Here is a 229,116-nt window from a genome sequence, read left to right as displayed (position 1 = left end):
ATAAATAATCCTGTGAGCTAAAATAATAACATACATTTGCAGTGATACTGTTTCTTTAGCTGTCATTGTTTTTGTTGATGGTGGAATTAGCATCTGCCTTTCTTAAATTGCGGTGATGTGTTTTTTGTTTTGAGAATTGTGTTGTTTCTATTTTTATGTTGAATGGCTTGTGCTTCTTTGCCTTCTAACATCTTGGCCCCCAAGTTAGAAATAAGTGTTTCAACTTTAACATATCATCGTTTTGATTTTTGCTTTGTTTTGTTTTAGCTCTGTGTCTGATAATCCATTAATAAAATCAATCAATAAAAAAAATAGCAATATGAAGGTGTCAACATGGTAATTTGGCATTATTTCAGATTGATTTAAAAGAATATAAAGAGTTAAATTGTTGTTGAAAAAGAGAAAGTCACAAGTTACTCCAGGTGCAAAGGGACATTATGTCTTTAACTTGCTTGTTTTGTCCAACCAACAGTCCTAAACCCCACAAATACTCAATTTGCAACGATTTTTGCTGAATAACAATTTTAGAGTGTTAATCAGTTATCAAAATTGGTGATAACAGCACTATAACACATCAATCAATGATTTTTACTGGCTGCATTGAGCCTAACTGTAATATACTGTAGGTGTGCAGATTATATTGGAGTTGTCACCCTGATATACAACTCTGTATTCCCCATGTACTGTCATATTCAGGTAAACTTTTCTATTGTATTCTCTTCTACCGAGATCATATCCTTCATCTATTATGCAGTTACAAAGGGGCTGAAAACAAAATGCAACAGGTACACAGAAAAGCCTCACATATGCACTCGGTGGAATAAAGCTGCCGCGTTAACCCCGCTGATTATTTAACAGATCGGTTGAAAAAGCTATAAAATAGCTGCAATAAATATAAAGAGTCCGCCTCGGGGATAAAAGGAGGTGCAGAGGGTGCGGATCACAGGGTTAGGCTTTAATAACAGCTTCCAGTAGAGAGGAGATCAATGCTGATTCACATAAAAATATACTGCGTTAAGAAATTGTTTTACCAAGAGCCTTAAGTGTTACATAACTGTGTATTTTCCATCATTTTGACATCCACTGGCAGATCAGTGGTGATTAGTTCATGACATCAAAGTCCACCTGAGAGGGCGAGAACGGCGCATCACCTCCACAACTTGTCAGACTCCCTTTGTGTTTGTATAAAGATGTTGTAGCAGAACACATAACGGTCCTTAGCTCAGAAAAGTGAGAGTTGAAGCTTTAGGTTATGACTGATGCATGTGATGAGTTTTATTTAAAAGCAGTCTCTTGAAAACAGTGAAGGAGGTAGAGTCTCTTGGATTGTTCCTCAAATCGCCTGCCTCTCCTGTTGCTCTGTGCGAATGGAACGGGGGTCTGGGGGTTCTGATGTGGGCGGGAGGCTGTTGTCGACACCTTCAAGGCTTTTTCGGCACACTGGGCAGGTATCGTGCTGTGAGAGGGAGAAAGAAACGTTTTAATCTGCAAGTAAAGGCTCACAGTATTTACAGTGTAGCCTTAGAAAATATAAAGGTTTCTGTGTTTTTCGAGGTGTGACACACTCCTAAAACCTTCATGACTAATCTAACGGGCCTTCAAAATGTCATCCCACTGACCACATCCACTCCACGTCCTTACCAGCTCCAGCCAGGGCACTATACATTCACTGTGGAAGAAATGGAGGCAGGGAAGCTTCCTGACAGACTCCCCTAATGAATACTCCTCTCTGCACACGGGACACTCCAGTCTGCAGTCTGAGACAGAAAACAGAAACTGAATGTTTGAGAAGCAGATACAGAAAGCACAGTCATGAAGTTTTAAATGACTCATTGCTCCTTAGGTGTGAGAGACAAGTCTATGTCTTTATAAAAGTTTTTAACTCAGACTTTATAAACAATTAATAAGGCATGTACAATGATATTTGAATGTATAAATAAATGAGTTCTAATGTGGTCAAGCTGTGCTGTGCTTTTATGCTTTTGCAAAATGTTTTTTTAATGAAACATTACTGCCAATCACAAAGAGTTGTAAGTAAGGAGGAAATGAAAATAAGGAGGAGGAATGGAAAGATAGAGGAGGTAAGTCCAGACATAAGGAGGAAATACGAGAGACAAAAGGAGAGAAGAGGGGGAGAGGAAAGATGAAAGGAGGGGAGGAAAAAGTAGTAAATATAGGAAGAGGAAAGGAAAGATTGCAGGAAGGAAGACAAGGGAAGGGAGGGAAAAAATTATGGAGAAAAAGAGGGGTCAACTTAACTAGCACATAAGGAGGAATGGGAAGAAGTTGAAACACAAACCTCAATATCAAAAGCCAAACTTTCAGCTCCAAATATGAGACATATTGCACTGATCATCCTCTACCTGTCTGTTCTTTAGAGATGCAAACAGTTGGCAGGGATGAGATCATGTCCTTCTCTGCAGGAGGCGGACCTGTGCTCTCCAAATGTCCTATCAACTGAGTGAGTGAATAAATAAGACATAAGGAGTGTGGATATTTAAGTGGAGAAAAGAGTGAAAAAAGATGCAGTAAAACATAGAGAGTTTATGTAGATAAAGATAGGATATGGGTGGAAAGAGAAGAAGGAGAAGTGACGAAGTTAGACTGAATAAAACTAATATTGAGGCCACAATGTATACAAATCTCCCTTCTGATATCACTGACCTCTGTGATGACAGCGTCCAGACCTCCCTGACCCCACGCATAGTCTCCAGGGTTCGCGTACAACTGAAGCATGCTGGATCTGAGACACAAAGCGAAGGAGAGAGAGAGAGAGAGTGAGAGAGAGTGGGAGGTTGGCACAGGGCGTTAGATGAAATCAAAAGTAAATGATGCAAATGGAAATGTTAAAAGGCGCTTACAGTGCAGCTGGTGCAGCACCGGGGTTTCCGTTGTTGGCAAACAGGCCGGACAAGAACTGCTGCACGATCCTTTGAAAGGCAAGAACAGAGAGCAGAGATGTCTGCTTCAGTGTGCGTTATAGACAACTGAATATTTAGCAGTTTGAATCCAAGCCATACCTTTGTGATAGATGGTTAATTAACTGATGCGTGCAGATGTTCTCTTTAGTCAGTATCTGGTCTGAGTTCAGAAAAGTCATTCTGCTAAAAAAAAAAAAAAATTGACATAACCCTCCTACAATACTGATTGGTTTAAGACTATGCTTCGTAGAACAAACCATACACCAAGATGTGTCATAAGGGAGCTTTACCCCACATTTGCAATGCTTTGTCCTGATGGCAGAGTGCTGTAGTTAATAGTTATGACTGTTAAAAGTAACAGCCATAAACAAGTGATTTTTGAGTATCAAGAGTCCCATCTTCATTGGGTCGGCTGTGGCTCAGTCGGTCGTCTTTCAATCGGAAAGTTGATGGTTTGATCCCCAGCTCCCTCAGTCTACATGTCAAGTGTCCTTGGGTAATAAACCCCAAACTGCGCCCGGTGGCATAGCCAACGGTGTGTGAATGTGATGACTGATTGACAGTCGAGCACTTTACATAGCAGCATCTGCTATAGTATATGAATGTGTATGTGTGTGTGAAGAGGGAAGACTAGAAAAGCTCTATGTAAGTGCAGTCCATTTTACCATCACACTATTTGCATACTACACTTTATCATCACAATCTCAGTGCATGCAAGAGAAAGCTTACAGCTTTTCTAACATGATTTATTTATCTTTTTATTTATAGTTTGAGATATGCAACCTGCTTTAATCTAGTCTTAACATATAGTAGCACTATCTCACACATATTTCTTGCTTTGTTATCTCGTAATAATATTACTAAATAAACTGATAATTGATATTATCTATACCGCTAATCCTGTTTCGGGTCGTGGCGGGCCTGGAGCCAATCCCAGCCTTCAATGGGAGAGAGGCGGGGTACACCCTGGACTGATCGCCAGTCAATCACAGGGCTGACACAGAGAGAGACAGACAACCTTTCACACTTTAGAATTCTTTGGACTGTGGGAGGAAGCCGGAAGTACCCGGAGGGAACCCATGCATGCACGGGGAGAACATGCAAACTGCACAAAGAAACCAGGAAACCTCTAGGTGTGAGGCAACGCTGTGACGCTAACCACTGCACCACTGTGCCGTGATTGTAAATATCAAATAGATACTCCAAATATTTATATATCAGACTAACCTTTTGTCCTCTTTCCTTGTACCATTTAAATGAAAAAGCTGTTCATGTATGTGTGTATCTTGCTAGTTATTAGTTGATACTGTATGCCCACCTTTAATCTACTTATACTCTGCTTCACAAGACTTAAGAAGCAAGATATGTAGAAATAACTTGAGCACACACTGGTGATGTTTCTGTGTACCATGTCCACACACCCTTCCACTGCAGGCCTCTGATCAGGCCTGGACGACCTCTCCTGCTCCAGCTGAGAGGGAGGCTCCGGCTCCCCGGCTCCAGCAGCACCGGGCGACGCTGGAGACGGACAGCTCTGACCTGCAGATATCTGCTCGCCGTCCTCTGGGTCCGACTCTGAGGAGGGCGGATGCGACAGCAGAGCCGAGCGCTCCATAAACAGCAGCTGCCATAACTTGGAGAGGGACCAGAGAAGCAATATGTCAAACAAAGCGTCTGAGGAAGAGGAGTGTTACTATTAAAACGCCACTTTCAAGGACATACTTCTGAGAACAACGAGTTTGAATCTTCGCTGGAGGCTGGCGTGCTGTCCTGCAGGAGACTAGACAGCAAATTTGAAACATTTGTGTTAATATCAGAGGCGTCAAACACAACTCTTGAGAGCCTAAAGGTTTAAAAATAGTCTCTACAGTGACCATGTTGCATTTTGCATAAACACTACAGCTAGTGTGTACCCGGAGTCTTCTGCTACCTCCTCAATGAAGCCGGAGTCACATCTGGGGCAGACCAGATCCTGAGAAGGGGACAGAAAACATAAGATACACTACCTGCCCAAAAGTATGTGGACAATTTCTTATCATATTCCAAAACTATGGTCATTACCTGGTGCCTCCATTATTCTAGGAAGGCTTTTTTATGATTTTGGGGCCTGGCGGTTTCTTTTTTTGCTTTTACCATTAGATAATGATTGTGTAGATACAGGCAGGAAAGGTGGGGAGTTAAAGCAGAGGATTACATGCAATAACGTCGCAACGTTGCTCTCTTATGGCATGCAAACTGGAAGCCCCAGGTCACTGTGACTTCTAAAAGAGAGAAGTGATTTTCCTAAACTGTTGCCACAAAGTTGGACACAAACTAAAATATCATTGCATTACTCAGAAGTCAGGTGGAGCCTACAGTGGCTAATAACACACAAAGGCAAGATATCCTAGTGGCTAAGTGGTTAGGAACATTTAATGTCAATGTACCAGGTTTGATTCCTACTAGGGACCTGCCACATGTCACCCCTTTGACCCTCTACCCATGTTTTCTGTGAAACAGAAAAATAATGGGTAGAGTGAAAATAATGTAAAACTTTAAATAGTGTATTTGCACATGTGTGTCCACATATTTTTGGCCGTAGAGTAAAGATTTGCTTTATCCAATCTCTCTTTCCCTCATTCAAACCAACTCATCTCTCTATTCCTCACATGCAAACACACGTGCGCTTCTGCTGCATCATAACAATATCGGTGCGTAATCATGCCATGAAAATACCAGCTGCGCAACAAATGCCATGAGAGAAGCGTAATCTCAAACTAATTTAGCAAAAGTTAAATAGGCTTAAGGGAGGACAGAAAAGGGCTGCAGGGGTAAAAAGCACCTATTTGTGGCTCTGTGGCATGTAACAGTTTAAGAAGCCCTTTATGTGCGGCTGCTGGTGCTTGTGGTGACACCCGGCCAGCCCCCTTTACGTCTCTCACACGCAGTTGACAGTAGACAACTGGACGCAAAGTCGCCAACAGTGGTGCTTCTAAATATGGCAACGTGAATCGCCAGATTTGACTCCCTCTCTCTGTAAAGGGAGATCTTTACGCATGCTTTACGCACACGAACAACCACCAACATGCCGTCATACGTTTCCTATAATGAACATAGTAGTTATAATTTGAATGAATAAACTTAAAATCAATCTTTTAACTTTTAAGAAGAAAAAAAGGAGCTCTATAAATCGTAATCCTTCCTCTGTGGCTGCGTGTATGATTCCCAAAGCAGCACGTGTGGAATAAAAACACTCTCCAAAGTGACTCACCGGGAGTTTGGGGTTAGTTTCACATTTACAGCAGTGACAGAAAAACCGGTGTTGTGGTGTGTCCGCAGCCTCCGCCATGTTCACGATGTAACGTAGGTCCTGACGTAGGTGTGGCAGTCCATAAAAGTCTCACACGGCGGGTCGAAGGAGTCTTGGGGGTTCGGGGGCTCGGGAACTGACAGATACCAGGCTGCGGATGGCACATTCAAAACACACTCCACATATTGTCAATTTTATAGATAAACACTTTTAATTGGTCGATAAGATATGTAAAACGTATATCTTTACCTACAGATTCGTTTAAAGACTTGCTTCGGACAGTGCTGCAAAAATCAGGCTGCAAAAGGAACCCACCCACAGCTCAAAAAGCAACAAGTTGTGAGGATGACATCATAGGTGCAGTTTCCTTGAAGTATGTTGGGGGTCGCCAGAGAATAAAAAAAGATTTAAAGGGTATTTTTCTCTTTATAAAGACGGTTAAAATATAGCGAATACTCTTTTACAAATCTAGTTTGACGATCTGGTTTCTATGCAGAACTGTATCCAGGCTGTTTCCTAGCAACGCTAAATCACTTCCTGTCTGTCAAAAACAAGCCGTTAAAGTATGTCATGGTGATTAACTTGCTAAACCAGGAAGTTTGACTTAATTGAAACTAAAATAAAGTATTAAATGTATCCTATTAATTATGTTTTAAACTAAAATAAGGCATTAATAAGAGCAGTAGAAAGTGTAAGCATGACAATATATTTTATTAAAACCAAGACAGTGACCTGTAATAATCATAAGAACCACAAGCAACACCAACAGAACAGTGACACATACATTATAACCCAAACAACACAAGTTCATAATCTTTACAGTATGAGAGGTTTTGGCAATAATGTAAATAGGCATTCTCACAGGAAACAATAATAACAAAGTAACTTGTTAGTTTACACGTAAGCAACAGCAAAAGAAAGCCAAAGTGAAGCTGCTCAGTTATGGATCAAATGTTAGATTGGCAACATTTCAGTGTTCAGCTCCAGACTCGAACAAGGCTCCTCATAGACACAATGTACAACTGTAGTCATCTAAAAATGGGGGACATTCAGGCCAGAACTGCCCCCACTTGGCACACAGCTTTTATTTTCATACAAAAAAAGAAGCTTTTTCCCTGCATTCACTGACACGTACTGCGCTAAATAACACACAGCTTTAACATCTGTTTCTTTTCTCAACACCTCTTGATTTGTTTTCTCCTGGTTTGGCAACGTAGCTTACTCGTCCTGTACACCTTCAGAAATTAGACAACCCCACCTTTGTCTCATGCAATTGCCCTGAATTCATCTGCTCAGGGGTAATTATACAGACTCAGTTCACCCGCCCCCCTGCGATCAAATTCTAATCACCTGTGGGGAAATAGATACCAAACTGATCCTCTATCAAGCTGAGAGGGCCCTCCTCTGTCTCCCCCTCCACCTCCTCTACTTCTTACCCTCCCAGCCCCTCTCCTCGCTCTCTATCGAGGTGCAGTGAACGCCCCCTGGGCAGCAGTAGTGGCGGCGCTTGTGGCGGCCTGGCGCACGGCCTGATTGGACATGACTCCGGTGGCGAACTCGGCCTGGGCCTTCTGGAAGCTGGCGTCGGTCTGCCTGTACAGACTGTGGACCTGAGGAGAGGAAGAGCAGAGGGCGCTGATACACGATACACGCAGCAGCTCTTCATCATATCAAGCACATTGTGAGGGGGGAAAAGGATACGCCGAACCTGATATCGTGGCTATTCTTCAGTCTGTTTGTTATCTAATGACTGCTTCATGGCAGGTGGACCACCTGGGCACCTGGGACAAGGTGGAAAGTGCAAACACAGCTTGACAGTGCTGATTCCCCTCGCTTCCTTTGACTAATTTCAGGAAATGGGACCTCCTCTATCATGTCACAGTATCTCCTAATTGTCTTTCAGTCATTATTAGCTGTACTGAAAGCAATTAAAAGCACAGCGCACATAAATATTCAAGTATTTTTAAATTAGATCTCCAAGTCCCTGACTAATTGATTGGATTTGAATAAGTACTTAACTGGACAAAATATTATGATCATTTTTCTGCCTTTTTGTGTGATTTCCTGCATTTTAAATACCACTAAACCGGGCTTTTTTCAGTAAATCAGGCTTAGTACTATATTTTTTCATGTCTGACTTTAGTTTCCATGGAAACATTTCCCTGCAGATTAACCTGGTGCAGGCCAGGTTAGTTTTTGGCTTAACCTGTGTTACAAAGATTCCTCTCTGTAACTTTAAATTGACATGAAGTGTATGTTGAATTACGTTTTGAATTAATGCTGTATGTTAGAAACCTGGATGTGCTTGCTGGAGTACTATTAGGGCAGAATCCAAGAAACATTTAATATCACGAGAGGGAGAGGGAGTGACGGCCTGTGGCGGATTATGATATTCAGTACATCACGACCTCGAGTGTGATATTGATTTAACAGCTATACATGCGGCGAATAGTAGTAAAAAGTAATAATCAACAACAGATTATATTTTGCTCCACCAACTCAACTAGTTCCACAACTTAACTGACACTGGTCTGTTGTTGCTAAGCAACCTAAACATTCTCCTGCACTCTGTGTCTACAGGTTACCATAGATCAGCTGTTTTTTATCATGTACATTTGTTTTAATTCATCATCAACCAGTGAAATAAGAGTCTGTGTGATTCAGAGGTACCAGCTTGATCAATGTAGACATACACGGTCTGCTGTAGTGTTAATTGACAGTATTCAGAACACCTGGCTGAGGTGGAGTGATACATAGAGTGAAAAGTCCCAGTGATGTTGTTCTCTATATCAGCACTCATGGAATTGATCTTGTCCAATCAGATCACTTGGTCAGAAAAAAAAAAGCTTTCCCACTGGTCAAAAAACCCGCTAACACCCGCTAACACCCGGCTTTTTTTGCTTAGTGGGAAAGGCTACAATCAGCATTCAGACCCGGGTCAAATGACTCTGCAGTAGACCTGGGTAATTCTCGCCTCGGCTCCGATCGGCATTGATGGGAACACAAAACCTGTGTCAACACGCTAATCTCCGCCACCTTCCTGGTGCGATGCTATGCTCCGTCGGTAACTTCTGCGACTCTTTGTCATCTCAGCTACAAATTCTGCCCGTCTCCGTCCGAGCAGAGCTCGAACATTGTTCCAAATTTGTCGCAGCCGAGTTTGATACACAGACTGAATGAGTAATAGATACAATAAAGGCCTAACCACCGTAACATCTTCACTGCTTACTAACTCTGTCTCCGGCCAATTGCGACATCAGACGGTGACACAGCAGAAAAGAGACCGAAAGCAGGATACTCCACTGGCAATGGGAAAAGAGACAATCAGCATCTCTAAGCAGGTCTTCCCGGGTCTGAAAAACCTGGGTCAACGCGCTAACATTTGATAATAAATCATGACAACAAATAATCCAAGAATAAAACCATGTCTGACTTTAAAATGTATTCATGTAGGGGGACCATTAAAACCAGGGTGCTAACGAGCTTGTGTGCACCACACCTGTCTCACACTTTGTCTCATTTACCTGCATTTTACTCTATGGAGTTTCTGTCTATATGATACTACTCTGAACCTCCCGTTAATTAGTCCACATAGGGATCATGTGACTGACACTCAACATTAATTGAGTTTTTTCGTGTGAATTTCCCCTACATATAAACAAATGTATTCAGTTTTCACCTTCTTCAGCATGACAACCCCCATGGCGGTTTGGGCAGTAAAGAGGACAGCATTCATCATCATGATCACACCAACAGGGACGCTGGAATTCAGGGCAGCCAGGCTCACGATCCATCCACTGAGGGAGGGACACAGAGATATTAACAGAGAATTAATGTGCAAGCTAAAAAGTCAGGAAGTAATCTTATATGCAAGTAGAATAGTGAAGTGAAAACACTTTCCTTACTATCTTTACATCTGGTGTTAAATATACAGCACTGTGCTCAATCAGAGACGCTGCATACTTAGAGAAGCAACGATAACTAAATTATCTGTGTGATGAAAGAAAAAGTTCCACTTCCATAATCAACCGATACACACTTTCTGAAGAGAGTAAGCAAGTTGCACTGATGCCAATTTTTTATTAAACTTTTATTCTGAAAAATCTGATCATATCGATTTATTGCAAACAGCTTTTCTCTGGACGAGGAACCATATTCTTTATGCAGTAGAAATGTGTCTGTTTGTGGTTTAATAACAAATATGAAGCTTTTGGATTAATATTACTGCAGCATACATGTGGAAGTTGCACGGTTGTGCTCAGTTTAACTATTATATTAACTGTTGGGTGGTTTAATCTACAACAATGCACCATCTTACCCTAAAAAATTCGACTCTTATGAGCCTGTTTTTAGCTTTGTGAACTTTGCATTGTTCAGCTAATTAAATTCTTTGAATAATTAATTTAGCTTAAGGAGATTCAAATCACACAGGAACATTTAATCCTTCAGTTTATCTATAAAAAAAATACAAGTTCAGTTGCTTACCGGGATGCTTAAATGGAAAAGAGCCATCATTAACGTCAGTAGTTATACCTGAGCTCTTCTCTTAAATAACAAGTAAACCTGCTATCTAAAAGGCCTCCCCATATGGACGCTGAGTGTATTGCATTAGCTTTTTCTTACCCAGATAGGAAACAACTTGAAAGAGGAATGCATGAAAGTGTTTTTTCACGAGTCGTACCTGAAACCCCATCCAGGGATGCCGATAGTCATGATGACGTAGGTCACCACTTGGGCAAAGAAAACGAAGAAGAAGAGAAAGAAATTGAAGGAGCTGTCACTCCTGGAAAGAAGAGAGAAAAATATTACTGAGCAAAATGAAGCAACAGCTCAATCCCGTTTATGCTTCACTATAGAGAGCGAAGACCCTCCCCCTTTTGGACACACGGGACGATACTAACAAGATACATGAAGAGGTCTGTAGAAGAAATGCCGTGCATGAGACACAACAAAGGTAAAGTTTGCAGCCATAAAATCAGTGGTCTTGTTGTTTCAAAGCTGCTGTGTTTGCTTCCCTTAACATGCTTCTTGTGCTGGTGCTCTTGGTTCCACTTCTTTTGCTTCCTCAATCAGATTTAGACACCAGGCAGAGTTTCCGGCTCCTATCGGCCACTCATCAGGTGAAAAAAACACACATTCTTGGCCATCTCTGTTGTCTATCTATGATCTCTCATTGTACGTGGTTTAGATGTGATTTGAAGTGAGCCAAAACCAAGAGAGGAAAAACTTGGTTTGATGGTGGTTTGACAAAAGCCAGGTTTGTGGTTCGTGGGCGGTACGCACCTGAAGGCTTTGTACACGGGCCTGTACCAACAGACGAAGGAGCAGGGGGTGAAAAGGAGGGCCCAGAGGATGGCGAGGCCCAGGCCAACGCCACCGGAGGCATCCACGCAGAACATGGCCAGGGAGGAGACCAGGTTGAAGAGCAGCGTACAAGTGGAGACTGGACACAACATAACAGACGAAAAGAAGACTTAGAGTGCAGGCGGATGAACCGGAAAGTGAACAGCACTGCAGTATGAGACTAGAGCACTTAAGACTAGAACACAAATCTATCCCTCTGAAGAACTGATGCAATATGAGGCTAGTAATTAGTTTCCTTTCCTGCTGTTTTATAAAATGGATCTTTATTCTGGTGAATTTAATACTTAAATTAAAATGTTTTCAGTTATAAAGGAACTCAAACATAAAGCCTCTAACCCAGGGTCTGCTGCCAGGCCTTGGAATGGCAATAAAGCTGTATAATTGTATAACTTTATATGCTGTTACTTTAAGGGCTGTTTCTGCAGAAGGCTAATTATCTAAGTAGCTCATAAAGATATACGGTGACCTTTCCAGCATCAGCACCTTTTAAGATTCAGAAATAACAGTAAAATGTAAAGTAAATATGGAGCAAAAATGTATCAGTTTCATTTTTGATGCACTCACTTTCTGCCTCACTTGCAGATTCACTTTCTCTTCCTCTTTCTATCTCTCTCTTTCTCTGCCATTTTCATTCGTATTTAGGTCAATGTTCAATCATGCCAGAGCCTAGATGTACATTTGTGAGCAGACACAGATTTTAGTCCCTGTTTAATCTCCATTTACAGAATCTGCATAGAACTGTAGACTCTGTAGGCAGGGACGTGGATGTTAGGGTGTTCTGGTTTCCGTTTGTACTACGCTTGTAGTTTGAGTAATATTGACCAATCACGCATCAGCAGGCTGCGGCGTATGCAGGAAAAACAGTCCGTGTGTGAATCGATCAGACCTCCGTTCAACAAACGGGCATTTTAAAAGTGTTCTTGAGGACAGACCGGACAAAGCTTCATTTTTACTAATCTGCATCATGATGTTGATTTTCGGCAAACTTAAGACCGGTTAATTAAAGTCAATCACAAGAAAAACGGGTTCTTTTTCTGTAAACAATGCAGCAAAAGGAAGTCGTTTATCGCTAACCGCTGGCGACACGCCCCGGCATGTTCACCATTGTTCCCAGGGGCTATATCGTTGACAGACTATAGCTGATGGGCTCCTTGATTGGTTCCTGCTTAACTTTTATCCAGTGTGAGTACTGACGGGGAGTGTTGAAAATGTCCAATCTAGGGCTTTGGCTGAGTTAATATGAAAATGTATTTGCACTGGCTCTTGTGTAGAAGCTGTTGGTGAAGGCAGCTGAACCAACTGTTTTTGTTTGTTCTTGCTGACCTCGCAGTGAAGTGTGAGTCTTTGTTCAAATATTCCCGCTCACACTCACTTACAAGACCCCTGACTTCCACTTACAAATCTTAAATGTTAACAGGTGGAGATTTAAGAGACAGTGCACTTAAACTCCAATCATATACAGAACCGTTTCCCTCCACCATCACACCATCCAAACCCCTGAAGAGCTGCTACACCGAATTATCTTACATGACAGCGATGTTGCCACAAGGATGCTGAGAATTCACACCGCAGCACTTAGTAAGAGTTACAGGAACTCACACATCCAGAAGTAGTACATGATGGTGACAGTGCGCTGGAAGCGCTGCGTGATCTCCACGTTGATGTCCTGGTAGAAGCAGGGGCCCACGGGGCAGAACGCCGGCAGCGGGGGCCAGTTATTCTGACGAGCTGATGGAGAGAGGAACAGGAAGATGTCACAAACACTGATTTCTTCTTATGCCCTCCACCACCTCCCCTGCCCTCCCTCTCTCTTACAGGCTCCAGGTCCCAGGCTGTGTGACTCCAGCTCCCTCTCTCTCCTCTCCAGCTCCCGAGCCTTCTTCTCCAGCTCTTCCTGCTTCCTTAGCAGCTCCGCCGTGGTTGCATTAACTGCAGTCTTAACGCAGCAAGACACAAGGTAAATGATGCATCAGAATGGCATGTCAAGTTTCAAAGAGGGGTTGTGTACTAAATAATAAATAGGGTTATGTAAAAGACCTGCTGTGATAAGAGGTTCGCAGAGGAAATATATGGATCAGCGTTTGCATCTCGCTGATGTTTCAAGTGTAAACTGTTTCTGGGAAGTGCAGTTATAGGTCAGAAGGTAGGAATAATGATGAAGATCTGCCCATAACTGTGACAGGACCCATAAATATGCTTGAATTAATAAATCATTTAAACTGAGTGCTCTCTTGTTGATGATGGGGGGATTTGTTTTTGAGGACACCAGCTGCACACAGTGAAACTGAGAGGGTTTATTCCTTCTAACATCCATAAATACACTGTGCGTGACACTGAAGGACAGGCGTTGTACTGTTACGCTGTATCATACAGCAGCAGGACTTCAATCCAGATTTAATGTATCCAATGTACTGATATTAATATCTGATTGTAAGCCCTGGTCTAAGACGTAAACTGCAGCAGCAGGTCCTTTATGTATATTGCAGCGTGTTTACCTGGGAGTTGTAGGAGCCATAGTTGCGAGGCTCAGTGGGTGTTGTCCGGGTGCTGCTGGGTGGGGTCTGTGCAGGCACAGCTGGAGCAGAGGGAGAGGTGGCTTCATACGGAGGCGGAGGCTGGAACATAAGAAGTATAAAGAAGAAGACATGAGACAAGACAATGAAAGGGGAATATTAGAGTTTTACATTAATGAATGAATTAAGTTTCTATTGTTGTGTCATGTATACAACTCCATTGTATTGTGTTTCCTTCACTGTATAAGTAAAATCCCTTCATATGTTATTCTAAAAACGGAATAAAGCAGATTCTAACTTTTTCAAAATCACACAGGGACAGTGTCACACAACACACCTGTCCAAGACCTGAGTGAGACTGCAGTTGATCAAAACAAGGGGCTACACACTGATAATTATGAATTATGGGAGAGGGCATAGAGCTTGTTTATGCACCAAGTTTCATAATTGCAGAGAACTATGGTGTCTATGTTGAGTTCCTCTTTTTGGAGTATTTGCTGATTTCAACAGCTCACAGGAAGGACGTTTGGACTTAAGCTGATTCCTAGCAACAAAAGACTTGTAACTAAGGCAATGGCAATTTGTGTGATAGCCTCAGCTTAACTGTGCATCAGCTGACTGCTCTAATAAAAACATGCCACGGTTGATCTTTTAAACGATAAAGCACAAATTCAGCAGGCATAATGCAGGCCTGAACATTGGTGGAGACAGTTTTGTCAATAAAATATTTGAGTTTGGTTCTAGACATATGATGAATTGTTGCCAGTATTTTTGTGACTGTTAAATGAAATGGCAATTCAGCCCGATCATCAGGCTATGGTCTGCCTTAATTGCTGGCAAATGATTGATCTGAAAAACAAATAGACAAGTCAATCTCTAGTATATTTTTGATCAAATAACATAAAGAAGCACCTTTTTAACATAGTATTTTCAACCCCTGTTATTAAGTGTATTTATTAGTTTGTGTTTCTTTGAAGTCTGGAAGCAGACTCCTTTAAAACACAGTTCAAAGCTTTAAAGAAGGATAGCTGCAAGCAATTACAGAAGACATTCAACAGAATGGCAATTCATTCTGATTATCTGGGTTCATTTCTGCCACCTTATGCTTATAGGTTGCACGTAGGGCTGGGCAATATGACAATATCGTTAAAACTATATGAAAACGTCTATAGTATGTGTTTTCCTATATCGTCTATTATGATGTCACAAAACCAGCAGCTGAACTGCTTTGCGGCTATTTTTGCGTCATTTTGACAACGCTTTACGTTTTAATCCTTGCACATGGAAGTGAACCCGCAGCAAACCACAGAGGGAGGCGCTGCTTATCAACATGGATATTAACATGCACAGCTCGGGCATGTTCAGGCACAGCCCAGGCGAAAACAGAAACTCAGTAGTAGTAGAAGTATTGAATTCACACAGGATTATCCAAAAATAGGCTTTACCATGTGGTTATTTCATACTGACTAATTATTTGTTAAATTACCAGAAAACATGCTATATCGTGATATATGTTGTTATCGAGATATGAAAAATCCAATATCGTGATATAGGATTTTGGCCATATGGCCCAGTCCTAGTTGCATGTAACTGAATAAATGTTTGCTAATTCAAATTAACACCCCGGGTAAGGAAATTGATGGTTATATTTAGCCCCTGGAGCCCCTCCTCTGCTAATGCTAAAGAAAACATGTCCACTTAATCAGACTGCTGTGTTTTTCATTATTTATAAATCACATTATCAACTATTTCCCCTTGTATTATCTCAAAGATAAGGAAAACACGCTCACCCCAGTCGTATTAGTATTATTATCAAATGGGTTGTAAAGGTCCAGTGTGGCATATCCTGTGTTGCTGCTGTGTTGAGTCACTGCAGGGTCCTAGCGGAGGAAAAAAAATGTTATTTTATTAATAAGCACAGCATAATAATAATTTGAATATGATAATTTTACTTGCTATAGTATTAATCCTCATTTTAAAAAAGTGGGTATCTTTTATTACCGTCATTCTCTGTTAATATGAGCTACAAGTGGGAAAAGAGTCTGGAGGCCCTAACGTCACATGAGCAACAACACGCCTGCTATTACACGGAGGAACCATCAGTGGCTTTCATCCATCACGCTCACCATGACAGACTGCACTGACACAGGCTAATGTTAGCCTCATATTTCATATCACCCACCTGAAAAGGGTTGTGGTCTTCCATCGGCTCTGGGAAGCTTGTGTATTTTGACATATCGGTGGCAGGTTGATTAAGAGAAGGGAGCTAACGTCATGTAGCTACCACTTGCTGCTAGCGTAAACGGTTGTCACAGGTAGAAAAAAAAAAACAGCTGTTGTTCTTCTTCTAGCTGATAAAAAAGTGCTGCGTTTGTTTTATTTTCTTTCTCGAAAGGGCGGGCGGTGAAGTCTGTTTATCCAGTTAACTAGCTACCCGCCCCTCCGATTGTCATCTCGCTGTCGTTTAGATAACCGATGAATAATCAATACAGACAGGTTTACGGTTGTTTCCCCCTCCAGTCCTGCCTGCCAGGATCTGGATTGCAGCTATGTTGTGTCGCCCGGTCCGGATAGCAAAGCGGATCCGTTATTTTCTCCCGCAGGGAAAACAACCGAGGTACAGGAAGTGACCAGCCGAAGACTCGGTCATGTGACTGCTGCTGCGGCAGAGAGGCACGTGGGAATCTGGGAAGTAGGAGAGGGGCGGGGCCGAGTGTGTGTCTTATCAACCTTCAGTGTATGAAGCACTTGTCTGTCAAATTCTCATTTATTGATAGTAAGTGTACTTTCTGTAATGACCAAACAGAATCTTGTTTTACCACTGTACACATTCCACTACATTGAAGAGTGGAGCTTTTTGGTGAGATTCTTGAAGAGGAGTGACGTGTCAGCACAATTCTGAATTCTGATTGTCCTTTTATTATTTATTTAACTAAAATTTGAAGATGCACCACTCATTTAGCACTTTATGAGCACTTGTCTGCACTTTGTTTAAAGAGAATTAAAATAGGATTTCTTCAAAATATAAGTCCCCCAGCTAACTTTGAACCCAGAACCCTCAACCTGCAAGTCAACAGGGCTAACCATTATAACAACCTGCCACACTAAAGTACCTGCTTGTTCATTCATGTATATCTATTTTCCATTACATTATGATAACTTAAAGAAAGGAAGGTCCCAGGTTATTGTTTGTTTTGCCAGGGTCTGAACGTACCCTTTGATACACGGGTCAGGTACTATATCTGTTGAGCTATCTGCTTGCCATGCCTTAAGGAGTTAATTTGGAGTGTTGAAATCATCATGGTTGTGCATAACTGTTTTGTTAAATGACCGTGAGGGAGTTGGAAATGTTGGCAGAGCTTGAATTCGAAACCAGGGTCTGAAAAAGCAATCCAATCACGATTCAGAGTACTCTACTTCTTTATAGTCACATTTCGGGTACTTTCCTTTCATACAATTCAATGTTAAATTATTGCATTAGCCGCGCTCCACACCAAGTCATACCGCAGTTTACTGGTTTGCATGGCTTCCTCGTCTGACTCATAATGGATTCGCTATGTTGTGCGTCATTGAGTTTGCAAGCAGGGCTAGGACCTGCCCTTGGTGTTGCCATGCTCTGATGAATAGCCCTTACTGACCTTAATAATTGCTTTACTGCAACTTTGGTACATGCATTTTAAAAAAGATGTTTCTGTGCATTATTAGATTTTTGTAGCACGGCAAGAAATGCCCTGTTCATCAGAAGATCTGACTTTGTCAAGTCCTCAGTGTGGTGTGTTGCTCTTCCATTGCCTGTCAGATCGGGTAGATAAAACAGCCTGAGTGGCACTTTCAGGGACAAAAGATCAATCTTGGGCCTCCTTAAAGATATAATCTAGAAGAAGATCATGAAGGAGGTAAGCGGCTGCTTTCCCGGTCTCTGCAAGCGTTGCGAGTAAACAGTAATCTACTATGGCTGAACAAAGAAAAGATAGATGACTACAGATACAACTTCAAAAGAAAGTGAAAATCCAAAGAAAAAGAAACAAGTTCGATCCTGAGATGAAGGCAAACAGTCTAAAAAGGAAAGCAAGCATGAGTGAGGAAAACTGAAACAAATGGAGCCAACCGTAGTCATCTGGGACATATGCGCCCGCAATTGCCTTTTATCGCCATAAGGTGCCGCCAAATAGACGGAAACTGAGAACTTGAGGTGTTGGTGTGTCCTTATCATTAGATGTACTACAAAAGCATCCCCTTAGGTAGTCTAGTCTACACCCACAGGACACTTATTCAGCACTGTGACATTACAAACACCACAGTCGTATTTCACTATAAAAGCACATCATGCTTTGCAAACTCCGCTCCAACATCTGACCTATGTACCTCCATGAAACTGATGTGTTCCACAGAGAGTTTTGAGTTATTGCTAATATTGAGCTCTTGTCATCAGTTGGGCCTTAACGTTTAAGTTGATACTCTGATAAATCCTCATTAGGAAACATAACTCCTAAGTTACTCTGTCCAAAGTCACTGCTGTAGGATAAAGACATACACCGTGCAAGGATCTCAGATTTTGCCTGGTCATGTTCTGCTGTTTAAAACTGTATTCCTCCTCTTCCACTAGATGTCGCTCTTGTGCCTTGAAGGAATGATTTCCCTCTATTCCTCTGGTCTAAGCTGAGTGGGATTCTCAGGAGGAATGTAGGATTTCAACCTCAGGTAACTGTTTAGGTGCTGCATATCAGGTAACGCAACATAAACTGTATACTTAATTACCACATAGAGCATTGGATAGTTTAACATGCATTCAACATTCATCTTAAAATGTAATCTTTACTGCATCATTCATTGAGCTTGTTGCTTCACTCATAAGAGTTATTAGATGTGAGTGTTGTAGCTCGTTTATAATGAATATTCTGTCTGTTGTTTTTTCATATACGGCCTCTTAATCGCAGTTTGAGCATCCGCAGCAAAGCTTACACCTTCACTTTCTGTGCTCAGTGCCCTTATACAATCCACCCAGGTCTCCACCAGTCACATGGGGTCACATGGGTGAGGGGAGTCATATGATTTCATTTAAACACATATGCCTGAAGGTCAGTCACGCACACATACAGTAACCATACAGTCCGGTCCATACACACACTGTACATTCCCTTATAGCTTTATGAACAGATCTTTATACATACAAGCCCACAATTCATGCAAACATGAATTGATGGTAAATGGAAATTGGGGTTGCACAGTATGGAAATATTATATTGTATTTATCAATAAGGATGATGTTTTTTATCAAGGGAATTCAGAAGCTGATGTCTTTGCATTCAGCATTCTTCCCCTTTAAGCAGCTTTACTCTTAAGGTACCACGTATACTGCAGGTTGTGCTTAAGCTCAATGCAGCTCTTCATTAAAGCTGTATGATGTTTATAATTAGTGAAATATACAAGCCCGATGCACCATGTTTTTGTAGCTGCACCATTTCGTATTATAGAAATGTTCTTCTGCGTCATTTTAAACACCTTAATCCAAAATTCAGCCCAACATATTTGGTGTCTCTGTGAAATTGTGGCTCTTATTGAGTCTTCAAAAATAGAGCTCTGAACAATGCTTGACTGCATGGCATGAGATACTGACTGTACACAGAGGGGATGACTGGGGTCTTGAGTCAAAAGGATGTTATTGTACTGTTTCTTCTCAGGTATGGGGGAAAAAAGAAAAGTAGAATAGAGCTGAAACAAGAGGTCTTTTAATGAAAAATGTCTTAAAGAAAGTATCTTGATAACTTATTAAGCATTCGAGTCATTAGATCATGTTTGGCAAAAAAGGATATTTTCAACAATTTTACTGCTTTTTTCTGTTTTATATAATTGTAAACTGTACATTTTTGGATTTTAAACAGTTGCTAAGGCCAAATAAGGAGTTTGTAGCCATCACCATGGGCGTAGGGAAACTGTGACGGGCATTTTTAAAGACAGACTTCAGAAAATAGTTAATTAAAGGGCCAGTTTGCCGATTTTCAACCTCAGTCCTATTATGCTATTATGGGGAGCTAATGCCATTATGGTAGGAAAAAATGCAATACAGCTCTGTGCCTGTGGAGGAGGCTTCTTCCGCTTCTACAATGAGCCCTGGAAAACCTCCACCAGACTATGTAAAACGCGCCATCTGGTGGAGGTCAGGGAGCTTGCTAAAGTACACTTCCTCAGTCTAGGACGCCCGCCTCCGATGTCATGACTCATTCAAAATCGTCAGATTTGAAATGTAGACTGCAGACCTGAAGATTTTTTAGACAATCCCCCGGTATATTCTCATCGAATTTCGGATTCTGTACCGCTCTGAGCCATTGCCTGCAGCGATCAATGTCCTTGACTGGAAAACGGTAGTGTTTCACTCCAGTGTCTCTCGCTGGGCCACTCCTTTCAGAGAGAGGGCCGCAATGCACGCTGGGTGTTGTAGGAATGTAGACTGGGCGAAACCATGAGCTGTTTGTACACACTTTCTCCACAGCTATGGCGCCAATTTCAAATATATTATTGCTTCTATCGATTACAGAGAACATCAGCTTTGACTGGCAGTGGCTGTTTCCAGGGGCGAATTGCTCCTTTAATTGTGTTTCAATGCCCTAATGTAGAAGCATCTAGTCTATGTTTTTCAGCTGATTTCCATGACTCATCGTTTCCTTTAATTACCCTGTCATGATTTGTCCTGATGGCCCAGACTCAAATGCCGGTCACTGGTGCCTCCCGGTCCTAAAACCACAGCATTCCTCAGCGAATCGAGCAATGAAACGCTCCATGACATCACAGCCTGAGGAATGAACTGGCAGAAACGTTGTGTGTGTATGTGTGTGTGTGGAAAGTGACCCGGCTAAAAAGGAGGGAGAGGCTGGTTTGGACTCGCTCCTATGAGGCTAACAGCCATCAGTCAAAGGGGTCAGTTAGACACAACCAGGCATCTTGTGTAATTAAATAAGTGTGTGTGCAGTGGCAATTTTCTCATTGAGCAAATAGCAGAGAACTTTCCATCCCCTCCAGAGTGTACTTAAAATGCTGTGGTTTTGATGAGCCCTTACACAATAACACTGGTTTCACTGAGGCCATTGAAAACATACTTTCTGCCTGTGAGACATAAAAGCAGCAACATAATGAGTGAAGTTGTGTAAGCCATGCATACTTTGTCCCACATGATCATTTCACTCTCCGTCTGTCATGCAGACTTAAACTGTCGTGGAAACATTAACCTAAATACTGGGCTTACTTCCTGACTGTAACACATATATTTGAGCTACTTTAAGAAACAATGAAGGCATAAAATATAATACATTTTGATAAATAAACGAGCAGCTCCCCAAACCTCCCCAATAACTTTTGCTTGTGACCCCTCACAGTATATCCAACCAAGTTTTAGTTCAATAAGTGTTCAATATATCTAATATTTTAACAAACAACACAAAAAAAACTATTTTATATTTCAAGTTTTTGTTTTTAGGTCTTTCCTCTTCCATTAATTATCTATTGACCTCTCAGATTTATCACGTTATCTTATGTAAAGCAGTTAAAACTAGCCACAACCCGTATCCATGCTACAACAGCAAAGTGCTACTTATGCATGTGTGTTAGTATTGATAATACTGCCGTAACTTAGATTAAGTTCCTATGAAGTTTCTTTTATAAACAGGAAGCCAAGGAGGCAAATGTCATGGCTATTAATTGGTGTTAACAGTAGCTAAAAGTGCTAAATGTGAGAAAATCAAGCTAGATAGCTAATAGATAATGATAGGAGGAAGGACATAATAACTGACTTAGCTAACTCATAAGCTAGCTTGCTAGACCAGTTAGCTAACTCAACAAGCTAACAAGCTAGATAAACTAGCTAACCAGCCAAACATAAAAATATGAGACAGTGTTTCATCGGAAGGAAAATAAGTATATGTCTCACGGTGGAGGATGAGCTATCAACATGTTTTTCAGTAAGTGACAAACTGTTAATTTCAAAATAGCTAAAGATAGACTTTTTTGCTCCTTAGCTGTGTCCTAATCCATGGGCTGCAGCCTTCAGAGGAGGGGACCACAGAGTATGAGTCATTCATAGCCTATGTAGACCACTAAAGCCGAACTGAAATGAGAGGGTCTGGTCTACGGAGGATTTCCTGTTTGTGTCACCAAACGCCGCTCCTGTCGCCTACCAACAGGTAGCTAGTGGGCTAACTAGCTAGCATAACTAACGACGAGTAAGTTAGCTAGCTATTCGATTGAGTTAAAACCAAAAACTTTTACATTTAAAAGTGTATTCCTCTGCCACGTAAGAGTCCACCATCTCGTTTGAGTTGGAACGCAATGAATTTTGGGATACACTGGGCCGCAAAGTTTGCACCTGATGGATCCTTCGTGGCCCGGGAAAAGGAGGACACATTTGTCGGCCGCATCTGAAGGAGCCTTTGAATTGGGACAGCCTTTGACGCGCCTCTTTGACACAATCGGCCTTCAAATACTGCCTTCAAAGGCTGCAGCCCCTGGATTGGGACACGGCTATTATTGGGCAATATACTAGCATAGCATGACAATAAAAAATATTAATCTTAACATCTATTGTGATTTAATGGGAACTTTTAGTAAAATGTAGAGTTCAGGACTTGAAGGACCTTCAACAGATTACTTACTATTTGTTCTTGAATACTTCCTTGACACACACACACAAAACTTACCCACAGAGGTTATTGAGAACATTCATCCTTGAGGAGGCCCAGTCCTCCCTCCGTTTGCTCAGCACAGTGTATATAAACTGGGAACGCACTTCACAGAGGCGCTTGTCTGCAAAATGTTTGAAAAACCTGGAAAAACCATCACTGCCTGTGAACCGTTGCAGCACTCTCCTCAGGAAGTGCCGAGAGACCCCGAAGGTCCATTTTTCACAGTGATGTGAAGCCTGATCCAGGCAGTTGAGTTTAAGTCGAGTAAAAGATACACCACAGAGACCCTGAGTACTCATTTTCAGCTAACGGTGCCCTCTTTCTCTTCATATTTCAAGTCTGTTTATTTTCTTTGCACCCACTATGTTGAAAAGTGGGTTTTGAGAGGGACCAACTGCAAACCTCCCTGCACACTGTAAGCTGAGGAAGCCACTAAACACTTTGTACCTGGGTGCAAAGCCAAAGCAAAGGGGTGGGGGATTTTTTATTGAGCTCATTCTGTAAGTAGGTACAGCTGGAAAGGGGAGAACACAAAGTGTAACCTTTCCTGATAATATGAAATCATTTTCTCATGGCCACCCTCTTTTTCCCTCTTTCTTTTTCCTTTCCACTCCCTGTTTCCCTCTCGTCTTTGCCAAATGTTTCTCAAAGCAGTTTAGAGAATAAGATTTGTCTTCGGGGGGTTTTTGAACTAATTGACATCATATTGTGGAAGACAAAGAGCACACAGAGGACAAAGTATGGATTGCAAAGGAAAGATGGAGGCTGGAGAGGGTGGGGAATAATCTGGAGAATAGGAATGGCAGACAGCGATGTAAAGTGATCCGCTGACGGACGACGAGGGAAAGGGAGGAGGCAACATAAAGAACATGTTTGAAAGGAATCATCAAACAGTAAATTCATATAAAACAGTTTATTAAAATCTTGAAAAATGTTTCAGAAACTGCAAAAGAGCTTTTAAAAAAAGAATGTGTGATACTTTCTATATGATACATTGAGAGGAAGTTCAGCTTCGTTGTTCCAAAAGCAACAACTGTTGAACAACATACATTCATGTAAACTGAAGCCTTCTACACGGGTCACTATTCGAGCAAGATCTGACCGACGTCTGACTGGAGAAGAAGAAAACAAGGCGAGTTAATGCAAACCATGCATGAGGCACAAAACAGGAGGATTGTATGACCGACTTAAGGAAATTTCCTCATTCCCTCGTATAAACTCTGGTGCAGACGACGTCCCCAGCAGTCATTGTCTGAAAGAAAACAGCAACAAGGAACACAGTTTTAAACTCTGGTATGTAGATATGAAAGGCTTTTAGAGCATCATGCGACTGGCTCAGAAGTTGTGATAACATGGTTTACCCACTATGTCAAATTGTCCTTAAAGCCAACATGGCTGTTTGCGATTATGGCCTACAAATATGAAGTGCCTGCAGCATTCCTCTGGTGATCCCTTAACAATTGTATCTTACTCCATTGTCAAATCAAACCTTTAGCTGTCCAGTACTTGGTTAATGGCTGCACTTGAATTCAGTGCTAGTAAAAGGTAGGGTAGGACAATGCTAACATAAGTAGTTGACCATACCAAACATATCAGCAGGTTATCTACCGGTTTGTCACTGTGAGCATGTTAGCATGCTGATGTTAGCATTTAGCTCACAGCACTTCTGTGCCTGAATACATTCTCACAAAGCTGCTAGCTTGTGAACTTCACACCACTGTCCTATCATCCATGATTATTCCTTTCCACTAAAAAGGCTGTTTTTTACTTCAAGATAATTTTGGCCAAATTTGAGATGTTATTATCTAGTTTGTTTATTTCTTTTTACAATAGTTTTTACTATTTGACTTGTGTCTATCTCGCGATGGTGATGTCATTTGGAGCCAGAGCTGCGCAGTAGAGATTGGCGGGTGGAGCAGCCATAGCCACTTCCGCTAACCAAAACACACATTTAAACTACAGGGGGAAAAAAGGCACAGATCCTGTATGTTGGCGTATTTAACAGCAGAGCAGCTTCTTGTATTATGATATGGAAACTTCATTGACTGTAGTGATTGTTTTAGTTATGTCTCCTCTCGCTGTTCCTCCTCTACTCTGCTAATCCGGAACAGATCGGCTGCAGGAGCCGTATTTGTTAACAGAGCTGTCAATCATCATTTTTACAGCATCAAATAACTAATTAAAATTAAACTTGTCAGAAAAATGTACACTTAAATAAATCAGCATGATAAGAACTATGATGCCAGAAACCATGTTTATTTGGCGTGTATTTTGTTTTTATAGTTTGACTCATGTCCCATCTGTTAACATGGAGAAGGCGGGCTTTATGACCTATACTGCAGCCAGTCAGCAGGGGGCGCTCGTTTTGGCTTCACTTTTAGGGAGCTGTCATGTTGTCCATCTGTTTATACAGTCTATGGACTGTACCTACAAGGCAAAAATTGAAAAAAAAACCTTTAAATTTTTTCTGTTAGCCGAGATTGGAAGTAAGGATTAGCAGTGACGCTGTAAGGAGATCTTGATAATCCACGATGTTTGTTTACTGTTTGGGGTTGTTTTTCAGCTTTAGTTGGGTTTTTACTATACCAATAATGATCCATGAAAAGCATGAACCAAACCCTTTATAAAGATAGTTTTAGTGTCTTTTTTAATCTGATACACTGTCTCTTTAAAGTTGTGTATTGTTGTTGTATGCAAAATAATTACCAGTATCAGTTCTCCATCGTTGGTCAGCTCTCGGGTCCATGCCGTCTTGGGCCCTTCGCCTTTCTGTACCGTCTGTTCACAGCTGATCTTGCTGTCTGTTTCCCACTTAGGAACACTCTGCAGGGAACGTATAAGAACAATATTAATAACTGACATTTTTTAAGCATTTTGGAAAGTGAAGTTATAGCAAAGGTTGGGTTTCATCATAACTGCAGCTCACAGTACCGACCCCTGAGTGTCCCTGAGCACTCACTCAGCATAAAGAAATGCAGAACAGATCCATGTAGTATCACCAGAACTGACTCTGGAGGTTTTCTGAAATTACTTCCATATGTTCCTGCAGAACTCTGGCTAGTTATGCTGTCCTTGGCGAAATTCTGGTATGCATGTGTTATCATTACACGGGAATGTTATATGGGAAGTTCAGGGATGTGTATACCGTGCAGGGACGCCCATCCACCGTGGTCTCATTGAAGGACTGACCCACAGTGAAGGACACGTGGGTGGTACGGACGCTGGTGGACGTCTTGATGGACAGACTCTCGCCCTGCTGGGTGATCTCCACCGCCGGGCTGGACGCTGCCGCCACTGCAATCTTCCTCAGGAATACATTCACACCTTTAGAAACACAAAGAGAAGCAATCTGAGAAAAGAAGCGTATCAAACTTTCAAACTTATCCAAAGCATTTTAAGTCAAGTGTGAAAATCATTGTGCAGTGTTTTGTGTTTCCTTTAAGTAATCAATCAAAGTGAATCTTTCAACACCTTTATAAATGTGCACTGTTGCATTATGTTGTAATGCAGCTGCAAGGAAGGGAAGGTTTGTCATACGGCCTTTCACAATGTATTATTCTCAGCTTGAGGTCCCTTCAACAAAGGTTTTGAATGGTATTTCTTTTTGGCAGCCTCTTAGTATTCAAAACAGTCTCATTATTTCCACACAATAATGACAAACTTTAATTACAAAACAGTGATTTATTTCTCAGCGTCGTGTCTCTGCATGCTGACTTCTTTTTGCTGCACTGAATCATCTTCGACCAGGGAAATTGATCTATAAGAACTTTCTGTGTGGTATCCTTCAGAGCATTTATTGCCAGTAATATGAAACACGTGTGATTTTTACATAATGGGTTACAACATGCAAAACCTCTAATTACTGTCATATTGTCCAACACACAGAGTTACCCCGAAATTTAAAAATCTTGCTTGTTGACACCCGTGGTTGAAGAAGTATCTCAAACAAATGTGTTAATGACGATCATTTAACAGCTTTTGAAACTCAAAGTTTCATTCTTCCTATAAAGTGAAAAAATGCATGGAGGAAATATCTATCTGGGTACCCCCCTCCCATGAGCCCACCCCAAGTTCTAGATACAAGCAACTTAGCCAGATTGAAAGATATGAAAATGTGTGCCTCATTGTGATAGTTTTTTGTGTCTTTGTAAGCAAATAACTTTTTAATTTCTGTGTCTGTGTCGAAATGGTCTTTGTGGTTGTTTTGTGTTTCTTTGTGCACATATTTTTGTGGTCATTTTAAATCGCTTTATGTTTAAATTGTGTATCTTTGCAGTTTTTTCGTTTCTTTGAGGCCATTCTTTCTAGTTGTTTCTCAGTAGTTTTGCGTCTCTCTGTGGTTGTTTTTAATCTCTTTGCGGTCATTTAATGTAACTTTGTGGTTCTTTTGTGTTGTTTTGAGTCTTTGTAGTTGTTGCTGTGTCTTTTTTCATTTCTTTGTAGTTCTTTGATTGCTTTCCAAATAACAAACAGTCCCTTTAATCAGAGGCTCCAGCCCTTGGGCCCTTGACCTATTTGGCTAACCCCTAGTAGGCCCATTCCATAACTCACTCATAGATTCATGCAACAGGAGATCGTATTACAGTTTGAAAGAACACATTTTTTTATATCAACTTCTAAATGCTGGTAAACCAGAGAAATGATGTGATGTTTATGAAATATAAAACAAAGCTAAACTGCCGATTGACCTTTTAGTAGCCAATTTGCCATTTTCACAAAAGCTGGGCCGGCTTCAATAAGATCAATACTCTCCTACAAATAGGATTTAGTTCAGACCATATTTGCTCATAGAGACTTACTAGCGGAGGCAACACACACACACACACACACACACACACACAGCTTTAGATTGGCTTGAGGAGGCCCAGGGAAGTGAAGGAAAGTCAGCCTCCGAGCCGGCTGGCTGCTGGGGCCCATGTCAAGGCTTAGTTCCGTTTACACTGGCTCTAATTACAACCGCATGAGTCGGACCCTGCTTCAGATGAGTCTAATCTAACATTCCTCCACAGGCTATTTGTCTTCAGATTTTTTATGGATGCCACTGGCTGCCCCTCACCTGACCTCCCTCTTCCCTGCTCTCTCTCTTATACAACCTCATATAGCTCAATAAAGACCAATAGTCTCAGAAAGGACCATGGGCTTGCAGGGCAGGAGCAAACCAATTTAACCACAGAGAGCCACTTCAGACCACTCTGGTTCTTCAGTTGACCTCTAAAGCAAGTGGATTTCCACTTTACAATGCCATTGACAACATGATTGACAGGTCTTTGTGCAGCCGGTGCTTCCCTTTGCCTTCCTTTTTCTTTTTTGCATCTTAACAAAGCTGCTGAACGGTTGATGATAAACCAGATAAGAATACGCCGCTTGACTCTAAATTTGCATAAAAGCAGAGGAGTTTTTGCATGTAATTTCCTGTAATATAAAGGTCCCCAAAAAAAAATAAAAAATACAATGCGACCCTTTTATGTGTTGGAAAACTTTTTAGGACATACAGACAGCTTTAGTTTGCATTTTCATTAAGCACTTGAAAAGGGTAATCTATCTTTGCATGCATGCATTACTCACCCAACGCTCTCAGAAGTTCCTCGAACTTTTCCGAAGACTTCATCGTCCATTTCCCTGAGAAATCTGTGATTTTCTGCTCCATTGTGTTGCAAAGATGTTTATTTTTTTATTGCAGATTAGAAGTCGTTTCTATCTGCAGGCTCTCTGGTTCGTGTCTGAGTATCTATCCTCCTCTGTTAACCGGTGAAGTGAAGCCGTCTCCTCTGCCAGCATCTGCGCCTTCGCTGATTGGCTGACAGCTCGTCTGGACCTGATGCGGCTCCAGCCAATAAGGAGGTTGGTAACAGGGAGGGACTTTCCCCTCTGATTCTGACTGAAGCCTCCACCTCTGTCAGCAAGGTGAAAGATTTAGATACGAGCTGGAAAATGCACTTCCAGTAAGAGCTTTGATGTTGCTCGGATACTGAGGAAAAGTGTTAATTGTTTTTGTTTTTTTAGGATTGTGTCATATTAGAGTCAATTATTATAATTATTAATATGTCCAGAAGATGAAAAAGACTGGGGTGCTTAAATAAGAAGAGAAGGGAAATTAATTATTCTAAAAAAGAATCCATCCTGAGGCCATATCAGTTTTAAAGATCTGGAAAGTAAGATCAGATGTCAGGGTTAATGTGTGAGTTAAAGATAAGACTTAAAGCTTTAGGCATCCATCCAGGACAGAGTCATCAGCATTTTCACTCGACAATTCCATTGCAAGAGAGAGGGGACATACAATTGCAAATTTATTTTGAAAATTGTCAGTTTCAGTTACCCTACACCGCGGAATGATGCCATCCATTCTTTGTCTGGATTGGACAAGGTTCCAGGTCTTTAGGTCTACATGTTAGTTTGGTAAACAAGCAGAGAGATAAGACTCTGTTGACTACCTCTGGGGGGTAAAAGTGTCGGCAACAAGAATACATTCTGCTAATGCCACTGTACCCAAATCATTTATTTATTTATTCTATACATTTAGATCCAACAGGTGTAATGTCACTACAAATTCAGGAATCACTTAATTTTAGAAATGAGCAAATGCCATTATTAATTTTCTCTCAAATCAAAATTGACAATTTATTATCAAAATTCAAATTAGCCTAACTGGTATTTCATGAAATGATGTTGCATAAGAGGACTGGCCATTTAGGCCGTATGATATATGATAAAAATATCATTAAAGTAGAGAGTACAGAAGAGTTAGTCTTAGCCTATATGTCATGTTAGCAATATGTTAGCTACAAGCAGCTAGTAGAATGGCTAGCTTGGTTAGCACTAAAAATAATAATCAAATAACAAAGAACATTAACAAAAGAGTTATGAAAATGGAGAGTTAATATGAAAACAAAGGCAGTTGGGGATCTGATAAAGACATTTGTCAGTTTGTTTGTTTGTCACAAACTGATGACAAAATGTTTGCAAGTTGAACTTTAGATGCTACAGAACTGTGCTAGCGGTTGCTAGCGACAGAATGTTCAACTGAAACCACATTGGTTGTATTAAGTTTCTCTTCTTTTTTGCAATGTTTCCATTGCATACACTCAGTTATCCCTAACGCCACACTGACAGTAGAGGACCAAAGACCTAAAAAATAGATTCAAGTAAAGAAAGGTAGAATAAGATACATTTCTCACAAACTCCCTCAAGTACAGTCAGAGACATGTGTTTGGTGATAAAAAGTGTATAACAGTTATTGTCAGAGACTCTCAGTGCAAACTACATTTCTATAGGGCATAGACTCTTTCTGTTTGTTCTTTCTTTCTCTGTCTCACACACACACACACACACACACACACACACACACACACACACACACACACACACAGGGCTCACACACTGCCAAGATTATTTCATCAGGCCTGGATCAGAAGGGACGCCTCTGGAAACATGATGCAGTGCATTCACCCAACAAAAGGAGTCACGATGTTATCTGCGCTGGTTGTCTCTGCATTCCTCCCTGTGGCACCGTGCAGCCACTGTACCCTATAGGGTTACAGCAACATGGGAATAAACCTCAGTGGCTATTTTATAAAGAGAAAGCTCATATAAAAGCACTTTTGAATGCAAATTAGACATACCATTCACCGCTGACTGACCTCAGACTGAGACACGCAGAGGACAGCTGCAGCTCAGGGATGAGAAGAAGAAGAGAAAGGCCTTGATGAAAAGATAACACTGGATACCGCTGTCCCTGTTGCCATGGATGTAGTTTCATAACTCTGTGATTGCACTGAAAGTTATCTCCCTTTTCATAAAATAAACTGTAATACGCTGCTGGTTCCTGTGCTCAAGTTTATTCACTTATTCATTCTTTTAGAGGCCAAGGGGTTACAGTTATTAGGTTTAAGACAGAAGAAAATGGAGAGGATTAACAATGTTTGAGTCTGTAATTTACTTCATGCCCACCCCTAATAAACAACAACATTATATAAGATATATCAATCATAGCAAATAGATGTAAAATGACAAAACCAAAAAGATCCAGCAGTTCAAACTTTTATTTTTTTTAACTAAAGTTATAACTCTTCTAAATTACTGGGATTGCTGAAGTGTTTAGATTTACTTTTATAATGTATTTTTTGCCAGGATAACATATACTTATTTGTAATGTGTTTGTTGTCAGTTTCCAAATGTTCTCGTGGTACTGAAAAGTTAACATATAAATTACAATGAACATGTGAAGAAATCTTTTCTCCAAGCGTCACCTAGCGTTGAGTTAACATATTTCTTTCTTTCCCGGAACCTTTCACAATTACGCGTTTCTAACCGGTTGGGTGTTGAGTAGACACCGGACTTATCATGTCGAGACACCTTCGCTTCATCGCACGGACAGTGATGGTCCAGGATCGCAACGTTGATGCGGCATACAAGAACTTAAACAGGTAAAAATCACGTATTTAAGAATACATTTAACATATGATCTGCCGTTTTCCAGGGAAAGATAAGCTGACGTTAGCTAATCTTTAGCCTTCCGCTCAATGTCAAAGAGCTGCGGCTGCGCAATGACACCACTGCTAATAGCTAGTAGCTAAACGTTAATTTCTCTTCTGGAATGTATACTTTCTTTAGATCCAGAGTTAGTTAAATAAGGTTTGGCGTGAAATAAGATGGTAGGTTATATGGCAGATGCATAGGAAATACGGCGTCAAACGGCATATTAAAAAAATATATAAACTATTACTATGATTCGTGAAATAATCTAAGGAATTATTAGTTCTTAACTCATTATTATGAACTGTTATTTCCGGTATTGAGAATTTTCATTTATTTTTACGGCCCTTTTTCATCTGTCTATTTTAGTGAGTTATTTTGCCGAATACTACAACTAGGTAGAAATTGTATTTTATAAGGTCACTTCTTCATTACAGTGGTGTTGTTTGATTGTTAACATTTATCAATAAGATGTATTTAGCTTATCAGGAATTTGAGACGGACTGCTTCTCCAGGAGAATTGCTATTTCAATTAACCTGCAAAATATAGTTTCCTGAATTCAACCAAAAGTAGTTATTTACACGTTTTTCTCTACTTACTCAAGGATTCTGACTCAGGATGGGATCATCGAATCAGTTAAGCGCAAGCGCTACTTTGAGAAGCCCTGCCGAGAACGAATTCGGAAGAACTTTGAGCACTGCAAGCGGATCTACCACACGGAAATGGCCAGAAAAATTGGCTTCATCTCCAGAACAAACAGAGAGGATCCCTGGACCGGCTGCTAGTGGAACGGAGTGTGATGAAACAAGAACATATCAATGGACTGGTTGAGACGGAGCCAGCAAAGTGGAAGAAGAAAACAGATCAATATAATGTCACTATCACAACTACATGGATTGTCACATTATGTAACAGCAAAAACAAGAAAACGTGCGTCATTGTCATGTCAACTTTGGACATATTTTTTTACTTTTTTTTTTTTTTTTCAAAAGTATGAAAATTGCAGTGCTTGTACTTGGAGGGAAAACTATGTTGTGCTCATTCTTGGTTGTTATTATTAAGTAATGATTACTTGGTTGATGACACGTCGTGTTGTGAATCTTCCCACACAATCTTGCAAATGAAAAGCCAATAAATATAAGACTTTTTCTGAAAATCTCATTTGTTGAAAAAGTATTTATTACGCCTAGACTTCAATTTAAAAAAAAAACAACCAAAACAATGAAAGTCAAGATCACTACAGCACAGTTTAGTGTTAATGGCCATGGATGTTGTCGTCCACCTCCTGCAAACTCCCCTTAACAATACACATGAGCCGTGCACATCTGTCAAACTCCAGCTTCCGACACAGGGTCCACTGAAGTGTGCACTTGCCTTCGCTGCCCACACAGAGGGAAAGTTAAACCTCACACCAGGCTCACTTGTCTGAGAGGTCACGAGGTCATGTTGTCCGCCTGCTGTCTCTGATACTTCTTTTTGAGGGTCAGTTTACTGTCTGGAGCACAATACCTTATCTTTAGTGGTGTCTGGCTTTAGTTTGTTCAAGTCTCCTAGATGTCTGCCTCCAGCATAGAACAATGACTTTAACTATCTTTAATATCAATGCTTTTTTTTTTATTAGTAAACATGTTGTTACAGTTGATAATCCACAGACCCCTCTGCAAGTAGTTGGAACTACTTTTTGATAAAGTCTGTCAAGGTTTTAAGTCTGGTTCACTTGCACTGTCTATGTTAAATAGTGTACATAAGACTCTGCTGCAAGTATCAGTGTGCATTTATATGATTGTGAAATGTACAAGCATTTGTCCCGACATGCACACTCACTCAAACAAACACACACACACACACACACACACACACACACACACACTGCTGCTTCCTTATCAGCAGCAGGGTTTGCAAAAACAAACACTGCTACTTAATAACTTGGTCACCTGTCATATGAAAAAACCTGGTCTCACCTGGTTAGAGCCATGGACAGCCTTCAGACAAAGTCCTCATACATACCCAACTGCTTTATTGTAATAACATTGTTTTAATTTGGATCATACCAACAGCTTATCACAATGACACTCAAAAAAAGCCTCAAAAGCCTCACTAAAAGTGCAAAAAGTAAAGAAATACATGAAACAGCCTTTAGTTTCAGTGTTCACAGCTCTCTACAGTTTGCATGTGTTCTATATCAGCTGATAATACAAGTCTTGGCATGGTGACAGCATCGATGTCGCATCTAAAACTAAATGCTGTACAAACTTTAGGAGCACGTATCAGTTGTAGTTAATGATTTAGTCATTTTCCGATAATGGCGGATGACAATGATAGTTTAACACTAGACTGTTATATGAACTATAATTAGCACAACTTTCACAGCAGTCTCCAAAATTGTGTGACCAGCAGGCTGAGACGGGCTCTCCTCCACACTTACAGTAATGTAAGGGATACAAAAAGTAACACTCTCTTTACAGGTTTATTCTGCAATACCTCCAATACTCGTTACTTTTTCCTGTAAATAATAATAAATATCATTATTTTCAGGATCATAGCATACTTTTATTGTAGGCAGTCAGTTTATCAATAGTTGCTAAACCCTCCTGTAGACCACAGCTTATTAATTTTGCATGCATCAGTAGAAGTCACTTCAGCATATAGCAATCTTCTTATGTAACTAAGTAACACTGTGTCCAAAGCTGCCTGTCTATAGCCCTAATAGGCCTATGATGCCATATCTCATAATCTTGTCTGTCTTATCTACATTTAATTCATCATGACGAGGAAGAAACTCAAGCTTCTGGAGCATAAACAAACAGACGAACAAACAAACCCTTAACAGGCTCAATTTTCTAAAGGTGCGCAATATTCCTGAAACATGCAATTGTATACTTCATGTAATGCTGGGCCCATCACATTTAAGCACCTGATCAAGGGAAGGTCATGAGAAAAGGATGGTTAAAGTTAAAAGGGCTTACTATACATGGTATGGAGGTATCTTTCAGACCTGTTTAATGGCAGAGATACATTTGTGATGTCTTTGACTACTTATTTTTATTACTTCATTACACTGTCCTCTTTAATCCCTTTTGCACATAATTCTTGTATGTATATTGTCCTCAACTGTAGGCTAATATGCGTATTCTAGTGTCTTTAAAGAGAAATAGAAGTAAACACAAACAAGCAAATAAACTAAGAAAAACGTTCAACCATACTTAAAATACCATAAGTCTGGTCTGTCAACATGCAGTTATGTTCTCAAGAGTATCGTGTCTTATAAAACAGGCCGTATGTATCCTAATTTACATACAAAATATTCGGCACATGCCAGTTGCCGCGTGCTGTACTCCTCGTTCTCCACACACAGCCACACCACTTACACGTGCTGTGGTTCCAGGTGAGGTGGGATCTACGCATTTACCAGCCAACCCGCGCTGCGAATGCTGCTGATTGGCCAGGAGGACTGGCCAATGGGAATCGATAGAATCTCTGCTCAGCCAATCGCGGCTCTGGACCGTTTCAGCACGTGTAAAGTCAGTTGGGTACGTTTTGAACAGGTTGTACGTAAACGAAACACGAGAGTTAGAGGAGGCACAGTCGGCCCGGGTGTAAACTAGATAACAGGCGTAACCACGGCGTGTACATGTCTGTGCCCTCAAAGGTAGCTGTTAGCTTTATTGAAGTCACTTCTTTGAGTCTTGGACATTGAGAACGCGTTAAAGTAGCGTGACGTGCCTTTTAAGGCGTTGCTGCTTTGTTTTTACCGTCTTTGTGAGGGTTGTTTTTGCTCCAACTAAAAGGTAAGATCCCCCTCTTGTCTTTTTTTCTGTTTTTAGTAACGTTGAAAGTCTTTCAAAGTCTTGTCAGTGAAATTATTCTGCGTTATATGTAGCAACTTTTGGTCATGTTAGTTGTCTGACTAGTTCCCTCATTTTTATGCTTCAATAAAGATATTTACCATATTACTAACATGTTATTTACCACGCACGTTAGCGTTATCTACTTAATAATGGTGTAAAAGATAATTGAAATTTCAATTCTTATGTCAAACAAGCTGAAAACAAGTCTTAATGTCGAAACAATAGCAGGTGAAAGGTTTGTTGTTGTTGTTGAGCTTACAAGAGGTAACAGTGGATGTACACACATCTGTCCTCACGTGACCTAAGTGCTTTTCACTGTCTGGAGCTCAGAGCCCGTGTGCACAAGCACCACACATACTTTATTGCACTGCACGAGTTGAATTGCATAGTCATACACGAGGGAGCAGGGCAGATCTTTTGTTTGCTTTCTTCCTTTGTGATAATGTATCAATGTCTGTCGTTTGCTTTGTCCTCATCTCGATAATACCGTACGTGCTGAGACTTGGTAAAGACATTACTCAGCACTTGGCATTGAGTAGCCCTTAATTTGTTTTGCATGATACTGACTAAGGAACTGTGTTTTGGTTCTCTTGCTGAATATTGCGACTATTTTATGGGTATTTTTAGGTTTTAATACACACCTTATTGTGTAAGTCCGTTTGCTTGAAGTACTGATGTTATCCAAACATTGTAATACTTAATGAGAATGGATAAAATAGCTATTTTTGGAGGTGATACGCTATTTTTTAATAGATACAATGGATTTGGTACTTTATTATAATCCTAATATCATGATACCATTACAGCAGCTTAGAAAAAAAACACAAAACAAAGAAAAAAGTTTTTAATGAGCAAAGAAAACACAGTACAACAATGCTATTTGTTCACTTAGAAGACAACAACAGAGCTACTATATTGCTAATCTAATGTTTATTCAACTCCTTTTGACTCCTACAGCCATACATGTTATATTTTGCTCCATGCTAAAAGCTGCAACAAGATACCGCTCTGTTCTGACATTATCTCTCTTGTTTCCACAGATGAATTCACTAGCCAGATCTTCCAAATGGCCATCTTATGACTCGCTGCCCTCCACTTCTAGCATCCTCCACAGCGAGAGCGAGCAGACTGAGGATGAAGCTGACGTCTTCTCAGAGGGAGAGGGAGACAGTGTGCGAATCACAAAGTCCCTCCCGGGTGATGAAGAAATCACACTTTCTGCAAGTTACCTTGATTTCCCAGGTCATTCAGATCGCTTGAGGATTAAGAGAGACCACTCTAAACACTCCAACGACAAGACTCAACATCTTGGCCCGGCCTCGTCTCCCAAAGCCGCCACGTTGGCCTCATCTTCAGCGACACCAGGCGACTTGGCCTTCGCTCAGAAAGTGAGCATCCTTTCACTGATTCCTACGTCTATGTGTCAGTATTTTTAACATCCATATACAATATCAGTCAAAGTACTAAAACTACCTTTCTTCTTACTTCCTCAGTGTGCAGATTTGCACAGGTTTATCTGTCCATTGCTTGGGCTTCTACATGGACTAAAGGCTGGGCGATTTGACAAAGGTATGTAGTTGAGCAATATCAAACTTGTTTATCATCTTTTCTCAAAAATTTAGTGCATCTGATCCTGTATTTTAATCAATATTGGTCCCTCATTGGCATTATATTTAGTTGATATATTTGAATGTTGGCAGGTTTATCCAGTTTCCAGCAGAGTGTTGCCATGGACAGACTGCAGAAGATTCTTGGAATACTACAGAGGCCTGAAATGGGGTAAGATTAGACCCAAGTAGCAAGCCTAATATTATGACAATCTTGTAAACTGGTGATTTTGTCATTGACATCTTTATTAATGCGTCTTCCTTTTGTCTGCAGTGAGAAACACCTCCAAAACCTGCTGCAGATAGAGATGATGCTCAAAATCTGGTTCCCTCGGGTGGCATTTCAGTCAACAGATACAGCAAACAAGACCACTACTCCCAGACTCACACCACATTGGCGCCAAAATCAGCTCCATATGCCAGTCAAGGTGAGCTTCATACACACACATAAATAAACCAGCAATACTAAGCTTTACTTTGTGGTTAAAAAATATAAATAAAGCGTGTTTATTAGAGGGTTAAACGTGTTTTCCTGAGAACCGGATTTGTCATGGTTGTTATTTTTGGTTTTCCTTTTCCATTCCAGAAGAGAAAACTGAGCTGGTCCGACCCTGACTACTCTGGCTCCGTCCCAACAAAGCATAAGCACCTCCGACATGGACAACACGCGTGCTGCCAGGCTGTGACTCCACTGGACACCACTCCCACATGTTCACCTGTTACTCCTCTAAAACAGAAAACTCCAGCAGCAGAAGAAACAGTTAAAGCAGCCCTGGGAAGACGCACAGCCGGATATGAGTTTACGGACATCACATGTATGCTACGTAATCATTCATATTTATTTAGCAAGAGAGAAAGTGAGAACGGGAAGCCGCCCGTTATTTCTCTGCACTCCCTTTGCGTCCCACTCGCACAGGACAGCTCAGTGTCCTCAAGCAACAACATTTGTACCATTGGCTCTCCTTAGCTGGCCCTAGCTGACCTTGCTAACACATGGAGGTGCTACAGCATGCCAGCCAAGTAACTGCAGAGGGCGCGCTTCATTACATAAGCATAACGCTATGAACAGAGTCAGTCTGTCTTGGCTGCAAGGTTTGTGAAAGCAGAAGAGGAGGAGGAGAAGAAACACAAAGAGACGCTCTTAACTACCCAGTGTTTTTTCTTTTTGGTTACACAGGAATTATTGCACTATTTTAAGGAATTGTACAGCGTTTGTCTTTAAGAGTATCACTTTTGTACACTTTGACTTTTACCACTTGGAAGATGTTGGAGATACTTCATGTGTAATGTGTTAAAGCAGTCTGTGCTTTTTTTTTTTTTATATCATGCTAACAGTAACAATGACGAAAACAGAAATAACAAACATCAGTTTTTTGGAATTAGAAAAAAACGAGGATGCTGGTACCGTTTAAAGCTGATGCAATCAGTCAGCTGAATTAGCTTTCATGTGAGGATTTCTGCTTTTTTGGTCCCATATAATTGTAAACAGAATATTTCTTCATTTTTGCATTTGCTTTCCGGCAACTTGGGATTGCCATTATCCCCTATATTCTTACTTTTTTTTAAACTTAACAATTACACGACGAATGGACATAATTTGCATCTTAAATGTAAAATGTTTGTTACAAGCAGCCCTTGTATAGTTAAAACTGTTTCAGTCATAATCACAGATGATAAAAAATGCCTTTTAAAAAGGTTGAAATTGTGTATAATCAGCTGATTGTTACATAACAGAGCAAAGGCATGTTGCCGCTTCCAAAAATGTGCCAAACAAAGCTATTTGCATTATTGTATTGTGAGCACCTTACTCCACAGTCACTGGTTGTTTACTTCTCACTTAAAACACATCTTTGTTTCTATGCGAAAAAGAACAGATTTAGTTTCACCTATGATAAAAAAAAGAGCAAAACACTGCACAGGAAATACAAGGAGGAAAAATGGGATGCCAGTTAGCCCTTTAGCGAGCCAGTGAGAGAACGTGTTTCTTTCTTTACACAGATGAGTTTCAAGTTAGTTTAATTTGTCTTATAGAAAAGGCAAAATATATTTGATCCTGTGTAAATTGGGAAAGATGTAATTGCACTTTAGATGACCTGATGAGGAAACATTACACATTTGTTAACATTAGAGTGTTATTTATTACAGATCTTAGAGGATTAGTACTTGAAAACCCTCGATTCTCTTGGCAGAGCTGAGCCAACATAAGTGCTTTAAAGGTACTTGAATTGGAGGCAATCTGTTATTTTATTATTTTATATTTGATGGATGGATGGAAATTAAGTCGAAAGGCAGAAAAAGTAGATATAGCATATTGCTAGGATGATTTCTCAGAGAAAAAGCCGTAAATGAAATGCGTCATGAGGGTAAAAACATCTGTGCCCCGTTAAAATGGATTTGTATCACTGACTTGATGTTATAGAATTTGAATCACTCAAAGTGCTTTATTATTTATAATGTAATAAGCAATATAATGGAGATTTGGTAAACAAAACTAGTTCCATTCCCGAATCCATTATTTATTTTTTAATGGCATTTGTACCACAATATTTTAACGTTTTCAATCTGATATCATTCATGTTGAATGGTGTTTCATCTCTGGTTTGTCACCAGTCAGCCTTATATGAGAATCATAAAGGTAACCATAAATATGCCGGTAAATTACATCATCAATCACGCAAAAGGATAATACTTCACTAACAGTGGTCAAATGTCACCACGTGTCATTGCCGTGTAGCTGCTCTTCAGGCCTCACCTTCAGTAATTTTCCTTGAGTGTAAGGCCAGGAACAATATCGCAATGTAGTGTTTTGGTAAAATGCAGCTTCAGAACAGGTTTTTGCTGTGCTGGGTTTTACATTTTATTTATGTTTACTAGGAGAAAAACTGAAAGAGAAAATCTTATTTTCAGTTTGTATGTCTTCGATTTTTCTTATACATTCACTTTGTTTTAGCCTATTTCTGTCTTTCTTATACTGTATGTTGTCATTGTTGGTGTTTGACTGATAAAAGCACGTGTTTTTTATATATTAAATGAAAAATGTGGTTCATTCAAATACAGAATATGTCTGTTGATTTCTAATGAAATACACTGACAGGTCCAATTATCTTTAGTTGGAAGACTTAGATATGTTTGAGTTCAGTTTAAGTTAAAATCACTTTATATGGCTTTTTATAAATTCATCAGGTTATTCATTTATTAGAATTATTCCCTTAAATCTGATTATTTAGGTTAAGCACTGACTACATGAGACATAAGTATAGATAAAGCAGACTACTTTTCCCCAGGATTATATATATATGAGTTTCTACCAACTTTTCAAATCAAGATTTTTTATTCAGAACAAAACATCATCCAAAAAAATATATTGTATCACTATCGATTGAACTAATCTATGGTACTGAAATGATAAAAAATGGCTCCAATATCACACATCAGTATCAATAAATCTATAGATACCGTAATTATATAGAAAATTTCTACTTCTTTACAGAGAGCGTACTATATTGCATAATAAGTACTTTTACTTCTGATACCTGATGTACATTTTGCCGATAGAACGTCTGTGCTTTTATCTGGATAATATTTGGAGAGCAGTTAATTTCTTTAAATATTCAAATACTTCTTCCAACACTGCTTCACTTGCAGTATAATAAATAGTTTCCATACAATACCAATAACACACAGCAGGGGGCGCTGATAATTGTTAAAAGCTTCCGTGGCACTAGGGGGCGCCATATTCAAGCCGTGTTTGCGGAAGTGTCCTTTATCGCGGCAACGAGCAAGGAGTAAACAGACCCCCCTAAATGTACAGTTGGATAAATGTCCATGATGTCGCGAGGTGCTGAGTTTTAGTCCTTAAATTATATTTAACATAAGCTGATTCGGAAGAACACGGTGGATATTTTATAGACACAGGAAGTAATTGAAAACAGCTTTTGTAACCCTGCAATGGCAGCTGAGCGGTATCTGAATGCCATGGTATCCGTGCTACGTCAAGCTAGTTTGCTAAGCTAATTGCTAGCCGCAGCTAACTTCAGTTGGTGTTTGTAATGGTAGAGCGCAGCGCGAGCTCCTTCGGACATGGCAGCTGGAGCAGCTTCAGGCGGCTCTCTAGAGTCCACTTTAGAGAGGAAGTTTCAAAGTGTCACAAACACGATGGACTCGATTCAAGGACTGTCAACGTGGTGCATCGACAACAAGAAGTACCACAGCCTGATTGTGCGGCATTGGATGAAGTGTTTGAGGAAATGTAAGTAGCTTTACTACCAGCTAAACTGACAGATGCTGCTTCAGCTGTTGTCTTAATCAAAGGAGATAATATTATTTTTTATTTCTGACTTACGAGCCAAAGAAAAAGTGAATTACACTAATGCTAGTTTGAAGCACAGGGAAACTGTGTAGTTCAAAACTGCTAATTTAGCCGGCCAGGAAATAGTTAGCCAATACTGCCTTGTTACGTAGAAGCACACTGTCAGGTGCTTTCAAATGAGATTATTTGTCGCTTGAGAAAATACTTTAATGCTTTTACAAATGGATGCTGAACAACCTCCCTTTGCGGCTAAAAAGTTGTAGTGAAGTGTGGTGTTTGTTTGTCAGTTCTCATGTGCTGTTCAAAGCTACCAGCCAAGAAAAGCATCCAAAAGCAGCCATTTAAGTCCCAATTTGCATGTGTATCATTTCCAGTTTAGCTATTTGTTTATTGTCCTTTTTGGGGGGATAGGGAGTTTTGAACCTCCCTTAAACACAATTTCAACTGGGACCTGCACCATTAAACTATGCTGTTGAGACCTCGTTGTCCGAACCTATTTACAGCTTTAATATAGTCAGAATCCGAATCGTTTCATGCCACGTAGGTTTACACATACAAGGGATTTGACTTGGTGTTTTGGTGCAGAACAATTACAACAGAACTTGAACAAAGATAAGTAAAAGACTTAAATAGAACAAAATATAAAGATAAAAAAGGCAGTAAGAAAAAACTATCAGTACAATTCACAATATGTACGCCAGGTGTGATTAAAAACTGTACAGATGTGCAGGATATTGGTGAGTGCCAAAAGCTTACAGCATCAAATTAAAAATAGTGCAGTGTACAGAAATTCTATGGAGGTCCAGTGTGCGTAAATGTAACACATAGAGTCGTCTATATTGTGCTGCCATAGTGCATTTTCTGTAACTAAGTTGTGGTGACAGGAAGGGTGTGTAACTCCAGAAGGACTAGTTGGTTTCTGGGTCTCTGCGCACAATGTATATTGTGAGGATGGGTGCTGCTGTGTGCCTGATGGAAACATGGACCAGACCCCCTAAACAGGTTATTCTGGTCATGTTGCTACTTAATTATGTGTTGTATTGTTCTCACTCTACTCTTGAGGATTTTTGTACTTAATCTCATCATTGAAAGCAGTGTTGATAAGTAGCTCTGTTGTCTGTTGAATGATGGTATATCTGTGATGTAAACTGTGACATTTCTATTTAATATTTTTAGAATGTAGAATATTTGCACTATGGTTGAAAATTGAGCATGATGTTTTATTCTATACAGTTAAGAAAACGTTGCATAATGATACTGTAGTAAATCTTAACAGCCAGAATCCCACACGTTGTTTCGTAACTGAACACCAAAACACATCTTTCACCAGCTTTGGGCCTCGTACGACTTTCACATGAGCCGTCTCCTTTTGTGTCGAGTCTTGAAGCACTTATCGTCTTTGCTTCGGCTTCTGTTTGGCTTTGTTTTGTAACTCTGTTTGCTTCGTTGTTTGAGCAAAGAGCAAGAGACGCTCCTGAAGAGTAATCAGATGGTTTGTCATTGGTCTGTTTTGCTGAGCGATAGGACAAGGCCGTTTCCTTCACTACGAGCGTTGTGAAAATGTTACAACAGTTACAGATTGTGCTTCTCAGTCCGTGTTTGAAGTATGATGTCTTGTGAAATGCTGTCCTCTTGTTGGCCTTAGTTAAATAACTGTTTATTTCTTAACTTAGAAATATATTGCGTAAGCCTTTGCTGCAAGGTGATAAGGTATATGACTAGTAAACATCTGAGTGTTCTGTTAATGTGTCAAGAAGCCAATTACCACCGGTATTTGATGTCAGTAATGATTGAAGAATTCACAGAGAAGTGCACAAGGTCAAAATAAAACATGGTGAACTATCTACAAAATTTATTAAATGAATAGAATCATGACAAACTGCATAGAAGGGCATTAACACCTGATTATGTAAATAAATATGTACAAGGTTATTTAGGAAAGATGCTGTTGTTCCCTGCTTCTTAAAATATGAGTCAGTGCTTTAAATGAAATATCTTTGTGTCGGTCATAACACGTGTCAAAACGTCACCTTGTTCTCTGGGAAATTGTGATTGCCATTTTTCACAATTTCAAAAACAGGCTCGGTCAAAACCTCGTATGTGGCTGACCGCATCAGGCCAATGTGCGCTTTTGTGGGCAATGTGTTACAAGGACTGTCCTTATGAGGCTGATGACAACGTGTTTGAAAGTGGAGGTCCAATATGCTCCATGATCCGCCATTGTGATGTCGCAACTCTCTCTCTCTACGGCTGTGAAAGTACCGTTAGTCAGTCACATACAGACCCTTGTGTAGGGCCGACCTCAACGGTCAGCCAAATCTTTGATAAATAATTAATTTCATTGTCCTTTTAAATATATAATCTAATCTTGAACATTATCTCAAAGGATTCAATAGTCTCTGTTCATGGCCTTGACATACGGGCGATGGAAAGTTTATAGATGATAAACAGAGAAATCAATATGTATCTAGGCTAACCAATAACTGCTTTCAGAAAATTACATTTTAATGTGAATTTTTTTGTGCATGTGCCATAATACTAAACTAAGAAGGTTCTTGTTTTTCAATATTCAATTTTTGTCTATTTTCTGTCCTCGAAAAAGGTGTTGGTATTGAATGAAAGTTGAAACTTTTTACTTTTGAACTCATTTTCTCCCACTACTTTGTATTCTGAAGACTTGAATTTATTGTATTTATCATTTAGAAAACTTGTATTTCACCTCCACCTTTTTGTAATCACCTTCAATGTCAAGGTCGTCTGGTAGACTCACAGACTAAACTCTGTGACCGTGCCTCTCTTTCGTCTGCTTTTCTCTCAGTTAGCTGTTTGTGTTTAAAGTTGTGTGTGAGATTTAGTTTTGGTTACCTGAAATGCAGCGAGTCTTTGAAAAGATTATAGTTTTGTTTCTGATAGATATCAAATATTTAAACCATCAAATATTGGCTTAATACATAGGCTACATGAAATCAGTTGACCTGGCAGTGAGTTGACAGTGGACTCTTGTGTGGTGCTTTTGTGTTGAACACAAGGTACATGAACTCCTATTGATTTTGGTTTAAGCCTGTAGAAGTATAACCCTTTATCTTTAAAATAGAGCTTCTTGTTTGACCTGAGGTTTGTGCTTTGTGCTGAAGATATGATGTTTCACCCATTGGTCACCGTCGATATGCCCGTCACCCTGATGTAAATGTATTGCAAGCCCAGTAGCCCACCTTGCCTACGCATTAGAGATTTTGTGTAAAATGTTTGTTAAGATTTAAAATAAATACAGTGACAGTGGGGCAGCTCAGTTGGAAACATAGATATTATGATTGAAAAGCTTACCATGGACTGTTGGTTATAACATGAACGCTCCAAAGGACCTGAGTAGGACCTGGCCCGATGCTTAGAGTGATCTTCAACACTTGACACTTTCCATCACTACCTTGACGCCGAATGCCCCCCCTTGAAGTTTTCACTATTAATGACACATCAAAACATACTTGCAATAACTTTTCTGGGGTAAAAACAAGATGACCATTTTCCTGTACATTGCAGCAAGATGGGAAATGACCTTTTAAAATGTGAACATCTGTCAGCATCTTACAGATAGATGTGTATGATAATGTACCAGCTACTAATCAATCAATCATGATGTTGGCTCTGAATCTGCCACTTCCATATTTTACCACCATTTGACTGGTTGCTGTTATTTTCTCACCCTTTATTGCAGTGCACTGACTGCATACACTGGACTTAGTTATGAAGTTATTTTGCATTTTTATGGCTGGTTGTTACCTCTCTGTACTTTTGAAAGTATATCCGTAGTAACATATGTAAGTAACCTAAGTTTGTATAGAAGTCTTGGTGTGATTCTTAGTTTTTGCACACATTCTTTGATAAGATGCGGTTGAAAAGTTTTGTTGTTTTGGTCAATAAAAGAAAGTCTCAGTCGGTGAAGTATACATGAAAATATTGATGTGGTTTCAAAAAACAATGGTCATGTTCTGAGACACAGTCTGATGCTGGTTGGATGACATGCATGGACCTCTTAGAACAAGTTAATTAATCAGCCATAGCGTTTATAACCCATGAATGTTTATTATTATTAATCTGTCGTTTAAGAGAGTGAATAGATTATTGTTTATTGTCATACATTTTAGATTTTACAGCTCAACTATGTCTAACTTTTGTTTGATTCTCACATTTAATCACATCACAAAACTAATATGATTTTGGCTGCTGGGAAGTTGTTTGTCATAAGTGATGGATGCTTGTTTTTTTGACATTTGAAGAGCAGATATTCAATACATTCCAGCAATACTGCTAAAATATTTAAAAGCTGTTGAAATAAATGAGCCTTGTTAATGTTTGTTTTCTCTTTCCTCCAACAGCTGACGCCGCACACAGACTCAACCTTTTTTATATCGCCAATGATGTCATTCAGAACTGTAAAAGGAAAAATGCCATCGTTTACCGCACTGCGTTCGCTGAGGTGCTTCGTGACGCCTTCGTACTCGTCAAGTAAGTAGTTGATTAGATAACATGATGATAGTATGTTTTCCTCTTCCCCTTCATCCTCCTCTTTTCCCTTAGTCTCCTCTGTCCTACTCTTTGTTTTATTCATTTCACAAACATGTATAAATAAGCAAATGTCATTACAACACAAAACATAAATAACCCCTGTCTCCTCTCTTCTGATTCTGTCATCCAGCTTTGAAGGTGACCCCAAGGTAATTAAATCAGTGGAGAGGATACTGACCATCTGGGAGGAGAGGGCTGTGTATTCAGGGACACTCATCGCCGAGCTGAGGAGTAGTTTAGTCAAAGAGGAGTCTCCCCCGGAGACGCCTGTGGAGCAGAAAAGTAAGCGTGTTGGCTTATTACATTTCTCACTTGCTTTCTGACATTTTTATTAATACAGTGACAGGTTCAATGTCACTCCAGAGGAGGACAGACTGTGTTTGTTATGAGAGCTGAGTGAAACTGAGAATTATGTTCCTTTTGTGTTCCGCTGTCCTGTCTGAGGTCGTAAAATATTTTTACATGACCTCCATTTATGTAGATTTATTGTGGCTGGATGAGAATGAAAAAGAGTCGGGCTTCAAGATGTTTGTGGCAGATTTTACCAAGCTGTAAAATAACTAGAGCCAGACTGATATGGGACATGACACTGATTCCGATACTAAATTATGACGCTGAAAAATGCATTTAAGAAAGGGACGAACGGAGATGCACAATATGATTGTTTAGATTGCGTAATAGAACTGCATATGATTGTGTGCGGACAAACAGCGTCCGATGTCAGACCTTCTTAGAACACTGTGTGAGGAGTAAACTGGTCCCGCTGTTTAATTGGTTGCCACAACTTAACGTCCTGTGACTCCAAACGAGGAGAGCAGGCGAACGGCCGTTCATTTGGAGCGGACATCTCGGTCGTTTAATTGCAACTTCAGAACATGTTATAGAAAGCCCTGCCGCTGCAAAATTATTGCCGCCACTGCAAAATGTATGTAGCGGAAACACTGAACGTGAGCGGAAATTAATTGGCCGAAGAAGAAGTTGGCAGCAGGATAAAAGAAGAAGAAGACGAGAGCGGGATAATGTCGGACAGCGGTGAAAAGGGGCATTTCTAGGGGCATTTTATATTCTTCATTTAATCAGATATCGTGATGTATCATTATATGATTGTCTTGTAATATATCAATTATTGCAGAATTCCTGTATCGTGATATTATTGTTATCGTAGGGCACGTATCACGTATCAGATTGTATCCTGAGTTACCATGCGATTCCCACCCCTATTGTAAACCAATTCAGTGGACAAGCATTGATACTATTTAAGCTTTACTTCCAAGCATTGTTTTCCGCATAATATTAACTGTTAAAAAAGTTTTTATATAGGTGCAAATCAAAAACATATGCTGATGTATTCGTCTTTATCATATCAGCTGTGCAATATATATCGGCCGAGCTCTGTAACTTCGTAAAGAAACGAAATGTTCGACCACTGTTGCTGTACTTTGGTTTCTTTTGAACTTTTTGTGCTTGATGCAAAATTAACTGAAAAATCAATCAATACCTTGTCTTCACACTAACCTTGCAAAATCTTGGCTTAATTTTGAATTTTATTAACTTCTTTAAACACTAATTGTGGGTGTAAATACTGATGTGTGTTTTGTCGGTATATAATCGACGTTTAGCATTTTGATGTGTCTAATTTTTCTTGTTACTTTTTTGAAGCTCCTGTTGAGTCTAAAGCAGATCTACGGTCGAAGGTTGTTGCTGAGTTTGTGGTAAGTGAGACATATTAAGCCCATCCTGTACTGCAGCATTGTTATAAATGTGTATACGCTCGTTGGTGTACATTTTTTTCTGCTTTACTCAATCGCTGGGTTGCTCTGACGTCGTGTCTGACTGCTCCCTCTGCTTTAGCCGCAGGCACTCGTAGACCAACTGTCCAAGTACAAGAGATCTATGGAGCAGGTTGACCTGAGAGAGAAACAGCTGGCAGCTATGCGGGTTGACATCTGCAGTTCTGAGGCCCTCAGGAAACTTAAAGGTGCCTTCTGAAGTCATCCTCCACTTTTGTACTGGCTGTCTCACTGCAGCACAGAGACCTTCTCGGCTTCATCACCGGCATTATACTTTCTCTTTCATACATTCACTCTAAAGTCGTCCTGTCCTGCTTGTTTCTTCCAGATAAAGCCGGAGGGAAGAAGTTCTCCAAAGACTTTGAGGAGGGAAGTGCGCAGCTTCAGGAGTTTGTGAAGTTCCTTGACAGAGAGAGTAAAGTAGGCCCTCCTGTCATGGAGGCTCTCAGCAACGCAGATATCTTCTATGAGATGCAGTACAAGGAGGTCAAGATTGTTGCTAACGTGAGTAACAGATGTGTTTGTTGTCAGATTCCTGTTTAAATTTCTGCGCTCAATCACAAAAACTTGGATATCCACGGTCGGTTACAGCAATTCTACCACCTTGTAGTGTAATTTTATTCAGGCTCTTACTTGTCAGTAGCTCCTCTTGCTTTTTAGAGTCTCCAGATGTGATGAGAGTTAATTATTAAGCTCCCTTTTTTTACCTTTCCTCTTCAGGCCTACCAGACGTTTGCTAACCGGGTCTCTCACCTGAAGCGTAAGCTGGACAGCCTGAAGGCCACCTTACCAGACCTGGACGAGTCCCCCATCCCCTCACCCTCTGCAGACGCGCCGTCTCCAACCGGCTCGGAGTCCCCTTTTCATGGTCTGGATTTGGCCCACCCTGATCCAGATCTCGATGGCTCCGCTATGGACGACGAGGCAGAGCCGCCGGCGCCGAGCCCCTTGTCCTCACCGGGTGGATCCCCCAGACCGATTGAGACTCTTGGGCAGAATGATAAATTTGAAGTGGAGGACATGGAGCTCTCTGAGGAAGAAATGGAGAGCGCAGGCATTATAGGTGAGGAGGGGACTGGTGCTTTCAAAGCTCCTCGAGTTTTTTGACCCTTTTCAGAAATGCACTGCACTCCTAAACATGTCCTGACTTTACCTGGGTGGGCTGCACGTGTGAACGCAAACGGCCATTTTTTGACCGCGATTTTCTCCTGCCAGCGACCTTGTATAATGTTCGTGTCGGCCGGTGTGTTAACGCAGCAGGAAATACTCAGGAACATTTACTGCCAGCGAGTGAAGGGAGAGGAAGCAGCAATCAATACGTCGCCGTATTTTTAAAAAGCTGTATCGTTATTCCTTTATAACTGTGCTTCATTCTTCTCCACAACTGCTTTAATCTGCTCACCTTGCTTGTCTTCAGTTATTTCTCCCCACACACCTTCACCTGCTGTACCTGCACACATGCAGCAGCTCTTTCTGCTTCTCTCTTCCTATCCGTCTGCTCTGTTTACATCCATTGTGAGCTGCTCTTTTTTAAAACACTCCCAAAAACCACAACTCGTGGTTTGTATTTTTCACCCAGGACCTCGTTTTCACAGTAGCAGAGGAGGCTCGTAGTTACCTGTTGAAACGATCAAACCCGACTAAAGAGACTGACACTATACAGCTGCACTTTAACAGAAAACTCCGCACCTCAATCAATGCATTTACAGGAGGGACGTAATAGCGAGCGCATATGTGTGAGGGAGATGTGTAAATGGGCAACTCTGGGTAATGTCGGGGTCAGACTCTCCTGAAATTTTCAGGAAAATGTCAGGAGTGCATGTGTGAAAGAGACTTATATGACCTACGAAAGCAAACCAGACCATCACCGACAAGATTGATTACTTCTGCATGACTTCTGATTAACTGCACGCTGCCTTTGTTTACATTTTCCAGGGCAAAAGTTTAAAGTGAGTGATTCGCATGACTGTTAAAGAAAGCAGGGTGAGATTTTTTGTTAAAAACCACCACTTAAGGGGCGCTGGTTTGGCTCGGTTGGTAGAGCAGGCGCCTCATGTATAGAGGCTACAGTCCTCGTTGCACTGATCGCAGGTTCGACTTCCGGTCTGCCGATCCATTTGGTGCATGTCATCCCCCACTCTCTGCTCCCCACATTTCGTGTCTCTCTTCGGCTGTCCTATGAATAAAGGCAAAAAGCCAAAAAAATAACCTAGGTACGGCTTTGTCCACAGGGGGCGCCAGAATCAACACAAACCAAAAGTTCCTCACAGGAGCTTTAAACGCATTAATCATAAATGCTGTTTGCATATTCCAACTGGTTTTCTTTGGCAGAAATTGTTTTGAAATAATGAAAATGAGAAGAACCTCCAAAAATAGACGAGCAAAGTCGATGAATCATGCTGAGTATCTGTCCGATCGCAGCCTTCATATGATGGAAACCATCCGAGCATTTCTTCCAGCCAATTTCCCAGGAACACATTTCGCTACCCGCAGATTCATCGAATTAAAATTAGATTCATTTTTACATCCAGTTATCTGTCATTTGACTGATTTTTATATCCTATTACGCGTTTTTATTGGCAACAACATCCTCTGCTTTGCTTATATGATTGAAGATATGAAGTTCAAAGACCTTCTTACCAAATTGCACCTGTACATAGATAGATGTCTACTAGCTATGTAAAGGTTTTTAAATGTAATTTTTTAGATGGATGACCTGCATATATTTGTTTTCACAGAAAGCTGGACAGACTGTTTTTGGCAGCATGTTTCCCTCCATTAATTTATTGGCAGTGACTTCTGTGGTCCCATAAACAACCTACTTGTAGAAAAATGAGAAGCTAAATTCTTTATTCTGATACTGAATATAAAATAACTACAGATGCCATATTGCATTACATAAAGTGCTTCTCTCATAGCGTCCAAGCTCTCTCCCTCACGCCTCTCTCTGCCTTATTTTTGTTCTCAGTTCAGGAGCAGATTGAGCGGCCCACCCACCCAGAGGTGTCCGCTCCAGTCCCCGCAAAACCAGAGCCATCAGTAGCAGCAGAGCAGCCCCTCCCACAGGTCGAGCCCCCTGTAGCAGCTTCCGCAGCGGCCGTGGAAAGCGTTGACCTGGGGAAAATTGGCTCCATCCTCAACAGTTTAAGCTCAGTCATCAAGAACACAGGTGAGTGGTGGTGGGTCCGTAATAGCTCAAAGTGGTTCTTCGGTTCAAAACTTCACATCCTAATGATAAGTTCTAGTGATTTACAATTAGACTTGAGTGTCCTTTACTGTCTCTTAGGACCATTAGTGGAGAGTCCTCCTGCAGCCGCATCCTCATTGAAGACCACACCCGCTGCCTCTGTGGCCGCTCAAGATGCCAGTTCACTTGTAAACCTCCTCTCCAAGGTGGATGTGAGTCCTGCCGACCTCCTTGGCGCTCTCTCCAAAGTGCAGGGCAAAGGGAGCCTTGATGGTGAGAATAAGGAGTCCTCTCTTTGTTTTAAAACTCAACTTTCTAACGTAAATATACGTTGTATAATACACTAATTAATTTATTCTCCCTTCCTTTACATAGGTATCTCTTCTCTTCTGAGCAGCCCTGCTGCACATGTGTCCTCAGACGCCTCCAGTACAGGCAAGATTCCTCCCTCTCCCTCATCCACATCTGCATCAGCAGCACCCTCTCAGAGCCCGTCTGTCTCCTCGGTTGCACCCGTGCCTTCTTCACTCACCTCTACTGTACAACAGAGCACAAGCTCCCCTCACACTTCCAACCCAGCCTCTGCCCTGGTCCAGGCTCTTCATAGAGACATGGATTTGATTGCAGAACCAGAAGCATCTGGTCAGAGTTTAGAGTCTAAAATCCACAGCTTCCTGCAGGGGAACTCTGCTTTCAGCACCTTTGACCTTGGGTTTCCTTCACAGCCAGGGCAGGGAGGGGATAATCTCAGCCCAGTACCTCCAGCAGACACACAGGAGGGGACCCCTGTGCGTGACGAGGGCGGGGGCACCCCAACTCAAGATGAAATCATGGACAAGCCTGTGACGGCCCCGTTCGCTTCCAACACAAGTCAGTCGTCTGTTGGAGAAACCTTTAAATCAGCTCCTATTGCATACCTGAACAGCAGTCAGCAGAACAGCAACCCCCAGCAGCAACCTCACCTGCAGCCAGGTGTGGCTCACAATGGACAGGGCTACCAGCCGTACCAGTATGGCAAACAGGAAATGTCAGAGCACGGGATCACTGCTCCGGTTGCACATTACCAGCAGATTCCTGCACAAACAGGAGGGCCGGTGCCTGGAGAAAGAGCCCCGGGCGGTGCCAGCAGCTCACAGACAGTTGAAGGCTTTCAGGGGGGGAGTGAAAGAGGTTGGTATGGAAACATTTACCCAGAGGGGAACTCTCAACAACCTGGAGGCTACAACACTACAACGCCTGGAGGGCCTGGAGAAAACCAGACGTCTGGTCTTTATCCATACCAAGCTGGCCAAAATCAGAAACCTCTAGAAACAAACCCTGGTTTCTTCACAAGCCCCCTCCCTCCTGTCCCAAAGCTCCCTCCTCATCCTCATGGCTTTGACGCCCCTCCTCCGACAAACAATTCAATGATTCCCCGAGAGCAGCAGCCGATGCCCCGCTCAGACACGGGGGAGATGATGGGACCCAGAGCGGACAGTGTCATCAGCGGGATGGTGGTCCATGACCATCAGCACAAATCCATGTTTCATCCCAATGACGCGATGTATGACATTGACCGCCCTCGTCTGCCTCACCCAGAGGACTTGCGCCCTCACCCAGACGACATGCACTACCATGACGACCCCCACCATCACGATGCCCCTTTCTTTCAAGAGGACCCTTACCACCACCCAGAGGATCCATTTTACAGGCCGGGCAGCCCTCCACACCACTACCCCAGAGTCCGAGGCCGCCTCACTCCCCCTGTCTCTCCCTCAGAGGACCCTTACTATGCTCACGACTACCAACGGCACAGCCCGCCTCCTCCGCACTACACTCCAAGAAGACCACCACCTCATCTTGAGATGCGTCATCCTGGTATGCGACCTCCACATCGGCCTCCCCACCCAGCACACCACCCACATCCCAGAGGGCCCCCACGCCCGCCATTTCCTCGATTCCTGCGGGGCCCTGAACCGAGGCTAAGAGGCAAACGTCCAGGTCCAAGAGGAGGGTGCGACGCTGGTCCAATGTTCCTCCCCAAGAGACCCTTTCCACCCCCGAGGTACTAATGGGACATGTAGCTTTGAGCTCTTAAATCACTGTGGATGCTAAGGAGGCAGGGGCAGGAACTTTGGGTCCGAAAGATGCCGTGAGAAGCCTCGGATAAATGTTAAAAGTGGAGAGACTGAGGGCATTGGCAGACGAGGTTATACTGAAGAACAATGAATTCAGCAGCTACCAGAAGAAAACTGGCGATGACTCAAAGAAGGTGGAGGAGATGTAAAAGAAACCGGGGGCTCTGAGAGGGCTGCTGTGCTGACGAACGAAGACAGAAGATTAAAGAAAATAAGAGGTGGATATCTATATAATTCACTTTTTGTGTTATTTGCTCTAGTACGAAGCATTGCATTAAATATGTAAATGAGATTCAGTTTGATACAGGTCAGAGAGTGTGCATGGTGCGCGTGTGTGCATGCGGTAAGTCATCTAGTCACAGACGTTCAACCTGTAGATAGTTATTTTTGCTAAGAGAGTAACAAGAATGTAGTCCATGCAATGTTTCTGCTGTTACTTAGTTTTCCCGTGAGCAGTTTTGACTGCTCCTCTTCCATATCAGCAGTGACTCAATAACTCCCAGTAAAACATCGATTTAAGTTTCGGTTTGAGTAGGAAAAACAGAGTGTATGTTAGAGAATTTATGTTCCACGCTAGCATATTAGGGGAAATTAATTTTCATTGTTCCAACTCCGAAATGTTATATTTGTGAAGCGATGCTCTCTCTATAAGTGCGTAACATCCCTCCGGCGATAGTTTTCCGTCTCGTTAAGTTCCCTGAAGCAGAGCGGCACAAGTCTATTTAAAAGGGAGAGAGAGCTGTGAGAGTTATCTGTTTCAGCCTCCAACGCCGACACAGAAGAAGTGCATTTTTTGGATGGGATGAAGAAACTCGTCTTCAGTTTCGTTTTACTTGTACTGACTAATAAAATCTGAGTTTGAAAAAGTGTGTTGTTTCTTCTTGTTCCTCTGATCACAGACTGTTGCAGCACTGCCCTGATCCATCAGTTCTTATGTAAACATCACACTTCAGTGCGCCTGAAGTAAAGATTATCTTTCGTGCAACACCAGAAAAATGGCACGCCTGGCTGTGACTCTTACATGTCTACTTGAATAAAATGAAGTTAAAGAAATCTACTTTACTATATCTGAAAACAATTTGAATAAAAGGTCACCACCAAATTCAACGTTTCCTGTTAGAGGTAAAAAATAATGTAGCAATCAATCAATAGTAAGAGGCCTGTTTTCTCTCTTTTTAGGGACATTTGCTGCATTCAATTAGTTAATAAAGTGCATGTTTGTGTGCCATTTAGTTAATTTCTGTTCCTGCACAGAAGACAATTTTAAAACGGCATATATTTTGACAAATCACAAGAAAATGTGAACCCTAAGTGCGTGAAAATTCAAATGAAAAATAGCACTTTTCTGATGTCCTCACTGGTTGCAGAGTGCAGCCTTTGAGGACATCCATTCTTTTATTTTCAGTCTGTTTGTTTTATTGATAATTTAATTATCTTTTGTTACATTGTGGCAGACTTTCTCAGACCGAAGTAAACCGACCCCCAAAGTCTGTGTGTGAAGTCAACTATTGGATACAGATTTGAGTTTCATCACTGTTTAGTTTGTCGTGTTTCGCACAGTCTAACATTCGGGCAAATATTCCCAATTGGTCTGCAAGAATAGATTAAAGACTGTTATCCTTAGAACTTCCTTACATAAATCCTGTCTGTTTTCTGCTGTGCGGGTGGAAAACACGTTTGTTTCCCTCCTGTCACAGTAGAAGATCCTTAAATAAATAAACTGTAACGTCTGAATTTCCTCCCGGGGATTAATAAAGTATTTCTGATTCTGAATACCCGTACCTCTTTAATGGAGGGAAGGTACACGCTGTTTGAGGCCAAAGTGATCGCAGAGGACTTCCATGTGAGAACAAGTTTACAAGACAAATGGATAATCAATAAGACTGATTAGGCGATTAAAAAGTTATTTAAAGTCCTCCTTGAATAACTAATTAGCAAGAACTCAACTGTTAAACCGTTAGATCTCAAACTATATAGTACCGTGTTTGTCACGTGAGACATTATGACCTTTATAAAAACTGTTTATCTTAGAGTCACTAAACTCATTTAACTACAATTATATTCCCAAACTTAATTAGTAGGATTTTAGTTTAACAGTGGGATGTAACTAAGAAAAGTCACTCAAGTACTGTACTTAACTTCCATTTCAAGGAACTTGTACTTTACTTGAGTATTTCCATTTTATACAACGTTATACTTTTACTCCAGCACATCTAAGAGGCAAATATTGACCTTTTTACTCCTCTACGTTTGTCTCACAGCTTTAGTTACTTTTCAAAAAGAAATGTTTATATATACTGAAAGATTAGATTATTAATTGTCACTTTTTAGATGGAAAGAAATCTTCTTAAACCAAGCTACTAAAAAAACCTTAAATAATCAGTCCAGTACCACAATGCTGAAACAGTAGAGATGGGTAGTTCTCACCGGACTGCAAAAATATATACATTTGATGATTTAATAGAATGTAATTTTATTCTATAGTTTAAACTTTCCAACAGTATAAAACATAGTTTAAATTTGCCGAACCTTAATCGAAAGCAGTTCAATGCAACATTCAAATTGATGCAGCAGTACTATGAATCCAAAAACAACACATACAAAACAAGGCTAGGCTATATTAAAGTATATTTAAATTCACAATGGTCACTTTAAGTACATTTTGCTGATAGTACCTACAAACTTTTCTCATAGTATTGTTTTCAATGCTTGTCATTGACTATTTTTAGTGTGCTTTAATAGCACAAACTCTCTGAACTCTTCTTCGGCTACCGGAAGTACAGAAACGAAGCAAGCCAATTGTTCATCTGTATCAGTTTCTAAATGATTAATCGGTTCGGGTGAGATGGGCCTTAATTAAATCATTACAGCCTTTGTTTAAGAGTATACGTTTCGGTTTTGGGCACTCATTAGACTTTGCAAATTCTGGCGTTTGATTAAATAATGAAAAGAACGTGAAGCTAAACGTTTAAATTCAGCACGTTCGTGTTTAGCGTAATAAAGTAGGGCGACATGTATTGCTACGCGGCAGGTAGCACTGAACAGAAAGGCACAAAACTTCCCTGAGATGAAGTCCAAGTGCAGTGAGCTTAGGTGAGACAGCCGTCGCCAGGTGTCAGTAGATCTTCCCAGGAGGACTTTACTAGTCTGGGATTTATTAGACGAGGAGCGTCCTCAGTAAAAACATACAAACGTCTACCTTAAGATTCCGGACGTTTTGTAAGGCAGTTGGTTGTGTTTTAAGTATTGAAGTTGCCATTATTAATATGTATTGTTTTTACTTAATCCTGAATGAGAAATAATAGGCTATTGTTTGTCATCAACCAGATGTAAGTTAGAATGTATGGCTAAATCTGTCACATTTAATATTATGTGCATTGTCCCTTTTAAATAGATAAATATTTGCCTTGAATTTTAACCTACTTCCTGTTTCATTCCACCCCCCTCTCCTGTCCTCCTCCTCAGGGATCCAGAGCCACACTTTGATGTGTCTGCTGATGTGATGGGGGGACCTCTTTGAATCCTGCTCCGCTCGCAGTGACGGGAGCTCCTCTTCATCTCTTCATGGTCTGGGTTGAATGCTGTGCAGCAGCAGCTGATGAGTAAGCCTCCGGTTTAATACATCACAAGCTGAGTGTCAGCAGCAGGAAATCAAAACAATCAATACTAGACTGACAGAAGATTAAAATGATAAAATAGTCTCTCTCTCTCTCTCTGTCTGTTGGTGTGTTTTCAGTTGTGTGTTTGGAGAAGTCACAGGTGAGAAGGTTGGACAGAGACGTCCCATGTGAGTAAGTACAAACAGGATTATCAAATACTTTCTTTGCTCTCACGTATACACAACGTAACCTTATATTAAATTCAAAATCCACACTTGTTCATACACCTCATGAGTAGGAAATGAATGTCCATTAAATGCATGTTTTTGTGAAATAAAAAGTATTGGTCATATGAAAAACAATGTTGTATTGTGTGTTTATTTACAATATTAAACCGTGCTACAGCTGTCAAAATCACCCATCCACAAATGTTTGGTATAGTTGTACGAAAAGCTTTGCGATGATGCTTTTTTTTCCACATAATCTAATTGTATTTTAAATTTTGTTTAAGCCAATCAGAAGAGGAATTTCTATTCTTGAGTTTATCTATAACATTCAATATCTCCTAATTTGAACATACATTGATTTGACCACTAATGACAAAGCCAAGAACCTCGTTAACCTCTGGCTAACTTCTTGATCAGGCTGTTTGCGGAGTATTTTACTGCTCCAGGAAAGTGTTCATTCATTCACCCAAAGCCAGTGGGGGAGTATAGGTATATTAGAACTGTATTAGTACAGTTCGAAGTACTGTTTGAATATGTAAGTTTGAGATATCCTAGTACTATGCTACACTTTATAAATGCACTCCCAATACCCTTCTTTACTGCACTGCATTTATTTAACATCTGTGGGTAACAATCGAATTAAGATTATTTGTACAAAAGACGACCTTTTAAATTAGGATGCATTTGTTTAAAAAAAATCACCCTCTTATCAAGTCAGTTACGTCCACAACTCTTTTGAAACACCACAAGTGCTTTTAAACGTTACAGGCTCTTTATATGTATATCAATTGAATGTTTGAAGTGAAGAATTTTCCAAAAATGTTATTTCTTTTTTCATCCGGCTAGTCCCTTGTTTCAACATACAGGTTTAGATACTCGTCTTTTAGGACCAAATAAATGGCAGAAATCAACTGCTTGAGATTGAGTTCTCTGATTTTAACAGAACAAACCCAGTACAATATTGGTAATAACTACAATATAAAAATATATAATTTAGTTACAATTAAATGCTACTGACACATGAGTACATCAGTAATAATAACCTTTATGTAACATTAGAAATGGGCCATTTTACTGCACTTTTTACTTTTGATAGTCTAAAGAAATGAGAAATGAGATACAGTTTATGTAAAGAAAAAAATCATATACTTAAATATCACTAGTGGCATCGTTTGTGTTTGCAGCCGGTCACCAGATGTCGTTGTTGTTCAGCTACACGCTGAAATAAAATCACCATCCATTGTGAAATGACACAAATCACGTTTCCTAAGCGCAGATATGTTTGTTTTTTTCAAAATGATTTATACCTGATCAAAGCCAGATGAAGTCAGTGTTGGCCTCGCCTGCACTCTGGGCTTATATATTGGGGTTGAGGGGCGGAAATAGGATTTAGTGCCTGATGGCAGATGGCAGTCTTAACATCAGAGACAAGCCGAGGAGATATTCTGCTGCTGAAAATAAAGGAATTAACGGCGCAGGCAGAGACAGAGCTGTGCTGTGTTTTTAAATAAATACTATAATGTTGCCGTCGTTGCTTTAGTCCACATCGTGACTCCTTTGAAGTGTGCTCGGGTGTGTGCAGCCTCCTGTCATGTGGGCTCATTGTTTACATGCTGTCCAGATTTCAGAGAGGGCGTGTGTTTGTGTGTGCGTGTGTGTGCGCGTGAGCTGTTTGTGTGTGTCCTTTCGAAAATGTCGGTCCCTGCATTTGCTAAAACATTTACTGAAACACATTTTTTCCCCATTCATTCAGAGATTGGATATTGTAGCCATGTCGATAATGTGTCACGAGTTTAGAAGACCCATTTCAGCACCATGGCCAGCTCCACGGCGAGAACAAAAGGCGGATTTGCATCCCTTGATGTCAGGGACCGTCTACTTTTATCTGTCCAGGAGAAAAACATAAAAATCTGATAAAACCCTCGGAGAAACGCCTCGTGCCCTTTTTTCAGCCCTATCTGTTCTCTTTTTTCTTCTGGTTAGGAAACTGGCACTTTAAACTTTTGATTTCCTTACGTCTAACATACAGATGCCTTCGTCTTAGTGTGAAGTGCCTGTCTCCTCCCATGTGCTTATACAGTTTTCCTCACGGGTACACTTGTTTCCCTACTTGTCGCTTGATTAGGTGAATTTGCTGACTCTAAATTACTTGTAGTTGTGACTTTAAGTATTATTTGCGGTCTGAGTAAAGACTATAAATTATGTTGACGGACTGAGGTGAAAATGAAGCACCAATTTCTGGTATTTAACGCTCACGAAGTCACATATTAGACAAGTGTTGAAAATATGAAGCACCTTGAGGAATGTCGAGCTTTTAGTTAATGATTTCATTTCAATGTCAGCTGTGTTTTAACACAAACATGTTTCAGTGGAGTCCATTTATCTCTGTTAACTATCATCTTTCTTTTTAACTGTGTTTGATACTCTAGATGTCATTCTGAACAACTGACATCAATGTTAAACCTGCTCAATTATCACTGAGGAAATCCAGCTCTTTCTGATGTATGTCTCTTTTCAGCATTCTTCTCTTGTATAAAATATTGTAGCATTGTGGGGAAGAACAAGGTAGAGGCAACGTGCTGCGACAGATTTATTTCCTTGTCGCAGCAACAGCTAACCGGAAGTTGACGTGTCCCCGGAAAAACAACAAACAGCTCGGCTTTTGTCACTTAGCTCTTGCTCGCTCAACATGCGTCTTCTCTTCCCCAGAGCGTGGACCTCCCACTTAAAAGTAGCTTTTATATCAATAATTCCCTCTTCCCTCCCCCAGAACTACTTCACAGCCAATTAACCCTCTACAGTGGACACCTCCCTCAATAAACAACTGCAAAACAACAGCAAACATAAACAGGAACTTCAAATATACTTCATATACCTCAGTACATGATATAGCCTATTTACTAAGAAAGCTGAGTCCTCCCGGTTACAGAGCTGTGCCGATAGTGCCTACACGTTCCAGGATGCATTACATGCGAGCAGCTGTCGCCTTGGCCTCACTCCCTTGCATTTGTTTATATAACTCAGAATTTGTGATGCTCGTTCTCGGTTTGTAATGCAGTTTTGTTTCTACTTTGAAATGCAAGCAGAGACCTACCCTGAAATAGTCCGTCGTTCTTCCGGGCCATTGGTCCTCAAGCTTTTTTTGGTAATGTACTTTTACAACCAACTACCCCCTGATCTACGCCAAATATTTTTTATGGGAAAAAAGGGCTATATTGCAATTTTGTAGGTTCTGGTTTCACTTTCTTTTATCACTTTTTTCAGCGTGTTTTTAGCTGTATTACCTCTACGTTTCAACCCTGAATCCATCTTGCCACTGTTAAAGCTTTAACAAAACTCAAGTACCTCCTGCAGAACTCCAAAGTGTATAAGGGGTATGCATGCCCCAATTTGGGAAACATCGTCACTGTACACGTCAAATGATGACTCTGATAACAAGAGAGACCATCAGCAACAACTGCTTACATGAGAAATGCCTTACCTTGATAAATATAAGCTTTAAAAACAGCAAAAAAACAACTCTATTTTTAGCTACGATGACAAAAAGGAAACCGAAAGCTCTGACCTACACGTTCAGCATCACTCTGCAGCCTTTATTATGTTTTATGTACTGTTTTCTCACTTCCCCCTCCTCCTCCTTACGTCCGTCACAGAGCTGGTAATTTAGCGACGGTCCCTGGCGGCAGACATCACGGCTCGTACAGCCCAGGGGAGGAGGGATGGAGCTGAGATGGACAGGGAGGGAGACACCGGCTTACGACGTCAAAGGAGTACAGACACACACACACATACACTCACACACACACACACGCACACACAGGCAGAGGGAGAGGGAAGAGGAGAGGACAAGCAACCAGACTGCCAATTCCCTACGGTCTACTGAAGGAAGCCTAAATTCATCCATCACAACACTCTTCATTCAGCAAAGCGAGAGGGAGATTTGTTTATTTTTATACTAAGAGGGGGAAAAAATCCGGAGCATCTGTCAGGAAAGCAAAAAACAACAGGCAGATCTAGAAAACACGCTCATGCCGAATAAAGGACCGTCGCTGGATGTTACTTCTGTCTTAAAGGCCTAACTTGTTACAGGATTTCAAAGACGCTCTTACACACAGATGAACTGAAGCATTGAGGTTCAATAACTAAAACAACAGCGGCGGGAAGAAGAAAGGGCAGCCTCTGATCACGCCGATTCTTTGCCACGAGCAGCACCACAGGTATGTTTATGTTTTTTTTAATTGAACTCTTTGTTGTTTTTGTGTGAAATCATGCTCGGGTCATTGTTGTTGTCACACACGTCCTGACAAAGAGAGCGCAGGTCTCCAGCTGTGTTGACAGGCAGAAACACTGTCATGTTTCTGTATGAAAATAGGCGGCCTCGACCGGATTCAGAGCAAGGGAGGAGTGTACATGTGTACTAGTATTTACTACAATATCACATGTATTTTTAAAAACCTTTTTAAGGCAGCTAAGGGAAAATATGTTTCCTCTGGAGCTACTTACGATGATCTTTCATCTTTAATGTTAATGCACTACCAAGAATATGAAAGTTATGAGATTATATTTATATTTTTTGCAATAAATTAGATTTTATTTTGTGTTTTATGCAAATAAAACACAAGATAGTGGCTTCAACTGTTGAATTTATATGGAAATATATGTGTAAATGCATAAAACCCCCTCTCAAATAAGATGACATCACTAATTTATAGCACTATTTCCCTTTAATATCCCCTTTAATGTATCTGTGATAGCCACAATGTGCTTATAGTTTCCCCAGGACACCTAGTAGGAATTTTGCACATTAATATATTAATCTATATTGTAATCAAAATGTATTTTATTGTTATATATGTGATAAAACCTGTAAAATACAACCGCAGAAAAGGACTTGCATGTCTCCAAGGGGGTAGAAACTATAATTATTTCAGCCTCCCATCTGCACCTCCATCCCCGGCCTCCTGTTTGCACCTCCTGTGCAGTGTGAATTGAAGCCCCGCAGGCGGGCTCCTGTCTGCTCCTCCTGACCGCCTCCTCCACTCTGTGCGTGTGTGTGCGTTATTATTCCTCTCTAGACTTCTCAATGAAGGAGCCTGACGCAATCAAGCTCTTCATCGGGCAGATACCCCGAAACCTGGAGGAGAAGGACCTGAAGCCCATCTTCGAGCAGTTTGGAAAGATCTACGAGTTGACGGTGATAAAGGACAAATACACGGGGATGCATAAAGGTGAGGCAGGCAATGAGATAGAGGGCCAAGATCTCACATTGGGTGAGGAGAAAATACTATTAATTTTGTCTTCATTACATTCGAGTAAGGATTTAATTCTCCAGATCAAATCAGTCTAAACTACTCCTCATATATTCGTTGTCACTCTGGAGCCTTTTTAGGACCCCTGTGAGGCTCAAACCTGATTTTTAGGAGCAAATTCAAGGATGAAATCTGATTCGTATTGGTGGCAAAGTTTGTATCCTCATATTTAATTGACTGACTGAAATATTGATCAACCTTGACTGACATTAAAAGGGAAAACAGAGGTTTGATTCGCACCAAATACTTTCTAGTGGAATCAACTTAATCCCATTTACCTCACTGAAACCAGCTCCTAAAGTCTAGGCAATCATTTTAAGCAGATTTTAAAAACAGACTAATAAATGTTTTCATTTTTGTAGTTCAGTGTTCTGACTGAGAATCAGAGGAGGACCCACCAACACTTAGATTAACGGCAAATACGTATCCAAAATGCACGCGCACAGGGCAGCTAACAAACTAGCAATTGAAATGTGGCAAACAATAATAAATTTGATGAGCACAGAGTAAATCACTAATGAAACATTACAGTTCATGAGACCCCCTGGTGCATGCTGGGAGGTTTCCATTCCCGCCTACCTCTGGATGCTTCATTAGGGAGTCGCTCCCCGTCTTCCTGACCACCACTGGACCTTATTTTGGAAAAGATCTTTGCAGCGAGGAGCGACTAAATAGAACAAATGTGATTATTGTCAATTACAAATGCAGTTTTCCGAGTCAAGAAAATTGCAATTTGTCGTAAATGTGGAAAAAAAGTAATGAAAAAACTGACACGTCAAACAGTTGTGGTTTAAGTGAGTGAGGTTTGCCCTCATTAAAACCTTGCAGAGCTCCACTGATATGCTAGCTCTTACGAAGCCAACTAACTCTTCTTTCACATCGCAGCAGCTCTCAACATGTCCGCACTTGTAGTGATTTTCACCTCTTTTTTTAGACTTTTTCCCTTATTCCCGAAAGAACAAGATGAAATGTGTCGAGGCGGCGGCCATGCTGGCGTTGGTGACGTATATGGTGGGAGACGAGAGAAGTAGTTCTCTGAGCAAATTATGGAATTGACTATTTTTAAAACAGGAAACTCTTTGTGGTGATATAAATTTCATTGACGTCATATGTGTACTTCATGACGGCATTCACTATTATATACATTTGTCTGAGATAAGGTTCCATGGTGGTCCTTCGAAAGAAAGGGGACTTGACCTCCCCAAAAGCCTTTACAGACCATAAAGGGGCCGTATCTTTGAAATGGATATTCTCATATTTTCATGGGTTTCACATTTTGGGTGTTTTTTGTTCACAGTGAAAAAGTGAAAACTGCATAATTCCGTGTTTTTCCAGACTGACATTTTTATGACTCTGAAATGGGCCGTTCAGAACAGCTGCAGGTTTCTACGTTGAACCTTGCTTTCGCTGAAATCGACCAATCGTCATTCACCGTCATTCACCTCAGGCTGCCTTCTTTCACGAGCTTGCAGTTACCTCGTTGTCAAGACTTTAACTTACCATTGCGACACCTCCTGTCTCAAACATATAAGGCCGAATACCCGATCCTGGAGCAGCAACGTTTTCTACGACTTTGGAGTGCGGCCACTCCCCCACGTGAGATCGCACACGTGGGATCGCACACGTGGGGGAGGGGCTAGGTGGTCACTCCAAATACTGTCAGCCAATTGTGGCCAAGGTCTAACCTTTGATTGGCAAAATGGCTTGTTCATTTCAGGAGGACAATTTTTAAATCAAAACAAACTTTACCAACGTGATTCAAAAACACATTAGAATAACAGGAAACTGATTTCATAGCTAAAATATGTCCCCTTTAAGAAACTGTCTAACATGAAAAGGCATTTTTATACTGTCGGATAACAAAAAGAATTGATATGACTTCGAGTAAAATCTTGCACAGCACTTTCCAGAAGTAGTCGAAGAACATCAATCTCCCAAAAGGTATTTTGTCAGCTCATAATTGGCCTCATGCGGCGATATCGGTCAACATGCGAGAGTAAGTGTCACCCGCGACTACCTCTGTACTTCAGACAGCGAACACGCGTCTCACATTTTGGAAGTGAAATCTCGACACATTCAGATTCCAGTTTGACAGATGGGCCGAAGCTGCTTTAAAGAGATCGGAGCTCAACAATGATCCTTTCTGTCATTTCTAATGCAAATCAGAGCAGCGGAAAACAAAGGCTTTTATAAATCCACTCAAAACCAACCGTCATTTGGGAGACGTATAGGCCAGGTGCTATCAGTCCTCTAACACCTATAACACCTATTCTGCATACATTTACATATTCATGATTTGCAGGAGCCCTAAAGGTTAATGAAGGCCTTTCTCTATTATGTGGGACTGCATACATTTAGCTTGACCAGCGTGATATTAAATACTCATTCAGACTGCTTGTGTCTGAACAGTCTCCAGGTATTATGAGTTATTAATCCCATAGATCTCCACTGCTGCCACTGGGAGAAATACCAACCAGAATGACGTTTATATTTCATGGTCTGCTTCGTGCAAGTGTGCAACCCTGCTCTGATTGGAGGCATTTTTAGACAAACGCTGACCTCAAACTGTTAAATACAACTAAAACACATGCATCAAACAGCAGATTTATATTAGGACAATAATCTGCAGCAGCATGTTTCTGCCTGCAGGCCTTCAGGGCACGTGGCCAATTAAGATAATTACAAAAACATCTCATCGCCAACTCAATAACAGTGTTTAAAGTATTTATGTAGCTGAATTCTCCCGCTTGTCTTTGTCTCCAGGATGTGCCTTCTTGACATATTGTGCGCGTGAATCCGCCCTCAAAGCCCAGAATGCACTGCACGAGCAGAAGACGCTACCAGGGGTGAGTGTGTCGCTGTTTTTTTTTTCCAACATCCTCAACAGCTCATATTCTATATATAAAACAGGAGCAGGATAACTGGCATGCTAGGCTATGTGAACGCACGGGAACACACAGTGACACGGGGAAATTAACCGAGTTTGACAAGCGAGGCCTGACTCCCCCCTTCAGCTGATATGCTCCAATAAAGGTCAGAGGCTGCTCTCCCTCTTATGTTTCATATGTGATGCATCCAGACATATCCATCCAGTTAAGGCATGAGTCATCCTGCAACATGTCACGGGTCGAAATAGACGGCTATGAGGCTCGCTGCTGGAGTGACTTTGCCAGTTCTTATTCTCTCTGATGTTTCTCTTCCTTTCTGTGCCTCTGTCTCTCTGTCTCTCTCTCTCTCTCTCTCTCTCCCCTCTTTCCATCCATCTCTCCCTCTGAATTCTAATCAAAGTTAAACCTAGCTTTATTAGCATAGCCAGGCAGCAGGTGTGCTGCCAAATGACATTTCCAGAGCTAAATATGACATGACAGCCGCGTCTCTATAATAACCGACTATATGAGAGACAAGGCGACAAGGCAAGGAATTACTGAGACAGAGTGTGCTCCCAGCCCCGCTGCTGCTTCCTCTTTTACTAACAAGGCTTTACCCCTGTTTCCTTTTGGTTATTTTTGGTGAAATCATCATTCACTTCTTTTTTCCCCCACCCCAACTGCTGGATGGCAGCTCGTGACCAGAGTTTTTGAGGGAGTAGTGAAGAAGTCTGGAAACAGTGTCGAGCTGTGCCATACAATTATTTTCCATATGAGTCAATATTTTTGATTTATTGATCATTTTTTTAGTCTGAAATACAGATAAAAGGCTGAAAACAAGTTCCGTTTCCGTTTACAGCTGCTAAAAATGGGAGGACTCGCTTCTTTTGTTTGTCTTATTTGATAGCAAACTGAAAATCTTCTAGTTTTTAGATTGTTTGTAGTAAAAAATAAAGATACTTATGACATAAAGTCGGACTAATCCGCATTTTTCAACATGTTTTCGATGTTTTATAGACGACACAATTCAACAGTTAATGAAAGTATTGAGTGAAACTCCACAGCAGACACCGGCTCTCACATTTAGAAACACCAAAGCCAGAAAATGTGAGTCGTTGAAGATCTACGTATTGATTGTCTCGGTGCGAGAACATTGTTGTACTGGCAGGTGGGAGCTTGTTGGGGTGGGGGGACGTAGAGTCAGATTTGAAGGAGCAGGCTGGTATTAGGGTGCCAACAAAAGAAATCCCATTGTTAGCGTGACAGTAGCGTGACCTTCCTGACCTCTCGTAGGGGATCAGCAGGGCCCAATGCCCCATGGCTAAAGCCCTCTTCTCCGCTTGTGTTTCTACCCCAGCGGCTCTCCTCCTCACAACCTCTTACCTCTAAGCCGTGTGGAACAAGCTAAACCCCCCCCCCCCCGCCGCCTCGTGCTCCCTCAATCCTTCCCGGCCCTGCCCCCCCTCCCTCGCCAAAACCATCTTATTAGCTCCGTTCACGCCCACACGGACAAGAACTGCTTCCCACCCCTGCTACCAGCTGTGGTGTAATTGTCATCTAATTGCACCTGCACTGCCAAAGAATAATTAACTTTGGCATCTCATGGCCGAGGCGATACAAAAGAAATAACATGAAAGCAATTATAGGACTGAGGGGAGAGAGACTGAAAGCACACCTGAAAGTAGAGAACGCTGAATGATGTCATTAACACTCAGCGCTGCTTTTTTTTTTTTTTTTTAGCATTTCACCTCTCTGGAAAGTAAGAGTCGTTCTTAAGGCTGCGTTTCTCTCTCTCCCCGCTATTAGACGGATCTTTTTCTCCCCGCTAACAATGGAGAAAGAAAGAAGTAGAGAAAGAAGTCAGGCAGGGGCGAACAGATGGTTGTTTGAGAGTGGCACCTGGCCTTGTGTTTAATTTCAGGTGAGAGAGTCCGTCTCCAAAGCGAGAGGGGGAGGAAGAGTGTCAAAAGCACATTCAGCCGAGAGCGGGGACGGAAAGTGAGAGAATGGTGTAGCAATGAACCAGATTCACTCCGGGAGGAAGTGTGGAAATGGAGGCTGGGAAGAGAAAAAGATTCACTCCTGAGCTCGTACTCTCGTTCAACCCCGCTCGGACATCTTGTCCTCTTGTCCTCTCGCTTCTTATCTCTTTATCTCTGTACGCTCAGGCCTGTTTGTCTGGCCAAGTCAGCCGTTGTGATCCCCGCAGACACAATAATATCCAGTTATACCTCATTAAAGAAGCCATTTTACACAGAAACCCACAAAAGCAAACATATGTGTCAAATGAAAAGAGCTTAGTGGTGTTTCTTTTTGACGTTTTTGTCATTAAAGCTGTTGTAATTTGGTATAAACATCAAAAATTGAATTAGAAACACCCTTCATAATCCGCTAAAGTGATTGTTTGCCTATCTCCAATCTTACCTCCATCCATCAGAGTATAGTACATGATGTTCTCTGTGTATCTGGGGTGCAAAATGTTTTGTTCTTCCCTCAACCAGCACCCTCATTAGACGAAGGCGGGGGCCAGGATGCACTACAGGCTATTACACTTTGATTTCCTGTCTCCGCCTTCACTTGTAATGTAAACAAACTATGGAACTATGACTAAAAATGGCGACCCAAATATATCCCAATGAGTGTGGGGGATGCTATTGTCACATTCACTTATACAATTGACAGAGTGGCTGGGATATTCAGCAGTATTTAGTCTTATATATAAACAGTATATTTCTTATATAGTCATATAAGGTTGAAGAAACACAGCAGAGCAACACTGCGGCTGCTCGCCCATTGATTTTCACTTTGAAATTCACTTTAAAGACCCCCTCCAGTGAAAATCAAGTGTTTAACCCTGTAAACATCTCCATGTGGTGTTCTTCATGTGCTACGAGACATATCAGGGACAACATCAGCAGTCATCTCCATGGCTGGGCCTGTCTGCTTTTAAACTGCAGTGTACCAAGGACAGGCTGAACAACACGTTTTCACATTGGCAGGTTTGTGACGTCACAAACCTAAGGAGCCAATCCCGTTAATGGACGGGGTGACGCTATGCATATCATTATGTGTAACCTATGGCAACCACGAGCCAACTGTGACCGTTATTGTAATCGTAACTCACTACTGACTGCTAATGTTAACGTTACTACTAATTACTACATTTCAAGCTAGCTAAGTTTCAACAAGTTGCCACTAAACGATTGCAGAGACGTGTTTTGTTTTCACGATGGAGGGGGCAGTTGGAAATTTCCTAGTGGGCGGGGCCTATGAAGACTTTTTAATGAGAATGAATTTTAAGGTAATTGGACGTATTTTGCAGAAAAAACATCAGACACAATTTATTATTTCAAGCAGAGCATTTTATACGTCTTAAAACATGACTGGTTGAAGGATTTCAGAAGTAAAAGTTTTCTGAATTTCTAGTGTTTAAAGAAATAAACTATATAAATGAGCTTTTGAATCAATCAATCAATCAAATTTTATTTGTATAGCACCAAATCATAACCAAAGTTATCTCAAGACACTTTACAAAAAGAGCAGGTCTAGGTCGTACTCTTTGTTATTTAGAGAGAGACCCAACATGAATCAAGCGTCAGCAGTACTTAGCAACATTTGACTGCAGGAAGTCTTAGAGTGTTACGATGGGATTCGTTGATGGTCATTTCAGAGACCAAACTGATTGACCGAAAAAATAGTGAGTACGCCCAACATCTTGGCAATGTTGCTTACCCGCAGAAAGTTAGAAGAAAGGATCAATACCCCTCTCTTGCCCCTCCATTAAATATGAAGCTGCTAGCTTTCTTAGCTTAGCATAAATACTTGAAGCAGGGGGAAACAGCTAGCTGGGCTTTCTCCAAAGGTAACAAAAAACAACCAGCTTGGTATGAGAGCTAGGTTTTCTATTTCCAGCCTTTATGCTAAGCTAAGCTAACACACACAGCATCATATTTGGCGCAAACACTCGAGAGTGGTATCAATCTTCTTGCTTAACTCTCGGGGAAAAAAAGAGAACATTAACGCAATTCCCAAATTGCGAAACTTTTCATTTGATAAGTAAAAGAGTTGTGAGCTGCAGCCCTTTAGCTCGCACCTGCCTTATAGAGACTCAATAAAACGGCCATCATCAGCACTCACTTTCTCCAGTTAATATTTGCAACAATGCCTCACCGTTAATTTTAAATGCAATAAGTATTTAATAGTGCAACTGTGCCCAAGTGAGACAGTACCTCCGTGTGTGTGTTTGGTGTATATTTGCATGAGCAGCGGGGGAAGGGAGGGCAGGTGTTCGCACTAACACCGTTTAATGAAGGCTGTGTGCGCTATTGTGTGTGTGCGTGTGCGTGAAGGGCTGTGGGTGAGTGTCTGTTTGCTTTTGTGTGCGCGCGTTTCCGTGGAGAGTACACAACCAAAGATATGGGCGGATGGATGGATGGGTGGAAGTTGTTGGTTTTATTATACGCTGCTCTCAGGTTTCTTCATTCACTATCTGCCCCTGTGTGTGTGTGTGTGTGTGCGCGTGTGTGTGTGTGTGTAAAATCTGAGCTGCGAGGCCTTCTGTGTTTAAGCTGCCCATATGAGAGGAAAGAGCCCTCTTTGAGTGGAACATCTGACTAAGCCTGACATTTACTCAGCCATAAGGACTCAGACGGAGCAGACACAGGGGTTTTATCAATAGTCTGAAATAAATGCATATGCTAAATATAGCCCCGGCTTTTTAGGCAGGATATGAGATAGGAAGTTGAAGTGCCACGATGTTGTGCCCTTAATGTCTGAGCAAACGCAGTGCTGTAGAAACACATGGGCTATGAACAGTTTAAGGGTGTTAAGACTTATTATACTCTCATATACCGTAGATGCATTCAAATGTTAGCAGCTTATTCTCTTGTCTTTACAGCACAGGCAGGAAAATAGTGACAAAATGTGAAATAAGGCAAAAAATATGACACAAAGACAAAGTTGTCGCTCAGAATTCAGTTCACTGGGGGTCTAAAACATGCAACAAGATATTTTATGTGTGTTAATACCTCTTTATATACTCATTAGCATCGCTAAAGTTAGCCTTTTTTTATAGCTTCTGACACAATAGATAGAAATTGACATTAAATGCGCCAGAAATATGACAAAAACATTGTTGCTCACATTCAGTTCGCTGAGGCTTTAAAACAAGTGCAACATAAGGATGAGATATTTTTAGTGTCTCTTTTTTTTATATCACACAGAACTGACATTTGATGTGCACCAAGACAAGAAATGTGACAAAAACACAACGTTGATGCTCAGATTTGGTCCAAATGTTTTCAAAAACACGCTCAGCACAAGTCATGCAGGATATTTGATGCGTTTTTGCACTCTTTAATATGTCGTTAGCACTGCATGTTCAATGTGTAACATTAAAGCCTTTTTTATAGCACATGAGGCAAAAGGTAGAAAAAATGTGACAAAAATACATCTTTAAAACAAGCAGAACATGAGGATGTGGGATATATAAACGCTCTTTAATATATGTTAGCGCTTTTACATTTTAGTCTCTTTTGTTTAGCATGTAAAAAGGCTCAGTTTTGGTTCACTGCGGCTCTTAAACTTGCTCTTTTATATACCTGTAAGCACATTAGCGGTCTTCAATCTTTTACATTTTAGTCCGTTTTCTATTGCACAAAAGGATAAATAGTTGAAAACTGACATTTAATGTGCAAGGAGACAAGAAATATGACGTAAAGCGGAGGCTCAGATTTGCTTCACTGTGCCTTTAAGACATGCCGAACATGAGCATGTGCATGAGACTCTTTAATATACCTGTTAGCACATTAGCAGTATTCAATCTTTTACATTTGAGTCTCTCTTTTTTTAACAACACACAAGGGTGAATAGGTAGGAACTCGACCTTTTATGTGACAATAAATAACACAAAGTTGAACACTCAGTTTTGGTTCACTGACGCTCTAAAACATGCTAAACATGAGCATTTGAGATGTTGGATGGGTGTTAATAATCTTCTATGTACCGATTAGCATTGAGACGTATTAAATCTTTTACGTTTTAGTCTTTTTAATATAAAACATAAAGATAAATGGGTAGAAAATGACATTTAATGTGCAAAGAGGCTCAGATTTGATTCAGTCAGGCTGCACATAGCACGTGCGATATTTCATGGGAGTTAACACTCTTTTATATACCTGTTAGCACATTAGCAGTACTCAATCCTTTACACTTTACTCCTTTTTCTATCACACAAGGATGAACAGGTAGAAAGTGACATTTTATGTGCACCATGACAAGAAATATGAACACAAAATCGATGCTCAGATTTGGTTCAGTGAGGCTCTAAAACCTGCTGTGAGATGAGTGTTAACGATCTCTTATAGGCCGCTTAGCACTGTAGATATATTCCATCTTTTACATTTGAGTCCCTTTTTATAGCACACGCAGAGAAGCAGGTAGAAACAGGCATTATAAGATGTTAAAAATATGACAAGAACACAGAGTGGACGCTCACTTTCGGTTCGCCGGGGCTCTAAAACGTGCCGAACATGATCACGTGAGGTATTTCACGTTTCTGACAATAAGCAGATGAAGCTTTGCCCCGATATGAGTCGCGGGGATGATGATGGTAGCAATTAGCACGCCTCAGAGCGAGCGTGTTCACATGATGAATCTATCCGGAGTTAAACGTGCGTTCATGCGTCGATTCATTTACATACACATGCATATCAATGTGCGATGGGGACGATGCAGGAGCGCACAACAGAAAGGGCCCGTCTGTACGTCACTGAGAAGGCGACTGTAATGATGGATGCAGATTGGATTTATAGAGGTGGTAAATGGGTGTGAACTAGAGAGAAATTGGATAAAATAAAGGAGGGGGGGTGTAAGAGAGGGTGGGGGGAGGGGAGGAGGAGATGAATGAAAGTTTGACATAATGAACAGTGGGTGGCGGTGAGGGTGGAGGGGGGCTGGAGGTGCATTGAGGACGTGTGTTTATCAGCTTAAATACAGACATCTGTTAGGGAGAGCTATAGTGTGTTTTTGGGGGGTAGGGGATTGTGTGTGCGTATGTGTGTGTGTGTGTGTGGGGAAGGCAAACACACACTAAAGTGTAAGCAGGCTTTTGTCACAAAACTCATTAGGCTCTTTGTACTACACACACAGTGAACTACAGAGGAGTAAAAGTGTGTAAAAAAAAACATGCCCGAGTAACAAAAGTCAATAATAATAAAAAAAAAGAAAAGAAGGAACTGAACTGTACTCACACACACACACACGTGCACACACGCGCACGCACAGATGTATTGGGGATTCAGTTCTTTCCTCTTCTGCTCCACTGAATCGAGTCAAACAACACTTGACATGAATATTGAACAGAAAAGTCAAAACAATTGAGAGTCAACTTGTGTGTTGTTATAAATTTACTCTTTCATATTCACTTTGAAGGATTTTTGTCGACTGTCTGACATGAATAATGTCGGCTTTGAGACGTGTCAGCTTCGTCCTGACTCTGGACAGACTAGTGAGTCCTGAGAAGCAGCTCTGACACTGAGGCCCGGATCATTGATTAGAAATTATTGAACAGTACACGTGTTGCTCTGTCGCTCTCTTTGTGTTGGATTGATTTAGTGACAGGCGGATTCAGGAGAAGCTTTCAGGAGTTTCTCTCTCTGCTTTGTGCGCCTGTTAGCCTGTGTGAGTGTGTGAGTGTGTGAGTCTGTGTTTGTGTGTGTGAGTGTGTGAGTGTGGAAACATTAACTTGTGCATCTCTGCTGCTTTTGTCGTTTTGTTCTGACTCTTTATGCACTCCGCTGTCCCTCATCTGTTAGTCTCCCTTTTATCCCTTTTTGTTCTTTCTTTTTTGTTGTTTTTTATTCTTTATTTTGTTTTTGTTCTTTATTTTGTTTTTCTTCCTTTTTAGTTTATTTGTCTTTTTGTTTTTTTGTTCTTTATTTATTTTTTTGTTCTTTATTTTTTATTGTTCTTCATTTTATTTTTTCCCTTTTTTTGTTTTGTTGTTCTTCTTTATTTATTTATTTTTTCCTTTTTTGTTTTTATTTAGTTTTTTCCCCTTTTTTTGTTTATTCCCCTTTATTCGTTTTTTAAAATTTTTTTTTGTTTTTTATTTTATTTTATTTTTTCTCTTTTTTTCTTTATTTTGTTTTTTGTTCTTTTATGTTTTTTGTCTTGTCTTGTTTTTTTGGTTTTTGTTATTATTATTTTTTTCTTTTTTCTTTTTTTTTTTGTCCTTCATTTTATTTTTTCCCTTTTTTGTTTGTTCCTTTTTTTTTTGCCTTTTTCCTGGTCCTTTTTTTTTATCTCTCTCTTTCGTGTCATATACCAATTTCCACCTGTGCTCGCTCTTGTCCCCGGGTGAATTCACAGGTGCGTCCCGGCGTATAAGAGGAGGTGGTGAATGGAGGAGTGAGGGAGGGAGCGAGGGAGAGAAAAAAAAAAGCAACAGAAAAAAGGAGAGGAATAGAGCAGGGAAAGAGGGGAGGGGGAGGGGGAGGAGGGAGGTGGCAGGTTGATTGCGGTCGCAGGTCTCGTTGCCTGGAGACGGTGGGGACCAGGGATGCCAGGTTGCTAGGCGACCGGCACGATGCAATGACCAGCGCTGTGTGATGGAGCGGAGGGGAGGCGAAGAAGGGAAAATTGTCTTTGTGCCCCCACCATCCCCACCCCCGCCCCACCCACCTACACCAACACACGCGCACGCACACACACACACACACACACACACACACACATACACACACACTGCTGTAAATGTTCTTGAAAGAGCAGGGGAGATGGTCTCTGCTGATATATTTACCATTCAGAGTGGCTGCTTTTCCAGCAGAATGGATTGAAATTGGAGAGAAAAACAGGCGACATAAATGTGTCACACTCACACACACACACACACTCGCATGCTCACACACTCACACAGCAGCCTTTTGCTATATAGACCTAAAAACAACGGCTGCTTTGAGCCGCGAGTACAGAGATTATCATCTGCTCTGCTGGTCACAAAAGAAAGGCGAGAAAAATATGATCATCTGTATTCTTTAGCCGCTCAGGCTGTAAACGATCGTCTATTTAAAACACGCTCTCACCGTAAATGAAGTGTAGATTAAAATATCCGCTTTACATGGGAGCTGTTGCGCCTCCTCTGTGTGTATAGATGTTGATGTTTATGAAGAGGGCGCCATGCTTTATGGCGAAAGGGGTCGAGCTGTGATTTGATTGGATAATCTATGGATTTAATATCTCATAATCCCGTTGAAATCCCTCGGCGGCATCACAGGGTGGAAAGATTAAGTATGTGTAGATGCTGCTTTGACCGACAGGGACAGAACGAGCATGCATGTGTGTGTGTGTGTGTGTGTGTGGGAACAATAAATGTGTGTTTACTTGAAAGATAATTGTACATAAAATCTGCGTTGTGTGTTTTCACATGAGGAGCACAGGGAGAAAAATCAAATAGTAAAAACACACAGTCGTACATTTGGTGCTCAGACGGGCAGGTTTTACCGTCACAGTATGAGACCGTTTTTGTAAACAAGAGTAAAAGAGATACAGGGGAGGGAGGGGGGAGCAACAGGAGGAGGAGGAGGAGGAGAGGGAGCAACAAGAGGAGATGGAGGAGGGAGAGGAGGAAGATGAGGAAGAGGAGAGGAAGCAACAGGAGGAGATGGAGGAGGGGAAGGAGGAAGACGAGGAGGAGGAAGAGAAGGATAGGGGGAAGAGGGAAAGGAGGAGGGGGAGGTGGAGACAGAGCACCAAGAGAAAGAGGAAGAGGAGGAGGAGAGAGCAACAGGAGAAGGAGGAAGAGGAGGAGAGAGAGCAACAGGAATAGGAGGAAGAGGAGGAGGAGGAGGAGAGAGCAACAAGAGGGGGAGGAGGAGGAAGTAAGGGAACAACAGGAGAAGGAGGATGAAGAGGGGAAGGGTGAAGAGCTACAGGAGGAGGGAGAGGAGTAGAAGAAGAAGGAGGGAGAGGATGAGAGAGAAGGAGTAGGAAGGGGGAAGGGGAGCAACAGGAGAAGGAGGAAGAGGAGGAGGAGAGAGAACAACAGGAGAAGGAGGAAGATGAGGAGGAGAGAGAGCAACAGGAGAAGGAGGAAGCGGGGGAAGGGGAAGAGCTACAGGAGGGGGTGGAGCAAAAGCAGGAGGAAGATGAGGAGGAGAGAGAGCAACAGGAGAAGGAGGAAGATGAGGACAAGAGAGAGCAACAGGAGAAGGAGGAAGACGATGAGGAGAGAGAGCAACAGGAGAAGGAGGAAGCGGGGGAAGGGGAAGAGCTACAGGAGGGGGTGGAGCAAAAGCAGGAGGAAGATGAGGAGAAGGAGAGAGCAACAGGAGGAGGGAGAAGAAGAGGAGAAGGATGGAGAGGATGAGGGAAAAGGAGGAGGAGGGGGAAGGGGAGCAACTGGAGAAAGAGGAGGAGCAGGAGGGAGAGGGGGAGGAAGAGGGGGAGCAAATTACAGTTAAGTGTGTGTGTGAGCGGTTCAGAGATATTTTTCTCTCTGCTTCAGCGCCGACAATCAACAGGCACAAACGCTTCCCTCTTTTTTTTTCATTTTTCCTCCTCCTCTTCTCCCCCTTTCTCCTCCTCCTCCTCCTCCCCTCCTCACTCATCTAATCCTCTATCTATCTCTCTCTCGACCTAGAAGTACCCTTTGTCCTCCTCATTTGTTCCCCCCCCCCCCACCTCCGTGCGTCGTTCTTCGCAACCTTGTTTACCTGATGTGGGGCTCTCATCATCGGGGTTGCCATGACGACGGCCATGCGCCGCGCGGCCTTCGTCAGAGCGGCGGGGCCGGTTGCCGTGCCGATGTGAAGTGGCACTGCCTTGATGGCCTCCACTTCTCGCTGTTTTTTCCCCTCTTGTGTTCTCTAATTCCAGTCTCCTGAGCCATCTGCTGCGCGGCTCCTTATCTCCTCCTCCGCCTCCTCCTCCTCCTCCTTCTCTGTTTGTCTTCCTGCTCTGAAATATCAGCCAGACGTCACTCAAACATGTGATCAATCAAAGATGTCACATTAAATCAGTGTCATGAGGTTGTAGCTTCAGCTTTGATTCCTTATGACTATAGGTTTTATCTTTGCATTAGAAAGGTAAAGGTCAGCCTGCGTGTGTCTCTTTTGAAAGAGCTCAGTACATTTTGTATTTATATACACGTCATATTCAGAAAATTAGGCCTGTACTAAATATAAAACCCTGTGATCATGTATTTTTCTTTGTAGTAAATGGAAAACTTTCCCCATATTTACTAATTGGAAAATAGGGCTGAGTCCTTATTCATAAGCTTTGATTTTATGTGTTTGAAGCTGCCCTCTTTGCCTCCATGTACTCACATTTTTGGAGCCTTTATCGCTAAAAACTACTTTGATCGCAACCTTAAAACCATTATTTTTTCCATAAAATATTGACGGCACAGTCAAATTTGGTGAATAAAAACACTGAGGGTGAATTAGAACTCAATAAAATCTAATCTATGGTCCAACATATACAGAATTACACAGTTAGGTTTTAAAAAGTTAAAGTTGTAATCTCGAAGACACTTCCCAGATATCCAGACAGTGTCGCATGTGTGACGTCCACGGTTGGCTCCGGTTGTAACTCTTGATTTTCGGTCTCTTTCCTTTTTCCTTCCTTATTTCTGAAGTTGTATCTGTAGCCATCGATCTTTTCTTTGTTTGTTCAGCCATAGTAGATTACTGTTTACTCCGGAAAAGCAGCCGCTTGGCTCCGCCTACCCTCTCTGGCAGACCAACCACTGCTGGGTGATGGAAAACGCATCACTAACTGGGCGCCGCTTGTGATTTTTTCGACGCACCAGATACCCAGTCTGTGTTCGAAATGCCCTACGATATACTACATACTGCGTCCGTCATTTCAGCTGCCGCTGTGACGTTCCAGCGCTTTGCATTGTGGGATATAGTAGGCGAGGAAGAATGGTCCGATGCATACTGGAGATTTTTTTCCAAATTAGTACGACATCCAGGCATTGCATACAGCATACTACACTTACTGCTAGTATAGTATAACATTTCAAACACAGCACCAGTCTGTAATACTGCAAATGCAAAGGCTTTTATCAGTGGGCCATATACTCAACCACCATTGTGTTACCTCATTCGGCGATAGATAGAGACTTAACACATTTATTCAAATGAAAATCTTTAATGAAGAGATTTATATATATATTTTAAGAATAAAGCAAAGTGGAGGTAAGAAAAAGTAAGAAAGGAAATGTAGTCTTAAAGGACAGTAGTAGAGTAAATGGGACATATAGATTATGAATATAATATTGCACTCATGCACGTGTTGTATATTGTAGATATTGCACTAGCCGCTGTAGGCATACAAGTGAAAATAGAAATGAGTTGCACAATGGTAAACAGTGGACGACACATATTTAAAGAGTGCTTTTATCCAGAGCACCAAACAAAACCACGACCATATAAATTTGAGCCCGTAGGCCGTGCTAGGATTATCTTCACTGCAACAAAACACATTTTAAGGATGTAAGGATGAGGTTCGATTCAAACAAAAATTACTATTCACTGAGTGCAGAACCTAAAGATCACATTCTCCTGACAGATTGGAAGATGGTTTTGAGACTTTGCCCCTCCATCTCCTCTGTCTTAATTGGCGCAATCAATTGGAGGCTCTCCGTGAGGAGACGTGGGGGCCCCGCTCTGCAGCAGGTGGTGCTTGTGTTTCAGCCGGTAGTTTGGTTACGGTGTCGGCACAGAGATGGCCGGTGTGTTTGTTCATGCGGGTCCTGGCGGCAGCGATCAATAGTGTCTCCTGGTGACCGATCACAGCGGATCAATCAGTGACACGGGAGCGGTGACGGGCTGAAATGTCACCAGCTCCATAATTAAGACCTTCATTAAGCCACAGTTAACAGAGTGTCACTCTGATGCTCTCACCTCGACTCCTCGCCGACATCAGCCTCCCTTCTCCGCGCACACACATCCCCCACCTCCATCTTTTCCTCCATATGCTCCTCTTCTACCCGTCTCAATCCCTCTCAATCCCACCCTTCAAACTGTCTGTTCTTTACGTCATTCAATACCTTATTTCAGTGTATTCGTAATCTAAACATATGACAGACGAGTCGTGGAGGCGCTGATATGTTGCACAAGAGGTTCTGTTAAATAGTAGAGAGGAGGATAATTGTGAAAAAGAGGCATTTCAGCAGTCTTTGGATGAATTATGATAGGTCACCTAATCCGTGTGCTCCCTTTATTTCTTTATCATTCTTTGTTTTTCTCCACATATTATTCCTTCATTTCTAACCCTGTGTACCCTCGTCACTGCCTCTCCTGTCAGGCTCAGAGTCGCTCACTATTCTGATGCTGCGTGCTCCTGTAATCCAGATTAGCCGGCGAGTGTGCTTAATCTTATCACTTCCCCAATCCCGCGTGGGTGTGTGCTTTTCCTGGTTTTGTGTGATAGGGGGAGAAGGAACGATAGGCGGCGGGATTAGAGCGCATTCTGAGAGAGAGGAGGAGGTGGAGAGAGAGAGAGACACTGAACAACGCTGAGAATGTGAAATCACACATATCAGTGTCGGCTGCGGTCTGCTGGCAAAAAAAGGAGACGGAGAAGAAGAAGAGAAATTAGTGGGGGATCGTAGGAGGATGGAGCACAGGCCAAATTAACTAACATCCATAAGTGCACGATGATGTCATCGTTACATCATATTACAGCTCTCACGGCTTCTTTAAAAGGCTTATATCGAGAGAGGACAGTTAAATCTTAAAACAGCAGTTTCCATGTGTTCCCGTGTTAATGATCACCACCAATGTCCTGTAGTTAAATTGACCGTGCCCTTTGACCTCTGTCTTTTCCAGATGAACCGTCCGATCCAGGTGAAGCCGGCAGACAGCGAGAGCAGAGGGGGTAAGAGACAGCAGTCCCCACCCAGAAACACAGCACCTGTTCAAACACCACCACCACAGTGAACACAAACAGCTTAAAAATCATTTAGTCTTCCATCCAAATTTAAACTCTTTTGTTAACTTGCAACACTAGAACTTTTAGAACGTGACAGCTCAGGTGCCTGAGTATTGTCAAATTGATTTTTAATGGTGTTTTTGTAACAACGGAGGCAACAGCTCCCATGATCCCAAGCTACGTCTTGGAGTCAAACTTCATTTTCTTTTAATTGAGAGACCCCAGTGGCAGAAATTAAGTTTTTATATGTGAATTCAGTCATCTACTTAAATGTACGTATTACATTTTCAAAGCAAACCATAATTTTACGGCAGCTGCTGGTGTCGTTAAGGTCTCTAAATCACCTTGAAAATGTTAAAGTAGGTACTCCACCACACATACTAAGTTTTTATTGTTGTCAAAAGGGAGTTGAAAGATGCCCTGCTTTGGCGTATTACAAAAGTCTTCTGCTGGTAGAGCAGCACTGTTGTCAAAGTGGGTGTATTATGCTAATTTCAAGCTTCATATTTCACTCTGTGGAGTATCTTAGCATAATTTACAGTTAAAAAAACTCAGAAACTCTGTACAGGCCGTCATACAGCCTCTGCCTGAAACGACTCAGTCACCTCTGTCTCTTTAAACCCCGCCCACTGTCTTCTGATTGGCCAGTTCTCTGAAGCCGGCTGAGGCTGCACTTTGTGACATCACAACCTGGCGTTCACAGCAGCCTGCAGACTGAGCTGAGAAGCCTGGGGATTACTCCAACATACTTTTACCTACAGATTTGAAACTTCACCCACGTTTAGTCTGGACCTCCATCATTGTAACATTATATATACGTCTTAAAATGTGAAACAGCACAACCCCTCTTTAATTATGGCTGAATGGCTCCACTTAGCTGCATCAGTGTCAAGGTCCTTGTATTGTGCATGCTGTCTCCCTGTCAGGCTGTCGTGCCTTACAGGGACTCGTGAACAGAACGGGGCCAGTGTTTATGTTGTTAGTGACACCTGCGCTTCTCCTGCTGTGACAGGGCATCTTTTGAAGATCAGTCGCATGATAAGCTAATTTTCTCCATCTTCTCTACATTTGGAGGACACATTTTAATGTCAGCAATGTTGTCCAACCTCTAAAGAATCATAATGTTCTTTGTTTACCATTTTAAAAGACATGTAAAGCTTTAGACGGCGGTCACGTTTCTTTCATGTTATGTGTCAGCGAGCTTGCAGACACTCAAATCTCTGATATCTTCGGTGTCGGCTGTTGTACCACAAGAAATTACTACATTTTACCCTAATGCTGCTTGATTTTCTGAAATTATAGCTGAATTATAGTTAAATTTGCCATCCAACTCTTAAATATGACACATGAACAACCCAAACAAGCAGGCCTCTCTAATAAAACCATAGTTTTCAAATGCACCATCATTGATTTACGATTGCATAAATGTAACCATATAGTAAAGACAATGATATGCCCGCATTATTGAATCGATTCTTATACGATTGCAGCCTGAATGTTACATAAAATACAACCCGTGTATCTGTGGTTTTGCTTTGGTGAATAGTCTGCAGGAATGTAACGTGTTCGTGATTTGTAGTAAACGGGCTCAAACATGCAGAAACACTGGTCTGATCCTTCACAGACGGGGACAGACGGAGCAGCTTCTCTGACAGCACAGAGGGTGACAAACATTTGAGTCACCGCCAGCTGCTGTTTGTTTGTTGTGATGTTCATGTTACTGCACTCTGGTGGCACTCTGAAGAATAGCAGGCAGAGGTCCACCCTGCTTCGTACAGTAGCTGCTTATGTTGCTCTCTGTTAGTCATGCATGTACGGTGACACGGCACTTCTCCCTTTTTTTCTTCCCTTTTTTTTTTTATCACCTCTTCCATTAAAACATCCACTTTTTCCCCTCTCTCTGTAATCTGGCTCACGTTATCCAAACATTATCTTGTTCCCCCCCTCCCATCTTGGCGATCTCCTTCCCCTTAGAAGACAGGAAGCTGTTTGTGGGCATGCTGGGAAAACAGCAGACGGACAGCGACGTGAGAAAGATGTTCGAGCCGTTCGGGAGCATAGAGGAGTGCACGGTGCTGCGCGGGCCTGATGGAACCAGCAAAGGTACAAAAAAACAAAAGACACCTGAGAAATACATATAATCAGGTTAAATATGTCTCTATATGATAAGTAAACTTTATCAAATTCTATCCCCACACATTTAAAGAATAAAGATCCAAAAGATGCTTATCTATAAATTAGTTTTTACTATGGTTCGTATTATTCCCACGCTGGCCTGTGGTGCATTCAAACACCTTTAAATAGTGTGGTGCATATTAATTTACACACAGGCAGATACATTCTGACCCCTGATAGTTTTATTTTTAATTATCTTATATTTTATTTTAATTAAAGGAACATGAGACACATCTTATCTATATTATGGAAGCAGACTCAACGTAAATCCAGAAAAGCAGTACCAGAGGGAAAACATTCCTTTTATTGTAAGGCCAGGGAGACACCTCTTCTTCAGATTTCCACTTGTCATACTAAGCATACATTCGTAAGATGCTATTTCACCATTGCACTTTCAGTTCTGTAGCCTTTCTGTTCTTCCAGTGTCTTGAAATAACTAGACAGACCGATATAATGCCCCCGATTATAACAGAAAATGCACACTTGTTTGTTTGGTATTTGGGACCAGCACCCTTGTTTTAGGTGTTTTTAACCACTTTAGTTTGGCATGCACGATGCCAACAAGTCAACGGTACCGACTGATAAAGGCTTAAAGTAAGGGATAATGTCCCCGTCATTGTCAGAGTCTGTTGACATTTTCTTTTCCATTCACTGTCTTTAAACACCGGCATATCACACATTGCGTTGGGTTTAAAGTTTACTTAATGTGCCATCTTCAGTTTTGTAGATCTCTCTGTCGTAGCATCGTTTAACCTTTATTGCTTTCTTTCCGCCGTTTTTCGTCTCTTTTCTTTTTTCCCCTCTGTAAACTAACCAACGTCAAATTTACCAAACTTCTTTCAGAGGATTGGTAGGATTGCAGTTAGTCCTCAGGATTGTGTGATTAGAGCCGCGTCCCTAGCAACGGCCTGTACTGCATAGCAACGGTCTGCTATTAAGAAATAACAGACTTAGAATGCTGTGATTAACCAAACAGAATCAAGTATTTAACACAGCTGTGTAATAAAATTAGATTTCTGCCTCAGCACTAAATGAACATTTCTGCCAATATGACTGATAAGATTGTGCTCTAATTATGGTCAAACTGTTGACTTTTAAGACAATCTAATGCCAGTGAGCACTCACTCTGTCACAGTAGGCAGTGTGCACCTTTGCAAATGTAACGTAAAGATATATATGGCATCTTTTACATGTAACCTAAGTTGAAGTGCTTTTCTTAATTTGCCCAGTGAATGTGTATTCTTTAAAAAAGTCAGAGTAGACATAATCACTTATTAATTCCACTTGAGGAGAGACTTACTGTCACTAGTCAGGTGAAAAAATTTAGCCAAAATAATTTGGAAGATATCAATAAATGGGATTAAACAGTTGCAATAAGATCCAAGGTGTTACTTATTTAAGCTTCCCACTAAAATACTAAGTTAATATTTGTCCAAGTGAGGAAAATGATCAGCACTAAGAAGCTTTATCCTCTTTTTTCTTCCACCCTTTACTCGAGTCTCCTAAAGCTCTTAAAGATCCGTAGAATCGAAGTGAACTCCAGATTATGAACGTAAAAAGTGACATTGACTGACGCTATCGGCATTTTAATCCAGCCCTGAGAATTAAGCCTCGGGCACTTCACCATCGCTTGAGTGTAAATATCTTTTGTCACTAACAACAAAGCTAATGATATTTGCCATGTAAATCAAAGTCCGGCGACAGTTCAAACACAGATGCTGGATTTCTCTGCGTTTGTTGCACGAGGCATGACTAATGGTGCGATAGGTTTTATGGGTCATGGCTAATGATGCGTTTGGTGGTTTACGGACTGTGATTGATGAAGCAATGAAAGTCTCGTGGACCATGTTTAATGATGCCGGGGTAACTGATGAAGCACTAGATCTAAAACGGCTCCTAATGTGTTTTTAAAGGGAAGTAGTTTCTGTATCCTGTGTGTATGTGTGTGTGTGTGTGTGTGTGTTTTATTGAACTCACGTTTAATTGTGTGTCATTTCATCTAGGTTGTGCATTCGTAAAGTATCAGAGCAACGCAGAGGCCCAGGCCGCCATCAACACTCTGCATGGGAGTCGTACTTTACCTGTGAGTCCCCCCCTACACACACACACACACACACACACACACACACACACACACACACAGTCAAACATGTGCTTAAACATACGCACATTTAGATGCTCCAAATACAGTCATTAGGACACTCAGTGGGGTGACTCAGCTAATAGTCACCACTTCTCTTTTCTGTCCCCCTCCTCCACACCTACTGACACACACACAAGCAGACACACACACAAATCAAGGACGGTGGTGATTAATACAAAGACCCGGCAGTGCTCCGACTCCATTGTCTTCCTAAAGGACGATTGTTTTATGAAATGTCCCTTGTTTTTTTTCTCCTGCTGGGTTCAGGAGGACTAAATTTCAGCTTTTTTTCTACTTTTATTTAATAGCAGGTAGTTTGGAACAGATGGGGAATAAGGGGAGACAGGGGAGGGATGACTTGCAACAGTCTTGAACCGAGGACATTGGGTTTACAAGGTTACCGTCTAAGACCCCTAGACCAATAAGAACCCTGAAGTTTTTACCTTGCTAAGAGTCGGGATCATATCTCTTATGATGTGAAAGATGTCAAAGGGATGACGATATGAGTTTGAGTTTTGTTATCTCCTCCGTTATTTCCTCCTCAGGGCGCCTCGTCCAGCCTGGTGGTGAAGTTTGCCGATTCGGAGAAAGAGCGAGGGCTCCGGCGAATGCAGCAGGTGGCCTCTCAGCTGGGAGTCATCAGTCCCATGACCCTGCACCTCGGGGCCTACAACGCCTACACACAGGCTGTAAGCAACACAAGCATTAACATTTACACATTTCTTAAAGGAGCAGTTCTCCCCTGGAAAAAGCCACCGTCAGTCAAAGCAGGTGTTCTCTGTAATCGATAGAAGCAATAATATTTGAAATTGAAGCCATAGCTGTGGAGGAAGTTGTACAAACAGCTTGTGGTTTCGCCCATTCTGCATTCCTACAACACCCAGCATGCATTGCCCTTTGAAAGGAACGGCCCAGCGAGAGACGCTGGAGTGAAATACTACCGTTTTGCGTCAGGCAACGGCTCAGAGCGGTACAGAATCCGAAACACGACGAGAATATTCTGGTGGATAGTCTAAAAAATCTTCAGGTCTGCAGTCTACATTTCAAACCTGATGATTTTGAAGGAGACATGACATCAGAGGCGGGCGTCCTAGATTGAGGAAGTGTAGTTTAGAGAGCTCCCTGGCCTCCACCAGATGACACGTTTTAAATAGTCTGGTGGAGATTTTCCAGGGCCCATTGGAGAGGCGGATAGCACAGAGCCAAATTACCATAATGGCATTAGCTCCCCATAATAGCGTGATAGGGCTGAGGTTTAAAATCGGCGAACTGGCCCTTTAAGAAACACACGCTTTACCTTTCTCTAAATCTTTCTCTATTTATACTAATTTTTTGAATATCCACACTGAAATACAAAAGCAAATGAGGTTATGTTTTTGCCTTCTGATACTGACAAGAACAATAAGGGGCTGGTGATCGCTTCACAACAAAACTGCTTACATGATTTTAGTCGTTTGGAACTTCATTAACAGATGTTTGCTGAAGCTGAAGTAAAACCAATGTGACAAAAAGGGAAAATATTTGACTCAAAATGTCCTCTTAGACATGAGACAGAATTAACTGTCTGGTAAGCACGCCTAAGTCAAGCTGATACGTTCAAGTGATTCTTACAGAATCAGTCTAAATGTCTAATTTGATGATATTAACTGGAAAAATTGCAGCGTAGAGTAAAGCCACATGACTGTTCTTTTCATTGCTAATTGAGCGTTTACTGCAAATGGTTTCAGACTCGGCTCATTAAAAGTTGTTCAATTTGTGAAGCTTAAGGAGGCCTGACAACATTTTTGCTCGTAATGGATGCAATGATTTATAGTGACGTTTAGTACAACGGTAAAAACACAAGACCCGAATGAAATAGCTCTCTGACAGGCCAGTTTTAAAACGGTAAAACTACAAAAACACTGACGCAGGGTTTAATGTAATCATGTCACCCCAGATACATGATGTTGAGACCAATTTTTATTTGGATTTGCTTGCAACATGAAGCGTCTGGACAGGTCTGCAAAAACAGAGAAGATCACCAAGGACATCTGGTCTGTCTCTGTTGTGTTGTAGTGTGCACGTGGCCTTTAAACATATTGACTCCTGATTGAGATTCAGACTGGAGCCATTGCAATTATATTAAACATGTTCATGACTGGGTCACGTTACTTGAGCTTGGTTATTACCAATCTAAACAAAGTGTGTCCTTATACATTTGTAATCTACAAGTATGTTGACGTTTCTCTACTTTAAACACTCAGGGAACCCTTAGAGCAGACAAACAGATCCCTCTAAACATACTCGAAACTCTGAATCTCCTGACTCCCTCCCTCTCTTTCTCCATCCTCCAGCTAATGCAGCAGCAGGCCCTGGTGGCGCAGTCGGCCTACCTCTCTCCTGTTGCCACGGTGGCGGCGGTTCAGATGCAGCAGCTCGCCGCGCTCAACCCCAGCAGCATCATCGCCACGCCGATCGCATCCATCACCCCCTCCTCAGGTAATGAGAGGCAGGGATGTCTGGCCCCGGCCGGCCTTGATTAGATTTCTGCTTGAAATATGAGGACAGACACACAAGGAGAGGCGGACCTAAGAGGACAAAATAACAAACATTTGTTTTGTAGTATTTGCTCTTTTTCAGGCTGTTGTGATGTTAGCCGCGTTAGCTTTTACATTTAAGGTGAAAAAGATGGTGAAATTGCAACTAAGCAAGACTACCTGCATTTTGTGAATAAGCAGATTGTATAAGCTCACTTGTAAAGCAATTTCCTGCTGCCTATAAGCTTACATACAGTATATACAGATATCAATGTATCTGCAAAAAGCAGGGAGCGAATTATCGGTTTGGCTGTGCTTTATATAGCTTTCCAATTTCAATTAATTCCTAAATCTTTACGTCTTACGATATATCATCTCATAAATAATAACCACTTCCCCTAAAAATAACTTGAGCCCAAAGGGATCCCTTAAAATTGGTGACTTACTTTTACAAGGCCGCCAAAAAATAACTCTCCCAGCAACTGTTAACTAATGACACAGTAAACAACAAATGCACAGACATTAATTTCCCCCCATGGATGATGTGTAATAACTTTGGTGATCCCTTCACTTTTTCATCTCCTGCTTTCATCAGGTAAAAAAAAATCTAATTTGCCCAATACTCTGATTTATGACCTAATGGCTGCAAAACTAACGCCGTTCCCATCAGCCTCGTCTGTGTAATGTGTCTACTGCAAACTAGCAAACGTTAGCATGTTAAACTAGGATGGTGAACATTGTAAACATGACCTGCTTTAAATTTAAAACTAACAGAAGTGTTGAATGTATTTACTTCCTCATAAAATTTTAAGTATATTTACTAGCTTGCATTCTTAAAGTGACTGCACACTGCCCAGACAATGCCCAACTCACCTCAACATTCTAAGGTTGGCAGTTGCTGGTTGCAGTCTTTAGAATGTTCCGGAAACCAACTGCCACACTGCCCCAACACTAGCAGACAGGACAGAGCTTGTGCCTACTTTATAAAACCTAAACTAAAGTGCTTAATGGACGGATCAGAACAGGACTAGGTCAAAACCTAGTATGTGGCTGACCGCATCATAGGTGAGGACAGCGGACGAGCAGCAGAGGGGCAGCCCCGCCTTCTCCCCGAACAAAGTATCCAGAGCCGTATAGACAAGAGAGTTGCGTCAGTAGAGGTCCAATATGCTCCATGATCCGCCATTGCAAAGTCGCAACTCTCTCTCTCTCTATGGCTCTGAAAGTACCGTCACTAACTCAGTCAGTCAGTCAATCAGTCAGTCAGTCACATACAGACCCGTGTGTAGGGCTGATCACGGCGGTCAGCCAAAAAGAAAGTTGTGCGTACTGATGTTCCGCACGCTAGTTGTCAAGGGAACGCACTCTCAGTTGTGGAATGTTGCGGTTTGTTGGGAAAAGGTGAACATGGTTCCGACTATCCACGACTCCACCAAACCTGACTGGACATGTCAAACTCAAACAACTCCGTCCGACAAACACCGACAAACACAGACTGTCGGCGCACACTGACCCAACAGTTGGTTTTTGGTTGGAGTTGGGCGGCGTTTGCCTGGGCAGTGTGCAGCCACCAGCAAGGGCTTTGTCATTGTAGGCATATTAGCATGCTGATGTTAGCATTTAGCTCTCATTTAGCATTTAGACTAGTAGTCTTATATTGTGTTAATTGTTACATCTATTAATCTACAACTCATTTGGGCACATACCTCTCTCCTCTTTGTCTTGCTTTAAAGTCTGTATTATTGATGTTAAATGAAGGGTTTTTAATGAAGAAATGTCTGCAGGTACCAGCACTCCACCCTCCATCACAGCCACACCTGTTCCCGCTCTGCCTCCACCCATTGCAGTGAACAGCTACACCTCTGTGCCAGCTCCACCCAACAGCCAATCAGCAACCGAAGCCCTGTACACCAACGGGGTTCATGCCTATCAAGGTAAATCAATTCATTTAAACCCTTCTCAGCACCTGCACTATACCTGAGGAGGAACTGTGCTGCTGCCATAAAACTCCACAGACTCTTCCTGTTTTGATGTGCAACAGTAACGGTCTAATTAAGAGGAAATGAAATGAAACCAAAGCACTAAATGTTATCTGGAGCGTGCTGATGTGCCCCAAATAGCATTTAGGATTTATTTGTGTGTGTGTGTAGCAGTTTGTGATGATGTGTTTACTGTGCCACAGCTCAGAGTCCTGTCCTGGACCCCCTGCAGCAAGCTTACACAGGCATGCAGCACTATACAGGTGAGCCTCACAGCCACAGGAATAGCTGTGTAACATGGATATGTGTGATATACTGTATATGTGGTGTTTTTTTATGGAAATGTATTGATATTTTCTTGTTTTTTGACATTGTACTCAACTCAATTCAGCTTTCTTTACAGCATATAGCACTTTTCATGCAGCCCAAGTGCTTCAGATAGGAACAAACTTAAACATTTAAAGACTAAAAATCTACACTAGACACAAAATATAACCCATGAATAAACTATTGTAAAAAACACAGATTCTGGTTATAACATTACTCCAAATTAAAAGCCAGTTTACAAAAAATATGTCTTTAAATCCCTTTCCATTTTACATAATTTGACCCCTGATATCAGCACACTTCCCAGATGTCCAGACAGTGCTGCATGTGTGACGTCCACGGTTGGCTCCGGTTGTAACTCTTGATTTTCCTCGCTGACGGTCGCTTTCCTTTTTAGACTGTTTGCCTTCATCTGAGCGTCGGATTTGTTTCTCTGTCTTTGGATTTTCACTTATTGTTGAAGTTGTATCTGTAGTCATCGATCTTTTCTTTGTTTGTTCAGCCATAGTAGATTACTGACTTGCAACACAGAGACCAGAAAAGCAGCCGTAGCTTACCTTAGCTCCGCCTACCCTCTCCGACAGACCAACCACTGCTGGGTGATGGAAAACACGTCACTAACTGGGCGCCGCTTGTGATTTTTTTTCTGCAAAAGTCACACCAGACAGCCAGTCTGTAATACTGCAAATGCAAAGGCTTTCATCAGTGGGCCATCGGCTCAATCACCATTGCGTTACCTCATTCGGCGATAGTGACTTAACATTTATTTACATGAGAATCTTCCACGTTATCTCTTTAAAGTTCCTAGACATAATCTTCTCTGTGTAACCAGAATGCTAAACAGTTTTATGTAACATAATACCATGCTGCTACACTACCTTACACTACCTCACACTCCCCCACTATCTAACACTGCATGTGTAAAGTACAAATTTACATCCAAAGTCAAAACATGCACATATATAACTAAATGTAAATAACCTGCAGCTCTATAGGGTGAGTCACGCATCGCAAATATATGCAAAAATCTCCCAGTTTTAGCCGATCTGTGGGTGGGGATGCTGCTCTGTCAGATGTTGTTTTCAGGAAATATCTGATTAGTTTGCAGTCTCTGCCTTCTTCGCTGCTGCGCTCTGCTCACCTGTTCCTCTTCTCCCCGTCAGCCACCTACCCCGCTGCGTACGGCCTGGTGGGTCAGCCGTTCCCCCACCAGCCCACCCTGGTGGCTCAGCAGCCGCAGCAGCCGCAGCAACTGCAGCAACGAGAAGGTACAGTCAGAGAGCTGAGGGCTGATGTGGTCCATTCATATCTTAGTTAAACATAGCAGTGGTTTTGTATGTTGTAGTTTCTTCACCACAAATCACACAAACTTTGCATGGCAGATACACATTATGCAAACAGTGCTGTGTAGGAAATAAACAATCTTATTGGGCCATTTTAGATATCTGATGGTTTTCATTCATTGTTGTTAGATATGGAAATGCTTACAGATTAGATTTAGGTCCTAAGGTATTCATTTCACAGTGATCAAATCCTCACATTGTAGTTCCTGTGTGTTAAACACTATAGCTGCAGATGCTGCAATTTGTAGATGCTGAAATGTATGCTATATCTCTATTTGCTTTTATTACAATACATGGCTGCTGTTTTGCTTCCTTTTTTCCGAGAGTTAGATGAAGAAAATGACTTTCATGCCCATGTGCGCAACTGGAACCTGGAGATAATTAGCCTAGCTTAGCATAAAGACTGGATATAGGGGTAATTTGCTAGTCTTGCTCTGTCCAAGGGTAACAAAATCCACCTACCTGCACGTCTATTCATTCTGGCAGATTTTGAAACATTCAGACTTTGCCAGGCTAGCTGCTTTCTTCTGTTTCCAGTTTTTATGCTAAGCTAAGCTAACTAGCGTCATATTTATTGTACAGACAAGAGGGTTGTTTCAATCTAACGCTCTGCAAGATTCCTTAAAACCTCTTTTAATATTTGTTTTTAAGTTGTGTTCTATTTTGCTTTATGTACCAGAAAGAACCATGCTTGTAATTATTTTGTGAATGTTCCCGAGGTTAGGAGTTAATTATTATTTTTCACATATTGGGAAACAAATCTCCTTTATTTTATTATCTTGAGAAAACAGAAAAGACCAATATTAGATAATTTATTACGACAAATCCACCTTTGTTTTTCTTGTGATTACTGGATAATCCTGGAGAACTAGAAAATTGTTTCATTTGATCACACTTGATTTCAGCTTCAGGATCACTGTCAAAATACGTCACTGATTACTGAACATTGATTGCAGCACGGTCTGATGCATTGATCAATAATGGGTACTAATTTATCAGACATTTCAAGCTTAAATCAGACTGTTGAAAGGCGCCATCTGTGCATGTTGGCAAAAAGACCCTCCTGATCTCTGATAAAAATAGTTAATAAGAGGAAATGACATTTTGTTTTCTTGTGATTATGAGTCGATTATGTAATTATCCCAAAATTGACTTTGCTTGTTTTCTTGAGACAACAAAATAATTATCATGTAAGCTTAAAATAACAGCTTAAAGAAAATTAAATGCAACCGTGGCTGTTTTAGGCTTCTGTAGTTCTGCCCTTGTGTGCTTTTCCTATCATGACTTCTCCGAGTGTCTAGAAAAGAAGTGAAATGTACTATAATTGCTGCACATTGTTTAATAAGTCAACTTTGCAGTTTTCACCGATGGTCTAACCTGTCTCATCTCGTCATGTCTGTGTTGTTGTGGCTCTCCTCTGTGTGTACAGGTCCCGAGGGCTGTAACATCTTCATCTACCACCTGCCACAGGAGTTCACCGACTCTGAGATCCTGCAGATGTTCCTGCCCTTCGGAAACGTCATCTCTGCAAAGGTCTTTGTCGACCGTGCCACCAACCAGAGTAAATGCTTTGGTAAGCCTCTGTCATGGCAGTTGTCACCTTGGGTCAGTTTTTTTCCTTCACTTTGCGTGTTTGATTTGTTTCATTCTGTCACTTCCTCTCAGGTTTTGTGAGCTTTGACAACCCGTCCAGCGCTCAGACTGCCATCCAGGCCATGAATGGCTTCCAGATCGGCATGAAGAGACTGAAGGTGCAGCTGAAGAGGCCCAAGGACGCCAACAGGCCTTACTGAAGGAGGTGAGTAATCGTGTATTGACATATTCGAGGAGACGGGGAGGGATTGATAGACAGCTGGAAATGTGTGTGCAAGTTAAAGAGACAGAGTGGATGTAATTGGGGGCTCGCTGCTTAAACGGCTGTCTTTCATGTGGAACTGAAGAAGTCAATAACCCTACAGTAAATTAACTTTAATGAGGTGGCAGCACTCTGGGAATACCATCAATTTTAAATACTTTGTGTAAAAGATGCTCCTGCTTTTCTGTGCTCAGTTTGATTGAAAAGTAGATTTTTACTGGGCTCAAATGTTCTGTCTAACCATGTTCTGTCGCAGGGTTGAATGCCAACTACTGTCCGTCATTAATTTTTTCTTTTACTTTTTCATTTTTATTGTTTTTGTGCTGTGCCATATGCCATTTTTCCTGAAAAAAAACATCACACCACTCTCAAGACTGTCCCGTCCATACATATATCGTGGAGACGTGCCTAGCAAGCGCTAAAACCTCCCCCCCTTCCTTCTCACTGCGTTGTAAGTTAAATGGCCTGTGTTGGTTGCTGTGGCCATATTGCCTGTGATGGTTGCCATTAGCAGTTTTTATTTTTGGGCCGTTGCCTTGATTCACCATGCTCAGCTGCATGGCGGGTTATTGTGGCGACCATGAACTGTGTTTGGTGCGTTGTGAGTTTCCTCTTATTATTTTGTCCTGGTTTGAATCCTTGCAAACACTGATCAATAACTGTCACTTTACCTCAGCATCTGTAAGCAACTGATTATCATGACATGCTGTTTTTTTTTTAAGCCCTCTAAAAGCTACAATGCTAAGCGCTAAATTAGCTTCTTGTCCATCAAAAATGGATTTATCAGGATTTTTTTCTGTTAAGGCTTTTTTGGTTTTTGATTAGTTTCCTTTTTGTCGTCTGTCATGATTATCATTCTTACACACTCCCTCTGTTTAGTTGGTTGGTGTGGTAGTTTTTCGGTGAGTGCGGGGGTTTTGTTTGGTTGTAACTCAATTCCAAGTGACTTTGTGCCTGAACTTTGTTTGGTTTTTGTGAGACTGAAAATGTACTGAACGTGCCCCTGTTGATGGTTCAAAACATAGTGAGTGTGAGACTGACAGAAGGTGTGTGCGTTTAAATATTTTGTGAGTTTTTTGTTTCAATTAGATGTGAAAAAATATCCTGTGTGTATGTGTGTGTGTGTGTGTGTGTTTGTACCAACTGAGACACTAACCTTACTTTAGAAGGTTTTGGGTAAAGCTGTTTGGTTCCTGTGACACGTGCTGCTGGCTGAGGAACTGCATTCCTCTGTAGGAATTCTGGGACTCCAAAAAACATAATAGTAATTATCCAAAAAATACACATAGTGTTTAAATTATATATCCCAAAAATGCCAGAAAAGACAAACAAACAGATAAGGTGTCTCATGCACAGGGTATCTACTGGTCTCTGACTAAGCTTTAAAAGAAAGAACAAAAAGGGGCCTTAGGATTAATTTTTTTAGATTAAAAAATATTTTAAGATTTATACAATTTATATAAAGTTATATACAATTTTAGGCCAACATTTTTTTTTCATCCCACTTTTTCCTACAATAAACAACACCTTAGTTTGAGTCTGCTACAACAAATCAATACATTTAATTTTACATCAACCCCTTAACAAACAGGTCCCTCCTCATCTCATATAGATTAATATACAGTATGAAGGTAAATCAAAGCTATTTATGTGTACATGTATATGTTTGCACTGATTGGCGTTATTTTACAAATGATCCAAATGTCATTTGAACACATTAAATTCACTCTGACATATTTGACAAGATTAGAAATTTGACTATCTCAAATTATAATTGTAATTTATAGAATTTTAAGTGTGTTTGAACAAAATTCGAGAGTTTTAAAAGACTGCTTTTAAAGAGGTGTTAGATACATTTAATTATAATAAAGGATAGAAGATTGACATTTACTGCTCTGATACCATATTGGTAAAATGGCTTTGAAACAAACCAGGTTCTTCTGGTACCTGCAGATGCCCTGTGTGGAGCAAACCACATCACAAATAATGTTAATATTACTAGAATATCTCTCCCAACTCTAATTTGGAGAGTCCGTCCTCACCAGAATTCCTACTGTGCATGTTCTGAATAAATTTGCCTGCCAAAAGAGATGACAAACTACTTCCTAAGAACGTGCATACACTTGCAGCAGTATGACTGTCACTATTTGAGTTGCATGGACACTAGTTTGATTTCTGAGACTCCCCCTGAGGCATCAGTGCAAGCAGTGTGTATTGCAGACACCACTCCACTTCCAAAGTCTTACGTGTGTGTTCCATCGCTGTGATTTGGTTTAAAATACTCTCTGCTCTTTTTTTTCTCTCTTCTTCTTCACCTCCAGGAAAAAACCTAAGAGTTCAATCAAGAAAAACCACTTGGGATGTCCCAGCCTTTTTTGGTTGTTTGACCAACCGTATAGCACAGGAGCAACACTTCACAAAAAGCAGTATCACGTGTATGCGCTTTGCAAAAAGCAACCACAACCGCAGTAATATCAGCAACAAAAACATCAACTGACTCAGCATCCGCAGTATCAGAAGTGCTCCAGATTTCCTATCATTCCACAGCTGGATTCATTTATATTATGTACATACTCTATTGTCGGCAACAAGATCTACATGTTAAGAAAAAGCATATCACTGATGTTATTCTACTGAACAGGGTTTTACTGTATAGTGTGATTTGTGGTCTATGGCGTCAACAGAGGGCCCGTGTGCACAGTCGGAGGCAAAAGAAAATACTATTCTGTATGATTACCATTGGTAATATTGTTATGTAGAGTTAGTTTTATTATTTATACGTAAATTAAAAACATGGGGTAATGAAACTGAAAGAGAAATGGATTTCCTCTCGCTGTACATACCTTGGTTTGAAAAGGACTTCACGAGTTAAGATTCTCTGCTGCCACTACTTTTCAAATTAACAAAGCGGAAGGAAGGGCTGGGAATTTTTCTATCTTGATTTTTTACGTTTAATTTATTTGGTAATCAATTTGATGAGGGGGGAGATGTGACAATTTCTTTTTTAATTTAAGAAGAAAAAAAAAGAGGATTCCTGTGGTCTTCAAGACAATGAAAACACTTATTATAGAGTTTTTAATTACATAAATGTACCTATGGAAGTAAAAAAAAAACATAATGTTTCTTTATTTATTCTCTACAATCGCTGTTTTAAAACATATGTCTTTAAAAGAAAATAAAGTACAATTTAGAAAAAAAAACAAGTCTCTTCTTTACTCTCTGCTTCTCATCGTGTGATGTAAGAAAACGTGTCATCGTTCCTCAGTGTCACGAATAAGAATGCAAACCACAAATGACACTTTCTTTGTTGCATTTGTTTGAACAGACAGGGAACAGACAAAGGCTGTCAGAGTTTGAGTGTTTGATCATAGATGTGCGTTCCAGGGGAGTTTGCTGCTCTCTATAGGCCTAAGGAAGTATTGAGAAAAGCTGAAAACATCTGGCCTCAACTCTTTCATGCATTCCAACCTGTATACCTAACTTACCAACACTCACATGGAGGGAATTACTGAAATATTTTAGTGTTTTTATTGGGGGCTGTTTGAACGAATTGTCTTTGATAGGTAGATTACATTTAAATACCTGTAATGTCCAATGTGCTTGAACACAATCATTGATAATCTCACCTCAGCAAACTCCCACCAAGACTTTTCGATGACACTGCATCTGTAAATATCCAGCTCATGTTTGAAGATGATGGAAAAGCTGAGGTGTGTGTAACCACAGCTGGGACTTGTCTGCATTTTCGGGTTGGTCTGATGCGTTCGAACACGCCACGGCCTTCCTTGGCATGCCTGGATGTATGCAGGGTGATTAATGCCACAAAAAGACAGCTGGAAGAGGAGAGGAACTCTCTTATGGGACCAAGTCATTATTCAGTTGTGCCTGTTACTGAAATTTGAGGAGGAAAACAGCAGCCAAACAATGGCTTCAGATTCTACCGTCAAACTTATGTTAGGGATCCAATGCAAAACTGTGAAAGGAAAGGTAAAAAAAAACAACAACAAAAAAATATATGTGTGAGTATGTATATGTGTGTGTATATATGCATACACACATATATATATGTATACACATTGGATATTTCTTAAAACCTGCCTCTTTGAGCGACAAAAACATAGAAAACAGAGTAGCTACAAAACAATGGTGATGCCTAAAAGTGGAGAAAACATGACTAAGTGGCCTCAGGATGTGCTTCAAGTGGAGAAAACAGTGTGCCCTTTGAAGTGCACTTTCAGTGGAGAACACAATAAAGTCCGATGTAGGGTGCCAGCAGCTAAGGATTCTGTGGTTCAGTGGACTTAAGGTTGCCCTTAAAAACTGTAGAGAAACATAAGCCAGTGTGCTATGTGTATCCATAAAAGATGCATATGGGGTGCATTTCCTGTTAGGGTGCCCAGTGAGTTGAAATAACATGATGCGGTGACAAAATAGGGTTCCTTTTAGCTGAAAAAGTGTGATGCAGTGGACCCAAGGTGTCCTCCAAGTGGACCAAACATAATGCAGTGCCACGGGGATCCATACAGTGGAGAAAATGTGAGTTACAGACAGCTTGATCCAGTGCACTAATGGATCTCTTCAGATAAAGAAAACTTGATAAAGAAGCTGTCAGTAGCCCTTCTACTGGAGGAAATGTGATGCACTGCTATATAGGCTGTAGTATGTAGCCTACTAAAAAACAAGCTGTACATGCCTCTTACTGTTTCAATGGTTAATAGTTCCCTGGGTAGTAATAACAGAAGTGTAGCAGTTATACTTTCAAGCTCAGTCGAAATAAAATAATTGTAATCTTAGCCAGGATTTGGAACTGTTTTACCATAAGCAGGTCATAATTTTATATGAGTTGGTGCCCCACTGCATGAAGCTGGTATATTTTTATTTAAAAATTAAAATAATACAATACTTACCCCTGAAATGTACTGGAGTGGAACTATGAAGTAGCTTAAAACGGATTTACTTAAATAAAGAACAAGCACTACAAACTTGTAGCCTGCCCGTGTTCACCCTCCCTCTGGTGGCACTAACCACGCCTCATACTGAGTCGAGGCTCACGTCACTTTAAATAGCCTGCTCCCCGCCCGGTCCACTTTTAACATACTACCATAATATCCACTACATCCGTCCAATTGAATTACCCGGCTACAGACCAGCAAGCCGAGGCCCGCTCCGATAACTTTGATCAAACGGAAAAGTAAAAAACGAAACATAATTCCCTCCCCTTAGGCATAGTTTTGAAGAGAAAGTACGACACAGTTTTTTTCTCTCCCGAGAATGTGGCAAACCCGAGGTTAACCAGAGAAAAGAGGCGGATTGCAACTCATTGAACGATCAACAAGTTGGATTGTGTTTGATGGGGAAAACTACACGAAAACTCTTCAGCTACGACAAGATCAGAGGACGAGCAGGAGTAGAGCCGCCGCGCATTTTGAGACTCCATTACCTGCCCGCATACATACAGTGAAAGTGAAGAGAGGTAAGTTACCGTTACATGATGCACGATGCATTCGCGTCAGTTAGCTGAATGTCAAGATTGTAAGAAACTTGTGTTCGGGCTCCGTTAGAGCCTCAAATGATAGACTTCACCTCAGGAACACACACTGGGCTTCTATTTTTAGACAAAAATGTAAGAGCCATCCTCCCAAGAGGATTTATGTGAAGTTTTAGCCGCGGGATAGTCTTAAAACTCGGCTGTCACGCTCCAACTGAAGCCCTTTCGGATTGAGCCGTTGAAAGACGTTAAAATGACTCGCACACATCAAAGTTTAGCGAGCTAACAGGCCTTTGCTTGCCCTGATGTCGGTGATGTTTACTTAGTAACACCGCGATAAGAGGAGGTCACGAAAACATTAAAGTCTAACCGTCAGAGGCGCCACTGATAAAAAACAGAAGTAGAAATCTAAAGGCAAACGGCCATTTATATCTCTTACGTGCAAATTATGAATGCGTAAAGAAAGTTTTCTAACGTAAACTAGAGATGTCGCCAGGGAAAGTTGCCCCTGCAGTCTTTAATGGCATTGTTCATTCAGAGTAACAAGTGTTTGAGGGCCTTTTTGTTATAGAAAATACAATATGGGTCAGTTAGTTATGCGTTTGGTAACTTGTTCAAAGCTCCATCTCACTGTCTGTTCCGCTATGTCCGGGAGACTCCCCGCTTGCGCCATGCACTCAGCCACTCCCTGTGTGAGTCTACGCAAACAGCGTAGAGAGCTGTGACAGTCACAAGCTGCAAAACTTTGAATGGTGACACCAATCCAGAAGTTACAAACAGTCAACGGCCTCTAGCTTTCTTCGACACCGACACTAAGGAACCAGGACTGTCTGACATTATATTAGATAAGCTTGAACTAGATATGAGAAAATATTTTGTCTCTCTGTGTCTTATTTACGTGCCTCAACATCACAAATGTGTATCCAAGGACTTTACAGTATGTACAACATCCGTCAGCCTCTGTACGTCAAGGTTTAAGTTAAGAACAAAATGCTTCACAAGTATTACTTATGTCTAATGGTGTGTCTTCAGGCCCGTGCCTCAGTCTTTAACGATTTGCAGGTGCCCTGGGGAGGTTACTTGGAAACAAACATTACTTATGTTTACCTTAATTGTTAATCATCTAAACACATTGTGTGCATGTCTGGGGCCCTTTGAAGCTGGCATTGTTTACAATGTGTATTTGCTCACAGTCTTATCTCCAACCCTTTTACTGGTTAATTTTTGCATTTATTTGCAAGGCCACATGTAGACAGTGGATTACTGTGAGATTATTGTCTTATCTATCTATCTATTATTAGAGGTAGATTTTTAGGAGAAAGGATGGGTCAGATGAGAGATGCTTTTTGAGCTTCCCCCATACTAAGAACTAAAAATCGAACATCTTGGCCTATGCTGTGGAGCATTTGACCTTTTAGTCCTTCTTCTATTAAATGTTTCTCTTTATGAGTTTACATAGTGGAGAAATCCTTTTTTCTAGGATGGATGTGGTAGATGTTATACTAGCAGAGTATACAAAAAGAAGGCAGCAATAAGGATATTAACTGTCTTTCTAGTACAGTACTTAGAAAAATATGAATTAGAATACAAAGTGGAGTAGAGGTCACTGGTCTTGGTATCTCTCCAAGAACAACATCAAACCACTGATGGCAGAGTGGCACTGTGCACTTTGGTCTTTCCAAAAACTGTCGTTGGAGATATGTCAGTGGCACTGGATTAAATGATTAAAAAGAGCCAACTTCAGAACAGATGGAGGATAGTACTACAAACAACTTAATAGAGTCTGCACATGCCTTTTGTTTTATGTTCAAGTAAAATAGCTCAAGTGGAGCCCAATATGTGCTTCTATAATTCAAAATCTAATTGATAAAACAATGTAGAAAGGTTTAAGCTAAGCTGTGTACACCACTCTACTGGTCTAGCACTTCATGTTAAGTAGTCCAACAAACAATAGCTTTGCTAACAAAACAAAACATAAGTTTACTTTAGCTCGCAGCAGTTGAACCTGCTTAATTAACCCTAACTGCCACATATAAGCATCTAAGTGCATTAGGATGTTTGTTGTGTTTAAGCTGTGAACACCTTACAACTGCTTTCGTCTATGCTGACGGTTTGGTAATGTATCTTATTCTCCTGGCGCATGCAATGAAATTTAGCCGTTTCAGGTTAAAAAAAAAAAAGACTTTCAGTAGTGGGATGTACACCTGAGAACTTTTGCAGCCCCGAGGCATGTTTCCAGTTTCCCCAGTTTAACAGAAAAACCTTGTGTGTGTTCACCTAAATCCTATAACTCACTCAAAGGCTGAACATTAAAAAGAGCTTATGTTACATTTCGGACATGAGAGGCAGCAGGTCGACTTAAATCCACACACTGGTTAACTTTAAAAGACAGGAGAGTTGATGTTTCACCACTGTTGTTTCAGGGTGAGGCGATCTCTCTTTTAAACTGCAACAAAGATCCTGTTTAAAGTGAACCTCCTCTGCTAACAAAGGCAGCCTGCAGGAGTTACTGTGCATTCATAGTAAGTCTATACCCGGTTAAAGTCCACACACGCAGTCCTTGTTAAAGGATCTCTTTCAGGAAATGCGTGACAGCCTACATTTCCGTCTTAAATGATTTGCGTCTTATTAAACTTTGACTGTCGAAGCAAAGGTGCAGCTGTGACACGAGGCAACATGATGATCAAAATCTGCTGATGTGACATTGTAAAACTCCACAGGTGACCTAGTATTCTTTAAAGAGGTAATTACAGCAGCAATGATCTCATCCTAGGTTGTTTGACTGCAGATCCTGTTGCTGTTTCTGCACTCTAATAACAAAGCAGTAGGAATGTCCTCTGGGAACAGGTATCTGATGTTGTTCCTTTTTAGTCAGTGCTTTACTTCAGTTCCTAATGTCCCTAAAAGACCTCGAAACTAGCCAGTAATCTGTGACCCTGTACTTAGACTCTGCTGTGCTTTGAGCTCAGTGATAACAGTTGCTAATGGGCACTAAACCCATAGGTCAACTAAGGCTGATGGGAATGTTAATAATTTTGTCATGAAACAAAGTATTGATCAAGGTTCAAAGAAGCGACAACAGCAATCCTTTGAAGACCACATATGTTTGTACCAAATATCGTGTGAAAAGTTGTAGAAATGTAAGAGACGGGCTTCTGTTTTGGTATCTTCAGGTCTCAGTGAAAGGTCATCAAACAGATGTAGACAGTCTATAACAGCACTCCCATTTACACACTTTGAACTGGCTTCCTGTGTGCGGAAGAATTGATTATAAAATACAGCTATTGGTTCATACAGCACTTCCTGTTTTAGGGCAAAAAAAATCTATGATCTGTCTTATGCAAAGCGCTTTGAGCTGCCTTGTTTTACACACATAACAGATCCAGATTTTTGCCATATGCAAATCTGGCCCTTTGAAGTTAAGAATGTATATAAAATCTGATCACACTCCCTGCTTATTTTGTTTAGCAGTTCAGTCCCTGTTTTTATCCAGGTTAAAGTTGAAATGACTCACTCTGTGTTACAAGAAATGTTGCTCAAGATATTATCAGCAAATTCCATGTAAATGATGCAATTTCCGTCTCATTCAGATGTTATAAAAAAAGAAAAGATTATTAAAGACCAGCTCCAGTCATGTTTTAAGACATATAAAATGCTCTGCTGTGTTTTTTCTTGTAAAAATCTTCCCAGAGCATCTCCTCCTTCTCCCTTATTACAAATTCCTGAATCTGCATAGTCCCCGCCCACTGTGCACATTTCCAACCGCCCCCTCCGTCGCAAAAACAAAACACATCTCTGCCATGGTTTAGCTGCAACTTATTGAAACGTAATCGCTTGAAATTTAGTAAATAGTAGTAGTAACGTTAAGGTTAGTAATCAGTAGTTAGTTTGCAAAAATTACAACGACGGTTACAGCTGGCTCGCGCATCGCCGATGTGGTTGCCATAGGTTACACATAATGATATGCATAGCGTCACCCTGTCCATTAACAGGATTGGCTCCTCAGGTTTGTGACGTCTCAAACCTGCCAATCTGAAAACGTGTTGTTCAGCCTGTCCTTGGTACACTGCAGTTTAAAAGCAGACAGGCCCAGCCATGGAGATGCCTGCTGATGTTGTCCCTGATATGTCTTGTAGCACATGAAGAACACCACATGGAGATGTTTACAAAGTTACACACTTGATTTTCACTGGAGGGGGTCTTTAATTTATGTAAGACAAATATAAACACTTAGGTATTATTGGTTATACAAACTTTTTTTCTGTAAAGTCCTGTTAATCTTAATAAGGCTCTTCTATCTGCCTTTTGCACTGTTTAATATGCGATAATGATTTTTTTTAAACAATGGTGTTGTCCGAAATATGTTTGCAATATAATATTTTCAATATATATACTATATTTACTGTGCGTTTTATTACAAAAAAAAAAGAACTCTACATCTGACACTGATGAGTAAGTATTATAGAAACAAATTGCAGTCCAGTTCAGAGCTGCAAATAAATTCTCACAGGTTTTTTGTGACATAACAAAATCCTCCCTTCGTCATCCCCCTTTTCATCTGGAACAGGAAGTGCCTAGATACGGTTTGCCTGTTGCAGATGCCCAGAGAGATTAATCACTCCAATCAATACTAATTTTCTCTCAGCCCTCTCCGTTTCCTCTCAGGATATTGTCACAGCTGAGTGGGTTTCTAAATTGATCTAATGGAAAATCTGAAATGGAGATCACAGAGCAGACCTTCTTTTTAGTACCTCTTAATTTCCTTTCAAATTACACAAAACCCACACAAATCCTTTTCTCTCTCTGTTTGTGTTCAGGATGTTGTCTCGGCTGAGTGAGATGATATGGGCGGACTGGATTTGGTTTCCTGAAGGCCACGGCTGGGCCGATCTAACAGACCATGACGACGTGGTCTTCCCTAAACCAAGGGACCTCTGGGCCACCGTACCCATCGCGCTGTGCTTCCTGGTCATCCGACAGATATTTGAGAGGTGAGTTGTCACTTTTTACGTATTTCTTGGTAATCCACCTCTCTAGCTGTCTGTCATGTTTCTTTCCTCGCAAATACAAAATGATTCGTAAACAATCTTTTCCATCCTTCTGTCATTTTCTCTTTCCAGGACGGTAGCGATTCCTCTTGCCTCCCTGCTGGGAGTGACTGACAAGCAGCGCGTTCGTGCTTCTCCAAATCCTGTCCTGGAGTCCCATTTCTGCAGCACATCAAAGCATCCCACACAGGTAACCATCCTGCATACTTTAGCAAACCAGCACTGCCTCATACATATTGTGTGTCCTCTGGCAACAGCAGAGCTTGAGCCTTATCATATGATGAACAGATGTTTGAGAACGATACCTCATAACTCAGTCCTACGTCTTATGTGACCAGTCAACTACTATCGTGTAATGACTCCAAAACATCAAAGCCGGCACTGACTCTTTCCTCCTTCCTTGTCCTGCTTTTGTTTCAGAGCTCCATAGAGAGTTTAAGTAAACAGACAGGCTGTTCAGTGCGACAGGTGCAGAGGTGGTTCAGGCGGCGGAGGAACCAGGACCGGCCGAGCAAGCTCACAAAGTTTCGGGAAGCGAGGTAGCTGCATAGCGACACAAAGACATCAGTTGCACCACAATTTACTGTTTTCTTTTATCCTCATATGTCTGTTTGAATCATACTATAGATATAAACAATGCTTTTTCCCACTCTTTGAATATTTTTTATAAGTTTCAGTTCAGCATTTGTAGAGGTTGTGATGTGCTTTTACAAATATCAGATTCATCAGGGTTTCACCAGCGAAGGGTTGGGACTCCTGAAAGGACTCGCAAAGTAGATTTCAGGGGTCATTAGAGGATAACAACATAGGAAAGCAGCAAAAAAAAAATCTGCAATGTGAAAGGTTGCCTTCAAGCCCAACTGTAAAAACCGGTGTTGTACAACGCCCCAAAACAGTGGTGGGTCAAACAAAGCCAGCAGATCATGAAACATGCTGTAAAGCTGGTACCCGTTTCCACCAGAGAAAATCAAACATGATTTAAATATACTGTATGCAAGGTGTTTCCTGGTACGCTGATTTCATCATTATGGTACTGGCTTTCAACACTGACACACCCACATAACGGGAGCAGGCATTTCTCAAGTGCTGTTGCAAAAGAATCTGCAGTAATAGGAGGAAACATACTGTACATTCATGCACAAAAAATGCTGAAAGTTGTAAAACGCATGGAGAGAAATCCAGGTGTTTCTCATCAGCTGTCACAGGGAGTTTTCCTCCTGGTGTTAGTTTATCTCTGTTAAATTCCAGTGGCTGTTTTTTAAAATGTTAGTCTGTTTAGCCTTGTGTTTGGAATTAATACATTAAAACTTTCAAGCACAGTGCCAAGTTTGCTGTTTTTTGACGCTTACTTAAAGCTCCTGTGGGGAGTTTTTTGCTGGTTGTAAAACAGACTGTAATTAATTCTGATGACTCTTTATGACCTACAAACCAGACCATCAGTGATAAGATTGATTACTTCTATATAGTTATTTTAAATGCCTGAAACAGCTGGCGGGGAGGTAGGGGTCAGATGATATGAGTAACTGCACGCTGCCTTTGTTTACATTTTCCAGGACAAAAATTTAAAGTGAGTGATACATATGACTGTTAAAGAAAGCAGGATAATAGTTTTTGTTAAAAAACACGACTTAAGTATGTATAGGGTCTAAATCAGCAAAGAGATAAGAGGTACGGCTTTGTCCACAGGGGGCGCCAAAATCAGCACAGGAGCTTTAAGCACAGATGGAATATGTCTTGTTTTTTTATCTTGTTTCGTCTTTTTAATTTTGCACATCCTTGTTATTTAAACCTGAAATCTTTGTGCCATTGCTTGAACAATGTTTGTGTTTTTGTGTTTATCTGTAATGCACCTAAAATCAGATTTCTGAGATGGCTGTGCGTTCTCTTACAGTTGGAGATTTACCTTTTACCTTCTTGCTTTCTTTGCTGGCCTGGCCGTCCTTATTGACGTGAGTATTTAGTCACAATCTAGTTGGCACTCATTATTTACTTACTATCGATCTTTTGGCGAATGTGTCACCCTTGGATGATCTGTTTGATAATTGCTACACATGCTTAACAAGAATAGGTAGGCAATGCAGTTGACGACATTGAGACTGTTGGATGCCAGACAAACATTGTTTTCCACTTTGATCTTGTTTGGTGTTTGTACAGGAAAGTGCTTGTGGTGATCCGTTGGACACTTAAATTCTCATTAATATTGAGTATCTCTTTTCTCAGAAACCATGGTTATATGATATGAAGCTGATGTGGGAGGACTTCCCGAAAATGGTAAGTCTGTTCTATAACCTGCAACAAAGACACCACTTAAACTTCCTTCTCTTTAAGTTTGCTAGTTCGATCATTTTTTCTTTAAATTACTGAGTAAAATATTATTCTGACATATTTTCTTCCTCCTCCAGCCGCTCCTGCCTTCTCAGTACTGGTACTACATGATCGAACTGGGCTTCTATCTCGCCCTGGTTTTTAGCGTAGCATCGGATGTCAAACGTAAGGTAAGTGATACAGCGCTCTCTCCTAAACTTTGTTATCTCTGAACTGTGAACCCCCTCAGAAACCATCCCATCGAGAGAGATCACTCACTGAAAATAATGAGAGAGATCACTTGTGTTGGCAGTCTATTTTGAGGGTTTTTAATATTGATTCCCCCTGTTAATACAATGCATAAAGCAAGGGCGTCTTGAGTGGAGCTGTCAGCATTCACAGGCCATTAAAGATGCACTCATGGCCTCCACTTCAGAGGAGTAAAGTCTAAACTAAGCCGTGTCTCCTGTCGGGGATGCTTCATCTGGATTTGCCCTGTGTATTAATGTTTGACCGGAGCTCTGTGGGGGGAATCACAGTGCGGAAGGAGCGGTGGACTGTTTTTTCCAACCGGTCTAATCGATGTGAAAGGTTGCCTTCAAGCCAAACTGCTTGGAACTTGTTTTATAACTCGCACAAGTACAAGGAGCTAAACCTTTAAAACCGAAACAATGGTTTCCTGGACTTTGTGTTGAAACCAGCCTCTCTTATGTGATTTCGTAACATTTTGTTGAGTTCCCTTTTTTTGACCCTGTATGTGGATTTAGTTTGATTCTATAACAGCAAAGCCATTTAATCTGCTGAGTGCGGAGAGAGTTAATCATTAGTGATACCAATCAGAAACACGCCGTCGATTAGTGACCAATCTTTACAGCTCGATCAATAAGTGACCAAACCCTTTCGGATTTTGTTTTGACACGACTTCTGTCCATCTCTTGTTTTGTTTCTCTGCAGGATTTCAAAGAGCAGATAGTTCACCACATAGCCACTATCGTCCTCATCAGTTTCTCCTGGGTGGTCAACTACATCCGGGGAGGGACTTTGATCATGTTAGTGCATGATGCCTCCGACTATCTGATGGAGGTATAACAGCATGTTATAAAAAATACTTTTTTTCCCCACACACAGGTTTTTGTTGCATTTAGCTTATCAGACGATGTATATTTTTAATTGATAAAAACAGGGAAGTAAAGTATAATCACATAAACCTGCTGCCCTTCCTGCTATCTTCATAACCTTTAGCATTTAGCTGAGTAAACTGATGTTAAAGTCAAAGCAGTGCACACCTCACGCAGCTCACTGTCTGCCCTCTAGAGGAGAAGACGTGAAATGCTTCAACTCTGATCTCTCTTGTCTTTCATTTCAGTCTGCCAAAATGTTCAACTACGCAGGTTGGAGGAAAACCTGCAACTTCATCTTCACCATGTTCGCTGCAGTTTTCATCGTCACCCGCCTCGTAATCCTCCCCTTCTGGTAAAGACTCAGATTCTTTAATCAGATTTACTGCAAGTGTTGTGAATCACTTAAATTACTGTGTCGGAAGTTGTGCAACTTTGGCGCACGTTGTTTTGGCTTGCTTTGCATGTACTTGGCAAAAACACAGTAGAACCTAAATGTTAAGTAAGGGATTATGTGTAGTGAGCAGGTTGTTATTGCGGAATGGAACCCTCTCCCTGAAGGGGTTCCTCCGTGATAACAACCTACTCACTACACATTATCCCGCTTATTACACAGCTATTTACTTACAAAATCAATGTATTAGAAATGATTTTATTCATATAAGAATGATTTCCGTTTAAAAATAGTCCCTTACACTCACAGTGAGAGCTGTGCCCATAGCAACGGCTGTAAACAGGATGGCAGGAATCAGCGCAACACCTGATGGAGGTTTCGTCACTTTCAGAGTCACATTTTCTTTTCCATTCACTGTCTTTAAACACCGCTGTATTCCAATCTGTGTTCTGTTTAATGTTAATGTTAGTGTTAATGTTTAAAGTTAGTCCTCCGGATTGTGTGATTAGAGCTGCATCCCTGGCAACGATCTGTTCTTCATAGCAACAGTCTGTTATTGAGAAATAACAGACCTCGGAATGCCGTAATTAACCAATCTGAATCAAGTATTTAACACAGCCGTGTAATAATGCAAGTTTTCATGTCTGTAAAACAGGCTCAGGTGGCAAACCTGAAATAGGAAAAGGAGGAGGTGATGAGATGAAGTCTGATGAGAAGTCCCATGAAAAGGCCAACAGTAATTAAATTAGGTGTCGTCTGGGACATAACGCAGCTTATTCTTCTGTGCCAAAAAAAGACATGACACACGTGGTTGAACTGGATAACATGTATCTTCTGAATAGTGTGTGGCCTGCAGTTTATTTTGAATCAGTCCCACAAACGCAGACCTCCCTATTCAGTCAAATTATTATTAATCCACGGCTGAAAATGGTTCCCAATAATAACCCTATTACCCTTGCTTGAGTAATGTTTGTTAGCCTCTTTTGTAATAATTCAACTAGATATTTGTAATCCTCTTTCTAAGTTTTTCCGTCTTTTGAAACAACCGGGCTTGGAGCTGTGTGGAATAGAGAGTTTAGGGAAGTCTGAGAGTACAGAGGGACAGAGCAACCTGTTGGATCTTGTCTTTTTATGGGGTTTGTGAAGCATCATGCTTTTTAACACAAAGTTATTTCTTCTACTGCTGTTAATGAAACATTCATGTTATGTGTCTATACACTGCAACATACCTCCAGTCCTTAAAGTTGCAGATACGATAAGAATAAGATAAGAATGAATTCATTTAAAGGGGGGGTATTATGCTAATTTCAAGCTTCATATTTCACTCTGTGATACCTGTGGAGTAGTTTAGCATAATTTACAGTTAAAAAACACTGGTGCTCTGTGCAGGCCCTCATACAGCCTCTGTCTGAAACGACTCCGTCAGCTCTGTCCCTTTAAGAAACCCCGCCCCTTCAAGTCCACTTTCCTCTGATTGGCCAGCTCTCCGAAGCCTGCTGGGGCCGCACTTTGTGACGTCACAAAGTGCAGCGTGTAGAAAAACAGTGTGAAACCTGGCGTTCACAGCAGCCTGCAGACTGAGCTGAGAAGCCTGGGGATTACTCCAACATACTTTTACCTACAGATTTTAAACTTCACCCACGTTTAGTCTGGACATCCAACATTGTAACATTAAATATATGTCTTAAAATGTGAAACAGTATTATACCCCCTCTTTAAGTAAATTAAAAGAGCAGTATTAGGTTGAAAGCTGCAATAAAATGCCATAATTTTGTAGTTGATTGATTAATTTTGCACAAATTTCATGACATTTGCCTAAAACTTGTGCAACAATGTACTGCAAATGCAACAACAGACACATTGTGTACAGTCCCGGCCCTTCTCAATGGCCTTTTGATGGCGAGTGTAGGTGGTTTCTGACTGGACTCTCTGTTCTGCCTTTGTCCTCTCGTCCAGGATCATATACACGACGTGGGTGTACCCCCTGACCCTCTACCCTCCTTTCTTCGGCTTCTACTTCTTCAACGGTCTGATGATCGTGCTGCAGATTCTGCACATCTTCTGGGCCGCGCTCATCCTGCGTATGGTCATCAAGTTCCTGCCGGGCAACGTATGCACCACCATTTTTTTTTGTGACAACGCTCTGACTTAAACTTTGAGATTATACTGATTTAATATCTTTTGTTTTACCTTACAGGATATTGTTGAGGACGAGCGGAGCGACAAAGAGGAGACCGAGTCGGAAGATGAAGGCGAGGATCAGAGGGGGAAATCTAAAAACGGCCACGTGCAGAACGGCCACACTCCCCTCAACAACAACCACCGTAAGACGGACTGATGGGACAGTGAGGAGCCGGAGAGGAGGCTGTGTGAGGGGAGTCACATGTGGCCTTCACCTGAAAGCCAAAGACCAGGGAGCGTGGCAGGTTGAAAGAGGCAGCAGGCAGCACACACACATACACACACACACTGATACCTATCCCGTCCTTTCTGAACACCCTGACAGTCCTATAAGGGTAACTTCACCTCGAGACTATGACTGCGATGGAGAACCACAATGATCTGCTTATCAACTGTAGCAGCAGAGCGGTTTTCCTGTTACTCATACTTTTATCCTCCTTCCTCCTCTTAGTCTGGTTTTGCTATTCACCCGGATTTTGTGCTGTTGACCAAGTCACCATGTGCCTAATCTGCCTGTTCGTAGCTTCAAGTTGTTACTGGAAACGTTTTAAAGACGCTGAGGTCAGGACGGGCCTTCCCCCTCCTGCACAGTCAGTTAAAACCCTTCTAAGTATTACTGCCCTAAAATCTGACTGATTCTTTGCTCTAAATAACCACACGGCTGCATTGTGAGGAGGTGAAGGAGGCAGTGTCTTCTCTACGGACCATAACCTGATTTATTCACTGAACTCGAGAGTTAATATGAAATTTTGCAAGTTGCAGCTGCCGTTTTGTCACTTTGATTCTTGCCGATGGTTTTGATAAAATATATTTGTTCCGGTAATGTAAAAAAAAATAATAATAAGGAGGTAAATAATATTTTTAACAGTGTGAAAGATGGTGCTACATCTGCCACGTGTTGTCCGAAATGTGCCTTTTGTGGAAGTTCGTCTTAAATGCTTTGGAAGCAGAGCGCACAGAAGATTTATGTTTATAAAGCATAAACAGATTTTTGTTTATGGCTGATATCTTTTTTTAGTTGTATGATTTTATTTTTTGCTTTATGTTTTATTTGTTTTCAGTCCAGTCGAAAACGTTTCAATTTGGGAGCAATTAGTTTGAGTGTAACCCAAATCAATCAGAGACTGTTTATGAATTCTTCATGGGCTGGAAGAGTCAATAGCTTTTCCATTCAGTGTTGTTTTTCCCATCCATCCAAAGATGCACTTTATGGTTTCCTCTATAGATCAGCATTGACACCACATCTCGTAAACAAGCTTAGTAATAGTGTTTGATTCACATTCAAACCTGATTTAGTTGAGAGAGGTTTAAATTTTGTTTAATATTTATTCTTATCATTTTTATCAACCCAAGATCTTCCTCTTTATCAGTGTTTTTGTTAAAAAAAAAAGAAAGTTTAATGAAATCTAAAGAGGTAAAAATGAAACGCCAAAGTACGGTTTACATTTTCTACTTACCTTTGTAATTTCAAGTGCCTTCATCATTTCAAGTGTTGGTCCCTTTGTCTTTATTTCTGTTGTCTTTGTGTCCCAACACATCCGACACTGTATGCACTGTAGCGCTCCAGGCTCTAAATTACCCGTCCGCTTATCTCACCACGACAAATGACCTGCAGCTCCCCCTGAAGAGCTTGGCTTCTACAGAAAGTGTTTTTATTTTGCGTTATGTGTTGCTGAGATGTAAAATCTTAATGACGATGATGATAAAGATAATTGTGGATAACGATTTTGTGTCTTTTACGGTTTTTTTTTCTTTTAATTGAATCTGAGATTATTATTTTAAAAAGATAAAAATGTTTATTTTCAGATGTTTTACATTCTTTTATTGAATTATAAGAAAAATGAAGCTCATTCAATTCCCTTAACTCTCATTAAGAGCTGAACGGGATATGAAAGGATTACATGGTAAAAGGCAACTACACCGATCAGCCATAACATTACGACCTTAATATTGTCTAGGTCCCCTTTTGCCACCAAATCAGCCCTGACCCGACGAGGCATGGACTCCACTAGACCTCTGAAGGTGTGCTGAGGTATCTGGCACCAAGACGTTAGCAGCAGATCCTTTAAGTCCTGTAAGCTGCGAGGTGGGGCCTCTATGGATCGGACTTGTTTGTCCTGCACATCCCACAGATGCTCGATTGGATTGAGCTCTGGGGAATTCGGAGGCCAAGTCATCACCTTAAACTTGTCGTGTTCCTCAAACCATTCCTGCAGAGTGGCAGGGCGCTTTATCCTGCTGAAAGAGGCCGCTGCCATTAGGGAATACCGTTTCCATGAAGGGGTGAACTTGGTCTGCAGAAATGTTTAGGTAGGTGGTTCAAGTCAAAGGAACATCCACATGAATACAGGACACAAGGTTTCCCAACAGAACATTGCCAAAAGAATCACACTGCTTCCGCCGGCCCGCCTTCTTCCCACAGTGCATCTTGGTACTATGCCTTCCCCAGTTAAGCAACGCCCGGCCATCCACATGATGTAAAAGAAAACGTACTTCATCAGACCGGGCCACGTTCTTCCATTGCTCCGTGGTCCAGTTCTGATGCTCACGTGCCCATTGTAGGCACTCTTAGTACCATACACAAACTGCGATGCACTGTGTGTTCTGACACCTTTCTATCAGAACCAGCAACATTTTCAGCAGGTTGAGCTACAGTAGCTCTTCTGCTGCATCAGCCTTCACTCCTTACGCACATCAGTGAGCCTTGGCCGCCCATGACCCTGTCGCTGGTTCACCGGTTTTCCTTCCTTGGACCACTTTTGGTAGGTCCTGACCACTGCAGACCGGGAACACCCCGCAAGAGCTGCAGTTGGAGATGCTCTGACCCAGTCGTCTAGCCATAACAATTTGGCCCTTGTCAAAATTGCTCCATTCTTACACTTGCCTACTTTTCCTTCTTTGAGGACAAAATGTCATAATGTTGGCTGATCGGTGTATATAATCAATTTGTCAGACATGCAATGGCTCTTGCTCCTTAACTGCAAAAGTATTCGTCACTGTGTAATCATTTTCTTATGTGATGATAGACCAAAAAGCTGGAGACTTATCTTCAAACAAAAAAGGATTATTGAAATGCATGCTCTTAAATGTTGCTTTTAAATGTCCCTTAAAGTAAAAGCTTTGTTATATTTGTCCTTACAGGCTCGAACCAGTATGTTTGCTAAACAAACATCCAGCTAAATTGTTTACATTACTTACATAAAATAACCTTTAATTATCATTTCTCGACTGAACTAACTAGTGTAAACTTATCTCATAAAGTCAAAGTATCATGGCCATTTGTGAAACAGGAACCCATGATACATCCTTTATTAATTCATGCATTAAATTATCATGAGTCATGGGTTAGAATAACATTACTGAAGTGTTTGTGGGTTGTACCTGTATTATAAAGTGTTAGCTTGTACTTTTCCTTAAACTTGTCGTGTTACTTTAAGAAATAACTTTTATATTGCATTTGATTGTACATATTCCCCTTGTCATTTTTAGTATAAGTACAGTTTGGATGTTGTGAAGCCCTAACAAATGACGATTGACTTAACGTATTTCAGGCGCTGACAAATGTGCCCCTCAATAGAAACACTGCCTTGGAGGTCTTCTGTCAGAGTGGAAGTGGAGCACATCCAGTCTGGCACGATGAGCACCATCCATCAGTGAATGGTTCCGCTGGTGTAGAGTAGACCTGAAGGCACCACGGAGCCATTACGCTATCAGATGGCACGGTGTGGTGCTGACACAGAGCTGCACCTGGCTGGCACACTTTTGGGCAGAGCGATGCCAAAAATGATTTTATAATTATCTCCGAGTGAAAAAGTTGTTTTTTATTCAGAGTGCCGATCATTTCATCCATCTTTAAAAGAATCCACTTCCTGTTTCTTCCTCTTTCCTCTGCCACTTTCCCTCACAGTGTTTTGGCCACAGAGTAAAAAGGCCTCTTGGCTAATTACATATGGAGTGGGATCACTTTACCTCTACACTGTTCTTGTCACTGCCAACCTCACTGTTACAATCTCCATTTTAAAGCGGCAGGGTCAATTTCCACCCTCTACAATTTGATTGCTAATGCATCTCCTGTTTCTCCTGCTCCAACGTCTGGGCTTTCCTACCCACCGCCTCACCCCCACTCCTCCTCATCCTCCTCCTCTTGTGACCAGTCCGCTTCCTCAAATCTTTACCTTCCTTTCTCATTACGTCTCCCCTCCTTCCTCCGCTGCCTTTTGTTGTGTAATGAATCACCCCATTGTCGCCTAAGGTGCTTGAGTTAATTGTGGCGCGAAGACGAGTTGGTGACAGCGATGAAGGTCTCTCTGACAGGACAACAAAAGCTGCTGGGTGTTTGATTCACATGTGAACTGTGTAGACCGTTATTCAATTCCTGCTTAAGTATTAATAAAGGCTTTACACGCCAGGGGGAGGTTGCAAGGTGCAAGGCGTGCGCATGTGTTTCTAGCATGTGCATGCATGTGTGTGTGTGTGTGCAGGAGTTAATTTGCTGGCTGCTCATTTTTCCCCGTGATGATCATGAGAAGAGGGGGGACAGTTAAGACTATTGTAACTGATGACTGTCTTACGTAACTTAGAGGAAGCTCAGAGGGAACCATGACCACGATGTCATGAAAGGTTTGGATGGGAGATGCAGAGAGTCTGCAGAAACAAACAGCTGGCTCACTGGTGGCCGCGCAGGATGGTGAGTTTGAATTAATATCTTAAAAACTAATAGTTAATGTTTCCTCATTCTTTTGCAGAGTCATTCTCTGTGATTAAATCTTCATTTGGTGACATCTAATTTGTCTCTTCCAAGAAGGCTTTGTGCTATATTCCTGTAATAAATAACCAGGTGGAAAATAACAGGATGTTATGGGTGCCTTGTCCAGTATAAATTCAGTAGAGTTGAAAGGACTAGGTGATTCATCTCATTGTGAATTGACAGAAAGTTATTCAGATGTTGTTTTGATAGATTATTAATACTTTAAGTCATTTCTTAAGCAACAATATTAAACATTTTTTGGTTCCCGCTTCTAAAAAATGAAGCATTCGCTCTGCTCAGTGTGTTGTAACTTTGGATGCTTCGAAACAACACACAAAACAAGCAGTTTAAATACAATACCTTGGCTTTCCAGTATACTGCGATGGTAATTTTAAGACCAATAATACGGCATATATGCGAAAAGTAAAGCCATTTCAGAGGGAGCTGTTTCAGCAAAGATAAATTGTCTCAAAGTATGTAACTTAAGTGAGTGTTGGTCAGGGTACAGACTAAAACATATGGCTGTTTACAGCCTACGCTTGTAGACCACTCTCTCTGCCCACTGCTTGTAGCTCAAGGCTACATTAGCTTTAGCTATTAGCATAACACACCTGAATCTCTTGACTCGACTGCCAAAGGCCAAGTTGCATTTTGGGTTATGAAGACCAGGGGTTCTCAAACTTTTTGGGGCCAGGGCCCCCTTACAGGGGAGAACATTTTCCAAGGACCCCCTCATAATCCCAACACTGATTAAGCATATGCTTACCAACATTTGCACTCTTAGATGCCAGTGGAACTATTTGTGTTCAGACCTGTTTCATAGTGATAAACAAAAAAACATTGAATTGAATCATGTTCATACCACTTATACTTTAAACAGAGGGTCATTTTATTCAAGTTGCTTGTGGCAGCATTTAGACTTTTCAAGTCATTGATCTTAAAAGCTTTCAGAAAATTAACAGTAGCAAGACAGGATTGGTTCACAGCGACCTGAGTGAGTTGAGTGATTCATGACAGATTGACTTGATGTGTCACAATCATGTCAGTTTCTATTGGTCCAAAGCTAACGTGGGCGGTAATGTAATGTACACAATATGCTTGTTTCATTGGTGCAAATGGTCCTCATCTGTAGACAGTTTTATAATTTATTATAAATTTATTATGATTATTTCGCGGACCCCCCTAGGCTATGGTTGGCAGACCCCCAGGGGTCCCAGTATCCCACGATGAGAACCACTGATTCGCTCGGTTTTGACAAGGAAGAAGAATGTGTGAAATAACAGTGACAAGATTAAGTGCAAAGCTAAAATGGTGAGGTGTTATGTTTTCTTGAGTCTTTTTTTGGGGTTGCTTGAACCTTTGTTGATAGTTGGACAGTGAGAATAGTGACAGCAAAGGAAGACAGACAGTGTAAAAGTGCTGGGCCAGAGTCAAACCAGGGTTGTTTTAGTTAGCTCCTTAAAGCCACCAGGATGCTCAAGACCTAATGTGGCTTTTATGTGCACAAAGAAGCTGTTGTTACTTAAACTTTAATCTTTGTTTGTCTTTCCGATGTCTCTCGTGAAGTGATCATCACCATCTCAGGAGCACATGTGCACTCGCCTGTCCTCATCCTGAAACTGTGCTGCTCAACTAACAAGCAGAAGAAACAGTTTAAGAGGGATCAGCAGTCATCACCGCCCACATGGACCAGACTTCTCACCCTGCCATGCAGTTTGAGGTGGACGTGGATCTGGGCTTCGCTCTCTTCTTCCTCTTCCTCCTGTGTTTCTTCCTGCTTGTGACGGTGGTGCGCTGCGCTCAGACTGTGATGGATCCCTACGGCTCCATCTCCACCTCCACATACCAGGAGGAGCAGATCACCTGACAAAGAGGACGCACTCTCATCACTTTATAAATACATGTTTTACACAATGCAGTCTGGAAAGGAAATGAAGTCTACCTCACAACAGTCTTCATTACACTCTCACGGAAATGTGTTTAAGGTTGTTTTATTACTCAATCCAGCAGCTGACACCAAATGTGTTTCTCAAAGGGACAATTGCAAAACTGAAGTGATGAGAAGTTTTACAAATCCTCTTCAAGAGAGGAAACATAAGGACTGCAGTGCTCAGACAAAGCGCTCAACGTGTGGTCTTTCATGTCACACAGAAGATACATTTTTACTAGTTTATTAATAGAAAAGATCAAAGTCATGGTCTTCCTCATGGAATAAAAACTTTATAAATGACATTACTTTTGATATCATGCGCAACAGAGTATTTACTTGATGTAATGTCTGAGTTTGTGAAATTCATTTTTTGTTTAAGTGTCCTTTAACAATCAAAAAGTTTCACCTTGATTCGTAATCATGAGAAACACTTGTTGTTTCTGAACCAACATAAAATATTTAGAAGAAACCTATAGCCTGGACAGGATGCTCTTACTTAATTGTTTAATGCTGCAACGAGGGAAAAGCAGGGATGAGACACAGAAAGAATCCTTACTCCTCATCCTTCCGGGCTCCCTACATCTTAGCCTTTCCTAACCTCAGCTCTGCATATTATGAAATTATCTTATTAATATATGCAAGGTCAGCAGGTAATTTATAGGTTGTAAGTATAAGCTGAAAAATACATTTTTTTTCTATATTCCCTTGAGGTGAAAGTAGGAAAATAGGTGTCTAGATTTAAAGGACATACAGAACTCAGTGTATCTGGAGTATTTAGGGTGTGTTAGAGACAGGAGACAAACAATTACTGTTTCAAAATGGCTGTCTTGAAATATTTAAACTGATCAGGTCTAATATCCACTTAATGAAATCGTGATATTACACACAGAGGGGGTACAGGACATACAGAGAGCAGGTGTGGAATATTTGAACAGATAGGAATATATCATAGAATATAGAGTTTTTTTAAATAATTATTATTATATATTAATTCGTCTGATGTAAAGTAATGCGCAGACAACGTCCATGCTACATACTCCGCTACGGTAGGTGGAGACATGCAACTTTAACGTTCGTTTGTAGTCTGCCAATAATACCCCAGACGAAGAAGAAGAACACTAAATGGGGAAAGTGACGTTATGCTACTTTAACTCTAGACTCTTTTTAATAGGGGAAAATGGGCATAAATGACTTATAGTCGTGACACAAAATCAATACGACGGCTTAACTGTGTGCATGTTTAATCTGTTGTATTTCAGTGTCAGTTAGCTGGTGGTGTTGGTCAGTGGTGCTAGCGTCTGCTATTGCACAACCAACGAATAACCAGTTTGTTGTGAGACCCAAATGTGCTTTTGAAGGCGAAAATCAGGCACAACAACAGGTAAATTGCTGCTTTTGGTACATTTTTGCAAAAGGAGTTGTAAACAAAATACTTTGCATTATTACGCTGATTATTTCCACAATTAATGGATTTCTTGAGTAGTCTTTGAAATCTCAAAAAGCAGTAAAAACGCTCATAATATCCTCCGAAGGCGGGGTCCTTGAACTATAATTGATAAATAAGCCCAGAACTAAAAAAATAAATATTACTAAAACAATGAATAAGTCATCTGGAAAGTTGCAGAGTAATTTCTAACTAATCACTGACTGATGGTTGCAGCCCTAGACCACGATAATATCTGCTGTTTGTTTTTTGTTTTTTCATTATTTACTTTTGTTAATTGATGTATCTTTAATTAATTTGACTGATCTACGTCTTTTTGATCTCTTTTCCTCTGATGTGATGTAGTCTTTTTATCGTCTTTTTATACCCTTTTACGGTCTTATTGGTTTTTTTTCTTTCTCTTTATTTCTATTGCTTATTGCTTTAACTGCCTTAGTTTCTGTTTTATCACCTGTATTCCTTTAATTTGCACTTATTCTTCTTGACCTTTTGTGTTTGCATCGAGTTCTTGCCTTTTGTTGAATTTTTTAGACTGCTCTCTGTTTGGCCTCATTGTTGAATGTTTTGTATTCTGTAATCTTCCCGAGTTCCTGCCTTTGCTTTGTCCGTCAAAGCACTTTGTAAAAATCTGTTTTTAAAGGTGCTACATAAATAAAGTTATTATTATTATTATTTGTTGCTATCCACTATTAAGCAGACATTTCTTTCTTTACAGAAAATATGTCAGATTCCCCCTGTGAGTTTTCTCCCTCCACAAATGACATTCAAGGAAAGAAGAGACGAGGGGAGGACAGTTCTGACTCTCTTAGTGGAATAAAAAAAGCAGTGGTGGTCTTGACCAGACTCCCCCACTATAAGATCAGCGCTCTGCGACCACCAACACCTCCACAGTTCTACAGTGAAGACGATGAAGGCAAATCCCCCAACAGCTGTGAGTCTGACACGCAGTGGGAACCGGGACACGATTCTAGTGGTTCTGATTTCTCAGAGTCAAAGGAAAAAAGAAAAACTGGAAAACAAACAAAGAGATCAACAAAAAGAGCACCTGCACTACACAACAATACCAAAGGTAACACAACAAACAACACCTTGACATTAACATGTCGGAAGAACGTACTGCATTATTGTTTACTTGCATGATAATTTTTAAATGTGTCACACTTTTTATGGAGCGGTTTGTAATATTTGGACAAAGTCCTGTCATGATGCACACATCTTCACAGTGTTTCCCTGAAAATTGTGTTTTATCATGAACATGTTGTGTTTTTTACCACAGTTTCAGTGAAAGTCCCTATAATCGTGTCGACGGCGTTTGCCCTTTGCCCGTCTGAAACCAGAAACATCCGACCTAACCTCCCAGAAGAAGAAGTCAGAGTGGACATGATGGTTCTGGCCAGGAAGAAGCACATGAGATGGCAACGGGGAAAAATAGTGGAGATACTAACAAAGGGTAAGAAATGATGTTGGCAGGGGATTGATCATTGGTAATCAACTGATGCCAATGTAGCTGTTTCATCTGATGTATATATAGTATATAAGGACAATTACGTCAATTCAATTATTTTTCTGTTGGCAGAAAAAGCTCAAAAGCCTTGTTTTTAGAATGTCAGACCTGCCTACACTTTTGCCGGCTAATGTCGGCTTGTGCTGTGAAGTACAAGTGCAGCATCCTACCTGCATTGTTCACCTGTCCTGTTAGAAACACTAAACAACATCCGCTGTAAACACCGGCAGTTCCTGTACGTCCAGAGTAAAATCACAATATTTTATTCACTAAGTGAGTCAACTCGTGTAGCCGATATGGATGAAAAAGAAAAGATCCTCTTCAAATCCATCTCACTCGGACAATTAAATAATTGATTATTATGTGAGTGAGTTATTGCAGACACAATGAAAAGAGAAAAATTACTTCTACTGTTAATTTCCAGCCACAAGAATAAAAAAAAACAACAGCGGTGGTTTTACGAGATTCATTCACTGTCGGTTTGTAATTTGCAGAGGATGGATGCTTGAAGTACAAAGTACATTTTGAAGAAAAGGGGAAGAGCCTCATGTCTGGCCATCACATCGCCTTTGACACCATGGTGAAGCTGGAGCAGCTGTATGTCGGCGCTCGCGTGGTAGTCGAGTGTCAAGAGAACAAGCACCGGTTCCAGCCTGCTATTATGGCAGAGCTGCCCAGCAGAAGAAACCGCTTAAGGTGTGTGTTTGTATACGTTTTTATACTCTATTAACTGCCAGATTCTTTTTTTTAAACTAATACCTCACAAGATTTGATTTGAGGTTAAACAAATGTCCACTTTCCAGGTTCTTGGTCTTCACTGACGATCACGTGCCGATCTATGTTGGTTTACCTTCACTTCACCTGGTGTGCAGACCACGTGAGTTTGGAAGTGGTGCTTCTTTTTTTCACACCTGAAGCCATCAACCTGGTAACTTAAAGTCCCAATCATCTCCAGGGCCTTTGATTACCTCTGCTGTCCCTGGTCTAAAAAAAAGCTTCCTGAAAATATATCAAAGCAAAAACAAAACAGGGTTTGCAGTTTGAAGATTGGAGAGGGAGAAAAAATAGTGACAAATGTACATTGCAGAAAAGCAGGACCCACAGATAGCATCGGCAAAAGCAGAATTAAGTGTGGACATCAAAATGTATAAATCATATGTTGTTTTAATTGTTACTGAAAGATCTGTAAGTGTTAAGTTTTCATATAATGTTTAAAACAATATTCAACCTGTTGAACCTCTGACACGCCAGGGACATTTGCCAAAGTAACTTTCTAAAACAGAATAGTATAATCCCTTCCTACACCTGATAAATGTGGTTTGGTATGCCATATATTTGAGCAAGAAGAGTGACAGAGGCTGTTTTTCTTGACAGTGAGAGACCCTTTAGATGACCTTCCCGACGGCCCTCACAAGTCCTTCATGACTCGGTACCTGAGGAACTGGCCGTACCCACCTTTAACCCAGTACAAGGCTGGAGAGAACATAAGTGTTGAATTAAATGGAGTCCAGCAGAAGTGTGAGGTGCAGGAGGTCGACTCCAGTTTGATGCAGGTCGTTTTTCAGGTCAGTGTCATTTAATACTGCATGTTTTTATTTTCTCCAATATTTGTTTAATGTTTGTTTTACATTGTCTTTTTTTTTACTTGCAGGACAACCAACAAAAGGAGTGGATTTATCGGGGCTCCACACGACTTCAACACATGACAAAAATATTGACATTTAGAGAAATAAAGGACCAAAAAGAGCAACTCTGACTAAATGCCCAAAGAAAAAAAAGGCAGTAATCTTCATTATCATCAACAGCAGCCGTCACAATCCAAACAGGAGACCTCATCTAACTTGATGAAATTCCAAATAATTTTGTTGACCAGGTGTGCCACTGTATAATGTTTGTTTTTAAAAAAAATCCTTTTCTAGTATATTTGAATTGTAACATCAACCTGAGGTTTGAGCCAAACATGCTCCAGCATGTGGAGCAATTTCATTGCATTTAGTTTACAGTTCAAAAACATAAAGTGTGCAGTAACTCTTTAATAGCTTTGCATATTATTCTCTTTCTCAATTGTGTCTTTTATTTTATGAATAAAGTAAAAAATGTCAGAGATGTATATGTATGTGTCTTTATTTCTGCTGTTTTCTGCCCAATAGTTAAACACAGATAAGATAAGATAAAGCTTTATTAATCCCAAAGGAAATTACAGTGCCAGATAGCTCAAAAAATACAATACAAATAATACAAAATACAACTCAAATATAAGTGAAAATATAAAGTGTATTAAGTTAATGCAAAAGAGACAGTGCCTAAAAGAAAAAACAAAATCACAATAGTCATCTATAAAAGTAGGCAGGAAATAATGAAATAACAAATGGAGCCGACACATTTTCCTGCGCAGAAAATTTAACTTTTTTTTTTTTTTAATTAAAAAAAAAAATGATATTCATTATGTATTATTTGTAACTTTAACATGCACTTAATCTGTTTACGTTGGGTTGAATACATTGAGTAAAGAGGTCAAAATAAAAACACTTATTTGCACGGACACAGGGGGCAGCAGTGAGCCTACAGCTTGGCGCAGCAGCATGACGCGAAGAAGTAGACGACACAACATCCTTCTTACTTCGACTTGCTAAACAAAGGATTTTTATGCCTTATTATTTAAGGTATTTCATAATTAAATTCTTCACCTTTTCAAGATACATTACTTCATGGGTAAAGACTGAAAAATGTATCGTTTATTCTTACCCGCCCGTTTAAAACACAGCGATAAGACATTACTTTTTCATTAATGTCTCATTGAGATAGCGAGTGTAATTGTTAGCGGCATAGTCAACGTGCATGCTTACCACAAATAAATATTTGCAATGGCGGTTTGGCGTGGTACAGACGAGAGACTCTTGTTTCTTATATGCTTCTTGGTACCATCCGGGTACCATCCGGCTAGCTAAAATAACATCTGCTGTGCCAGGCTGTAATTGCACGTCGAGAGTTACATGGCTCTTGCGGGGGCGCGAAGAGTGAAAGAAAAACTATTTGAATTATTTTTAGACATACTAGGTCTGAAGATCATTAAAATAGAAAATTAACGTTCGGATTCAAAAGTGCCCACGTTTTTCTTTTTTGAAAAATCATATTAGACCAAATTTTTGCCTCCATTCAGACATTTTATTTGCAATAAAAAGGCCTTTATGGTAATAAGTTACGTTTTTTGGTGGAAAATACGGTAAAGAGTTTGATATCACTTATTTGTCATTTGTATGAAACTTAAGGCTACAACCAGCAGCAGTGTAGCTTAGCCTTGCAACCAGGAAGTGACTACCCCAGGTGCAGAGTCCCCACAAGTTGGTACATTTTCTTATTCACACTCTAATTTTTATCATGCAGTGTTTTTTTCTAAACCTGGCGTTTCCCCTCTTTTTCTAGTCTTTGGTCTCAGCTATTTCAAGCACACAGCTGCTGGTTGTCTCCTCATATTTATCGAGTGGGGAAAAAAGTAGTGTCAATCTTCTCTCGACTCATCAGTCAAGTTCTAGAAACTACGCAAATGCTCTGAAATCTTTGTGTCTTGCAGTGAACATGGATGGGGATGAGATGGAAATGTCAAAAGAGGAGCTCCAAAAGTGGATCAGAGAAAAGGTGAAGAGCCAGCTGATCTCTACAGATGTGCTAGAGAAATACAGTCTGCTGCAATCCATGCTGAAAAGAAGAGAAGAAAAGGCGGCCCAACTACTGAAGCTCTGCCAGTGAGTGCTCATCTATTTTATGCTCTTGTTTCTGTCTCTTTTGACTACAATCAACCATTTGTTCTGTTCGGTTGCACCTGTGGACAACCATTCTAACATGTTAATACAGCTGTGTGTTCATTGCTTGCTGTCAGTGTAGAGTTGTCTGTTGTGTGACATGAAAAAAAAGCTGCCATGCTGATCTACGTACATGAAAATGACAGTCGTAGCAATACTGAGATAACTGACCTCAAACAAAAAACTGTAGTCATGTAAAACATTAAGCGACAAAGTGGGGCTTAAAAAATCTGAATAAGAATTAAAATGCTTTACTATGTTTTTACATGAGCATTCTTGTAGTTTAGCCTGCTAATACATTTCTTCTAATATAAAGCTACTTATATAAAAAACTGGCCTTTCATTGTTAGGATTGAGTATCTAGCAAAGTCGCTATATCTAGTATACTTATATCAATCACTGCTGCCCAATGTCTTAAACTCACACGTGTTATACACATACACCCATAAACACATATTGTGTTTGCAGGTATATTTACACAGGACCATTGCCACTGTGTTTAAGCATTAGATTATGCCAAACTATGGAACTATGGAAACCAAAAGTTGCCAGCAAAGCTCCTTTACTGCTTTCAAGGGTGTCAGAGGTTCAGTGCTTATCCTGCATTGCTTCCTAATATAGAATTAAGTGTTTCTCTAACCGTGTTGTAGAGTACATAAAGAAGCCTGTGTAAAACGTATTTAGAAAGAAAACATATTTTCAAAATGTAATTTAATGTGACTAGTTTACCGGCAGTTTCTGAAAATGTTGAGCACAGAGAAGTTTTTTTTCTTTATGTACTCTGACTGCTTCACTGTATCTGTGTCGTTGTTGCCCTTTAGGTCTGTGGCAGCATGTGAAGCGATTGTGAAGAAACAGTACTCCTTGCTGGGGTGGGAGTACAGAGACACAGATTCTGACAATGATGATGAGAAATCAAAAATCTGTGGTAAGATGCAAATTAGTGACCTTTTGTGTTTCTGTGTGCATATGTGCAAAATGACTTTTTTCACTTGTTTAAAAGCCAGAATTTGACCTGTGCTTTTATTTTCTTTTGTAGGAAACACACTTCCAACCCCATGTGTTCGCTCTGAAACTCCAGCTTTTGAAGCTCTCTTACTTAAGCTTGAGGAAAGTGAAAACCTTGAATGCTTTATAAAGAGAAAACCAGTGGTTGTCTTGACCAGACTCCCTTTTTATAAGATCAGGTCTTTACTTCCACCAACTCCTCAGGATCACTGCAGTGATGATGAATCCCTCAAAACCTTAAATGATTCAGATTCTGATCCGTATTGGGAACCAGACGATGAGTCATGTGATTCTGATATTTCAATCTCAACTTATAACAGTGGGTCAAAAAAGAGGAGAAAAATAGATCAAAGTAATGAAACACCCGCTAAGAGACATGCAACACCTCAAGCCAGCACAAATATGGATGCTAAGAGCAACGCAACATCAGCACCTCAAGCCAGCACAAATACGGATGCTAAGAGCAACGGTACATCAGCATCCCAAAAGGCGCCGGCAAACACAAATGGTAATGGTCATAAATAACACATGGTTTATGTCTCCGCTTTTTTTTTTTTCTTTTCAATTTTGACTCATGGCATACCATTTTATTTGGTCTGCTAACCAATACCTTTAGTAGATTTAGCATTAGCATTGGTTAATTTGATGTGCTTTGCTAGAGATTAGCTTGCTGTGTACTTGACTACCTGACATTAAAACTCTTTTTTTTTTTTGCACTTTTCTTAGTGACTAATGTAAGGCAAGCTTTTTCAACAACCAGTTTCCTGTCTAATGTTTTGTAAGCTGAGCTGAAAACATACACACCTTATCAGAACAATAGCCCTTAACAGTACACTATGCATACTATAACAGTTTAAGGCGTCTGGGTTGATATTTAGACTTATTTTGAGAAATGTTTGTTACTTTCATTTTAAAAGACACAAAATATAGATACTGAGATATACATGACCGAAACTGAAGTTGCGTCATTAACATTTTGTGTTCCTTTTGGACACACAGGTGTAACCTCTTTGAGCGTAAAACCTCCAGGCCAATCATCGCTTGTAGCCACAAAGACTCCTGTGAGCGCACCAATAGAAGAACTCAAAGTCAACATGACTGTCCTGGCCAGAAAGAAGGCCATGAGCTGGAAACAGGGGAAAATCATGGAGATAATACCAAAAGGTAAGGGATACAAAAAGACAAATACTCGTCTTCGACATGACATGTCTGTAAAGGGGGTCACATTATGCGGTTGTTAGGCAAAGTAGTCAGGGGTGTTTATGTAACAAAATTTCACCTGTGTTAATCACAAATACTGCATAACTCTTCACAGAAAAGAAGCTTCAGGTATTAAACCAAAAATCATCAAATGCAACAGTAAATGATTTCAGATGTGTAAGAAAGAGAGTTCTGGTGTCGTGTAATAAACGTTTAAGCCATTTTGTCTCATGCACCGTGCATATTCAAACTTATATTTATCAACTAAAATATTGCTAAATATAATTTTGATGCAAAATCATGTCATGTACAACTTTGGATTCAAGTTTTGTCCTCTTTGGCGTCACCTACAGTGATATACGGTAATTGCAGGAGCACTCTTCCCAGATATCCAGACAGTGCTGCATGTGTGACGTCCTCGGTTGGCTCCGGTTGTAACTCTTGATTTTCCTCGCTGACGGTCGCTTTCCTTTTTAGACTGTTTGCTTCATCTGAGCGTTGAGTTTGTTTCTTTTTCTTTGGATTTTCACTTATTTTTGAAGTTGTATCTGTAGTCATCGATCTTTTCTCTGTTTGTTCAGCCATAGTAGATTACTGTTTACTCGCAACACTTGCAGAGACCGGAAAAGCCGCCGCTTAGCTTCGCCTACCCTCTCTGACAGACAAACCACTGTTGGGTGATGGAAAACGCGTCACTAGCTGGGCGCTGCTTGTGATTTTTTCCGCAAAAGTCGCACCAGACACCCAGACTGTAATACTGCAAATGCAAAGGCTTTCATCAGTGGGCCATAGGCTCAATCACCATTATGTTACCTCATTCGGCGATAGATTTTGACTTAACAGACATTTATTTACATAAAAATCTTCTAGATTATTACTTCAAACAGATTGTATTGTAATACATATCAAAGATCAATTTTATACAACAGTATCCTCCAAAACCAGGACAAAGATCGAGTTATACTCATGTGATGTAGTTGACACAGAGATTTGACATTATTAAAGGTGTTTCTGTTGTTTGTTTTTTTCTGCTGAAGATGATAAGTTGAGATACAAGATCAGTTTTGATGAGAAGGGGAAGCGCATCGTCTCGGGTTACCACATCGCCTTAACCAGCTTGGCAACGGTGGACCAGCTGTTCATTGGCTGTCGTGTGGTGATCAAGTGTGTATCTGAGGAGCCCCGGTTCTGCCCTGGAATCCTGGCAGAGGTCCCCAGCAGGAAAAACCGAATGAGGTTTGTGTGCGTGTAATAGACACATTTTCAGGATAACAGATTACATTTATTTAGCTTTTTACCAGATCAAATGCAGTTCCTAAAGCCAAATGGGTTTTTATTTTCCAGGTTCCTGATCTTTACTGATGATCACACGCCCATCTATGCTGGCTTACCTTTACTTCACCAGGTGCACAGTCCAAGTAGGTTTAAATTCACACACAGAATGTTTGTGTACATATATATAGACACAAGGTTTACTGAAAGTTAAACTAGAAATGGGCTTCTGTTTTTATCTCAAACACCCTGTTTTGGGTTGTACTTCATATAAAGTCTAGAAGGTTGGGAATGAGCCAGGCCGATGCTGTGTCTCGTTACAAATGCCTTTTTCAAACACTGCATGAAGCTGCTTTGCTTGCAGTTTTGCTTTAGAGTTCCTCTTAAAAGTAGACATTATTTTTTCTACAGAAATGTCTAAAAGAAGTGTTACAAAAGAAAGAATCTTACTAGGGAAAGACCGATTATCGGCGCCGATATTCGGCATTTTGACGCATATCGGCATCAGCCTTTATTTTTAAAAATCCGACAGCCGATAAGAGATCAATTTAAAACTGGGTTATTTTGGCTCTGATGCAGCCGCGCCTCTCTGTCTGCAGTCACTACTCTGTCTCCAGCATTGTCCCACCCACAGCACTGATTGGTTACACGCAGAGCCATGGCACGGGTAACAGCCAATCAGCAGTGAAAGCTGTGCATGCAGAGCGCTCACACACACGGCGGAGAGGAGAAAAAGTTCATTTCTTTGCAAATTTTATTTAACTTTGTTTTATTTACTTTATAAAACTTCAGGAAGTTATTTATTTATTCATTTAAATTTTCAGTTAACTTTATAAGAGATGCTGCTGACCCTGGGAACTCCCTGCGCTTTTTGTTTGTTTGTTTAATAAACATATGCTTAAAGGCATTTAAACAAAGTTAAGTGTTGGAGTTTGTATTATTCAAAATTTTGACGCCAATATTTTCACTTTTACTGCAAATGAATATCGGCTCCAAATATCGGTTATCGGCCTCTTTGACTACTAATAATCGGTATCGGCCCTGAAAAAACCATATCGGTCTATCTCTAATTCTTACTGATCTAGAACCAGCAGCCAGAGAAAACAGCAGTAAATACTCACAACACTCTGCGATCAGGCGAGATTAATGATTCTTTCCTTTAACGTAGTTTCTGTCTTTTTTTCCTGTGATAGTGACGAACCCTTTGGACGATATTCCAGATGGTTTCCACAAGGATTTCATGAAGGATTATTTAAGGTCCATGCCTTTCCCGCCTCAGAGCTCGTACAGGGTTGGACAGACGCTTAATGCAGAATTTGAGGGAGTCCAGCAGAAGTGTCGGGTGCAGGATGTCGACTGCAGCTTGATACAAGTTGTTTTTGAGGTCAGTACTTATAAACATCATCCTTTAAACTACTTTCAACTGATGTTTTTTTTCTCTCCTTTTTTAAATGTATTAAGATTCAATGACTAATAGTCGTTTGTGTGTCGTCATTCTCAGACAGATCAACATGAGGAGTGGATCTATCGAGGCTCCATGCGCCTGGAACACATGATTAGAATGAAGGGACACTTGAAAAAATCTGCCACAGTGAAGTGTAAATTAAATTCTTAAACATACAAAATCATTTAGTTATTTTTATTATACCTTATATGTCATTTGTCTCCTGTAATTTCTTCTCCTCTGTACTTCAGAAACATCAAAATCCACAAACTGATGGGACCATGGACGTTACGGAAACGACATGCTGAGTCCAAGATGGCGCCAAATATATTCAGTCAAAGTCGATCACAAATTGATTTTCAGGGTCGTGTTCAGAACATCCACCCTTTACTTCTTCCCCTGCAGAGCCGGTTGAGAGCCTGTTCGTTAAACCGGTGCATTACCAGTGTGACCGTTTTCCCAAGTTCCAGAAGGGCTGTTGCCTCCGTAAATCAATTCACATTACACATCTGACCACAATGCCAAACATCAGCTCGTAGCCTAACGCTGCTTTTGGGGGCTAGGCTGGGACTCGCATGAAATGTCATGAAAAGGTTGGAAACTGTTTGAGTGGCTGAATATTGTCTTTAAACTATGGAATGGATTATACTGTATGTTCTAAGTGTATTTTAATTACAGTTTTGTCTTCTTAAATAAAAAATAAATTGTCTTTTTTTTAAGCTCATTTTAACTTTCTAAAAAGGAGGATCTATTCTAGATGTAGTTATTTATGGAACTGCAACTAATGATTATTTGGTTTGATCGTTGAGAAAAACAACAGTTGTCAGCCTGCAGGGTCATTTTGTAGACCCACAGTTGGGTATAACAGGTCCCTGTGCTTAGTGTTTTAGAGTTAACTGTGAGTGAGTCGTGCCTCTCAGGGTTAAGATTTAAGACAAATAAGATTAGGATTAGGCTATTTAACATCGACCTTTACCTTTGTGTACTGCTTCTGTTTATAGTTTACAGTGACCGTTTTAAATGTATAACCTACTGCATCAGATTCTTCTGCTGCCTTGCTTGATCACATGATGCAGTTTACTGCAGGCAAATTAGCTCTGAAGTATCTCAGCCCCTAAAATTCTGCCATTTTTCCTGTTAGATTTATGATGTAAGTTTTACTTCTTGTGACAGTGCTAGAAAAGTACATCAAGCAAGTTAATTATCATGGTCAGGGCCTTAAGAAAGTGACACTTGCAGATCCTTGTTGCTTTTTTGCAACGTTATATTTGCAAAGTTAATTCATGCAAAATTTGGTCAGAAATATTGCCCTAAGATGTCATCCTCAAATGTTTTTTCCCAGCCCAAGAATATTAATTGTACTGTTATAGAGGAGTAAAGACACCAGCACAGCACTGTTCATCACAGGGTTAAGGGTGCGATATCTCAGCAGAGCATGCACAAGTCATAAAACCTGCAAACTATGGAAGCCCATTTCCGCCATGAAAACAAAGTAGATAAAAATAGATAGAGGTTAAAACATTATTAAAATTAAATTACTCACAGTCGGCTAAAATAACATGTTATCAATTAAATTATATTAATGAAATACTCAATATAATAAACAGGAATTAACGTTATTGCCTCACAATGTTATTATATTTAGGTCTGAATTATGTATATTTCGAATAAATGCGTGAAGTCAAAACTCAGATGGAAGTAAAAATTATAAGATAGCATAAGAACTGCTATCCATGAAAGCCAATTTCCACATGGAAGAGAAACTTAAAGCTCCTATAAGGAACTTTCGGTTTGTGTTGATTGTGTCGTCCCTTATGGACAAAGGAGTACCGCTTATCTCCCTGCTGATTTTGTCCTGTACATGCTTGAGAGGTGGGGGTTTTTTTGCCCTGGAAAGTGTAAACAAATGCAGCATGCAGTGAATTGCTTTGTCTGACACCTAACCCCCCCAAGCGGTTTCAGGCACTAAAAATAACTATATAGAAATAGTCAATCTTGTCGCTGATGGTCTGCTTTGCTTTTGTAGGTCATATAGAGACATCAGAATAAATTTCAGTCTGTTTCATAACCAGTGAAAAACTCCTCACAGGAGTTTTAACTGATGTAAGGCAGGGCATCTAAAATGTCTCTCGTGTTAGGGGGGACAAGATCATTTTAGATTATTTGTCAGATTTTCAGGATAATTAAACTGTCACATGTTTGCATTAATATTTGTTTATGAATTGCAATTATGAGAGAAATCAACAACCATATGGTGGCAATTCAAAAGGTGGATTTTATTAAGATATTGCATCTAATTCTCACAAAACTACTAAAAAACTAAAAAAAAATTGTTTTTTATATCAATCACATTTCATATACTAATAATAAATTGGCAATCACGCCATTTTAACTTGTGAATATTATATCATATGATAGTTATGGTCGTTTGCTGTGCTCTCTAGTCATCTGAGGTGGTTTGTGTACATACAGACTGAATGACATTCTAGGCGCAGGGAGGCGTTAGCACCAGTCTGAACCAGAACAGGCTTTACAGGGAACGCTGCCTGCTAGCAACTGAGCCTTTACCATTGGGCTAGCGAAAACATAGAAAAAGAGAAAACTGGAACGCCACGACGGATTTCTTGTGGGACAAACGTACAGGCCTCGCTGCTAAAACGGTAAAGATCATATACGAACTTATTCGTGGTGTTAAGTGAGCCACATTCCGACCAAACGGCTAGCACGACTGCTAGCGAAAGTAGCTGTTTAGCTAGCTGATGAACGTAGCTAAGCTAAGATGGCGGCCAAATTATTTACATTAGCTAATGCTGCTAGCAGGACACGCTAGTCGGCAGTATGTCGCTCGTTGATATAAGTCAGCAAGCTAGTTTCAAGCGATTTTAGATCATATTTATTTGCTTGAAAATGGGAATAATATTGAATGATAGTATTTAATATACTAGCGTTGGCGAATGTTAACCGCCTTAACGGCAGTGTTACTATCGCATCGTCTTACATGTTTGGAAAAAACATTAGTGATGAAACGTTTAATGAACTTGGAACGATGTTATGTAACAAATCTAGCTAGCTTGTTTAGTAAGCAATTAAGTGACAACGAAAAAATGATTGTATTAGTCGTGTATTGATAACGTTACAGTCATTACAGGGTAATGTTTACAACACTAGCGTTACATTTACACTAGCCCCTGGTGGTTTGTTAATAGTTAGGTAGGATCATGCATGCAACAGGGTTATGAAAATGCATACCCGCCTGTATCCACCTTTCATTGTTATATCCATACTCACTTCAACAGTAGTATTATTAGCTGCATCTATTTTTGCACAGATGTATAGGCTGCATGCTTCATATTGATACTATTCAAAGTTAGGGTGTATTTGAATAACAACAAAGTCCTCCTTAGATAACCACGCCTGTTTGGATTTGTTTTAAACAGGTCTGTTTACTATCCTGTCCTCTTCAATCTGATGTTACAGAACCATTGAGTCTATCTTCCAGTACAGCTTTATTGAACAGTAAAGTTTAAATTTTCACAACGTTGCAGTAGTATGCGTATGCCAGAAATAACTGTTGTAGACTGCTTATTGAATTAGTTTTAGATTAGTATGTGTCTGGTAGTAGTAGACAGCTGTCCCAATGATGGGATGTGTAAGATGTGTCTAAGATTTGAGGGGAGTCATTGCTTTTATACTCTTGATAATGTTTAGTTTTTTTTGTCTAATGACCGTCTAGATGCCTCACACCCGACGATACTCGTCTTCGGACAGAGACAGTCGAAGCAGCTACCAAGACCGCTACAGAGACAGAGGCCGAAGACACCGGCACAGAAGATCACCTACTTACTCCTCCAGCAGTGACAGAGACAGAGATCGAGACAGAAGGGGACGGGGACACAGACAGGAAGGAAGCTATGCCCGTTCAAGGAGGTATGTTTGTGTGTATAGTAAGATTTGTTTGGTTTGTTACGCTGAAAGTGTATCATACAGTGCCAGCTCTGCTCATATTTTTGTTTAGGATTTATTTCTCGTCAGTATTTAGGTTTCAACGTATGCCCCTGTCCCCTGTTTCAGTCGTAGCTATGACAATCGCTCTACAGAGCACAGGCCATTTGACCGAAGATACTGCGAGGGATACAGACGCTTGGATCAGAGCCGAGAACGAGACCGTGACAGAGAAAGGGAACCACATGGAGCAGCAGACAGTTACTACCCACGCGACTTCTCCCCAAACATGTACGACTACAGACGTGGCCGCGAAAGGGAGCGCGAGAGGGAAGAGTCCTACCGGCGGAAAGGCAGCAGGCGTAAGCACAAACGAAGGCGGCGTAGAACCAGGTCCTATAGCCCATCCTCCTCGGTGAGTACAGCCAGACCCGAGATTGTGTTTTACCTCTCTTCATCTCCCTCCATCTCTGTCTCTTTCACTCAGCTCTCTCTGTCCCTGTCTTTCTCTAACCAATCCTTTTTCCCAGCCCCTGGAATTGGTAAGTAGTACAATCTTTATGATTTGTTTTTGTTATGTCAGCAGGGTTTTGTTTAATTTTTTTGTTTAAGTGGGTTTTTCTTCAATTGGCATTTCCTTTTGGCAGAGCATTTTCATTTTATGCTAATACTTCTCCAGTAGTTAAGCAGTGATCAACCTCTAATTCTTGCTGCCCTTTAGAAAAATAATCACAACGCTCTAAACCTTTGCCTCTGAAAGCCGAGTTATACCTGGTCAGACTTCATTTAAAATCTGTGGCCCTACTTCTCATAAAGTTTTATTTTGTATGTTTTCTGTTCTTTTGGAAAAGGCCCAAAAGCCAGTGGTTACAGTCGGTTAGCCTCTTGTGAACCTAAGTGCAGGCAGGCTGAAAAGAGTGAAAATATTCTGCCAAACACCATGCAAAAAATTCATTTGAATGCAGATTTTTGTAAGAATTTATTGGCATTTAAAATGTCTCAGATTTGTTAAAATGCATTTTTTTTGTGTGGCTTGTATTTAACCACACATGTAGTAAGTAGTATAAATGAAAGAGAGCAAGGGGTTGAATTTAATGTAGAGCACATGTTGGGGATAACTTTAAACATGTTCTGCTTGATGACATATGGTCCTCTCATTTTATTTTCCATCTTGTTTAATCTGAAAAGCCAGCCTGATAAGTTTTGAATTAGTTATATTACTGTCTTAACTGGTTTTTGCGTTGATGAATGGATATGCCAGTTGCTTCCTTGTTTGTAAGCAGCTGTGGTTTAAAGATAGAGGGGGGAGAGGAGCAGAGGACAACATGTGATCTTTGACTTGTTCCCTTGCACTATATCCCTATCGTTATATATTTCCTTCACGTGGTGTCATGCGTGAATCGCCCCATGACCACCAAACCCACCTACAACCACAACTACATCAACACCACCACCCTTCTCCTCCCTCCTCGTCTACCTGTGCCGCCTGACGCCTTGGCTGCGGCTGCCCCTGAAAACCCCCTGTTTCCTCTGGTCGTGTCGTGACCTGCTGATGGCGGTTTGGGTGCGAAAACAGCGGAGCGACAGCCGGACGCGGGCACTGAGTGTGAGGGACGACGAGGAAGGGCACCTGATCTGTCGGAGTGGGGACGTCCTGCAAGAGAGATGTACTCACTGCCACTACTCTATCGTAACCCTTCTCCATATGAGTATTAAAGCATAGAGCATTTACATGACATGGGAGTGCCTGATGATGATGCCTTGCTAGAATGCTCTTCGCTCTAGCTGCAATAGCAGGGTGGATTGCAAAATTGTTGAAGATTTTGAGAGGGACTTTAGGTACCTTCTCCTTTTCGTTCTAGGATTTTAAGCTGTGGAGCATTTCCTATGTTTCACAGGTTACTTGACTTTTCTAAACATAGAATCCAATTTGCAGCTGTTTGTCTCTGTCCCATTTTACATTAAAAGCTCAGTTACAATTTTAATCTGTGACTTAAGTTAGCGATTTTCACGATAAGGGGTTTCAGGGATTTTCTTTTCTTTTGTTTTTAGAAGAAATCTAACATGCACATCACTTATTTTGCCTTTTTAAAGTAGAACCAGCGCACATATAGAAAGCAAATTCATATGTACACATTTGTCATTCATAACGATCATGCATTGTTTAGTAGAAACGGTTATCAGTTTTACACATTACCCTTGGGTCCTTTTGGGCAACGATCTTGAAAAGCATGTGAATTTATTTTTGATGGCTACTAATTGGTCGTCAAGTGAAGGGAGCGCTTTACATTTGCCTCCTTTATTTTCTTCCCATGCATATTAGTGCTGCGCATTCAGTTATCATAAATTACTTCAAAGGGTTTCAAGCCTGCCAGATTGAATAGGCAGCCTTTTGAAAAGGGGATGGGCGCTAGAGTTGAACCGCCTGTCTACACTTTTAAATTATGTATTCCTGCTGAAGTCCACACATCTAACGCTCCTGTTCTTTCTTTCCCCGCACCCCCTCTCTCTTCCTTTTCTGTCTGTGCTGTGTTGCAGATGAGATTGTCAGCACTTTGGGGGAAGGCACCTTTGGGAGGGTGATGCAGTGCATTGACCATCGCAGGTGTGTGTCTGTTTACAAAGAAAAACAACAGCTGTCAGCCTCCAGGGTCCTGTTTTGTAGACACACATTTGGGTATACCAGGTCCCTGTGCTTAGTGTTTTAGAGTTAACTGTGAGTGTGTCGTGCCTCTCAGGGTTAAGATTTAAGACACATGAGATTAGGATTAGGCTATTTAACATCGACCTTTACCTTTGTTTACTACTTCTGTTTATAGTTTACAGGGACCGTTTTAAATGTATAACCTACTGCATCAGATTCTTCTACTGCCTTCCTTGATCACATGATGCAGTTTACTGCAGGCAAATTAGCTCTGTTGTATCTCAGCCATTTTTCCTATTAGATTTGTGATGTAAGTTTTACCTCTTATGACAGTGCTAGAAAAGTACATCAAGCAAGTTAATTTTCATGGTCTGGACCTTAAGAAAGTGACACTTGCAGATCCTTTTCTCATTGCTTTTTGCAAGGAGTGACTTTTCATTTATGCCACGCTTTATTTGTGTAAAGTTAATTCATGCAACTTTTGTGTGTGCAATTTAGTGAGGCACTTTTCAGAAAATGTAATGCATGTTTTGTGTTTTGCATATCTAAATAAATGCCTGTTTTGCAGGGGAGGAGCCCACGTTGCTTTGAAAATAATCAAGAATGTGGAGAAGTACAAAGAAGCGGCTCGCCTGGAGATCAATGTACTAGAGAAGATTAATGAAAAGGACCCCGATAACAAATTGTGAGTTCCAACTTTTTACAGCGGGTTGAATAAGATTCCTATCTATAGGTTTGCCAGAACCAGCACCAGCTGATAAACCTTAAATGTACCGCAACTGACACAAAGTGTAAACTAATTTAGCTCATGTTAGTAGGTTTGTTAACGCTTTCCTTGAGACTCTGAATAGTTACCAAGACTTGTTGCACTATAGCCATGTTTATTTTAGCTGTGTTTACATGAAATGTTCAACATTATATTCAAAAGTCCTGTATCCTGTTTATCTTGCAGCCTGTGTGTACAAATGTATGACTGGTTCGACTACCACGGTCACATGTGCATCTCCTTCGAGCTGCTAGCTCTCAGCACTTTTGACTTTCTAAAGGAAAATAACTACCTGCCCTACTCAATTGGTCAGGTCAGACACATGGCCTACCAAATCTGTCTAGCGGTGAAGTGTAAGTGTTTATATTTTCTATACATCCTCCTATTAGATTTAAGTGCACGATAAACTTAACCTTATAAAGTCACCAATTCAGCATGCTCAGTGAAGACACAGAGACTCTCTGGAACTTTTATGCTCCTTTGTTTGTTTTGGTGTCCCTACATTACGTGTAGTTTTCCAACAAACACACCCTCGTTCAAATATGTTTCGTCATCTGTAGCATGCAAACTGAGTGTCAGTACTGAAGCCTCTGTTGTTTGTGATAGACAGCCTTAAGCCACATGAGAGCATTGTTGTCCTAAATAGGTAGAGGAGGGTGTCTGTTTACTTATTGAGCCTTTTGGCTATAATAATGTTGTGTAGAGTTCCTTGCCCAAATGTCACAAAAATTTTGACCACTATCTTTACCACTTTTCTGACTTTGTCACACATTTATTAAGCTGTATTCATATTATCATCAGCAGTAAATGTTGTAGCATGGCTCATCTCATGTGAAAAGAAGTGAGATCATCCCCCTGAAGCCCTGAATAACCAACTTCCTCTTGTCTTTTCTCTGTAGTTCTCCATGACAATAAGCTGACGCACACAGACTTAAAGCCGGAGAATATCCTATTCGTCAACTCAGACTTCACGATGTCCTTCAATGTAGAGAAGGTAAGAAGCTGCAGAATGCAAAGGAAAAAGTGAGAAATGTTATAAACCTGTGCACTTCAGAGGCAGGGCAGGTCCGTAACCGATAAGCCCCTACCACTTTCACTGTGCGACTGCCTGTTGTAGATGTTGCTCAGAAGTCTCATGAATAAATATGAAACACTGACGGCTGCCGTTGGACACAATTTGCATAATTCTTCAAAGCTCGACGGTTCAGGAAAATACATTTCTTTCTTTCTTGCAGAAACGAGAAGAGCGGACGGTGAAAAGCACTGCAGTACGTGTTGTGGACTTTGGAAGTGCCACGTTTGATCACGAGCACCACAGCACCATCGTGTCCACGCGGCATTACCGTGCCCCTGAGGTCATATTAGGTGAGGATGCCTATAGACTCTTTGCCATATACACATGGAAAACACTACTTCTCAGTAAGGATTATTTCAAACTTAAACAGTTCCAGTCAAAAGCAGGACATTCACAAGGGAAATCAGTTTGGAGATGAACCCCTCTGTCGTCTGTCAGCTGGCATAACTCAGATGTTGCTCCTACTTTGACTTTCCTGCTCGGTCTTGTCGAAACAAGCTGCTTTCTACAAGTTTAAACAAGCAGTGCTGCATTTAAGATGTTTCTTTCTGCAGGAAAAGTTCAATCAGTTCAATCCACATATCCACATAATCAGGATATTCATGAAGATGATGATGACTATATTGACCTTGTTGATGCTGCTGATGTCCGGTCGCACTTGAAGCTGTTTGTTAGCTCTTACTGACTTCATTCCCTCCTGTCTTGATCGTTGCTTGTGCTTTAACTCTCGGATGCAGTCTGAACAAAAGCGTCTGCTAAATGAAATTGTAACATTGTAATTGTAACATATAACATAACAGCAACAAAAGTACTACTGCAAGTAACTTTCAGGGAGCGGTACATGTCAGGATCAATCTGAGTACAAATCAATGACTGTATATATAGATGGACAACGCGTCTCCATCTGCTCCCATTGTACGTAATTGATGCCAAAATAGCCCCTGTGATAGGCGCTGCCATCTTGCGATGTTGATGTCATACGGAGCCAGAGTCTGTGCAGTAGAGATTGGCAAGTGAAGCGGCCGTAGCCACTTCCACTAATCCAAACACACACTTAACTTACCGAAAAAACAGCAAGGATCCCGCACGCCGGCGTGTTTAACAGCAGAACAGCTTCTCTGTGTTGGTCTGAGGTTAAAGTTCACAGGTATGGAAACTTCAGTGACTGTAGTGATTGTTTTAGTTACGTTTCCACTCGCAGATCGTCCTCGGCTCTGCTCACCCGGAACTGATTTGCTTCAGGAGCCTAATTTGTCAACACAGCTGTCAATCATCATTTTGACAGCATCAAATAACAAATTAAAAACAAACTTGTCAGAAAAATGAACACTTGGACTTAAATCAGCATGATAATAACTAACAATGATGACAGAAACCATGTTTGAGAAAAATTTATCGGGCTTGTATTTTGATTTTATAGTTTGACCAATGTCCCACCTGTTAACATGGAGGAGGCGGGCTTTATGACCTATACTGCAGCCAGCCAGCAGGGGGCGCCCAAAATGTTTTGGCTTCACTTTTAGGGAGCTGTCATGTCGTCCACCTTTTTATACAGTCTATGGTACAAATGGACACAGTTTCAGCCTATACTTGGTTGCCCTCTGGGTTCTAATAGTTACTTGAAGGCTCATGTCATTTATAGTACTAATTACCCTATGTAGCTAAAATACTTGACCCATTCTGAAGTTGTTTCCATGTTTTGTCCCCCAGAGCTGGGCTGGAGCCATCCCTGTGACGTGTGGAGCATTGGCTGTATCCTGTTTGAGTACTACCTGGGCTTCACCTTGTTTCAGGTACGACAGCACCCTGCCGCTGCAGCCAAGGCCTCAGTTGGACTTCATTCAATGGAGAATTTTAGGCCAGAACGAGATCTGCTGTGACACTGATAATCATATTTTACCAAACAGCGCAGCACACATTTTAGCAAGTTTTCACATCCCATTTATACTTGGAGTAGCATTAGCATTAGATTTAGCACACGTCATGTACTAATTTGGTAGAAATGTAATCCAATATGTCAGCTGTGAGCTCTGACTGTCTGTTTGGCACTGAATGTAGCAGCAGAAGCAGCACTATCTTCTGAATCTGTCTCCTTTTTTGTGTCCTTCTACCTTTCTGTTGAATCACTGCATTGTGATTTTCAGACTCATGACAACAGGGAGCATTTGGCCATGATGGAGAGAATCCTCGGACCTGTGCCCTCAAGGATGATTCGTAAGACGAGGTGAGGGAACGTACAAAAACACCCAAGTGATTGAAGTGCCTCTTGCACGCAAAAGTAGACATTTTCATTTAAAAAAAGCAACACACACTTAACTGCTGCTCACACTGATCCCTGTCCCTCTCAGGAAACAAAAGTATTTCTACCGTGGCCGCCTGGACTGGGACGAGAGCTCCTCAGCGGGGAAATACGTCAGAGAAAACTGCAAACCTTTACGGGTAAGATGGGAGGATAGGGAGTTATAAGATTAGGGCTGAAAGGTGTCTAAGTGCATTGAATGAAACAATAAGTGTCTGTTGTTTTACACTGCTCTTGTTTGCCCTCTCCTGTCAGCGGTACTTGTTGTCGGAGGCGGAGGAGCACCACCAGCTGTTTGACCTCATCGAAAGCATGTTGGAGTACGAGCCCACTAAACGGCTGGCATTAGCCGACTCCCTCAAACACCCTTTCTTTGAGAACGCGGGGATCGGCGAGGCGGCGGGCAGCAAGAACTGGGAGGGAAACCGGGACATCAGCCGGTGACCAAAGAGCCTCCAAAGACTGAATGACAGAGGAAATGAAGTCTCTCTATATGTGGAGCAGAGGAACTGTTGAATTATTCGGGGCTTTGGATGTTCTGTCGTTTCTCATAAAGCATGGACACGTAAACTTCCTGCTCCTCCACCCTGCCCCTCTGACGTCCACCTCTGCAGCCATTAGAGGCATGTTTCTGCAGCAGAGAGACCAAAATAACCCACAAACGACTGGAAAAAGAGTCTAAATGGATCTTTTCTCGCGGCCACAGCCTCAAAAGTAGCCCTCTATGCAGCTCCTGTCTTCCTTTTGACTTCGGAACCACCTTCCTTTCATCCGTCCATCTATTTGTTCATCAGCATGTGAAGAAAATAATTCACTTTTCTGATAAAAAACGAACACTAAATCAATACAAAAAGTTTTGAGAGGAAAAGTCTTCCGATTCTGAAGTCAAGGAAAGGGTGAATAGGAGATAGAGCTGTATATGCAGTGCAAGTCCTCACTCACAATTCTAAACATGGAGACGTGCAAGATAGAAGATTGTGTTACAGGCAAACAACTGCCAGAATTAAGTTTGTTTTTTTAAGTGAGGACTTGCATCACATATCAATTTTGTTGTTTCTTTTTTTTATCTATAAATGGATTATCCCTCTTGCTCTTAATCTCCGGTCGGCAGGCCTGTTGTTATTCGCCAATGAGATGATAATGGTGACGGACACTCCACACACACGCAGGCCTCTGGGGTCTGTCTTATTGATAGATATATATGTTTGTTACGTTATGCTTTCTGGGTGTGAGTGAGTGTGTGTTTGTGTAGGGGTGGGACGGTGTGGGCGGCACGTTTATGTTTTACTCAGTGGCTTCTTTGTAGTTCAGGATTAGACATGGGAACCTTCTCACATGCTTTTAAAGACATGCAAACATAAACTGCCTTTCTATTGAGGTCAAGCACAGAGCTCCTGGTTGTAGCCAGCGAGCTCACACACAAACTCCTGTTGACAGTATTTATTTTGAGTTGCAGTAGGTCAAAGACTCCACCCCCCCACCTGTACATGACCTGTTTGTTTTTTTTTGTATGAAATTAAAGCGTATAAAAACTGTATATATGTAACATTGTGTAGAATTAAAGTTAAGTCCTCCTTGCCAAAGGCTTATGGTGCTCTCAGTATCAGTTTTGGCCTCTGGTAGCTAAAGGGAGGCGTTCTGTCTTTAAATACCATGTCTGAGTCTGTCTCTTAGCTCACTGAATAATACTGCTGGAGGATGTGCAAGACGATCCCAGACGGCCTGATAAGCGTAAGAGAAGGTCAGACATAAAGTCCACATATTCTATTTGAAGCGAGCTTCATTTATGTAAGACACTTTTGCAGGTAAAAGAAAAAAGATGACAACTTGGGCTTGATGATAAAAACTTAAATCATCAATCATAGTTAGAAAAGTCAGAATTATGAGGTCAAGTCAAAACTATTTTTTTTAAAGTCAGAACTTTCATCTCAATCTTTTGCATGACTTTTTTTTGTCACAGTTGACATTAAACTCATAATTGTGACTTAAGCTCAATTCTGACTTTCTCGTGATTTTGATTCTTTTTATCTCATGAAAACTTTTTATCTAAGAATTTTAACATTACTCGTAGTTCTGATTTCATTTAATAAATTACACTCTTTGTCTTCTGTTTATGACTTTTTATAGGGATATTTATTTTTATTATCAGTGCTCTTGGAAAGAATATCGCTTGCAAGAAATTGTCTCGGTGAACTGTGTCTACCAAATTACAGTCTTCAAAAGTTGCAATATCTCACATCACTGTTTTTCTAGATGTAGCTCAGGCAAGCAGACCAGTTTAGGTTAAGAAATTGTATCAAAGACGGCTTCATTTTTCCACAGCCACATGAAGGATCAATTTATATATTTATTTAATGTTGATTTGTATAGGCACAAGTATGAAGCAACTTAACCGAGGCCACACACACACACCAGCCTTTATAGCCTTGGCTAATTTGCAGTGCCCGTCCCTTTAAGATACACAAAATCAACAGCAAATACACAAGAGACGGTACAAACCAGGCTCAACGGCAATAAAACGGATATAGCATTACAGGATCCTACAATAAACCCGACTGTAAAGCAGGAAGGAAGCACAGACTCTGCAGGTAAGACATTCCACATACTGATCCTCTGAATAGAAAAAGAGCTTCGTCAAAGTGATCATTTACGATAAAGGGCAACTTACAATCTCTGTTAGACGCTCCACAGGTTACAGAGCCTGATACTCTCAGTGGTTCTATTTCATCGTTACATCCTCTCGCCCTCTACCTGTACAGGTATTCTTTCTTTTCCCCCTCATTTCCTGTTAGTTAATTTCTACTTGAATCTAATCGTTCTCATTTCCAGCCAAAACCGCAGCTCAGCTGTCGCCCTGTGAAGACCGGAAGAGACAGATGATCGGCTGCAACAGGTGTATCGATACTTCGTCACATAAGCTTCCTCCATCTGTCGGTAACGTACCAGTATAGTGTATTAATCTCACACGTAACCTCTCCAGCTGCTTTCGTCCTGTTAAAGAGTTAATTATTCTGTTTAGTGTTACAATAGAATTTGGATTGTGGAGTGTAGAGAATACCACTGACTTAAATACGTAGTAGGAAATGGTAGTTGTAGGTATTAGTGGAAAATGATAAATAAGCAGGTGAAGAATCTTTGCTGTAAATTTGAAATGAAATCAGTAATATTTAAATTCAGTGTTAGCATCAAAACTAGGCGCTTTGTGGAGATGTGGATGACCTGGGTGCCTTGAGATGGATTAAGACCGGAGTTTAATGAATGAATCAGTGAATGAAACGAGTCATTCAACTTTGTGAATCAGGTGTCCCCCGTCAATGGACGCGAATGTCTGAGGAAATCCTCACCGCGTCATAGAAACAGTCTGTCAGTCTGTCCCTGCTCCATCTGTCTGGCTTACTTTCTCTAAATGATCTCGACAGCTGTCACTTAAACACAAAAATACATGTTACTTGTGAAATGTTGACTTTTTACCAACGTGCAGCCTCCACATTTTTAGTTCAGCACCTCGACAGTAAAAAATGTATGTATGAGCTATTTTAGTGCTCAACTGTACACAAGCAACTGTGTTCCTGTGCAGGTCTATTTGGACCTGCTCTGCTGTTAATGAGATCAACGACTCGTGCGTTCTTCCTTAATCCTGTTTGAGGTCCAGAGAGGTCACCAGTCAGATCCTCATAAGAGGTGACGGAGCAGAGGTGTGGACAAGCACTCTGACTGAAGTACTGGAAGCAATGCAACAAACAGACTCTGCACTTTACAGCTTTGACAAATGATATCGGCTGATTGTGTCTACAGGTGATACAACTTACAGGTGAGTCTTTAAGGCTAAAACACTATTTAGTTAAGATGCTCTAACTGTTTTCTTTATTGCCGTTATTTAAAGACATGAAATTAACATGAGAATATTTTTAGTTTGCAGGTAAAAGCCTTGTTCCTGCTGTAAAACTAAAGAGAAGAAACAACCGCAGATCTTTGTCATGGATTCCCTCATGTCGCTGGGCGCTCCCCTGAAGCAGTTCACCAGCTGTGTGTCGGGGAAAAACGCCTCCGCCAAGAGGAGCCAGTCCGTCCGCAGAAACAGCTTCACCCGCAGGAAGAGTGTCAGCAGGAGGAGAAGCCTTCCCTGCAGCAACCAGAAAGTGCCGGACTCCTGGCTCCGAATGTACCAGGCTGACCTGAAGAGAGAGAGGTAGGCGAGAAACTCTCACAGGGAAGAAAATCTGATGAGTTTGTAGAAACAATTTTGGATTCCAGTAATTAGTTTGCAGAATAATTGTGTTTTCTGACAGTGTGATAATAAAGTTCTCAGTTACCGTCTTGTTATCCAGCTGACACTTTTGGCCAGACAGACTCGGCTTAACGAGGATAAAGCTGTTCCTCACATGAATAAGCTGCTTTCCCCATGTGCTGTGCCTAATATTGCTTCTCTGCTGTTTACCAAAGGAAAAGACAGCAAGCCATCCTGGCCAAGAAGAATGCAGAGCGGTCTGTTAGAAGAACTCACTTCAGGAGCCACCACTGTCTCCCAAGGGTGAGAGAATGAGCAAGAAATAGGAACAAAGATTCATTTGTCTCAGGAGTTGAGTTTAACATCTCTTTTTTTCCCACATGCAGCAGACCCCGGCTGCACGGAAACAAGCGCAGGCGAAGGACGATTCCTTCTTTGGAGCCTTTCAAGGACTCAGTCTGGACGGACTGATGGGAGGAAGCACCGGATCTTCTGCTGTCGCTGCTCCTTCTGCTGCAGGCGGAGACCCGTGCAAAGTCATGTGAGACTTTGAGGACAAACTGACTTTTTAAATGACGCTCAAGAGATTCGAAGGACAAAAGGCTCATGCAGGAAAGGTGGCAACAGGAAGGAGGCTCACACCTTTCGTAACCATTATTTCTTTAGATCTTTTCTTCAAAGAGAAGTCACTGCTTACTCTACTTGATGGTTGTTTTGAATGCTGTATTCTGTATCCATCTTCTCTGCACAACTGCTGTTAATGATTTTTTGTGGAATATGACTGTTATACAATTGAGTAAATGTCTGCTGACACGCTGTTGTATGACTGCATTTTGTGTTCACACTCCTAAAATCTAAAGTAGAAAGTTAGCACGTGCAAGATCAATGGGAAATTATTAAACAAACACCAGTGAGGTGTTTTCATTGATTTAAATGAATACATTTCAGACATGCCGAACTGAGAGGGGAGGACAAGACACTAAATGCAAAATAATTCTGGGGACGGTCCAGAAATATTTTACTGTTCTGCTCTGTTACAGCTGCGTTCTTCAAAATACTGTGTAAATCTGTTTAGAATTTAAATTGGCTTGTAACATAATGTATATCCAATATCTGACCATCTTACCGTAACCAAGGTGACCCAGGCGTCCCGCTCCCCAGCAACGTTTTCCAGTTCCTCCGGGGGGATCCCGAGGCTTTCCCAGGCCAGACGGGATACATAATCCCTACAGTTGGCTCTGGGTCTGCCCCGGGATATCCTCCCAGTTGGACATGCCCAGGAAACCTCCAAAGGGAGGCGCCCAGGAGGCATCCTAATCAGATGCCCGAACCACCTCAACTGGCTCCTTTCAATGTGAAGGAGTAGTGGCTCCACTCCGAGCCTCCTCCGGATGTCCGAGCTTCTTACCCCGTCTCTAAGGCTGAGCCCAGACCCCCTTCGGAGGAAACTCATTTCTGCCGCTTGTATCCGCGACCACATTCTTTCGATCTCTACCCAAAGTTCATTGGGGTTGGAACGTAGATCACTGATGCCGCACCGATCCGCCAATCTCACGATCCATTTTCCCCTCGCTCGTGAACAAGATGATGTATAATTATAACCAAATCGTCTTGTCCCCTACAAATCTAGATACTTACTTTCTGTACGTTTTAGACTCAGCTTTGTAGACACTGAACAGTAGGCTTGTTAACACCAAGCTTTATTTAGTTAAAAAAAAAAGAACAAAAATAACGACAGAACCACATTTTTCTCATCAGTTACAGAAGTGGAAGATGCATTGTTTCTCGTTCTTGTGTGACGTAGGTATGATCTCTGGGTCCGGATCACAAATATGTACATTAGAAAACCGAGTACAAAACTACGATTTCCAGGGACAACGTGAGGAGTTATCGTCTGTCACGTATCCTGATGACTGTGTGATGATTACACAGCTGACTGCAGACGACGAGGTGAGGATACACAGAGCTGGGGGTTTTATAACAGTGAGTTGAATCTGATAAAAGTCCTGTTTCACAGCATCATTCCCTCTGTTCCATCTTGACTTTCGGGGGCTTGAGGAAGGACCTGTTCTTTTTCTCCTTGCTCTTCTTGCCTTTGGCCTGGAAGGTCCTCCAACTGTCCACACGCCCGTCTCTTGTTTCCTAAAAACAAAAAAACCCAACACGAACAAATGGTCATTTAAGAAACAAAAAAAGCTCGTCATAGTGCTTCCATTCAAAAGTAAATAAAGGAGGGAGGTACGCACCTCAAAGTTTTTCTGCCATTCTCTCTCTCGCTTCGCTTTCTCAGCTGTCTCGATTTCTTCCTCTCTTGCCCTTTTCCTGGTAGATTAAGAGAAAAGGAATAAGACATACATGATTTTCTGAATGAAGCGTGTTTTTCAGTCTAAAGGTCTTTTCAGACGGGGGGCGATTGACACGCCTTGTCATCCATTTCCAATGAATGGCGAGCGGGCAGGAACAAAGGCGCGGCCGATCTGACAGGCGGACAACAAGTGGGTGCGATCCCATGAAATTGTCGCAGCCGTGCTCGTACGCGCGCACACACGAGTTGAAAGTTCTTGAACTTTTTTCTGTCGTAACCGGAAAAACAATAGATGAAAGTTTTATAGCCACTTGTTAAACAGTTACAGGGACATTAACAGGAGGGCCTTTGCGTGGCAGAGCATCGGCACAAGACTGATTTAGTTTTAACTAAAGCCAGGCTATATGTTACATTAGGTGTAAAGAAAATACAGTTGTACCGGCTTGTATACAGTAGTGCGCAGAAGCCATTTCCATCGTTACCACATGTAGAGCGCCTGCTGTTTACTTGCGGAGCGCTTGTGTGCCTGTCTATTCACATGAGGAGGGCACTAAGCCCCCGCTATCCGAGCGGGTACGCAGGCAGAGTGTTGTCTCCCCCCCCCCCGTCTGAAAAGACCTTAAATGGGGAAAGTACAAATCAGTTTAATTTTGCACATCGTGTGCAGGCTTTACCTTTCGTGCATGTCCTTTGCTTCCCTTTCCTTCCTTTTGATTTCAAGCTCCGCAAACAACTTCATGGTCTGTTTATAAACTGCTTGCCTGAACTGGAAAAAGAAAAGTTAAGTCATATATAATCCATATGGTAATGGACATAAGCATAACAAATATAAAATCAATCGAATTAAAAATTCACTGAGAAAAAATGAATTTCATCACAATTATTGTTCTTTTAAAAACTGTTTTGAAAGCTAAATCAAACTGCATGTCCAAAAAAATATCCATTACAAATAGTTTCTTTAGGAAACCCTACGATCATATTTTTTAATAATACACATTTAATACTTATTTCTATGACTTTGACCCACCATTTCAGGGTCGTCCTCCTCCACGTCCAATAGCTTCCCATCCTTCTTCAACTGTTTCTTCTTCTCCTTTACCTTTTGGGAGCACAGAGTGGCAAAAATTAAAATATCACTGAACAAAGACAGACGAGGAGGCAGAGCAGCATGCAAGCAAAATGACTCAAAGGGAACGTGTTACCACTCACCATATGCTCCACATATTCCTTTCCTGCATGGATCACATCTAAGGCTCTCTTCTTCTGGTCTGGCTCCAGTAGTAGTTTGTAGGACTTGTCCACAGCTAAAACACAGTGAGACAATAAGGTGAAATTTAACCTGGACATGTTTCTTTTTATCTGCTGACAGCGTGCAAGAATGCAGGAGCTCAATGTACTATTAGTTTAACTGGGCAATATAAGGTACATAAAAACTTTACCTTCAAAAGCTTTCTGTGCTCTCTCTTGATCATCCTGATTTTTGTCTGGATGGACCAAAATTGACAACTGCATAGTTAAAGAGACAACATATTAGGAATTAAGAAGCATACATCATCAGGGCTCTAAGTGGCAGAAACAGAAAAGTCATGTCTTTATGGAGAACACATTTTGTTTTGCTTACCGCCCGAAATCTTTTCTTCAATTCGTCATCTGTTGCCTCCGGATCAATTTGCAGCACCTGGAGAGCATGTAAACATTGTGAGGTTTCCTCTACATGAGCATCTTATTGAAAAAGTCAATCAAAAGATAATTAAATGGTAGAAATCAGAGTAACATAGCACCATTAACATGCTCTGATAAAGGCTTTACATTAGCAGATTCGTCAGACTATTGACTGTTAAATTGCGTCCGATATTAGATTTCAATTTCTATTCTTTTTAACAGATTAAAGATTTTTTTTTTTTTATAACTAAAGATACCAAACACGTATAGCTTCAAAAATGTGTCACCCATCATAAGGTAATATAATAAAACAATGTGAGTGTTTGTATCTTTGCCATTAGTATTATTTATATACATTAACTGATAAAAGATTATTAATATAGACATTAATGCTGACAGAACTATTGATTGACTTACCTCAAAGGGATTGAGATTGAAGTAGGATGAACCAGGTCTGAGCAGTCTTTCAATCTGCTGCTTGGAGGTTAACACTGAGTCTCTCTTCTCAATCTGCTTCACCTATTAGAGACATCAAAACTTTCAAAATAAAACCAGAGCTGCAACGTCCATCTGAAACAGCAATTATTGGTAATGCTCTGGATACTAAACTGCATTGCGATTTATAAGTGGTGCTCGATAGAAGGCTAAGAGCACCTGCCTGAAGAATAATTAGTATTTATCAAACTGTGATTACGTTTAAGAGTGTTGTTGTAAGTGAGAACAGGAAACTTAAACCATAGAGGTTTTTTGATGGGCTCCAACATAAGAAGGGCGAAGCTGCTCACAAGTGGGGATCCCAGTAAACGTTAGCATGTTATCGTTAGTCGATGCTCATGTCTGCACGGCCGCAAACATTACAACCGATGAGAAACCGCTTTCAGGCCACGTAAGGAGAGCGGCCAACACTTCAAAACACACGAATTTAATTATATTTCATCTTACCTCCGAGATAAAGTTTTGAAATAATTCATCCGACATATTCTGAGTAGAGGGCTCTCCTCCGGCGGCCGCCATCTTCCCCGTGGTTTACATGTGACGTAATAGCATCACGTGACCGTACTGTTAATTGAATGCAAATATTATTTACATCAACTTTATTTGTGCGTTCTCCAGCTATAACAAAAGCACGTCTTAATGAGCGAATTTACACTAAGAGGTTGTAATTAACAATTTAATCTGGAGTTGATAGAAAGGAAAGGTTTTGATAGAAATTCAAGGAAAAATTAAACCAAATTAAATCGCATAAATACAAACTGAAAATTAACTGTAACGTTAAAAAGGGCTGTCAACTTTCAATCGTAAAAGCAGGAGACATATTTATAGATACTTTTTATTATTTTATTTTTTTCTATAGCTTCCCTTATTTTTAAAAGGTCTGGAACGGAAGAAGAACAAACTTCCGCTTCGATTGTTACAGCTCTCGTTATTCGGTTCAGGGAGAAATGGAGATAAACGCAGATATACTGCTATTAATACTTCAATCATTTTATAGAGCAGATAAAATAGTGTTTATTGCTTTGCGGATTAACGAAGAAATCCATCGAGAAAACAGCCAATCTTTGAAATCAGTCTCTGTTGGATACAATACGTACAACTTTTTAAAGAAGCAGCTAACATGACCTAGCTAACTGCCAATATAGCTCATTTACGGTTCCGTTTCTTGCATGTTGTGAACATCCAACAGTAATTCAAATATCCATTGCTCGCATTGCGCTAGGATATCAGTGAAATAGAGCCCGCTCCGCTGCTCGGACAATTTTAGCCGACGGCCCTAAAACATAGGGCATTCTTTTTATATCACAAAATTATACCAGACGTTTAAGGGTTGCAACTACTGCCACTAAAATATCCACACAGTTGAACCTCTTTTTTTTAATTTAACAATATGAGGTGGGAAGGAGCGAGGACAGTGAACTCGAATGGCACATCTAGGCAGTGGTCCACCCAGAGCTTTGAAACATTTCCAAACTGCCAAGCGCTCCGGGATGGACCCATTATGTTTACACGCCCACTGATTTCAGCCCATTTGATTGGTGATGTTTGCAATAAGAAAATATTCTATCTTTGTTTGAAGGAACCGAAACTGAACTACATGATTGATCATATTAATTTACACTGACAAAAACACTAACATTTAAGTTGTAGTTATTAGTTTAAGAACAAAAAGTATATCACTTGGTCCACTTTTATATAAATAGTATTGAGAATAAGCATATATAAAATAACACACATTTAATGGGGTTATAAATTGTATTTATTAAAGATCAACTGATCATTTTCTTTTACAGTAGAAATGCATTAAACTGAATAAAGAAGAAGCGATCTGATGGATGGAGCTCAGGATCATGGCACGTCCTTAACCTATATCCTCCTACGCTTCTGCAGGAAGTAAAAAGACATAGAACATTAGTTATGGTCTTTACAAGGTCTGTTCCAATCTTCAATCAATAAACAAAATATTGTGACATTTACATTTACTGAGGTCTGAAAAATAAAAGCTGAAGCTTGTTGCAATATAAGTAGCTTCATTAATCCACATTCATCTTGTACCTGTGTCTTCTGGGTAAACAACTAGTGTCCCCCTGAGAACTGGACCTCAACTGTCTGCTCCTATAGGTAGGTCATTCTCAGGGAGGTGAAACCTTGTGATGGGTCTGGCTCGCACCTTGTGGAGAAGAGTCTCCTGACTTAGAGCTAGAAAAGAGCCACACAGACACAAGCATGTTAACTATTAATTTTTAGTTTCTAAGCATCAAAGCGACTATCAACCCCATAGCAGTTACTGGTACTAGAAAGTAAAGCAAATTGTAGGGCATCTCTTTTAAAATATGTCAGAATTAAAAAATAGGAACATTTTAAGACTCTCTGAGCATTATATCCAATAATGAACAATCTTACCCATCAGTCCCTTCCATTTGTGTGAACTCATTCACATGGATGGGGGCAGCTCCTTTACTGCCTGGTGACAAGAGGCAACATATAAAAGACACAGTTCTGATATGAGAAACTATAAAAGGACACTCAAGCAAGTGATGGCACTAAAATGCAAACTGAAACACATGTGTAAATTGATACAATTATCTTTGTCCTGCAACGCTGCGCTCCCTAATTCAGTCTTACCTGTGTAATATAAATACTGTAGCCCATCTACTGCCATCTTGTGGCATTGAAGGGTAAAGACATCATTTTTGAGGCCGTCTTTGTTCCAACAGCAGCCAATTTTACCACATTGTGATTCAGTATCACCACTGCTTCCTGATTAAATTTGAAAAATAGCACCTCTAATTCATATCTTCAAATTGATTAATATCTTTACAGCTCAGAAAAATGCCAATGAATGCATCGTGGACTAAAGGAACAATGGACCACTAGTCGTGCTCGAGTGGAACTGCTACCTCTAGCGGCGTAGGAGGGGAACCCCCACCCTCCATTCACAGAATGTGTGCAGACAGCTGATTTTGGTGCAGTAAGCCAAACCAGGCAACACGTGTTTGCAGGTTTTTTTTGTGCTTTGTGGCGCTTTCCAAATCCTTGTCTGTCTGCGTTCTGGGTGCTAAATCAAGTCTAAAGGAAGAGCGGGTTGGCTCTTAAAATTTGACTTTTTATTTGGCTTCATGGGAAAAGATATGCTCCTGTGTTCTCTGAACCCAGGAAATATGCTGGCAACATAAAAATGTTAATATCCAATCAGTCGACTTCAGTGTTTTTCATTGCCTGGAAAAAAGAAAAGCTTGATTTTTTTTTGTAGATTAATGAAGAATGAGGAAACGATAAAAAGAACAAAGCATAATTATGGCTAGTGTTTTCCAGTGATTACAATTAGCTAAAGGAGAGGAGACAGTACTCTGTGCAAGGCTAGCTCACCCTTGAGTACCGTTCAGGTGAGTTCCTCATTCTAGTGGTGCCGCTCTCAATGCTCTCCACCTAGGCAGGTTGGAATAAGAGGACAGACACATGAAACAAAAGACAATGATACCATGGCACCAAAAGGCAAGATGCTAAAACACTCACTAAACAAACTCTGATAGTTGATCACAATGCTTTAAGAATTTTAACCCTTTGGATGATCAGAACCTCACTGGCTTCAAACAGGAGATACAGATGGTTGAGATGAGGTGCTGATTTTGGAAATCAAAAAGAATGAATTGGGGACAACTTTGCATACAAGCACAGATCTATTCAGAGCAAAATTTGCTGTTCAAACTGTAAGAGTCAGTATCAGGACCAGAGCACTATCTCACCATTATCCAAGATTGTTACTGTCTTTTAAGTTTGCGTTAACAGGTAAACATAGTATAGGCTTCAGCAGACATAAAACACTGGAGCTGCAAGGCAGGAAAATTACATCTGTCAAAATATTAAAAACTACATTCTATTGAAATTTGCAGGAACTAAGTAAGTCTGAATTGGCTAAATTTGTGGTAATAATTTATTAAGCACTCACAAAGTGACCAATTTAAAGCGCTTGTTTACCTTGCTTGAGCCAACCCGGTTTACCTGTGCACAAAATTTAGAAAGACAGGCACAATTTTGAGTAATTGCAAGAACTCAAAATTACAGTTTGGTCCTTTAACAGTAGTTGGTATTGCTGTAACATGTGCGTTATAAATTCTAAGTGCAGGAAATGGCTGCAGTCTGATGTTACATGCACTAAAAATAAAAAGGGTTAAAATCCTGTTTAATCATTTTATCATCAACACCTTTCAGATTCTCTTGTCCCAGTAATGTGCAGAATTTCCGGCTTTAATGATTATGCTATCAGGCAAGAGAAATTTTCTCGAAGATCTTCATCCAAATATGAAAATTGAGGTGAAAATCAATCAAATACTGAATGACAACACTGAATTTGAGTATCTGACAATTGACTGATGCTCAGCTGAGTTTTATTGAAACGGAACAAACGTAAAAGTTATAAATACAAAGAACATCAGAGAACAAACTGCTATGGCTCTTAAGGTAAGCCAAACCAAATTCTATTGGGCAAGTTCAAAGAAAACATAGGACGTTATGGTATCAGTTTAAAAAAAACACAATTTTTCTACCTCTAGAAATGCTAGGCATACACTTTGAACATTACAAAACTTTGATTTCTTCCTTCCTGTGGATTCTTTTCTCCACCATTGCAAAAAAATGAAGTATGAAGCTCTAACCATATGCATTTATTTACAAGCAAGTCCCTAAGCAACTATGAGAAACCACAAATAAAGGGAGTACAAGAAGGGGAGGGAGGAAAAGGGCATGGACAAAAACTTCCTGCAAGGCAAATATCATTATTTAATGTCCTCTCAGACTTATGAATGTCCACTTTTTTTGTGAATGTTCATTGTTGGCTTTAAAAGAATCAGGAACAAAACGTAACAATAAAAGTGTTTTCTGTGTTTTTTTAAAGACACATGTCCCAATGTAACCGTAGGAGTAAGAAATGATTCACCACAACGGTTACGTTCACTTCTTCAGCCAAAAGGCTTTCCAGCCAATCATCTCGAGCTAATTCTGGGGTCTGTCCATTTTTTTTCTGAGATATATATATATACAGATTTTTTTTTTTCATGAGGGATGAAGAATAAAAAGTCAATCAAAAAATTGTGGCCAATCTCCTTTTTTTTTCTTTTTATTGTTGTTTTTCTCTTTTTTTGTTGTCACTTTGCCAAATACCTTTTGGTGCATCTACTTCCACTGCTGCCCATAAGAATCCTGTGAAAACTCCATGGTGTCATTACTGTAACCATAGTTACCGGAATAGTCGGCCCCTTGCTGCAGGGGCTGCTGGGCGATGGGCTGGGACCCCCAGTTCTGCTGGTTGTTGGTCTGGCGGCGCTTGGAGTCAGGCTGGTTAAACACGTCTGCCTTCCTCTTTCCGCCGACGTTGCCCCCACGATTGCCCCGGGCCCCACGAGGCCCACGACCCCTCTGTGGCTGGAAAGGGGCTCCCCGGCCTCCTCGGCCCCCCCTCGGACCACCAAGGGGCGGCCCTCTTTGGGCGTAGCCGCCACGGCCTCGCGCAGGTGGCGCTCCACGGGCCCTGGGTGGAGGAGGCCCACCCCTGTTAGGACGAGTACCACGGCCCCTCATGCTGTACACATCTTCATAGCCGTAGTAAGGGTCTTCATAGCCACCACGGTAGTCATGATAGTCGTAGCCATAGTAGTCGTCATAGTAGTCTTCGTATCCATAATAATCAGGGGGATACGCATAGCCCCCTCGGCCACCGCGACCCCTTCCTCGGCCTGGTGGCGGCATGCGTGGAGGTGGGTAGTAGTAGTAGTCATCATACCTGCAGAGAGGGGGATTGAGTTACATTTAGTAAATCCCTAATATGAGAATAGGTTGGGCAACCGACCAATCACATGTCCCTGTCCCTCACCCTGCATTCCTGGTGGTCTGCCGAGCTGCCTGGCGCTCTTTCCTCTTCTTGTCTGGGGGCTTTGCCAGAACAATCTCAATTTCCTCTCCTCCAAGCTCCTTTCCGTTCATCTCATCCATCGCCTAACCGAGCAAAAACAATGCATTACTGTAAAATACTGACAATCACCAAACAGGCAAAATACCACAGCATGAAAAACCCACCTTTACAGCAGCATCCCTTTCTTCAAAATGTACAAAAGCGTAGTCTTTCAATTTCTTCACACGCTCCAGCTTTCCAAACTGAGAGAAGGTCTTTTCAAGAAGCTCTTCAGTGACTGCTGTGGCGAGCTTCCTCACAAAGAGAACCTTGACCTATAAAAAAAACCAAAAAGTTGTTGCCACTTAAATTCTAAGAACTACCTCCAACAGCACGCTCACATACATGTATAACAAATCTAGGAACTAAATCTAGTAAGCATATAAGACATGCATATTAGTGTAGTAGCTAAGTTGTAGCACTATACATGAGAGATTCTTACCTTGGCCATGACCTCTGGGTCAGGCTCAGCAACAGGGTCTGCCCACTCCACAGTGACTGGGTTCCCCCATACCTTGACCTTGCCACTCATTAGGCGGCGGCGAGCCTGTGCTGCAGACTTGTGGTCCTCGTACTCCAGGAAACAGAAACCACGGTTCTTCTTCTTGTCGTCTGGCTGATGGTACAGTATCACCTCTTGGAGACCCTCTGTAAGATAAAACATTAACACCTCCAACTTCCAGAACATATGCATCTTCTGTCATGACTTAGAATTTTGTTTCAGGTTCTGAAAAAAACTAAAGTCACCTTTGTGCTTCTGAAACTGACCTGTAACTTTGCCAAAGTCTTCTAATATACTTTCTCTTGTCTTGTTCTTTGGAATTGATCCAACAAACAGGCGATTGTTTGCAACAGATATACACACTCCCAAATACTTTGCAGGGCGGATTTCATGGTTATCACACTGAAAATAAAATGGAGGCACATAATTGTAAATTAACAGCAACACTAAAAAAAATATATATATTATATAATTTTTAAATGATCAATCATACTCTGAATTCTAGTTGTTATATGGCTGATATGTGCCTGGAACTACTTACAAGCTTCACAGCCTTTTGGGCATCATCCTTATTGCAGTATGTAATGAAGGCATAGCCTCTGTTCTGCCCAGAGAGAGGGTCCATCATTAACCTGAGGTCCCAAATGGGACCGGCAGACTCAAAGAGCGGAACCAGCTCATCTTCATACAAATCCCTTGGGATTTTTCCAACAAACACCTGATGAGGAGGAGAGCAACAGATGTAAGGATTATTAAAGCACCATATAAAAGATGATATGTAGGAGTCTTTATGAAAGAGCATCGACAGAATACTTCTCAGCCAATTAAAAACATTGAAAGCCTGAAAATCATAAGAAAAACAAACCACAACAAAAACATCACTTTCTACCTCAGTTCCGATTCCTGGTTGTGTTCCTTTAAACACATCCTCAGGTGGGGGGCCTCCATATTTTCTCTGCCCCGTGGTTACATCCAGGGTGTATCCTGTTCGCTCCAATAGAGCCTGAAAAACAAATAAACAAACACATGAAAAAAATAAACATGAACTATACTGCATTGCTGCAGAGGCATCAATATAATATAAAATAATATGACATATGAAATTCACCTTCTTTCTATACAACAAAGCTTAGATGTTTACCTTAATTTTTGCCTCATCCGGGCCCTTGGTGGACTCCTGTACCTTACTTCCTTGCTTTTCTCTCTGTCTGTAAGTCTTCATGACTCCACAAAGGAAAGCGCTTTTATTCTACATTCAAAAACAAACAGGAGATTATTATTTATCATAATGTACTATAAAGTAAAAAACACCCCTCAAACATAAAAAGTGATGTAATCCAGCCATGGGGTTACCTGTACATGAGACAGGTCACTCTCTTTGAATTGCTGCAACACAGTAAGCGCTCCCTCCTCATTGAACTCCCGCAGTGCATCAATGGCCCTTTCGTCTAGGTCAACATACGCCACCAAGCCTACAATAACAAAGCATGTTCACGGTCACATTCAGCATAAGTGGACACTCTTAAGTATTCCAGCATAGCTTGTTAATGATGTCTGTGAAGGTTCTCAGTCATCCAGGTCATGGTAATTCTAAGCTTAATCCAAAAGGCAACTGGACTTGGTGATAGTTCTTAAAGGCTTATATTTCTAGCTCCATCCACCAGTCAGTTTAGAACTGAAGAAGCCCTTTGAGTGAGAGGTGAAACGTCTTCAAGAACTTCAACAAGTCCAGTTGCCTTTTGGATTAAGCTTAGCACATATTTCATAGCTATTAGAGCCCACCTGTCTGGAAGATGTTATCTAGACTTTCAGCCACTTTCAGCGGGAGCCCAGCATCAATGAGCGTCTGGTAGTTCTCTGTGTGTGTTGTTGTCACATCCATGGGCTCTTCTTCCTCCTTTACCGGGGCGGAACTACCGTTCACCTCAGCGGCAGCCATTCTCCTGTAATACATACCAAGGGAAAAAATTGTGCTCAGTACAAGTTCATATGAGGTAATGTATTTTCTTGATCAGGAATATCAACACATACTTTTTTTTATCCAAAATTTAAAGTATTAACAATTTATTTTAATATAATTAACAAAGACGTAAATCTTTACAAAACTGCAAAGATCCATTAAAAAGGGATGAAATTTTAGATGATTGTCTAGGCATCTTAAAAACACTGCTTTCTTTTGAATGATGTTACAGGGCATTTCAAAAAATTATCTCATAACAGCCAACTGGTTATAGCATTTGCTAGATATACTTCTTGATAACGGAAACTAACGTTAAAACGTGCAGGTGTTATACTGTAACATAACCCGGTCACTTGTGGAAACCACCGACAGCCACCGTCCCGCCCCCTTCACATGCAGTTTGCTAGCTAGCGAGAGACACATTTTATTTTCACATTTACATGCATATAGGTCTTGCTGGACAAACGCAATCTCAACAGTCTGATACACTCTACAAGTTCGGAAGCAATGGAGATATCTACATTATTTTCTGATCATTAGCTGACAGTTATTGGTTGGCTTGTGGCTAGCTTACGAGCTTATACGAAGGCCTCGCCGTGCAAAAAGACACCTTTCATAAATCAAACAGACGCTCCGTGCAAGGTGCAAAAAGGTAGTTAGCGAAACTCACCAGTCTAATTCGGGACACTAACGGCGACGTGTGTTAAAATGTGAAACGGTTAACTTTTCGGACGTACAGAAATCTCAAATTTGAAGAATAGGTTTGATTCTAACACACGAGACAAATTTCCAGACAGCTACGGTCTCGTCGTCGGCTCGCCCGAACAACGCCACCGCTCAGCAACCATCGCGAGATTTGGACGACAAAACGCGCAGTGGGGCGGGTGTGTTCGTTTTTGACGTCTTCTTCCTCTTCTTTTTTAAAGGCAAATTGCAACCGGGCGGAGAAATACCGCCACCAACTTTAGCGTTGACGGGATGCTATTCATGCTATTAGTCCTGTACATAGACCATATACCGTGTATATTCATTGGTCCTGTGCTTAATAAAGTGGTGGAATGTAACTAAGTGCATTAACTCCAGTGCTTTATTTAAGCATGAAAGCAAGTCCCTGTGACTTATTTAAGACAATAAATTAAGATTTTTTGATATAATACAAATGGCTTATAAAATGTAGTGTTTTGTTATTTACTTAACTACTCAACAGTTTATTAAAAAAAAAAAGAGCCTAAATGATTAATCAAGAGTAAGTACTTTTTCTCATTAAAAAAACCCTTTCACATTCCAGCTCATTGACAGCTTGAAAAAATATATATGACATGCAAATATTTGAGCAAACTTACTGTATATGTAGCCTATACTGCATATCATTAATCATGTGAGAGTAAGAGGGGACTTAGTACACTACCTTGAGGGGTTCCATTTTTGACCAGATATTTTTCTTAAAGGTTGCACAACGAACCTGAAAAGGCCAAATGACAAACCCTTAATCCAACGATATACTCTACCGCCTAAACCCATATTATCTTGTTGACATCAAAGGCTTACGAAAGGTTTGTGATTTACTGCTAGTTTACACCAGGTACAAAAGTAGCTTTGACAAAACCGAAGGGGGATGACCTAGCTTAGCTGCGACGTTACTTGATTTAATTGCCAGCCCTGTGGAACGAAACGAGCGCCTACTAAAGAGGCTCTGCTTTTTTGTGTAAACTACATGTTGAAATTACTTAAAAAACTGATTGACGTCAAATGACTCAATACTCCATCTGCTGTCTCCTGAATATACTGTATAAATATCACTATAAATATTACTGAGCAACTCCTCAGCGCCTCTCCCACTTTTTTTTAAAAGTCTCTGACCTGGTGGAGAGGTTAAACTTTAACTATCCAACCTCCAGGGTTGAGCTGTCACTACTACTTCATTACAGTTCACCTGTATCAAGAGAACCAGGGACTTGCACAGAGACTTTTAAAGGCAGGGCCTCAAGCAGACAGATTTACAGTTTGTACTAGAGCTAATGCTTTCCTTTTTCTTGGCAAATTATGGAAGCACACTTTAACTGCTCAACAGGGAGGTAAATGCAATTCATTTCTGATGGGGAATTGAAAAAATACACCTTTCCCATGTGGATAATTCACTACTTTTGCACAACCTGACAATATTTAAAGCTGACAAGTATTTAGTTTTGATGTGAGGTGTCAAAGTTGCACAGAGATGTTGATCTGCATTACAGACACACCCAGCTGAACCCCACCCAGTGCTGGCAAGTTCAGTTTAGCACACAATTATCTCATACCAGCGAATGCCACTGTGCTGGTTTTATTTACAATTGAAAATTGCAGAGTATCCAAGTAACCTCGATTTAAGAATCTGTCTATTTGTTTGTGTACATTTCTTGTATTAATATTAAAATTGTATTTATAAGTATACAATTAACACCAGCCAAGAGGGTACATGTTGAGTCAGAAAAACATGGTAGTGGCTCAAGTCTCATTTGGTGTCTATCAGTGACCAGTTATTTAAAGCACAATCAACAACTGACATTTTGTCAATAAATGGCAATAAGGAACAAACTCTTTCAAAAATGCTTTTTATTGTTCTATTAGTACCGTATTCATTGTGACAGTATGAAGTGTCATACAGGACCTGCCTTGACCAGCAGTATATCAATCTATGTCTACATGATAATCATTGACTTAGCAAATTAAATGGCCGGACTCTCAGGGGGAGAAATGAAAGGATGAAAGGGCTTCCCCGCTTTAGTCGTCATGTTTCAGCTTTCTGATTTTGCCTTGGTGGCGGTTGATCTCCTTCTGTAGGCGCTCAATCTCCTTCTTGTGATGATCTATCTCCTCAGCGTGATGCTTCCTCAGCGCCTCCATCTGCTCCTTCTCCTTCTGCCTGCAGGCGAAAAACAAAGTTACGGGAAACTGGGTTAAAAAGCTGGTGGAAAACAAGAGATACAGAGATACACAGGCATGAGCCTTCAACAGAGTTCTTCTAATATCAACAACATTCTTCTCACCTGAAGTAGCGCTCTTCCTCTGCCACTTCTCGCTTTCCAAATGCACCACCTGCCGCCCTCACAGAGCCACCTCCACCTCCACCTTTGCCTGCTCCCTTGCCCAACTCTCCAAGCTTTGAATAAGCAGAGGGAATGTTTCATTATCACAGATCACACATAAAAAAGAAACACAATTTTTTATCTTGAGATTCAGAATTATTTTTGTGTTAAAAGGACCTTATTATGTTTGTAAAATAATTTTAAAGCTATGTTACAGGTTGATAAGTTAATATAAAGAATATGTATTCTATTAGCACAGATTGTAAAACTTAAAGTAATCACTGAACATTTTACACAGCGATGGTTCTGGAAGCAAATTGGAAAGATGTTTTTTATTAGTTTGGTTTATAAAACATGTATTTCTCTGAATTCTTTAAAACATTGCTTCAATCAGTGCTGACTAACAATAAATATTGTCTTAAAATTGCTTTATCTTTTCTGGACATATAACATCTATAAATCAAGAAGAACACACAAAGTTCATACATTTAGACTCATTTGAAGTGTTGCTTTTGTTGTTGTTCTTTTGTTGTTGTTTTTTAGTCCCGATATTATTATCATAGTATCTACATGTCAACAATTACATTGAAACCAAATCATTTTGTTTCAGTCTTTACTTGCACTCCTCATATTTAACAACAGTAAATTAACCCTCACAATGCAGTGTACCAGACTATAGAAGTTAGCAACTAGCTTGCCAAGCTAACTTTACAAGGGTTCGACAAGAACTACTTTGATAATAGCATGCTAATGCTAACATTCACAGCGTCATCTGTCAGAAGCAATGACTGTATCGCTTTACCTGATCAGATGCCATTCTAATCTGAGAGGCGATGCATCTCCTTAAGTTTGCTCTAAGGAGAAACCTCGACATTGTCACTTGGTATTTAACAAGTGCTACTACTACAGGGCAGAGGAAGCTTGTTATACTGTTCCTTGCCCAGAATGTAAATATGCGGAAATTTGAAGTTATCGTATGGGCGTGGAGACAAGGCACCTCTGGTATAGAGGCTCGCTGCTGCCACCACGCGGTGAGGGGTGAGACTCACTTATAAAATCACTTGGGCGTTTTAAAAGCATTGTTTGTTTTCTGTTGTAGTTGGTTGAAGTTGAGCTAACTTCTCTAACTAATGATAACATGCATTATGGAGTATTTTGCTCTCCAATCAATATATTTTATTTATTCTGAAAGTAGTGATAAATGCTCCTGAAAAGCTCTCAGAGCCCCAAGTGACTCCTGCAGCAGATTAGAAGGAGAAAGTGGCATGAATGGTAATATATCAAGTAAAGTACAAGTGCCACAAATTTGCACTTCCGTACAGCATTTTGTGTAAATTCTACCACCTGTGTTCATGCAGCAAATCTGTTGCCATGTTAAAAAAAAAAAAGCCTTATATGAAAAGCTTCTGCAAGAATTCTTGGACAATTTGATGCAACTGACTCACAATATTTCCTTAAATAAATCTTGGAAGTAGTGTCATTTGGTAACAGTCATAGACAAAATACATTTTGTCTTAAACTGCGACATTTAAAACCAAACAAAATGGCTAGCTGACCTGATGAGACTGACTATAAGACTCGTTAGATTACACAAGCAAATCACTTGAAGCTTGCAACAGATAGATAGAGTAGCATACAAAATATGGGAAAACATACAAAATTGGCCTAAAGCACTGTTACAGAAACTAACTCAAGTATTTCAACAATGAAATACCAATAAAATACCTGTGTTTGAGTGGTAAGAACATTTACTCCCAAGAAGCTGCACAGACTTATGCCTATGTGACATCCCTGTGTTGTGGCCCTATTACTCATGAAGATGAAATCCTGTGCTCATCCTTTAAGTGCAGGACAAAACACTCTCAGCAGCACACAGGGAAGCTTTGCCGTGTTAAGAGAGGTTGTGGGTGTTTGAGTACAAATGAGTCATAATGGTGTCCCGGTAATGAAGAGCCCTCCCTGTCAGACAATGCTTTTCCCCTGCACAGTGGCGTATGAGCTCACCGTCCCTGAAAACTTCTCCTTTCATCGTTTGTGTCCAGCGGAGGTGATGGTCAATGAGTAAGAGTAGGCGTGGTGCTGCTGTGATGACGTTCGGCATCCCGCCAAACTGTTCAGCAAAGATGATGTGGAGGCTCCTGTGAAAAGAAAATCATACAAAGTATAGTGGGCCACTGTGTTCTGTAATGCAACGTCCTTTGATTGTGGGTACACTGCAGAGGGAGGAACAACAGATGCATGCGTACTAGTTGCACAATCGTACCAACAAGGTCAAAGACATACCATTTGCACAGTTTTTATCTGAACTAAAAGGAGGTCACTCCCTTTTCCAGGTTACATTTTCCAACACATACGTTGGATGTACTTTTCTACAATATTTTCTACATGGCAGTAACAACCTTCCAACAAACGGTGGCAGTATGCTCTTGTACACTCTGGATATGGAATAAACTACCATTCATATAGCACTGACATAAAACAATTCCTTCTTCTCTTGTAATGGAGCACAGTAAGGTTCATTTTGTTTTGAACGCAGATGGAAATTGAGTTTCATATGGAACAATGGATATTGCAATGCGATAATCATTATTGAGCAGAGGGCTGCAGTATTCACAGAGGTGGCTGCTTCTGCTGCATGCATCACATAACTCGACTAGGAGACTGTAAGAAAGTAAAATACCCGATAACTTGGAAAGAATACTGATGAATCTTTTTAAAAGGATGCGAATAATCGGGGAAAATCCCTTGTCCTACGTATAACTTCTTTAAGTAAAATGACCTCTGAAGACACATTAAATCAGGGCTGAATTGAAACGTAAGTCATCATATAGCGTTTGGGAGAGAACATCAAATACAGCTGAACTGACTGAACTTGGAAGGCTGTTTTTCTGTGCAGATGTGTGCGTGCTTTTTCTCTGGTCATGTATGGACTTCCGGTCCACAGGATGCAGAGCAGCTAGATCTCTGAATCCTTTCAGAGCTGCTCACCTCGCCGGCTCAAGTGTTGCCATAGGAAATAGTATCCTGGCAACAGCGCTAACCTGAGCAAAGACAGAGTAAGGTCATGCGGAGAACAAGATGTGGTACAATGTTCCTGTATGAACGACTCATTTTCGTAACCCCGGCTTGCAAGGACATTCGTCACCATTATTTATAATATCCTTTGTGCATCTTTGGATTGATATCATAGCATTTAATGATTGCACTGTCCCTATGCAGCCTTTGTGTTGAGATCTTTTATATATCCACATGCTGTGCATAATGTCTATAACCTGCCTGTTCTACCAGTGCATCAGTTATTGCATGCAATAGCACTTCCATCTGATATTCATTATACGTCTTGGGAGAATAATGTTGATATACCTCTGAGCATGTTTTGTTCAGAATTTCAACATAATAGCAAATATCATTGTGCAGGCATGGAGTCACTGGAAAGATTCCATCCTAGAAAACTCGACTGCAGCATATTTAAGAATAATGCATTGAAGGGGAATTTATTGTATTGCAATGAAGGAGACTGTAAGCTATGATATTTGTAAATATAAACAATCATTGGAGCTTTGAAAAGCACTTCATATTTTCCTTTATGTGCCGTTAGCTTATCTAGTTCTACAGATCTCCGGTGCAGCGACTCCTCGTTGTTTAAGCCCTCATCATGAAAGGCCGGGATGTTGCCAGTGTTGCTATGGTGACGATCAGGGTTGGTAAAGAGGTTTAGATTATTTAGTTTCTGTACAAACAAGGTTTTTTCACAAAGGGACATAGGAAGACATTATTTACAGGAAGCTTGGCAAAAAATAAAATAATCACAACATTTTAAAAATTGTACTTAAAATCACACTACTTTAAAAATTGCAATCAATTTACTTGTAGGGGCGGCTACTCTCTGTATTCTCCCTGCTCTCCCTAATGTCCCTACCCTCGAGTAGGGAGAACATCCAATTCAGGTGTGTTACTCGCCGACTCGCCCTACTCTCCCAGAGGCGGGGAGCTAGTGGGTGTAGGAATGTACCATTCTTCACGCGGGACAGGTGAGCCTACTCTCCCTATGTACACTGACCAACCAACCGAGCTCCACACCTCAAGCCCCTTCGAAACCAGCGCTCCAGTACTGATGCATGTACATTGACCATCCAACTGAAGAGCCAGGCTCCACCTGACCAACTGAGCTCCACTCTCCCCTGAAAGCAACGCCCCAGTATCGATGCATGTACATGACCAACCAACCGATGTCCACTCAGAAAGGCCCAAGCCAGCCATGAACCCAAAACCTTGATGCTGCAGGTCAAACGTGCTTACCATCGCACCACTTTGCCGCTGTGCAGTACTTACCTGTTCAAGTATATCTTTTTTCCATTATGTTAAGATCTTAAAGAAATGCTCCACCCATATTGCCATCCGTTTTGCCCAGGACTGAACCAGTGTTCGAACATACGCCCTGATAAACTGGGCAGGCGCTCTATCCATTGAGCTAAGTGGATGCCCTTCCTGAATGAGATCCATCAGTGATTTGAACTGATTTCACTTTTTCACAATGACAATGTTAAATGACTCTTCAGGAAAGGGCAGCATGATTGATGGTCTGCCGGAAGTGAGGATCGAACCGGTGTTCGAACATACGCTCTGATAAGCTGGGCAGGGATTTATCAGTGATTTGAAGTGATAGTTTTGCATAGTTGTAACGTTCTAGGAGTGCACTGCAAAGGAAATATGCTTGATAGTCTAGCAGAGGTGCGAATGCAATCTTTGGTACACAGGGCAGGCACTCTATATCCCTTGAGCTGAGGGGACGCTCTTCTTCAGAAGGATCATTCAGAGATTAGAACTAATGACAGTTTTGCACAATTGTAATGTTAAGTGTGGGAATCACAGAAGTCATTTCAGTTCGTCCTCTGTGGTTCAAGTCAGTACAAAACTGTAAAAATCACTCAGTATTCACAAAGCACAAAGTTCCTTTTTGCGTCTCTGCTATAATTTGCAGTCTTGCTATTGACTCACTCACTTGTGAACCCTTTCCAGGTTCATGCTGATTTTATTGTACAGAATGTCCGACACACTTCAATATCAAACCCATTTGCATTCCATCAAAGTTGGTCAGCAGCCTTCCTACATACGGTCGACCCCTGGGGTTAGCATATGGTCTGAAAGTAAGACAAGTGCTAACACCCTGCAGGAAACCACTCTCAAGAGACTGCTGGCATTTAGCTCTGACGCACAAACACAGCTGTAATCCACCACATCTGGCTTTTTTCTCATTCCGAGCCACATGGGGGGAGGGGGGCGTTTTTCATGAACCAGCGATCAATATTCAACCTTAATCAGGGGGGGAAAGGTGCATGCTTAGAGAGACATTGGAAATCTTATCGTTCCTGCTCCCCGTGCTGATTCTCTGAGTGGTCTGTGATTGCTTTAAATATGTTTTGACATTCAGGAGAAATTTGCCCGCAGAAACAGTCAAGCTGGTGGTTTCGGAGTCTGAGCATCTTGTCTTGGGATCTGTTACGCTCTGGAAAACAGGAGTATCATTTGAGCTGAAGGACATGCTGCGCCACAGCTGAAACTGAACACTGAATGTAACTAATCTTTAGAGCTGAAGTTTGGTTCCCCAGTAATGACATGAAACGCAGCACGACACAGAACCTTCAACTGGAACAAACACAATCAGTTTGTGTTCAGACTTCTTGTTAAGTCCTTCTTGGGGGGTGTAGCCAATCATTAGAATATTAACATGGTAGAGTTTAACCTCATATTTATAAAATTAGGCTCATGAATTTAACATAAAAACCATGTTCTGAATTAAAGATCCTAAAATATAAAGGAATTCAGTACAACTCACTTGTGTATTATGCGGCGTGCAGTTTTTCTTATTGCCACCAAAGAAAACAAAAGAGAGATTGTTACTTAAAGAGAGCGACTCCACCACAAGGATTGATCTGCTGCTGTTACTAAAAGATGAAGCTAATTTGGAAGTGCCAAAAACTGCAGTTCCTCAAATGGCCACTTGAGGTTGGCTTCAAAAGCACATTAGCACTCTGTTAAAATGACCAACTTTAATGCAGAAAAAACGTGACAACAAAATAACTAACTTCCTTCATCATGACTGTGCAGGGGCTGAATTTTATACAGCACACTGTGTTTGAATTTTATTTAGGCTTAAAGTTCTTAAAGGGCCAGTTCGCCGATTTTCAACCTCAGTCCTATCATGCTATGATGATGAGCTAATGCCATTAAGGTAGGAAAAAAATCGCTCTGTGCCTTTGGAGGACGCTATCTGCTTCTCCAATGGGCCCTGGAAAACCTCCGCCAGACGATGTAAAACGCATCATCTGGCAGAGGCCAGGGAGCTTGCTAAACTACACTTCCTCAATCTAGGACGCCCGCCTCCGATGTCATGTCTCGTTCAAGATCGTCAGGTTTGAAATGTGGACTGCAGACCTGAAGGTTTTTTAGGCGATCCACCGGTATATTCTCGTCGTATTTCAAATTCTGTAACGCTCTGAGCCATCGCCTGCAGTGAAAACGGTAGTATTTGACTCCAGCGTCTCTCGCTGGGCCGTTCCTTTTAGAGGGAGGGGTGCAATGCACGCTGGGTGTTGTAGGAATGTAGAACGGGCGAAACCACGAGCTGTTTGTTCAACTTTCTCCACAGCTATGGCGGCAATTTCAAATATTATTGCTTCTATGGATTACAGAGAACACCAGCTTTGACTGACAGTGGCTTTTTCCAGGGGCGAACTGCTCCTTTAATAATTAGGGGCATGAAAGCTTTGAGTGACAAATAACATGGCTTGCTGAGGGGTTAATTGTACTAAAGGACAGTCTGTGTGCAAATATTTTTTCTAGCCTTATATTATTTATATGTTAGCACAAATGAGAAGGCATCAATGTCTGCACTCACCTCACCTGTTTGTTAGCTTGTTTACAGTGTTAAACAGTGATTTATTTGTGATGGCTCGTGCGATGGAGTCAGGGTTGTTGTTGGCTTTCTTTACAGAGAAGACTGCAGGCCATCACTCTCCTACCAGACATGGGATTTGATGTGATGAAAGAACCAGTACAGGCACTAAATGGACCTTATGATGAGACTGTTCTCTTGACTGCTGTGACAGAAGTGTTATTGCTGGAATTGTGCGCCGGTTTGTAATACGCTCTACAGGAAGCTGCTTTTACGGCGTCCACACACGCATGTAAATGACTCTGCATTACGTAACTGTGCACGGGCATGAGGCTGATGCTTCTCTTTTTCTTAGAATGAGGGAGGTGGTCGTACTTCAGTTTCCTGTTGCACAACATGTACTGACAGGTCGCAGAGTTGAAAGACATCGACAGGGACCAGATTTAACCCATGAACCAATCCTTTAATTGTGCAACAGTCTCCCTAATGACTACGTCTTTCCAGTGTCTGAGATACAGTGCGACCTTACAATGTCAGAATTTTAGGTGACGGCGTGTGGATAGCAGCAGCAAAGACAGCCAAAGATACTTTTACTTTCACTGCTCTCTTGAGTCTTTTCTTTTCTCTTTGTTGTACAATGCTGTGTACTCTGTGTACTCTGCAGAGAGCTTCTTTTTCTTAACAGCAGAATCACTGACAACATCAGGCATTCAGATTCAAGGTTTCCTACAGTATATTCAGAAAAGCCTGAGCTGGTTTCATATTTTATGACAAAAAATTTAGCTTTCAAAAAAATCCATTAAAATCCAGGCAGGGTGGACTGCTGGTTTAGCTCAGTCGGTGGAGTAGGCGTCCAATGTATAGAGGTCCTCTACGCATAGACTGACCCTTGGCTCCTTGCTGCATGTTGTCCCCAACTCTCTCAATCCTTAGCTGTCTTTTCAATAAAGGCAGAAAAAACAACATTCAAAGTGACAATCTTGAAGATTTTCATTAAAAGAATGTCTGTTAAGTCACTATCTATCGCCGAATGAGGTAACACAATGGTGATTGAGTCTATGGCCCATTTGCAGTATTACAGACTGGGTGTCTGTTGCGACTTTTTCCATCACCCAGCAGTGGTTGGTCTGCCAGAGAGGGTAGGCGGAGCTAAGCGGCTGCTATTCCGGTCTCTGCAAGCGTTGCAAATCTTTGAGATTACAACTTTAAAATAGAAATCCAAGAAGGGTGTTTAGTCAACAGCTTTATTCCTTAAAGGTATGTTATGTGTATGATTTTAGGTCTAAGCAAATGGTCAGTTGCAGAAGATTACTATTTGAAATGGTAGCGATGTCTTGCATAAGGACACATCAGCTAGGTAGAGGCCTGGAAAGCTCCTAAGTATTAGCATGTGTTGTATGTTTATTTACAATAACATTTATTAAAACTTAAAGCTGCTGAAATGAACCTCAAGAGAATTATCACCTCAATCTGCGGCTGCTCTTAGCTTTATTTAGCTTCATAATCTGAGCTCATTGTTTGGGTGTTCAACCCACAACTGTTGAGGTTCACTCTCATGTCACTCACTGTAGTTTGTGCCCCAGCAGGAAGCTGCTCTAAAAAGCCATTGTACACTAACTGCACTAAAACAGGACAGACACACTTAGTGACAAGCTGGGGAACATAATAGCGCATAAACAGCTACAGAGCCCGATATTACACCGGCGAGTTGGTAGAGACCAAAAACAAAGCTAACAGAGAGTAAATATTGGACCTATGTTCTAAATGTCGTGTGAAATACAAGTCCACGTGCTCACTTACAGCTGGATGTCAAAATAAGCAACTGTTTGCCAACAAGCGCAGTTCTTTAAATAGCCTATTTAAGCTAGCCCTTAAAGCAATGCTAAGTGCTAGCTCCTAAAGCAATGCTAACTGATACTGTCTGCTGGTGTCACCTCAGCTAATTCTAGTCACTGAATGTGACGTGTCGTGTATCCTGTGTCTCGTACATAAAGGGTCACTTCTGGCTGCTGAAGAACAAGAACATGCTTCAAAACACTCCTGAAGAAACCAAGAAGTGACATCACGGTGGCTACGTCCACTTCTTATAGTCTATGGTGATAATGTGTCAAATCTGTGGGCGCAGCAAATAAGTAAAAAAACCTCCACCCAACAACAATCAGGTACTAGTTTAATTTAGTTTTTAGCCTATTATGTCTTTATTGAGAGAGAGAGAGGACGTGGATAGTGTTGGAAACAGAGTGGGCACGGCATGCAGCAGGGGGCTGAGGGTGGGAGTCGAACCCCGGGTCGCTGCATCGACTGCGCCTCTGCACGTGGGATGCCTGATTGAACCACAGAGCTAAACCGGCGCCCCGAGGTTGAATTATTTTATGATAGGAGATTGAAAAATAAGAATTGATATAAGTTTGTCATTAAAATACACTTGAAAAATGGTCCATTTAGCAGAGCTGAGGTCGTAAAATCTGAAGTTGTTCCTCTCTCGTTTCATGTCCTCGAGCTTCATAAAAACTACAAGAGGTAAAAACAAACCTTGCTGCTGCTGCTTTACACCTGATAATTATAATAAATTCATGTACTGCTGTGAAAAGAGCCGGCGTCTCCTCTTCCTGTTCTTTCACTTCTCTTTGCAGCTCTCCAGGATTAGCATCTGCTGTTTCTATAGCAACAGCCTCCAATTAAGACACAGCCGGGACCTCGCTGTTACTGTCAGCAAGGTGCTAATTGATTCAGGATTTCTGGTTGTGAGGGGTGGGGGGTGTTGGGATGAGAAAAAGGGAGTTGTGTGTATGTATGAGTGCGCGTTGGAGGGTTGGGTCGACAGCTCTAGGATGTTATTAGTATTGGGATGTGTTTTTAACACACATACACACACTGCATCGGCATATACTAATTACTCTAATTTTGATTGGATTTACTTTGTTAAAGGCTGATGAGGAGGCAGAGGCTGTGCGCTTATAGATATGAGTAAATACGCAATGGTTGCAGCTTAATTATAGCTGCACACAAACTGTTTATATGCGGGTTTACAATATGTGTGTAATCGGCTGCCACCTTTAGGTAAAGTTTGTACCATTTAACATTTAATCTGAGCATAATGTAAAGTATTAAAATGTTTGTGCATTTGCACGTGAGGAAAGTTTCTCCTCATTCCGCCAAAGTTCTGTCCGTCTCTGTAGCCGTCTTTCCATCTTTCAGTCAATCTGTCGTCTCACTTACTGAGTGTAACAAACTGCAGGTCATGACATGAAAGGAACACAAATAACGAGGGGCCGTTGTGACTCATGTAGTATATTTTTGGAGTCGCGTTTCAGATGCTGCCAAATTAGCTCCAACATTAGCTCTTTGAATTGTCAAAAGCAGGGCCGGGCAGACATTGCGAAGATGACGTCTGGTGTGAAAATAAATTGGCACAAAATGTTCCAAGTAGCAAAAAATATCAGGACAGCAGAGAGAAAATGGTGCATATCACGTGGTGCGGTAAAAAAGGAAAGAATTAATGCAGTGGGAAAAAAAAAAAACGGCACCTACAGTAAAGCACCATTTGCACACAAGCCGGTCTGCTCCTCCAGCTGACCTCACAGAACGAGCGGCGCTCAACAAATGGAGGATGTAAATCTCCTTTTGCTTGTGCCTTGCAGCAGAATTACAGCGCGCTGGTCCAATTAAAAGGAAAAAGAACTGATTATATGGAGAAGATAGAAGGCATGAGAGGCAGCGCTGAAGCAGGAAAACTAAATTTAAACTGTTGAAACGTTTGTCCTATTTTTACAAGAGGCCATAATCAGTTTTTGGCCCCTGTCAAATGTGTTTGTTTTCTCATTACTCAACTTCATAGATCTTTTTCGCAGTAATGATTTGCCTCCCTGCAAAGCATGAAAATAGAACAGAGGAGGATTGCACTTTTATCATCTTAAGAGATTGCTTTTTTTTGAACCTGCAAATCACGTCTATATTTAGAGAGCGTAATGTTCGCCGTAGGCTTTAATGTGGCACGGGCTCTAAATCCATTTCTCCATGTTCTGCAGTTTGTTGGTGATTTTACCTTTAAACTCTTATTTTTAGCTGCTTTTTGTTTTGTTCTGGCTTTAGACACCGCTGAGAGACGACATGCCGACTGACTCTGCAGGGGGGCGGCTGCTCTGACATCATTTATCCGTAAAAAGTGAGGACCACATTCTTAATGTAATATAGCTGTGTTTTATTAGAAATAAGTCACATTCATTTTGTGCTGTGAAAACTGTACATTAACAGGAGGTAAAACAGAACAATAAAAACAAAGTTGTGACAAGAGAGTACAAATGGGTCGTCAATACGAGTAACTCGAGGTATGAGTCGGGCTGGACGGGGGAATCTGCAGGGACAGGGGAATTGGCTGGTAGTACATACTACTGAGTTACTGACAAGGTTATCAAAAACAGTTACAGAAGACATGAGGTTCAATCACCCCTCGCTACACAGCGGAGAGTAATCACAAATATCCTGAAGCACAGTTTAGAGATACTCAAAGGCTATCATTCATCCTATATAATGTCTGCTTTATAGAAGTACAATAATCTACCTGTCACAGAGAGCTCCAAATATGGAGTCTTGTGCTAACAAATCTCTAGTGAATAAATTCCTTGAATTACTAATACAGATTTGTCATACGATATTCCCATAAAGCATCTATATGCTCTGTAAATATGAGGAAGATGGTACAAAAGTTTGGAAACATTGGTAAGAAAAAATACTGCCAAAATCATATCAGTCTTGCTTGAGCATCAAGCGCCCATCATATTGCACTATTTCACACTGATGGCTGAAAACACAAATGTGTTGAAGTCTCGAGGACCTGGCGCCGCTTTGGAAGTCACGTCGGCGCCAGGAGCCTCAGCTCGGTCCAAGAGTCCTGCAAGGCTGAGCAAAAACATAAGGGCGATGATGAAAAGGTCTCGCTGAAGCCTTGAATCCACATGTACGACATGGAAGAGCCTGCATCTTGTGCCAGCCGAGAGGAGGGTGCACGTTTCGACACGTTTCCAACCCAGCGTTTTCCCAGAGTGCACTGCTCTTCCCGTGTGAGAGTCTGTGTTTTTTTCCTGGTGCTGGTGTTTTGCTATCGAAGCAGAATGCCGGAGAAACCAGGGATTATTCAAACTAACCATCACCTCCATCACCACTCCGTGTTTGTCCCGATGCAGTCCATCGCAACACATTACTGATGCATCCAGTCATTTTTTTTGGAGCCTAAAGTTGTCGGTTACTGTAGAAAACGATAAATCTTGTGCCTGACAGCTTCGTTGGGAATGAAAAATTAAAATATAGGCAATAAATGTAATAATAACAGCACGATAACAGCAGAAATCATTGCAATAATAATAACCAGTTTGATAACAGCAGTGAAAAGCAATATCAGTGTGATTAAGCCTGCACTCCGATAGAGGAGTTATATTCTCAGAGTCTCATCAAAAGTCTCTTTTAAGGCTTTTTGATGCACTTCCAAGTGAAAAGCAGAAAAAGAGAAAATAACTCACGGCACGAAAGCAAAAACGTGTGTGCCCGTCTAAAAGTGCAGAGTGTTGGACTCCAAGCATGAAACTGGTCCCTTATGCTCCCTTTGCCTCGTCTTAGTCTGGAAGTTAACTTGGCTGGAAAAGGAGCAGCCAGCGTTCCGGCTGTTCCTCCCAATAAGCAGGGAGGACGCACCGTGATACATTATTTTATTTTTCTCCAATTTCAGTTGAAGGAAAAAAAGAAGCACAGACATGTCGACCACATCTTCTGAACCCAGGCTGAAGGGTTCAGGAAACTTCCAGTGAAGCACTAACGGAACCACAACCAGTCCTGGTCCATGGAAACCACTGACGGCTCCACTAACCCTTTGACCTTCAGAGCACTCGGACACGAGATGCTTTAAGTCCACACAGAGAAGCTACATTAAACATCCCACCATCACACCACCTCCTCCTTCTCTCCTTTCCTTCCTGCTCTGGCTGAGGGTTTGAAGACATCGATTCTGGGACCAACTTCCTCTTTTTTCTTGGTTTTCCTCTACTCTATCCATTCCGGATCCCATTCCCAAACCAAAAAAGGTGACCAAGGTGAAATCAGGTGGCTTCTCTAGCCCCCCTCCTCCCCCTCAGACCTCCGTCTGCAGGTCGATGATGTCCTGCCCCACCAGAGGTATGGTGGTGCCGGCCTTCTCCCACTCCACAGAGTGCAGCTCCAGAGGCGAGGCAGCTAGCGGCTCCAGGTCTTTCCGCACCCACGCAGGGGGCGACTGCGGGATCCCTCGGACTCCCTCCCACGGCCTCTCCAGAGTAGACTGCTGCTTGTCCTGTGGGAGATAAAAAAAAGAGGAGCCACTTTAGCTCTGGTGCCGGCCATCAGCCCTGAGCAATTCTGATTTAATCAAAATGAAATGGGCTTCATCACATCAGAGGTGATTTTCTAATAATGAAAGTCATGTTGTCATTTGGGGACATTATTCCACCTTGAGGCCAGTGTAATATCTGAATGTGTGTCTCGTCTATAGGCAGTAAATTTGAGACTGTGAGGTTGTATATAAACACTCACACTGTGGTTCGTTTTGTCACTTCCTCCTGATGACACACTCCATCTCACAGACTGTAAGAAGGAAGGAAGAAAATGCATCCTTATTCAAATGACCTCCGGGTAAAGACAACCATAGTTCAGTACACAAAGAGCTGGTTGTTTTTTGCATGAGAGGATCTGCCTCTTTTGTGTTCCCGTTTAACTCTTTACCACTTTGAATTCCTCTCGAGTTAACGTCTACTGAAATGGATGATGAGCACAAAATCTCGATATGCTACCTTGCTGTCGGAAGCAGGCGACTCTCTGTCCTTCTCAGCGTGATGCAGCTTCCTGTTCAGGTCCTGGAACATGTTCTGGTGGCGTTTCTTTGTGTGCATTATTTTCTAGAGAAGGAAACATTTAGATAAAAAATTAATGCATGCTACAATACTTTTAAAATACATATCAAGCAGTTTATAATGTTTTCATAAGAGTATCCAAACGATGTTTACCTCGAAGTCCAACTCGGCATAACGGGATTTCTGTCTCTGCAAGGAAAGAGAAAGAAAGTTGGTTTAGTTTCATAGACATAAAAGACACATTGCACAAGAGTGCACAAAACTCCTCCTGATGGGTGACTTTTCTATCCCCTCTTACCTCCAAGGAGCTCATGGACAGCGTTGAGATGGTCTCGCTCTTGGACATCATGGAGTTCATGGACTCGAAGGTGTTCTCCAGGCTGCTGTGGGTGATGTGAGACTCGCTGGACATGTTGTGGATGTTCTGGATGGGCGAGTCTCTCTCCGAATACGACACGCTGACCTGATCGGCGGGGATCGACTTCATTCCAAAGGCGGCCTGAGGCTCGGCGAAGGGCCCAGTCAGGTGCATTAGCCTGGCCTGCGGCAGCTGCTCCACGCTGATGTTGTATTTCGTCAGGTCGTCTTTGGGCTTGGTCCTCAGGGTGGAGGTCGTGTTGGGCAAGAGGACGTAACCGGAGCCGTCGGGGAGGCCGCCCTCCGCCTGAACCCGAGCGAGATCGACGTCCAGCTGCTGGAAGAGCTCGCCCTCGCAGACGTACACGGGTTTCCCGCAGGACGGGTCGACTCCTCCCGCCAGGCGGCTCTTCTCTCTCTTCAGGGTGAGGGTGTGGCTGGAGTATTCGGGGACGGCCTGCATGTGGCTCTTGCTGGGGTTGGATGGCAGGGTGTGGAAGTTGGAGCCCATCGGGAGAGGGAGCTGAGAGGGAGGCATCTTCTCCTCGGAGGAGCTCTTCATTCCTTAGGAGAAAAATGGTTTCATAGGGTTAAAAATAAGAAAGAACAATGCCACGTCTAAACAATTGGTTCAATAAATATATTTTTATCCATAATTAGAGGTTTCAAATGCTACGCTCAAATGGAAAAATGGTTAAGAGCACGGGGAGGCTTACCTTGTCTGCTTGAATCTCCATCCTTTTCGTTATCAGACTGCTGATTAAAGAGTAAAAAAAGGTTCTATCAGTGCTTAATGTATGCACATACTCATTTAAGGATATAATGCAAGAAGCACTCAAGACATTAAAAAGGCAATAAGCCAAGATATTTACCATATGCTGGCTGTGGCCGTTGTGATGGGAGCTGCCAGAGTCTCCGTTGCCGTCGTCCTTGCGGTCGACGACTCTGCACTTTACAGCCTCTTGGACCTAATGGATGGAGGGACCGATCAGCTCATGTGACCACAAACAAAAAACAACTAAAAAATATAACTCGCCCTTTTTTTCCTTTAATTCCTGCCACTTTGTAAATCCTTTTCCGTACCTCTCTGCGCAGGATGCAGTGAACCATGACGATGATGAAACCCTCCAGGGAGTCGAACACGGCGAAGAGGATCTGGAAGAGGGCGGAGCGGCGGTCGGTGATGGCGAGGACGGCGGACATCCAGGTGAGCGCCAAGAGAGGCAGCACCACGCAGGAGCTCCACAGTGACGCCCTGCAGGGTGAGAAAACAACAGATTAGACGAGACTCGCACGGGCCTGCTTCTCTACGCTATTCACTGCTGCTGTTTGATTGCGAAAGCTCGATATCAAAGCACATCATCAATACACCTGTAATGGCGCTGATGAGGGCGATAAGCGCAACACTCGGGCGTACGGAGAAGATCAATGAGACCTACCCGGCTCTCTCCTTCAGCTTCACGTCGGTGATGCCGTCCTTGGATACCAGCTTGTTGAAGACCAGAATACCAATGACCATATTCACCTGTTAGCAGGGAAAATAAAAGAATCAGACGATGTAATAATGTGTAACGCATTTACAAGAATTCTTGCGTTGGATTGGGATGTGAAAGTCTGAACATGTACCAGAACAACAGCTGCAGCAGGGCCGACAAAGGAGTAGAGGAGTCCGCCCTCGAGAGACAGCCAGCAGCTAGAAAAGAGCAGAAGGAGGAATATTAATGCTTGAGCTAAGAGAAGAGCTTTTCAGGTTGAATGCAGACCAAAAAAAGAAGGCTCAAAAATGGCAGGCTTATCGGAGACTTACTAGTTGACGGTGCCGTATCCCTTAGCTTTTGTGAAACCAACAGCCACGGCGACCACCAGTGCAGGAAGGCCTGCAAGAAATGCAAAGACGGGGAACGTTTAGAGAGATGCTTTGGAGAGAAGCGACGCAGCAGAGGTGGAAACAAAGGAGAGCTGAAGATAAGGCATGTGCTCTTACCCCAGCCCAAGCATAAGAAGCGCTTGCGGATGATGCGGTTGCGCAGACGACCAGTGACAGCCATGTAGGACTGCCAAGCTTCAGTCAGCACCCAGCAGAAAGAGGAGAGGAAAAAGAAGTGCAGGAGAGCGGCGACCAGAGTGCACACCACCTGTAGGAGCCCAGGAGGAAGTGGAGACAAAGAGGAAAGAGGAGGAATCAGTGTCAGTGGCGCAGCTACTTCAAAAAACCCTAAAGCGGTGAATTCAGGAGAGGTTGCAAAGAGAGAGAGGAGACAGGTAGCTTACCTTGTTGCGAGCCTGAGTTTGTCCGACGAGGATGAGGGCATTGGAGCAGATGATGGAGAGGCAGAAGTTGATGAGGATGACGGAGCGCTCGGAGCGGATGTACCTGGAAATTTGAAAAGAAAATAAGTTTAGAGACGAGGAGAGGGAGATAAGAGAGCACAGCCGGTAATATTTAAGGCTGATACGGCTGGACTTTGCTGGCAGGGTTACTTACTTCCAAACTGAGACGTAGATGATGATGAGGAGCAGCAGGGTGAGAGAGGAGACCCCACAGCCAACGATGAGAGTCACGGATGGGAGCAGTGCCTTGTCCATGATCTACAGAGAAGAGACAAGACCAAACATGCCTCTTAGAGCTGAGTACAAACACAAACACTGACTCCTACAGAGGGTAAAACCAGCACTGAGATCCACACACACACATATGCACGCACTAGCAAAGCCTCCGGGCGTGTGCTGCTATCTGGAATAGCAGACAGCTCCCCGCAGGCGAACGGTTGAATGGCACAATCGGGCCACGGCTGAGGCAAGGTGACCCCAAGGTGAACATGTCAGAAAGATGGAGCGGCAAACTAAACAAACGGTCAGGGTCAGTGCGTTTCTCCATCGAGCTTTAGAGTCAGCAAATGAGGCGAGGAGGATACTGCACATATATCTCCCTCAATGAGGTGAGGAGGGGAGTTGTTGGATTCCCAGGGGGGGTCTGTTGTGTTCTGTCGTTAGTTTGAGCTTTAAATCATCGACAGGCATCCTCAGCTCCTCATTTTCGTCCTCCTTCTGTGCACTTTCCTGCTATGTTATCCTGCTCCTCGCCCCTCCCTGCAGGAGCGAACAGGTGGACCATTATCACCTGTGCATTAATCTGCTGCCACCTGCCCTTCTGATCTCTGACAGCAGCTTAGCGCCCGCCACCGCCAGCGGTGCCGACCGTCCCATGTTTCAAACCGCCCTGGCACCGAACCTCAGGTGGAGGGAACAGACGAGGGATTGTCTTCCCCGCTGCTCACTCACCTGCGGGGCCGACGGGTCACTGCTGCACACACAAATCTCACCTCCTTGAGGCGTCACAAAGCCGCCTCGCTGCCCGGCTAACGAACCGGCGAGCAGCTCATCGTTATCATTGTCCGTCTCACACCTTCCACTTGACTAAGGTTTGGGGTTATTCTCGCACCTCTGATCAAGTTGTCATCACCACAAAGCGTGTGAGCTGGACGAAAAGAGTCCGGGCTACACTTTGAGAAATGGTGTGATTATATTTTGGATAATGTGTTGAGGGAGAAAAAGGCGAGGAAGGGCTAAGTGGCTCCTAAAGGTGAGTGAGCTATAATAAATCTGCAGGTATTAAATTAGCACACATAGAGGGGGAAGAAATAGACTCCACTTTGGCCTTCGTTTGATTTATGACGGCTATAAATTCTTATATCGCAATCGTATGTGAAGTAATGCATTCGCCATTGTTGAACGCGTCTCAGAATCTAAACAGGAGCCTTGAAGGATTGTTCCCCCCTGTCTCAATGCGCGCTCCACATAAGCTTTCTCTCATATCAAAGCACAGCTGGTGGAGTCGGGGGGCCTACGGCAGCCAAACACTAATTCAGTGTGGCAAATTTGTTTCAGAATCTCTCCAACTACATCAGAAGCGCCCCAAAACAGATGGCAGATAACGGCGCGGTGAGCTGTCTTTTCGCTTTAGCCTTTACAGAATCTGGGGAGAGCGAAAAATAACAAGCGATACAGTATGTTCTGTTCCCCCTCGTCCCGATCTCTAGATCTGGGTTGACGCTTGCACCCAGGGTCTCTGAGTGAAATCAGCCACTTTGACCTAAATATGAAGTGTGTCCTTGATCCAATCACTTGTTCTCATTTTGAATCAATCCGATGCAGAGGAACCTTTAACAGATCTGCTGTTTTTTTAAAATATTAATCACCCCAGCGGTCAAGGGCATCTGCTGCACTAACTATGTGGGGGCTGCTCCCGCTGGACCATCATGTTTCCATCACTGCTACAGTGAAATCAGACCACATCGAATGAGAGCTAACACACTGCAGTATCTGTCTGTTTTTTTCACATCTGCTCGCTCCTCTCTCTCTCTCTCTCGTACAGCGAGCAGGAAGACGTTATTGAAAATGTCCACGGCACACATCAAAGGATGGATGCAGAGACGGGCAAGGAGGGGAGGGTGAGGAGGGGGGCATCAATGCATGACCAGACGTCTGTCTCTCATTGGTCCACCTCTCTCTCTCTCTCTCTGGCATTTTCAGACTAGCTGCTGTGGCCGAAGAGGAAAAAGAAGGAGAAGAAGGAGGAGGAGGAGGAGGAAGAGAGGGGGGTGGATGTAATCGAGAATTCAGAGATATTGGCAGACGGAATGATTGCCGCAGCTGCCTTTTTACTGTCGCGGGAGGTTGAAAGGATGTGCAGCCTGTAACAAATATATTTATCTGCCAAGACTGGCAACAGCAGGGCGAATCAAATGTGGGATGTAAACAACAGGTTGTGGAAGGAGGAAAAAAAGAGAGAGTTAAAGGCAGTGGAAAAACACTGCAGTCCAAATTCAGAAGCTGTTTGCCACCACACAACAAACCAATTAAGATACAAGCTGAATGCACATTTTAAATATGAAATTCCTTCATCTGTTGATTGTTTTTTGTGTGCAGCAGCAATCAGATGAACAGCAGAGACGGACAGGCCGTTTCCTCTGTCCTGAGGGGGGCTGTACAGAGAACAGAGGAAGGAGGAGGAGGAGGAGGGGGCCGTGTGTGTCTATGTGTGTGTTGTGTTTTCCCCTCAGCATCTCAGTTATCAAAAATCACACAGGCCGAGTTCGCGCTGCAGAAGCCGTTGCCACGGCAACTGGAGCGCGAGCTGCTTTGGAGGCAACACAGTCTACAGGGAGGAAAATGACACATTGTCTCTGCGCATGAAATACAGCGATGCGTTATGACAGATTTCGGTTATCAAAGCATCCGGTGCTTTTCTCAAGTTCCCCTGCAGTCACTCTGCTTACTTAGCTTTACGTGCATTATTTAAAAAGCAGGCACAATCAGAAATGTGAAGACAGGTTACACAACGATGAAAAAGTAATAAAGGGTGATCGAATTAATAATTTGATATAAATGTTTTTTATTTTATTTTCATGCATAAGCTAGAAAAGCGTTCTCCCATTGCTGCGATAATGTTTATTTAGTCAATTACGCAGCGGATTGCGAGGAAATTAGCATCCAATTAACACGCTCGTGCACAATCCACACGAGAAAATGCATTCTACAATCTTTTCTATTGAAAACATATATTAAATTCCTTTATATCAACACGTTGCTCGATTATTTCAGTTCAGTAAAACACCCAAGCTGCCTGCAAATCTCCGATCACCTGCACGGAGACAAAGAGGTGCAGGCAGGCAGCGCTACAGCAAACCGCTCGGAAAACAACAAGTACGAAACGTTCACACTGCACCGCATTCACACACACACACACACGCACACACACTGCACGAGACATTTACCATGAATGTCGGCTGACAAAAACACATATTGAGAAAAGACAAGGAGACTTACCGAGTCGAAGTTGACGCGCGATAAAATGGCGAAGGTGGAGAGGCTGTCACACACGCATTTGGTTCTGAATGAATGAACGGGCACCGCTCTGCAGCTCCGCGCAGACCAGGAGCCGAGCAGAGAGGAACTGCACGAGGAAGGAGGAGAGGAGAAGGCAGCGACGGGTTAGGAGAGGAGAGATCTGACACAGCTCTCTTGTCAATTTCAACTAATGAGATTTTTAATCACATAAACTACACGGTGAAAGCGGTGCATTCATCTGTTTATCCATCAGGGTTGCATTTTGAAGAAGAAAAAACTGCACTATTTTTTCTTTTTACATAACAGTCAAATATTAGTTCTGTCATCCAGCGTGAGAGAAACAACTATTTTATATAACCTGAAGGGAAAACCATATGATGCTTTCAGGTGATTAAAAGCCATCTGTGCTATGATTTATAGGCCTTCATAAATCTTATTGTAGCTTAATCTGTGTAGTTTCTTATTAGGGCCAATCTTTCCCTAATAAAACATGAGATTAATGGTTACACTTGGCCAGTGCAATGGGGACAACAGGACAAAGTGTTCCCTCTTTTTGAAGAGTGGGACATATGCAATCTAAAACATAATTAAAGTGGTTTTTTAATGAATATATAAGCGTAATTATCCTCACTTTTACTATGGCAAGCATAAGACAAAATGTAGAGCTCAAACAGGAAGTAAAATCAATAATGAGATGCTCTTGATGATGAAGAAACTTCAAATCTCAGCATCTGCATGGATTTCTTGTGTTGAGACAAACAAATGGAGGATGTTTGTGTGTGAGCAGCATCAGCAGCAGATGCCAGAGAGCGCAGAGGAAGTTCAGGCGATGAGCAGCGCCCTGAGGCTCAGACTGACTGGTGAACGCAGAGGGTTCATCATAGCCAGCAGGTCCAGGCTGGTGCAGGGTGTCATGGAGGATGGGGGGGGGGGGACGGCCGCGGGGCAAAATCAACAGGGATGGCCTATATAAGCAGGCCGGGCTGCTAATGTGTGCTGTGATTGAGCTATCATATCATGCAGATGGGTTAAATGTGTGATGCAAACAATGTGTTAAAAAAGCATCTATGTGGGGAGGTTAATTATCTGAGGAGATAATGGGGCGTACGCAGCTCTGCACACATTGACCTTAAACTATGACATCAGCCGATGTCTCTGTCTCCTGCAGTTAATCACATCCGCTGTCAGAAATTAATCTAATTTGACCAGAGGCACGTCTTCCTCTGAAAGTATACCAGTTGATTACATTTTCCCCCTTCCTTCATTCCTGCTGTTGCTTATGCAATGACTCCAGTTGTTGTGGCAGTAAAATGTGTTTGTGCGGAGGTGCATTTTCATTTCTTATCTGTCCTCCACAAGTGTACAAATCTATCTAAATGCAAATGGTCCACCTGTGTATTCTTCGGGAGGGCAGAGTGGGCCTGAGGCTGATTGATCCGGCGGGCCGGGGCCACCGGGAGCCTCTTTCATAAGTCATTCAAAAGCATCTTTAAAAAGTCCCACGCGCTGCAGCCATTAACCTCGGCGCTGACATATGAACATGACTTAAGAGGCGAGGGAGCGGGAGCTGCCATTGTCTTTAGATTGACACTCTGAGGTGTGACCTGTAGGGAGGCTGCGGTGCATTCACTCACTGATGTATGTAATGAGGTTTGAAGCGGCGCCTGTGTGTTTTTTTCCTCCTCAGACTTTCAGAAGTGAAGTGTCACTCGTCTAGAACAACTGACGATCACCGAGATTGTCACTTTTAACTCCGAGTACATTAAGTGTGTCAGACAGCTGAGCGAGGCCTGCTGCTTCTGCCTGGGAGACATTATTAGACTCTTTTGGCGAGTGTGGGTCTGAGGGGAGTGGGGTTTGAATGTTCATATGCAGTGACAGATGCATGACTGAAAGGACTACGAGGCTACAAGCGAGGAGATAAACAACAACAAGGCCACCCGGGACAGAGGAAATAGATGTGAGTGATGGCTTGGGAAGAGAGACGACTGTGGTCAACACTTACGTTTCGCTCTCGTCCCATGAGAGGCATGTCTCATTCATGGTGCCCTGCAAAAAACAAAGAGAGGCAGATGGAGGAGTCAGTTTGAGGAATCGCTGCAGAGAAGAAGGGGAAATGTGTAGGATGGGACGGCGTTCTATAAACGTGTGAGATGCAACAGCTTGCTGACAGCCACCTGCCCACATTTCTCACTCCCCCTCCCCCGCAATACATGCGCAAAAAAAAAACTAAAAACAGCTTCTTCTTTCAGCTGCAGAGGCTAATTACTGCGCATGATTCCTCATCAGCGTCCGCTGACCGTTTGGTTCAGCAGCTGTGATCTTTGCAACTCACACACGTTTTAGTAAAAGTCACAGTGTCGCTGCAAATGTCAACAAAATGTCAGGGCTCCATGCACCGCGGTGAGCAAACACCCAGAGGGGGAGCTGATATTTTTCGTAAGGCTCCATTAGATTGGTTAACCATTGGGGACTTACATTGTGCAGGTGGGGGAACTCGATCTCAACGGGGGACGCCAGGAGGGTCGGGTTGGGTGAGACGATCACTGACACAACCTTGGAGTTGAGGAGGGTGGAGTTACTGTGGAGGAAGAGGATATTACACCGTCAGTGACATTAGAGTTGTGTGAATATAGTTCTACATGAGGAATGTGTGAGGTTTTATAGAGAAGAAATGAGACTACACACATCAGGGAAGATGAGACTACAGAGGCGGGAGACTTTCAACAAAGGGCGCCATCTTGTGGCAGCAGAATATAATTCCTATAAAAGCAGAGAAATTGTTTTTACCTCTGGAAGGACAAGAAAGAAGCGAGGTTTCTGTAGAGGACAATGCCAGTCACGAAAGCGTCGTTGCCATCTGCAAAGAACAGAACACATGCTCGGACACAAATTCCCAGAATGCACTTCAACTGATGCATGAAATTATCTTTGATCTTACCAGCTTGTTCGATGGACAGAGCATCACGGGACACAGAGATCTTCTCCTCAGACGTCCTGACCCAGTCCAGCATGCCCCTCCAGCCCTTCACAGGGAAGGTGAAGTTGGCGCTTGTGGTCGTTGGGCGCTTGTGGATGCTCAGCACTGAGAAAGACACACAAAGTTTTTGTGAATGAGCAGCGCTAAGCGGTCACTTTGCTTCTCTACTTTCTCCCGAGTTAGTTCGAGAAACGCCCAATGCCAAGGACATTTCGGCTTCATGCGTCATGTGTGACCGGAGCGATCACTTCGCGCTAATTTCTGCGAGAATGTCACCTTCACCGAGCCAAAACAGTCACACAAAGTCACACAAGGTGATTCATTGAGAAGATTATTCTTACACTATATGACTGATTGACAAGTTTGCGTGAATGACATCTATGTGTTGCGCCAAATATACTTGCAAAAGCAGCTTGAAGATGGCACATGTCACAGGACTTTGACACTCTGTCAAAGTGATATATTCTACTGCTGCTGCTTATATGGACTCTGATTCACAAGGCAGATAAAGATTGATGCACTCTGGCTGGAGAGAGGACAAATCATCCTGACTGCAAGACATGAGCAGGGAGCAGCTGGCAGAGGAAATTAGGACTCACCTAAATTCTCGGTGACTTCATAAATGTCCTGAAAGCCGCTCATTTGCATACCGATCATGTTCACAAAGTCCTCGACAAGGCGGAGGAACGACTTAATGTTGTCGCCCATCTGGAGGAAAAAGGGAGAAGACAAAGGAAGAGGAGTTAGAGGGAGGGGAAATAGGGGGAAGGTGAAGGGGCAAATTCATGTAGTCTCATTATATGCACTTTACATACATGCATCAAAGCTATCCATGTCTTTAAGTCAGTGCAGCTTGTACTTTTTCTATCAGAGCGCCGAGCAGAGGAGTGAAAAAAAAAGCAGAGAAAAAACACTCTTCTTGCTGCTATGCAACCCCAGAACTTCCTTAAGGCCATAAATGGGCAGGCTGTTGATTCATACACGGGTTTTTTTGTCCTCCATCTCTCGCTGGGTGGAAGGGAGGGCTGCATGACTTGCGTGTGTCTCTGACGCAGAACGGAGCGATGTGGGCGCAAGGTGTGTGTGTATGCGATGTGCTGTCTGTGTCCCCTTACAACCGCCATCGGTATGTAGGAAGGCATGGAGACTCACAGATTGCAAAGTGGGCGGTTAGTGATTCTCCCTGATTCGATCGCACTCTCTCTCTCTCTCTCTCTCTCTGTTGCTGTCACCTTGAAGCTTTCACTTTGTCTTGTCGCAGTGGCCTTGGTAACTCGCAATCTAGTTTTCCAATTTGTGCACAAATATGTTGTTTACTCTCTGCAGAGGGAGACGAACTTTTGTATCTTTCCCTGGGATTAAAAGGAGCGGCTTCCTCGCTGATTTTATGTGTCATCAAATGGGAGGAAAGTGCATCAACAGGTGGTAAAAATGGATGAATAGAAGTTCTGTTATGTTTGCAAAAACAAGGTAAAACTACTCAACAAGCTGAGATCTTTAACTCCTTTAACTCTTCACCGTATACCCTCTTTCTGCTCTCTACTCTACTCTTGCACTCATGCGCCATCTAATCCACTAGTTGGGTGAGTAAAGGGGCATTTAGGAGTGCTAATAAGTGCAAACACACCAGTCATTGCTTCCCTCATTTGCACGTTTTTCATACTAACTTCTCTCACACACCCGAGAACTCACTCTCTCCCCGAGTTCGCCCCGCACACACTCATCCCATCACAAGAACGTTAGCACAACAGACCTATTTTCTACCCTGCCCACACTCACACATGCAGACACCCTCTTGTCACGTACCAGCTGTGCCTCTTCCCATTTGTCATGGTGTTCCTCCTTCAGCAGGTTGCTGATGGTCTGGACGTAGTTCTGCACATCATTAAAAGAAGACAGAGGTGTAAGAAGATATAACATGCAGCTTGATTAGACGCTATTTTTGGATGTTATTCTTGAATATGTGCATGAATATGTGAGAGTAAACAAAGCCTTTCAGGCGTCAGGGTTTTGGCTTACCTCCACATCAGCGTTGCTCAGCCTCAGCCTGGTTCCCTTGTACAGCTCGGTGGTGTTCTTCAGGATCTCCATGACGGCCAACATGTCGCCGCTGTACTTTGCCCCTTCATCAGAGGAGAATCTCAGGCGTGAAATCACCTCAGCGACCCCGTCCACGCTCTGCCCCATCTGCGCTTTAGTGATGTAGTCCCTCGACTGCAGAAGGAAGAGTCAGGAGGTTAATGTGCGTCTTTGACATTTGCTGGTTTGACTTCACTGCTGGGAAATCAAGCCGTGTGAGGACACAACAGATGGGGCGTTTAAAAATTGAATTCAGCTTGATTAGAGGGCTCACCAGCGTCTGAATGTTCTCATAGTTCTTGGAGACACACTTGATGTGAGTTGGGTTCTCCCAGGAGGCGAGGCCGACAGCGTCCAGGGTGCAACGGCGCAGAAGCAGACCTGTTATTGAGATAAATTAGTTAAGTTTGCATTGGAGATGATAAACAGTCAAAAAAGAAAGGGAAAACAGACAAAGCGTGCAGCTGTGTTTGCTGTCACTGTACCTGAGGAGTCAGAAGGGCAGGCGATGGCAGCCACGTCTCCAGCGGGGGTTTTCTTCCACACAATATCTCCAGCGTTCTGCTCAGCGCAGATCTCATGGGGCTCTAAAGTTACACATAAAGAAGGATAAGTCAGCTTGTTCCTAATTGAATTGTATTTTTGCCACTCTATTCAATAAGTGTTGGGGCAACTAACCAGGGCATCTCTTCTCATTGCATCGCTTCTGCTCTCCCTTGTCACCAGGGCAAGGTTCTCCACTGAAGAAAGGCCCTTCACACACTCTCTGCCTCTGCTGGATGCCTCCACCGCAAGTCTTACTGCAGCTGCCCCAGGATGACCATGCGTGCCAGCGTCCATCAACTGCAGACGACACATTTTTACACCATGAACTCTGAGCTAATTTATTTATGTTGTATTTTGTTAAGGAATTTTGAATCTGTAAAATAAGTTTCTGTTTTGTTTTAGTTACCGGGGCATTCTTGCAGGAAGCAGTTGTTTGTCTCTTTCCAGCTGCCGTGGCACTCAGACCCCCCATAGGACGGCCCGTTGCACTCCCGGGTCCTCTGCATGGTGCCGTTAGAGCAGGAAGCAGAGCACACACTCCAGGCAGACCACTCGTTCCAGGATCCGTCCACTAGAGGGAGCCGCAGACACACGGGAGAGTTAACAGGGAGAGCAAGGACACGACCGACCCTCAAGCTACAGGCATCAGGCTACACTCGCTGATGACCTACTTCAGCTGAGCGAAACAGAAAGTGGAACTCAGTTTTTAGGACAGGTTAAAGAACAGGTAACCTAGATGTTTGGTTTATGTCATTATGGACATTGTGAGCATGTTGTGTGCGAGTGCATACAGGCATAAATGAGAGGGAATAATGACTTCAGAGAAACAATTTTCATATTCCAGATTCAATTTTGGGTTTAAAATTTTGCAATTAATTTCTGCCTTGCAAGATGGACTTAAAAAGAACCTCTCTAAAAGAAGTTAGATTAGTCGAGATGAAAAATTCTGTCGTGCTAAATGGGCTATTAAGGCCGACCATAATTTTCTAAGCCTTTCAATTTCAAATGTAATGTGTAATCATCTCAGTAATGACTTTGCCTAACAGCCCGGCCTCTGTTCTCTGACATTAGGAGTAATTCAGCCGCTGTGCATGGAGACATCTGCTGATGGCATCATGCAATTACAAACAGACTTTGTACTGTTGGATTGAAAAATAATTACTTTTAGGATCAAATCAAACTCACGGTGAGGCTAACCAACAACTCACAAAAAAAAAGTGTAAAAGCCTACACGTACAAGTTGCATGTGTGACTTCAAAGTGAGCTCCAGCACATGAGTAGGTGGCACAAGCGGAATAGAAGTGATGTATTGAATGACCATGAGTACAGAGTGAGTCACCGGCAGTTGTTATACAGCCCCTGACTAATGCCCACAGAGGCTTTTTATTCTCTGGATGCGTCACATTTAATGTCAAGCTGCCACTGCAGCTGCTGAGCGGGATGGCGGGGATGCCGATGAGTGGTTTGATTAGCTCTCATATATGAATCGGTAAACTGACGGGTCAAGCGGTGTAGCCTGAGTCAGTTGTCATGGAGTTTTCAGAATAAAAGTAAAAGAAATAAGATTGTCTTTTTGGTGCATCTTTTGTTTTGAAGGTTATTTTGAAACCCCCGTCTCACCTGGGCAGACAGCGATGTTGCAGAACTTTGTTTGTTTGGTCGGGCCGCGGCAAGGCTCTCCTCCGTTCTGGGGCAGCTTGCATGTGCGGGTGCGGTCACGGTAACCCCGTCCGCATGTGGATGAGCACAGGCTCCAGGGGGTCCACTCGTCCCAAGCACCATCCACTACACGAGGGAAACACAGAGGGATGATGAAACACTTCAAATGTGCAGTTGGCATTTTCTGTTAAGGTTTCAAAGGCTATGCAACACAGGTACATTTTGTAAACTCTCCAGTAGGTGGGGCAGTCCTTCACACAATCTGTGAGTCACTGAATGTGAAAGCTGTTTGGGGAATTTACTTGATATTGAGTGCACCCCCTTCAATGCAGTCTAAATCTGCCTCTCTAACTTGTCTGCTTTCCTTTAGCTTCTGCTGCTCTATAAAGCAAAATTCACTGAAGCATACTGCCTTAACTGCATCGCTTTGAAAACACAAAGTATCCCAAATGCTTTCTTCTGTTTAGAGGGGAGGAAGTGGGCTCTCACCGGGGCAGACGGCGGTGTTGTTGCAGGGACGGTTCTCGCGCAGGGCTCCGGTGCACTGGGTGGTGAAGGAGGAAGTGGCACAGACGCGGGTGCGGCTCTGCCAGCCCTCTCCACAGGTGACTGAACATGAGCTCCAGGTGGACCACTCATCTGTCTTGGCATCTTCTGTGGAAGCAATAAAGACTTAGAGTGGCAGCACTTGGAAAGGATACTTATTATTATTATTCAAATTGACTCCTGCAAGAGTTTCATTAAACAGCTTCTAACTTTACTGCAGTGTGTCCATAACAAGGACTTTCTATCTCACCTGTCTGTGTTGCAACGACTCCATAGTTAGCATCATCTGCATTCTCTCTCCTCAAACCAACGATAGCTCGCAGACCCTGGCTCCTGTTGCGCTCTTTGCCTAAGAGAATGAGAAGATTGCACGATTATCGCACTGAATGTGAACCACCTGCAGCCCCAGTCTAAATGAGTAAATGACAGGTGGGCTTACCAATGCATGGCTGAGGGTTGCAGGCCCGCCCCTCTTCAACGGTTCCCTCGCACACTTTGTCCTCGGGCTGGCAGCCACGGCTGCGCACCTGGACTCCACCACCGCATTCCTGGCTGCACACTGACCAGCGGCCCCATCCAGCCCAGCCCTCTGCAGGAGACACAAGAGGAAGAGAGACATTTAGCAAAGTTGGAAACGATAGCAGTAATATATCTCGCTTTAATTGTACAAAAAGAAGTGCACAAAAGCATGACTCAACACGCTACGGCCCTTTGTCAACTTCATATGTAAGAACAGGAAGTGAGTAATATTTGTCGTATGTGCGGAGAATGTGCAAGGACGAGTCTTTATGAGCAGAGACGAGCACTCAAGCCTCTTGGCTGTTCCATCTTAAACGTGATTGTTTGCTTTTACCCACTTGGTGTGAGCCACGGCAGATTGATGTGTGTGTGTGAAGCTTACAGGAGCGTTTCTATGACGACCGCAAGGGCTGCACTTCGATTTCCGCCACCAGCTGACTGCGAGGTCTTTGTGCCCTTTGCGCAAAACCAACACACAAACATACCCTCTATCTCTCCCCCCAAAACCCAGACTCCTCACTGACGATTAGACCAAACATGCCTGACTGACACAAAATGGAGCGCGGGTGATGTGTGCACTTCAGGCTGTCTTGCCAATAAAGCCTGAAGATGCACTGGTAAATTTCTCTAACACCTTGATTTACTTCTCATTACTTGGTGGTGGAGGAGTGCACATTCCCTGCTCGCTCTGCAGACATGGATCATTACCCTCAGCAGCTCCTGGTAGCAGGGCTGGAGACTACCTGCAGAGATGTGGGTGGCTGGAGAGCACGACCCCCCTCATTAAGTCTAGTGGATTGCATTACAAAACAACACAACCAAGCAGACTTGAACACTCAGTTTTTGTTTGTTTCTTTTGCGTGGGGATGTTAGATAATGCTTGTTTTCTTTCGCTTTCTTTCACATTTTAAAAAGTTGACTTTTTACTTACTGATAATCTCAGCATCGCGTCCGATGTCTTTGGGAACAGGAAGGCATTTCTCAACGTAGACTCCGCCTCTGTAGCAGCTTCCTGGCTTCCTCTTGGGGGCCTCCCAGCACTGGCAGGGTGTGTTCATGATGCCACAGGGGTAATCATGGGTGCTACTGGACAGGCACTTCTCCAGCCACTGGCACAGCATCTGGCAGGCGGGCATGCTTGGGTTCCTCTTCCCCACGACCAGAAACTCAGCCTTGAACTCACTGACATCGCTCTGCTCCTCCACGACCTCCAGGCCGTTTCTCGTGGCCACCTTGCGGATCTGCAGGAACTGCTTGCTGGACTCCAGGTAGGTGACGGTGGTCGATGCGTCGCACAGCCTCACCACCTCGTCGAAGCTCTCCATGCCCAGGTAGGTGCGGGAGGTCTCGATGAAGGAGTCGAACTGGAAGGTTCTAATCTGGCGAGGCACGCAGGAGTCAGTCGGCTTGGTGATTTTCATGTAGACGGTGTAGCGGCGAGGATCGGGGTTCTGCAGGGTCCAGGAGCATGGCGTGGAGTGCAGGGTGGTCAAAGAGGAGAATACACCAAAGAAGCGGCTCTGCTCCAAGGTGGCGCAGGTGGCAGAGGCGGGGCCGGAGGGAGTGCAGGAGGTCAAACCGAAGAAGAGCAGCACGAGGGCCACACAGGGGCCGGTGAGAGCTGACCACGCCATTGGGTCGGCTTAGATAGAGGATGTTGTCGTAGTTTCAGTGATGCTGGTTTAACCAGGTGGTTTCTTTCTTGCAAGTTACTGCACTTGTTTCAGATCTTTTAACTTCAGTGTTTGATTTTAGTGCCTCAGACAATCTTGCCTCTATCAGTGAGGGAGCTGCACGAGGTAGAAAAAGGAAAAAGAAAAATCTGTTAGTACGCTCAAACATTTGATTAGTCAGAACAAGACACTAGACATCAGTGTGCAGGAAAAGAGCTTTCCCCACATGTGTCTCTTCCACAGTATTCATGAGATGCATTATAATTGGACCCCTTTGTGACCTTATATTCATGCATCAGGGATTTGCCTCTGATCAGTATCATAGTGTTGCAGGGCAGATTCAATGATCCAAAATGCCCAGTTCTCTGGGACATAATTGCTCTAGCTCTGCAATTACAGTCCTTCACAGCAGGCTGGTATCTCCAAGCTCTTGCTCTTTCCTCCCACACACTGCACAGAACTGCGATTCATGTGCGTCAGTCTGACGTCCATAGAAGCATTGCCACTGGCAACCACAGACGCTTATTAATTCTGTTATTTGTGCAATGCACTCCTCCTATTGAGTGGAAACAAGAGGAATGGTTCGTCTGTGTCCAGGGTGAAGTGTGATTACATACCCCGCTGTGGCATCTGAAAATCGCTCAGGGAATATTTCCTGCATTACATACCAGAGGATAGAGAGAGATTGCATATGCAGCTAGACTGACAAATGACAGTCACTGCATATGTTTGCATATGCATGCATAGTGAAGAAGATGCAATACTAAAACCTACTCAAAAGTTGCATTACTATGCTACTCTGCAGAGAGGCTGTATGCATTCAAATGCAGTCATTTTTGTTTATCTTAAGTTACTCATCTTGCAGACTTACTTTTTGTATTCTTAACTTGAAGAGACTCTGACCTTTGCAGTGCCTTGAGAAAGCGTCAATATCAAAGTCTCTGTCCACAACTGGACCGGCAGGAATAATGTGAGATGCACAATGGAGCACAGAAGAAGGAAACACTGTTGCTCAGCAACATCTTTCACACACATTCAGTTATTCTTCTGACTTCTCATGTTCTTACTTTCCTTTCTTTGCAACTGATAGCTGTCTGCAGAATAAGCCAAGGCATCATGCTCTGACAACTAGAATACATAAGTATAATAAATGATAAGATGTCTGTATGAAGGAAACTTCTCAATAAAAGCCTGTGTTTATATAACAAAGAAAAGTGAAGGATAAAGAAAGGGACGGTGCAGAGACACAGCAGCTAAAGAGGGTCCTATAGCGACATTCACTTTGTAGCACCTGCACTTTTCAGGCAGAGTACTCATAATTACGTTCCTCACATCTCTTTTCACGTCTCGCTGCCTCCCTCCAACCCTCCCCTCTCCTCTCTGTGAGCAACACAGCAAAGACCTCGGCTTTGTGTAGGTGTCTCTCTCTCCCGCCTACCAAACAACCGGAAGCTCCATGAATGGGCATCTGATGAGGCACACAGTGAAAAGAAAGAGGTCCAGCTGTCATAGCAGAACTCTGCTCCCCCACCTCCTCCCAACCTTTCTGTCCCTTTCTCTCGCTTGTCCGTTTGCTGTCGTCAACAACATTTCTGCAAAACAGGCAGCCTGAGGAACAGGACAATTGGTATTATGGAGACTTTATGTTTTTTTTGCAGAACAGTGTGAGAAACTGCAAATTACTATCAGCGACATGCCCTGATTATCCTGGAGTGCATAGTTTTGTAGCATCATCACAGATACAGAAAGCTTTGCATAACTCACACTGGGAGTATAATTAAGAAAAAAAGACTACATTGTAAAGTAATAAGAAGTGTGCAAGCATTAAATGACAGCATTGACACTCATGTTTTGCATGACTACATGAACCAACAAGCTGTAGAAAAGATGCATGAATCTGACTTCTGTTCATCTTATGTATGCACCTGGAAGGCTGTAAGAGAGTCTTATGATTTTCAAGCCAGACTAACATTCAGATAATTAAGCTTTTCTCCATTCATGCTGTCCAAGAGGGGACTTTTTATCCCCAGCTGAATGTTGCATTATTGCCTTTGTTCCTGCATATGTAAGTGCAATAGATAAAGAAAGATAAACAGGTGATCAGAGCTGCCTGCCCTCAGTATTTGCAGCCATTACGAGTCATCTTTCATCCACAAACTGCTCACTCTTTTTCCTCTGCCGTGCCCGGTGCAGAAACTTGCACATGTGTGCAAGAAACTGGACCACTTTGTAGCTTTGTTGCAAAATCCATATGACAGCAAAAACAACAAGCAGCAGACCTAAGGAAATCACTGCAGACTGCTGACAGCAACTCCCTGCAGCTCTGGACAAAGTTTGAGAAATGTGTGTGTTTGTTCAGATTTCAGAGCTTTCACTTGCCATGCATTTAAATGAATTGGTCGTTGGTGAATTCAATGCTGCAGCAGTCTTTCTTTTCTTAAAGAGAAGTCAAACAAATGCTGATTGCTGTGATTGCAAGTTGATCAGAGCAGACAGTGTTTCATTAAACATGTACAAGGAGTCAAATCCTTGCAAATGTTTGACACTCGTGCAAAGTAATCCTCATTTGTCAGCAAATGCCTGATAGTGCATGGATGTGCACCATGCAAGTCTTGCAGAAATAATCATGCAATCTAAACGATGCAAGCACATCAGAAAGTTCTATCGAGCAACCTGTTGCTGCGATCCCATTTCCTGCTGCTGATCGTTTACGTTCACATCGCCTCACACGGGATCACTACGCTCTATTGCACTGCACTGATAGTGGGCAACATAAGCGGCAATAGTGCACTTGGACTTCTGAAAAGGAAATAGACATTATCAGGGAAAAGTTCAGGTGCTGAAATAAAGGCAATAAGCAATGCGACAGAGGCACGTTGCTCGACAATCACAAGCGAGGAAGCCGGCTGAAAGTTTCAGCACCACGGACAGCGACAGACGAGTTCAAACAGACACAACTGCTCAAACAAAGTCAGAAGCCGCAGATAAACATTGATATACACCACTCAACATCGATTTGTAACATTCAATCACTGGTCCATCCTTCTAAACACGGCTTTAATCAAACATAGAAGCAGAAGTCACAGAAAAACACACTTCAAAGTAAAAGCAAAGTATTTCCTTACCTGTAAATCGTCTTTTTGGAGTCTCGTCAGGGGCTCTCTATCCGGTCTGTGCTCGGGTAGCAGCAGCTGACTGAAGTCTAAACTCGCCTCGAAGTCTTCAGATCTGCGCTCGGGTTGAAAACTTTCGCCGTGAAAGGATGCGTCAGGTCCAAGCCCGACCAAAACCCAGACGGGTCGATCCCAAGTTTCAGTGCAGTCCACTCTCACAAGCAAAGAAAATATAAAGTGACTCTTACCAAACTCCAAAGAGTTTACTACCAACTTAGTTTAGCTGCTATATCCAGAGAAACTGGCGTATAGCGGAGTGACGAATCGGTTAAAATCGGAGCTCCAGCAGACAGTCCGTAGAACCAAAAAGCTGTGGTCTCGTTTGTCTCTTCTTTCAAAGCTCCAGGATAAATGTTGGTACTTCTACTCCCGGCTTCGGAGTCTTCTTGCTTGTGGTTTTTGCACTGCAAGTGGGTCCAGTCTCAGTGTAGCTCGTGGCCTGCTCTTAGAGGTATATATCCAACCCCGCCCCCCCTGCGCAGAGTGGAGTCAGTGCGTGGATGGCGTACTGAAGTGAATGAGACAGCAACCAAGACGAAGGGGAGGGAGGGAGAGTGTGCGGGGGAGACGCGTTTGTGTGTGCGCGCGCGCGTGTAAAGTGTGAGAGTGAGTGTGTCAGCGCACAGAGGAGGAGGGAGGGAGAGTCTAAAGAGAGGGGAGGGATCTGTGCAGGGAGACAGAGACAAACGATTATTAACACCAAACTACGCAGATATGAACGCAGAGCCAAAGGTACCGGAAAGAGGATCAGCGGAATCAGTGTGCACGCGGGGATGAAAGACAGGGATGAATAACTGAATAATAACTGTGCTCACATTTCACATGGGTGTTAAGCTATGGCAACGTGTACATACATTAATTATGACATATGATTATGATAAATAATAAGTTGAATAATAATCTACATGCTGTTTCTATGTCTTATACATTCAATGTATGTGAATTCCAGGCTCGTGCGCCAGTTCATTGAGTGCATATGAAGGGATTATCTCCTTTGTAGCGTTAATTAAAAGGCAATCAGACTTATTAAACTGTCACGTGGGCTGTTCTGTTAACTCAGCTGTGCAGAAAGCGCGCGCACTGTTCCGGTGGCTGTCATAGTAACAGCGGCTCCACACGACCAATTAAAAGTTGAAGCGAGGTGCAGACAGTGCAGTAATGCAGGAGAGGGAGCACACAGCTGGCGCGCGCGCTCACTCTCTCTCCGTCTGTCTTTCTCACAAAAACACACACTCGCATACACAAGCACGCACATGCACACAGGAATAGGCGTCACCCCTCCCTCCCGGAGTCTCTCGCAGGGGATGTGGGTGGATCTGGGTAGTTCTCGAAGAAGTGTGAAAGGGATAACCTAACGTGGGTGTCTGCCTGTTGCTGCAATGCTGGCACAGTTGCTCTTCTTACCAGAGAGAGTGAGAAAAAGATTTAATAAAAAACTGTCCAAACAACGTGAGTCAGGAAGTACAAAGAAGAGGTGCTGATTACGAGGGATCATCACCAGCATTTTCTTCACTCAATGATGCCCCCTCTTCAAGTACAACAGAGTCATGCTGTGATGTATTGTGGTGCCACGGGAATTTTTAGATCCCACGTCTTGTTGGGGGAAATAACTGTACTTTAGTAGGTAATTTCCTCCTTCTTTAATTAGTTCGCCTGGCACATAAAAAGCAGTGTGTTATCACAGAGTCGGAGCATGTAGCACAGGGAATAACCTGACCTTATGACTCATGGGGTTAAGGTGACCTCCAGGACTGATGTTCCTCCGTGTATGCAATCTGGAAAATACGCTCTATTTTCAGATCATGTACCACATGTTCCCTCCAGACTATTTCTGATTGCAATAACAGAGTCACAGATGTGTCCTGAACCGTGTCCCCTCTGTCAGCATACAGTTATATATATATATATATATATATATATATATATATGTTTGGCTTCTTAATTAAAAAACTTTCATACTTTAAATTATCTTGAGCAAGTACTAAAGGCTGTAAAAGTCTCATCATTTTGGGACTTGATGGTTGCATTAGTTCCCTTAATGCAAGCTTTATTATTCATAAGATCAACCAAGATGGTATCATCTTAAACTTTTTAAAAAACCTAAATGAATAACTGAAATGGACGGCTGCGGCTTAGAGTCGGTCGTCTTTCAATTGGAAGGTCGGAGGTTCGATCCCCAGCTCCATCAGGCTACATGTCGAAGTGTCCTTGGGCAAGACACTGAACCCCAAATTGCTCCCGTTGGCTATGAATGTGATGACTGATTAACAGTTGGGCACTTTACGTAGCAGCCTCTGCCATCAGAGTATGAATGTGTGTGTGAATGGGTGAATGTGACATGTAGTGTAAGAGCAGCTTTGAGTGGTCGCAAAGACTAGAAAAGCGCTATATAAGTACAGTCCATTTACCATTTACCATTTAACTTTTATGAGTCAATAAATTGTGAAATTATGCTGTTTTTATTACCTTGATTGTACAAAACTTGGAGTTGTAAAAATCTACTCAGTCCTTTCCCTTTATTTCCGTCCCTGCAGCCTTGATATTTGATTGTACAGAGAGTCGACCCCTGATCCCCTCAATGAGCCAGGCTTAATGACATTTCAAAGAGTTATGAGAGGAGCAGCAGCAGAGTGTGGCTGTTGTTGGGACTGTAGTAAACAAGCAGGTGTATGACGCTGGCATCACAATAAACAAAGACAGCTTTTTGCGTATTATTTCACACTTGTGTACACCGTCACAGTAAAAATGTGTCACTACAGACTTCCTGTGCATCACAACAATAAGTCATGTCACACATGCGTGGCTCTGCTTGTCACACAGCAGGACTTGATCCCACACACTTCTACTCTCTCATACCGTAGATCACATCCATCAAAACCTATTATGACACTTCATACAGATATAGGATGTACCGGATATAGTGTAATTACCAGTTCATTCTAACACTCTTATTCAGCCACTGACAGTTGATATTAGTCATGAATGTACAGATGACCTTTCCTTTAAGTGAGTGGGATGTTCCATGCAGCTTGCTGAGTGGCGTGGATTTGAACCCGAAGATTAAAGGTGAAATTTTCTTTCTTTTCTTTTTTTCCACACACATTTATCAGAGAACTGTGATGGGGTTTGACACGTGAGAAGACAAATATTTGTAACATTTGGCGAATAGGCTTAAAAATATACCCATAAACTGCACAGGTGGATGGATAATAATTGCGGGGTTCCTCAGGGGTCAATACTGGGCCCAAAATGTTCTGTACATAAATCTTATGAATATTTTATTTTCTTTATTAGCAGATGAAACCTATATATTTTGTTTTGGGGAGAACTTGTAGTTTTTGGAGGTGTTGAAATTATAATGTAAAGAATTGTTTGGTTATTATAAAATAAAAGTGATGTACAAGTTATGGTAGATAATATACTAATATAAGGGTACATGGAAATGGATTCCTGGAGGTTATATTATATTGTTCACTTGTAAGGCCATACCCGAATTACTGTGTGGAGGGAAAATATCTACAACAGCATCATACAGCCATTATGCACACTACCAAAAAGAGCGATAAGGATAGTTAACAATGCCAGATACCATAAACACACCCACAAGCCGTTAAATATATTACTTCTGATAACGTTCAAAAAATGAGACGGGGGGGTACTCTTCTTTTATCTATATGTTAGAAATAAGAAGTCTTGAATGTTCATTTTAGCTCATATTTCATTTATCAGCCCTCTCCCTGCTTAGGCATCGAGCTTCCCACTGGGTGGACCAAATTTATGTCCAACTGTGTAATCAAATAACCGACAAGATGGCCAGCGTGTGAGAAGCTGAGGGCGAGACAGTCACTAACTTCTCTCCTTCTTTAAGCAAATCGACGGAGAGCACAAACTGTACATGCAGTTTCCAGACAGTCTTGGGATTTGTTGATTTTATGACCCATCTTTTTTTTTGTATCGCTGCCTTTGAGGAACTTTTCACCTTGGATTTTAAAAAGTGCTCTTTAAATAAAAAGTTAGATTCACCGTCTCCTGCTCCTCAAAAAGTTAATTTAACTTCCAGAGGCTGAAACTGTTTAATAGGCCACAACTACAATTTTGCATTGGACTAATTAACAAATGTACTCTACGGGATTATAAGAGATAATCTAATTCTATACTCCTGACAGTCAAGTTTTTGCACCTGCTCATTTAAGACTCAAGCCTCTGCTTTGCCAGAGCTGATTGAAGAGGGAGGCGTGGGCAGCATCAGGCACAGTTATATAAACAAATGCCCATATATGCGAATGCGAGACAACAAAGTTTTGAGGAATCTCCACTCTACCTCTGCACCTCTCGCCTCCACACACTATAATCCGACAGCATCCAGGACAGCCCTCTCATTGTACAGGTATTTTAGAGGCAGGATGAAGCACCCTCAGGCCGAGAAAAATGTATCACGTTCAAAGAGAGGCATATCCCCACACACGACTGAATCACAGGATGTAGTTTTCTCTCAGAGGTGGGAGAGAGCTTCATGCACTGTTTGATTTTCCTGCAACAGGCTTCCTTTTGCTGCTATTTTAACCGACATGAGTCCTTGTTTGTCCATCATTTCATCTTTTTTTGGACGCCGTGCCCGTGTGGTACAACGTGTGACTCCTTCAGAACACATTATCCTCGACGGTCACCAAAATGAGTGATACAGTCAGTCTCTCAAACCTGCTCATCTTTCATGGCACCACGTTTCCTGCTGCTGTGAGGGTGTGTGGACCCTAGATGGCGCTGTTTTGCAGATGCATTCAGGTTCCCAAAGTGATGAGGCTGCAGCAAGCGGGGCCTGTGTCCTGCTCAGGCTGATACAGGGAAGAGAATGATGTCATGAACAATTAGAATAAAAGGTAGAATTTCACAGTTACATAATATTTAACGACATAGCTCATAGTTTTTATACTTCAACATGGACTGTATGAGAATGACTGAGATGTATTGATGCATATTTACCTGCAGAATCCAGAGAGACATTTTAGGTTGATTTTCGGAGGTGTTGCACCGTCTGATGTCTGCACGTGCTCAAGAGCACTCGTATCGGTCCCTGATGCACTCTCAGGGGAACACAAAGACACTTGACGAGGCTCAATAATGACCATGTGATATAACTGATTGACAGGCTGTAGCTGGCATTCGCATGTTTCCATTCCACACACTGAGATTTCTTTATGGTTGGACATCCGGCGTTGCCTGCAGGTGTTTGGATAACACACTGTGCAAGTGGGTTGAATCATGAAAATCATACAGAATGAGATGCCTCTCAAAATGAGTGTTTCATGCGGCGCGCCTGCTGCCTTCAAGAAGAGTGTATTTAATTTCTACTTCATCATGTTTTCGCCCTCTGACACTGGATTTCTCTGCTTTTTCATCAGTGTAAGAGCAGAAGTAGGGCAGACACGGTTACAGGGAAGAAATGGCCAGGTTGATGCTACTCCAATTACCATGACCTGTGGCTGCAAATCACTGCTAACAAACAAGGCAGCGCTTCACTCTGCTAAAGAGCTCTCAGTCATGGTGGTTGGAAAACATCGATGAAGTGCGGCAGCTCATCCTTTCTCATTTGCTTCTGAGTCACCTGGAAAAGGTGAAGAATAACTGTTGAAAGTTGTTGTTTATTCATCAAAAGAAAGGACCAGGGTCGAACAATTTCTACACACTTCAAGCTACTTTTACAGCAGAGCATGTCATCAACTGATTTTGAAGCATACTGGCATTTTGTTAGGGACCATATATGCCTCTGTTCTGTCTGAGAGGTCACTGTTGATCACTTGTCGATCACGATGGAGCCACGCCCCTTAAGTAACCCAGTTAAATTGTGCATTTACTTCTAAAGGGGACCAAAATTTGCTCAATGAACATCCTGCTTAAGTTGAAGAACACCTAAAACTAGCAACTCGGACAATAAAGTTATTAGTAAGTTATGGCCCCTGCTGGCTGTTGGGAATCAACCAGGTTTAAAGCACTTCTGCTTTGCCTTAAAGGAGCAACTCGCCCCTGGAAAAAGCCACCGTCAGTCAAAGCTGGTGTTCTCTGTAATCGATAACAGCAATTATATTTGAAATTGGCGCCATAGCTGTGGAGAAAGTTGTACGAACAGCTGGTGGTTTCACCCATTCCTACAACACCCAGCGTGCATTGCGCCCCTCCCTCTGAAAGGAACGGCGAGAGACGCTGGAGTGAAATACTATGCGTTCGCTGCAGGCAATGGCTCAGAGCGGCACAGAATCCAGAATACGACGAGAATATACCGGTGGATTGTTTAAAAAATCTTCAGGTCTGCAGTCTACATTTCAAACCTGATGATTTTGAACAAGACATGACATCGGAGGCGGGCGGCCTAGATTGGGGAAGTGTAGTTTAGTGAGCTCCCTGGCCTCCACTAGATGACACGTTTTATGTAGTCTCGCTGAGGTTTTCCAGGGCCTCCTTGGCCCCTCTCATTGAAGAAGCAGAAAGCATCCACCAAAGGCACAAAGGCAAATTGCTTTTTTTTCCTACCATTATGGCATTAGCTCCCCATAATAGCACAATAGGACTGAGGCCCTTTAACTTTCAAGACTCAAGAGTTAACATGCACTTCTTTTACACAGTCTGCCATACTGATCGATTCCCTGACAGTCATTCTGGTTAACTTAGTTAAAACTCTACAAAGTATGTTCAATAATCCTGCAAGGCCGAATCACAAATTTCTGCATCCATCAGGCAAATTGATTCTGAAATTTAAGTACAGCATAAATGAGTGTACCTGAAGTCTCATCAAGCGTAGCGACCTCCTGCTTGGCCTTTTTGATTCCGTCCTCCTCTGCTCAGCCGCAGTCACTCTCCTTCATGGGTGGCAGGAGTCGCAGTGGGTGCACGAGTATTACTGGCAGTACAGGCTGCCCCGTCTCTTCAATACAGGATAAGAGCTCTCCTGAATGCAAAGGAGAGAGCAGAACGTGAGGAGAGGTCACCCAATTACATCATTTATCTTACGTGTACAAATAAAAGGGACGGAATAGAATGTATTTACGAGCTTAAGCCGTCTTTTGCAATATGGGAACGACAAAAAGGTGAACCTCCCAACAACCGCAGAAGTGAGAGAAAGAGAGAGAAAATCATGTTTTCCAACTCTCTTCCAATTACACCGCGACACCCTCCACCTCTTATCGCTGTCACATTTTTCCTCCTGTCCTTGCTTTTCTCAGAGTCCTCCTCCGCTGTTTGTGTCCTGCGCTGTGATTGACAAATGGTGGAAAGCGCCGACGCTGAATGGAGGTTTAAAAAAGTAATCTGTGCGAGGCGGCCCGGTCTTTTTAGTCACACAGCAGCCTCTCCAGAAGACACCGCGCACCGCTCGCTCTTCTTCAAACCCGTAAATTACCTGAAAGCCTGTGAGTCACATTTGCGGGAAACTCTTCTGTCGACGCAACATACTGGAAAACACACGAAACACCTTTGCTGTAAGAGAGTCCATCAGTTATATGACTTTATAATTTATTTGTATGGTTTTGTTATTTCAAGTTCCATATGTTTGGCAAATAGTTTGAACAATGTGGAGTTTGCATGTTCTCCAGGGGCGTGTGTGGGTTCCCTCCGGGTGCTTCGGCTTCCTCCCACAGTCCTCAGACATGCTCGTTAGGTTAATTGGTAGGTGTGAATTCGAGCGTGAAAGGTTGTCTGTCTGTATGCGTCAGCCCTGTGATTGACGTGCGATCAGTCCAGGGTGTACCCCGCTTCTCGCCCGATGACGGCTGGGATCAGGAGAAGCCGTATACTGTAGATGACGGGTGGATGGAAACCTGATATAGCTCTTGAACAACTATATAATGAGCAGACTACTTGATATTATATGAATGGACCCATGTCTCATCAATCCGAGAGCATTCATACAGTTCCGAACAAATTCATCCTGATTAATGTAATTAAAACTCCATGAAGTTTCTTACATGGCCATAATTGCTTCAACGCTCCTCATTATGTGCATGTTCAATACGTCATCCAAGTGGAAATAGCTCCTGGACTTCAGAGCAGCGTTTGACCGGAAAGAAGCATCATCTGGGTTGCATTACTTTCCCTAACAGCAGACGTGGTTGACATAAAGGCGGATTATTATCTTAAGCATTAAAACATTTTAAACGTCCTAAGATTTACACACTCAGTGTTGATTCTCAGCAGGACAGACACTAAAATCGGGTCTCACTGTTGTAATCGATGTCCCATGGGGCTCATCAGCTGCTCATAAACCCTGCCATCGTCTTAGATTCCCATTTATCTCCACTTATGCTGAACATCCTTGGTGGCAGCGCAATTATTTTGGTAATCAATATGGACAAAGAGAAAAAAAAACGCCCTGAAATGCTGCCATTTGAGTTGAGGCAGGAGATCGATTTTGTCCAAAGCCACATCCAGCAGGGCTCCGCTGGCCGAACCCATCTGACTTTTACTGAAGAGCAGGAATGAGGTCACCCCGCCTGCCTGAGCTGAAGTAGATCGAGCAAAAGAAGTTGATTTTGCAGAAGAAAATGTAACAAGACATACACGTGTTTCGCACTGATTTGTGTGTGGAGATGAGAATTTATTGCCAAGAACGCAAAGCCTGCTATAATCCAGCCGAGGCTTCCCTGCTGTTCATCTCTTTCAACAAAGACAACAACAACAGCAAGCTAACAGCACGCACTGTTCTCATTCATCGACATGTCCATGAAAGGGCCAAAACTCATTAGGAATCGACTGGGCAGGTGGTGTGAAATTAATAAACAACAGAGATAGAAAGAGATGTAGGCATGTAGCAGAATGACTCTCTGCAGTCAGTGCCAGAGGAAGGCCTCTCTCCACAACAGGTCCCCGAGGAGGCAAGTCGCACACATGGCTGCCGGAAACACTTACATGGTGTTACCTGTGGGTAGTCGGCAATTCCCGAACAACTGGGGCGAGCAGAGAAAATCTGCACAAAGCTGAGCTCGGCTGGCCTTGATACTGTGACTCACTTCCTAGTTTTTGATGAAGTGACATAAGTTCTGGGAATCAGAGACATTGACATAGAAAATTTTACGAGCACTACATGAAAAGAAAAGAGGATCTGCTCTTCTTCTACTTTTACCTTAAAATATAAACAGGAAAAAAACAACTACTGAATGGTAAACAGGAAGTCATCAAAAAATAAGAGTTCTTACCTCGACATGTTTGACTGCTTTCTTCCTGCAGTCTTCCCCAGAAGAGTCACGTGATGTTGCTGTGACGTGTCTTATCAGCTGTTGTTTATGCACATTTGATCATGCTGTCAGATTTGACAGGACGATCACGCCCGCTGCTGTCCGACCGCTTCCTGAGAACAGCATCCCAGGCGTGTCGGGAAGCGGTCGGTCAAATCTGCATAAACAGAAGCTGAGTTCACTGTCCTCGGGGCCCTTTTACAAAAGAGAAAATCATGCCATGAACTGGGTAAAGGCCAAGGTCATTTGCTCAGAGAGCAACAAGTACCACCGATGGATCAGGGAGGCCATTGAGGCCCAAAGGACAGTGAAGCGGAACGAGGGGGGACTTATGTTGTCCCACACCTGGGATGCTGTTCTTCAGTCGAAACACGTCAAGGTAAAAAACACCCGCAAATCATTGTCTACCGATAAGATAAGTGTTGATAAGTGCATAGGTGCTGGTAGGCAGACTTTCCTACCGCTGGACAGAACCGGCTACTGTCTCTGTTTTCAGTCTAAGCTAAGCTAAAGGCTGCTGAATAAAGCAACATATTTACCATATATGGAGTGAAATCCTCTCATTTAACTATCTGTCAGAATTACAAAACCACTGCAGTGAATATTTCAAGAGAAATCTGAGAGAATTTAGAGACTCTAAAGGCCCACAGTATTTCATAAGAGTATTAGCAATGTATTAACGCCTGACATTAACAGTGTGTGCTCAGGACTGTAAAAAACAAGCCTATTTCTGAAGCTGGCTAATTGTGGGACAGGCTTAAAATATAAGATATCGAGACAGAAATGTGTGAAATAAGTGTCTTCAGCAAGTTTAGCCCACGCAGCGTCACCTGTCTGTCATCGACTATATCTGTGCATCAAGCACTAAATTGGCAATCCTACCTCGCTGCTGTCATCCTCAAAGACAGACTGCAAGTAAAAAAGCAACATGACAGCTTTTCAGTGTTCCTGAAATATTGATACTGCAAAGACCAAGTGTATATAAATGTGCGACTCAAAAGAATGAACACAACTGGAGCTAAATAAATGTTATACATACTAAAGCAAATATTTATTTTACTCCATTTGTAATTGTTTCTGTCTTTAGGGACCAAAGCCCTGCGAGGACACGCGTCCCAGTGTGGTAACATTTTAGTAAGAGTATCACATCCTGTCTCCAGGCAAACAGCAGAGAGAGCTGGCTCACTGGGGATTACTCTCCACCCCTCCAAAATAAAAGACCCACAGAGCTAAATTATGCGGCTCTATGCTTTCCAAAATGATCAGAGGCATCTTTTAATTTTGTAATGTTTGAGATTGTGATTATTACAGACCATTCAAATATAAGTTAGGTATTGAGGTCTGTAGAAGATATTCACTAACCCTTATACTATAAGGAGAAATGTATGTCTACCACAGAATCACCTCGGATCCCATCAGCTACAGTCTGACGACGATATAGCCTCTGGGGACAACAGTGAACCTGCTGGGCGTGTAACCTGCGGTTAGCGATAAACGACTTCCTTTTCCACGTGCTGCATTTTTTACAGAAAAACATGTGATTGACTTTAATAAACGGGTCTTACCTTTGCCGAAATCATGATGCAGATTAGTAAAAAGTTAAAATTAAGCTTTGTCAGCCTCAAGAGAAGAAAACTACTGTTAAAATGCTGGTTTGCTGAACAGAGGTCGGATTGATCCGATGCATTCGAGGAAGTCGGGAAATCTAAACGCTGACCGGCTTTTGTGACACAGCGTGAAGGGAATTTATCTCAAGTTTCGATCTATTACAGATTGTTAGCTGTTAGCATGCAGATGTCTGCTTATAGAGATTAATAAGAAGCTAAATCGTCGTCAGGTGACTCTGATGGGAGCTGGGAGTCATTACGGCGCATTATGTCCGCCTGCATTTGCTCTCCACGCGTTTTCCCTGCATACGCCGCAGCCTGCTGATACGTGATTGGTCAATATTACTCGGACTACAAGCGTACTACAAACAGAAACCAGAACACTTGCTGGCCCCTAAAATCCACGTGCCTGTACATAGAGATTACCACAGTGTGAATCTGAGAGTTAGATACCCAGACTGATGCCACTCTTATATGATTATAATGAAGCTAACACAAGTAGCTGGTCAGATTAGCTTGGCTGAAAGACAGGGGTTCAGAGATTTCAGTATTTGCCACCGTTACCGCTCACAATCTTTTTAAGCCGTTTAAAATCCTGGAGCGCAGACATGAATGTGCGTTACTGCTCGCAGCCAAGGAGTAAACAAATGGAACAAACCACAAAACATGTTTTTGCACTTCAGGTTGCAAGTTTGTGTCTCTTGTTTGTATTGGCAGCATTTGCATATCAAAATGTGTTTACACGGCCGTATGATCAGGAGGTATGCAAATGAGTCTTAATTGCACCATGAGCCAAAGACATATTAAGTCCTATTTTGCATCCTAATGTAAGTGCATGACACATTAAGCCAAACAAAGGCCTGGAGCATTTTCTTTGTTCGGCTGTTTTAGTGTTTCTGGGTAAAAACAATGCAGTGATCTGAAGAGAGGAAAGGGGCTAATATCACAGAGTGCAGAGAGCAATATTTTGTCATTGCTGCTGTTATTTCCTCAGTAGAATCGGTGGACGTCAAAATGTGACTTTCTTTGCAGGTATGCTCTACACTTTTTTTTTTTTTTTTGCAGTGCTTGTATTTCTTTATTCTCTCGCCGTCTCGCTCAGTTTGCTCTCCCTCTCCGCCTTGCACACATGCGAGGAATGGGAGTGTGGGAGTCTGAGGGATGACTCATCTGTTGCACACCTCATCGTCGCTTGGCCATATTTGGGCTGCCCGGAAATCCTTTTTTTTCCTTGTGTAGTGGAGAGGAGCAGGCGATGCAGTGGCATCATGATGAAACCTTTTCTACTTTCTGGCTCCTTTTGTGCTCTTGTGCAGAACAAGGTCCTCTAATTGAACCTATGTGGTGTCTTCATGATCACAAGGACAAACACTAAGCCTGTTTTACACCAGTACTTTGGGTGCTCTTTATATTCAGGGAACATTTGCAGATTTTTTTACACCATGAATCAGGCTTGGATGTATGCAAACACAGAGGTGTGCTCCCTCTCCTCCCATCTCTCCATCACACACATGCAATATGATAAACTCAAATCAGAATCACTCTGTTCATTAGGTTGCCCATGTCGTCAATGTTCCCTTTTTTATTGCATGTAATGGATCAATTTAAACCGTGCCAATGAGACTTTGTTGCAGAAGTTTTTAATGGTACGCCATATTTCAGGTATCTAATAGAAGGCTAAAACAAAGGACACATTATTGCACTAATATCCACGTGTGTGCGATGTAACAAATGAAAGCACAAGACGGACATACGAATATTCAAAGCCGTGAATGCTTTAAGATGTCATCTCGCAGCATGCATTTCCTCCTAAGATGTCATGTAAGCGTCACATCTTTGGGTGTGTTTATTCGGGATGCATTGGTGTTTCCACTGTGCAGGCCACTGTGTCAGAATGACGTGTTAATAAGATTCTTCCCCTTTGAATGGTTTGTCTGCAGGTTTGCCCTACTTCCTGCGGCTCATCCGCCCTCGGCGCTTTCAGATATCCATAACGTGCAGCCAACAGAGGCAAGCTGCTGCTGTGACAAACAACCTGGAACAGACAACAACACCTCCTGACTGTGCTACATACGAGGATGTGCTTTGAGTCTTTGCAGGAATAAATGGAAATCAGAAATAATGGTGGTGTTTTCATGCAATACATATCTCCTTTCTTCATCATGTCTTAGCCACAAGTGCGTTATTTTCTGATCCGTTACAGGATGCAGAGATAAGTGATTTAATTAAAGACGTTTTCAAATTAAAGTGACGCTCATTAATGCGTTTAACCCAGCAGGATGGTGCGTACACGGTCTCCAAATGCCAGAAGCAAAAAAAACATACAGACTGGGTGAAGGGTCTAAGAAGGGTGCCCCCTGAGGCCCATCATTGGTTTGTGATATTGGCCTACATAAATTAAACCGACTTGATTTACACAGCCAATCATGCATTTGCAAATTTGTTTTAGTGTGTGAGTGCATACTGGAACAGGCCCCATCCTCCCTGTCACCCTGCACAGAAACAAGTAGGAGTCCAAAATGAATAAATTCATCTTGAAGAGAGACAGTGAGTAAGTCTTTGTGTGCTTCCATTTCATCTTTCCTTCAGATACTGTTGGCCAGCCTCCAGGACAGGGATTAAGCCTGCCACTAGATTAAAGTCACCTTTTAAACCAGATTAACTCAAATAAGCTTTTTCAGACAGGGGTTTGGAGAAGTCTGAGGCTCACCCTCGTCTTTAATTAACTCCATTGATTCTTGAAAAAGTACAGTTTCTCCAAGACTAATTGGGATTTAAATGAATCCTCCACGGGGGCAGATTAAAGTCGTCTTTCAGTGGAGACACACTTTGGATTATTAATGAAGACCAGGTAGAACAAGCAAAACGGATGTTTATAGCTGCAATATTCAAACGTGCAGCAAGCAGCTGCTAGTGAAGCGAGGAGTCATTTTTCTGCTCATCTGATAAATAAAAGTGCAAAACACTAAATCTTCCTTTTTGCTCCATTTTTGGTCTCCTCCAGTTTTCTATATACTTTATCTAAAAAACAGTCCAATACTGATTTCAGTATCTCTCAAACACAGAGGTAAAAAAAACCTGACTGCTAAATTTCCTGTGTCTTGGCCAAGAAGCTGCACTCGAACACAACGCAAAGATGACACCTGACGACCAAATAGCATGTGCATTCTGCGTCTGCGTGCGAGGATACAACCCTCCAAACCAGCAGGCGGGGGTAGCCTATTCATCATTCCAAAACGTTAAAGGCTTTGCAATCAATTACTCTGTCTTTTTGAATCACGTTGGTAAAGTTTGTTTCGTTTTAAAAATTGTCTTCCTGAAACGAACAAGCTGTTTTGCGATTCAAAGGTCAGACCTTAGCCACGATTAGGTGACAGTATTTGGATTGACCGCGTAGCCCCTCCCCCACGTGTGTGTGTCGCTCCAAAGTTTGGCAAAACATGGCTGCTCTGGGATTACTCAGCCTTACATGTACGAGCCAGAATCTCTAGGAGGTATCGGGATGGTAAGATGAAATCTTGACGGCTTGACTACAAGCGAGTGCAAGAGGGCAGCCTGAGGTGAATGAAGGTGAATGACGATTGGTCGATTTCAGCGAAAGCGAGGTTCTACATAGAAACCTGCAGCTGTTCTGAACGGCCCATTTCAGAGGCGACCTTTTTAAACATGTAACTCTGGAAAAACACGGAATAATGCAGTTTTCACTGTGAACAATAAACACCCAGAAATGTGAAACCCATGAAAATATGAGAATATCCATTCAAAAGATACGGCCCCTTTAAACTGAAGAGCTAGGACTACTATTGACAAAGCATTTAATGATAAAAGCTGCATTTGCCACTTTCACAACAGTCTCGCTCAGCACTGACTTTTGTAATAAAGCCAATGAAGAATGTGTTTATTAAATGGCTGCAAATGGCAGAGGCTGCCGATTCGACATGCTCCATCTGCCAAAAAAGTGGCAGACAAGGGTCGAGTAACGGTGCGGGACACAGAGCAAAAGCTGCAGCCAAAAGGTGCTCACAGAAGGCCTCGTTTGTCAGGGCCTTTACCTGCAGAGTTTGTTTCACACTAAGTTACCTTATTAACACTGTAAAACTATAAAGTAATAAAACCTTCCACCAGAGTTAAAGACCCGATCCCTGGATTTTCCTCATCAGTTTTCTTTTTGTGCTTATATCACATTTAGTCATCTGATCATATTGCGTCCTTGTGCTAAAAATATGGCTTTGGCTCACTCCCTTGTCGAACCCACTCACTGTCAGTGGTGTGAAGTGGGTGTAAAAGAAAAGGCTGCTAAATGCCGAGCCAAACTATTTGTTTCCCAATCATGTTCCTGTTTGGTGTTTGTCATTCCCCGCTCACTAACTGCTGCCGTTTGATGTCATTAGCTTCCCTCAGTTGGGTTTATGGTTATCGTGACTTGTGCTGTTCGCTTGATTAATCTGACAGCTGTGTAAAGCCTCATGTAGCTTGTGTGTCGACGGAGGCCACCTATTTCTACAAAGATAAAAATAAACTCAAACTGCAGAAGCAAACAAAGATTTGTTAAAAGTAAAACATAAAAAAACACTTCAGTTTAAACCCTTCAAGGATTTGTTCCTGTGTATCTGCATACGATTGCTTTTGTAGCTTTTAGCATCTATTTGTGAAAAACAAACTTAAGAAGTTTAGATTGAGTGTTATCACAAAGATGCGAGAGTAAGGTTGGACTCATCCACCGTGTTTACCTCTGTGTGGCTGAACCAAGGTCAGTTTAGTCACAGTGAACCTGACATCGCAATCCGCCGCCACCAACCCTCCATAATGTTCCTCCGTTTTATAAAGTGTCTATTTTCAAACGCAAAAACAAATATTACTCCTGATCACGCAAAGTGGTGGCAATTCAATTACACTGTATACTTATTTTCCAGAGGGAGACATATTCCTTGAAACAGGCGCTACTGATAACATGTTTTAGCCTTTGTGGAGGCAAAAAAACAGGAAAACAACAAACTGTCAGGACATCAAAACAGTATTTGTTATGCAAAAATCCCAAATAAACAAACAAACAGGACGGCTGGCGGTAAAAAAACAAGGCCTTGGCGGTTCTGTATTACATCAGCAGGCAGTGGACGTGAACATGTTGTAGGACGGTGGTTTTATCCTCTTTCAAAAGGGCTTTTTGTTAAACATCCCTCGCCGTTTGTTCTTCAGGCTCAGCGTGATGTCTTTAAATCAATGGGGAATGATTCCCCCGCGTAGTGGGACACTGCAATAGAATTAGAAACTGCAAAAAGACCTACTTCATATCTCCCCTGAATACCAGATGCTGCAGACAAAGATGTTCTGGAAGAAATGTGTTTTTGAAAATTAAAAATTCAGGACTGATGCTTTAATAAAAAATTAAACACGTCACCGTCCTTTGAAGCGCTCCGTGCCTCGACGGTTTTACTTGGCTATCAGTTGAAATGAGAATAATTGCATTTATTAGGCCACTGTTCAACTGATTTCAATACAGCTTTTCATCATGCAGCCATGTCTGATGCATTAAGAACCATTTATAAGCAATGCAGTCAGAGCCTGCATACAGACTATGGGATAAAATTGGAGAGCTAAAAAAGCTCATGCATAATTGCCCCTTTGTAGCCCGGGCATGGACATAGAACGATGTGATGTAATAGGTGAAGATATCAGAAGCAGATCTCTAATTGACGACTGGAGCCTGTGGTCAGGTAAACCTGTTAGGGGGATTTATTTGCACTATTACACGGTGCAAATCAATTACTTTGCCTCAGTCCTTTATTCTTATTTTACCTTTGTGGCGTTTTGCTGCGGCCGGGCTCCAGCGTGAGCCCTACCTGCTGCCGTCTCTGCAGTGTGCATGCACTCAGTCACCTCCAAGTTCCCGTTAAGTCGACTGGTGAGTGCTTTCCTGTGGTGGAACAATAAGAATTTATCACATGAGCACACTATAACTACATTTTGACACAGAAACAGCATCACAGAATTAGCTTATAACGCAGCAGCGAATAAAACATCCTAACAGGTTTTTAAATAATCAATTAATTATGCCACTAAACTCAACACAGGTGGCATTGTTCTGTCTGATAGATAGCAAACATAATAAAACCAGATGTAATTAAATTCCCTCAGGCTATGTAAGAGATCCCATTCCCAGGGATGGGAAAGGTCACAGTGACCTGACCTTTGACTACTAAAATCTCATAAAACCGTCATGAAAATGTGACTGGTAGATAGATTATAATCTAATTCTGTGTATGTTAACCCCTTTAATCCTGGCTCTATGTGAAAAACGTAATGATGGAGGGATGAAAAAAGGAGTGATAGCACATAGAAAGCTACCATTGCTGCAATGCTATCATACATTTTCCAACACTAGAGACATAGACCTTTATAAAAATCACTATGAGACATTGTCCCTCCAAACTGGCACGACGGCCAAATTCTGGGGGTCTAGCTCATGCACTATAAGTTCCTTTAGTGTGCATGCACATCTCCCTCTAACCCTTCGATTCCACAGGATCTGTCTCCTGCACGTTCCGTCTGCGCCGTGACCTCCAGAGTCGATCGCGCCCATTCAAGTCAATGCTCATGATTCCACAGCACGCGCGGCGGTCCGTCTCCGGCTCTCCGCCCTGCTCCGCTAAAGATACATGCCCGGTCTATTTTTGATGGAGGCTGCTTCAAACACGCGTCAAGCTCAACAGGGCAGATCGTTCCAAACAGGAAGTCACACACGAAAGCAGCATACAGCACCTGGTCATTTAAAAAAAAAAAACACCATGTACAGACCGGTCCAGACTCCCGTTTTTTCCCGTTTATTTTAAGATCAACACACTGAAATCTGAAAAAAATAACACTTTTAATTAAGTAGTGCACTCCTCCATGGTTGAAGCACAAAAACAAATGATTTCCAAATGAGCCGATAATCATCCTCGGATGTGCAAACTGAACTGTAGTTTGTGTGTTGCTCTGCTAACATTGATGTTATCGTGTGATTTCTCAATTCTTGCGCGATAATGTAGTTATCTCGCGAATCCAGCTGCTTGGGCCGGCGCTCTGCTGCACTGCGGCCCAGACACACTTCCTGTGGGCGAGGCCTCGCGCTGTTGACGGACCAGAAACGCGGCGCAGACGGAATGCGCCGGAGACGGATCCTGTGGGCTCGAGGGGTAAATGTGAAGATAGTCCCTCCATGTATTTCCTATACATCACTGTGAAATAAATAGGACAGTTATCATGGTCAAAAAAATGTTTTGCCATGACCATATGATGTGAACTTGACCTTTGACCCTTTGGCTAACTATTACACATTTCTGTGAAATAGTCAATTTGTTTATGTATTCTGGAGTTATGGTCACAATGACCTTGACCTTTCAAGTTGACTTCCAAATTGATTTGATGTAATACCCTTCATTAATGAGAATGGGACAGACAGTATGAAAACAATGTTTCCGACCGGATCGTCGGCATGGAGGTATAAAAAGAAATGTTCCATCAGAGCGCACGACATGAATAAACCATACAGACAGATTATTTCAAACTGACCGTTTCAGGTGAAGGATATGCCTCCAGGAGCAATTTGGGGTTCAGTAACTTGCCCAAGGATACATTGACACGTAGACGAGAGGAGCTGCAGATCGAACAGTCGGTCTGTAAACTCTGATGCACGTTTACAACGCACAGTATGACACAGCTCGTTTAAAACTCCTGTTTTATCCGTATCATTTTAGTCACATAGCATTCTGTCTGCAATGCTACAGCTTTACAATAACTCCTACCTGTATTAACTTGATTGTGTTCAGTTTATGAGACAGGCTCAGAGAGGTGTTGAGCTCTACAGTAGTGTCTGAGGCTGTACAATAGTAAGTGGTGGAGGTGTTCTGAAAGCCATTACATTAATATGTGTACATATTATTTTGTCCACCCACATTTAAATACACGTGGGAACAAAATATCTGAAAATCCTTTTAATGTACCGTCAGTGACTGTACTCCCCCACTCCCCCACTCCCCCACTCCCTCACTGATTCATTCAGCTGCTCCCTTGCTCATACCTGCAATCAGAGAATGGGAGTCGTTACGACCATTAAGCCCCTGAAATGATGCCGAGGCAAGAATTACTACGACAGCATCTTAAAATTAGACCAGAGCAGAATGAACTCCGGCAGACAGATGTTGCTCACCACGGCCGTCTGCGTTAAAAGGTACCATCAGCTCTTGGAGACGTGCGTCAGAGAGTACATTGCATCAAGGGCAGAGTTCTTCGCCTGTGAATGACAGCAGGAAACCACAAGTGCTCTTCTGAGTAACTGATGTCAGGGTTACATTAAGCACATAACAAGTCACTTGCAATCTGTTGGGAGGTGCAAAATAAACTACTAAAAACAAAATAAAGAAACAGACACAATCTCCGTTTCTTATTACCAACAGTATGGCCAAAATAACGTGTGTATGGTTGTATATGTTAAATGTTAGACAGTTGCTATTAAACTTCACAAAATCAAGAGTTAACGCAGCATTTTTCAATAAATCTTGTGTGTTTTTCTCTCCCTCAGTCGGGCACATGCACAGTAAAGCACTCCCCGCCTGAGCCCAACGTGGTTTCAAAAATACTTTCACCAAACTTTAAAAGGCCACAGGATTGATCCCTTGTCTGGCTACAGGTGGGTCAATATCAGACACACCTACTGCTTAAATATCATTCTCACAGTTTCTCAGAGGGAGATCTGTCTGTTGCTTTTACTGAGAGCCTCGAGCTGTATTCCTAGACTTACTGTAACCGAACAATGTGTCGCTTAAATAGACTGGCCTTGCTTCCCCAATGGAACCTGATGAAGAAAACAACATACGACATATAGATAGGTACGACGGAAATAAGTCATCCACCTTCTGTATGAAAAGGTACTTATATTGGATGTGGCTAAAGAAAAAAGAATGTGTTGTTCCTTCCTATGTTTGCCGGCAAAATCAGTCTAGTGTTTCTAATCAGTGGAAGCAGCCGTCTGCTCTCTGTGGGGAAACTTTCCCACCGCTCAGTGAGCGGTCGATTATTTCTGGACACCGGGTTTTCAAGCTCATGGTACACTTCAGGGATTGTTTTCAACATACTTCTCCACATTGAATAAATGAAAATACTTGTATATATAGTTTGATGCATAATAAAAATGGTAAATGGTACATGGACTGAATATATATTGTTTTCTAGTCTTCAGACCACTCAAAGAGCTTTTACACTACATCACATGGACCCTTCCACATTCACACATTCACACACTGATGGCGGAGGCTGCCCATTAAGATCTAATGTCTTCATTCACTTGCATTCATATGTCGATGGTTATGCCTTTGGGAAACAATTTGCAGTTTAGGACACTGGCATGTAGACTGCAGGGGCTAGTAATCGATCCTTGATGTACGTATTGGAAGAGGACCCTTCCTCTGAGCCACAGCCAACCCCAAAAATGCAAATGATCTGCAGAAGACTGGCGAGTCTTGACAACAAGACACACACGACCATTCGATTCCACAGGACCCGTCTCCGGGGCGTTCCATGTGCACCGCGACCTCCGGAGTCGATCGCGCCCAATCAAGTCAATGATCGTGATTCCACAGCACGTGCCACAGACCGTCCCCGGCGCGTCCCAGAAGCGTGTCTCCGCTCAGTTCCGCTAAAGAAAGGCGCCGGGTCTATTTTTGACAGAGGCCGCTTCAAACACGCGTCCAGCTCAACAGAGCAGATCGTTCCAAACAGGAAGTCACACAGGAAAGCAGCATACAGCATCCGGTCATTTCAAAATAAAACACCATGTTCAGACCGGTACAGACTCCCGTTTTTTTCCGTTTATTTTAAGCTCAACACACTGAAATCTCCAAAAAAGAACACTTTTAATTAAGTAGTGTGCTCCTCCATGGTAGAAGCACAAAAATCAAGGATTGATTTCCAAATGAGCAGATAATCAACCTCGGAGGTGCAAACTGAACTGTAGTTTGTGTGTTGCTCTGCTAACATTGATGTTATCGCGTGATTTCTCAGATCTCGCAAATCCAGCTGCTTGGGCCAGCGTTCCGCTGCGCTGCGGACCAGACAAGCTTACCTTGGGTGAGGGCTCGCACTGCTGACGGACCAGAAACGCGGCACAGACGGAACGCGCCGGACACGGATTCTGTGGGCTCGAGGGGTGAGAAGTTAACACACGTGCAAACACATAGATCCAATACAAATCTGAAAGTCAAGATGGAGACCAAACTTAAGGCAAAACATGAAAAGTAAATCTACACGGAGGATGAAAAGACAGCTGATTCCAGGCTTATTCTTATCTTGACACCTACTAGTATGGAGGAGGGTGAAGAGGTGGGGAGGAAGTTATAAGAACAGAAATTGTGGTGGTGACTTGATTCCAATGTTTATCCTGCTGTGTAAAATGATGAAGAAATTAACCAACAAACAGAAGAGATTTTCTAAGAGTACAACAGATTTTCTCCTGAGCTCAAGTCTCACAGGAATAACCATGCTTCTCTTGGACAAACATCCATGTGTAGCCAACTGTAAATCAAACAGATTGCCTTTTAGTTCATAGTACCACTGTCTAATGAGGCCTTCTATAAATGTCAATAAATACTTTCTTGTAATATACAATACAGTTTTAAGCCTTTAATAGGAAAAACATATGGGCTAGAAGTTTGAGGGAACTCTTTTTGGCAGGTGTTGTACTGATACATAGGGAGGACTGGATACAGCTTTGGATGAGGGGGTCCCGTTCATTCTTTGCGCCAAAAATATTCAGCAAAAATCACCCAGATATTCAGGATAGCTTCCACATAGTGGATCCCAAAGAGCAAGCTCAAAAGCAACCTGGATCAGAGGCGGTGGAAGTCTGTCTCATCAGGACGCGGCCAGACTTAACTACGAGAGCAAATGAAACATGATTTGTCTGGTTCCCAGGGTAGCTGTAGTCGGAAAAGAAAAGAAAAATGTAGCCCCATCTTTGCAGCTTTTGATATGCAATCCAACAGTACAGCCTCTGTGTACAGTTTAAATCAGGGCCATAAAATAACCTTTTTTCCCTCACACACTTCAGAGGGTTTGGATTTGTCTTAGGCGACTCTGACCCTTTTTGCATCATCATCCTGCTTGTTTGTTCCTCCTCTTAACTGTTGTTTTTATTAGTGCAGTATGTAAATTAAATATGCTTTCATCACTGCCCAAAATAACAACATGTCCACTCTGGGGGGGCTGTTGTTCAGACAACCATTGACGAAGAAGTCTGCCCTGCGACGCAGTGCGTGGTGATGAAACACCACAGCAGGGAGTTTGATGATTTAGTTTACACCTCCTCCCACAGGGCTCGGGCCTGACTGTCGCTGTCCGTCCCAGCCAGAAAACCACTTGTATGATACGTCGCATGGCATTGATGACTCGGTACACGTGGTTTGTGACTGATAACTCGGCCAAATGCCCAGAACAGGAGGCTGATGGCTGGCAGTTTCCTGAGACAAGGGACCACTAACTTAGTCTTGCTCTTGTAAAACGTGCCATAAAGGTTGAATCATCAGTTGCTTTGCCGCACGATGTCAGGGGCTCCCACCCACACGATTACGATTAGTGGTCCCAGTGGACTTATTTGTGCAGACAGTACGTCATTGGTAGTCACGCTCTGCATTTCCTACAATTTATTGTTAAGTTATTTATATTCTGCAAAGATGTCTTTTGGGGACCTGTAGTTGGATTAGTCCACTTATCTTCACCTGGCCTGCCTGTGTTACACAAACAGGATGTAGAACTCTTACAGACTGCTAATACTACAAAATCATACAGGCATCAGCACGCAGACTATCAACAGATACAAGGCTGAAAGCCCTTTAGAAAATATTCCACATTAAATGCACTTTGCTGTAAACAAACTAAGGCAAGAAAAGAATAGTTCAACATGTCTTTCTTTCTTTTTCTTTGTTAGATGACACCAATTCCATGTATGTATAAAGCTAGCCAGTTAGCTTACTGGGGAAGAAAGGAAAGTGTTACACAGCTAACTGTTTTAGCAAGTAGCTGTTTTCTACCATAAAGACTGAAAACAAAAGGGAAAAAGCTAACTGTTTTAAAGCTACTAGCTTTTTTTAGCAGCTAGTTAGATTTTCTAGCATGGAAACATAGCTAAGTATTTTTAGCAGTGCCTTTTAACAGCATCATATAATTACCAACAAGGTTAAACAACCAACTGTTTTAAGCAGCTAGCTGCACTTTTTGGCGGCTAACTCGTGTGTAGTAAATTACCAGAAACAGACAACTGCTTTTAGAAGCTAGCTGTTTTTTTAAAAGCTTGATGTTTTCTAACATAAATGTTGCAACAGGAGTAAATACAAAAGTGTTTCAAGGAGCTAACTCTTTTTAGCAGCTAGCTGTTTTCTACCATAAAGACTGAAAACAAAAGGGAAAAAGCTAACCGTTTAAAGCTACTAGCTGTGTTTTTTAGCAGCTAGTTAGATTTTCTAGCATCAAAACTGGAAACGGGGGGACATAGCTAAGTGTTTTTAGCAGTGCCTTTTAACAGCGTCATTCTAACGTAATTACCAACAGGGTTAAACAACAAACTGTTTTAAGCAGCTAGCTGCACTTTTTGGCGGCTAACTTGTGTGTAGTAAATGACCGGAAACAGACAACTCCTTTTAGAAGCTAGCTGTTTTTTTAGCAGCTAGCTGTTTTCTAGCATAAAAACTTGTCTTGGGAGGAAACAACTAACTGTACTTAGAGGCTAACAGTTAGCTGCTATCTTGCATGAAACATGAAACTTTTCTAGATTTTAGCACCTTTTTAGCAGGTCTGTTTTAACCAAAATGTTGGTCTATTGTCCCAAAGATGGTTGCGCCCCTACATTCAATAAGCGTAGGTCCTTGGACATTTATTTTCGAATTCATTGCCAAGGTCTAACAATCAAAAATAGTACACTTGTCGATCTAAGATGGGCCGCCCCCTTTGCTCAAGGGATGATGACTTTGATCTTGTTTTTTCAAGGTAGCTGATGCATGCAAACGTACCTACCTGCACACCTACACCTGTGCACACCTCCGTACTTGTCCCATTTCGCTCGATTCACCTACACCCACTCATGCAACCAACCACACACTCGGAGTACAAAGCAAACTCAAACACGCGCTGAAGCAGAGATTCAAAGGCCATCGCTAGAGAGACTTAGTTTTGATTCAGTTGTTGTAACTGGGAGAAGAACCAGTTGGACTCAGCTTTGCAATATAATCTGTTTAATCCTTTCGGCTTCTTCCACAGCTGGCTGCCCTTATTTGCTCTGTCTCTTGTCGTTGCTTAGTGTCCCCGTCTCTGTTTCCCTTGCACATCCCTCTCTCTCCAGAATCATGACTGGAGTGTGAATGGAAGTTGATTTCTCTAAGTAAGGCTGCTGTGCTGTAATACAAGGGGCCATGATGTGTGCTTGAACCATAGGGATAAGCAGCTGGATTAAAAACAATGTTGAGACTCTTGAGAAAAGGTAATGGGAGTATAGTTAGTGTGCCTAAAACTGAGCCTCATATTAGATATTTTTCTCTTCATTTCCTGTGATACAACATAATTGATGTACAAAAAAACCTCTGGACTAATGATTCAAATAACAACCTCTTTTTTAGGGAGATGTACAAGTCAGTGGTATCTGGACTCCGCGAGGGTAACTGCCTCAGCTTTACACCAAGATTACCTGTAATGATGGCTTTTGTGTGCTTGAATTACAGGTTGTCATGCTGTTATCAAAACCTGTACTGACATGAAACCAGGGTATCTGCTCGCCCCCAGACTCGTGACTTTGGTCTTTTTGTGATGCCCACATGCTCGTTTTGTAATGGAGTTGTTTATTTCCGCACGGGAATCACGAACCACTTTTCCAGGGGAAGCTGATTTCTGATAATGGCCTTCAATAGTGTGAGACTCCGGGTCTTTCTTTAGGGCTGGGGCTACTGATTCTAGCTCTTTGTTTGGAAGTTGTTGACCTTTATTCTAGGGGTTGTGTTATATGTCAGCAATAATACACTCTGCATTGATTTACGCTATCAAACTAAGGATGCAATCTATTATCAAGTGTGCAGGGAGAGCATTAGCGGTTGCACTAACCATCACGTCATTGCTGAGGTAATTTTTCACACCAAATACTGAGCCACAATGTGAGATGTTTGTACAGGTCACATCACAGCACATAAATAGTTTCCAAACACGTCTTACCTAACGAGCTAATGAGGGAAAGAAATGCAGTGGTAGAAAACATGATGATAAACAACTGACCAGTGCCTGATTCATTTACATCTGCTGCCTCCTCGACTCACTCTCAGCATGTAGTTCCAGCTCTGATTTAAGGATAATAACACCGTCATCTTGATGTGAATCTGTTTAAAAGGAGTCCAAATTTACCAAGAGAACAAACAGGGACAGACAAGTGTACATATTTAAATGACAACGTGAAGTAATTGTCTGAAGCGTCACTGCTACTCAGATATTCTAATCCCGACCATGCGGCCGACACATTCACCCTCATGGAAAGCTCCTCCCGGGTTTGTGTCACAGGCATCACACTTTGCTCAGCTGTGGGTGTAGAGAACACGTCTTTACAGTTTGAGTTAAGCGCATCACTTGCACAGCTTGACAGTTACTTTTCCCATCTGCTTTAACCAGCGGTAAAGCACAGACTGTGACATTATGACTAAGTAATGAGTCATTCCTTTAATGAGTGTTGGGAGAAATCATTTGTGCGAGCCAAGTCGTCAAACATCTGATGAGTCTGTGATTGGCTAATTACTCACAATAGATCTGACTGCATCAAGTGCATCATGAAGGACCTAAGAGAGAAGAAAGGGAGATGCGTTAAAAAAAAAAAGCCAGTTTAGGCAGTGCACATCACAAGAGTAGAACTGCTTAATTTGATCCAGCAGCTGAAATCAACAATTATTGCAGACTTTCTGTGTCATATTCCGTGTCTCAATTCCATACTACATACTGAGTGTATAGTTTGTACTTAATTGCATCAATAAAGTTGTAAGGTAAAGAAAAATGTGTTTTTCCGAACACTTTTCTCCCAAGATCATTCTGAAGCTTTCACACCTCTACCCAAAATATATTCTGAGCTTAATCCAAAAGGCAACTCGACCTGGTTGAAGTTCTTAAAGACGCTTCACCGCTCATTCGGAAGGCTTCTTCAGCTCTAAACAGACTGGTGGGCGGAGCTAGAAATCTAAGTGTCTTATATATAACGTCTTTAAGAACTTCAACAGTTGCCTTTTGGATTAAGCTTAGAATTACAATGACCAGGATGACTGAGAAACTGCACACATGCCCAACATATATTTCAGTATAACAGTATGGCACTGGCGGTGCAGTGGTCGCCTCACAGCTAGAAGGTTCCTGGTTCAAATCCTGGTTTGGATGTGGAGGGTCTTTCTGTGTGGGTTTGCATGTTCTCCCCGTGCAGGTGTGGGTTCCCTCAGGATACTCCAGAATTGTGTGATTGCATTGTGAATGTAAGCGTGAGTGGTTGTCGGTCTCTCTGCGTCATCCATATGATTGACTGGAGTTCAGTCCAGGGTGCACCCCTCCTCTCGCCAGTGACCCTGAACAGGATAAGCGGTATAGATAATGGATGGATGGATGGCACCAGGAGCAAGTGTGGGAAGAAATGTGTACATCAACAGCACTCTCAAGTAATGATGACGGTTTATATATAAATTTTTAATAGAGATAGACCGATATGGTTTTTTCAGGGCCGATTATTAGTAGTCAAGGAGATAACCGATAACTGATATTTGGAGCCGATATTCATTTGCAGTAAAAGTAAAAATATTGGCGTCAAAATTTTGAATAGTACAAACTCCAACACTTAACTTTGTTTAAAAGCCTTTAAGCATATGTTTAATAAACAAACAAACAAAAAGCGCAGGGAGTTCCCAGGGTCAGCAGCATCTCTTATAAAGTTAACTGAAAATTTCAATAAATAAATAAATAACTTCCTGAAGTTTTATAAAGTAAATAAAACAAAGTTAAATAAAATTTGCAAAGAAATGAACTTTTTCTTCTCTCCGCCGTGTGTTTGAGCACTCTGCATGCACAGCTTTCACTGCTGATTGGCTGTTACCCGTGCCATGGCTCTGTGTGTAACCAATCAGTGCTGTGGGTGGGACAATGCTGGAGACAGAGTAGTGACTGCAGACAGAGAGGCGCGGCTGCATCAGAGCCAAAATAACCCAGTTTTGATTTGATCTCTTATCTTCTGTCGGATTTAAAAAAAAAAAAAAAGGCCGATGCCGATATGCATCAAAATGCTGAATATCGGTGCCGATAATCGGCCCGGCCGATAATCGGTCTATCCCTAATTTTTAATGTATATTCCAAACATGCTTAGAATTAGCAGTGTGAAATTGGGACACAGCTTTTGTGTACATACTGGTACATATGCAAACTGTACAAATGACAAATTAACCACACCTGCATTAAAGTCATCAAGGTAAGAAGCATACAAACTGTATACAAATAATTATAGAAGAAAATAAACTTGTGTAAGCACTGCCTCCAAGAAACAATAATGTTTGTGGTGTAATAGAGATAGCTGTGTGCACCACTCATTTATCCGACATGACATCCCACTTACTGCAGGTCAGCAGGTCATTTACATAACATACCAAGCCCTGTGCTTTTTCCTAAATTCAATACAAGGGAGTTGGTGATTTATGCGATACACATTCTTAAAATAGTGAGGAATCCCTCCCCACACACAGACACATGCAGCGAGTCATACTGTTCTAAAGCAGAGTGTGTGTAGGAGAGTCGACCATACAAAGAGATTTCCGGCTCACACTGATTCTTATCAATTCCAGGGTGACAGATCTATTTTTCCCCATCTCTCACACTCCTCCATTCATATATTTATCATGAGGTGTCTTTTGGTGTTTCGTGGGATTCGTCATAGATGTGTGGTTACTATATCCAGGCTTATGTGTGGGTTACTTACATGAGATCCCCACTATGTGGTATGAAGGCGGGCAGCGGTAGGCGGAGGAGAGGAGGCGTCTCGATGGGGTCAGGTGTCAGGGTAGCAGGAGCACAGGAAGTGTGACCTATTGTGAATGCGAAAAAAATACAGAGTTCAAATTAAACCCAGCTATGAGCTTTTTTCTAATACATGAGGTTTTAAGGTGGACTGTGTGGAAGAGCGAAACAGAACAATTGAAAGAGGTTGATTTGTTTGGTGCCATCGGGGGGCCGCGTTCAGGTGCAGTGATTATGTTGAAGCAATCAGCATGGAGGAGCAGGAGTACACTAGCACTTGAAACAGGAAGAGAGAGACAGAGAGGCTGTGGGAGGGGGGGACGACCTTCTCCCGCATCATCATGGAATCTCCTGGTGATGTAATCTTCCTTAATGACATCACAGAGCATCCCTCGCAGTGCTGGAGCATTTCAGCCAACAGCAGAAGGGGAGCTTCCTGGTGATTCATTATTAATAGCCCGACCGTCTTCTCTGCCCCCTTCCTCTGATGCCATCATGACAACTTCACGAGGTCTGCAGCATGCACGGCTAATATCAAGGAACTGGCAATTTTACACTAAGATGAATAATTTGTTGTTCTGTGCTGGCAGCTTGAGGTGGGAACGAGCCAGATGGCAGCTAGGAAAAAAGAAACCTTCACAGCTCATACTCATTAGAAGGGTATCCATTTTTTATTTTTTTTTAAATAGCACTTAAAAGCATCAGTACACAGCTTTCTTAAAATGTACTCAGCTGTTTGCCCCCCCAAGAAATACTATAAACTGGTTTGCACTCACTTCTTTACCGTCATTTACTTTTAAATTTTTTTCTCCAATCCATTCTTGCTCACCAAAATAAAGCTTGTGTTGCAGCTACAACAGGTGCAGTGACCTAATAATTAAATAGAATCTCTGATAAAAATAAAAAAAATCTTCAAAATTCAAAGCTTTAAAGCAGCATTACTTGATTGTTTTGTGTGTGATATATGTAAATAGTTGCTATGGATGATGTGTTAGTTACTATCTTCACACTTCAGATATCTATAGCTGCTTTCCCAAAGGTCAAAAAACTCAACACCTGCTAACACCTGGCTTTTTTGCTTAGTGGGAAAGGTTACAATCCGCTTTCAGACCCGGGTCAAACAACTCTGCAGTAGACCCGACAATTATCGCCTCGGCTCTGATCGGCAATGATGGGAACACAAAACTCGTGGTGACGCGCTAATCTCCGCCCCCTTTTCGGCGCGATGCTATGACGCGCATTGAAGTTCCAGCCGCTGTCGCGCAAATACAGAAGAACATACAAAGGGCGAATTAGTTATTCGTTTTTCGTGCAAGGTGCAGCAACACTGGCGAGACAGTGAGGTGAGGGAGCTTCTTCTGAGCTGAGGGGAAGAAGAAATAAGGCGACAGGGTTTCGGGCGCGTTTGTGATGTCAGACGGTGACGCAGCAGAAAGGAGACCAAAAGGAGAATCACCATTTATCTGAAAAACCTGCATCAATGCAAGGGGTATATGTCATTCATTTGGAGTTGTAGTTCTGTCTGTCTAACTGATGAATAGTCCTACAAAGAATAAAAGCTGAAGCATTTTTCCTTAACTTTAACCGCCATGCTCAAATGTGCCATTTGAATGTCATCCACCTAAACTTTTACTTCCTGAGAGCAGCCACACTTTAAGAGCCTCATCAGCCGTAGAGTAGTTTGAATTGAGCTGCTCGGCAGCAACAGTCCTGCAGTCAGTCGGTCGCTTTACGTCATCATGATCAAATGTAGTGTTTAAATGTGCGTAAATAGACGCGTTTGTCCTAAAATGATCTTTTTCGAGGGGTTTTCCATTAGCAGAGCTGGTAAGATGTACCAGTAGATATAAAAGATTCATCAATTGGGATCTCATCTGCTGAGCAAGAATGATTCTCCAGCCCTTTTGTGATCCTCTTGCTAGGCAACATGATAAAGCCATCGGGGTAAGTCCATTAAAAATAACTGCTAGGCTGTTATTCATAATCCAGTTGCTAAGACAACCTGAACAAAAATAATGTAAAAATAAAACTCGGTGACGAGGTAAATCAGCAGGAGAGGTTCCAGGAAAAACAAAGTTAACATCTGAAAAACACGAAAAAAAGGTTCACGTCGTTCTTACCAACGAGCACTTTGGGTAAACAAGTTGGCTGCCGTGTGCGGCCAAAAACAACAAAGGCTTGTCCAGCTTCCTAAATTTAGAGGGTACGATCAGTCATGTCAAACAAGAAAACATTTATGAGAGAAAAAAGCCTGCACATACAAAATACTGGGGGTAGCCAGTCTGCACTGTTCTGAACAAGAAACTTTTACTCCAACAGCTGACAGCTGACACTTGGAGATAATACACTGTCCTACTTACTGATGCAGTGGATGATACGCAGCGGATGGTCAAACATCCAGTCAGTGATCGTCATCATTAAATTGCTGTAATATTCAGGAATTAAGTGTCTTGTTTTTATAATATAATCCTAATCCATTTTAAAGCTCCTCTTATCCAGTGGTTCTTAACTGGTCTCGCCTCAGGACCCACAACCACCTTGCAACCCAAATTTCTGATTTTTTCAGCCACTTGAATATACAGTGTATAATGAGAAACGGTGCAGCTTGGACCTGAGGCGCAACGAAACATCACAGTGTGTCAGCATCACAAAAGACAACACTGTAACTGTCAAGCTAAATGGTGGTAGTGCATAAGGGGGAAAATATTCCCTCTACAGAAATATGCTTAAAACTGCAACATAAATGCATCTACTGTCGGGCTCGTCAAGTTTCAAGAATGTAAAGGTAGCTGGGATTACCCAATCAGTGAATACATGCAGTGTGACTAAACTACACCACACTCAAAATAATTTTTCCAAGCACACATCCGAGACCCACTGCAAACAGCTCAGTGACCCACTTTTAGGGCCTGATCCACCAGTTGAGAACCACGGCTCTAGTCTATACCAAGAATATCCATGTTTAGAATTCCAATTCAACTTCATGGCTGATGGAAATGTGTATTCTTTACATTACTGGGCGAGTGACTGACGGTATTTTCACAGCCGTAGACAGAGAGTTGCGACATCGCAATGGCGGCTCATGGAGCATATTGGACCTCCACTTACGCGACTCTCCGTCTATATGGCTCTGGATACTTTGTTCGGGGAGTAGGCGGGGCCCGCACCTGCTTTCAAACACGTTGTCACCTGCCTCATAAGGACAGTCCTTGTAACACATTGCCCACAAAAGCGCACATTGACCTAACCACATACTAGGTTTTGACCTGAGGTTTTTATTAATAAATATTTATAGAAAACCCCCCAAAACAGACTGCGTCTTATATAATAATACATTTTATTTGTATAGTGCTTTTCATGGTACTCAAAGTCACTTTACATAATTAAAAACAACTAAAGAAACAAAATAAGAACAGCAGGAGAAACACAATAAGAGGAACTATGAGAAAAACAAATAAATAAATCATCATCAGAAGTTCTAAAAAGGTGGGTCTTGATCAGAGATTTGAAGGAAGTCAGGTCGTTGCAGTCTCGGATGTGTTGGGGTAGAGAGTTCCAGAGGGAGGGGGCAGCTATGGAGAAAGCTCTGTCACCCCAGGTTCGGTGCTTGGTTCTGTGTGGCGGGGAGAGGAGGTTTGCATCAGAGGAGCGGAGGCTGCGGGAGGGAGTGTGGCGGTGGAGCAGGTCTGTAAGATATGAAGGGGCCTGGTTATGGAGGGCTTTGTGGGTGAGAAGGAGGACTTTGAACTGGATGTGTTGAGGAACAAGGAGCCAGGGGAGTTCCTGAAGGACGGGGGTAATGTGTTCATGGGAGCGGGAGTGGGAGAGGAGGCGGGCAGCAGAGTTCTGAATGTATTGGAGCTTATTTAGGACTTTGGAGGATGAACCATAAAGGATGCTGTTGCAGTAGTCAATTCTTGATGTGATGAAGGCATGGATCAGAGTTTGAGCAGCAGGGAAAGAGAGTGATATTCCGCTGCGATTTATAATCTGGATTTTACGGTAGCTAAAAGATGTTAAAACGCTTCATAACGCTGAGCAGAACCGTAGAGCCAACAGATAACTCTCTGGGGTTTGCGGTTCCTCTCATGCAGAAGTCCTGTGATCCATTGTCACTCAAAACATATTGACTTTAGCTTCTTTAAACATCGCTTTGGAAAAACTTGTTTGAAGTCATGTGCATCTTGCGTCGTGGGAATGGTTAAAGGGACCAAAATCGATCACCCCATCTCCCCGTACACCTCCAGTGACTCCTGCTTATATAATACAACGGAGGTGACACAGGGCTATTAGGGTTTATGGATCTTTAAGTAACCAGGTTTATTTCCCTGTGAGACATGCTGCTGTCGAGTTTGGAGCAATAAAATGAAATGTTATTCCCCTCTGTTGTATTTTCATTGCAGACGCTTAGAAACCTCAGCAAATGAAGCCACAGCACAGGGGGAAGTAAAAAAAAAACACTTAGTTGTGATTTAAAGAAACCCACCTTTCAAAGTTAACTCCCACTCTGTGACTTTGAATGTATGCTGATGATTTAACACCAGGGCAAGGCCGTGGAACATTTGCTTCACTGAGGAGATGAGGAGAGATGAAGGTGTTCAGGACACAAAAGCTGAGGCTCAGGCCTTTTAATGAGAACACCATGCAGAGAGACGGGCATGGCCTCTGCCGGGTCATTAGCTCTTCCTGTGTTTACAGACTAAATTCTCAGCGCCTGTGCGAGACGTTGCAGAAAAAGTGTTTGGTATCGGTCTGCTTTTCAGCATTTTTGATCATCTGGCTCCACTCACCCTCCTGACACCTACGTCCCGGCAGACACAAAGTCAACATCTTTGATAAACTCCACAACACCGCCTCCCCTGGCCTTTGAACACGCTTGTGCAATGCCCCCCAAATGTCACAAGAGGCCTTTTCTCTCACTGTTAATGGTAATGGATGTTGCAAAATGAGGGCAGCAGAAGAGATAAAAGGCACAGTGATAACCGGGCCTTACAGTTACCATCGCTCAAATATGACATGCATACAGATGGATATGAATAACGAGTACTGGATTTTTATTGCATAAATGTCCGACCGCTCAGATTAAAGGATCAGAGATGGAGTAAAAAATGCTGCATGTGTCATCCAGCTGCATGCAGTTACTCACATCCTGTTACTTTGTCTAGTCATGACGACTGACTTATGAGCATAATCACCGTTATAAAATTTTCTTGGAAAAAAGCGCCTTCCTGTGACGCCATTAAAAAAAAAAAAATCTTACTGTGCAAATGTTTTGTTACATAAAGCAGGTTAGGAACACGCTCTCATATCTTCAGTCATACAACATACAAGACTATAAGATACAGCTGTGCATCCAAATCAAACCAAGTGTCACCCGCACCCAGTCAGCTCAGCATTTTACAATTTGTGTGCGCTGTCAGTACAGTAGAGTTTCAAGTATAATTTAAGTGCATCATTATTAATATTGCAAAATACAGGATGGTACAAAAAGTAATTGGACAGATTTTGTGGTAAGCCCTCGGCAGTATTTCTGATTAAGTGCTCTCCTTTTTGTGGATTTTTGACACGTATTTGCATAACTATGGAGGACTTTTGTCAACATGTCTGACGGTTGAAATTAGTTTTTTCTTCATGAAGGAAATTAGTCTTCTTTTATCTACTGTAATAGTCCCCCAGGGTGTACCAGGCTGTTTTACATTTTATAAGAATGTACCAAACATTTGATTTGGTAAAAAATTGTGGTTGCCGAGTTGTGTTTTAAACTCAGGATGTCCTTCTTAGTTGAAATTGTCACCTCATTTTGTCACCTCAGTGACCTGCACTTTTACTATATCTGCAACCAGGTTACACTGTTCTAATCTGTCACTGTGCATAATGTTTTAGAAGCCTATCAAATTAGTTGTGTATGCAAAATCTTAATCTAAGAGTAACTAAAGCTGGCATATACACGGATCAGCCATATCATTATGACCACCTGCTTAATTTTGTGTCGGTCCCCCTTTTGCCGCTAAATCAGCCCTGACCCGCCAAGGCATGGACTCCACTAGACCTCTGAAGGTGTGCTGAGGTATCTGGCACCAAGACGTTAGCAGCAGATCCTTTTAGTCCTGTACGCTGCCAGGTGGGGTCTCCATGGATCAGGCTTGTTTGTCCAGCACATCCCACAGATGCTCGATTGGATTGAGATCTGGGGAATTCGGAGGCCGAGTCAACACTTTGAACTCGTTGTGTTCCTCAAACCATTTCTGCAGAGTGGCAGGGCGCTTTATCCTGCTGAAAGAGGCCGCTGCCATTAGGGAATACTGTTTCCATGAAGGGGTGTACTTGGTCTGCAATAATGTTTAGGTAGATGGTACGTGTCAAAGGAACATCCGAATGAATGGTAGGACCCAAGGTTTCCCAGCAGGACGTTGCACAAAGCATCACACCGCCTCCATCGGCTCGCCTTCTTCCCATAGTGCATCCTGGTGCCATATCTTCCACATGATGTAAAAGAAAACGTGATTCATCAGACCGGGCCATGTTCTTCCATTGCTCCTTGGTCCAGTTCTGATGCTCACGTGCCCATTGTAGGCGCTTTTAGCGGCGGACTGGGGTCAGCATGGGCACCCTGACCGGTCTGCGGCTATGTGGTCCCATACGCAACAAACTGTGATGCACTGTGTGTTCTGACACCTTTCTATGAGAACCAGCATTAACTTTTTCAGCAGGTTGAGCTACGGTAGCTCTTCCATTGGATCACACGGGACAGCGTTCACGCCCCACACGCATCAATGAGCCTGGGCCGCCCATGGCCCTGTCGCTGGCTTGGACCACTTTTGGTAGGTCCTGACCTCTGCAGACTGGGAACAGCTGCAGCTGCGGGTTTGGAGACGCTCTGACCCAGTCGTCCATCCATCACAATTTGGCCCTTGTCAAAGTCGCTCACATCCTTGTGTTCACTTGCTGCCTCACATATCCCACCCACTGACAGGTGCCACTGTAACGAGAAAATCAATGTGATTCACTTCACCTGTATGTGGTCATAATGTTACGGCAACCAGGTTACACTGTTTTAATCTGTCACAATGCATTAAGTTTTAGGAGGCAAACATATTAGTATTTTGTGCAGAAGTCCTCCTCTGAGAGTAACTAAAGCTTGCAGATAAATGTAGCGCAGTAACATGTACCCCTGATGTGAGCAGAAACTCCAAGTATGTCAAAATGTTCTTTCCAGCTCTGAGTGTTGGTGACCCAGATTTATTTAAACTGCTGCTTATTATTCGAAATGTCTCACTTCTCACAGCGCAGTGAATGATGGCTTCTTTGAAATCATCACCACATTTTCTTACTTTGCAGTTGTAAGTAAGTACTACAGGTAGGCTGTTTGTTACAGGAGGCGGCAGAGTTAACAGCAGAGCGGTGAATGACTAAAATGCTTTTCATCAGGAGTGACAAAAGCAGAGCTATCAAATAATGGTTTAATTAATGACCTTGGTCTGCCAAACAGACTGCAGTGGGAGGAGATACAGTAATGGATTCAAACACAAAAATGTTGTTGCTGTTAGAAGCATCATTTCCATGGGAACTAACCGGGAATGTCCATAAGTCGAAGTGTGCTTTTTTTTTTTTTTCATGTGAACGTAGGAGGCGACTTTTCGGGGATCACCTGTCGAGGTGCAGAGCTCTTCAGATGGTAATGTGTGCGCCGTTCTCCGAGTGGATGACAGGAAATTCCTTTTATCGCCATGACAACGGCATGCACCTGCGTCGGAATGGCGTCAAGCGAGTCCCTGAGCCTCAGAGCAATATGTTATTTCCTGCAAATCAGAAAAGGAGAGCTTGCCCTTCAGCTTGATGCATGGTGTGATCTTTGTGTCAGGAACAGGATATGACAAAAGGATTCCTATTGCTCTGATTAGAGCACTTATCGCCCGTGATGAAGGATTGGAGCCTGGTGTTTTCCAGGCTGAAGACGCAATCCTTATCAGTAACAAAAACTCACTCTGGCAGGCTTTTAATTATTGATTTTTCAGCGTCATAATCTTTCATGGGTGACTCCTGGAAAAGTCACTCAGTCTGCATAATCCCTTAATCTCTCGATTTGTCTATTAAAAGAAAAACGTTTGGACATTAAAGGGGATGGACAAGTTTTACTTCGTCATCCATCAATCCCGCTCTCCCCCTCCCTTCTTCCTTTACTCTGCAGACAGGGGGTTGTTGTCATACATGCAAAATCTTGCAAATGGGACTCGAGTCTCTCAGCACACATCTCCATCTCTCTCCACTTTCCTCCACTGATGTGTCAGCTCTGCAGGTCCTTTTAAAAGTGTAACCACAGTCTGTTTACTCTCAGACGAGTTGTGGTCTCTGACAATGGAGCCTCGGGGCACCTGTAGGTGGACAAGAGCCTCTTTGATACCTTTGGTACAGAAACCTGCGTCATCGAGTGTGTTCCTTTTTAATTAGATTCCCTGATGGCTCAACACTTTTCTTCTTTGTGCTTGTCCCAACAAGATACAGGATCAGAGCACTGTTTACACAGAGAAACAAGAAAATCATTCCCTGAAAACACTCCGGTCTGACGATTGTAGCTGTGACAGGGACTAAAGAAAAAGCAGAACGTTTCTGAGGCGAGTTGAAAAGAGTTTCTGCGAGGCACTAAAACATTCAATTGAAACTTAAAGCTGAAAATAAGAGCGTCACACTGTGGCGAGTGGATAAATGTGTACGACCCCAATCTAGGCCAACTTTTCTTCCGGTGTAGCCAGCGGTCTGTGCTTAAGTAGTTATAGCCTCGAGTTCCTTTTCCGTGTGTTGCATTGTTTACAGTCCGACTAGCAACTTTAGAAGAGAGAATGTAGTTGGGGTTGAGATACGACATCTACAAATGGATTGTTAGCTGCACCTGCATGCAAATGTCTGTTTATAGAGTAATTTTAATAAAAATAAAAAAGCTAAATCATCGTCAGGAGCCAGGTTGGCGTTACGGTGGGTTGCGTTCCATCCCTTTTGCTCTCTGCTCGTTTCCTTTATTTTGAGACATGGATTAGACATGGATTGTTATCAATGACTGTATATATATGGAGCCAGAGTCTGCGCAGTAGAGATCGGCGGGTGGAACCACCGTAGCCACTTCCGCTAACCAAAACACACACTTAACTTACCGAAAAAACAGCAAAGATCCCGCACGCCGGCGTGTTTAACAGAACATCTTCTTTGTGTCAGAATGAAGAAGACGTTCACACATATGTAAACTTCAATGACTGTAGTGATTGTTTTGTTTTTCTACTCTGCTAATCTGGAACTGATCGGCTGCAGGAGCCGTATTGGTCAACAGAGCTGTCAATCATCCTTTTGACAGCATCAAATAACTAATTAAAACGAAAAATGAACACTTGGACGTAAATCAGCATGATAAGAACTGACTTTAATGACAGAAACCATGTTTGAGAAGAATGTATTTGACGTGTATTTGGACTTTATAGTTTGACTCATGTCCCATCTGTTAACATGGAGGAGGCGGGCTTTATGACCTACACTGCAGCCTGTCAGCAGGGGGCGCTCAAAATGTTTTAGCTTCACTTTTAGGGAGCCGTCATGTCGTCCATCTTATCAACAGTCAGATTGTTATCATATATATGAGATACCTGGGTGCAAATTGAACTTGAGTTTCTCGTCAAACAGCTGGAAAACTTTTTTTTCTTCACACGGAGAGAAAAGGTTTTTCCTACATGCAACCCAAGCCTGCTGATACATGATTGGTCAACACTATTCGGACTACAAACACACCACAAACAGAAACCAGAACACTTCCAATACCAGAATCCGGTGTGTATTTTACGCTTTTATGCTCATACGACACGATGCAGATGAGAGGCAGAGCTGTTGCAGTTTTAAGATGTAACTAAGGTTCAAAGGCTTTTATGACCATGAGGCAGGTAAGGAGAGGAGGAACAAACCAGGCAAAAAAATCCAAGGGGAGTGGGCAGGAATCCAAAAACAAGGGTCAAAAAAGAGACAGGGTGCAGACCTAGCACATAACAATCCCGCAGAGGAACTAAGAAACCAGGCTCGTACATGTCTGCAGCAAGTGAAGGAATGAGCTGCGGGTGGGGGAAAAAATGGAGGTGAGGGGAATAAGAAAATTGCAGGGATTCGGAGTGTCAGGATCTGAAATGATGGGAGGAAAGTGTAAGAGCGCCGGGTGGACTGGTGAGGATGACGCTCAACGGGCTGTGGAAAGTGGAAATGTGGCAGAAGAGGGGGAGAGAGCAGGAGTACGCACAACTGAGGCCAACATCGTGTTAGAAGAAGTCATCTGGTCTGTAATCGTAAGAGATATATTGGTATATAGGATATATAAGACATTTTTAAATGTTTCTTTATTCAATAGAGTTTGGTGCACACGAAACCAAACATCCAAGACAAGAAACCATTTCAATCATCATGTTCCTTTGAGAAATGCTTATGTGACCTTTGAAAGACTCAATTTCCGAAATGTCAAGACGAGGACGTGTGCTCTCGTCTCTCACAGTAACATCTGGACACTCCCACAAGACCTTCACACGCCGCCTGGTGACTAGAAGCTTCTCGCATATTCTGTAAACTCACCCTTCACACTCACTCGTAGAACCAACACCCTTCCCACCCTCAGACTGACGCTCCAAACAGTTCATTGCCCCCTCTGTCTTCGCATGATTGAAAATATGTTAACCGTCATAGTCCAATCATTTCCACACCTCATGTTTGACTCGCTTGACCTCTGCTGGTTCTTCATCCTGCTTTGCAATTCAAACATGCATACAATTATACGCTCGTGAAAACAGTTCTCCAGCCTGAACATTTGTTCAATCACTCAAGCTCGCAGCAAAGCCTGCTCAGACTTTCAGGGTTTGGTAGAGATGAACAAAAAGATGAGTCGATGATTCTCTGGTCAGGGTGGTGGAAAACAACGTGAGTCAGAGTACAGTACTGAAATGTAAGAGATGAGCTGTTTAGCAGGGTAAAAAAATCCACCTGTTGAGGAAGTCAAAGCATGAAAATCTACTCCGGCACAAACAAATACACTGAAGTTTTAGGGAAATGGCATTTTTGATGAATGCTGTTGTAGTTATTTAGCCTTTTTTTTCCCATTCCCCGGCACAAGCACCCAAAAGACTTGACATGCCAAGCAGCTGTTCATCGTGTGTAGAATCTGGCTCCTCTGTGGACGCAACCCCAACCTGGTGTCGTAAAGATAAACACCCAGTGCAGACACTTAAGTCCCTTTCACACATGCACTGCACTCCTGATAATTTCCCAACATTGTCCGGGCGGGCTGCTTGTGTGAACAAAGCGGCAACCTCCGGTGTTGAAGAATGAAGCCAATGCAGAAGTGCAAAAAACTGCAGTTCCTCGAGTGGCCACTTCCAGAA

At 42.0% G+C, this 229,116-nt stretch overlaps 15 protein-coding genes across 27 annotated transcripts; 8 read left to right on the top strand and 7 right to left on the bottom strand.

The window, feature by feature from the left end:
• Nucleotides 1-953: 953 nt before the first annotated feature.
• On the bottom strand, nucleotides 954-6,249 carry rnf115b (ring finger protein 115b). The gene is made up of 9 exons (XM_069681805.1): nucleotides 6,172-6,249; nucleotides 4,835-4,893; nucleotides 4,644-4,701; nucleotides 4,343-4,554; nucleotides 2,862-2,930; nucleotides 2,665-2,743; nucleotides 2,364-2,457; nucleotides 1,642-1,757; nucleotides 954-1,456 (listed from the first exon to the last, which is right to left on the bottom strand). The coding sequence occupies exons 1-9, from the start codon at nucleotides 6,247-6,249 to the stop codon at nucleotides 1,334-1,336; spliced, it is 888 nt and encodes a 295-aa protein (XP_069537906.1). The 3' UTR covers nucleotides 954-1,333.
• A 653-nt stretch (nucleotides 6,250-6,902) lies between these two features.
• Nucleotides 6,903-16,731, bottom strand: scamp3 (secretory carrier membrane protein 3). Its single transcript, XM_069681919.1, has 9 exons — nucleotides 16,270-16,731; nucleotides 15,878-15,967; nucleotides 14,070-14,189; nucleotides 13,390-13,510; nucleotides 13,174-13,302; nucleotides 11,494-11,653; nucleotides 10,892-10,993; nucleotides 9,890-10,007; nucleotides 6,903-7,820 (listed from the first exon to the last, which is right to left on the bottom strand). Exons 1-9 carry the CDS (start codon nucleotides 16,321-16,323, stop codon nucleotides 7,671-7,673), a joined length of 1,044 nt encoding a protein of 347 aa, XP_069538020.1. The 5' UTR covers nucleotides 16,324-16,731; the 3' UTR covers nucleotides 6,903-7,670.
• Nucleotides 16,732-23,693: 6,962 nt separating this feature from the next.
• Nucleotides 23,694-28,490, bottom strand: crabp2b (cellular retinoic acid binding protein 2, b). The gene is made up of 4 exons (XM_069681574.1): nucleotides 28,325-28,490; nucleotides 25,905-26,083; nucleotides 25,466-25,582; nucleotides 23,694-24,011 (listed from the first exon to the last, which is right to left on the bottom strand). Exons 1-4 carry the CDS (start codon nucleotides 28,404-28,406, stop codon nucleotides 23,961-23,963), a joined length of 429 nt encoding a protein of 142 aa, XP_069537675.1. The 5' UTR covers nucleotides 28,407-28,490; the 3' UTR covers nucleotides 23,694-23,960.
• Nucleotides 28,491-31,082: 2,592 nt separating this feature from the next.
• On the top strand, nucleotides 31,083-32,393 carry mrps21 (mitochondrial ribosomal protein S21). The gene is made up of 2 exons (XM_069681808.1): nucleotides 31,083-31,182; nucleotides 31,837-32,393. Exons 1-2 carry the CDS (start codon nucleotides 31,100-31,102, stop codon nucleotides 32,015-32,017), a joined length of 264 nt encoding a protein of 87 aa, XP_069537909.1. The 5' UTR covers nucleotides 31,083-31,099; the 3' UTR covers nucleotides 32,018-32,393.
• A 3,727-nt stretch (nucleotides 32,394-36,120) lies between these two features.
• ciarta (circadian associated repressor of transcription a) lies at nucleotides 36,121-37,654 on the top strand. The gene is made up of 6 exons (XM_069682049.1): nucleotides 36,121-36,468; nucleotides 36,574-36,649; nucleotides 36,781-36,859; nucleotides 36,962-37,115; nucleotides 37,274-37,369; nucleotides 37,604-37,654. Exons 1-6 carry the CDS (start codon nucleotides 36,121-36,123, stop codon nucleotides 37,652-37,654), a joined length of 804 nt encoding a protein of 267 aa, XP_069538150.1.
• Nucleotides 37,655-40,488: 2,834 nt separating this feature from the next.
• Nucleotides 40,489-56,614, top strand: rprd2a (regulation of nuclear pre-mRNA domain containing 2a). The gene is made up of 12 exons (XM_069682045.1): nucleotides 40,489-40,936; nucleotides 45,370-45,499; nucleotides 45,690-45,841; nucleotides 47,219-47,271; nucleotides 47,411-47,537; nucleotides 47,678-47,853; nucleotides 48,070-48,412; nucleotides 50,318-50,518; nucleotides 50,636-50,809; nucleotides 50,912-52,871; nucleotides 56,119-56,255; nucleotides 56,390-56,614. Exons 1-10 carry the CDS (start codon nucleotides 40,768-40,770, stop codon nucleotides 52,585-52,587), a joined length of 3,201 nt encoding a protein of 1,066 aa, XP_069538146.1. The 5' UTR covers nucleotides 40,489-40,767; the 3' UTR covers nucleotides 52,588-52,871; nucleotides 56,119-56,255; nucleotides 56,390-56,614.
• A 3,606-nt stretch (nucleotides 56,615-60,220) lies between these two features.
• celf3a (cugbp, Elav-like family member 3a) lies at nucleotides 60,221-94,073 on the top strand. 6 transcript variants are annotated; one of them, XR_011309477.1, is made up of 15 exons: nucleotides 60,221-60,696; nucleotides 61,555-61,707; nucleotides 64,552-64,634; nucleotides 78,491-78,539; nucleotides 80,568-80,696; nucleotides 82,772-82,851; nucleotides 83,457-83,600; nucleotides 85,245-85,389; nucleotides 87,212-87,361; nucleotides 87,610-87,669; nucleotides 88,897-89,001; nucleotides 90,506-90,649; nucleotides 90,742-90,874; nucleotides 91,305-91,382; nucleotides 93,253-94,073. XR_011309477.1 is itself a non-coding variant. In XM_069682136.1 (14 exons), exons 2-13 carry the CDS (start codon nucleotides 61,563-61,565, stop codon nucleotides 90,867-90,869), a joined length of 1,359 nt encoding a protein of 452 aa, XP_069538237.1. In that variant the 5' UTR covers nucleotides 60,221-60,696; nucleotides 61,555-61,562; the 3' UTR covers nucleotides 90,870-90,874; nucleotides 93,253-94,073. The 6 variants fall into 6 exon arrangements, 5 of the variants coding, with proteins under 5 accessions (XP_069538237.1, XP_069538235.1, XP_069538238.1 ...); XM_069682136.1 differs by lacking the exon at nucleotides 91,305-91,382 and having other exon boundaries at nucleotides 80,571-80,696; XM_069682134.1 differs by lacking the exon at nucleotides 91,305-91,382.
• Nucleotides 94,074-96,039: 1,966 nt separating this feature from the next.
• Nucleotides 96,040-109,189, top strand: cers2a (ceramide synthase 2a). Its single transcript, XM_069681763.1, has 11 exons — nucleotides 96,040-96,404; nucleotides 101,237-101,410; nucleotides 101,540-101,657; nucleotides 101,888-102,006; nucleotides 103,359-103,416; nucleotides 103,688-103,738; nucleotides 103,870-103,962; nucleotides 104,726-104,854; nucleotides 105,138-105,244; nucleotides 107,240-107,393; nucleotides 107,481-109,189. Exons 2-11 carry the CDS (start codon nucleotides 101,238-101,240, stop codon nucleotides 107,619-107,621), a joined length of 1,143 nt encoding a protein of 380 aa, XP_069537864.1. The 5' UTR covers nucleotides 96,040-96,404; nucleotide 101,237; the 3' UTR covers nucleotides 107,622-109,189.
• A 6,089-nt stretch (nucleotides 109,190-115,278) lies between these two features.
• LOC138609270 (histone-lysine N-methyltransferase SETDB1-B-like) lies at nucleotides 115,279-119,193 on the top strand. The gene is made up of 7 exons (XM_069681907.1): nucleotides 115,279-115,522; nucleotides 116,301-116,654; nucleotides 116,862-117,035; nucleotides 117,584-117,785; nucleotides 117,893-117,966; nucleotides 118,464-118,654; nucleotides 118,741-119,193. Exons 2-7 carry the CDS (start codon nucleotides 116,306-116,308, stop codon nucleotides 118,843-118,845), a joined length of 1,095 nt encoding a protein of 364 aa, XP_069538008.1. The 5' UTR covers nucleotides 115,279-115,522; nucleotides 116,301-116,305; the 3' UTR covers nucleotides 118,846-119,193.
• Nucleotides 119,194-119,686: 493 nt separating this feature from the next.
• On the top strand, nucleotides 119,687-126,469 carry LOC138609185 (histone-lysine N-methyltransferase SETDB1-B-like). 3 transcript variants are annotated; one of them, XM_069681823.1, is made up of 10 exons: nucleotides 119,687-119,752; nucleotides 120,661-120,832; nucleotides 121,711-121,817; nucleotides 121,929-122,405; nucleotides 122,897-123,061; nucleotides 124,135-124,333; nucleotides 124,442-124,515; nucleotides 125,563-125,753; nucleotides 125,871-125,967; nucleotides 126,065-126,469. In XM_069681823.1, coding segments are annotated over exons 2-10 (1,479 nt in total). In that variant the 5' UTR covers nucleotides 119,687-119,752; nucleotides 120,661-120,665; the 3' UTR covers nucleotides 126,067-126,469. The 3 variants fall into 3 exon arrangements, with proteins under 3 accessions (XP_069537924.1, XP_069537925.1, XP_069537923.1); XM_069681824.1 differs by lacking the exon at nucleotides 119,687-119,752 and adding an exon at nucleotides 120,039-120,312; XM_069681822.1 differs by lacking the exon at nucleotides 119,687-119,752 and adding an exon at nucleotides 120,039-120,430.
• A 1,858-nt stretch (nucleotides 126,470-128,327) lies between these two features.
• Nucleotides 128,328-137,623, top strand: clk2a (CDC-like kinase 2a). 2 transcript variants are annotated; one of them, XM_069680930.1, is made up of 13 exons: nucleotides 128,328-128,473; nucleotides 129,547-129,740; nucleotides 129,885-130,170; nucleotides 131,332-131,422; nucleotides 132,294-132,360; nucleotides 132,968-133,084; nucleotides 133,352-133,518; nucleotides 134,065-134,159; nucleotides 134,401-134,530; nucleotides 135,951-136,033; nucleotides 136,385-136,464; nucleotides 136,589-136,679; nucleotides 136,795-137,623. In XM_069680930.1, exons 2-13 carry the CDS (start codon nucleotides 129,547-129,549, stop codon nucleotides 136,981-136,983), a joined length of 1,590 nt encoding a protein of 529 aa, XP_069537031.1. In that variant the 5' UTR covers nucleotides 128,328-128,473; the 3' UTR covers nucleotides 136,984-137,623. The 2 variants fall into 2 exon arrangements, with proteins under 2 accessions (XP_069537031.1, XP_069537032.1); XM_069680931.1 differs by lacking the exons at nucleotides 128,328-128,473; nucleotides 129,547-129,740; nucleotides 131,332-131,422 and having other exon boundaries at nucleotides 130,084-130,170.
• A 4,828-nt stretch (nucleotides 137,624-142,451) lies between these two features.
• Nucleotides 142,452-145,748, bottom strand: dnajc8 (DnaJ (Hsp40) homolog, subfamily C, member 8). The gene is made up of 9 exons (XM_069680932.1): nucleotides 145,677-145,748; nucleotides 145,152-145,253; nucleotides 144,694-144,750; nucleotides 144,512-144,578; nucleotides 144,282-144,376; nucleotides 144,100-144,171; nucleotides 143,747-143,838; nucleotides 143,014-143,089; nucleotides 142,452-142,909 (listed from the first exon to the last, which is right to left on the bottom strand). The coding sequence occupies exons 1-9, from the start codon at nucleotides 145,746-145,748 to the stop codon at nucleotides 142,787-142,789; spliced, it is 756 nt and encodes a 251-aa protein (XP_069537033.1). The 3' UTR covers nucleotides 142,452-142,786.
• Nucleotides 145,749-146,978: 1,230 nt separating this feature from the next.
• Nucleotides 146,979-154,471, bottom strand: LOC138608475 (heterogeneous nuclear ribonucleoprotein R). Of its 4 annotated transcripts, XM_069681071.1 has the most exons (15): nucleotides 154,309-154,471; nucleotides 153,461-153,621; nucleotides 153,032-153,150; nucleotides 152,820-152,927; nucleotides 152,568-152,681; nucleotides 152,220-152,396; nucleotides 151,945-152,080; nucleotides 151,619-151,824; nucleotides 151,302-151,451; nucleotides 151,099-151,220; nucleotides 150,470-151,008; nucleotides 148,599-148,658; nucleotides 147,633-147,693; nucleotides 147,285-147,428; nucleotides 146,979-147,113 (listed from the first exon to the last, which is right to left on the bottom strand). In XM_069681071.1, the coding sequence occupies exons 2-12, from the start codon at nucleotides 153,615-153,617 to the stop codon at nucleotides 148,645-148,647; spliced, it is 1,842 nt and encodes a 613-aa protein (XP_069537172.1). In that variant the 5' UTR covers nucleotides 153,618-153,621; nucleotides 154,309-154,471; the 3' UTR covers nucleotides 146,979-147,113; nucleotides 147,285-147,428; nucleotides 147,633-147,693; nucleotides 148,599-148,644. The 4 variants fall into 4 exon arrangements, with proteins under 4 accessions (XP_069537172.1, XP_069537171.1, XP_069537169.1 ...); XM_069681070.1 differs by having other exon boundaries at nucleotides 147,633-148,658; XM_069681068.1 differs by lacking the exons at nucleotides 146,979-147,113; nucleotides 147,285-147,428; nucleotides 147,633-147,693; nucleotides 148,599-148,658 and adding an exon at nucleotides 148,693-148,852.
• A 1,742-nt stretch (nucleotides 154,472-156,213) lies between these two features.
• atp5if1a (ATP synthase inhibitory factor subunit 1a) lies at nucleotides 156,214-157,664 on the bottom strand. Of its 2 annotated transcripts, none has more exons than XM_069681628.1 (3): nucleotides 157,506-157,664; nucleotides 156,665-156,777; nucleotides 156,214-156,540 (listed from the first exon to the last, which is right to left on the bottom strand). In XM_069681628.1, exons 1-3 carry the CDS (start codon nucleotides 157,575-157,577, stop codon nucleotides 156,399-156,401), a joined length of 327 nt encoding a protein of 108 aa, XP_069537729.1. In that variant the 5' UTR covers nucleotides 157,578-157,664; the 3' UTR covers nucleotides 156,214-156,398. The 2 variants fall into 2 exon arrangements, with proteins under 2 accessions (XP_069537729.1, XP_069537728.1); XM_069681627.1 differs by lacking the exon at nucleotides 157,506-157,664 and adding an exon at nucleotides 157,190-157,367.
• Nucleotides 157,665-167,789: 10,125 nt separating this feature from the next.
• LOC138608884 (adhesion G protein-coupled receptor B1-like) lies at nucleotides 167,790-190,126 on the bottom strand. The gene is made up of 32 exons (XM_069681467.1): nucleotides 189,808-190,126; nucleotides 185,941-186,799; nucleotides 184,930-185,079; nucleotides 184,741-184,839; nucleotides 184,434-184,598; nucleotides 183,906-184,070; nucleotides 182,692-182,856; nucleotides 182,418-182,582; nucleotides 182,225-182,326; nucleotides 182,014-182,120; nucleotides 181,680-181,874; nucleotides 181,467-181,535; nucleotides 180,260-180,368; nucleotides 179,622-179,765; nucleotides 179,471-179,540; nucleotides 179,159-179,261; nucleotides 178,686-178,729; nucleotides 176,660-176,786; nucleotides 173,316-173,419; nucleotides 173,102-173,204; nucleotides 172,815-172,965; nucleotides 172,638-172,707; nucleotides 172,457-172,523; nucleotides 172,270-172,355; nucleotides 171,914-172,085; nucleotides 171,703-171,798; nucleotides 171,547-171,586; nucleotides 170,772-171,394; nucleotides 170,627-170,662; nucleotides 170,414-170,518; nucleotides 170,157-170,207; nucleotides 167,790-169,917 (listed from the first exon to the last, which is right to left on the bottom strand). Exons 2-32 carry the CDS (start codon nucleotides 186,641-186,643, stop codon nucleotides 169,720-169,722), a joined length of 4,584 nt encoding a protein of 1,527 aa, XP_069537568.1. The 5' UTR covers nucleotides 186,644-186,799; nucleotides 189,808-190,126; the 3' UTR covers nucleotides 167,790-169,719.
• Nucleotides 190,127-229,116: the final 38,990 nt, after the last annotated feature.

The sequence above is a fragment of the Semicossyphus pulcher genome, unplaced genomic scaffold (genome assembly GCF_022749685.1).
Source record: "Semicossyphus pulcher isolate SPU_LCO1_2020_fin unplaced genomic scaffold, fSemPul1.0.p SCAF_5, whole genome shotgun sequence".
In the NCBI taxonomy this organism is placed as follows: domain Eukaryota; kingdom Metazoa; phylum Chordata; class Actinopteri; order Labriformes; family Labridae; genus Semicossyphus; species Semicossyphus pulcher.
This window is presented reverse-complemented; position numbering and strand designations above follow the sequence as displayed.

What these genes read in the sequence shown, in the direction of transcription:
- rnf115b (XM_069681805.1), bottom strand. Translation starts at nt 6,249, where the DNA reads ATGGCGGAGGCTGCGGACACACCACAACACCGGTTTTTCTGTCACTGC. An exon ending in TGGACGCTGTCATCACAGAG is followed by an intron (nt 2,458 to 2,664) that starts GTCAGTGATATC and finishes TCACTCACTCAG; the next exon opens with TTGATAGGACATTTGGAGAG. An exon ending in TAGTGCCCTGGCTGGAGCTG is followed by an intron (nt 1,457 to 1,641) that starts GTAAGGACGTGG and finishes TCCCTCTCACAG; the next exon opens with CACGATACCTGCCCAGTGTG.
- dnajc8 (XM_069680932.1), bottom strand. Translation starts at nt 145,748, where the DNA reads ATGGCGGCCGCCGGAGGAGAGCCCTCTACTCAGAATATGTCGGATGAA. An exon ending in AGGAATATGTGGAGCATATG is followed by an intron (nt 144,172 to 144,281) that starts GTGAGTGGTAAC and finishes TGCTCCCAAAAG; the next exon opens with GTAAAGGAGAAGAAGAAACA. An exon ending in GCAAAGGACATGCACGAAAG is followed by an intron (nt 143,090 to 143,746) that starts GTAAAGCCTGCA and finishes TTAATCTACCAG; the next exon opens with GAAAAGGGCAAGAGAGGAAG.
- scamp3 (XM_069681919.1), bottom strand. Translation starts at nt 16,323, where the DNA reads ATGTCAAAATACACAAGCTTCCCAGAGCCGATGGAAGACCACAACCCT. An exon ending in AAGACCACAACCCTTTTCAG is followed by an intron (nt 15,968 to 16,269) that starts GTGGGTGATATG and finishes TTCCTCCGCTAG; the next exon opens with GACCCTGCAGTGACTCAACA. An exon ending in GGGTTGTCATGCTGAAGAAG is followed by an intron (nt 7,821 to 9,889) that starts GTGAAAACTGAA and finishes TCCTCTCCTCAG; the next exon opens with GTCCACAGTCTGTACAGGCA.
- LOC138609185 (XM_069681822.1), top strand. An exon ending in CAACTACTGAAGCTCTGCCA is followed by an intron (nt 120,833 to 121,710) that starts GTGAGTGCTCAT and finishes GTTGCCCTTTAG; the next exon opens with GTCTGTGGCAGCATGTGAAG. An exon ending in TGAGAAATCAAAAATCTGTG is followed by an intron (nt 121,818 to 121,928) that starts GTAAGATGCAAA and finishes TTTCTTTTGTAG; the next exon opens with GAAACACACTTCCAACCCCA.
- ciarta (XM_069682049.1), top strand. Translation starts at nt 36,121, where the DNA reads ATGAATTCACTAGCCAGATCTTCCAAATGGCCATCTTATGACTCGCTG. An exon ending in ACTTGGCCTTCGCTCAGAAA is followed by an intron (nt 36,469 to 36,573) that starts GTGAGCATCCTT and finishes TTACTTCCTCAG; the next exon opens with TGTGCAGATTTGCACAGGTT. An exon ending in GGCTGGGCGATTTGACAAAG is followed by an intron (nt 36,650 to 36,780) that starts GTATGTAGTTGA and finishes GAATGTTGGCAG; the next exon opens with GTTTATCCAGTTTCCAGCAG.
- crabp2b (XM_069681574.1), bottom strand. Translation starts at nt 28,406, where the DNA reads ATGGAGCAGAAAATCACAGATTTCTCAGGGAAATGGACGATGAAGTCT. An exon ending in TGGATGGGCGTCCCTGCACG is followed by an intron (nt 25,583 to 25,904) that starts GTATACACATCC and finishes CGTTCCCTGCAG; the next exon opens with AGTGTTCCTAAGTGGGAAAC. An exon ending in ACGATGGAGAACTGATACTG is followed by an intron (nt 24,012 to 25,465) that starts GTAATTATTTTG and finishes GTTTTCTTTCAG; the next exon opens with ACAATGACTGCTGGGGACGT.
- rprd2a (XM_069682045.1), top strand. Translation starts at nt 40,768, where the DNA reads ATGGCAGCTGGAGCAGCTTCAGGCGGCTCTCTAGAGTCCACTTTAGAG. An exon ending in GACGCCTGTGGAGCAGAAAA is followed by an intron (nt 45,842 to 47,218) that starts GTAAGCGTGTTG and finishes ACTTTTTTGAAG; the next exon opens with CTCCTGTTGAGTCTAAAGCA. An exon ending in GGAGAGCGCAGGCATTATAG is followed by an intron (nt 48,413 to 50,317) that starts GTGAGGAGGGGA and finishes TTTTGTTCTCAG; the next exon opens with TTCAGGAGCAGATTGAGCGG.
- LOC138609270 (XM_069681907.1), top strand. Translation starts at nt 116,306, where the DNA reads ATGTCAGATTCCCCCTGTGAGTTTTCTCCCTCCACAAATGACATTCAA. An exon ending in AGTGGAGATACTAACAAAGG is followed by an intron (nt 117,036 to 117,583) that starts GTAAGAAATGAT and finishes TGTAATTTGCAG; the next exon opens with AGGATGGATGCTTGAAGTAC. An exon ending in TGATGCAGGTCGTTTTTCAG is followed by an intron (nt 118,655 to 118,740) that starts GTCAGTGTCATT and finishes TTTTACTTGCAG; the next exon opens with GACAACCAACAAAAGGAGTG.
- celf3a (XM_069682134.1), top strand. Translation starts at nt 61,563, where the DNA reads ATGAAGGAGCCTGACGCAATCAAGCTCTTCATCGGGCAGATACCCCGA. An exon ending in GCCTGATGGAACCAGCAAAG is followed by an intron (nt 80,697 to 82,771) that starts GTACAAAAAAAC and finishes CATTTCATCTAG; the next exon opens with GTTGTGCATTCGTAAAGTAT. An exon ending in ACAACGCCTACACACAGGCT is followed by an intron (nt 83,601 to 85,244) that starts GTAAGCAACACA and finishes TCCATCCTCCAG; the next exon opens with CTAATGCAGCAGCAGGCCCT.
- mrps21 (XM_069681808.1), top strand. Translation starts at nt 31,100, where the DNA reads ATGTCGAGACACCTTCGCTTCATCGCACGGACAGTGATGGTCCAGGAT. An exon ending in GCATACAAGAACTTAAACAG is followed by an intron (nt 31,183 to 31,836) that starts GTAAAAATCACG and finishes TACTTACTCAAG; the next exon opens with GATTCTGACTCAGGATGGGA.
- LOC138608884 (XM_069681467.1), bottom strand. Translation starts at nt 186,643, where the DNA reads ATGGCGTGGTCAGCTCTCACCGGCCCCTGTGTGGCCCTCGTGCTGCTC. An exon ending in CAACCCTCAGCCATGCATTG is followed by an intron (nt 184,840 to 184,929) that starts GTAAGCCCACCT and finishes TCATTCTCTTAG; the next exon opens with GCAAAGAGCGCAACAGGAGC. An exon ending in AATGGGAAGAGGCACAGCTG is followed by an intron (nt 180,369 to 181,466) that starts GTACGTGACAAG and finishes TTTTTCCTCCAG; the next exon opens with ATGGGCGACAACATTAAGTC.
- cers2a (XM_069681763.1), top strand. Translation starts at nt 101,238, where the DNA reads ATGTTGTCTCGGCTGAGTGAGATGATATGGGCGGACTGGATTTGGTTT. An exon ending in CTCGTAATCCTCCCCTTCTG is followed by an intron (nt 105,245 to 107,239) that starts GTAAAGACTCAG and finishes CCTCTCGTCCAG; the next exon opens with GATCATATACACGACGTGGG. An exon ending in TCAAGTTCCTGCCGGGCAAC is followed by an intron (nt 107,394 to 107,480) that starts GTATGCACCACC and finishes TTTACCTTACAG; the next exon opens with GATATTGTTGAGGACGAGCG.
- atp5if1a (XM_069681627.1), bottom strand. Translation starts at nt 157,264, where the DNA reads ATGATAATAATATCGGGACTAAAAAACAACAACAAAAGAACAACAACA. An exon ending in CACTTCAAATGAGTCTAAAT is followed by an intron (nt 156,778 to 157,189) that starts GTATGAACTTTG and finishes GCTTATTCAAAG; the next exon opens with CTTGGAGAGTTGGGCAAGGG. An exon ending in GAGGAAGAGCGCTACTTCAG is followed by an intron (nt 156,541 to 156,664) that starts GTGAGAAGAATG and finishes TTTCGCCTGCAG; the next exon opens with GCAGAAGGAGAAGGAGCAGA.
- LOC138608475 (XM_069681068.1), bottom strand. Translation starts at nt 153,617, where the DNA reads ATGGCTGCCGCTGAGGTGAACGGTAGTTCCGCCCCGGTAAAGGAGGAA. An exon ending in CGGATGAGGCAAAAATTAAG is followed by an intron (nt 152,682 to 152,819) that starts GTAAACATCTAA and finishes TTTGTTTTTCAG; the next exon opens with GCTCTATTGGAGCGAACAGG. An exon ending in AACCAGGAATCGGAACTGAG is followed by an intron (nt 152,397 to 152,567) that starts GTAGAAAGTGAT and finishes CCTCCTCATCAG; the next exon opens with GTGTTTGTTGGAAAAATCCC.
- clk2a (XM_069680930.1), top strand. Translation starts at nt 129,547, where the DNA reads ATGCCTCACACCCGACGATACTCGTCTTCGGACAGAGACAGTCGAAGC. An exon ending in AATCTGTCTAGCGGTGAAGT is followed by an intron (nt 133,519 to 134,064) that starts GTAAGTGTTTAT and finishes TTTTCTCTGTAG; the next exon opens with TTCTCCATGACAATAAGCTG. An exon ending in TGGGCTTCACCTTGTTTCAG is followed by an intron (nt 136,034 to 136,384) that starts GTACGACAGCAC and finishes TGTGATTTTCAG; the next exon opens with ACTCATGACAACAGGGAGCA.